Genomic DNA, 287,400 nt, shown 5'->3' with positions numbered 1-287,400 from the left:
CACCTAGGAAAAGGAAGACATTCTCGTTGGGAAGATCTTGATCATGAAACTAAGGTTCAGAAGCCATTGAAACCACTGAGATCTTCTGGAGCCAAGTCCCGTTCCTGTATATTACATGTCTCCTATGTTCATCCTATTGAATTAGAGATGGCTTATCTTGAAGATGGTGATGTAAAGGCAAGAATTTTCCTGAGTTCTCCCAAATTCTGCTCAAAACCATTTTAAAATAATGACTGTAGATGAATTCTGAAGCAGAACCCATAAAAGGATGGAGTGAAAGGATTTTCCAGCCTAAAACAACGTAGATCAACAAGAAAAGTCTGTCTCACTGGAGTGAGTGGAATGCAATTCCTGCCCCAGCAAGCCAAGAGAAGGCCTTGGAAACAACTGAATAGTTTTAGAGCTCTTAGCCCACAGATGGTAAGAAAGTTAAACAAGTATTCAGCAGGAAACTATAGGAGATTTTGCTGTCACTGAGTGCAGAACTGTGTTGCATTGCCCATATGCAATTCCCAGTTGCAACTCCAAAGCAAGAAGGAACATTAATATGTAAAAATATGCAGTTCAGGGAAGCAGGGACCTTGGTCATAGTTCCAGAGTAGAAAAGAATGCTTGTGTTTGCTCACAGAGTAGAGCATAGGCCAGGAGAGTAGTGACCATACTTTTTAGATCATACCACTTTGGAAGAACTGAAAATGTACAGACCCCCCAAACTAGCTCTGAAAATAAGAGCACAAAAAGCCTAAAGCTTGGCATAGTGCTCCCTCCACTCCAGAAGCAGAGCCCAACTTTAGGATAAAGTTAGAAGTCAAGAAATAGACTGGAATAATGATTACATAGTAACAACAATAACAAAGACCTAACCACAAAAACTTACTATGGTGATAGGGAAAGTCAATACACTAATTCAGAAAAAGACAACAAAATCAAATCAGTTACATCTAAAGCCTCAAATAAAAATGTGAGTTGATTTCAGGTAAAAAAAATCATGGAAGAGCTCAGATAAGATTTAAAAAATTAAATAAGAGAGGTAGAGGGAAAAATGGGAAAAGAAATGAGAATGATGCAAGAAAAACACGAAAAAGGAATTGCAGCTTGGCAAAGGTGTACTGAAAAAATTTTATTTTAAAGAATAGGCCAAATGACAAAAGAGGCACAAAAATCTACTGAAGAGAAAAATTCCTTAAAAGGTAGAACTGGCCAAATGAAAAAGAAGATATAAAAGCGCACTGAAGAAAATAATTCCTTAAAAATTAGAACTATGGAAGCTAATGACTCTGTGAGACATCAAAAAACAATAAAACAAAATCAAAAGATTTTTAAAATGGAAGAAAATATGAACTATTTCATTGCAAAAACAACTAACTTGGAAAATAGAAGGAGAGATAATTTAAGAATTATTAGATTATCTGAAAACCATGATTTTAAAAAAATAGCCTATCATATTTCAAGAAATTATCAAAGTAAACTGCTCAGATAAACTAAAATGAGAGGCATTGATCACCTTCTGAAAGAGATCATCAAATGAAAACTCCCAGAAATATTAAAGCCAAGTTCTCCTAGATGAGGAAGAAAATAATATGTTTCATAAAGGAACTATTCAAATATTTTGGAGTCACAGTTAGGATAATAAGCAGCTTGGTAGTGTAATGGATAGAGCTCTTAGCCTAGAGTCAAAGAGACTCATCTTTATGAGTTCAAATTCAGCTTTATACACTTATTAACTCTATGACCCTGGACAAGTCAGTTAACCCAGTTTGCCTTAGTTTCCTCCTTTGTAAAATGATTTGGAAAAGAATGGCAAATCACTCCTATATATTTGCCAATAAAATCCCAAGTAGAGTTATAGAGAGTCAGACATGACTAAACAAAAACAACACATTAAAAGGTTGAAGAGCTTAGAATATACTTTGGATGGCAAAGCATCTAGAATTATAATTGAGAATCATCAATTTAGTAAAATAATGTATTCTTTCAGGAGAAAAAATGAGTATTTAATTAGACAACTTTCAAACATTCCTGATGAAAATACTAGATCTGAGTAGAAAATTTGACTTTAAAATACAAGACTCAAGAGAAGCTTAAAAAGATAAACAGGAAAGAGAAATCATAAGGGATTAAATAAGGTTAAACTGCTTACATTCCTACATGAGAAGATGATATTGTAACTCTTAAAAGCTTTTTTATTATTAGGGCAGTTAAAGGAAGTAAATATAGATAGATGGCATGGATGTGAGTTGATGAGATATCTTAAAAATGAAATTAAGGAGTAAGAAAGAGGCATGTACTTGGAGAAGCAGGAAATGAGAAATAGAATCAAGTAAATGTTCTTAAATAAAAGAAGCATGAAAGAGTTTTTACAGTGGAGGGAAAGATGGGGGGGGGTAACAAGCAGCTTGAATCTCACTCATTGCAATTGGATAAAAGATGGAACACACATTCAGATATAACACTATCTTAGCCTATAAAGTAGGAATGGTTGAGGATAAGAGGATACAACTTATTAAAATGAGGGTAGTGGTCAAAAGAAAACAATTTTCAAGAGGGATAGGATAAAAGGAGAAAAAGAGGGAAGGATAAACAGAAAGAAAAGTAGAGGTGGGGAATACCCAGTAGTTAACTGTGAAAAAAAAATTTACCACCAGTTTCTCTGCTAAAGGCTTCATTTCTCAAATATATAGAGAATGGAATCAAAATTGTAAGAACACAAGTCATTCCCCAATTGATAAATGGTCAAAAGATATAAACACAATTATCAGATGAAGAAATTAAAGTCATTTCTGGTCATATAAAAATGCTTTTAAGTCACTATTGATTAGAGAAATGCAAACTCAAAAAACTGAGAGGTGGTAACCTCACATCTAATCAGATTGACTAATATGATAGAAAAGGAAAATAATAAATGTTGAAGGGAATGTGGGAAAATTAAAACATTGAGACACTATTGGTGGAATTGTGAACTGATATAAATTTATATTTTTTGCCACTACAAAAAGAGCTACTATGAATATATATATATAGGTCCTCATCCTTTTTTTAAAAAAAATTTTTATTTCTTTGGATTACAGACCAATGTAGTGTTGTTAGGTCAAAGGGCATGCACAGTTTAATTGACCTCTGGGCATAGTTCTAAATTGCTTTCTAAAATGGTTGTCTATCAATTGGGGAATGTGACATTGTGTATGTGGTATATGATTGTGATGGAATTAGAAGGATGATGAGCAGGAAATCTTGGAAAGACTTACATGAACTGATGCAAATGGAAGTGTGCAGAGCCAGGAAAATATTGTACACAGAAAGAACAATACTGTATATTCATCAACTGTGAATGACTTACTATTTTTAGCAACAATGATCTAAGACAATTCCAAAGGACACACAATGAAAAATGCCATCCTCCTTCAGAGAGAAAACTGATGGAATGTGAACGAATGAACGAAAGCTTACTTAAAAAAAAAACAAACAAACAAACAAAAAAAACTTTTCTTTTTTCTTTTTTTTTGTCTTTTTCTTTTACAACATGACTAATATGGAAATATATTTTGCATGACTGTACATGTGTAACCCATAATGAATTACTTGTCTTCTCAATGAAGAGGGAGAAGAAAGAGGGAAAGAAAGAATTTGGAACTCAAAATTTTTTAAAAAATGAATGTTTAAAATTGTTTTTATGTGTAATTGGGAAAAACAAAACATTTTTTTAAATACAGTCTCTGTCAATTTGGATATATTGTATACTTCCACAGAAAATCAATAAATATAAGAAAGGAGGCACATAGTTTTTTCAAAAAAAATTTAATATAAGTCAAATATCACATGATTCTTTCACAGAAAAACATAGAAATTATGTATGTTTCTCTGCTTTTTCTTTGTGAGAACCAATGTACAGTTATCCACTACTACAAACATAAACTTCACATCATCATTGTTTTTCTTGATTTTGACAGCCTTGGTTTCTCTCACTGACTGTTAGCAGGAAATCTTTGATTTCCTCAATTTTTTAAGGAATAGAGTTATTAATGGGAGGAGGCAGCAGGTGGCTTGAGCCAGCAAGTTTCCTGCTTACAGTGAGCAAGATACTCACCAAGTATAGTTTTTCAATGTTTCAATTGTTTTAAGAATAATCAACTTTATTTTTAAAGTACCCCATTAAAAAGAAGCATCTTTCCAAAATTATGTGATGATATGATGATAAGGCACAAGACAATTATATATTATTATGAAACATATTGGCTTTTGTGTTTGTGCCAAAATATTTTAAAGAGTTTTTGTACTAATAGAAAAAAACAATCATTTTGTTAGTAATAGTAAAGATGAAGTGAATTCATTGTATAACAAAAATTTCCTTCTGAAACTTGCGTATTTGATGAATAAAACAACAATACTCTAAAATCAGATGTGATACATACTTGCCTATTGACTGTAGCCTTGTCATTTTTTCCTTTCCCTCCCAATATTCCTAAAAGAGGTCCAAACAAGATTAAAATGTTATTGGGTCATCTGCATCCAGACAGAGAACTATGGAGACTGAATGCACTGAAGCATACTGTTTTCATCTTTTTTTTCTTGTCTTTTTTTCCTCATGATTTTTCCTTTTTGTTATGATTTTTCTCTCCCAACATGACCTATATGGAAATATGTACGAATGAGTGTGCATGTATAACCTAAAAAAATAATAATTTAAAAAATTTTTATTTTATTTTTATGTAAAAATATGTAACATTTAAAAAGTTATGTCAATATCTGACCCACAGAAATCCTTATGCACTGATTAACAATGCATTTCTATTTGAGCTTGACCATCATGGTATAAAGAAATTTATATTCTGACTCAGCAAACTAACTTGATTAGTGAAAGTGTTAAAGATATAGACAATAAATTCATGAAATAATTCCAATAAATCCAATTTTAAGATACTTGACAGACAAATGCAGTAAAAAGCCTGCTTGTTAATTACTTGACTGATCTATAGGAGTAATTCTTGCTTTATTTTTAAAGATTTTAATATTTCTAAGCATAGTAGGATTCATCAGGGGAAACCTTGAATTCCAGGAGCCCTTCCTATTGAGCTGTACTAGACATATTCTTAGTGCAGTGGGAATATTGGAGTGCAGCCTAACAAACCTAGGGGTCACCAGAAATGACTAGCAACTGAGAAAAAGGTAGACTTTTATAGGACTACAAGAGTTGTGAAAGTATCTCAGTCCTTGTCTTCTTGACCCCTGTCTCTTTGCATATGCTTTGTCTTTCTTGACTTCCTACAACTTCCCAGTTCTTCCTAGTTCCACAATGGTGGCTGGCTTGCAACACAAGCACATTGAATCAGGATGTATATTTGTTTGGTGGGTCTGAGGTTGTACTTTAAATATCTGGCCACCTTTTAGTGCTTTTCTATTTCCTTCCCTGAGGATAGGTCAACAACTAATCACGATGAGAAATATATGCTCCTAGCTTTGGTAATTGCCTTGTAGGTTGAATTCCAAATTTAGGCAGTTTTGTTGTTGTTTGTCCTTCATTCTCAGAGAGGATCCATGACTTCAGGAGGGTTATGTCTGGACTTGCAAGTGAATTGGATTCAAATGAGGCATCATCTGACCAGAGGGAGGAGAAATCAGAAACAGCACACTTCTTGGCACCACAGCCAGGATCATCTTGTACCTGATGGGCTAAAAAAAGCCATGCTCTGTTGACCAGGCAATCTGGACTTTAGGAGTTTGAGGAAAATGTTAAATATCTGTCCAGTAGTCTTGCAAAACTGTCTCTATTTGAAATGGTTTGTGTTTTTTGTATTTGTTAATGTGTGGCTATGAATCTTTTTGTATTAATTTAAGCATCTTCTCTTTGGAAGAAATGACTACCTGGTCCCTGTCTGATATTTATACTCTGTGTGTGTGTGTGTGTGTGTGTGTGTGTGTGTGTGTGTGTGTGTGTGTGTGTGTGTGTGTTTATGTCTATGAATTACAAGTAACAATGTTGTCAATGGCTCTGTGCAAAAGAGAACCTCTTCCAAGAAAAACAAATGTATCCATCTTATTAATAATGTTTTTATAGCAATGATTTTATATTATAATAAGAACACTTCAGGAATTTTAAAAATCAACAAATAGATAATTTATGTGATGTAAAATGTTACACATTCTTAATTTTATTTAAATAAAATATGTATATAAGTGTGTGTGTGTTTGTGTGTGTGTGTGTGTGTGTGTGTGTGTGTGTGTGAACATACATATATACAGAGAGGAGAGAAAAAGAGAAAGGGGGAAGAGAGCAAAAGGGAAAAGGGGAGAGAGAGGCAGAGGGATACGGAGAGAGAGAGAGAAGGATGAAAGGAGGAAGGGAGGGATAGAGGGAGGGAGGGAGAGACTTGATTCCCTTCTTTTGGGTCAGACCTAATAGGATTGAGCCTGGCTCCTTGGGAGCCTAGAGTCCCTTGTTGGGCCCTCTAATCCATAGACTACATAAATATGAATGGATAAGGAACCCATTTGGCCTAACTCAAGATGATATATTTAGTTTTACTTTACCTAAACAGGAATAGAACTATCTTGAGAGAGTACATTGAAACAAGCATTTAAATCTAAAATTCTTATTCTGCTTTGTTATTTGTGAATAAAGAGTTCTGTCATTTGTCAAAAGTGATGGGAAAAAAAGTGGTGGCACTCTTGCCAACATTTGTAACACTTTGTTTGTGTGAATCAGAGTTTCCTGCTGTAGCTGCTATAAAGGCAAAATGATGATCTCAGCATTTGAGAAAATTTCCAAGTAGAAATGTTGTCAATGACATTTCAGTGAACCTCTGCCCTAAGAGCAAGTCCACCCATATCATTAAATAGCAATGATTTTATGTTATAATAGCAAAACTGCAGAGATTTAAAAAATCAATAAATAGCTAATTTGTTTATGTGTTACAAATTATAACAAATTCTTAATTTTATTTAAATAAAATATGAGCAAAGAAAATTATTTGTATTGTGCATACTTTTTGACCCAGCAGAGTTTCTACTGGGTTTATATCCCAAAGAGATCTTAAAGGAGGGAGAAGGACCCACATGTGCAAAAATATTTGTGGCAGCTCTTTTTGTAGTGGCAAGAAACTGGAAACTGAGTGGATGCCCATCAATTAGAGAATGGTTGAATAAATTATGGTATATGAATGTTATGGAATACTATTATTCTGTAAGAAACGATCAGGAGGATGATTTCAGAAAGGCCTAGAGAGACGTACATGAACTGATGCTAAGTGAAATGAGCAGAACCAGGAGATCATTATACAAGGAAACAAGACTATATGAGGATCAATTCTGATGGACGTGGCCCTCTTAAACAATGAGATGATTCAAACCAGTTCCAATTGTTCAGAGATGAAGAGAGCCATCTATATCCAGAGAGAGGACTGTGGGAACGGAGTATGGACCACAACATAGTATTTTCACTCTTTTCATTGTTGCTTGCTTGTATTTTCTTCTTCTTCTTCTTCTTCTTCTTCTTCTTCTTCTTCTTCTTCTTCTTCTTCTTCTTCTTCTTCTTCTTCTTCTTCTTCTTCTTCTTCTTCTTCTTCTTCTTCTTCTTCTTCTTCTTCTCCTTCTTCTTCTTCTTCTTCTCCTTCTTCTCTAGTTTAATTTGATTTTTCTTATGCAACACAATAATTGTTTAAATATGTATGCATATATTGTTCTTTTCACATGTGTCTACCGTGTTTAACATATATTGGACTACTTGCCATCTAGGGGAAGACATGGGGGAAAGGAGAGAAAATTGGACACAAGGTTTTGCAAGGCCTAATGTTAAAGAATTATCCATGAATATATTTTGAAAATTAAAAAGCTTTAATTTAAAAACAAAAGAAAATTATTTGTAAAGATGATTTCATGGCAACCAGCTTTTGCATATATGACTTTTTTGTTGTTGTTTAAAAAAAGGGAGAGAGAACATTACTACATCAAGTTTTGAAACCACTAATTTATTCTAATTCTCTTCTTTTACAGATGAGAAGAAGCCTGAGACTGAAAGAGCTAAAACGACTTGTACAAGATCACAGAAATAGTAAAGAGCAAAGCTACAATCTGAACTTCTATATACAAATCTAGTGGCTGATCTTTCCAAAAATATTTCATATTTGTGGAGCATTTTAAAGTTATAAAATACCTTTCTAAAACAACCCTATGATAAAAGTACTTATAATGCTTTACTATTCACCACTATTACTACCACTACTACCACCACTATTACCACTACTACTGCCACTACTATTACTATTTTACTGCTAATATTACTATCCTCACTTTGTAGATGGAGGGAAAAGACACTCAGAGGGATGGAATGAATTACCTATGTTCACACACAACTAGTATCAGGATAGTGATTTTAATCCAAGTCTTCTGACTCCAAACCTTTTCTATTACATTAGTAAATCAGTATTTATTAAACATCTACTATGTTCTAAGCACTGTATTCAGTGCTGGGGAAATAAATACAAAGAATGAAGTAATCCTTCTTTAAAAGGAGTTCATATGGTATAACAAGCTAGTGTGAGTTTAATAAGATTCTGGGAAACACTGATCTAACCAAGTGAGTCAATGGACAGTTAATGGACATTGGAGATAGTGCCAGGCCTGGATTCAGGAAGATTCTTCTTGAGTTCAAATTTGGCTTCAAACACTTACTAGTTGTTTGACCCTGGATAAATCACTTAACCCTATTTGCCTCAGTTTCCTCACTTATAAAATGAACTGCAGAAAGAATTGGCAAACTACTCCAGTATTGTTATCAAGAAAATCCCAATGGGATCATGAAGAATTGGACGTGACTGAAGTGACTGAACATCAGCAACAATTGATAGAGAGGGAGCTTCATCACACAAGTCTGAAACAAAAATGCTTCATCTATATTTCAGTAGAGTTTGGGAATGTTTTCACCTCTATAATGTTGGTGGATTTATGTAAATTATTTATTTCTTGCCTTAATGCCTCATCAAAACTCTAGATTCTTAAAAACCATGCTAGCCTAGTTAGTACAAGATCTGGCAAGTTACATCAATGTTTCAAGTCTAGTTCTAGCATAAAAATTTATCTATTTGTTATGCAATCGACATGTATTATGTAATGAAATCTAGAAGCTCAGAAGCTCAAATCTTTGTTTTTCAATCATTTCAATGAATTCACACACTAAAATACTTACCTAGCCTAGTTCTTGGACTACAGATATGGATGTGAATGAAATGACTGAACAATAGCAACAATTGATAGAGAGGGAACTTCATCACAAATCTGAAACAAATATGCTTCACTTATAATTTAGTAGAGTTTGGGTATGTTTTCTCCTCTGTAATGTCAGTGGATTTATATAAATTATTTATTTCTTGCCTTAATGCCTCATCAAAACTCTAGATTCTTAAAGACTATGCTAGCCTACTTAGTACAAGATCTGGCGAGTTTCATCAAGATTTTTATGCATTATAAACAATAATTAGCAGGTTAAAAGCAAGGATCAAGATTAGATAATGATTTCTAATTGGAGGAAAAATGATGGATTTTCCAAGTTGGGAGGGGAAAGAGTGAATTTTGATTAAGTTGAGAGAGGCAAATGGGTTTCTTTACTAGATGCTTATTAACTGTATGAACATTTATGAAACAACATATGACTTGTGCCATTTAGTTTCTCATGGATGATTTGCGGAAGATAATACATGTGGCAGCACAATTTAGTGTCAATGTTCAGGAAATAGATCCAATTGGTTCTCTTGACTTCCACACCAAACTAATTTCATTATGTAATTGATCTTCACTCTATCTCATCACTATTATATAGAAAGGCTTATCACTAGCAGATTGGACACATAGTAATGCATTATTTGTGATGATTGTTCTCTTCACTAATGTAGCTCCTACCCAGTCACATCAGTGCATCTTGTGTGACTTATCCATGTATGAATAAAAGTTCACAAGATGTTGGAGGTCTATTTCACTTTCTCTTTTCATGGGATAGCTTTACATTTTATACCCTTCCCCTTTACAATGGGATCAGCCTGTCTTCTCTTCCTATTGTATATTTACCCAAAGTCATTGTGACAATTGGCCTGCTAAAACTCTTAAGAGCAAATGTGAATTATATCAGCTGGACATCTTGGGAATTATAGTCATTCTTCCCTCTACTTCCACCTCCTACTCACCCCTACTCTCACTCCAGCAGAGAAGATAGAGGAAAACTACCATATTTCCCAGATGCCTAGATGTCAAAGTTCATAACACTTACCCTGGATATTTTTTCTGGCAGGTTGTTATAATTTCTTTTTCTTTCATTGCCTTTTGAAATTTCTCACTGATGATATCTTTCAACCAGCTAATCTCACCACATCTCAACAATGACCTTTATATAATGTTTATTTTTAATTGCTCAGAGACTCTTGTGTTCTACATTTCACAGCCATACAACAACACTGGTAGAATATTGATTTTTAAATAGTGAGGCTTTTGTTCTGGGGTGGGAAACAATTTCCTAAAGTCAATCCAGTCTATTCTCCCCCCCCCCCGTTTAATTCTAGAACTCAACTCATTGTCCATTTCTAATGTCAGTCTTAGAGAGACATGTCAATTGAATGTTTTCATCCAATTGCATATTATTTATTTCTTGCCTAGCCAATCTGGGCTGACATTTTTTATATACTGTCTTCTGAGGATAATTAATTTAAATTTTTTGTAAAGTAAGAATAGTAATATTTTTAATATCTTCTTCAAAGAGCTGATGGGAGATCCAATGAGATTAGAATTGTACAATATTCTATAAACTTTAAAATATGTAAAAACATCCATTATTATTATTATCAATAACTGTTTTATCCTTAGCATGTAAACTTTGTCCAGTTGCTGAGTCGAGACTCAACTGGAATAAACCACATTTATAATGACAATCTTTTTATTTAGAAAAATAAAGGAAATTTTTAAATTGCAGCTAAATAGGAGGTTAGCTTCTAGATTCTACTCAGAGAGAATGAAAGAATTAGAAGAATTGGTTTCATCTTGTATCCAAAAGGCAAATTAGTGATCTCATCTCGTAAGGCTGATGATGGGCATAAACAAACAAACAACCAAGATACTCATGCAGCTTATGCACCCAAGACCTGATGCAGAGGATAAAGGAGAAGTAAAAACATGAGGATGAACTTACTAAAAAAATCTTCAGGGAGGTGGAGCCAAAGGTGGTGGAGAAAAGGTAGTGACTTATCTAAATTCTCCCCCAAACCACTCTGAACACCTTTAAATAATGCCATAAAACAACAAAAGAACAAGCTGAAATAATTTTCCAGCCAAAGACAACTTAGAAGCTTGGTAGGAAAGGTTGGTCATATCTGGGTGAGAGTGGCGCACAAAACAGCACAGACTGCCCCAGCACAGTCCCAGTCCCAGTCCCAGGAAACCAGGAGTGGACCTTGAGGGTCAGTGAATCAGCAGTAGCAATTGTTGCTTCCAGAGCTCTCAGCCCACAGATGGTAAGGAGATTGAAAAACTGATCAGAAAGAGATTACAGGGATCTCTTTGTAGGCAGTGAGGGCAGGACTCTGTTGCTTTGCCCATACTCAGATCCAGGTTGTAGTGCCAGCTCACAGTCCTAAGGGGAGGAAAAACACTAGCACACTAGAATTTACAGCCAGAATGGATAGGGGACCCTCCTCACAGTTTTAGGACAGAAAAACAAACTTGTGTTCACTCACAGACCAACTTGTAGGCCAGGAGATAGTAAACATACTTCTCCTTAAATCATTTACCTTGGAAGAACTGAAAAGTTACAGGATGCAAGAAGGATCTCTGAAAATAGCTGCACAAAAAACCTAAAGCTAGGGCAGCTAGGTGGCTCAGTGGATAGAGCACCAGCCCTGAAGTCAGGAGACCTGAGTTCAAATTTGGTCTTAGACACTTAACACTTCCTAGCTGTGTGTCCCTGGGCAATCAGGACACCTGCCTCAGCAAGGGGAAAAAAAAAAAAAACAACAAAAAACAAACTGAAGCTTGGGATAGTGTGTTCTATACCTTGGAAGCAGAGACCCATTTTAACAAAGAATTACAATTTAAGAAATAGACTAGAAAAAAATGAGCAAACACAGAAAAAAATTTTTTTACCTTAGTAAGTTACTATGGTCAAACAAACATTGAAAGAAAGATAGCCAAGTTAAAGCTCCTTCTTCAAAGCCTCTAAGAAAATTATAAATTGGTCTCAGGCCATGGGAGAGCTCAAAAAGAATCTTGAAAAGCAAGTAAGAGACGTAGAGAAAAAATTGGGAAGAGAAATAAGGAGGAGGATTCTGGGAAGATGGTGGAATAGGTCAGAGAATTCCAACTTCTCCAGATTTCCCCCACAAACAAAACAAAATTGTACCTCAGGGCAAACATATAAGTATGAAAAACAAATAAAACTTGGAGAAGAACCTGAGTGAATACCTCCAAGCTAGCTCCCAGTAGGGACTCCTGGGGCTAGCTAGTTCAGAAGTAGCTTCAGTCCAAATCAGAGGAACTTTCACTTCCAGGACAGTGTGGGGAGTGGGGACTCTGTGATTAGGAAGATTGAGGGAACCTTGACTGATAAGGAATGCTACACTCAATTGTGCTCTAGTGAGAAAAAACCAGCACACCTGATGAGTGCAGAATCAGTGGCTATGGGCACTTAAAGAAGGGTGCAGTTCATGGTTTAGGGTTCGAAGCCAGAGGGGAGAACTGAAGTGAAGGCAGAAGCACCATACTAGGACAAAAGATGATTACATTAACAAGTTCTCATTAAAAAATAAAAAAGATTAGGCAAAGAAAAAGAACCCAATCACAGAAAATTACTATGGGAATAGGGAAGACTGAAGTTCATCTTCAAAGGAAGACATTGAAGTAAAAAAGAAAAAGTCTCTCCTACTCCAAAGAGTAATGTTAAATGGTTACCTGTCAAAAAAGAATTTATAGAAGAACTCAAAAAAGACTTTAAAAATCAAATGAAAGAGATTGAGGAAAATCTAAAAAAAAAAAAAAAATTCAAGAAAAATAAAAATAAATAGATATGAAAAGAAGGCCAAACAATTAGAAAAGGAGATTCAGAGTCTTAAAAAAGAAAATGATTTTTTTGAAAATTATAATTGGGCAAAGGAAACCAGTGAAGTTGTAAGAGGCCAAGAAATAACAAAACAAAATATGAAGAATGAAAAAGTAGAAGAGAATGTGAAACATTTTACAAGAATAACAACAGATCTGGAGATTAGATCAAAAAGAGAAAACATGAGAATAATTTAACTGCTTGAAAGTTGTGACCAAAAAAAGACAATTGTCCTGAAGTGATAGAACAAGAGGGAAAAGTAGAAATAGAAAAAAATAACCCATCAATCATCATTTCAAAGAAATCCTACAAGGATAATATAGGAATATTATTACTAAATTTCAAAACCCCCAGATCATATAGAAAATTTTACAAGAAACAAAATTTAAAAATTCAAATATCCTGGAAATATTATTAGACTTGTATAGAATGAATCAGTAGCTGCAATAAAGACCACAGATCCTGGAATATTATATGGTTACAGTCAAAAGAACTAGCTGTGACTGAAAATATTATATCCAGTAAAATTAAATATAACATTGAATAAAAAAATGAACATTCAGTGAACTCTCAGATTTTCAGGATTTTGTCTCAGACAAACCTGAATTTAGTAGAAAATTTAATATGTAAGAGCAAACATCAAAGACTAATTTCAAGGGCCTCAATAAGGACAAACTTTATTTTTTATACATGGAAATGTAAACCATATGTCTAAGATTGACATTAATAATTGGGTAGTCTAGAAGAAAGATTGGAACAGAACCAAATATGATCTGACTCTAAATAAGCAAAACCATCAAGGAAAAGGTAAAAATGGTAATTATGCTGTATGAATGAGATGCAGAAGAAGAAGCAACAGGGAGGAATTAGATGGGGGAGGAGGGCAGGTAGGTTTGGAAACCTACTCTCATCAGAAATGGATTAAATAGGAAACAATACACACATGCACACACACACACACACACACACACACACACACACACACATACTCACATCTATACCAAGAAGGGTATAGTACCCTCCAAAATCCAGAAAGAAATAATAGGGGAGGGAATAGGATAAGATAGGGTATAAAAGAGTGTTTAATGGGAGTGGGATAAAGAGGAGGAAAAGTGTGGGTAGAGAACACAAGAGAGGGATCCATGGATGGGAGAAGAGAATAAGAAGAGGAAAAGGAAGGGAGGGGAGAGGTACGGGGTGGGGGGGAGAGTGTGACACAGATGCTAAATAATAACAGGCAAATTAAGAATTAGAACTAAAATAGAAAAGTTAGCAGGAGTAGGAAATAAAAGACAAATACAAACACTGTAATGATGATCTGGAATAGAATTTACTAGAATGATGAAAAATGGTATTCATTCCTACAGAAAGAACTGATAGTATTTGAATACATATTGAAACATACTTTTTAAACTTTATTTTTCTTGAGGTTTTTTGGTCTATACTTTCTTTCACAACATGATCAATATAAAAATGTTTTGAATGACTGCATATAAATAACTTATATTGAATAGCTTTGTGTGGGATGGGTACTAGATTCCCTTTCCCAAATTAACTAATCATAGACATCTTCAAGTACAAAGAGAAAGCATGTATTTAATCCCTGCAGGGAAATGCCATCCCAACTCCCCATGTTCTCCTGGAACCTGGCCAGCTTCCAGCTTATCAGGAATTTAAAAGCAAAAGATTCAAGCCTTCTTATTAGATAGACTAAAAGCTCGTAACATCCTTGACCAATGGTTACCAATGTTGGTACCTCCCACAGGCCACAACACTTCCTGCAACTTCACTAACTTCCAGAGATCTTATGACTCCCAGATCCCTCCTGGACCAGTGTCCAAAGCCCAACCTCCCAGCTCTGAGAACAGTGATCATGTGACTCAATACTGAGAAATACTTCATCCAATCAGAGCCATTCAGCTTAATTTCTTAATGAGAGATATGGTAGGTAGGAAGGGAGAGAATTTGGAATTAAGTTTTTAAAGTGAATATTAAAAATTGCTTTTACATATAATTTGGGGGAAAATAAAATGCTAAACAAAAAAAGAAAAGGAAAAAATCTTCTAGTCCAAGACAGTTTATATATTAAGACTCAATGATATTAAAGTAAATATACAAAATGATGAGGATGGCTAAAACTATATTGTGTAAAGATAAAGATTGTTGAAGCTCATCCCATACTTTTAAACAAGTGAAAATATATTTCTAACTAAAACAATCAGAAATGAGGTAGAAAAACTTTGAGACCCTTAAGAATTGATCAAAGGCATTTCAATTAACTGGGACCAGCTATTATATTTTTTGTTTGTTTATTTTTTGTTTAGACAATTGGGGTTAAGTGACATGCCCAGGGCCACCCGACTAGTAAGTGTTAAATGTCTGAGACCAGATTTGAACTTCAGATTCTTTTGACTCCAGGGTTAGTACTCTATATCCACTGTGCCATTTATCTGCCTTTGCTTGTTTGTTTTGTTTTTGTGGGAACATTTATTCTAAATGAAAGAGCTTTGTAACTTTCTGTGGGGTACAAGATATTCAAGCCTGTGGTAGTAAAAAGAAGAGAGGGCCACCCTGTGAAGAAATTACTTGAAGGAATAGGGAAAGTGCCTCAACCCTGGCCTGGGTCTTTCTCTGTGTCCCCTTCCACATTTTTTTTTTTTTTGCCTAGAAAAGGACCTTGTGATCTTTAGAGGGTATTTTGGACTTCTCATTGGCATCCTTGCATTGCACCTGCTAAAAAAGTGTCTGGTAATAATTTCTAAATCAGGACTTAAGAACAGATTGGGGGAGAAAAGGAGAAAAAATATATTGGACATGAAAAAGAAAGGAAGGTTCAAGGTCCTATAGAAGAAAAGCTACACTATACCTAAGAGGAAGATCTTGTCGATTCCAGTAAAGTGATTTCCAGGAACTGTGAGTTACCCTTTTCCCTTAAGAGCTCCTTAATTTTAAGTCCACTTTTTCCTGGGCTTTGCATGTACTAATGGGAAAGTATATGCTGGTGGGGGAATGTCTTATGCCAACTTTTTTCTACTATACCATTTTAGTAAATATCCCTTTCTAAAAGCAAATTAAGGCTAGCTGATTAATTAATATCTCCTGATTATTTTGGAGGGATGAGTATAAGTAAGGGTTTGAGCTGATGGCCATAAAGTTATGTATTAGTCATTCTGTGGAGGCCTGACTTGTCAATGTAAATGAAAAATGAGATATTTGCCAATTACATGTGCTATATTTGGAAAATTTTGTTTGGGATGAAGAAATAAGACAGGCCAAGCACTATAGTTAAAATATTCAGGAGTTGAATCTTTTCAATTTTTACCTTGTCTTTTGTATTAATTTATCTCTTAAATTATCTCTCTGTGTTCTATTTTCCAGATTAGTTGCTTTTCTTAAATTTCACTAGTTCTTATTTTTCAATTTTTTGTTTTTGCTCTAATATTTCTTGTCAACTTAGTGAATTACTGAGTTCTATTTATTCTATTCTATTTTTCAGAGTTTTTAGTGCTTAAGTAAAGTTATTCACTTTTTGCTCCAAGCTGTATATTTTTGTTCTAACTACTTTGCTATTATCCTTCATTGCTTATTTCATCTCTTCTATGTTCCTTCATTACTTCCTTAGAGTCTTTATGACCAATCTATTTTTTCTAATTGTGATTATTTCAGTTATATTCTTGAATTTTTTTCTTGTTATTTTTTATTTGGTAGTTTTTTTCCCTTCTGTATGCCAAGCCTATAGCTTCAGCTTTTGAATAGGGACTTTCTACCAAAGTCAGACTCTACCCTGTTGTACATTTTAGAAGACTTGGATTGGTTCATATTTTGTCTCCTACTTCTAGTTCTGTTTGCTGGAGTATAGAAATCATTGCCCTGTGGTTTCTATGTGATAGGCCACCTGAACTAGTCCCCTACACCTCTCCATGATTACAATCTGGCAATGCAATCCCAACTTGGAGTACTATTCATCTAAGTTCACAGGGACTAGTCTATTAATCCACTACCAATTATATATTCAGTCACTGTAGTATGTGAATCAACTTCAGTTTTGGAGAAGTTTGACTTCTAAATGGAAAAGATTTTCTGACATTTCTACAGTGATATATTCTTGTCACGGATAAGTATGGAATCACTGTATTAGAATCCTAAGAAATGGCACTTGAGAAATTGGCAAGACCATCAAGATCAGACCAACTATACATAGAAAAAGCCAAAAAGAGGGAGCAGCTAGGTGGTGCAGTAGATAGAGCACCAGTTCTGAACTCAGTAGGATCTGAATTCAAATTTGACCTCAGACACTTAACACTTCCTGGCTGCTGTGACCTTGGGCAAGTCACGTAAACCCACTTGCCTCAGCAAAAAAGAAAAAGAAAGAAAGGAAAGAAAAAGCCAAAAAGAGAAGACAAAAATAATTTTTTTAAAGCAATGACATATCTTTTTAAGATATTTGAAAGAAGGGAAAATATGAAATGAATCGAAAAATATTAGTGTATTATTATCTCCCCCCAAATGTGATCAAGATAACATTAGCAATAATCTTCTGATGATTACAAAATCCTAATGAGGATGATCTCCAAGTATATTAAGACTATCAAAGAAGAAAAAAAAATGAGATGGGAATTGACAGGAATTTGCAAACAATTTTCTACAATTGACCACATCTTTGCAGTCACATAATAGAGTGAAACATATTTAAAAAAAAAATGCCCACTGTATTTATTGCTTGTTGTTACAGAAAAATCATTAGTCCTGGGAGGGTAAAATGCAGTCTTAAAAACTCTATTTCAACAAAAAAGTTTTTATGCTTGAATTGAGACAAATCAAGAACCTTAATTGAGGCAATCATAGCAACAACTTGTGTTCAATATCAACTTGTATCAATATCAACTAAGTCAATCGAGATAGGTTTGTGACCTAGAAGTGTGTTACTTTCACAGCTTGTGCAGGATTTAAATGAAAGAGGAGTTCCTACTAGATAATGGAAAAAAAGGAAGTTGGATAGCATTTTCAACATCAAATTGCTCTATGACACAAAAATATATTGATTGGTTAACACCAGTATTCTTCTAGTGTTTTGACATGACTGTACATCATGGAATAACCCAATCTCCAAGGAACAAAAAATTTACAAATGACCAAAAGGAATATGTGGTGGTTTTAGTTACATATTAACAAGAATGACCTACATGAAATAAAGGATGTGAAACATACTATCAAAATATCAAGAGAAGGAAGTGAAGTAGTCCTATAAAAAGAGCAAAGGATCGTCAGCCCAGAGGTGTAACGTGCGGTTGTCTCCAGAAGCTGCCGATAGCTCTCTGGGAGGAGATCTGCTGTGCCAACTCAAATCTCTCCAACAGATTCTTCTTCCTGTAGAGAACCGTTGTCTCCAGACAGTTGCCATTAACTTTGGTCCAAAGAAGTGATTTCCCTTCCTGCAGAGAGCTGCCTCAAGTCTGGTCTAGAGCAGAGACTCCCTTTTTCCTCCAGAACTGCCCTCTTTATCCTCCCAGAGAATGGGCGTGAGATAATGCAAGGGCTTCTGGGAAGAATTACTCCAACCAATGAACTTGCTCCTCCTAAGCATGCAAGCTCTTCCCCAGGAAAGGCCGGAACTAGAGAACTGTCAAGTACCGACTTAGCACTTAGTAAGAACCTAACTTCTCATTATCTCATTAGCACTTAGTAAGAACCTAACACAGTGGCTGCACTATACTCACAAATTATTATAAAACTTAGATAAAGGACCCAATTGCAGTGGGAAGATGTCTTATGGCAAACTTTTGGGATCATTCTTTTCTGATTCCAATTAAATAAAGCTTATAATCAATAAGATCACTTAAATAACTGATGCAGATTTAAGTAGACTAAAGAACATAATTCTAAAAAATTATGGGTCAAAGAACAAATTACAGAAATCACAGAACATTTTTTAAAGAAAATTATAAAATTCAAAATTGGCATATAGCCAAAGCATTGTTTAGGAGAAATTTAGTTCTCTGAACATATTCATCAACAAAACAGAGGTGTAAGTGATCAAAAAATCGAGCAAAAGCTAAATTAAATAAAAAAGCTCCAAATGTAAAAAAAAATCTGGAAATTTTGAAAATAAGAGAAGACAAATAAAATTTAAGAAAAAAAATCATTAAATTAAGAAATAAAATGTTATTGATAAATAAAGTATGAAGATATTTAAAAAATTAAAGTTTTTAACTACACCCATAGAAGGAACACTGAGAATTGAATGTAAAATATTAGCACTACTGTCTATTTACCCAGGTTACTTATACCTTCAGAATCCAATACTTAACGTGCAACAAGAAAATTGGATTTATACACATATTATATCTAGGTTATACTGTAACACATGTAAAATGTATGAGATTGCCTGTCATCTAGGGGAGGGGAAAATCTGGAAAAATGAATACAAAGGATAATGTTATTTTAAAATTACTCATGCATATATACTGTCAAAAATGTATAATTATAAAATTAATATATATATATATATATATATAAATTAAAGTTTTTTATTTAACAAAACATATACATGGATGATTTTTTCAACATTGACCCTTGCAAAGCCTTCTGTTCCAAATTATATATATCCTCCTTCCTCCTACCCCTTTCTCTAGATGGCAGGTAGTCCAACACATGTTAAATGTGTTAAAATATATATGTTAAATCCAATATATGTATACATATTTATACAGTTATCTTGCTACACAAGAAAAATTGGATCAATAAGGAAAAAAAAAACTGGGAAAGAAAACAAAGTGCAAGCAAACAACAACATAAAGAGTGACAATGCTATGTTGTGGTCCACACTCAGCTCCCATGGTCCTGTCTTTCTTTGGATGTAGATGGTTCTCTTCATCCCTGAACAATTGGAACTGGTTTGAATCATCTCAGTGTTGAAGAGAGCCACGTTCATCAGAATTGATCATCATATAGTCTTATTTCCTTGTATAATGATCTCCTGGTTCTGCTCATTTCACTTAGGATCAGGTCATTTAAGTCTCTCCAGGCTTCACTGAAATCATCCTGCTAGTTGTTTCTTACAGAACAATAATATTCCATAACATTCATATATCATAATGTATTCTGTCATTCTCCAATTGATGGGGATCCATTCAGTTTCCAGTTTCTTGCCACTACAAAGAGAACTGCCACAAACATTTTTGCACATGTGAATCTCTTTCCCTCCTTTAGATCTCTTTTGGGATATAAGCCCAGTAGAGTCACTGTTGGATCAAAGGGTATGCACAGTTTGATAACTTTTTGAGCATAGTTCCAAATTGCTCTCCAGAACAGTTGGATATGTTCATAATTTCATCAACAATGCATCAGCGTCCCAGTTTTCCCACATCCCCTCCAATATTTATCATTATCTTTTCCTGTCTTAGCCAATCCTAGAGATGTGTAGTGATACCTCAGAGTTGTCTTAATTTGTATTTCTCTGATCAGTAGTGATTTGGAACTTTTCATATAACTAGAAATAGTTTCAATTTTTTCATCTGAAAATTGTCTGTTCATATCTTTTGACCACTTATCAATTGGAGAATGGCTTGAATTCTTATAAAGTTGAGTCAATTCTTAATGTATTTCAGAAATAAGGCCTTTATCAGAACCAGCATTTTTCTTAAAGAAAAGAAAAACATAACACAAATATGTAAAATTGAAGAAGGGAAATCTCTTAACAGATGGAGAGGAAATAAAGGAAATTATAGTGGAAAGTGAGTTTACAATCTTAGTACCTGGGTCCAGATGAATTATTAGGCACCACTTTATCTAATTATATTATGTGCCCCCCAAATGGATAAATGAAACAGATAAGTATTTTATTTATTATAACTTTTTATTGACAGTGCATGTGCATGGGTAATTTTTTACAACATTATCCCTTGCACTCACTTCTGTTCCGACTTTTACCTTCCCTCCCTCCACCTCCTCCCCTAGATAGTAAGCAGTTTTATACATGTTAAATATGTTATAGTATATCCTAGATACAATATATGTGTGCAGAACTGAACAGTTCTCTTGTTGCAGAGGGAGAATTTGATTCAGAAGGTAAAAATAACCTGAGAAGAAAAACAAAAATGCAAACAGTTTACACTCATTTCCCAGTGTTGCTTTTCTGGGTGTAGCTGATTCTGTCCATCATTGATCAATTGGAACTGAATTAGATCTTCTCTTTGTCAAAGATATCCACTTCTATCAGAATACATCCTCATACAGTATCATTGTTGAAGTGTATAATGATTTCCTGGTTCTGCTCATTTCACTCAGCATCAGTTTGTGTAAGTCTCTCCAAGCCTCTCTGTATTCATCCTGCTGGTCATTTCTTACAGAACAATAATATTCCATAATTTGCCTAACCATTCTCCAATTGATGGGCATCCATTCGTTTTCCAGTTTCTAGCCACTACAAAAAGGGCTGCCACAAACATTTTGGCACACACAGGTCCCTTTCCCTTCTTTAGTATTTCTTTGGGATATAAGCCCAATAGCAGCAATGCTGGATCAAAGGGTATGCACAGTTTGGTAACTTATTGAGCATAATTCCAGATTGCTCTCCAGAATGGTTGGATTCGTTCACAACCAGATGAGTATTTTTAAAAGTATAAAATAAGGATATTAATAAAACAACAAAGAACAAAATTAAATAGTCTTATTTTAAAACAATAATTTGGATAATCCTTAAATAACACCCAAGGTGGGGAAAAACCTACACTCAGATGAATTTATAAATGAATTCTATTATACAATCAATTAAAAATTAATTCCAATATCCTGTCAATTCTGGAAAAATAGCAGAAGGCATCCTACCAAATTCCTTTTGTGGAAAAAAATATGAACCTGATGCCTAAACCATGGAGACTAATTATTATAAAACTAGAGAAAAAGCTCAAGAGCATTAGGCATATGCCTTTTGGCAAATGTTTGGAACCATCCTTTGCTGATTTCAGTTCAATAAAAATTATGATCACTTGTATCATCAGAGAAAGAGAAATATAGACATTATCTCTAATGAATATTGATGCAAACATATTCAATATAATATTAGCAGAGATATAGCAATAAATTTAAAAAACCATCCACTCTGATCAGACTGCATCCAGTGATCCAGTGATGTGGAAATAGTCTTACATTAGGCAAACTATAAATATAATAGGACATATTAATAACAAAACAATAAAAGTCACATGATTGCAATCAAAAAAGCATTTATGAAGCACTTACTAAGTACCAGGCACTGTATTAGATGCAGAAAAAGCTTTCTGTAAATATTCATTTACATTACAAATAATAGAAAGAAAAAAAGTGTTAATAAAACAGTTTTTAAAACTTTGTAGAGAAAAGGGAGGTGAGATTTGCAGAATGGGTAAAAATTAAAGCAATTTGTTAATTTGTTACTCTCTAGACAAACTCATTCACACATCTATATCTACAGTTATGTTTACCCATACATATATAAATATGTATGTGTACATAGATATTTATGTACACAAATGTATTTATATACATTTATCTAGGTAGTAAGAAATTGCTCTATTTTTAATATTATATAGGAAGCATCTATGATTTCATTAGAGTGAAGAATTCCTGGGACAGAAACTCCTTGATTATTAATACAGAACTTGAGACACATTGGGGTTAATAGAATTGTTCAGGGTCACATAGTTGAAATTATTAATGGCAGAATTTGAATCTAAGTATTCCTTACTCTTAGTCTAGAACTATCTCCACCATTTCATTTTACCTTTATAAGAAAACTATAGACATAATAAATCATATAACCATTTATATTATTCTTTTCATAATATCAATAGATGCAGAAAAAGCCTTCATCAAAATATAGCACTCATTTATGTTAAACATGAACATACACATTAAAAATCAGAAAAAGAAAAGGAGCTTTCCTTAATACGATTATAAATATCTACATAACTCAAGAGCTAGCTAGGGCAGTGCTAGATGTTTTCATAATAGGATCAAGTGTTCATTAAAGATGTCCTTTGTCAATATTATCATTTGATGTAGAGCTAGAAAGACTAGCTATAGAAATAAGATGAAAAAGAATTGTAGGAATACATATTAGTCAAAAATATTTCAATTTGGAAACGATATGATCATTTACTTAGCATAACCCAGGAATTCAACCAAAGGAGATGTCATTCAAGACAATAGCCTTTTTAAAATCATTAAACACAAAATGAATTTATAAAAACCATTAATTGATGTGTATCACTAACAAATTCTAGAAGGAAGAATAGGAATGGAAATTCCACTTAAGATAGCAACAAAATATACTTGAGAATTAACCTACCAAGACATATAGAGAGAGGACATATATAAATATAACTACAAAATAATTTTTGCAAAAAGTTATCAAACTGTGCATATCCTTTGATCCAGCAGTGTTTCTATTGGGATTATATCCCAAAGAGATCTTAAAGGAGGGAAAGGGATGCACATGTGCAAAAATGTTTGTGGTAGTCTTTTTTGTAGTGGCAATAAACTGGAAACTGAGTGGATGCCCATCAATTGGATAATGGTTGAATAAATCATGGTATATGAATGCTATGGAATACTATTCTGTAAAAAATAGTACTGTAAGAAAAGGATGATTTCAGAGAGGTTTGGAGAGACCTACATAAACTGATGCTAAGTGTAATGAACAGAACCAAAAGATCATTATAAACAGCAACAATAAGACTATAAGACAATCAATTCTGATAGATATGGCTCTTTTCAACACTGAGATGATTAAAACCAGTTCCACTTGTGCAGTAATGAAAAGTACCATCTACATCCAGAGAGAGAGCCATGGGAACAGAGCGTAGAACACAACATAGCATTCTCACTCTCTCTGTTGTTATTCGCTTACATTTTGTTGTCTTTCTCAGTTTTTCTTTTTCTTCCTTCTTGATCTGGTTTTTTTTTTTGTGCAACAAGATAACTGTATAAATATGTATACATATATTGGATTTAACATGCATTTCAACATATTTAACATGTATTGGACTACCTGCCAGCTAGGAGAGGGGTGAGGAGGAGGGGAAAATTTGGGACAAAAGGTTTTGCAAGGGTCAATGTTGAAAAAAGTACCCATGCATATGTTTTATAAATAAAAAGCTTTAATAAAAAAAGAATAAAAGAGCTAAATAATTGGAATGAGATTCAACATTCACTAATGGTTCTTACAAATATAGTAAGAATAATTATGCCGCCCAAAATTTTATTGTTAGTCCTTTCCAACTCTTCATGATCCTATCTGGGGTTTTGTTGGCAAAGATATTGGAGTTATTTGCCATTTCCTTTTCCATTCATTTTTACAGTAAGAAAACTGAGGCAAACAGAGTTAAATGTCTTGCCCAAGATCATACAGCTAGTAAATACCAGATATTCTTGACTCCAGACCTGAGGGTCTGTTCACTGTACCACCTAACTGCTCATCTTTATTGAAAATACTGCATTAAGAGTAAGACCAGGAGATCATTATATACTTCAACAACAATACTATATGATGATCAATTCTGATGGACATGGCCCTCTTCAACAATGAGATGAACCAAATCAGTTCCAATAGAGCAGTAATGAACTGAACCAGCTACACCCAGCGAAAGAACTCTGGGAGATGACTATGAACCACTACATACAATTCCCAATCGCTCTATTTTTGTCTGCCTGCAGTTTTGATTTCCTTCACAGGCTAATTGTACACTATTTCAAAGTCCGATTCTTTCTGTACAGCAAAATAACTGTTTGGACATGTATAAATATATTGTATTTAATTTATACTTTAACATATGTAACATGTATTGGTCAACCTGCCATCTGGGGGAAGGGGGTGGGGAGAAGAAGGGGAAAAAGTGGAACAAAAGGCTTGGCAATTGTCAATGTTGAAAAACTATCTATGCATATATCTTGTAAATAAAAAGCTATAATAAAATAAAGAAAAAAAAAAACAAAATACTGAATTAAATCAGCACACCATGTATATATAGTCCAAGCCTTTGCTTTGTAAGAGCAAAGACCAAAATCAATATCAAATTAAAAGAATTAAAATCAGAAAATTTTATCTACATTTTAAACAAGCTCCACCTTGATTTACTTAAACAAGCCATTGAATAAAATTTTTTTTAAAAAAAAGATAGAAATAATTCACCACAATAAGAAACCAAAAAAAAAATAGCCTAGAAATCATTTCATTCAGCAAACACAATCACATCAAGAATAAAGAGATGGCAGCCAAGGGCAATGCTGATTTAGAATATAAACCTCTTTGCATAATCTTTCATGCCTAATTAAAGAGAGAGCAGAGGAAGATTATAAGAAACATCTTCTTAAAAAATATCTAAAATCAGTGGAGGAAAGAAAAGTTTGCATAAAGTTTGCCAGGGGGCTCAGCAAATTATCTGGAGGACATTTGGTGATGAAACTGGAAGGAAAATAACAGAGAAAAGAAAAATAGGAGAAAAAAGCCTTTCAAATACTTCTGATGTTATAGCAAAATGCTATTATTATAGATAACATTGTTTTAGATATAGTATTGCAATCTTAGAGAAATAATTTTATTGATTAATGATAGCAGGACCATAACTTTTTAGAATCTAACACCCCAATTTCCAGAGAACTGCTGTGTGAAGGCTTTCCTCTAGCAGCACTTATGTGACATTAGGTAAGTCATTTAACTTTGAATCTCATTTGGTTAGACAACGTAGACTCTGATGTCCCTCCCAGTTCTAGATCTTTGATCTATGACAACAAGAAATGCACTAAGGAAAACAAATATGGGAAGAACAGTTAGAGAAGGAAGAAATCTATGCTAGATGGAACAGTTTTGAAGGTATTAAGGAATTGATTCTAGAGCTATCTGAAAGAAGGGAGGACATAAAATGCTCAAGACGTAGAATGGCAGATATTACTTAGGTTCAAAGACCTTTTATTCAGGTAGAAGGGGTGGGGGTGCAATCATATGCAGAATGCCTCTAATGTTTTCTTTCCATGTGGAGACATTGGTGAGCCTGCTTCTTGTTTCTAGATGAGTTTGGATGATATGAAATAAGAGTTCCTTGGAGAGACTAGAGTATTGTGGAATTCAGTAATTGGTTCCAATTAATTAACCACATGTTGAAGAGGAGGCCCTTTGATTGGCTATGGAATCATTCAGAACAGTTTCTTGACTGTCTCAGCATTCTTGAGGGAGCTTGGTGACTAGTGAAGGAAGGAGAACATGCAATTTTTTCAGTTTGAAAGGTCTAGAAGGTTCATCTACATCCCAGCGTTCCTGAGTCTGGGTGTCTGAGGAGCAAGGAGGGATGTTTGGGAGTAAATTAGTTCATGCTACATAGAAATTGAACTAAGTTTCAAGCCATCTTTCAAGAAAACAAGTTAATACAGGCAAGAGTATGCTCTGATTAGAAATGGAAAAAAAATTGTATGTTTTTCCTACTTATATCTTTGAAATAAATATGCCTTTATAAAACTTGATCTAATGTTAAGTAGTCAAATGAAAATAAGAGTGCTAGTCATTGACTCCTTAATAAATGGAGGTGGTAAAATGTATGGGATTGCCTGTCATCGGGGGGAGGGAATAGAGGGAGGGGGAGTAATTTGGAAAAATGAATACAAGGGATAATATTATTAAAAAAAATATATATATAATAAAAAAAATTAAAAAAATTAATATGACTTTAAGAAAGAAAAAAAAATAAATGGAGGTGCACAACTTTTGGGGGCTAGAAATTTTATCAGTAGAGACAGCCATAAACTCTTTAGGTACCTTGAAAACCTGAGGGGTGATGCAGCAGACTTGATACTGAGAGAAAGAGACCAGAACATGCATACTCCACATGACTTTATTCAAATAATGAGAAATTGTAAAAAAAAAAATGTGGGGTGACATATATTAAAAATTCTCATTATGTTTGTTACCTATATAACTCTTGCCTGATTTCATAATCAGTGTGATACCACATAATTGTTTTGGGGAGGGGATATTAATAAATATTTGTTGAATTTAATTAGATTGAGTTTTTATAATTTAATTTCATTTTCATTGATACCTTTTTTCTTTCATCACATTCATTTCTGAATACATTCCTTTCCTCTTCCTTAAAAATGAAAGAGAAAAAAAAGAGCATCTTATAGTGTCTGATAAAATATGTAATATCCCGCACATCGATAGTCCCAAACCTCTGCAATAAAGGAAAGAGGTACATTTGGTAAGCTATTCTCTGGGGATCAGACTTGATCATTATAATTACACAGAGTTCAGTTTCATTTTTTAAGCTTATTTTTATTCTTTTGTTTCTATTATCATTTTCATTTATGAATATAGTCTCCTTCCTATCCCTGCTGATTGAACCATATTTTGTAAGAAGAATTTTAAAAGAAAAGAAAGAGTTCTGAAAAATTAACCAACGCATCAACCATGACTGACAATATCTCCATCTATCTATCTATCTATCTATCTATCTATCTATCTATCTATCTATCTATCTCATCTTCCACAATGACATGAATGAATGAAAGAAAAAGACATTTATTAAGTTCTTACTGTGAGACAAGTATGTGCTAAGTGGAGAGATACAATTGTGATTAAGACAGTTGCTACCCCCAAGAAGCTTACATTCTAATTGTTTGGTTCTGTCAAACTCTTTGTGACCACATTTTCAATACTGGAGTGGTTTGCTGTTTCCTTCTCCAGTTCATTCTACAGATAAGGAAACTGAGTCAACAAGGTGCAGTGACTTTCAGGGTCACACAGTTACAAAGTATCTGAGGCCAGATTTGATTTCAGAAAGATGTCTTTCTGACTCCAGACCCAGCACTCTGCGCTCTATGGCGCCACCTAGCTGCCCAACATTCTGATAGGGGAAGATTGGTGGCCAAGAAGGGGCATTGTGGACCTCTCTGTAGTTATAGATCATCTTCTTCCCCTGATACTCTCTTTTCTCTTTTTTTGTGACCTCACTGTTCTGGTTCTGTCTGACTGATCCTTGTCGGTTTCCTTTGATGGATATTTATCCAGGTCACACCTGTAACTATGGGGATCTTAAAGGTTTTGTCCTTCATTTATACTATTTCACTTAGTAATCTTAGCAGTTCCCATTATTTATTATCATTTTTATGCAGCTCGCTCTAAATTTAACCTCTCTCCTAAGCACAATATTCCATCTCTAATTACCTATGAGATATTTTGTCCTATAGATACCTTAAACTCAACATGTCCAAAACTGAACCATTTTCTTTTTCCCAAAACCCTACCCTTTTCTTAAACTTTCCTGTTTTTATCAAGAGAACCACAATCTTTCTAGTCCCTCAGCTCTCCACTATTTCTTATTTGTCTACAACTGCGAAGTCCTAGTTCTACCTTTGTACCATCATTCCTCTTAAGCCCCTTTTCTCCTCTGACTCTGCCACAAAGTGCAGTCCCTCGGTACCTCCCATCTGGACTCTTGTAGATATCTGTTGGTTGGTCTCCGGGCCATAAATTTCTCCTCACTACAATCCATTTACTATTCAGCTGCCCAGTTGATTTTCTTAAAGTGCAAGTCTGAATGTATCACTCCCCTCTCTATTCCTGTAAACTTTTTATAATATTCCAATAACTACATTGGCTCTGCATTATCTCAAAACCAAATATAAAATTATCATTTGTCCATCAATTAATAACTCAATCAACAAACATTTATCAAGTGCCTACTGTGTTCCAAGTGCTTTACTAGCTAGATTCTGGGAATACAAAGTATGAAATGGTCTAAATTTTTATGTTTTAGTCTATTAGAGAGGATGAATATATATAAAAATATATAGAGAATAATACGATAGTTCAATCAAAAGTAGTTTTTTTGAGGGTATTATCCATTGGAGAAATTAGCTAGATGGTATGGTATTTAAAGTGCTGAACTTGGAATTAAGAAGAGTTGGGTTCAAATGCAACCATAGATATTTATAAGCTTTGTGACCAGTTTGCCTTGGTCTCATCATCTCCAAAATGAGCTGGAGAAGAAAATGGCAAATCATTCCAATATCTTTGCTTAAAAAACCCAAAAACAAATAGAGTCAGACATGACTGAAACTCAGCCATAACAACAAATCCATTGGAGGGTATTCTGGAGGGCATCATTTAGAAGGTGGTGTTTGAATTGCATTTTGAAAGGAGAGGGATTTCATGAGATATAATTGAAGAGAGAATTAATTCTAGGCCTAGTGTATGACTAATGCAAAGCATATTGTCAAGGGATGGAGTGCTATATGTGAGGGAAAATAAGAAGGTTGGTTTGACTGAATTGTAGAATGTGGGAAAGGGAGCAATATATAAATGGAGTTAGCAAGACAGATTAAAGTCAGGTTATGAAGATCTTTAAAAGTTAGACGAGTTTATATTTAATCCTAGAGGCAACATGGAACCTCTGAAGTTTATTGAGTAGAGGAATAACATGGTTACATCTGTGTTTAAGAAAAATCAACTTAGCTGGTATGTGAAGGATGGATTTCAGCATCTGCATGGTGCAGGGGACAGACTACTGGATATAAAGTCAGGAAGATTCATCCTCATGAGATCAAATCTGGCCTCAGACACTTACTAGGTATGTAAGTCCCTTAACTTACCCCTATTTGCCTCAGTTTCCTCATTTGTAAAATGAGTGGACAAGGAATGGCAAACCACTTCAGTATCTTTGCCAAATGGGATTACAAGGAGTCAGATACAATTGAAGAACAACTGAAAGATGGACTAGAGTGAGAAGAATCAAGAGATCATGTAGAAGGCTGGAAAATGAGAGGTGATGAGGGCCTGATTCTGAACTAAAGTGATAGATAAGTGAGGAGAAAGAAGTTATCAGATGTGACACATATCATGAAAGTAGAAACAAGATTTGCCAACTGATTGGATATAAGAGCCAGTGAGGTGCAGAGGATGATGCCAACATTTTAAGCTGGGATCCTGGAAGAATAATTATATCTTCCACAGAAAGGAAATGCAGAAAGAGGTGTGGATTTGGACCAAATGTAGCCAGTGTCGAGTTTGAGATTCCTCTGGGATACTAAGGTTAAAAAGTTCAAAGCAGTTGATGATACAGAGCTAAAGCTCAAGGGAGAGATTAGGGCTAGAAATAAAGATCTTTGACTCATCAGTACAGAGATCATTTCATTCCCTGTTAGTAAGTGAGATCATCTAGAGAGTGAAAAGAGAGTCAAGAAGAAACTATTGAATATATACATGTTATTCATACCATTTAGATGTCATAAACATGCTGTGAAAGATAGTCTATCAGAAATGGCATGAAAAGATGACACAAAGGAATGGGACACTCAAAAATAAGATGGTAAACTGATCATGCAGCAAGAGTACCAACAGAGTGCCTTGGTACTTACTTTCAGAAATCTATAGGAGGGCATGTACAAGAGTAACTCAGGATGGGAAGGCATGGATGGATACTGATAGGTAGCATTGTTTGCCTCAGTTTTCTCAATTGTCAAATGGAGATAAAGATAGGAACTACTCCCTAGGGTTGTCATGAGGATTAAATGAGATGATATTTGAAATATTAGATGATAAATTATCATAATGCTTGGCTCTTAGCAAGCACTTTATAAATGTTTGTTTCGTTCCTTTTTTCCTCTTTCCCTTTCCTTCCTCTCATTTCTCTTCCCTTCCCTTCTGAAGTTGAAGTACTTAACAATATTTCATATTTAAAATTAAGGACTAAAAATTTAAAGCAGTTGAACAATTCATAATTTCACTGGGCCTGAGTTTCTTCATCTATTAAAAATATGGAGGCATGTCACATATACTCCATGCTCCCCTACTCATTCCTTGCGGGATCATTATGTGGTTTGGTGAATTGATTGTAACAATAACAATATCAGTTTACATTTGTAAAACACTTTAAGCTTTATAAAGTGCTTAACATACATTCTCATTTCATCCAAAAATGCACCTATCAAATAGGAAGTTCAAGTATCATGATCTCTATTTTTGAACTGAGGAACCTGGGGCCCAGAGGGATTAAATTGCCTAGTGTCTGTCACAAGGCAAGAAAGTGGTACAGCCAAAATTAGAACCATGGTGATAAGACTGGATTTCAGAACTCTTGCTCCTAAATAATGTGGCCTATTGAAAATCTATGCAGAGTAACTGTATCACTTTTCTAATCTGAAATTACATGAGTTTGAATGCAAATTAAGTCTACATAAATCTTCCATCCTCTACCAGGAATGTGAATCCTATTATAAGGTTATAAGAGTTGATACATAACTCTCTCTCCCTCTTTCTTTGTCTCTCTCTTTCTCTCTCTCACTGTCTCTATCTCTTTATCTCCCTTCCTCTCTTTTCTGTGTGTGTCTCTGTCTGCCCATCTCTCCCTCCTCCTCCTCCTCTTCCTCCCCTTCTCCTCCTCCTCTTCCTCTTCTTCCTCCTCCTCTTCCTCCTTCTCATCTTTTCCTTCTTCTCCTTCTCTTTCTCTTCCTCCTCCTCATTCTCATCTCCTCATCCTCCTCGTCCTCCTCATCCTCCTCATCCTCCTCCTCCTCCTCCTCCTCCTCCTCCTCCTCCTTCTTCTTCTTCTTCTTCTTCTTCTTCTTCTTCTTCTTCTTCTTCTTCTTCTTCTTCTTCTTCTTCTTCTTCTTCTTCTTCTTCTTCTTCTTCTTCTTCTTCTTCTTCTTCCTTCTTCTTTCTTCTTCTTCTTCCTTCTTCTTTCTTCTCTCTTCCCCTCTCTATATCTCTCTTCTTTCTCCCTCCCCCTCTTCTCTCTCATCTTTCTTTTCTTCTCTCTCTTCTCTCTCACTCTCTTTCTCTGTATGAGTGTGTGTGCACGTGTGTGTATGTGTATGCGTATGTGTGTGTGTGTGTGTGTGTGTGTGTGTGTGTGTGTGTATACACACAGAGAAACACACATATAATAGTAGATGGAAGATAATCTGAGAGGAGAAAGCAACTAAAGCTTAGGACCCAGCAAAAATCTCCTATGAAAGACAGAATTTGAGCTGAAATTTGAAAGAATGTCCTTACATTAAAAAGTAGAGCTTAGGGACAGGGCATTCCAGGCATGAGGGACTCGTAATGTGATAGGCACAGAAGGTGTTATATTGGACAAATTACAAGTAGGCCAGTATGTCAAGGTAGAAGAGTCCATGGAAGGGAGTAACTTAAGAACAGTAGAAAAGGAGAAAGGATCCAGAGTATGGTTATCTCTAAATGGGAAATAGAGGATTTTTATATTTGATCCTTGAGATAGTAGGGCTCTGCTGTAACTCAGAGCAAGAAAGTGTGATGATGAGACCTATGATATTGACATATCACCTTGGTAGTTGAATGAAGGATGAATTGGAGTAGGGAGAACCTTTAGGTAAGGAGATCAACTAGAAGGCTAATATAATCATCCAGGGGAGAGTTAATGAGAGCCTCAACTGTTCATTATTTTCCATTTATCTTATTTATAGCTTCCTTTATATAAATTTGTTTGCATATTGTTTTCTACATTAGATTGTAAGCTTCATGAGGGAAGGGACTGTCTTTTAATTCTTTTTTTTTTTTTTTTGTATCTCTAGCACTTAGTATAGCATTTGGCACATAGTCCATATTTAATAAATATTTATTTATTGACTGAACTAGACTGGTGCCCACACAAATAGAGAAAGTGGGAAGTAGACTAGAGGTATCACAAAGGTGGAGAGATCTAACAGTAGCTTGTATATGTTGGATGAATGAGAGTGAAGATGACACAAAATTCGTTAGTCTGGGTGACTGGAAGTATGGTAATGCACTTGAGGGTAAAAGAGATGTTAGGAAGGAAGGAATTTTTGAGAAGAATGACAATGACTTCTGTTTTGTGCACATAGAATTTGAGCTGCCTATGAGAATCCATGAGATTATAGTAAAGGTGAGAGCCAGATTTATAGATCTGGGAACCCTCTGTATAGAGATAATAGATGACCCCTATGGACATGATGAATCACAAAGTGAGGAAGAGTGAAAATAAAAGAGAGACCAGGACAGTCTTGAGAGATATCCACAATTAATGGATATGCCATGGGTGAAGGAATAGTAAAAGAGACTGGGAAGGAATGGTTGAAGAGGAGGAAAATTAGAAGAGAGTTAGTAACTCAGTGTTGAAGGATATTTTGAGATTTTATGAAAGCTCTGTTCTTGGCTGATGATCAAAAAGAGCCAATGGTTCTGTATCTTTAAAAAGGTAATGATTCCCTCTCTGGCCTTCTTTTCCCTTTAACTATCATGTGGCAAGTAATTCTCCCTTGATGGACTTCCCAGAAGGATAGCTCATCCTATTTCCCACTGTGATTACCATAGACCTATGAAAATAGCAACTGAAGCCCGTATTCTATCTGGATAAAACTAAGTTTTGAGTTTTCTCCTCTTTGTTCTTTCTTGATCTTAGATGAATGAATGTTAATACCAAGATGGTAATGTCCAAGCTAAGTGAACATTAAATTTATCTGATCAAGGTGATTGGTGGTCCTGTTCCTGGGTCCTTTAATAAGGGTAGGAATGCCCAGTCCATCACTCTTGGAGTAATGGCCACCTTCAAGAGTTTAAGTACCAGACATGTCCTTATCTTACCCCCAAACATCAACCATGAAGGACACAGTGCAGAGTTGAAGGGAAATGTAAAATGCCTACTCAGAAGTTCTGTAAAAATGTCTACATGTAAATGAGGTTTAAATATAGACCTTCTAGGAGAATATAACAAAAGTTATTACTGCTAGTTGTTTAAATTTATTTCTGGAGATTCATGCTCATGAGTGTTTTGTGTTTAGAATTACTTTTGTTGGGGGAAATAAACATCTATCCTATATTTGATTCATATTGTATATTAAGTACATTTCTACTCCCTCAATTTGGGGGGGACCTTAGACATGAGCCCCCAAATGTTAACTAAATAATCTCTGGCATATAATGGAGACTTAATGAACTAAAGCAGGGGTCCTCAAACTACGGCCTGCGGGCCAGATATGGCCCACTGAGGACGTTTATGCGACCCTCCGGGTTATGACAAAATCAGACCGGAAGTGATGTTCGACCTAAATTCGCATTAGCAACACACACTTCTGGCACTGGGCTGAGGCAGCGGAGACAGAGTGTGTGGTGATACCGGGGATGATGTGAGTTCCCAGGCCGGGGTTTATGGTGTGGGGAAGGGAGAGAGATGCAGAAGATGGAGAGCTGAAGGCCCGTGGCCTTGTAAAGTAATAGAAGCCACCACAACAGACAGGCGCAGGATATACAGTGCATGCTGTGCATGTCACAGCCACTGCAGGGGGAATATATGAGCTGTGTCTGGTGTGCAGGTATAGTAACAGTTAATACTACAAGTCCTAGCTTGACTTTATCATTGTCATCATGCTGTAATGACAATGCAACGGCTTCCTCTCTAGCGCATGTTGTGGTACTGGCTGCTATTGTCGCCCAGAGTGAGGCTCCTGATACCAGGCCGTGGCCCTGTATCCATAGTGCCCTCATGTCTGGCTGTTGTGGTCATCAGTTTTATCATTGTGTGGATGTTCTGTAGTTTCATAAAGAGATGGACTATTGCTAACATATGTCATCACTTTATAATCACTGGGGGTCTGACCTTAGTGCCCCCCACTTATCCTGAGTCTGAGGGGGTGCAGAGCTGGTGTGTTGCTTCATCACCCTTCAGATTCTTAAGGTCCCCATACATTTGTGCAGCTTCAAGTCACATGCCCCAATGTATGATTTGTCACTGAAGCTCATTAGCACATACAATATATCGCACAGTTATATACATATATGTACAGTCTTGCCTGCGATTATGATAAATTATGAGTGCAGCACATACGATCACGCAGCACTGGATCATGAGAATTGATCTCAGGATTCAGAGGAAGCCAGGGCATTTGGGAGGGCCACCTGAGTGGTGACTTGTGTGCAATGAAGGTCTGAAACAGGAGAGAGAGTGCGGGAAACCGAGGCATCACAGCACAGAGGCAGCTTGGAGGAAGTTGGGCATTGCAGTCTGTATGTCTCTGTGTGGGCAAAGTTATTGCTGGTATATTGTTTTTGTAGCGCTGTATATACATATTGGTATTTCGCTAATAGCAATTTGGAATCCCTTAGAAATAATGATGTTAAGAAAAAGAAAAACTGACTTGGAGTGTAGGATATTCAAAGAACAGTGGACTTATGATTACTTTTTCATGCAGTACAAGGAAAGAGCTGTATGTCTGATATGCCAGAAGAGTGTCTGTGTTCAAAGAATATAATTTGTGTTGACACTATGAAACTCAACATAAAGATAAATATGATTGTTTGGTTGGAGAAGTGAGAAAAGATAATTTTTTTTTTTTTTTTTGAGGCTGGGGTTAAGTGACTTGCCCTGGGTCACACAGCTAGGAAGTGTTAAGTGTCTGAGACCATATTTGAACTCTGGTCCTCCTGAATTCAGGGCTGGTGCTCTATCCACTGTACCACCTAGCTGCCCCCTGAAAAGATAAAATATTAAAACTGAAAAATACATTGACAACTCAGCAAAATATTTTTGTGAAGCAGAAGCAGCTAAATATTTCATCACTGCGAGCAAGTTTTCAAGTTGCCAAGCTAATAACACACACTGGCAGACCATTCGTGGAGGGAGAATTTGTTAAAGAATGCCTTCTTTCTATTGCCAAAGAGATGTGTCCAGAGAAGGCCAATTTATTTAGTACAGTGAGTCTTTCAGGACCTACAATTACACAGAGGATTGAAGAAATGGGAGACAATCTGCATCAGCATTTGCAAAACTCCACAAAAAAAATTTCATATATTTCCTTGGCACTCGACGAAAGCAATAATGTTCATGAATCTGCACAACTTCTAATTCTTATTCGTGAGACAAATGATTATTTTGAAGTCATAGAAGAGCTTGCTGCACTGCAAAGCATCAAAGGAACAACCACAGGAGAGGATATCTGTTGCGAGCTGTCGTCTCTAGAAGCTGCCGGATCGCTCTCTGGGAAGAGATCTGCTGTGTCTACTCAAATCTTTAAGACAGATTCTTCTTCCTGTAGTGAACCGTTGTCTCCAGGCAGTTGCTGTTAACTCTTGTCCTTAGAAGTGACTTCCCTTCCTGCAGAGAGCCCCGTCAGGCCTGATGTAATGCAGAGAGTCTTCTTCTTTCTCTGAGAGTCCTCTCTTTTATTCTCCCAGAGAATGGGCGTGGGATAATGCAAGGGCTTCTGGGAAGAACCACCCCAGCCAATGAGCTTGCCCCCTCTATCAAGTCAACCTGAGTTCTCACCTTGTAATTGTCCAGAAAACCTGAATTCTCACCTTGTCACTGTCCAGACAACCTCAGTTCTCACTTAGTAATCCTAACATCTCCCCCTTTCTTTTGATTTAGAACATAGGACAGTCATGACCTTGAAACATAAATCCATCAATATGGGAAGTATTACAGATAATTACATAAATGACCTTGAAACATAAATCCATCAATATGGGAAGTATTACAGATAATTACATAAATTACATAAGCATATAGTAACATAGTAACATAACACATGCTAGAAGTATATAACATAATCATAAATTGAAAATTTATAAATGTCCATAAGTCCATTGTCCATTAGTCTCATCTTGTGTGAGGAAGTCCAATGATTCCTGCTGGTTTTAAAGTTCTTTAACAGTCTTCTTATTATCCATGCTCTTTCAGTATCAGATGTTTCTTAGATCTTCTCCTTTATTTTGAGGTCTTTCTCTTTTTCTGTCTCTCTCTGATGGACAAGGCGAATATGACTCGTTGGCACCCATCTGATTCCTTCTCCTGCTGAAGAAATACAAGCAAACCCTCTCCCCCAGGCAGTTAACCTATCTGGTCCCTTCCATTCACCACTTTCTGGATCTCTCCACATCACCTGGCGATTATCTAAGGACAGTGGAGATGCTCTCACTGGACACTGCCCTTCTGGTGGGTTATAAAACCTGTCTGCTGGAGCCAGTGCATCTTTGTCAAAAATTAGAAAATTAATGGTATAGAGAACTAAATTTAGAAGTTCCCTAGGGCTACCTGTGGCTCCCCCTTTCTTTTGTTTTTGGAGGAGTGTCTTAATATCTCTGTTTCTTCTCTCTACTATTGCCTGCCCTTGAGGATTAAAGGGTATGCCCGTGGTATGTAAAATCTTATACTGTGCACAAAAGTGTGTAAAATGTTTGGACGTATATGCAGGTCCATTGTCTGTTTTTATTGCTTGTGGCACACCCATAATTGCAAAAGCCTGTATAAGGAATTCAGTGACCACTCGGGCTGTCTCTTTTGCTGTTGGCACTGCAAATGTGAATCCTGAAAAGGTGTCTACCACGACATGAATAAAAGATAGACGACCAAAAGATTTATAATGGGTCACATCCATTTGCCAGATTTCATTGGGTCTCAAACCACGAGGATTCTTCCCTGGAGGGAGTGTAGGAGCATGGAAAGGAAGACAAGCTGTACAGCTTTTTACTATGCTCCTAGCTTCCTCTCTTGTGATTCCAAATTGTAAACGTAAAGCTCGAGCAGCCTGATGATATTTAGAATGAGATTCTTGTGCTTCCTGAAATAAAGGACTACTAGCTAACATGGTTAGAAGGCTATCTGCCTTTGAATTTCCATCAAAAATGGGACCTGGAAGTCCACTATGTGAGTGGACATGCAAGATATAAATCTTGCCTGGATGTTTTCTCACTTGCTCTTGAAGTTCTTTAAAGAGCTGATAAATATTAGAGGCTGCAAATTTTATTTGGGCTGTGGCAATTCTTTGTACTACACCTACTGAATAGGCTGAATCAGTAATTATATTTACGTCTCCTGGATAATAAGTAAGAGCTAGCATGATAGCAAATAATTCATTCTGTTGAGTGGATTGAAAAGGAGTCCTGATTACTCTCTTTATGGTTAAATCATGAGAGTATATGGCACAAATATTTTCTTTGGAGGCATCTGTAAAGATTGTTGGTCCTTTAAGAGGAACCTTAGAAACCTTTTCTTCAAAAATCCATCGCCAATTATGTAGTAGCCGGGTAATCTTTAATGGAGATCCATGTGCAAAATTTGGAGCGGTGGCCAATAAAATTTGCCATTCTGGGATGGTCTCACAGCATACATTAATTTGTGCGTTAGTATAGAATGTGTATATTTTTTCAGGACTTATTCCAGATAATTGTGTTACTCTCTTAATAGCCTTTAATAAAATCCTAGCCACAAGCACTGGGTAAGGTGTAAGGCTTTGTTCTGGTTGTGCTGGGAGGTTCACCCACTCAATCACTCTGTCTCCTTGATGAAGGACTGCTGTGGGTGCCTCTTTTGTAGCAAAAACTGATATTTCCAAGGGTTTTTGAGTGACTCTTTCAACCACATTGGATAAAGCCAGTTCAACTTCTCTCAAAGCCTTTTGTGCTTCTTTTGTAAGCTGGCGTGGTGAATTTAAAGCACTGTCTCCCCTTAAAATATCATATAGAGGTTGTAGTTGATTGGTAGTTAAGCCTAACACTGGACGCATCCATTGGATATCTCCTATTAATTTTTGAAAGTCATTTAAGGTGTTCAACTTCTCTGTTCTTAAAGAAAGCTTTTGTACTGTGAGTGTCTTAGGATATACTTCATATCCTAAATATTGAAAAGGAGCATGTCTTTGAATTTTTTCTGTAGCTATATGCAGTTTGTAGTACTTTAATGTTTCCATGGTCCTTTGTAGACATGCCTCTAACATTTGTTCCTCAGGTGCACATCCCAAAATATCATCCATATAATGTAACAATATTACTTTTGGAAAGGCTTTTCTTACTGGAGCAAGAGCAGCTGCAACATACATTTCGCACATAGTAGGGCTGTAATCCTAACAGATATCTATGAAAAGGTTTTCCAAACTATGAATGATTTGGAGCTGGACTGGGCTAAACTAGCCAGCGTGACAACTGATGGTGCCCCTAGCATGGTAGGGTCTAAGAAAGGAGTGATTGTAACCAAGAGATGGACAAACATAACCATTCTCATCCAACAGCCATACACTGCCTCATCCACCAACAAGCGCTGTGTAGTAAATCACTGAAGTGGGACTCTGTTATGAAAATTGTGGTATCTTGTGTTAACTTCATTAGAGCTAATGCAAAAAAACCACAGACAATTTCAGGAATTTCTATCTGAGCTAAATGTTGAGTATGAATTTGTTCTATATCACACAGAAGTCTGTTGGCTGAGTTAAGGGAGAGTTTTGAAACATTTCTATGACTTACTTCCACAGATTACAACTTTCCTGCTTTCAAAAAACAAAGAAGTACCAGAACTCAATGATGCAGAATGGAAATGGCACCTTGCCTTTCTGACAGATGTAACAGAGCTACTCAACAATTTCAATATGAAACTTCAAGGAAAGGGGAAGCTCATCTGTGATATGCAATCACATGTCAAAGCATTTGAAGTAAAATTAGGCCTCCTCATCAAACAAATGAAGGAGGAAAACTTCTGCCATCTCCCCACAACTCAATCTGTTAGCAGAAAAACCACTGATTGCATTCCCAAACAAAACATGTGTGAATTCATTGGAAAAATTGCAAAAGGAGTTCCAATTTAGATTTAAAGAGCTTCATCTCCATGAACAGGAGCTTTTCCATAAGCCATTTTCTATTGACATTGAAAATGTGGATACAATTTACCAAATGGAACTGGCTGAACTGCAGAATTGTGACTCTGAAAGACGCATTCAAGTCCAGGAGCCTTCATAATTTCTATGCATCTCTCCCCTCTGAGACATATCCTCATCTCAGGAACCATGCACTCAAAATGGCAACCATCTTTGGCAGCACTTATGTCTGTGAACAGACTTTTTCTAGAATGAAACATTTGAAATCTTCAACCAGATCAAGACTAACGGATACACTTGCATCACTTGTTACGACTAGCAGTGACAAATATGGAACCAGACATTGACCATCTCATTAGCCAAAAGCAGGCCCATAGATCCCATTGAAATAAGTAAGTTTGTTAATTTAACTTTACTTCATTTTAAATATTGTATTTGTTCCTCTTTTGTTTCTTCACTTCAAAATAAAATATATGCAACGTGCACAGGAATTTGTTCATAGTTTTTGTTTTTACTATAGTCCGGCCCTCCAGCAGTCTGAGGGACAGTGAACTGGCCCCCTGTTTAAAAAGCCTGAGGACCACCTCCTAAATAATAGGAGAAAAGGGAACTTAACTCTTTTCACTGAAGTCCAGGCTTCCCCAGGACTAAACCTTGTCTGAATCCTGTGCATGACTAGAGTAAGCCTTAGTAGAAAGGGAGTGGGTATAGTGCCTCATTCCCCTCCCTCATTCTCAAGCAGCAGCATTTATTAATGATAGACTTTCATTTATTGGACAAATTTTATTAAATGCTTTCAATGTATATAGACACAGGTCCCAAACCACTAGTATTCTGAATCTCAGCCCAGTTATTTCCATTATACCATCCTGTCTTCCTTGCTCAGATGCTTCCTCTCCATTATCTTTTGACCTTTCTCCATAGCGACCAGAGTCTCATGAGTCATTAGCTTTCAATATGCTGAGTAACTGATCTTTAGTAAGTGACCACTTCCTGCAAATTTAGAGTTGAGCTGAGGTGAACACCATATGTAAGTGGGCAGTGTTCCATAAAATTCCAAAGCAATTTTAGATGGCAGTAATGAAAGTATGGATGGCAGCCAGAGCAAGGGAGATGACAATGTTGTCTCTTCCTGCTCTGATCAGGCCTCATCTGGAGTGTCATGTTTACTTTTAGTGGCCACATTTTAGGGACACATTGACAAACTGGAGCTTATCCAGAGGAGGGTGAGAAGATTAAAAAACATGGGATCAAGAGAAAGAACTAAGGATGTTTAGCCTGGAGAAAAAAAAAAGATGAGGGTTAGGGGGAGATACTTGTCTTCATGAAAGATTATCATGTGAAAGCAGGAAAAGGAAAGGGGAAGAGGAAGGAGAAAGAAGGATCAGTAATTATTTATATAGCTTTTATTGTGTGACAGACACTGGGTAAAACACTTTGACAAATATTTTATTTGATTCTTACAACCACCTGGGAGATAAGTACTATTATTATTTCCATTTTACAGTCAACCAAACTGTGGCAAATAGAGGTTAAGGTGACGGAAGTGTTCTAGTCAACACTCAGGTTAAAAGTCCAAGGTCAAAGTGGAAGTGGCAGATAAGCAACATTTTTAAGCTTCCTAGCATCTGTGTATAATATAGAAAGAGGAGTGGCACTGAATTCAGAGGATTTGGATTCAAATCCTGCCTTTGATACATGACTTCAGGCAAGTCATTTAACTTTCTTAGCTCCCTGAGGACATTAGACTAAATTTCACCTGAGTCAGGTCTGTTCAGCTCTGGAACTATATCCTTATAATTTGTTGTTGTTCAGTCATTTCATTTGTGTCCAACTCTGTGATTCTATTTTGGGAGTTTTCTGGCAAAGATATTGGAGTAGTTTGCCATTTTCTCCTCTAGCTCATTTTACAGATGAAGAAACTGAGGCAAACAGAGTTAAATAGGGTCACACAGTTAGTAAGTAACTGAGGCCAGATTTGAACTTCCTAATTCTAGACCAAATGCTCTATCTACTGTGTCACCTGGATGCTACCTGCTTCTTGTGATACTTGTAAGTATAATTTATCCAGCAAATAGTTAATACTGATGAAGCAGTCTGGGCTTAGGGATGGGATCCCTACAGGATCCCACAGGAGAGATTACCTACATCAGTGAGATCTCAGATCCATGCAAGCATGAGAGGATCAAAGGGCATAAAAATGTCAATATTAAGCATTAAGATTCTGGTATGGTTCGATTCTCATTGCACACACAGAAAGCTGTAACTCTTCCTTTTCAGTGCACTATTTGAAAATATTTAGTGATTTTCCACTGACTTAAAAAAAAAAAAAGCCAAAGATACTTGTCTTTTTTGAAGACTCAATCTGTGTCAAACATAAGATTTAAGATGAGTAAATGAGAGGTTGTGTGTTGTAGTGGATAGACAACTTAGCATCAATTAGACCTGGCTTGAGTTCTGCCTCAGACTAATAATGGCAGTGTGATCCTGGGCTCTGCAATTAACTTCTCAGTGACCAATCAGTGACCAATTCTTCTAATTTCAGAGAAGTGCTGGTAAGTATTGATAGAGAAAATGTCCTTGCTAGAAGGTTTCAATATCTATGAAATAATAGTTCAGTCCTCCCCTCAAGAAGATCTAAAATTCTACAGTTAAAAAATTATGAGGCTTCTAATTTGTGAATCAATTCAAAAATTTCTCAGCAGAGCTTATGTAAGCTTTCTGTGCATAAAGAGAATTTGGTTTAGAATTTTAAATGAACTGAACTAATTTAGGAATGGATTTTCTAAGTAAGATTATCAACCTCTCATTGATCAAAGGTATCAGGATTGAATTGGTACTCTCTAACACTTTTCTGGAAAACACATTACAAATGACCAAATTTAGCATATCCAGCAACAGACAAAAGATTTTTCCTCTTCTCTTCCTGGCCTATTTCTTCCCATCACAAGCAAAACAAACATAAAGGAAATTTCCAGAGCATAATTTCTTTAGTTTTTAAAATAAATGTTTGTGGTAAATATCTGTTTCATTTTAAAGTTGATACTATTAGATTTGAATTCAATGTCATTCAATTGGATTCATTCTCATCCTTCTAGTCGCTCAAGTTCTCAACCTCAGACTTTCTTAACTCCTCACTCTTCTTAATCCCACAAATCATTGGATATGCAGTTGACAATTCTTGTCAAACCTGTTTCCATGTTTCTCCCATCTGTTCTTTTCTTTCTGCCCCTATAGCCACTACATAGTTCAGGAGCTTATCACTTCTTTATTAGATTGTTACAATAAGACACAATTGGTCTCCTGCACATAGTCACTCCTTTCTCCATTCCATCTTCCACATAGATAGCTGCCCAAATGATACTTCTAAACCATTTTATTCCCTTCCTCAGAAAACTCCAGTGGTTCTCACTCACCATAAAGATAAATGTCAATATATTTGGCATTTAAACTCCCTACACAACCTAGCACCAGTCTACCTACTACATATCACTCTTCCTTCTTATCATCTACCAGACTCAAATAGGCATGGATTCCTGTGAGCAGCATGTTGACTTACAAATCCATAAATTACCATTAGCTATGTTGTGCTGTATTTATATTTATTTTATCAAACATTTCCCAGTTACATTTAAAGTTCTGAGTGGTTTTACAGCCCTTAGTTGTGAGTTTGACCCAACTGGCATTCCTCTTCCTCACACATCACCTTTCTTCCCAGGCCTTTGCACAGACTGTTCCCCATGCTTTTCCAACCCTTATAGTTCTTGGCTTCCATCACTAGCTAGCTTAAACACAGCTTCTTACACAAGATTTTCCTGAGACTTCCAGCTGCTACCAACTCCCAGTACCCCAACTCCCCAAATTGTCTTGTATTTACTGTGAATATATTTTGTATAAATGTATACATATCATTTCCTTTGATAAAATGAAAGTTCTTTGAGGCAGACTCTGGATTTTTTTTGTCTTTAAGATGTTAGAATCTAGCATATTACCTGTCATATAAGGATACTTAATAAATGCTTGTTGGTTGACTCAAATAAACATCTAGGTGCCAGGCACTGGGCTTGGTAGCAGTTTATAAAGAAGAAAAATGATGCAGTGCCTGACCTCCAGGAATTTACAAACTAATGGGGAAAATATGATATATAATTCAAATATTTTTATATAAAATAGACTATAATAACAAAAGAGAGATTCAGACAAAATGCTTTGGTAAAATTTGGATAGGTATAATAATTTTAACTGGAAAGATCAGTGAAGTCCTCATAAAAGAGATAGTCTTAGGATTGGACTTTGAAAGGGAAGGTAGATTTTACTAGATGGGGATGAGGAGTGTGTGCATTGTTGTCATGGAAGCCAATAAATCTTGCTTCACTGTAAGGGGTCTCCCATATCTTTCACCCCCAATTAATGTAACTAATAAGATGTTCTGATACCATTTCATCAAGTGAGAATGTCTCTTTGAGTTAAATAATCAAACTGACATATAACTGTATATGAACAATGCCTAGATAATGCTATCAAATCAATCAAATGTATAAACTTCAGTTTTGATTTGTAAATATGTATGCAAACAAATTGAATAGAAGTAGATAATGCCACATAGGAAATGTCTTATGGTTAGATAAATAAAATCAATTGTACCCTGTGGGGTATGGATAAAACAACAAATCAATTCTCAACTTGGAATTCTAATAGTGGATCAGTCTAGTGGCCTAATATTTCCAGTCAGCCTCTGAGGTGGAATTGTTTGAAGGAGAGGGAATAAGCATTTATATAGCACCTACTATATATCAAATGGCTAGATAGATGGTACAATAGATAAGAGTACTGGGTCTGGAGTCAGGAAGACTCATTTTCCTGAGTTCAAATCTGGCCTCAGACATTTACTAGCTATGTCGCTCTGGACAAATCACTTACCTGTGTTTGTCTCAGTTTTGTCATCTATAAAATGATCTGGAGAAGGAAATGGCAAACCACTCAAGTATCTTTGCCAAGAAAACCCCAAATGAGTTCACAAAGAGTCAGATACAACTGAACATGATCATCATAAATAATTATTTTGGCCACAGCTGTTCTGTTTACTAAGAAGTTGAGACCTAGATTAGTGAAAGAGAGAAGTAGCATCCATGACAGAAGGGAAGGGCTCTGAATAGGGGATCTGAACTTATTTAATTTCAGTATAACTGGTTTCCTTTGTAGTCATATGTATTTTATTTTATTTTAAAAACATTATTCTGAAAAGTTATTGTAGGTTTTCCAGATTGCCAAAAGAGGTTCATAAAACCAAAAAGGTTAATAATTCCTGTCCTACAATTTGGAACTCTCCCCAAAGGGCAACCAAACTGTGCATACCCTTTGACCCAACAATAGCACTATGAGGTCTGTATCTCAAAGAGATCATAAAAAAGGGAAAAGGACCTACATGTGCAAGAATATTTATAGCAGTCCTTTTAGGGGTGAGAAAATATTGGAAACTGAGGGGATGCTCATCAGTTAGGGAATGGCTGAACAAGCAGTGGCATGTGAATGTAATGGAATACTTAGGTAGATTTCAGAAAAATCTGGAAAGACTCATACAAACTGTTGCATAGTGAAAGGAGTAGAATCAGGAAAACATTGTACATACTATTAGCAACATTATGTAATAATCAACTGTGACTGACTAAGCTCTTCTTAGCAACACAATGATCCAAGACAAGTACAAAGGACTCATGAAGAAAAATGCTACCCATAAAGAACAAAGAACATAAAGACAAAGAACTGGTGGACTCTGATTACAGATTGAAGAATATTTTTCCCACTTTTTTCCTTTTGATTTTTCTTATTTCACAACTATGATTAATATGAAAATATGTTTTACTTGATAGCACATGGATAAGCTATGTCAAAATGCCTAACATCTTCAGAAGAGGAAAGAGGAGGGAAGGATGAAGAAAAATTTGGAACTCAAAATCTTGTAAAAATGAATGCTAAAAATTTTCCTGACATGTAACTGGAGAAAAATAAAATACTATTTAAAAAAAGAATTCATGTTCTACAGTGAAATCCCAGTTAGATAATATACTGAATATACAATAATAACAGCTTTTCTTTATATAGTGCTTTACCTTTAACAAAACCCCTTTCTCTCAGCATCTCTTTAAAGGAGATGGAGGACAGATGAGGACAGTGAAGGCCAAAGAGGAATGTTGTCTATAAAGCTATTAAGCAGTAGAACCAGAATCTAAAAACAGATATTGCTACCTTGTTTTCTCCAAAACTCTTCTCAATTCCCATCTTTTACATGAAGCTTCTCCCTAATTCCCCTTCCCTAAGCAGCAAAATGGTACAATAGGTAGAATATCGGACTTGGAGACATAAATAACCTTAAAACTGACCTCTTGATTTCATTAGCTCTCTGTTCCTAGACAAGTCATTTAATTTGTCTGCCTCAGCTTTTTCATTTAAAAATGAGAATAATGATATAGTACCTGTTATGAGAATCCAACAAGATAATGTTTGCAAAGCCCTGCTTATACATAAATATGTACAAAGTAAGTGGTGGTTAAGTTATTGTTATTAAGCTTGTTTCATTTATTTATTTATTAAATGCTTGTTTTCTTCCCCCCCCCCCCATACACAACTTACCTTCTATTTATTTTGTATACACTTATTTAGTTGGTTATTTGTTGTCCTTTCTTCTCCAAAAGGACCAAAATGATATCACTATGTTAAGAGTTGAGTTTAAGAGTATTTGATCAGACCAATATGAGCTCTGAGTGCTCTGCCACAGATTGAACACAAATAGTCCATATAAACATTGGGGTGGCTTTCTCAAATTTTGTGTATCTCACATTTGTTCTGAGCTAATTCAATTCTTCTTTGTTCATAGAGCACAGCACCTTCTCTGTTCTGAGGGCACACCATACTGAGAGGTCTTGTACTAGTGTCTCCCATGTTATACAATCAATTCTGAAGTTCATAAGAGATACCTTGAGAGTGTCCTTGTATTACTTTTTCTGACCATATTGTGAGCTCTTGCCCTTTGTAAGTTCAAAAATAATTTCTTTGGCAAGCATACATTTGACATTCAAATGGAGTTGTGCTCTTTGCAGTACAGTTGGAATGCTTGCAGTTTAGTTTGAGAAAGGACCTCAGTGTCTGCTATCTTATACTGCCTGGTGATCTTCAGAATCTTCCTAAAGCAATTCAGTTTCCTGGTATGGTGCTGGTATACTCTCCAGGTTTCACAGGCATACAGCAATGAGTTCAGCACGATGGCTCTGTAGGCCTTCAGTCTGGTAATCAGTCTGATACCTCTCCTTTCCCACACTTTCGTTTTTTTCGTTTCCCACACTTCCCAAACACTGAGCTAGCTCTAGCCATGCATGTGCCAATTTCATTATCAATGTGGACATCCCTGAAAAGCATACTTATTGATTGATAACACTTATTTACATACATTGCTATTTTGCCAATAGAATGTATGTTGCTTGAGGGCAGGTAGATTCCCAAATCTCTAAGTACCTAGCACAATACCTGACATAATAGGCACTTTATAAATACATGTTGATTGATTCATTTCCATAGATGATAAAAATATTGGCAGATGAAATCTCAATATAGTCTTGAGAAAGACTTTGAAAAATCACTGTATGGTTGATTGGATGATAATATGCCAGATTCTCCCCTGAGAAAAGCTGAGAATGACAGGCTTTCATTAACCATGGACAGGGGCAAAGTAAAGACAAATTGAATTGGATTGACAATGGGGTTAAGAATAGAGGAAAACATCTCTCTCTAAGCATAAATGTTGGAGCACAGAGAAATTGCCTTTTAAGGTAATGAAAAAAGCACTAAATTTAGAATTAGACCTTGGTTAGCATTCCAATTCTATTTCCTTAGCGATGTGACTTTGGACAAGTCATTTTATCAATAAACAAATATTTATTAAGCACCTATTACATGTCAACACTGTGCAAACTTGGGAATACAAAAAATTACAAAAGTTATTTTCTGTTCTCAAAGAGTTCTCAGTCTAATGGGAGAGACAAAAATCATACCACCATTGGTGTGCTAGTATAACAACCAAATCTCAAGGAGGAAAATGTACACACCAACATACTTTTAAATTAAATCTGGACTATTAACATTTTTTCCATCATTTTATTTTGTTTGTTTTTAATTTTTTTACTTTTAAAGCTTTTTATTTTTAAAACATGTGCACAGATAATTTTTCAACATTGACCCTTGCTTAGCCTTGTGTTTCAGATTTTCCCCTCCTTCCCTCTATCCCCTCCCCTAGACAGCAAGCAATCCAATACGTGTTATATATGTTAAAATATTCCATCATTTTCTTAAATTGAGATAATCAACAAAACAAATTCAAACCATAATTTGTATGTAGTGTCTGCCAATTTTCAGGGCGTAGATGCTCACATTGAAAATTTAAGTCAGTTCTTGCCTCTTGAACTGTCTCTCTAATTGCCCTCTGAACTTTTATGTAACTCTCATATAGGGTAAATTAGAGATAACTTCTAGAGGAGCACTAGAATTAAGAAGATTTGGTAAAGGCTTCTTGGAGAAAGTGGGATTTTTAATTGGAACTAAAGGAATCCAGGGAAGCCAAGAGGCAGAAATAATGAAAAATAGAATACTAGGAATGGAAAACAACCTGTGAAAAGTCCAGAATTGAAAGATGGAGAGTCTTATTTGAACAATAGAAAGGACTTGAGCCTGTTTCCTCATCTTTAAAATGAGGGTTTTGTGCTAGAGAATCTATAAGGTTTCTTCCAATCAGTTCTATGAATATGGCACCTCAGGAAGCCACAAAGACAAATTAGTTGGTTTGGGCACAGAAAGGACATTCAACCTGAAATCAAGAGAGAAGTGGCTTCAAATCCCACTTTCAGCTGTTTACTAGAAGTGTGGTGTTTGTTCACAACATTAAAAAAAGAGATCACCCAGGAAAGGATAATTCATTTACTTTCTCTAAGGCTCAGCTTCCCTAAGTGTAAAATATATCTAATAAGATCTGCAGCATCTACCTTACAAAGCTGTTGTATAAAGATTTCTTGAAATCAAATAAGTAAAACATTTAGTAAACTTTAAAGCACCATAAAATTGCCAGTTACTAAAATTATTGTTATTGTTGTTGTTATGTTTTCAGTTGAAATTTCTTTTATTATTTCCTTTCTTTCCAAAGCATTCTTTTTGAAGTAGATGGAGAAAGATATTTATATTTCATAATAGAAAGAAACTTAGACACTGAGTTGTCACATACTAATCCCTAACATTGTTATAGAACCTAAAGCAAAAAAATTCTTTCATATGTTTTGTCATTTACCCTTTCTAGATTTAAATTTCCAAATGTGTAAAACCCTCTCTAAAATCTTATATCCTATCATTTTTGATCCTGGGAATGCAATATTATCTCTATTTTATAACTAAAGAAATTGAAATTTAGAGATTAGAGAATTGTACTATATTACATAATAATTTAATGATAAATCCAGGGCTAAGTCCCAGACTTTTAGTTCAATATTCTTTGAAGTATAGAAAACTGTTACAAGAACTAATCATTCTTACTTTTGGCCTTAGACTATGTTAGTTCACTGAGTAAAATTTTTGTTTATGAGTTACTTAAAGAAATTAATTCATCAGTGAAATTTTGCAAATATTCATTAAACATCTACTATGCATAAGGCATTGTGTTAGCCTCTGGGGACACAAAGACATAAAACAAACAAACAAATAAACCAGCCACTTCCTTCAATGAGCTTAAATTCTACCAGTGGAAAAAGTGTTGATGACCTTGGGGCCATCAACTAATTATAATTAATCGTAGCTTTTATATAAATTCAAATGTGGATCTACTTACTTGAATGATGACTTGACAATTGTGACTTTCCCTATTTTCTGTGGTAGGAAAAAAACTAGAAATAAAGTGAATATCTGTCACTTGGAGGATGACTGAATAAACTATAACATGTGAATGCAATGGAATATTTTTGTGCCATAAAGAATTACAAATATGAAGAATTCAGAGAAACATGTAGAAATTAAGCAGAATTAGGAGAGTACTATATACAATAATCATTACAATGTAAAAGAAAACATCACTAAAGGATATCAGAACACAGATAAATTCCCCAAAGGCCAATAGCAACTTTTTCCTCATATTGCCAAGGGACCTTTGTAATTCTTTTAATTTATACTGCTATTATAAATTTTTAGATTTATTAGGAAATCAATACTCCCCTAATCACAAACATCCTCAACATTTTCTCAAGGGAAAAAGCACAGGTCTTCTGAAAAAGTTACTTTTCCCCTCAGATCTGAATGGTTCCCTTGGCTTTTTAAACCTAGTTCTCTCAATGTAGACTCAATGGGAGACTTGAATTTTGGAGTTGGGAAAATTTGGATTTTACTTACTAGTTGTGTGATTCTAAATAAAATCATTGAATAGTCTCTGTAGCGAGCTGTCGTCTCTAGAAGCTGCCGGATCGCTCTCTGGGAAGAGATCTGCTGTGTCTACTCAAATCTTTCAGACAGATTCTTCTTCCTGTAGCGAACCGTTGTCTCCAGGCAGTTGCTGTTAACTCTTGTCCTTAGAAGTGACTTCCCTTCCTGCAGAGAGCCCCGTCAGGGCTGATGTAATGCAGAGTCTCTCTTCTTGAATCCTGGCTCTGAATCTCCTCCAGCTCTTATCCTTCTCCAGGCCGATCTGCTCTCTGGGCCCAGTGCTATCTCTTTTATCCTCCCAGAGAATGGGCGTGGGATAATGCAAGGGCTTCTGGGAAGAACCACCCCAGCCAATGAGCTTGCCCCCTCTATCAAGTCAACCTGAGTTCTCACCTTGTAATTGTCCAGAAAACATGAGTTCTCACTTAGTAATCCTAACATCTCCCCCTTTCTTTTGATTTAGAACATAGGACAGTCATGACCTTGAAACATAAATCCATCAATATGGGAAGTATTACAGATAATTACATAAATTACATAAGCATATAGTAACATAGTAACATAACACATGCTAGAAGTATATAACATAATCATAAATTGAAAATTTATAAATGTCCATAAGTCCATTGTCCATTAGTCTCATCTTGTGTGAGGAAGTCCAATGATTCCTGCTGGTTTTAAAGTTCTTTAACAGTCTTCTTATTATCCATGCTCTTTCAGTGTCAGATGTTTCTTAGATCTTCTCCTTTATTTTGAGGTCTTTCTCTTTTTCTGTCTCTCTCTGATGGATAAGGCGAATATGACTCGTTGGCACCCATCTGATTCCTTCTCCTGCTGAAGAAATACAAGCAAACCCTCTCCCCCAGGCAGTTAACCTATCTGGTCCCTTCCATTCACCACTTTCTGGATCTCTCCACATCACCTGGCGATTATCTAAGGACAGTGGAGATGCTCTCACTGGACACTGCCCTTCTGGTGGGTTATAAAACCTGTCTGCTGGAGCCAGTGCATCTTTGTCAAAAATTAGAAAATTAATGGTATAGAGAACTAAATTTAGAAGTTCCCTAGGGCTACCTGTGGCTCCCCCTTTCTTTTGTTTTTGGAGGAGTGTCTTAATATCTCTGTTTCTTCTCTCTACTATTGCCTGCCCTTGAGGATTAAAGGGTATGCCCGTGGTATGTAAAATCTTATACTGTGCACAAAAGTGTGTAAAATGTTTGGACGTATATGCAGGTCCATTGTCTGTTTTTATTGCTTGTGGCACACCCATAATTGCAAAAGCCTGTATAAGGAATTCAGTGACCACTCGGGCTGTCTCTTTTGCTGTTGGCACTGCAAATGTGAATCCTGAAAAGGTGTCTACCACGACATGAATAAAAGATAGACGACCAAAAGATTTATAATGGGTCACATCCATTTGCCAGATTTCATTGGGTCTCAAACCACGAGGATTCTTCCCTGGAGGGAGTGTAGGAGCATGGAAAGGAAGACAAGCTGTACAGCTTTTTACTATGCTCCTAGCTTCCTCTCTTGTGATTCCAAATTGTAAACGTAAAGCTCGAGCAGCCTGATGATATTTAGAATGAGATTCTTGTGCTTCCTGAAATAAAGGACTACTGGCTAACATGGTTAGAAGGCTATCTGCCTTTGAATTTCCATCAAAAATGGGACCTGGAAGTTCACTATGTGAGTGGACATGCAAGATATAAATCTTGCCTGGATGTTTTCTCACTTGCTCTTGAAGTTCCTTAAAGAGCTGATAAATATTGGAGGCTGCAAATTTTATTTGGGCTGTGGCAATTCTTTGTACTACACCTACTGAATAGGCTGAATCAGTAATTATATTTACGTCTCCTGGGTAATAAGTGAGAGCTAGCATGATAGCAAATAATTCATTCTGTTGAGTGGATTGAAAAGGAGTCCTGATTACTCTCTTTATGGTTAAATCATGACAGTATATGGCACAAATATTTTCTTTGGAGGCATCTGTAAAGATTGTTGGTCCTTTAAGAGGAACCTTAGAAACCTTTTCTTCAAAAATCCATCGCCAATTATGTAGTAGCCGGGTAATCTTTAATGGAGATCCATGTGCAAAATTTGGAGCGGTGGCCAATAAAATTTGCCATTCTGGGATGGTCTCACAGCATACATTAATCTGTGCGTTAGTATAGAATGTGTATATTTTTTCAGGACTTATTCCAGATAATTGTGTTACTCTCTTAATAGCCTTTAATAAAATCCTAGCCACAAGCACTGGGTAAGGTGTAAGGCTTTGTTCTGGTTGTGCTGGGAGGTTCACCCACTCAATCACTCTGTCTCCTTGATGAAGGACTGCTGTGGGTGCCTCTTTTGTAGCAAAAACTGATATTTCCAAGGGTTTTTGAGTGACTCTTTCAACCACATTGGATAAAGCCAGTTCAACTTCTCTCAAAGCCTTTTGTGCTTCTTTTGTAAGCTGGCGTGGTGAATTTAAAGCACTGTCTCCCCTTAAAATGTCATATAGAGGTTGCAGTTGATTGGTAGTTAAGCCTAACACTGGACGCATCCATTGGATATCTCCTATTAATTTTTGAAAGTCATTTAAGGTGTTCAACTTCTCTGTTCTTAAAGAAAGCTTTTGTACTGTGAGTGTCTTAGGATATACTTCATATCCTAAATATTGAAAAGGAGCATGTCTTTGAATTTTTTCTGTAGCTATATGCAGTTTGTAGTACTTTAATGTTTCCATGGTCCTTTGTAGACATGCCTCTAACATTTGTTCCTCAGGTGCACATCCCAAAATATCATCCATATAATGTAACAATATTACTTTTGGAAAGGCTTTTCTTACTGGAGCAAGAGCAGCTGCCACATACATTTGGCACATAGTAGGGCTGTTTTTCATTCCCTGTGGCAAAACTGTCCATTCATATCTTTTATAAGGCTCAGCCAAATTAACACTAGGCACTGAAAAAGCAAATCTTTTCATATCCTCCTTATCTAGAGGAATAGAATAGAAACAATCCTTAATGTCTATAACCCATAGAGGCCATTCTCTTGGCAACTGAGTAGGAGATGGAAGTCCAGGCTGAAGAGTTCCCATAGTTTCCATCTGTTCATTTACTCTTCTTAGATCAGTTATCATCCTCCATTTTCCAGATTTCTTTTTCACCACAAATACTGGGGAATTCCAAGGACTTAGAGAAGGCCGCAAGTGTCCTTGGTCAAGTTGTTCTTGCACTATGTCTAATAAGGCCTGAATTTTATCACTTCTTAAGGGCCACTGTTCTACCCACACTGGTGAATCAGTCTTCCACTGAATAGGAACTGGTGAAAGTGCAGGTAGGCCTTCAACAGCAGCCCTGCCTAAAAAGCCGAAGTGCTTATTTGTAATCCTATCTGCTGTAAAATGTCTCTTCCCCACAGATTGATGGGGATTTTTTCAACCACAAAAGGAGTAAAAGCTCCTGTTTCTCCTTCAAATACCCATCTCAAAGGCCTAGCACTAACTTCTGCTGCTATTGATCCTCCTATCCCAGACATATAGGTGTCTGCTTTAATCTTTGGCCAGTGACCGGGCCAATTGGCACCTCTAATAACTGTACGATCTGCACCCGTGTCTACCAATCCTTCAAATGGTATTCCGTTTATATAAATAGTAAGCATAGGTTGGTCAGCTGTCACAGCTGCTGTCCAATATATTCCTGGATTTTGTTCATTGGAGTCAAAATCTAGGTGACTATCACTAGGTTGCTTATTAGGGGTCCGTAACAATAAGCCTGATGCTACTACTTCTCCTGGTTGATAAATCACACGTTGTCTGCCTGTGTTAGTGACTGGGATATTAGATACACGTTCTCCAGTCTCCCACATCAGTGTATAGATGGACACTGTTTTGTAGGCACTCTCAGAAGGTGAAATGGTCAAGCCTACTGTGCCTGGAGGCAAAGGATCCATAGGCTCAACAGGAACAGATTTCACTTCTCCAGGGAGTATCTCGGTAGTCTCTACTGCACACAACTCTATTTTTCCTAATTTCAATCCCTTTCTTCCATCTGATTGCCTTTTGGCTGATTGATCGTGTCTTAAAATTCTCTGGATGTAACCTCGGCTGCCATCATGCCCCACTTGGGGGGCTGAAGCTGGGCCCCACCTGTCATTTCCCTGTGTCAATCTACATTCGGAGGCCCAGTGGAGGCCCTTGTGACATTTTGGACATGGAGTTTTAGGTCTTCTTTCACCCTGTCTTCTCACTGTATCTCCATACCTACACTGAGCTCTTAGATGTCCAATTTTTCCACATTGAAAACATCGCCGAGTTTCTCTAGAAGTCCCTTGCCAGGAGGGACCCTGTCTTTCCACGTTCATCATTGTCCGGGTGTAAAAAGCATTTGTTCCCACTGTAGCACAGTGTCTTATGATCTCCTCTAAAGGAGCATCTTTGTCTAATCCCCATATAATTCTTTTGCAAATCTCATTGGCATTTTCCTTAGCCAGATGTCTGGTCATTATTTCTGTAGCTGAATTTTCTCCAATAGTTCTTTTGACAGCAGTTTGCAAACGTCCCACAAAATCTGCAAAAGGTTCATTGGGACCTTGCTGTATTTTAGTGAAAGCCTCTCCACGATCTTTCTGTCCAGGAAGGACACCCCAAGCTTTTATTGCAGCCTTAGCAATTTGTTCATATATTGTCATGGTATAATTAATCTGTTCCGAATTCTCTCCATATTGACCTTCACCAGCTAAGTGCTCAAAAGTGAATTGTGTGTTAACTCCTATTTCCAAATTGCATCTGACTTGAATTTTACATAATTCATGAAATTCCGCAAGCCATAATAAATTTTCTCCAGGTTCCAGACATGTCCTTGCTATGGATTTCCAATCATTCGGGGTTAGGACTTCATAAGACAAACCATCTAGTAACATTTTGACATAAGCTGATGTAGCCCCATAAAGGGTACAACCTTTTTTCAAATCCTTAATTTTATTCAAATCTAAAGGTGCATATCTTCTCCTTTTTTTACCTACAGAGTCAGTATTTTCAATCACAGGATATGCATGTATAAAATCACTTATATCCTGTCCTTCTCTCTTAGCTTTAACCAATGCTTTTTCTAATCTTGTCATAGGCTTAGGCTGCTTCACAGGCAATTCTGTTTGTGTTTCTGCCTCTTCCTCTCCTTCTTCTTGCTCCACCCCTGAAGGGTTAATTGAGGGAGGAGATGGGAGGTGCTCCTGTTGCTGTTGCTCAGAATTGTACTTAACTTCATTGTTATCTGATTCATCCTTTTCACCTAGTTTAGTTGACACCTCCCCATTTTGCTCCTTCATCTCTTCCTTTAGAATAACATTTTTTAAAGCCATTTGGATTAAATTGTAGGTATGAATTGTATCTTTGGAAACTGAGTTTGGTCTGGAACCAAAGGGTAAAATGTCACAAAGGCAATTGTAGTGTTCACCTAATTGCTCTCCTACTAATTTCCACTCATCTGGATCCAATTCTTTTTCCAGAGAAAAACAAGGATATATGACCTTCACAGTTCTTAAAAGTTCAGTAATCTCCTCCAAAATTATAATCAATCCTTGGCTTTTCATAACCTTGATGATGCTCTCTAAACATTTTCCTTGAACAGAAGGTGTTTGCCCCATTTCACTATAAGAGATTGCTGGTTTAGCCCTTAAGTTAAGTTCCTTATTTATCTATTAGCATGCTCACTTAATCTTTAACAAAGTTTCCTCGTTACTCACGGTTCTGGGTCAGAGAGACTGAGATCTAGATCGGAAGCTTTTCCACTGGAATCAGGACCGTGTCTGTCCCTGTTCGGGTGCCAAATTGCGAAGGTCTGGTCTAGCTCCTTTTGTCAGGATAAGCAAAAGTCCTTGCCCCACGTTGGGGGCCAATTATAGCGAGCTGTCGTCTCTAGAAGCTGCCGGATCGCTCTCTGGGAAGAGATCTGCTGTGTCTACTCAAATCTTTCAGACAGATTCTTCTTCCTGTAGCGAACCGTTGTCTCCAGGCAGTTGCTGTTAACTCTTGTCCTTAGAAGTGACTTCCCTTCCTGCAGAGAGCCCCGTCAGGGCTGATGTAATGCAGAGTCTCTCTTCTTGAATCCTGGCTCTGAATCTCCTCCAGCTCTTATCCTTCTCCAGGCCGATCTGCTCTCTGGGCCCAGTGCTATCTCTTTTATCCTCCCAGAGAATGGGCGTGGGATAATGCAAGGGCTTCTGGGAAGAACCACCCCAGCCAATGAGCTTGCCCCCTCTATCAAGTCAACCTGAGTTCTCACCTTGTAATTGTCCAGAAAACATGAGTTCTCACTTAGTAATCCTAACAAGTCTCACTGTTCTCATCTGTAAAATAGGATAATAATGCCTGAAGTATTTACTTCATGGTTTTGGTGTGAGGATTTAATGACATAATATATGTAAAAAGCACTTTGCACACTTTAAAGAGCTATACAAATTCAATTATTATCATTATGTAATCATCTTTCTACCTCTAAGGCAGGTTACAATTACTATTATTGCTTTTGTTATTAAAAATTATTTTTTCTCATTTTCTGTTATTAGGACAGGTCTTTCATCCTGTTGTTATTATTTTACACTGAATGTTCTGAATATTGAACAAGGAGATAAAATGATTGTTTTTGTAGCTGAACAACAGTGTTCAGTTGTAAGATCATCTGTGGCAGGCTCAATGAAAGCATACGCAGTAAAATTTTAGTTAACAGATAGGATCATGGAAATGTGTTCTCATATGATTGATTTCTTCTGCTAGGTTTCTTTATTTTGATTTTTTTTTCCTTCCATGAAGCCCAGAAATTATGAGTATTATTATAATAAAAGCCATCTTAAAATATTTTTCCTTAAATTTTATGGATCAGTGTTATATTTAGGTAATTGTGGACAATTCTATTTCATGGTACATAACAGTACAATTTATTGAGCTAGTTCTCTAAGATATTTTGAGGTTAATATTTGTAGTATGAAGATTTATTATTTATAATTTCACAACATACAGCAAACTTGGGTGTATGTCTACTTACCAGTTAGTCAGCCAATCAGTCAATAAGCATTTATTAAGTGCCTACTATGTACCAGTCACTGTGCTAAGTACTAGAGATGTCAAGAAAGGGAAACTATATTTCCTGCCCTTAAGGATTTCACAATCTAATTGGAAAGACATCATGCAAATATTGATGTACAAACAAGCTATATACAGGATAAATAGGAAATAATCAATAAATGGAAAGCATTAGAACAAAGAGAAAAAAAAAGTTTCCTGAAAAAAAAAAAAAGGTGGGATTTTAGTTAGCACTTGAAGGAAGTCAAGAAATCAGAAAAGAAAAAGGAGAGTATTCCAGACACAGGGAACAACCAACCAGAGAAAATACTCAGGGCTAAGAGATGGGGCATCTTATTCAGGGAATAATTAATAGATCAGTGTCTCTAAATCAAAGAGAAGATGGTCAGGGAGAAGAATATTAGTGTAAGGTGTAAGAAGATGGAAAGAGGGAGGAGAATAAGGGTTATGATTGCCAAATAGATTTTATATCTGATCCAAGAGGTAATAGAGAGTAACTGGAGTTTGTTGAGTAGGGTGGTGACAGGGTTGGAGATGTGCTTTAGAAAAATCATTTTAGTAGCTGAGTTGAAAATGACTATTGTTGTCTTGCTAAGTACCCGGAGGTGCTAAACTGTTGTATCCTGCAGTGATATGGTTTACAATTTCTATCGTTTTCTTGCATAATCTGTATTGATCACTAAATCTGGACCTCTTGAAGACATTTCCATAATGTTTTGTGTTTATGATATGGAACTGAATTGCTACCATAAATTCCTCCTCTTTCATAATCAGTTCTCCCTGATTCAGCCATTTGTTTGATGCCTGTGTTGATTTATTGTTGATTGAGTTCATGTAGAGGTTATCTAAGGAGGGCATTTAGATTCCAATTCTAGACCTCAACTATTTCATTTGCTCCATTCAAACACACATAAAAACTTTTGTGTTACAAATTCAATGACATGACCTCAGTAAGGAGATGCCTGCTAGTTCCAAAAGTATTTCCATAGTTATGTTTTTAACTGCTTATCATGTACCTCCAATATTTTTTTGATAGGAAATAGTAACCTTTCTATAGCTGTCTTAGTGTGATGATCCATATATTTCATTAATATTTTAGAGGGCTTTTGTTTATTTTTTAGTCCAGTCAAGATGTCACTGATACCCCTTTTCTCTCCCTCTAGGATGATTCAATTTTACTTCTCCCTCAATCTGCCCTCACCCCAGCAAGTTTTATTTTTGTCTTAGTTTTCTCTCTCACAGGAGAGTCAGTTGTGGCCCATGCTACATTACTATCACTCAAATTCTTTTTCAGGGTCCTGTAGTTAAGCCTGGTTTAATACATCCTATTCATATTATTGTTGCTACTGCAGGTTCCATAGTGTGCTTTCCATTTACATATATCAATCAGTCACAATGACATCATTGCTGTTTAAATATGGAACATTAACTAAACAGGCAAAAGCAAGAATAATCATAACAGTTCCTCAATAGAAGGCAAAAGCAATAACAATCAAAATACAACTCACAATCTTGCGCCAAAACATACGATGTCTATGATAGAGTGGGAGTACACAGACATCTAAGGGAAACACATGAATAGGGAAACCCATACAGAGACTCTGCTTTGGACAGCAGATCTTGATAAGTTTAGACTTTTTAGAGAACATCTGCACCATGTGTCCAACTTGCTGGGTAAAAAGTGCTTCTCTACTCTGTTTGCCTTCTGGTCCTCAGAGCATTCCTGCTTGGAAGGCTGCTTTTCTTTTCTGACAACAGATTTTTAAAACAGAGAGAAGCTTTATTTATTTATTTATTTTCTTAAAGAACACAGTCACCCTTAGCAGGGTGTTAAGAAAGTGTTACAATCTTTCAGTGACAAGCAATTCCCTTAAGCCAGAGAACTGCCAAACTTCTCAGATCTGTCCTGGGGCTCAGAGGATTTTTTTTTCCTTCTCAAGCTATAGATAGCAAAAAGAGCACATAGCTTTTCCCTAGCCAGCTTTTTAAATAACAGAGTATTTTTGTATTTTCCCCCCATCAGTTCTTAGCAAAACTGTGCCTCTTTGCACAGTGAAAGATTCAAATCTTGTCTTTCTCCTGTTGCTTCCTCTCAAACTGAGGGCAATCTCCAGGGCAAGTGACCTTGCACAGCCCTCCCTCACTTAAATCCAATTCACTTGCATGTCATGGTATCACCTGCCTGATGTCCTGGTCCCCTTCAAGAATGAAGGACAAACAACAACCTCTGTGAGTGGAGCTGTTTTACTGGGGACCCTGCTGAACTGGATGGCTGGACAACACAGTTCTTCCTTTCTCTCTCTCCCTTCCCTTCTTCCCTCCCTCTCTCTCTCTCTGTCTCTCTCTTTTCCTTTCTCCTTTCTCCTTCCTTCTGTCTTCTTTCTTTTTTTCTTTTTTCTCTTTCCTCCCTCCCTCCCACTAATCTTTCTCTTCTTTCTTTTTTCTTTTTTTCTTTCCTTCATTCTTTGTCCCCCTCCTTCCCTCCCTTCCTCCCTTCCTCCCTTCCTCCCTCCCTTCCTTCCTTCCTATCTTCCTTCTTTCCTTCCTTCCTATCTTCCTTCTTTCCTTCCTTCCTTCTTCCCTCCCTCCTTTCCTCCCTCCCTCCCTTTCTCCCTCCCTCCCTCCCTTCCTCCTTCCCTTCCTTCCTTCCTCTCCCTCCCTCCCTCCCTTCCTCCTTCCCTTCCTTCCTTCCTCCCTCCCTCCTTCCCTTCCTTCCTTTCTTTCTCCCTTCCTTTCTTCCTCCCTCCCTCCCTCCCTTCCTTCCTTCCTCCCTCCCTCCCTCCCTTCCTTCCTTTCTTCCTTCCTTCCTTTCTTCCTTCCTTCCTCCCTCCCTCCCTCCCTCCCTCCCTCCCTTCCTTCCTTCCTCCCTCCTTCCCTTCCTTCCTTCCTTCCTCCCTCCCTCCCTTCCTTTCTTCCTTCCTTCCTTTCTTCCTTCCTTCCTTCTTCCCTCCCTCCCTGTCTATCTTCCTCATTATACACTTACCTCAAGTGCTCTGTCCAAAAGAATGTAAATTCCATGTTGCTACCCATCCCCCACAACCACAATTGCTGAAACTTCCCAAGATATCTTGGAGTTTTAGTGTTTACATCTCTTTCTTAAGGACCATACCTTAAACCCCAAATAATCAGGTTCTCATTGATTGGTCAATAATAGTTCTCAGCCCAAACCTCTCTTGATCAATATTTGGGCCCTGATTCAGAATGAATGTAAATAGGAATTGTTTCTATTTTGGTCAGAAACCTAAGGGTCTTCCTGTCCCAGATTATTTTTTAAACTAGGTAAAAGAGATCATTCTTTGCCTCAGTTCTTACCATCCTTAATCACTGAATGGGTGTTGTCTCAGTCCAACTGAAACCCAGTTAAAGAGTTTAAAAAGCCAAGCTCTCTTACTGCATCCAGGGCCATCTCCAAATCTATATCTGGCCACTGAACCCAGATAGTGTTAGAGGGGAAAGTAAAGCTGGTGACTTTGCAGAGCTCTCCCTCACTTAAATCCCACTCATTTATATGTCATGGCATCCCTTCTTGATGTTATGATCCAAACAACCTCCCAAACAGAGCAACACAGGCAACTTCCTGAGAGATTTCCCCTCTCTCAAGCTATAGATGGTGGAAGTAAGCAAGGCTACCTTTCTCCAGCCAATCAGCTTTTGTCAAAGTAATGCCTATTTTCCAATCAGAATAGTTCCCAGCAAAGTAGCTGCAGATCCTGTCTCTTTGATCAGCAAATATCAGTCTTGTATTTTCTAAGAAGTTACTCTCATGACCTCCTCTGTCCCCAACTCCTCTTGCACTGTTTCCCTTTCCTGCTTCTGTTTTGGTGATTTCCCACCCTGCTTCTCATCTTAATTCCAGAATTTAGCAGTGTCTGGCACATAATAAATACTTAATAAATGCTTATTGATTAATTGGTTTCTAATATCTTGAATCAGAACTTCCTGATAAGCATTAACTCACGTTTCATATATTAATGTGAAATCTAAAAATGCTTTCTTTTTGTCAGAGATGACCCCAACAGACTTTATAATATCTTTCAAATATTATTTGACTTATAGTTTATTGGCAATATCCTTAAAAACTCTGAAAAGAGAAGTATGATATACCATAATGCAACCGTGTTTAACTTACTTTTCTGCCTTCAATCAAATCCTCTCAGTACATTTACCTGAAGGACAGTTTTCTCTCAGATACAGGAATGATCTGTGTCTTTTCTCTAGCATTCTAGCTGAGAGGTTATTTCTTCTCAAGCTGATTCTTATCAGTGTTCATTATATAACATTCTTTTTCTGCCCATTTCAGAAGCCAAAATGTCCACATACAAAAAGGTACAGGGATGAGGAGAGAAAATAATTATGTATTAGGAAACTTTCCAAATAAACAAAAGCAGTAAAGTATATAAGCAACCCAAACTCAGAAAGGGAAATTGAGTAAGCCATAGAAATTGGTGATGATGGAGGGGGAGGAAAACCTTCAGAACCAGATGAAATTAAAAGTGAATTATATCAAACATTTTTTAAAAATAGCAACAACAAAATCTTTATGCTAAATAAATTGTTCTCAAAACCAGAAAGATAAAGCACCATTCCAAATTATATTAATTAAATAAATATGGGCCCTAAGACTCAAATTAAGGAGGAATAGAGCAGAGAAAGAGAAGTATATAACAACAACATGGAAATGATTGGATTGATTCCCTGCCTTCTTTTAATTGATCCTATTTACATTTAATTGATTTTGTCCCAAAGTTCTTTGTCTCTGGAATTAGTTTAGAAATTCAAATGGTTTGTAATGAATTAACTTTAGAAATCCAATTTTCCTGCTAATCATTGTTCCATTCTTTCCTCAAGGAAATCTGTAACTATGGGGAATATAGATGGACACTGTGGAGTCTGGTCTAGTATGCTTATATTAACAATCCATCCTTCAAAGATGTTTGCTATCTCAGAAGTGTGATCCACTGTTTCAAAACTTGCATTTAGACTCAAACAATGAGTATTTCTTAGTCATAGGAGGGAAGAAAGGGGTTATTGCTAACTTCTCATTCCCAATGTTGTCGCCTATGTCTTATATAACCAATTATATTAATTTTACCATTCATGATGTTGTGCTCTTTTAACTAATCATACTATGTTCCCTACTCTTTGTTTCCTATGTTCCCTACTCCCCAAAAACTATAAAATAAAGCTGTCCTCCTCACTTGGAGTCATAGTTTTTTTTGAGAAAGCTGAAATCCTATTTATTGATAAATTTACACTTTGCTAAAAAATTGATCGTATTCAGAACTTTATGTTTCAGTTTACCTTAATTTTAACTTTATGTCACAAATGAATTTTGATGAAAGTTTTAAACTTGTATACTGGGACAATGACTAGAGCTTTATATCTAAAAATTATTCTTTATGAAAAATTATTTGTAAATGATTTAAAAATAATTAATATAATCAATTGTATTAATAACAAAACAAAACTTACATGAATATGTTAATGAATACAAAATAAAACTTTGGCAAAATACAGTCCTCATTTTTTATTTTATTTGTTACATTTTAAATTATAAAATGTCACCTTTCTCCTTCCCATTAAAGAAGGTGGGGGGTAAAATCATACTATGTATTTATGTAAAACCATACTATGTGTGTATGTAAAACCATACTATGCATACCACTATCAGTTTTTTCTCTGGAGGTGGATAACATTTCCCTTCATATGTCTTTTATATTTGATTTGAGTTTTTATAATTTTTAGAATAACTTAGTAATTCAGTTTTTCTTCAAACAACATTGCTGTTACTATATCTAACTTCTTTTTGTTCTGTTCATTTCACTATTCATTATTTCATGCAAATCCTTCCATGTTTTTATAAAATCATTTCTTACAGCATACTAGTATTTCATCACAATAATGCGTCATAACTTGTTTAGTCATTGCCCAATTGATGGATTGTAAAGGTCCGGAATTGTAAAGGTCTGGTCATCTCTAAGTTGTCCTTGGGGACTGCCATCTCAACTCAATCCCAGACTAGACTACTCTCCAGACTCAATGCTGCCCTCTTTTATCCTCACAGAGACTGTAGTGAGAACTCAACGGGGCTTGTGAGAAAATACTTCAACCAATGAACTTGCTCCTTTTAAAGTTTATGTAACCTCCTTTTCAGAAGTTCAAAAGTATGAACTCCCCCTAAAGGCTGGAACTAAAGATGTGAATTCTGAGCTAGAGAATTGCGGAGACAACCTGAGTTCTCACCTTGTAATCCTAACATCTCCCCCTTTCTTTTGATTTAGAAATAGGGTGGTCATGACCTTGAAACATAAATCCATCAATATGGGAGGTATTACACATAATTACATAAATTACATAAATACATAGTAACATAACACATGCTAGAAGTGATGTAACAAATAACATAAATTGAGAATTTATAAATGTCCATTGTCCATTAGTCTCATCTTGTGTTAGAAAATCCAATAATTCCTGCTGGTTTTAAAGTTCTTTAACAGTCTTCTTATTAGCCATGCTCTTTCAGTGTCAGATGTTTCTTAGATTTTCTCCTCTGTTTTGAGGTCTTTCTCTTTTTCTGTCCCTCTCTGATGGACAAGGCAAATATGGCTTGTTGGCACCCATCTGATTCCTTCCCCAAAGCAGTTAACCTATCTGGTCCCTCCTATTCACTACTTTCTGGGTCTCTCCACATCACCTGGCGATTATCTAAGGACAGTGGAGCTGCTCACACTGGACACTGCCCTTCTGGTGGGTTATAAAACCTGTCTGCCAGAGCCAGTGCATCTTTGTCAAAAATTAGAAAATTAATGATATAGAGAACTAAATTTAGAAGTTCTCTAGGGTTACCTGTGGCTCCCTCTTTCTTTTGTTTTTGGAGGAGTGTCTTAATGTCTCTGTTTCTTCTCTCTACTATTGCCTGACCTTGTGGATTAAAAGGTATGCCAGTGGTGTGTAGAATCTTATACTGCGCACAAAAGTGTGCAAAATGTTTAGAAGTATATGCAGGTCCATTATCTGTTTTTATTTCTTGTGGCACACCCATAATTGCAAATGCTTGGATAAGGAATTCAGTGACCATTTGGACTGTCTCTTTTGCTGTTGGCACTGCAAAAGTGAATCCTGAAAAGGTATCTACCACCATGTGGATAAAAGACAGACGACCAAAAGATTTATAATGGGTCACATCCATTTGCCAGATTTCATTGGGTCTCAAACCATGAGGATTCTTCCCTGGAGGGAGTGTAGGAGCTTGGAAAGGAAGGCAAGCTGTACAGCTTTTTACTATGCTCCTAGCTTCCTCTCTTGTTATTCCAAATTGTGAATGTAAAGCTTGAGCAGCCTGATGATATTTAGAATGAGATTCTTGTGCTTCCTGAAATAAAGGAGTACTGGATAACATAGTTAAAAGGCTATCTGCCTTTGAATTTCCATCAAAAATAGGACCTGGAAGTTCACTATGTGAGTGGACATGCAAGATATAAATCTTGCCTGGATGCTTTCTCACTTGCTCTTGAAGTTCCTTAAAGAGCTGATAAATATTAGAGCCTGCAAATTTTATTTGGGCTGTGGAAATTCTTTGTACTACACCTACTGAACAGGCTGAATCAGTAGTTATATTTAAGTCTCCTGGGTAATAAGTAAGACCTAGTATGATAGCAAATAATTCATTCTGCTGAGTGTACTGAAAAGGAGTCCTGACTACTCTCTTTATGGTTAAATCATGAAAGTACACAGCACAAATATTTTCTTTGGAGGTGTCTGTAAAGATTGTTGGTCCTTTAAGAGGAACCTTAGAAATCTTTTCTTCAAAAATCCATTGCCAATTAAGTAGCAGCCGAGTTATCTTTAATGGAGATCCATATGCAAAATTTGGAGCGGTGGCCAATAAAATTTGCCATTCTGGGATGGTCGCACAGCATACATTAATTTGTGCATTAGTATAGAATGTGTATATTTTTTCAGGACTTATGCCAGATAATTATACTACTCTCTTAATGGCCTTTAATAAAATTCTAGCCACAAGCACTGGGTAAGGAGTAAGGCTTTGTTCTGGTTGTGCTGGGAGGTTCACCCATTCAAAAATACTGTCTCCTTGATGAAGGACTGCTGTGGGTGCCCCTTTTGCAACAAAAACTGATATTTCCAAGGGTTTTTGAGTGACTCTTTCAACCACATTGGATAAAGCCAGTTCAACTTCTCTCAAAGCCTCTTGTGCTTCTTTTGTAAGCTGGCATGGTGAATTTAAAGCACTGTCTCCCCTTAAAATGTCATATAGAGGTTGCAGTTGATTGGTAGTTAAGCCTAACACTGGACACATCCATTGGATATCTCCTATTAATTTTTGGAAATCATTTAAGGTGTACAACTTCTCTGTTCTTAAAGAAAGCTTTTATACTGTGAGTGTCTTAGGATATACTTCATATCCTAAATATTGAAAAGGAGCATGTCTTTGAATTTTTTCTGTAGCTATAAGCAGTTTATAGTACTTTAGTGTTTCCATGGTCTTTTGTAGACATGCTTCTAACATTTGTTCCTCAGGTGCACATCCCAAAATATCATCCACATAATGTAACAATATTACTTTTGGAAATGCTTTTCTTATTGGAGCAAGTGTAGCAGCAACATACATTTCGCACATAGTAGGGCTGTTTTTCATTCCCTGTGGCAAAACTGTTCATATCTTTTATAAGCTCAGCCAAATTAACACTAGGCACTGAAAAAGCAAATCTTTTCATATCTTCCTTATCTAGAGGGATAGAATAGAAACAATCCTTAATTTCTATAACCCAAAGAGGCCATTCTCTTGGCAACTGTGTAGGACATAGAAGTCCAGGCTGAAGAGTTCCCATAGTTTCCATCTGTTTATTTACTCTTTTTAGATCAGTTAACATCCTCCATTTTCCAGATTTATTTTTCACCACAAATACTGGGGAATTCTAAGGACTTAGAGAAGGCCTCAAGTGTCCTTGGTCAAGTTGTTCTTGCACTATGTCTAATAAGGCCTGAATTTTATCGCTTCTTAAGGGCCACTATTCTACCCACACTGGTGAATCATTCTTCCACTGAATAGGAACTGGTGAAAGTGCAGGTAGGCCTTCAACAGCAGCCCTGCTGTAAAATGTCTCTTTCCCACAGATTGATGGGGAATTTTTCAACAACAAAAGGAGTGAAAACTCCTGTTTCTCCTTCAAATATCCATCTCAAAGGCATAGCACTAACTTCTGCTGCTATTGATCCTCCTATCCCAGACATATAGGTGTCTGCCTTAATCTTTGGCCAGTGACTGGGCCAATTGGCACTCTAATAACTGTACAATCTGCACCTGTGTCTACCAATCCTTCAAATGGTATTCCATTTATATAAATAGTAAGCATAGGTCAGTCAGCTGTCACAGCTGCTGTCCAATATATTCCTGGATTTTGTTCATTGGAGTCAGAATCTGGGTGACTGTCACCAGATTGCTTATTAGGGGTATGTAACAATAAGCCTGATGGTACTACTTCTCCTGGTTGATAAATCACATGTTGTCTACCTGTATTAGTGCCTGGGATATTAGCTACACATTCTCCAGTTTCCCACATCAGTGGATGGATGAACACTGTTTTGTAAGCACTCTCAGAAGGTGAGATGGTCAAGCCTATTGTGCCTGGAGGCAAAGGATCCATAGGCTGAACAGGAATAGATTTCACTTGTCCAGGGAATATCTCAGTAGTCTTTACTGCATACAATTCTATTTTTCCTAATTTCAATCCCTTTCTTCCATCTGATTGCCTTTTGGCTAATTGATCATGTCTTAAATTTCTCTGGATGTAACCTCGGCTGCCATCATGCCCCACTTGGGGGGCTGAAGCTGGGCCCTGCCTCTCATTTCCCTCTCTCATTTGAAGGCCCAGTGAAGACCCTTGTGGCATTTTGGACATGGCGTTTCAGGTCTTCTCTCATCCTGTCTTCTCACTCTATCTCCATATCTACACTGAGCTCTTAGATGTCCAATTTTTCCACATTGGAAACATTGACAAATTTCTTTAGAAGTCCTTTGCCAAGAGGGACCCTGTCTTTCTATGTTCATCATAGTCCGGGTGTAAAAAGCATTTGTTCCCACTGTAGCACATCTTCTTATGATCTCTAAAGGAGCATTTTTGTCTAATTGCCATATAATTCTTTTGCAAATCTCATTGGCATTTTCCTTAGCCAGATGTCTGGTCATTATTTCTGTAGTTGCATTTTCTCCAATAGTTCTTTTGACAGCAGTTTGCAGACATCCCACAAAATTCACAAAAGGTTCATTGGGACCTTGCTCTATTTTAGTGAAAGCTCTTCCCGATCTTTCTGTCTGGGGAGGGAACCCCAAGCTTTTATTTCAGCCTTAGCAATTTGCTCATACACTGTCATGGGATAATTAATTTGTTCTGAAGTCTCTACATACTGACCTTCACCAGCTAATTGCTCAAAAGTGAATTTTTCCAAATTGTATCTGACTTGGATCTTACATAATTCATGAAACTCCGCAAGCCACAACAGATTTTGTCCAGGTTCTAAACATGTCCTTGCTATGGATTTCCAGTCATTTGGGGTTAGGACTTCATAAGACAAACCATCTAATAACATTTTAACATAAGCTGATGTAGCCCCATAAAGGGTACAACCTTTTTTCAAATCTTTAATTTTATTCAAATCTAAAGGTGTATATTTTCTCCTTTTTTGACCTACAAAGTCAATCCCTTCAATCACAGGATATGCATGTATAAAATCACTTATATTCTGTCCTTCTCTCTTAGCCTTAATCAATGCTTTTTCTAATCTTGTCAAAGGCTGCTTCATAGGTGATTCTGTTTGTATTTCTGCCTCTTCCCCTCCTTCTTCCTCCATCCCCAAAGGTGGAGTTGATGGGGGCCTGTCAATAATTTGCTCTCTAGGCGGCGTTGAAGCTTCTTTAAGAGAATCAGAGTCATCACACCCTAATTCCTCATTTAAATCCCCTTGCCCTTGGGCAAGATCTTGATCTTTCTTTTTTTCTTCATACTTCCTCCTCGGTTCATTTTTAAAACTTTTCCTTCTCCTACAACTTGCTCGATAGTTTAAGGCTAATTGAACTATGTTGTATATATAAAATACCTCTGCAGAAATTGAACAAGGCCCATTTTTTGTGTGAAATTCTTTCAATTGAAATCCCACTAGTTTCCATTTAGTTTTTCTTCTCTAAAAACCAAGGGGATGTGCGTTTCAATGTGCCCAAGAGTTTAGCAATCTGTACCCATGTTACAAATAAACTCTGCTCCTCATTTATCTTAATTATACTCTCTATAGCACCACTCCTGGGTGGGACTGGAGCTGAGGCTACCACTGGGGCTGGGGCTGGGGCTGAGTTGGTTGAGGTCGAGGGAATGTCTTTAGCTAACATCTGCCCCATTTCAGCTATAAGAGATTGCTGGTTTAGCTCTTAACAAGGTAAGTTTCTTATTTGTCTATTAGAACACTCAACTAATTTCCTGGTTACCAGAGGACTTCAGTGAAGGTAGGGTGTCTGCCTCTGTTCAGGTGCCAAATTGCAAAGGTCTGGGCTAGCTCCTCTGAAGGGCTCAGAATAAGTCCTTATCGGGACAAGCAAAAGTCCTTGCTCCACATTGTGGATGCCAAAATGTAAAGGTCCAGAATTGTAAAGGTCCGGTCGTCTCTAAGTTGTCCTTGGGGACTGACATCTCAACTCAATCCCAGACTAGTTTACTCTCCAGACCCAATGCTGCCCTGTTTTATCCTTGCAAAGATTGTAGTGAGAACTCAATGGGGCTTTTGAGAAAATACTTCAACCAATGAACTTGTTCCTTTTAAAGGTTATGTAAACTCCTCTTCAGAAGTTCAAAGGTGTGAACTCCCCCTAAAGGCTGGAACTAAAGGTGTGAATTCTGAGCTAGAGAATTGCAGAGACAACCTGAGTTCTCACCTTGTAATCCTAACAATGGACATTCTCTTAATTTGTCTCCACAGAGAGTGCTACTATAAATACTTTAGAACAAATAAGTTTTGTGTTTTTTTTTTTCCTTCCTCTCCCTCCCCACCCCATCACCTTGGGAAACAGACCTACTAGTGATATTGCTGCATCAAAAGGCATAACCAGTTTTATAACTGGGCATAATTTCATATTGCTTTCCAAAATGGTTGGATGAATTTACAGTTGCATCAACAGTCTATTAGTGTCCCTTTTTTTCTCATTAACTTTCAACATTTGTCATTTTCTCCTTTGATCGTTTTAGCTAATCCAATGGGTATGGGACTATTTTTTGAATCATGAGACCTTTATCCAAAAAACAATCTACAAAAATTTTCTCCCATTTTTCTGCTTTTCTTGTAATCTTTACTTTGGTTTTATTTGTATAAAACCTTTTAAATTTAACACAATCAAAATTTTACATGCTACATCTCATAATTCTCTTTTTCTTTTTTTATTCATAAATTCTCTTATCCATAAGTGTGATAAGTAACATGTTCTATGCTCTTCCAATTTACTTATGATATTTCCCTTCACATCTAGATCATGTATCCATTTTGATATTATCATGGTAAATGGTGTAAGACATTGTTCTATACCCAATTTCTACCAAACTCCTTTTTTTTTTTTTTTTTTTTTTTTTTGGTGGTTTTCTTTTCTTTTCTTTTTTTTTTTAAATAGTATTTTATTTTTCCACATACATGAAAAGATAGTTTTCAACATTTACTTTTGCAAAATCTTGTGTTCCAAATTTTTCACTTTCTCTAGGTAAGAAGCAATATGATATAGCTTAAACACTAGCAATTCTTCTAAATATATTTCCATATTTATCATACTAAACAAGAAAAATCAGATCAAAAGGGGAAAAAAGAACATGAGAAAGAAAAAGCAAACAAACAACAAAAAGGAGGAAAATACTATGCTTTAGTCACATTCAATCTCTATAATTCTCTCTTACAAGACTGCTTTCCATTTTTCCCAACAATTTTTACCAAATAGTGAATTCTTATACCACAAGCTTAAATCTTTACATTTGTCACATAGAATGCCAATATAATGATTTATATTTTGTATTATACTACTCTGTTCCACTGATCTACTTTTCCACTTATTTTCAGTATTAGATATTTTGATAATTATTAAACTTAAAACAGTTTAAGATCTGGTATTACTAAACTTCTTTCCTTTACATGTTTATCCTCCATTAATTCCTTGATTATTGATCTTTTGTTATTTCAAATGAATTTTATTATTTTTATTTTTTTCTTTCTCAATAATTTTTTTGGGGGTAATTTAATTGGGATGACAATGAATGACTAGACTAGATTAACTAGAATTGTCATTTTTATCATACTGGCTCTTGTTTGTTCTTCATTCTGAAAAGGACAATGACATCAGGGAGGTGATGCCATAATATGCAAGTGAATTGAATTTTAAGGGAAGGAAGAATGTGGAAGTTCACCTGCCTCACTTTTCCCTTCAGAGCCATTTGGGTCCAGTGGCAAGATAAAGATCAAGATGACTGGAGATTGGCTTGGATGAAACAGGAGACTTTGACCTTTATCAACTAAAGTCTTCCAACAGGTCTCAGTTTGACTGAGGCTATACACATTTAGTGATTAAGGCTAGGTAGCAATTGAGGCAGAGTCTCCTCTTTCACCCATAAACAATATTTCTCCAAATATTTAAATCTGACTTTATTTATATAAAAAGTGTTTTATATTTATGTTTGTTTAGTTCCTGAGTTTGTTTTGGTAGGCTTAAATACTTCCAGGCATTTTATACTGCCTACAATTATTTTAAATTGGGTATTTCTTACTATTTCTCTTGTGGGGTTTTATTAGTGATATATAGAAATGTTAATGACTTACATGGATATAGTTTATATCTTGCTATTCTGCTAAAATTATTCATTGTATTAACTATCTTTTTAGTTGAATCTCTAGGATTTTCCAAATATATCATCTTACTGTCTGCAAAAAGATTTGATTTTATTATTTGATTGATCACTTTGATTTCTTTTTCTTTTCTTATTGCTAATGTTAGCATTTTTAGTACAAGATTAAATAATATTGGTAAAGGTGGACATTCTTCTTTCAACCTGATATTATAGGGAAGGCTTTTAGATTATCCCCATTATAAACATGCTTGCTGATGGCTTTAAGTAGAAGCTTCTTATCATTTTAAGACAAAAAATCCATTTACATCTATGTTTTCAAGTGTTTTTAATTGGAATGATTGTAGTTTTTTGTCAAAAGCTTTTTCTGTATCTATTGATATAATTATATGCTTTTTGGGGGGTTACTTTTGGTACTGATATAATCAATTATGCTAATAGTTTTCCTTACGTTAAACAATTCCTACATTTCTTGGAAAAGCCTCCCTTGCTCAGAATGTGTAATTTTGTAACTACTAATTTTGTCACTACTATTTTATTTAGCATTTTTACATACATATTTATCAGTGAAAAAGAACTATAATTTTCTTTCTCTGTTTTTGCCTTTCCAGGTTTAGGTGTCAGCACCATTAATATTGGAATTAGCTGATGTTTAAATGTTTGGTAGAATTCACTTATTAATTCATCTGGTCTTGATGCTCTTTTCTTAGGAAGCTCACTTATGCCCTGTTCAATTTCTGTTTCTAAAATAGGTTTATTTAAATATTCTATTTCCTCTTCTATTAATCTAGGCAGTTCACATTTTTTGGAAGTATTCTTTTTATTTCACAAAAAATTATTTAAATTGTTGGCATATAATTGGGCAAAATAATTGGGCAAAACAAAATAATTGTTTTGATTTCATCTTCATTCACCCTTTTTATTATTGATACAAATAATTTGATTTTTTTCCTCTTTAAAAAATTATAACAAGCAATGGCTTATCTGGTTTATTGGTGTTTTATTTTTAATAAAACCAGTTTTATTTATTATTTCAAGAGTTTTCTTACATTCAATTTTATTAATCTTTGATTTTTAGGATTTCCAATTTGATGTTTAATTGGAGATTTTTAATTAGTTCTTTTTCTAGTTTTAAAAAAAATTGAATACCTAATTAATTGATGTACTCTTTCTCTATTTTATTAATGTAGGCATTTAGAGATATACATTTTCTTCTAATTATTGCTTTTGCTATATAAATTTTGCATAGCAAGTTTTGCTGTGTTGTGTTAGTATTTTAATTCTTTTTAATAAAATTATTTATTTTTATGACTTGTTCTTTAACCCACTCATTCTTTAATTTTTAATGTTTCCATGGTTCCTTACTAAATATAATTTTATTGTATAATGATCTGAAAAGGATGCATTTAATATTTCTGCTTTTCTGCATTTAACTATAAAGTTTTTATGCCCTAATGTATGGTCAGTTTTTAAAGGTACCACAGATTGTTGAGAAGAGGGATATTCCTTTTTATTACCATTTAATTTTTTTCAGATATCTATCATATCTAATTTATCTAAGATTCTAATCATCTCCTTGACTTTCTTATTTACTTTTTGATTAGAGTTACTCAGTTCTGAGAAGGAAATATCAAAGTCTACCACTATTATAGTTTCACTCTCTATTTCCACCTGTAATTTATTTTGCTTTTCCTTTAAAACAAATTTGAATGCTGTAACATTTGGTGTCTATAGGTTTAGTACTAATATTACTTTTGCATAACATTTTTATCATAATTTAGCTTCTCTGTTTAACTCTGTTAATTAAATTTATTTTAGCTTAAACTTTGTGTGAGATCATGATTGCTACCACTACTTTTTTTTGTTTTGTTTTGTTTTGCATCAACTGAAGCATAACATATTCTATTCCAGTACTTTATGTTTACTCTATGAGTATCTCTCATTTCAAAATATGTTTCTTGTAAACAACATATTGTTGGATTCTGGTTTTTAATCCATTCAGTTTGCATTTATCCATGAGTTCATCTCATTCACATTCAAAGTTATAATTACTAATTGTATATTTCCTTTCCTTCTATTTTTCCTCATTGCTTAGCCTTTTCTCCCTTTTTTGTACTATCCCTCTTCAGACATCTAATCCCCAATGCATACCCTTTCTTAGAATCCCTCCATTATCTTTTCCTCTTACTCTACTAATTCTTGATCTGCATATTACTATTTCTCTGTAAGGTAGTAAGACTTTTATATCCTTTTATATGTATATGTATTCCCTCTTTAACCCAGTTATGATGAGACTAAGATTCTAACACTACCAGCCCTCCACCCCCTTTAGCTTGCCATTGTAACAGTCCTTCCATATATGCCTCAGTTTGTATGAGGCATTTGCTCCATTTTACTTTTCCCTACCCAATTTTATTTTTAGGATAATTCTATAATATTCAACTCCAAGCCTTCTATTTATGTGTGTTCTTTCAAACTAGCCTAGTAATGATAATATTCTTCAGAATTACAGATAATATTTACCTACATAAGTAAATAATTTAAATACTATGTGCTTTGGTCTTTTAATGTGAAAGTAGCTAGACTTTTTTGTTATCCTGACTATTACTTCATAGTGATGCTGTTTGAGTGGTCTAGATTCCTAGTGGTCTATAGAGGTTAGTGGTTATAAGAGAACTGTTAGGAATCCCCTTTAAATCGGCCACAGGTTTTAGGAGTGAATTATGAGTTGCAAAATGAAAGTTTATTGTTAGATACCAAGAGACTGACTTCTATAGTGGTAGATCTATGGAAAATGGAGTTTTGAAGTGAGAATGCAGTTCTCAGTGGACAGAAGGTCTGGCAGTAAAGGGAGCTATCAAGGTCAATCTGCAAAGACTTTAGTTGATAGAAGCTATTATATTGAGTGTCTTAGTGGGGGCTGGGACAACAGGAGCAGAGCAGGTCAGACCCAATGGGGGCTGGGATGGATGTCCTATTGGAATTAACAAGACTTCAAAGGGATGTTTTTGACCAGGATTTGTAATTAAATCAAAGGTTCTGGCATTCTGGAAAAATAACTTATCTAGGGAGGATATGCCTCAGCCAGGAGTCTGAGACTCTGAAAGGGATTACAGATCAATAGGAAACACAGTTTCTTAAAGGGACCACAACCCACTTCAATAGTATTTAAATTGTTTCTATCTAGATGTTTGTATTGTCTCCTTGATCTGGGAACTTTGAAACTTAGTTATAATGTTCCTGTGAGTTTTCATTTTGGGATCTCTTTCAGGTGATGGTTGGTGGATTTTTTCAATTTCTATTTTATTTTATAGTTCTAAAATTTTAAGGTAATTTCCTTATTAGTTTCTTGAAGTATGCTATCTAGACTCTTTCTGATCATAATTTTCAGGTATTTCAACAATTATTATATTGTCTCTCTCCTTAATCTGTTTTCAAGTCAATTGTTTTTCTAATGAGATATTTCACATTCTCTTCTTTTTTTTTTTTTTTCATTTTTGATTTTGTTTTATTATTTCTTGGTGTTTTATGAAGTCATTAGCTTCCCCCTTGCCCAATTCTAATTTGTGAGTTTTTTCTTCTAATTGATTGACTTTTTAATACTTTTTTTGCATTACTCTTTTTTTTCTTAATTTTTCCTCGTTATCTTGATTTTTCAAGTCTTTTTTTTTTTTTTTTTTAAGTCTTTCAAGAATTCTTTTAAGGTTTATAGCCCTTTCTCATTTTTCTTTGAAGTGGAAGAAGCTGTTTTGACTTTATTGTCTTCTTTTAAGTTTGAACTTAGATCTTTTCTATCACCATAGTAGTTATCTATGGTCAGGTTCTTTCTCTTTTATTTCCTTTTTTTTTTTTTTTTTTAAGTGACTCATTTCATGGCTGTTAACTTTATGTCAGAGTTTGGCTCTAGTCCTGAAGTGTAGGGGACAAAATCTCAAGATTCTGATTTTCCAGGCTGTTCTTTTCTGAGCTATACCAAGGGTTCTGATCTTAGTTACCCCACTATTTCCCTGAGTCATTACCATGACTCCTAGCAGTGCTGTCTCTGCAAATGCTCTTAACTCATGTGGAACTTCAGGTTCAAGCCTCAGCTCACTCTTCTCTGCCTTGGAACCAAAGTCAGTTGGAAGTTTACTGCAAAGCCAGTTAAGGCCGGACCCAGGCTGGTCATGCACTGTGTCCAATACTAGTGGGAGACTCTACAATATTCCTCTTAACTGTCTAGATTGTAAGTTCCTGAAACTGAGGCTGCCTCCAAAACAGATGCCCTCAGGGCTGGTTATTTGTTGATTCAGCAGCTACGGTCTGGAAGTATCTGCACTTCAATTTGGCCGGAGGACTACCATGGGAAGTCAGATTTTTTCGTTATGTTCTCTCAAGTTGTCTTAGGCTGGATAACTACTCTAACCTAATTTTAATTATTTCTTCTGCTCTAAAATTCACTTTGAGACATTATTTTAAATTATTTGTAGAGGAATTTGGGAGAGTCAGGTAATTTCCTGCCTTATTCCACTCTCTTTCCAAGTCCTTATTTATGTTAGAAACATCAAAAAGCATAGGAATGAAAGGATTTTTCCTTAATCTGATTTTAAAGACATTTATATAAAACCAAGAGTTATCATTATTTATAATGTAGAAATATAGGAAGAGTTTCCAATAATGTAAAGGGTGAATCAAGGATGCTTATTATAGTAGCTAGCTTTAGTAGTAAGACAATAAAAAGAAATTAAGCAAGTATCAATAAGTAGATGGCAAAATTTTCCATTTATTAATAATAGTTTACTTATAAGAATTTAGAGAATCAATGAGAACAAAATTGAGACAACTTCAGCAAAGTGTTTGGATTCAAAATTAGTCCACAAAGATCATAAGCTGTTACACATACACACATATGTGTGTATGTAAATCCAGAAGGAACAAAAATTCCATATAATGCACTAAATATCTAGCAACTAATCTAATAAGTGATGTATAAGGCTTATAAAAATACAACAAAATATTTTTTTATAGAAATAAAAAAGCTCTACCTAAATGGTGAGATATTTAATGTCCACATTTGGGGAATGCCTAATGATGATAATTTCCAATTAATTTACAGATATAATGCTATGCCAATAAAATTGTCAAGGGCATACTTTACAGAATTAGGCAAAAATAATAAAATTATATGGAGAAACAAAATGTTAACATTTCCAGGGGGAAATCATTAAATAAAAATAAAAGTGAAAGTTGTCTAGCATTACCAGTTCTCAAATTACATTATAAAGCAGTAATTATCAAAATTATCAAATGTCTGGAACTGAATAAAAAATATAAAACAGTCAGTAGAATATGTTTTGTGGGATGGAATACAGAAAAACATTTGTATTGAGTATTTGACAGCTAACAGGTAGAAACAATTGACACAGTTTCAGTCTCTGATAAAGAGGTGACCATTCTTTTGAAGATGAACTCCTTTACTTTCACTTTAGAACCTATCCCATTCCTTTTGGTATCTCCTGGCAGCTTGCCCCAATAATCATTTGTTCTCTCTAATTTTCAAGCTCTCCATATTACTAGTTCCATTCTTTCTCCCTATGAACATGTCTGGGTCTTCCCCATAAAAACATAATTACATAAAAACAAAATAAAGCAAAAACTCCAAATTTTTACTTGCTACTATTTCATCAAGCTATCATCCTATATCCTTCCTTTTTTTATTTCTACTCCTTGTCTTCATTTTCTGTTCTCTTACTTTTCAGCCCCTTCTAATCTAGCTTCTGACTTCATCATTCAGATAAAACCACTTCCTCCAAAGCTATCAATCATGGCCTTATCTCAATTCTCATTCTTCAAGACATTTTTGCAGCACTTTTTACTATTGTCTGTCTCCCTCCATGTTTTTATGACATCATTCTCTAGTAGGTCTTTTCCTAACTCTCTGGAAGCTCCCTCTGAGTCAACTTTGCTGAATTATCATCCATGTCCCACCCTGTAATAGCAGCATATATATATACCCTGAGTTCATTCTCATATTTCTTTCATTCTCTCTCCTCTTTTTCAGCATTCTCATCAATTCCCATAGGATTAACTATTATTTTATAGATAACATATATATATATATGTGTGAATGTATATAAATAGTAAGCATATTTATATATATCCACACACATACATGTGCATATATATTTTAATCTCTCTAGTATTTTTAACTAGTTATACTGTGGGCATTTTCAATTCAACATCTCTAAAACAGAATTCATTATCTTTTTTCTCTTCACTTATCCCACTTTCTAGCTCCCCTGTTTCTGCTGAAGATACCACCATCCTTCTAGTCATCTGATTTTGAAGCCACAGAATTACCTCCAATCAATAAGCATTTATTAAGTGCCCTTTTACTCATCCTACTTCCCATCTAATCAGTTACCAATTCTTGGCATTTCTGTCTCCCCAATATTTCTCACATATCCATTCTTTATTTACATGGCCTCTAGTTCAGAGCTTCATCACCAATCATATGGGACTGTTGCAATAGCTTCCTACTTAGTCCCCCTGTCCCTCTCCTCTCCAATCCATTTTTCACATATCTGTCAAAATCATATTCCTAAAGACTTCTCTAGCTTTAAAACCCCTGACTCTTAATTTCTTCTGATATATATATATATATATACATATACATATGTATATGTATATATATATATTTATGTATATACATATATAGTTCTGGCATTTAAAGGTCTCACAACCTGGCTCTACTCTCCTCTTCTAGTCATATTGTTTTGGAATTGCATAAATTTCACGTAATTCATTTCATTGTTTTTACTTTTTAGAATCTCTAGTTTTTTTTGTTTTTTCCAGGTTCAGTTCAAGTGCCACTTTCTAACTGAGATTATGTTGATCTTCTCATTTGCTAGTGAAGCACCTCTTTCCCAAACAAATTACTTTGTATTTACTTTGCATATATATTATTGATGTATGCAAACTTCTGTCTAATATAATAAAAGTGTCACATACCCAGAAGTACCTGAGGCCATATTTGACCTCAGGAAGATGATTCCAGACTCCTCACTCTAACCATTGTACCACCTAGCTGCCCAATTATAATAAAAGCTTCTATTCTTCTACTGCTTTAAGTTTGAAAAGGATAGATATGATCTAGGACTTAGCTAGAAGTACACAGGTTAATATTCAACAATCAATTCTCCAAATTTTTGTGTGAATCAATATATATCTATATCTATATCTATACACATATACATACATATATAATACTTTGTGCATATACATATACACACATATATACACATATGCATCACACACTTTCAAATTTCATCAGTATCATTTAACATTTTCTTCATCATTTTCTTAAGTCTAGGCAGTCAACAAAACAAGCCAAAATCTAATTTTTTAACATTTTCTAATTTTAAAGCTATAAATGCTTACATTAAAAATTTAAAAACTGGCTCTCCTCAGCCAGTTTGAACTGATTGTAGCACAGCCCTGAATCTAGCCTACCACATCTTTCTTTGAGGGAAACAAAAAAGATAGCTATGGCTGGATATTTGCTTCTTTGCTATCCTGTCTCCAAGAGGTGCTAGCATTATATTTCTAGCTATCACATGCCAAATACTGACAGTCTGTGGGTATGATTCTTTCGGGGTTCAGGATAAATGCCACTTTGCATGATTGTGCTAAAGAAGATGGCAGCAATTAACTTTCTCTCTTTAGCTTAGCTCCTCCTAACAGATACTTGGCACATGAAAAACAATTTTAGCTAGCAAGTAAATCCTTTATCCAAATATATAGCAAACAGAAAGAGAAGTAGGTGAAAGAATAATGATGAGTAAATGATCTCTTTAGAAGTGAAATAATCTCTCAGCTCAATCAAAGAGAGAATGATTTCACCAGGGAAGTCTGTTCTTTGCAGGCTTTAGGATTATAAAAACTGGAAGTCAAGGGACACATGCTAACAGCTCCATACAATGAGATCTCTCATACAGCTTTCAAAGGTTTGCCCTACTCTTTGCCTGTCTCCCTGGAACTTTCTCCTCCTCTTTTTTTTTTTTTTTTTTTACCAGTTTTTCCAAATCTATCATATTGTCCTAGCTCAGAGATCTTATAGTCCATTAGGAATCACATTTCCTTCCACAAATAGAAGCACTTGGTACCATAAAGCTGTCCTTCAGGAAATCTGACAAACATAAATGAGGTTAAATATATATATATATATATCTTTTGCATTCATTCATTTGCTTCTCATATTATTCTCCATTGGAATGTAAGTTTTTAAATTTTAATAATTTTGTGGTTATTGAGTCATTTCAGTTTTGTTTGACTCCCCATTTGGAGTTTTCTTGACCAAGTTACTGGAATGGTTTGCCATTTCCTTCTTCAGCTCATTTTACAGATGAGGAAACTAAGGCAAATAGGATGAAGTGACATCCCCAGGGTCACATAGCTAGCAAGTATCTGAATCAAGCTTTGAACTCGGGCCTTTCTGATTTCAGGTTTTACACTCTAACCACCTCACCATCTAGCTCTCTGCTATTTTCAGGAGCAGAGCTTATTTCAGTTTTGCTTATATCCCCAACACCTATTACAAAGTTTGGCAGATATTAGGTACTTAAAAAAAGCTTGTCACCTAAATATAACACCTAATTATGGCAGCCATCCACTTGCTGCAGGTGGCCAGTGTTCTCCCTTTTAATTTCTTTCTCTCTCTAGACTTCAGAGAAAAGCAGAAAAGTATAAGTGAATAGTTTAGGACATTTAACATAAAGGCATTTGCCCAAGATCTTTGTGTTTCACTATGAAGGTGACATTTGAGAAAAAATACCTGCTAAAGACACTGAAAGGCCAAAGAAGGAGTCCCATGAGGCAGCAAGAAGGGAGAGAAGACACCAACTGACCTTGGAACCTCTGACAACCAGTTTTTTGATAAATTGAACTCCAAGTTTGCCCTAGAGATTGACCTGGGAGTGAGAATAGTGGTCAGGTAATCCTGCTTCATGATTCTGAGACAAAGAGGTTTGATATAATGATGTTTGGAGATGTCATTCTCATTCCTTACTCTGTGAGGCCCCAAAGGCTTGACACAGAAAAGAATGGGCGAGTTGAGAGTGATTTTCAAAGGAGTCAGTGCAACAATTGGGAAGAAACATGAAGACATTTTCATTGCTATTAAGTCAAGAAAAGGAACTATAATTTCATACTCTTTAAGAGTAGTGATTTGTTGGTTGCTTAGAATTCCTAAAGTTGTATATCTCATCTTTGATTTATCTGGGAAAATGTACTATAATCCATATATAAGTAAGTAGTCCTGTTGCTTCATGTGAAATTGGGAAAGAGATAATATTGAATGGGATGGGGGCTGAGCCAATTGGATGTTATAAATTATCCTTCTGACTATATTCATACTTTTTGATTAGACTAGATTGAATTTGGGCTGAAACCCTAAAATGAACAGCTAAAAGTAAAAGACCCAGCTATACAATCAGCACATGTGCAATACAGATGAGTTCATCTATACTTGGAAGGTCACATTTGAATCTAAAACACCTATGTCTTGGGATGTCACCTGATGCCTGATGCAGAAATTGTATACTCAATAGCTAATGTAGTCATGAATGCCTAACCTTTCCCATGCCAGGCATTTGATACACTTACTGTACTACTTTACATATGAAATTAAAATTTGTTCTTCAATAATAATAAATGGCAAAACATATAAATAGATTTCAAAAGAAGAGATGTAAGCTATCAATAACCATGTGAAAACTGTTAAAGATCACTAATAACTAGAGAAATTCATTGAAAAAAATATGAAGTATCAATTTACATGCATCAAATTAACAAATACAGTAAAGTGTGAAAAAAATCAACATTATAAAAATTTTATGGGGACAACTATGCTAATTTATTGCTGTAGGAACTGTGAATCGATCTAAACAATTAGAAAACAATAAAAGTTCTTCAATTCCCACCATTGGATATACACTCCCAAGAGATCATTGATACAAGAAAACAGTCATGTATACAAAAATATTCCTAGAAGCATTACCTATAATAGAAAAAATCTAGAAACAAACTATGTGTTCAGCGACTGGAGAGTGGTTGATATGAAAGTGTAATGGGATATTATTGTGCCATAAGGAATGATGGATAAGTAGGATTTAGAGAAACTTGGAAATACATATATGATATGATGGAGAATTCAGAAAGTAAAATAAAAATTATATCCATAATAACTATAACAATAAAAATAACTACCACACAAAATGCCAAAAAATCCCCTAAGGCCAAATACATTTAACATCAGTACTAAATTGTAAAAGTTAAAGCCTTATGCATACTTTTTGTTGGTAAGTGGCAAAAGACAAAAGTGGAAAGTGATTGAATGAATGAATAGGAAATCATTTAGTAAGCCCTTCCTATGCACCAAGTAATGTGCTAAATACAGGAAATAGAAAACATAGTAAATATGAAAAGTGAAACTATCCCTGCTCTCAAGGTGAGCACACTCTAATTGTAGAAAATAACATATGTAAGATAGTTTAACTACAGGACATGGAAAGATCAAGAAGTCCTAACGGTAGAATGGCAAATCAGATAGCAAGATCCTGGGATTCTTAAGAGTTTATCATCAAGTCAACTATCAGTGTATCATTTGACCTGATGCAACACTTTCAAAAGATGTCCATCTCACCAGAAGGATTATAGGTGGTGTCTCTCAGCTTCATAAACTCTGGTTCATGACCCCATAGGGAGCTGCATAACTCAATATGAGGTTCAAAAATTATGATTTATTATCAGAAAATGTTTGATTTGTAAACCTATTTTTAATACCTATATACCTGGGACAAAAAGGGGTTGAGATCACAAAAGTTTAAGGAGTCCTGATCTAAGTGATGTCAGTAGCCATGCTTCTTTCTTCCTGCTTGTCCCATGGGGTCTGGCTGATGTGTGATGAGGAAAAGGCAAAAGGAAGGGCAAGATCTAATATGTAACATATACAATCCAATCATTCTATAAAATGGTTTCACTTAATTGTCTTCAGAATTTGTAGTCTGTAGAAGAATTGTACATTTGTTGAGATATATCCATTAAACCTAAATAAAAATGAACAAATCTTAATATATGAACAATGGAAAAAAGGAATAAAGATAAAATGTGAAAAAAAAGAATCCTGTCAGGAAGTCCATAAATGCTTCTCCTAAAACACTTTGGTCACTAAGGAAGAGCTCTGATGAATAATTGGTTAGATCTATATCTATAAGATGAAATAATTTATCACTATGAAGATGCTGCTGTATTTGCATCTGTTGCATCTCAGCTCTGGCCATATCTCAGATTGTTTTTATTTCATTCACGGGGATCATTTCCAATACACAGAGCCTCTGTGTCCATGTTGAATTTTTCTGTCCAGCAATACACATTAAATTTATAGTTAGTCAGGGCTACTACCTATCTCTATCTGGTGGTAAACAACTTGTTTGTGTAAACAAGACAACTCCCCATCCTCTTCCAACCTGTACTTGCCATCACTGACCGGCAAAGCAGTCCCAAGGCTGTAGTCTACAAGGCCCTACTAGTATACTTTTCATTAACAATCAACAAATGCACATAATTAGTTCTTAGAAAAGGCATTTACTAAGGTGACTTAATAATAACAGTAGCTATCAAACATTCCCTCAATAAACCTGTAACATAATTTTCTATATATCTATTGGAAGAGAGAATAAAAACTTAAATACAGGAATCTTTAGACCTACAAGAAAGAAGCCTCGAAAGCCTTCCTCTTCTTATAAAGCTGTATCTTCTTAATAGAATTTCTGCTGGGTAGATCAATCAGCTGGACTTCCACGATCTGCTTATCTCTATAGAATGACTTTTCATTGCTAGGGATAGTCCTTCTTGGCTCTATTACTGAGAGGTCTCAATATTCAGAAGCTGCTTCCTCCCTTGAGTGTTGCTTCTCTTGGAGTATGTGTCTCTATTCCCTATTATGCTTTAGTGTGTTCTACAGGTAATGTAATTCTTCTTCAAAGCAAACTTGGCCAATGGGCCTTAGGGAGAAGGGGAGAGAGAATTCTCTGCCTCATTCATGAGTGACTCTCTCTCAGGAGACTCCCTCTCTGGTTGCTCTTCCACTTCGGACTCTAGGCTTAGACTCACCTATCCAGAAATTCAGAAGCTTACTTCTCCAAAGTGTCTAATGAAGTTGCTTCCTTCAGAAAAACAATGAAGGCATACTTAAACTCCTAGGGGATAATGTCCTCTTGCATTATAACTTGGAAGATTTCTGTCCATCTTTATATGAACAGTGAACCCCCTAACTTGTAAATCTCTGTTGGAATATAATCTGCACCAGGCATTTTGACACAGAAATGGCATTCAAAATCTCTTCTTCTGTTGGAAGTTCAGCTTGAGAAGGATTGACTTCAACATGAGGTATCCAGTCAATGGATTTAGCATTGTTTGATGATGATCTGTTGAGAACACTTCAGCCCATCTCTCCAGGATTGTTTCTTTATAACTAATCAATGTGGTTCCATCAGCTCTGAGTAGTTGAGATGCACCTTAGGTCTTTAAATCATAAAGAAGTGACAGACGGACACAAAGGTGAAGAGCAACCTTGAAAAAGAGCTTGCCAGCCCTCACCAGTCTTTCCTGAACAATTATATCCCCCACTCCTACCCTCGAAAATTTTCAGTGTTATCTTATTTTAAGACTGAGAACTCCACTTTGTAGTTGGAATAACAAGCATCATTGTCAGAAAATAACTTCTGGTAGGCATCAGTTTTCCAGCACAAAATCTCCCCTGGCTATTTTGACTAGTGTCTGAGGGTAACTACATGAAGCTTATTGGCAATCAGTTCTGGTGTATCTATTAACTAACTAGACAAGTTCTTGAAGGCTCCTTTACATTTCTCATCACATATTTATTATGAGATGGGGCCCAGTTTAGTTTGCTCCTTCAGTCCCTTCTACTTCTAGCCTTATCCATTATTATGATTTTGATGAACCTCACTAATTTTAATAATTCTTCACAGTGACTTAATAGTTTTCTAAATCTTTGATCATAGTCACCTATCCACAGAAATGTTTTCATTTCCTGATGATTCTTGTCCTGTTACCAGATAATTGTGACTTCTATATTCTCAGGACCCATATTTACCTCCTGGTTGACAGAGCCGGGGTGGAAGTGATTCTAATTTAAAACCTCAACAACCTGTCCTTGGCTCTTCCACAAGCTCTCTCTCAAATCAATTAAATCCACATAAATCAACACCTCTCAGTAGTTCATATTCTTTGGAGGGAGCATTGTATAAAATCATCAATAAAATGTTTAAGAAGAATATTTGTAGTATTTACTTTATGGGATTGTCATAGGGATCAAATGAAATAATGCTGTATGCATTACTTTACCCTCTCAAAGCTGTAAGAATATGAGCAATGATGACTATGATGATGACAGTACTTACCACTTTATCCACTAAATCTAAAAATCCATTAAGACTAAAAAAATTAGACTTGTTAAAATTCCTTACAGCATATGCTCAGATTGGTAGGATATCTGCTGTCATATATAAGCTGCCTTCTTATCTTTCCTTACCATGGGCACTTGCTATACAGGGCCCAAATTTATAATTACTGCCTACCCAAATAAAATCCAGGTATTCTAAATCTAGCATTTGCTTTATCTAAAGCATGTGAATTCTCTTATTCAGGATTTAATAATCTTCAAACATCCTAATCTTTCCAATCTTTTCCCATATCATCCCTAGGTATGAGCCATATAGACCTTGATGTTTCATAATGTTGCCACTGATTTCAGTTGGTTCCTAGGATCTCTATTTTCATGAAAGCACTTTTCTAGGATGGCTGTTAAAAATCTCAAGGATTGGGAGCAGCTAGGTGGTGCAGTGTTTAGAGCACTAGTCCTAAAGTCAAAAGGACCTGAGTTCAAATGTGACTTCAGACACTTAACACTTCCTAGCTGTGTGACCCTGGGCAAATCACTTGACCTCAATTGCCTCAGCAAAAAATAAAAAATAAAAAAAAATAAATCTCAAGAATCAAAATAGTCATCCTTGAAAAGATCCTGGTTTTTTTTTTTTTGGGGGGGGGGGACATTAATGCATTGTTGGTGGAGTTGTGAAATGATTCAACTACTCTGGAAAACAATTTGGAATTAATGCCAAAGGGCTAAAAAACTGTGCATACCCTTAGATACAGTAGTGTTATTCCTGAGTCTATAACTCACATAACCCTCATAAAAGAGGAAAAAGGATACACATGCGCAAAATGTTTGTTGCAGCCCTTTTTGCAGTGGCAAGGAACTGGAAACTGATGCCCAGCAGTTGGGGAATGGCTGAATAAGTTATGGTATCTGAATGTAATGAAATATTACTGTTCAGTAAGAAATGATAAATTGATTTCAGAAAAATCTGGAGAGACTTATATGAACTGAGGCTAATGAAGATCCAAGAGAACATTTTACACAGTAACAGCAAGATTATGTGATGATCAACTGCGATGAACTTAGCTTTTTCCAACAATAAAGTGATTCAAGGCAATTCAAATAGACTTGGGATGGAGAATGTTCTCTGGAGAGAGAATCATGGAAACTGAACGTGGATTGAAGCATAGTGTTTTCACTTTTTTGTTGTTGTTATTGTTGTTGGCTTTTTTTTTTTCTTTCTCATCTGATTTTTCTTGCACAAGCTGACAAATATGGAAATATATTTACAAGAATTATACATATTTAAACTGTATTAGATTGCTTACTGACTTGGGTAGAGCAAGTAAGGGAGAAAATTTTGGAACACAAAAGTATTTGGAAAAAATAAGGTGCTATTGAAGGAATAAAAAGATGAAAAAAAAAGATCCTATTTTTAAATACATAAATACATACATACATATATACATACATATATATATGTTTTCCCCAATTAAAGGCAAAGATAATTTTTTACTATTCATTAATTTTTTTAAGTTTCAGGTTTTCTGCTTTGTATCTCATCTCTCTCTACTTAAAATGGTAAGAATTTGATTTGTTATATATGTGCAGTCATGTAAAACACATCCCCATATTGGTCATGTTGTGAAAAAAAGAAACAAACCAAGAGAAAAGAAAATAGAAAAAATAAAGTTATATAAGTAAAATAATAATTTCAATTTGCATTCAGACTCCATCAGCTTTTTCTTTAGATATCATTTTTCATTGTGAGTCCTTTGGAATTATTTTGGGTCATTCATTGTTTTACTGAGAATAGCTAAGTCATTCACAATTGATCATCATTCAATATTTCTGTTATTTTGAGCAGTGTTCCCCTGGTTCTGTTATCTTCATTTTGCACTGGTTCTTATAAGTCTTTCCAGGTTTTTTTGAAATTAACTTGCTCATTATTTATTATAGCACAATAGTGTTCTATCATAATCATATACTATATGATTATGTTCAGCCATTCCTCAATTAAAGGACATCTCCTCTATTTCCAGTTCTTTGTCCCCAGTGGTATAACTATTTTTGTGCACATAGATCCTTTTCCTTTAAAAATTTTTTTCTTTGGGATACAGATCTAGTGGTGGTTTTGCTGGCAAAAAGGGCAATCAAAGGACAGTTTGATTATACTTTGGGCATAGTTCCAAATTGGATCAGTTCACAAATATACCAACAATGCATTAGTGTCCCTATTTTCCCACATGTCCTTCAACATCTGTCATTTCCGTTTTCTATCATATTAATCAATCTGATAGATGTGAGGTGGTACTTGAGTTATTTTAATTTGCATTTCTTTAATCAATAATGATTTAGAGTATTTTTATATTACTATAAATTGTTTTGATTTCTTCTTCTGAAAATTGCCTGTTCATATTCTTTAATCATTTGTCAATTGGGGAATAACTTGTTTCCAACAAATTTGACTCAGTTATCTATATATTTGAGAAATATATAGAGACACCTTACTGTAAAAATTGTTCCCCAGCTTTTTGCTTTCCTTTATGTTTTTGTTTGTGTAAACCCTATTTAATATAATCACAATTATTAATTTAACATCTTATAATACTTTTATCTATTCTTTGGTCATAAATTCTTCCCTTTTCCATAAATCAGTGGCAACATTATGAAAAATCATGGTCTATATGCCTCATACCTAGGAATGGTATGAGGAAAGATTGGGAAAATTAGGATGTTTGAAGATTATTAAATCCTGAATAAGAGAATATACATGGATTAGATAAAGCAAATGCTAGATGAACTATCCCCTGCTCTCCTAATTTGCTTAAGCTATCACCATTTATGTCTAAATCATAAAATCATTGAGCAAGTCAGGATCACCATATTTGACTTTATTATGGTGATCCTGACTTGCTCCATGAATTTCTTGTCCAGACGACTCTTCCATTTTTCCTCCATGGGTATCTCTTATGGATTACAAAGTAATCTAATTATATTTCATATATTTCATTGAAATATATAGTGTAATTTTCAAAATATATATTTTTAAAAATTCAAAGCTCTCCCAGGTTAGAACCTCTTCTCCATCCTGAGGTTTAATCTGTAAAAATTTGGTTTTCATTTGATTCCACTTTCTCCCGTAACCCTCCAAGCTGTAATTTTTTTTTTTTTTTTTTTTTTACTAACAAACTCCTAGGAAGAATAATCTACATTAGCATCTTCCACATACTCACTAACCACTCAATTCTCAATACTTTGTAATCCTCATAATAGTCAAAGCAAAATCAAATTCATCCAAATCTAACTTCAGGGTAGAGCAGAGGATTTTAACATAAAGGTCTGTAAACATTTTTTATTTACATTTTTTAAAAAAATATTATTTTGGAGAGGATTCTAGGAAGATAGCAAAGTAGGTTGGTAAATTTCAAGCTTTCTATATTTTCCCCACAAATAAAGCAAATTTTTGGCCTCAGGGTGAACATAGACTGGTGAAAAAAAATCAAGAAACTTGGGATAGAACAGGGTCTTCCAGGTACAATCTGGGAAGATCTGAAGAAAGATCTCAGGCGGGGGATTAACCCGAGTAAATTGCAAACACCTCCGGGCTGGCTCTGAAAGCACCGAGTGGGGAGCCCTGGAGCTATGCTGAGTTTGGCTGGAGCCTCAGTGGGAACCACAGAAACTTTCACCTCCTCAGTGTGTGGAGTTGGAGTCTGAGTTTGGGAGAACTGAGTGAGCCTCAGCTGACTGGGAATGCCAGGCCCTGCTGTGCTGCAAGGAGGAGACCCTGGGCAGGAAGAAACCAGCACAACCCATGAGTACTGAGGCAGTGGGAGCAGGCATGCTGCTGGCTTGCTTGAGGGAGGGGCTTTTGGTTTGAGATTCTAGGTCAGAGGGAAGAGGTCAAGTGAAGCTAAAGGTAACATCCCTTTTCCCTCTCCCCCTCCCCGCCAAGGATTAGAGGCTTTTACATTAATAGCTGTTATTTAAAAATAAATAAATAAATAAACTGGCAAAGAACAAAGAACCTCACCATAGAAATTTACTGTGGGAACAGGGAAGACTGAGGTTCATCTTCAGAGGAGAATACTGAAGTAAAAAAAGCTTCTACCCTAAAGAATAATGTGAAATGGCTCTCTGCCCAGAGAGAATTTATAGAAGAATTCAAAAAAGAACTTAAAAATCAAATAAGAGACATTGAGGAAAAACTTTTAAAAAATCAAAAAACCCCAAAATTATGGGGGGAAAAGGTAACCAATTACAAAAGGAAATAGTCTCAAAGATGAAAATAACTCTTTGAAAATTAGAATTGGGCAAGGGGAAGCCAGTAAAGCTATGAGACCAAGAAATAACAAAAGAACAGAATGCAAAAAAATGGAAAAAAATAGAATAGAATGTGAAACATAAGAAAATGACAGATCTATATCTATATATACACTTTGTTGATCTGGTAATTTGTTATTATATAGTTTTAATCCTCCCTGGTGTTCTGCTGGGTCCATGACAATGCTCTCTTTTGTTTCATATTCCTTTTCTGTTTTTCTTCTTTCTTATTTTGTTTTTTAAAAATAAAATAAAACACAAATCTGAAATAAAATAAAATATACAGATTGATAGAGGATTAAAATAATTATTTTTTTAAATTTTAACATATTTTTAAATTTTGAGTTCCAAATTTTTTCCCTTCCTCTTACCCTTCCTTCACCCATTGAGAAAAATCATATCAATTAGTCATATAGGTGAAATCATACTAAACATATTTTCAAATTAGGTATATCATAAAAAGATATAAAGAGTGAGAAAAATATACTTCAATTTGCACTCAAGATTCATCAATTTTCTCTCTGAAGGTGGATAGTATTTTTCATCATGAGTCATTTGGAATTGTCTTGGATCATTGTATTGATCAGAGAAGCCAAGTCTTTTACAGTTGATCATCATTATAACATTTTTGTTACTGGGCACAATGATCTCCCAGTTCTTCCCCCTTCACTTTATATCAATCCATATAGTTCTTGCCATGTTTTTTTTCTGACACTTCCAATCATTTCTCAGTACAAATGTACTCCATCACAATCATATGCCACACCTTGTTCAGCCATTTCCCAAATGATGATCATCTTCTCAATTTCCAATTTTTTGCCATCACAAAAAGAGCTGTTATAAATATTTTTGTACATATAGATCCTTCTTTCTCGTTGATCTTTTTCAGGTATAGGCCTAGTAGTAGTTAAAGAGTGCAAATAGTTTGACAGCCTTTTGGATTATAGTTCTACCTTGTTGTTCTTCATAAAGATTGGACCAGTGCCCAAACTTTCTAACAATTAGCATACTTAATTTTACTCATCCTGTGAATAGTTTTATTATTTTGTTTACCTTTTTTTTTTGTGTGTGTGAGGCAATTAGGGTTAAATGACTTGCCTAGGATCACACAGTTAGTTCAATATTAAGTGTTTAAAGCCGAATTTGAATTCAGGTCCTCCTGATTCCAGGGCAGGTGCTCTAATCACTGTGTTACCTAGCTGACCCCAAAATTTTATTTTTTTTTCAATATTTGTTTGCTAGGCAATTAGGATTTAAGAGAATCCTAAGTGTTAAGTGTCTGAGGCTGAATTTGTACTGAGGCCCTCCTGACTTTAGGGCAGATGCTCTGTCCACTTCACCATCTAGCTGCCTCTGAACTTGTTCTAAAAACATATTGATAAATGTAATTCAGTGTGATTGGTTTCCATTGTAATCCTATGTATTTTATTTTATTCATTTAAAATACCATTCTGGGAATAGGTTTTACTAGATTGCAGAAAAGATTTTAAAAGATTGAAGTGGATTTTTTGAGGCACATAGAAACATTTAATAAAGATTAAAAACAGTTTGAGATATCAACAGTGACAAGAAGAAACAACCATTTAAAAGTTGACAATGCAAAGTTTTAAAAACCCAATATTACAGATATTTAAGAATTGTTTCATCATGTGGCAATTTTCTTCCCTCATTAGTTGTATGGACCTCCCCACCCTAAGTGTTTAAAAGGGGTATATTATAACTATATAAATAGGTATAATATATGGAAATTGGAGAAGTGATCCCTAACAATTAGAGGGAATCAGGAAAAATTTAATGGATCATTGATCACTTGAACTGAGACTTTGAAGGAACACAAAGATAGATTCTAAGAAGTAGAAAGGTCAGGAGGGAATACATTTTAGGCAAAAGGGTAACTTGAAAAAATGAACAAAGGTGGGATGAAGTGGTGAGTTCAGGAAACAGTCAAGTCTGGTGGGAATGTAGAGTCCATAATGGAAACCAATAGGAAATAAGGTTGGAAAAGTTAGGGCTTTTAAATATTAGGCTTAAGAGTTTGTATTTTATCCTATGGGCAATAGGGAGCCAGTAAAAGTTTTTGAGCAAGAGAGCAACAATCAGGCTTATTACTAAGGAAGATGATTTTGGAGATGACATACTAGAAACATGGTTAGCAATGAGGGGCTTATTTTGGAAGTCCAGTTAAGACATGGAGAGTGCCTAACTAAATCTGAATAATGTCTAAGTACATAGAAAGAAGAAGATGGTTATTATGGAGATGGTGATTGATTGAACATGTGGGGAAGAGGAGAGGAGAGAAAATAGTCCAGGATGACTCCAAAATTACAAATGTCTCTAGGAGGATAGATGTGCTCTCAATAGAAGTATGGAAGTTGAGCCCACTGGCAGGCTTAGGAGGAAGAGAATGAGTTCTATTTTGGACATTGTTTGACATACGTATGTGCCAAAATGTTTATGGCAGCCCTTTTTGTAGTGGCTAGAAACTGGAAAATGAATGGATGTCCATCAATTGGAGAATGGTTGGGTAAATTATGGTATATGAAGGTTATGGAATATTATTGCTCTGTAAGAAATGACCAGCAGGAGGAATACAGAGAGGCTTGGAGAGACTTACATCAACTGATGCTGAGTGAAATGAGCAGAACCAGGAGATCATTATATACTTCAACAATGATACTGTATGAGTATGTATTCTGATGGAAGTGGATATCTTCAACATAGAGAAGAACTAATCCAATTCCAATTGATCAATGATGGACAGAATCAGCTACATCCAGAAAAGGAACACTGGGAAATGAGTGTAAACTGTGAGCATTTTTTGTTTGTTTTTTTGTTTTTCTTCCCAGATTATTTTTACCTTCCGAATACAATTCTTCCTTTGCAACAACAACAACAAAATTCCGTTCTGCACATATATATTGTACCTAGGATATACTGTAAGATATTTAATATGTATGGGAATGCCTGCCATCTAGGGGAGGGGGTGGAGGGAAGGAGGGGAAAAATTCGGAACAGAAGGGAGTACAAGGGATAATGTTGTCAAAAAAAAATCACCTATTCTTATGTACTATAAAAAATGTTATAATTATAAAAATTAATAAAAAAAAAAGAAAAAGGTAAAAATAAATTGGCCATAAAAAAAAAAAAGTTTGACATACATCTGGGATTTCCAGAAGAAGATATATAGCACATAGTTTGTAGTGCAGTTTTATAGTTCAAGAGACAGAATTGGGCTGAATATATAGATTTGACATTATCATCAGGGAAAAGATACTTGAATTTATGGGAGTTGAGATCACTGGGGGAGAAATAGTAAAGAATCTGACCAGAAGGAGACCCAGGATAGTCATAGGACAGAGAGCTAGGTTAAAGGAGTAGGAAATTGAGGAAAAGCTGACAAGAAGAGGAGCAGGAAAGATCACAGAAGTCAGTGGAGAACAGAAGGTACAAGTGAGGGGGATGGTACAGGATTAAAATTGGTAGAATATAAAGGTACAAAAGGATTTGATTTGATAAATAGAGACTGTGGTTAATCTTGCAGAGAGCAGCTTCAATGGAGTACTGGGTTTGAATTGAGATTATAAGGAATAAAAAATTGAGTGGTTATTGAGTATATGGAAGCTATTAATGTAGATTATTCTTCCTAGGAGTTAATCAGTGAAATACAAACTGGAGTAGGGTGGGGGAAGAGGAGTCAAGTGAAAAATTTTAGAGCATGGGACAAACTGAACATATTTGTAAGTTACAGGGAAGGGGTCAATGGATAGGGAGAGATTAAGAAAAAGAGGGAGTAGGGATGGTCATTTGTTCCTGCAGGAGAAACTTCAGAAAGATTGTCAGAATCTGAACAAGCAAGTACTGAAAGTACTATAATATGTGACTTCATATGGATGGTTCCTTCTTACTCAGAGTTCAGAGACTGTAGGAGTACCTCAGATTTTCCTCAGATTTTCTTTCCATAATTGGAAGGATTGTTCCTAAAGACCTTTTGATCATTACAACAGGGTAATCCATATCTTTAATTCTCTTTCAGTTATAAAATCTACTAAATCAGACTCAGGGACAAATAAATAATGAGACAAGGATTAATTTCTCAGGGTGCTGAGAGTTCCTCTTCCTCTGGTTCAAAGCCCATTTCCTGGCAATTAGCTGGTGGACTTTGGTTTCTAGAAGACCAAAGGCAAATTCTCAAGAACATCAAGTATGCATAAACTTGCTGGAACCCTTTCCCTTCATTCTGCCCTCCCCTCCCACCCTGCCCTCGTTCTTTGTACATATATAGAGGGTTTGTACTCCCTTCGGATGTACTCTTGCTTTTACCCTTTCTAAAACAGGTGTTCCAAAAGAATGATTTTTATAGATAGTAATCCTGTAAAACTCCTTTGGTAAGGTTTATTTGTTGTGTTTTGGTTTCTGTTTCAATCTCCATGGTCCATACCTTAAGGAATTCCTTGGGGACTCCTAACATCATTGTCCACATGTTCTTTCCCTAATCAATGTGATCAGTTCTCAGTAGCTGGAGGGTTGTTCTCACTGAAGTCAGAGTTGTCACAATGAGTTCATCATGTAGAGTTCTCTGGGTTATAATCTATAGCCACTGTACCTTGGATAATAGCTCTTTGCACTCTGACTTTTGTACAAAGCTGGAGACCTTTTCTCCCTGCCTTTTGGGACGTGCTTAGTAGCTTAATGTAAATAGCTTCTGAAGTTTCAGTGCCATCAAATTGTCTTTCCAACATTCACAAACGTTTGTTTACCTTAACTGAGAAGCATTCCATCTTTAAGGTGCATTGAACATCAAAGGTTATTTCCCCTGAGATTCTCTAACAATTGCTTATATTTCTCTGCATCTGGTGCTGACATGCCTGCAGCATCTCTGTGGCATGTTCAAGCTACTATGTGAAGGCTTTTTCTCTAGATAAAGGTACACTTTCCCAATGAGAATAATCATGATCATACATAGCAGCTTGCCTTAGGCTTGACAACCTATCTCATGGTCTAGATCCCTAACTTTCCTTCATATTTTAAAAATTACTACAAAAAGCTATTATTTTTATTAATCAACAAGCATTGATAATAGTTGAAGACTCCCTATAGCCATATTCTTCATAGTTTCCACAGTCCATCCTTTCTCTATGAGGAATTTAATTCTGCTTGGAAAGTATTAGCCAGAAATAGAACTTTTGGCAGCCAATCTTCACATACCCTCTTTTATAGATATCTTCCCTAAAAGAGCATAATTTCTTCAAGGACAGGGATTATTTGATTTTCATTTTTATATTTCCAGCACCTAGTATAATATTTTTATACATAGAAGGTCCTCACCTTTACTGGATCATCAGATCTTCTAACTATGGACCATTATTCTTCCAAGTGTCTCAGGTTTGTAATCTTAACATTAATCTTCAACACCTCACTCTCCCTCACTCTACAGATCTGATCAGTTGATATATCTTTCCATTTCTACCTGACCTCTTCTCTCTACTCATACCACCTTATACTGCAACAGTTTCCTAATTGGTCTCCTCACTTCAAAATTCTAACCCCTCCAGTTCAGCCTATACATTTCTGCTGAAGGAATTTTCCTTAAGTACATAGCTGACTATGTGACTTTCCTAATCACTCAATTTCAATGGCTTCTTATTACCTGTAGTAAGAAATACAAACTCCTTTATTTAGCCTTTAAAACTGGCTACACCATATCTTTCCAGTTTCTTTCTTCTGTCTCTTTGGTCATCTGTGATTTAGCCAAATTAGCCTTCTGCCTGCTATTTTCCCACAAAATTCAATTTCCCCATTCTTTGTCTTTGCCTTCCATGTTTGGAATTCATTCCTTACCTCTCCTTATCTTTGTCTCCTAGACTATCTTTAATAAGATAACTCATGCACCATTTTCTGCATAACGTCTTTTGGGATCTTCCCAATTACTAGTCTTCTTCCTCTCTACCTTGTATTTAACTACTTTGTAGTTAAATAAATATATTCATATTTATCAGTTTTGTGTTTATGCTGTATAGCAATACATATTTTTATATGTACTTATCTCTCAATCTAGAATTCATTGTGAGGAAGGATTGTTCTTTCTTTTTATTTGTGTCCTTAGGGCCTAACAGAGTGTCTTGCACATATTCTGGCACAAAATAAACATTTGTTTTAATGATTAATTTACTTAATTAGTTGATAGCTTATTTTTTATTGAAGTTTTTTATTTTCAAAACATATGCAAGGATAGTTTTTCAACATTGACCCTTGAAAAATCTTGTGTTCCAATTCCCCCCTACCTTCTCCCTACCGTTTTCCCTAGATGGTATATAATCCAATATATGTTAAACATGGTCAAAATGTATGTTAAATCCAATATAGGCGCGCATATTTATACAATTATTTTGCTGCACAAGAAAAATCAGATCAAAAAGTAAAAATAAAATGAGAAGGAAAATAAAATTCAAGCAAATCACAATAAAAAGAGTGAAAATACTATTTATAATCCACCCTCAGTTTCCACAGTCCTTGGTGTAAATGGCTCTCATCATTACAAGATCATTGGAACTGGCCTGAATCATCTCACTGTTGAAAAGAGACCATCCATCAGAACTGACGATCATATAATCTTGTTACTGCCATGTACAATGATCTTCTGGTTCTGCTCATTTCACTTAGATCAGTTCATGTAAGTCTCTCCAGGCATCTCTGAAATCATTCTGATGATCATTTCTTATAAAACAATAATATTCCATAACATTCATATACTATAACTTATTCAGCCTTTCTCTAACTGATGAGCATCCACTCAGTTTCCAGTTTCTTGCCCCTACAAAGACGGCTGCCACAAAAATTTTTGTACATATGGGTCCCTTTCCATCCTTTAAGACTCTTAGGGATACAAGCCCAATAGAAACAGTGGTGGATCAAAGGGTATGCATAGTTTAATAACCCTTTGGGCATAGTTCCAAATTATTCTCCAGAATGGTTGAATCCATTCACAACTCCACCAACAATGTATTAGTGTCCCAGTTTTCCCATATGCCCTCCAACATTTGTCATTGTCTTTTCCTGTCATTTTAGCCAATCTGAGAGGTGTGTAGTAGTACCTCAGAGTTGTCTTAATTTGCACTTCTCTGATCAAGAATGATTTAGAGTACCTTTCCAAATGACTAGAAATGGTTTCAATTTCTTCACCTGAAAATTGTCTGTTCATATCCTTTTACCGTTTATCAATTAAAGAATGGCTTGTTAGTTGATAGTTTAATGAATATTTTTTTAATTCTTTCATGGACCTGGGATGATTCCATTGCTTTCACACAGTTTTACTTATGTAGCAGCTTAATTGTCCTCTCTCTGTCTTTTTTCTGAAATATTTTTCCTGAAGAGGACCATGACATTCAAGTGAATTGGATTTAAGTAAGGAAAGGTTGGGTAAGGTCAAAGTCACTTGCTTCACTTTCTCCTCTAAAGCCATCTGGGTCCAGTGGCAAAATACAGATCAGGAAGAAAAGGCCCTGGATGCAATGAATCTAAAGTAGTGTGTAAGGACCTTTTGTGGTACTTTTGTCCCACTCCACATGCACTTTCCATTCCCCCTTTAGGTAGCTATCATTGGCATAGTGGATAACTCTTAGACCTGGAATCAGAAAGACCTAAATTCAAATCTTGCCTCAGATATTTACTAGTTGTATGACTCTGGGCAAACTACTTAATTTCTGTCTGCCTCAGTTTTCTCATCTGTAAAATGGGGTTAAAATGAGCACCTATCTCAAGGTTTTTTGAGGATAAAATAAAATCATGCTTCTAAAGCTTTGCAAACTTTTAAATGCTATGTAAATGCAAGCTATTAGTATTATTACCCAAATTAACAACTGATCTGTAGCTGTCTCTTTACACCCGGCATCTAGAAATGAGCAGACATATGTACACATAAAGATGTACAATGGTTCCATTTTCCTTAGGCTATCTTTGTTGTTGCATGGAAGTCTGCCAACTAACCCCTCCTCAGACCATCACTAATCCTGGACAAACCCCCTCAAATGTATCTTGTTCAAATATGTTATGTTCAGCTCCTGACATGATTATAGTTTCTCACAAAACACAGAAATCCTAGGAATATTAGTATCTGGTTTGTGATGTATCTGATATTTCACTAAAAAAAAACAAAAACAAAAAACCTGTCAAATTCTTAACCAGAGAAAATCTGGTCACATCAGTATCTGGCTTATTTTGTTCTTAGAAAAAAAAGGCCTCAACTTCCCTGCAAGTCACTCAGACTATTAAGATATTTAGTAAAAGAAAGGTTGTATTTGTATAACAAACATATTAGGGTTCATAATTGTTTCCAAAGACAGTGGTGAAAGCTCCTCCATCTTCCTAATGGCCAGAAGTTGGGATGCTAGAGTCTACCTATCCTCTCGGTTTCCTAGAACCCATACCATTCACATGAATCATAGGGCCAGCCAAATGATAAGGCCAGGTTATTTCTCAGTTCAGATGGTTCTCTGCTTGGATCAGCAAATACCAATAGTGCATGTTTGAGGCAGCTAAGTCCTTAAAAGTCTTTACATTTCTCATCCTACTTATCTCCAAAATATGCTAAAAAGGTCTAGTCCAGTGTTTATTTTAGCACTTCTGTTTATGGTTCTTCCCAGCCATATATATCTATATGTGAAATCATTGAGAATCTTTGCAGTGACGGCAGTGTTCTTCATAAATTTCTCACCATAGCCACTAAACCCCAGAAATGGCTTCACTTCCTGATAATTCTTCCACTATGGCTAAGTAATGAGAACTTTTATCCTCTTAGGATCAGTATTCATTCTGATGCTATGTGGCCTTGATCTCTGACTGCCAGGTTCCCACCATTGTCACATTATCATGTTACTCTCTTTATTAAGGTTTTTCTCTTTCTTCTCCTCCTTCTCCCTTCCTCCTCCTCCTCCTCTCTCTCTTTCTCTCTTTCTCTCTCTCTCTCTCTCTTTCTTTCTCTCTCTCTCTTTCTGTCTCTCTCTCTCTGTCTCTCTCTCTCTGTCTGTCTCTCTGTCTCTCTTCTCTGTCTCTCTCTTCTCTGTCTCTCTGTCTCTGTTTCTCTCTCTCTCTTTCTCTTTCTTTCTTTCTCTCTTTCTGTCTCTCTGTCTCTCTGTCTCTGTCTCTCTTCTCTGTCTCTGTCTGTCTCTGTCTCTCTCTCTCTCTCTCTCTCTCTCTCTCTCTCTCTCTCTCTCTCTCTCTCTCTCTCTCTCTCTCTCTCTCTCTCTCTCTCTCTCTCTCTCTCTCTCTCTCTCTCTCTCTCTCTCTCTTCTCTCCCTCACCCCCTCCTTAGCTTCTTTCTCTTCTTCGGCTCTCTAGATGGGCCTGGGCTGTAGATACATTGTGGCCTGCTTGCATTTCTTCCTGCTCATCTGTAGTCAGTACGCATACTCCCTGTCCCTCTGCATCTTTGTCTGGCTTAGTTCCTTGGTGCACCCTGCTTTCCTACAGGATCTGCATGGACGTGTGGGCCTTTCCAGGTCTAGATGCAGTCTAGCATTTCCCCCCCTTTTTCCTCCTGGACCCTGGACATCTAGAAAGTTCCCTTTTTACTCCTCAGTGTTCCATGAACCAGGGAAGAGGGGCTCACCTGCATGCTTACTACACGGGGGAATGGAGGTAGAAACCAAAACTAGAGACTGAAAATAGTCAGCAGCAACAACAGCCAGTAACCCATTTCTAATGAGTCAGCTTCTGGGACTTCTTCCTTCCCCCCCCCCCCCCCTCCCCTGACTGCACAGCCAGGCAGAGGTTTTGTGCCTCTGCAGGCTCCTGCGAAGTGACAGTCTGGTTGGTTAGGTTCAACCTGCACCCACTATCGCAGCACCCCCCTCCTTCACTTTAGAGCGGAGTGATGTCATTCATTTTCCACTTTGTGGAAAAATCTCAGGTTCTCGAGTCCGCGAGCGCCTTTTTGGCTTGGGGAGGAAGGGGGAGAAGAGAGCACGCGTACACATTTCCAGTCCCACGCCTTTAACTGGTTGGGTACCTAGATAAACACATTTATTGGATTATAATGGCTACATAAAACATAAAATGGGGGGGGGGGTGCTATCGGAGAGGAATACCGGGTCAGTAGGACCGGGAGACAGAAGCGAGGAGACACGGGTGAGGGTGGGGGTGGCGTGTGGTATTTTAAATCCCTCTGCAGAGAAAGGGGACCGACGGCTGTGGCGCTGGCAGGCAGGGAGACGCGCCGGCGGCAGGTTTAATTCCGGGCCTGGCGCGGAATTGGCTGAGAAGGAGCTAGGACAAAAGCAGCACCCCTCCTTCCTCCCCGCTCCGCCTTTCCACAAACTATTCCCTGGCCTGGCCTCGGGGCAGCCGAGGCCGACTGAGCAGAGAGTCTAAATCCGGGGCCGCAGGGGCCGCCCCCTTCGCTGGCCCAGCGCTTCCAGCCCTGCAGCCTGTTGCTAAGGGCCAGACTGGCGCCAGGCAGGAGGCCTTAGCAACTGAGGCTGGCCCGAGTCCGGGGGACGCGGGGCGCGTGCTCCGGGCAAGGGGGTGTAGATGACGTACCCCCAGACTTTCGACACCTGAGTCCTCTCCTCATAGATACACAGAGGGGAATGGATTATATGAAGTGAGTGAGTGTGTGTGTATGTGTGTGTGTGTGTATGTGTGTCTGTGTATGTCTGTGTGTGGAGAGAAACACACAGAGACAGAGACTGAGAGAATGTTGTGTGCACGCGTGAGGGAGGGAAAGGGGGAAGCCAGATTCTTTTCTACACACACACACAAATCCTCTTCTCAGACTTACAGGAGAGTTAGGGGTTGTGTGTGTGGGGAAAAAAGTATGTGTCATTGAATATGTGTCCAGGCGGGACGGGGGCGGGGGGGGGGTTGTCCATATTACCCCTCAGGTGAATACCGGTCTCCTTTTCCTTGGGCGATTATGAAGAAAGGTATGTGTGAGTGTGAGTGTGTGTGTGTGTGTGTGTGTGTGTGTGTGTGTGTGTGTGTGTGTGTAAGAGGCGGCCCTCTTCGTGGACACAAGCCCTTTTCTCATAGACAACCCGGCTGTGTTTGCGATGCAAGGAAACGGGCATACGAAGTCCTGTGAAAGGGTGTGTGTGTGTGTGTGTGTGTGTGTGTGTGTGTGTGTGTGTGTATGTAAAGTGAGGAGGAGGAGCAGCAGAATTCCTCGGTTTATAAACAGACTGGCTGTGGCTAGAGCGGGGGAAGGGGCTTCTGCGGAGAAAAAGGAGTGTGTGTGTGGGGTGTATGTCTAGGTGGACACAGTCTCCCCTCTCGGAGACACTGGCTGTGTCCGTGAATTAGGAAGGGGGTTTATGAGAAGAAAAAGTGTGCGTGTGTGGAGGGCAGCCAAATTAGCCCCCTTGTGGACACATGGTCTTCTCATAGACACACATGCTGCGTTAAGCTGGTGGAGAATGGGGGCGTATAAAGGAAAAAAGGGGCGTGTGCATGTGTACTTTGTGCATTCTTTTTATCCTCTTTCCTTTATTTACATAAAGCTGTGTCCGAGATGACGGTTGTGAGAAGGAAAAAAGGCTATGTATGTGTGTTGTTAAAAGACATTTCCCCCACCCCGGCTCGAAGCATTGCGGATCAATTGGGGGAACAAGCTTTCTCTCCGTAGATACACATCTGTCCGGGGGGGGGAGCGTTCGAAGAGAAAATGGGGTGTTGTAAACCCTTCCTTCCTCCCCATATACACAGGGTAAAGAGGGAGAAGGGTAATAGGTGTAAAGAAGAAAAGAAATTGATGCGCGTTTGCTTAGGTATTGCAGGGAAACGGACTACTCCCCCATCCCCGTGCCAACAGCAGTAGCTTTGGGGGAGGAACCAGTGAGCATCAGGTGCAGTGGGCAGGGCCAGACGAGGAGGCGGAGCCGCGGCGCAGTGGGCGGGGCTTGGCTCGGGCTGTGACAGCCGCGGGTGCCGCCGCCTCCAGTGCAGGGCCAGAGCTAGGGGATTTCCAGAGCTGAGAGAGGAAGTGCGGTGTGTGTGTGTGTGAGTGAGTGAGTGAGTGAGTGAGTGAGTGTGTGTGTGTGTGTGAGTGTATGCATGTATGTATGTGTGTGTGTTTGTGTGAGGGATTACAGCACAGAAGGGACTTTCCAACCCCGGCGGCGGCGGCGGCGGCGGTGGCTACAGCCCCAGCTCTTCCCCCCCTCTCCCCTCCACCTCACACCCCTCCCCCCAGCCCCTTCCCTCAACTCCCTCTCCTTTTCCTCCTCCCCACTGGGACAGCAGCCGCCTCCTCCTCGCCCCCCACCCCTCAACTTGGCGCTGCTGTTCCTCCCCCTCCCTCCGTCCTCCCACCCCTCACACGCAGCTCAGCCCACCCGCCTGCGAGATGGGGCTGAAGGGGGAGGAGGAGGGTGCGGAAGGGGGAGCAGGACCCACTTGGCTTCCTTAAGCGACCAGTGGCTTTGAGGAGCCTAGCCGGCAGATCTATCAGTCTTGGGTAAGGAGGAAAAACTGGGGGAGAGGGAAGGGGAGAGGGACCCCCACGAAAGTGGAGGGGGGTTGGTTTGAGTGCTCTTCCACGTTGCTTTGCTACGCTGAAGGGAGGGGGGTGGGCGTGTAGAGGGAGGGGAAGGCGGGGCAGCCACCTTCCCCTGGTGTGGCCGGGGCACTTGCTTCTGCAGCTTTTTCAGACTCCCTCCCTCCCTCCCTCTCTTTCCCTCTCCCCCCGCCCCCTCCCTCTTTTCCTCCTTCTCTCCCTCCCTCTCCCCCTCCCCCCAAGCTGTGCCCTTGCTGCTCTCTTTAGCTTCTTGCTTCAAGATTGTGGCTGCTCCTGATCCCTCTCAGACCCTCATCTCGCGCCTTGCTACTGCTGCTGCTGTGGCTGCTGATCCTGCTTCTGGAAGCTTGGGCTTTAGACCCTTTCCCCAGCTCTGCCTGCCCTGTTGCTGCCCAGGCAAAACTCGGGCTTCTCCGTGGGGCGACATTACTGCCGCGGGCCCCCACACCGATCGGCATTTCTGTGGTGCCGGCACTGCTGCTGTTGCTGCGGAGAGGATGGATCAGTAAGTATTGCTGTGGCCCAGAACTCCCTAGGCTCTGTGTGTGTGTGTGTGTGTGTGTGTGTGTGTGTGTGTGTGTGTGTGTGTGTGTGTGTGTGTGTTTCTTGCCTTACTTTGATGTTGTATTTTGTGGAAACCGCTGTCCATTTCAGTATTGTAGTTGGGAGTGAGCTGGAATGGGGCTTTTAAAAGAAACACCAGCCGCCTCTTTCTCTGCTATTCTTTTCCTATTGGAGACTAAAAACGCTTTAATCTAACTTTGAAAAACTTTGTAAGGGAAAGATGGTATTCCTTTGGAAATATCTTGGGGTTAGGGCACCATTTATGGCTTTTCTCTTAAATAATTTGCTCTTAGCTACTTACAGGCGTAAAATTACCCTCAAGAATGTAATCAAATGTGATATGGATTTTTCCCTTTATGGAAAATCCGCAAAATGTGTCAGTGTGGACGGTTGCACCTGGTCAATGTAGAAGGATCTTTTTTTGTTGTTGTTCTAAGCTTAACAAAAAAATGTGGATTCCAAGGCCTTATTGTATTTTCTTTTTCTCTCTTTTTAATTCAGTGTTTTGTGTACTGAGAGGGATAAAATTTCGCCCCCCAAAAGAGATGTTCCATTCAAAGCATTTAAATTCATGAATGTACTTACCCTGGTTGACTTCAGGGTGTTTTTTTTTTTAAGCCATTATTTTAAAGTTTATACTGAGTCATTCCTCTGCAGATGAACCTCTGACTGATTCATAATCAGAAAACTGCAGTAGCCTGTAAGATAGAAAAGTACTGTAATACGGTTACAGATAGCTTACAAAAATTTATCTTCAGTTGATAAATTAATGAAATCCCCCAAAGCAATGATGAGCACAGTTATTCCTACTACTTCATTTCCAGCTCCATCTTGAGGTGCCAGGCTGTTGCTTACATATTAATGAAACTCATAGCTCTTTTTGGGATGTCTACTTGATATTTAGACCTTTGTAAGAATCTCCACTGTTTAAAATGATCTCAAATTAATTGTTTTAAAGGAGTATTAAATGATTGAGGACAAAGTCCCAAGGACATCCTTAGGAATCCAAGATATGCTCAAATGATTAATGGCCAGCCAAAGGGGAAATTGTGTTTGAAATGTTTACATTCATCTTAGAATGAATTTACAGCCAGAAATTGAGTGTATTCTATTTTTGTAGGCATTATAAGAAAGCAGGATTTAGCACAGTGTGTGCTTTTCTTAATTTACATTCACAGCATACAATTGAAAAGGAGCCATTATTTTTCAACATATGCTGTGAATACATATTAGGAGTAAAACCTTGGAAGCGGTTGGTTCCTATAATCTTGGCTTTGGCAATGATTTAATCACGTGAAGAAATGATTATATGCATCCATACACTGCTTTAAAATACACTTATTTTATACATGAAATCTTTAAAAAGTATTCTTATTTTAAAAGGCTTCATCAGGTATAAGGAGAAGCTGATAAAGTAGTATAAAGCTATTCTCGATCAAATGAATGAAAAAATAAAGGAAAATATTTGCCTTGTCATATTCTGCTTATAAAAATCTCCTTAAGAATTTAAATGTGAATTAAAACACACACCCAAAGCCTTGCCATTCCTAGACTGAAACAAAATAAGCCACTCTAATGCCAAAATAGGAAAATTTTATGGCCAAATTGGAAACCCCTGAGAGTAGGGGCTTATTATGGAAATACTGACAGACTTTGAATTTTAGCATCACTAGTTAAAATCAAACCTTATCAGGCTTGTGGTTTACAATGTAAGGCATCTCACTGAAGAGTAATCTGTTCCAGCTGTCATATCCTATAATATAGGAAACCAAATAGCAGCCAGAAAGAATTCCAGCATAGTGATGATATTTTTTAAACATACATGGGGCATTTTTTCTGTGATAGAAAAGGCCAATTTATTTTACTTGTATGTCTTCCAATTTCTTAATAAGACTTTTGATCAGGGAGAGGGTTCTAAAGATACTAGATAGAAAAAGACAATATCAGGGACCAATAGTTAGTTAATCCCACCAAAATAACCTTATTATGTTTCATATATTTAAATGATAGATTTTAACTAAAATAATTAAGGAACTGTTATTTATTCTCTCAGCTTTTCTCCTTTCTTTAAACCCTATACCCTTCTCATAGATATAATTATAGCACTATTTCATTACTGATATTAACTTCTGTTTGTTAGACAAATTTCATAAATAAGAATATTCTATTATAATGTTTTTTTTTAATTGTTATTCATCCCTATAAGAAATTTTAAATCACTCTTGTAAAAAAAAAGTAGAGTGATATGCTTTAGGATATTATTGTGATAGATATGCTAATAGATTGAAATGTGAAAAGGCATTAATCATTGCTTTAAAAGAAGGCTTTTTTCTTTTAAATGATATTTTTATATTGGAAAATTCTCTGAGGGATTTAACTGTTACTGTGTTACAAGTCTTAGTTATACCAAAGAAAGGAAATTATGTTAAAGTTGTTCATCTCTATTTTCCCATCTTGATATAACAAGAACAGTATGTGATCCATCCTATCAAACGTTATACAATGGCTGAAATTTTATTTCATTGGTCAGTTTAAGAACTATTAGCTTGGAAGCTGTATTCCCATGCTTGAAGACTAAGTATCCTTTCTAAAAAAGCAAGATTGCTCATGGTCATTTAAAAAAAGTTTTATTTATGTTTTTTGTTTTGGCATTGGTGATTTCCAACCAAATCTCCTTCTCAAACCACTGCCATGGAATGATTTGCTATGAAAAAAGAAAAAAGTTAAAACAATCAATAGTTATCAAATCTTATCAGTGACAGGTGATCAAGTATATCAATGTTCTGTGTCCTTAATGTCCTCCCTCCCCCCAGGGGTTCCACCACACTGGCCCTTATCAAAAGGAGGGAATTGTGTTTCATTATCTGTACTATGGGGCAAATGTTGTTCTTTACAATTATTCAGAATTTGGCTTTGTTTTAGCCTACATTGATGTTATTATAGTCATTGTGTTCATTATTCTTCCGGTTTTGTGCTTTATATCACTGCATCAGTTCTATTTCTACAAATTCCTCACTGTTTCTTATGACACAACAGTATTCTATTACATTGTTACATTCATAGGCCACACTTTGTTCAGCCATTCCTTAATCATTGGAATACCCACTTTCTTAACAGCTCTTTGCTGTCCTAAAAAGTACTACGATAGATATTCTGGTATATATATGAGGCCTGTCTGTGCTTGACTTCCTTGGGGTATCTGTGCAATAGTGGCATCTCTAGAGGTCACAAGGGTATTAACAATTTATTTTTTGTTTTTTGGAGGCAGGCAGGGTTAAGTGACTTGCATATGGCCACATAGCTAGTAAATGATTGAGGCTAGATTTGAACACAGGTCGTCCTGACTCCAGGGTTAGAGTGATATACACACTGGACTATTTAGTTACCTTGCTATTAACAATTTAGTAACTCCTCTGACATAATTCCAAGTCCAAAATAATTGACCTAACTTACAGCTCCACCATTCCTTGTTGGTTTAGTTTGCCTGTTTCCTTATCATGCCCCCGACATAATTCTATATTTCATTATTATCAATATGATATGAAGTGGAACTTAAGAATTATTTTAATTTGCATTTCTCATGCAGTATTGGTGTTTTGGAACATTTTATATGATTATTAATAGTTTACAAATCTTCTTTTAAAAGCTTTTTGTTCATAACTTTGATCAGTTACCTACTGAAGAATGGTTCTTGGGCTTATGTTTTTATGTCATATATATTATAAATATCTGAGATATTTAATTGAAAGACTTCTTCCATTTTAGTTTCTCTTGAGCTGCATTGATTTTGTTCGTGCAAAGAACCTTATGTAATATAAATTATCTGGTTTGTTTTTTGGATAGAATATAATTTAAAAAGATAAGATGGACATTTCTTTTTAACAGTCTTCATGGATAAATTTTTTTGGTGGGAATCCAAGAATACATTATATTTTAAAAATGTCTTGATTATATTGCTAAAGTACTTGGGATCTGAATACAAAAAAAAATACTAGAAAGAAAATGTAAGATTGGGTGAATAAAAAGAGAAAAAATAGAGTCAATGACAAAGATACTGTCTGAAAATGAAGCTACCAAAAAAAAAATTAAGGAAGGTAGAAATTTAGTGGCAGGGAATTTAGAGGGTGGGAGGCAAAAGACTAACAAGAAGATATTTAGTATTGTCCTGGTTTTTTTTTCCTCCTAGATTTTTATTCACCATAAGAACCTCCATCTATGTAAATTCTTTCCACTACTGAAGATAAGCAAGTAACTCATTTAATATTAAGAGTTACCTGGGGCACTGAGCTGTTAAGTGACATGCTTGTAGTCACACAGCTAGTTTGTGTGAGGCAGGATTTGAGTGGACTATGATATTGGCCCTCTATTAGTTGTGCTATGTGGCCTTTTCTTATAGGACAGAAAACATAAGAAAATAATTGGAGGTTTTTTTTTGTCCAAAAGGAGAGATTGAAAGATACAAAGTAGTTGGAAATTATAACAACAAAAAAGTAGAAAAAGAAGAAAAGACATAATAAGAGAGCATATTTGTTCTATTGAAGTATCTTTTAATTTACACAATTTATCAAAAATGGTTTTCTCATTTAAAAAAAAATACTTATCGAAAAACCTATGTAATAGATACCCTTTGTGTTCTTGTGTGTGTGATACATAGAAGAGAGGATCAAAAAAGATAAAGATTTTCTGGAAAATTCCATTTCTCTATGCAGATGACCTGGAATAAGATATAGAGATGGTGAAATATTACTATTACAGATCAAATTTTATTAAAGTCCAAAGAATTGTCCATCTTTTTTTGTGTGTGTCAGTTTTCTGTTAATTGAACTCTGGTTTCTATGCGTCTAGGTATAGTTTTAGGAAGATCTCTCAGAGAGTTTCTTTATATCAGGATCCTACCGAGGGAAATCCTGGCACAGTCAGTATTTGTATCCTTTTGCTTTCCCAGAAAGGGTCTTTAGCTTCCCTGCAAGCACTCAGGTTAATGAGACTTTGAATATAGGACAGGTTTTATTTAATTCAACAAAACACAATAAATTTGTATCTGAGCCTCTTATCCATCAGATAAACTCTGTGCTCTTTTCATAAAGAGCTCAATCAAGCCTCTCTTCTGGTGGATCCCAACTTACGTTGAGCTCTATATAGTCCAAATGCTGCAGAAAAAAATCAGTTCCAGTTGTTCCTCTATGCATGTCATCCCTCTGCTCTGTTGATCTCTCTAGATTATATTGTGTGTGTGTGTGTGTGTGTGTGTGTGTGTGTGTGTGTGTGTGTAAGAGCAAGGTAGATTTTGGATTTGCTCTTCACATTAATCGTTCTTCTGATGTTTCAGCATTATTATATGGTGTTGGCTTTCTAATGAATGTGGTTTCTTGAAGGGGCTACAAATATATAAAAATATCTTTCTAGTTCCTCTGTGCAATTCCATGTTTCATTTTTGTATATTATGTGTGTCTTGTTCAGTTCCTGTGAACAAAATTGAGAATGCATGAAATGAGGATACAAGGCTTTTTGTTCAGTTGAACAAGGTGAATAGATGTCAGATATATTGACATTGGATGTCGTTTGAAATAGAGACATTCATATATCATTTAGTTTACAAAGTACTTATGCCATATCATTAGACTTTATAACAACCCTATGAGATAAATAGTTCAAGTATTATACTCATTTTGTTGAAGAGAAAACTAAAGTTCAGAGGGTTTTAATGACTTGTCCAAAGTAACACAGTATGGGGAAGGGAATAAGCTTTTATTGTTATGTTGTTATTATTACTAAGCTTGTTATATGCCAGGCACTGGGCTTAGCACTTTATAGGAGAATCAGGACTTGATTCCATCAGTCTTCTGATTTTAAACACAGTATTTTTAAAAAATGATATAATATAATATAATATAATATAATATAATGATAGTAGGTATAATATAATATAATGATAGTAGGTATTTACCTACTATGTATATTTGCCATAATAAGTGGAACAATGGTTGAGGGCTTGGAAACCTTTTTCTCATACATGGAATCTTACCATAACACAACACTATGTGGCATTTTACATAATGGTCCATTTTGGACACAAAATGTATTAGTGGGAGTAGGAAAAAGTCATCAAACATTTTTTTAATGTGCTAGGTTCTATGGGAACTATGGGAGAGTTGCTAACTTCCAGGAGTCACAGTAATATATAGACATGAAGAAACAAGAAAATAAAACATTGTACTCTAGAAAACTTGTTACTTTGATCTTGGTCAGAAGGTTAAGAACTTATTTTCTAAAAAATTTCCAACAATTCTATGAAGATGACAGTACTTAAGTGCTTCAAGGGATGGTATGGATTCCTTTTACTAATAAAGATTGCAAACCCTCTATAGCCAATCTTCAAAAGTTGTTAAGCCTGAAAAACTCTTCATTCTCCTGGCCAACCAGGTAATGAGCTCCTCCAAACTTAGCTCTTTTGGTCTGCAGCCAATAGGCCTACTAGGCCCATGTTTAAAGCCTTTCCAGCATGGTAGGACTTGCCAGTGCTTGCACTATGCTGGCATAGTCTTTGAGAAAGAACCCAAAAACACCTCCCGTAACATTGAGGCATCAGAAGCAGATGATGAAATGAGACAGCTCTTAATAAACTGATGGAGTATGTGGCACATGCTATAAATGGTAAAGTAATTCAAAAGGGGAAAAAATGTTTTGGGGGAGTTGGGATTATTCATGGAAGGATTCATGGATAAATTGAAACTTGAGGCACATCTTGATGCAAGTACAGAATTAGAATTATCAGTAGGGCAGAGAATCAGAGAATAGCAGTAGAAGCAATTGGGAAGATGTCAGCTATGATCAATGTGGTCCTTTGGTATGGGAACCTGAAGAATGTATTATGTTATATATTTTGCTGTAATAATAAAATTTTTTTATAAAATAGGATTTGACCTGTGAAGCTATTTAATGTCAAGTTGCTTTTTAGGGTTAATTAATGTGCTAATTTGTACTTATGAAGATGACAATAACAGTGGACGCTTTTCTACTACATTTAAGTGGAATGGTAGGTGTTTTTCATTCATTATCTCATTTGAATTGCAGTCTAGTTGTGTAGGAAAAGCTACCTGGGACTCATACTTATAACTGACTGGCTTCATTAATGCTATCCTCTTAAAACTAATTAGTTATTGCTGACTCTCAAAAATATAAAAATTCAGGACAACTATATTTTATACTGTGTTTTTAATTACTTTGAAAGATCTTGATTTCATCAGTGTGCTACCTGATGCAGATCATGATTTGGCCACATTTCACTAGTTATTGACAATAAATTTCAACTGTTAGCCAGCCTTCTTCAGACTTAGCTAGGCTAGTCATATGATAATAATTCATATATACAACATATAAGTGTCTATGGTATACAAAGAACTGTTTTAGGTTTTAGAAGAGAATAAAAATTTAGATGTGACAATAATAGTTGTCAGGCTTACTTAAAGCCCTTTTAAAGTTAGAAAAGTCATCTTTATTCAACAAGCATTGTATTAAATATTTTCTCTGTAACAAGGCAGTTAGGTCATGCAATGGATAGAGTATTCAGTCTGGTGTCAAGATGACCTGAGTTCAAATTATGCTTTAATTACTACTTAGGTAATCCTGGGCAAGTCACTTAATCCTTTTTGCCTTGGTTTTCTCATCTGTAAAATGAGATGGAAAAGGAAATGGCAAACATTTCCAGTATTTTTATATTAAGAAAACCACAAATATTGGGGTCACAAAGAGTCAGAAACAATTGAACAACAACATGTATAAGGCATTGAACTAGGTATATAATTTTGAGAATCCAGCTTTTATATTAGGAGGACTTAAGTGATGTTTAAGTTAAGGAGGTTACTGGGCAATTATTTTCTCCCTATAGCAGTGGAAGTCATACTAGAACCTTTTCTTGGTTCTTACTTTTATGCAAGGTATTAGATCCTGTATGTTCACCTAGTTTAAATACTGATTCTATTTCAGAAAGTAAATTGATTGTAATTGTAAAATGGGAAAAAAGGTAAATCAATTAAGATGATGAACTTAATATGACCAACTGGGGCATAGCAGTCAAGAGGTGAGGGTGTATCTCATTTTCAAATGCTGTTTTCATTTATTTCTTTTTCTTTTTCTTTTTTTTATGAATCAGTCTGTATTAAGTGACTTCCCCAGGGTCACACAGCTAGTAAGTTTCAAGTGTTTGAGGTCATATTTGAACTCAGGATCCTCATGACTCTAGGGCTGGTGCTCTATGCACTGTACCACCTAGCTGCCCTCGTTTATTCTTTAGAATTACTAGTTTTTCATTCTACTTCCCCTATCCCCCATTTTATTTGGTAGCTATTTTATATACCTTTAACTTTTTCATTTGGAATCTCTTGTTTTTCTTATTTTTCACTTTGCCTAATATAGTGAGCAACAACATATCAATCCTTTTACAAATACAATTGATCCACATACTTTAGGTGTTGCTCACACCTAACTAAATAACTCTCTAACTTCATTTATTAATTTTTTTCTTCCTTTTGATTTACATTTGAACCATTTATCTAGTAATAATAGTATTTAGTCATGATGTAGTACTTTAGATCTTTAAAGTATTTTGCAGACATTAATTTGTTACTGGTGAGTAAATCCCTAAGGCCTATTCATTGTGTAGAGAGAATTTTGTCCCTTCATCTTTGCATTTCATTATAACTACAGGGTACTTAAGGGAGTATGAGTTAATGAGGGGGAAAGTTCCATTTCCAAATTAGCAGAGGAATAATGTTGGTTATTTTGGAAAAAGACTGAATATTAGTCTTTTAAAGGCTTTCAATATAACACTTTCTTTGTTCCTCAATTAAACAGTTACCACATTCTTTTCTGTACCAGTAGAAGGTTTTTTTTCTTTTGGGGAGGACAGAAGATGAAGGTCTTCCCGCCTACTAGTCTATAAGCTCTTTGAGGGCAAAGACTATAATAATAATAATAATAATAATAATAATAATAATAATAATAATAGCTAGTACTTATATAGCTCTTTAAGATTTATAAAGCACTTTGTCATTATTCTCATTTTATCTTCATAGCAATCTTGTGAGGTAAGTACTATTATGATTCTCATTTTATAAGTAAGAAAATTAAAGCAAAGCTTAAGTGACTTGCCTAGGATCACACAGGTATAGTAAGAGTCTAGGGCAGGGGCCAGTCTTCCTGATTTCAGGTCCAGTGCCCCCGACTTATTCCTTTTTGTGTCACCCAACAAAGCCTAGTACAGGGCCTTCCTTGCACCTAGTAATAATAACTCATTTCTTTAGTGCTTTGAAATTTACACTTTCTTTATGGTAACACTTTAATAAAACAAGTATAGTTATTATTCTCAGGACAACTAAGTGACACAATGGATAAAGTGCCAGGTCTGGAATCAGGCTGATCTAAGTTTAAATGAGACCTAAGATACTTAGTAGCTGTAAAGGCACATCATTTCACACTGTTGCCTCAGTTTCTTCATCTGTTATATGAGCTAGAGGAGGAAATGGCAAATCACTCCAGTATCTTTGAAAAAAAAAAAAAAACTACAAGAAAATCCTAAAAAGGGTCACAGACAACAAGAAGTATTATTCCTATTTTCAGGTTAAGGAATAGCTTCAGAGAAGTGAAGTGGGTTGCAGGGTCACAGAGCTCTTAAATGTCAGGACTGAAATTTGGACAAGATTTCTCCTTCTTCTCCTAAATTCTCCTCTTTTCCAAGCTTTCTTATTTCTGTTAAAGATATCCCCTTTCTCCATCTTCCCAGTCATTCAGATAAAATAACCTTGGAGTCATCCTAGACCATTCTCTCTCCTTTGTTTCCTTATATTTAGTGAATTGTCAAGGTTTTTTTTTTTTTAAATATCATTTTAGATTCTTGTCCCCCTTATCTCTGATATTGAAATAGCTTCCTGATTAGTTTTCCTGTTCTTACTCTCTATCCTTTCCAATAGAATTTTAGTGTTATTGTCAAATAATCTTCCTAAGGAACAGGACTAGACATGTGGTTCTTTATTGCCTTTGGGATAACATACCAACTCCTCACTATGGCATTTAAGGTTCTCTATAATTTGGCTCCATCCTACCTTTTCAATGTTATTTCACATTATTTCTCTTTACCCTCTGTTTTCTAGCCAAAATGTATAACTCTTGATATTCTATTTTCCTATAATATGTTCTTTCTTAATTTGTGCCTTTCAGAAGGCTTGTTCTACTTACAAGTTTCAGCTCAGAAGCTACCTTTTCTAAGAAACCTTCCCTTATCTCCATAGTTAATGTTCCCCACCCTTTAATTACCTTGTAGCTATGTATCTGTTTACTTTACTCCTTAATATGCTCTTAGAGGAAGAAATGGGTTCCTTTCCCTTCCCCCTAATTTCCAAAGTCTAGAATGCATAGTGTTGCACAGTGTTTAATAAGTGATTGAGGGTCATATTAATGAACCTTTGCACTTGTGATCTTGGATAAGTCACTTCCCAAGGCTTCAATTTCGATATATGTAAAATACTCTTGTATTGGACTTAGATAGTTCCAAAGATGACTTGTAGCTTTAGCATACTTGGATTCTGTGATTCTAAGGCAAATCTCATATAATGCCAATACTTCAAATGCCTTTCTCTGAGCTCTCTTTTCTTTTCCTTCTAATAACTATTTCCTTCTTTCCTAAAGAAACCAATATCAATGACTTAAAGTTTGAGCAGTCACTATTTCTTACTTACTTTGGATAGAGGGTGAATAAAGTTCTCTGTATTCTTCTGCTCTTTCTTCTTTGGAAATTTTATCTTGCCCTTGACTCCCAAATCTATATGTTTACTTCTAATCTCAGTTCCAGGGCTATATTCTCAAATGCTTATTAAATAGCTCCACCGACATGTCTAATCACCACCTCAAAATCAACATGTCCAAAACTGAATTGTTCATTTTTCCTCCAAAACCTACTTCTTTTCCCAACTTGCCTTACTCTGTTGACCATTATCTGCCTAGTTAGTTACTCATATTCTAAAGTGTGGAGTAAATTGACTTTTTCCTCCTCCTTGTCTTCCACATCTAGTCAATGCTAAATCTTATCAATGCTTTTTTAATAGTATCTTTTACATTTCCCATTTTCTATCTATTCCTACACTACCTTAGTTCAGGACCTCTTACTAGAACTATAATAGTAGTTTTTTAACTGGTCTCCCAGCCTCCAGTATTATTCCTCTTTGATCCGTCCTTCTGGTAGCTGCCAAAATCATCTTCCTAAGGCACAGATATCAACCCTATGGTCAAAAACCTTAAATGGCTTCAGCTTGTCATTTTTGTGATCTGGTCACAACTTTTTTTGCCTCAGTTTCCTTGCTGCAGAGTAATGATCTTTTCCTCCAGGTTGCACTCTGTCGCTAACCTTGCATTGCCATTATATTGTTCTGTTTAATGATGACTTATCTCAGTCTTCCCCATTGGAGGATAAGCACTTTAAGGGCACTAGCTATGTTTTGTTTTGTTTTTTTCTTCTTTGTAACTCTAGAATAGGATCTTGCCTTTATCTTGATGGAGGGGTTCTTAACCTTTTTGTGTCATAAAATCCCTTTGATAGTCTAGTAAAGCCTCTGGACCCCTTTTGAAAAAACTGTTTTATTGCATACATTCATGAATGAAGGAAATTTAAAGTTTCAGTTAGAGGTTAGTGAAAATAAAGATGTCATTTTTTTCCCTCATCTAAAATGGAATGGGAACCCCCTGAAATATGTGAACCTTCTGGAGGTTAAAAACTCTTATATTAGTGTATGTATGATATTATCAACTGTTGGTATTCTTTTTATCTAAGCCTTCTCATTCTTTTATATTCACCCAACATGTAGTAAGCCTTCATCTAGGTCTTTCTACCTTTTGTGGCTGCTAATGAAACATTTAGGCTGCCTATATGTTTTCCCTTCCTCTGACCTTCCCACCAATCCACCCACTTTTCTACATACATGTTTTCATACTGGTATCCCTTACATCAGAATTTGTACATCATTGAAAATATGTCATGTTTTACTTGTGACCACTTTTTGTGTTACTTGCAGCTTTAATTCTGTTTATGCCATATCACAAGAAAACACTTGTTTTTAACAAGATATGTCTTATGTCAGGGACCAATTTAGGATCCTTAAAAGCATCGTGCTCTTTCCCAACTGTGATCCATTCCATATTTGTAGACTTTGTTTTGTATTCAACACATTGTCCATCTACATTACTTAACTCAGATGTATGTATGTACTGATGCTTTGACCCTCTGATTTCATATCACAGTCTGAACATTTTTATCCACTTAGTTTTTCCTATATAAATGGTTGGGTTGATTTTGGATAATTTATAGATGCTGTTGAGAAGGAATTGTAATGCTGTAGAGTCTCATGCAATTATTATTTAAGCTGTAGTAGGAGCATATGAAAGACCTCATCATCTATTCTTTTTTCATTTGGACTCTGTGCTGCACTTCCTCCATGAGAGTAGTAAATATCTTTGGCAACTCACATTTTGTTTTGTGCTTCATTTAAAAATAATCAGAGAATTATTAGTCTCCATTATTTCCATGGTTGCAATCATTAAAGAATCTTGCCTGATTTTAGCCTTTATATGAAAAGTTCTTTGTTGAAGGAGAATCCTTTAAAGCTATGTTTTGCTCTACTTTTTATCCACAAACAATAAGCATAAAAAGTCTTGCATTCTTTTCATCTTTTAGTTTGTGACTAAAGATGTGATTTGATTATAGAAAATAATTTGTGGAAGTCTGACTATGTCTTCATATTTTCACCAAAGACACCTGTTCATATATGTGCACATGGTTTTCATGAAGTTAATGTGAGAATAAAAAAGTAGGCATGTTTTCTATTATGTAGCCTCAATAGCCTTTATGGAGGGAGATAATATTAAATAATATACTAGATAAAAAGGTACCCTTAGAGACAGGAAGACCTGGAAAGTACTGTTTCATGCTCTGGATAGGTTGCCTAACCTCTTAGTGCCCTCATGTATCACTCTAAAACTACATGGTCAATATTGATAGAAAAAGTTTTCTATACCACTAAAATCATAGGTCTGGGAAAACAATACAATCTATAATTTCTTCCATTCTTTTGATACCTTCCTTGAACTGAGATATTTTGTAAAATAATCCATCAACAATTTCATCTCTTGTGTCATCTCTTTCCTTAGTGGGAATGGAGCAGTGAAAAAGCATCAGAAGATGTTAAAAATAACATTTAAAAATTCTCAATAAATACTAACAAAACTTTAGGTTTTATTAATGTTAGACTTTAAACCAATGATGAAAGAATTAATGTATTATTACAAGAATTAAACCACATGAGTATTGCTGTTCTGAAATGAAGTCAGAAGATACAAGGAAGTTAGAACTCATGGATTCAGAAGTTGAGGAGTTGACTTCATTTTGCACTCTTGAAAGTATTCTCTGGGATATTACCATCTTGTAATTCCCATAATGAGGATAAAGAAAAGGATCCCCATGAAGATAAGTGAAGCTTATTTATAAGCTATCATATTTGTAGCTGGTGAAAGGTAGAGAAATTAATTTTACAAAGAACTCAAAATTCTATGTCATAATATGATCAATACAAAAGTGGACATATGGAATGATGGTGAAAAATATATTGGAATATATGGCTGAGTTTTGAGGAAGAAAAAAATTGGAGGCCAAATGTCAAATGCCTAAGGTTAAAGACTACTCAAAAACATCATGCTTATAGATTATGAATATTTTCTTCAGGAAGAGAATACAAATCCAGGAGTATGATATATTAATTATAACATTTCAGTCTAATATTTTGTAGACTTCCATTTTTAATCCATCTTAGATCTTCTGATTCTAGTTTTAGGGTAAATGAGATTGAGAAAATTCTGCTAGATTGTTTATATCTACACTTTCTGTTTTCTGTTCATGTTGACATACGAGGCCAATTCAATGTACTTTTTTTTTTTTTTTTTTTTTTTTTGGTGATGGTTGATATCACCAAACCAACATCATCTGTTCTGAAGATAGTTAATGGCTGCGTCCTTGACCTTGAATATATTAATCACCTGTCTTCATCAGCAGATTCACTGATACTCTGCCTGGATTTATTCATCAATGGTTCACATACTTTCTCTCCTTATGGTTCTCCAATTCCAGCAGTCTATTATGCCATTTAAATTTATCTTATTACCCCAATTAAAAGTAAGAAACATAAGAAAAAAGTCTTCCAGAGGGAATTATAGATTTGTTGCCCTCAACAGAAACTGGAAACTTTTGTAAAATAGTGGTTTTAGAGGGACAGATAATGAATTAAGATTTGAGTATGTCAATGGGATTCTAGATAGAGAAGTCCAGCAATGCCTTGGAGATGTGGGAATAGCTATCAGAAAGGCCATTACGAATAAATACATAAATTTGGAAGTCATCTAAAAGGAGAACATAATTGAACCCAGGGGAATAGATGAACTTTCTTAGGGAGAAACTTCTCAGAATTCTTAGGTAACAATTCTTAGGTAACCTTTGAATGATCATTCTAAAATTTATTTTAGATAGCATTTCCTAAAATAATAATTTCACAATTTGCTTTCCTTGTACGCATTTCTCTATTATGTCTTCCTCCCAAAAAGAAGTTTGATTTTTGGAATACTGATCATAGTAAAGGTCTGTTTACTAAATAGTTATTTATTTCAACTGTCAAACTGAAGTTTGTAGGTCTTTTTCCACACTTATATTGTGGTTGGCTGAGGCAATTTGGCTTCCAGTATATTATATCCAGGAATTTGTCAGTTTCAAAGGAAAAAAAAGGCTCATGACCTGGATCTCTGTGGGTCACTCCAGCCCAAGAGAACTGAATAAATTTTACCCAGCTTTATTGAAGATCTCCCAGTATTATTTGATGGATTTCAGTGACAGAGTTGTGCTTGGAAAACTTTGGCCCCTTTAACATATTCTTGAAGTCTTGACTTATTGTTGATTTGTTTCACTGATCAATATCAGTTTTTCCTCAAGTCATATTACCATTATTACTCTTGATAATCCTTCTCTTTTTATTTTTATGATTTTTGCCTTTGATTCCTTTTTTTGGATTTCCTCATCTACTTCTGAAGATTTTTGTTAAGAAAAATGCTTTGTAAAGGCAAACATAATATATATCTATGGTTCCTTAATTTTTGAGATTATTGGGTTGTTTTTGCCTCAGATAACTGTAGTATTAATGATTTTTAAATCAAATCAACAAATATATAAATATCTATTCAATGTAGGGCATTGTGGTGGATATATAAATATAGAATGTCTGAAGCCATTCTTTTTCTAGACCTTAAACTGATTATAAACCCTTAACAGGTTTGTAATGTTGGGCAAGTTACTTCACTTTCTTCATCTGTAAAATGGATAATTTTTCTAACCTCTTCAACAGTGTTTTGTGATATTAATGCTGTAAGCTTTATAGTCCGTTTTTATTAAGAAAAGAGGACAAACTTGTGAAATTTAAATGTACATGTATACATATATGTGATACATCTATCATTCATGTTTGTATATATGTGTGTATGTATGTATCTATCTATCAACTATGTTTCTTAGAGAACTATCCTGGGCTCAAGTGTTGTCTCTGATTATGTGAACATGGACAAATCATATAACCTCTCAAAGTTGTGTTAGGCAACTTTGTAAGAATCTTAAGTTGTAGAATACTTGTTGATCTGCCTTGGTAAAGGTAGTTTCCTCTTCAGGAGTTCTTAAAGCCAGTGAAATCACAATTCTGTACCAAAAATACAATGTAAGTAAGTAGCCTCAGAGTTGTTCTGATTTTCATTTTTCTTAATACTAATGATTTGGAACAATATTTCATATGGTTGTTAATATTTGCAATTCATTGGGGAATGAATTTTATGTATCTTATGTATTTTAGTTCCTTCTATCTTGGAAATCTATATGTCCATCTAGCCTTCTATCTTTCTGTTCTTCCTATCTTAGATAAATATATGTGTATACTTTTTCAGAGATAATACAATTTTTTCCCACAATGGCTTCTTTTCTTATTGTAGTTGATTGATTTTATTCATCAAATTGATTTTATTCATGAAAAAGCTTTTTAGTCAGAAAGTTAATAAACATTCATTAAGTACCTTATATGTGCCGGGCATTGTGCTTAGCAATGGTTACAAAGAAAGGCAAAAGACAGTTTCTGTTCTTAAACAGCTTAGTCTGATGGGGGAGACAATTTGCAAATAACTATGTGTAAACTAGCTAGGTGCAGAATAAATAGGAAATAATCATTATTATTTATAAAGAAAAATATAAATAACATTAAGTAGAATCAAGGAAAGGAGTCCTCTAGAAGGTGGGAGTTTAGCTGGGACATGAAGGTAGCCAGAGAATCCAGGAGATAGAGTTAAGAAGAAAAAACTAGGCATGGAGGACAGCCAGGGAAAATGTCAGAGTTTGGGAGAGGGAATATTTTTTTCTGGGAAGTATCACTGGGTCAAAGAATATGTGGTAGATATAAGGTGAGTATAAGATGTAAGAAAACTAGAAAAGTAGTGCTACTGGGAATAGATGATGAAAGACATTGAATCCCAAGCAGAAGATTTTATATTTGATCCTGAAGATAATAGGGAACTACTAGAGTAGAGTAGAGAGGTGACATGATGAGTGAGTCCTTTGCTTTAAGAAAATCTCTGAAGTGGCTGAATGGGGATGATTGGGAATGGGGAGAGATTTGTGGCAGGAAGATTCACCAGCAGGTTCTTGCAGTAGTTCAGGTATGAGGGAATGAGCCTCTGTACCAGTGTGGTGGCAATATGAAAGGAAAGAAGAAGGCATATATGTGATACATTGCAAAGGTAAAATCCATAGGCTTTGGAAACAATTTTAAATTTAGGTAATCTGAATTATCCACTTTGTGATTGCTTTTGTCTTTTTTAATAATGTCTTCTAACCTGTAATATTCAGGGTACATACTGGATGATATCTTTTATGGCATTCCTTGCATGCACATTATCATTAGTAATATGCTGCAGCACACAATGTCTCTCTGTTAGCTTTTAGGGAATCTGCAGTTTTGATTTTTCAGGGACTATGTTGTTCTCAGATTTATAGACACCTTTGCCAGAATACTGGTATTAATAAGATTATTTTTATTTTAAGGAGCTTCTTGGGGATTTTGGAAGAGTTGCACAATTCTTAAGGTCACAGATTTCAAGCTAGAAGGAATCTCATGTCATCTAGTCCAGTACTTTCACTTTATAAATGAGGAAACTGATGTCTAGAGATACTAACTTGCTCAATATCACATAGATAAAAAAGTATCTGAGGTATGAGTAATTGCAAGTCATCTAACTTCAGATCCATAAATTGTAGTATCTGGAGGACCTCACTAGTCATAGGAAATTCAGTTCTATTTGCATTCTTTACTAGACATATCCCTTGGCAATGATGAACATCTTTGGTTAGTGCACATCTTTATTTTATGCCTTGTTTGATATTGATAAAGTATCACTGGACAAATTTGTTTCTGTTTTTGAACCTAAAGAAAACTTGTTTGATTTTAACATATGCTTTGGAGACATGGCTACATTTCATTTTACCAAATCAAATGCCATTTATTGTTAACAGGAAATAATCTCAGTTGTGTGCCCTGAATGTTTCAATCAATTGAGCGGAGATGTGGTTTGATGTAGAATACAGTTTGTGAAAGCCTGTCTGTTCCCTTTTCATATTTTCTTCTAGATTACCCTAGATATATGTGTAGATAGTTCTCATAAATGCATATTAGTTGTTATTGATATCCTTATAGTTGTCTTTTTAGATAGTAATGCTATTTGTGTTTTTTCAATTTTCAATTTCAATTTTTAGATTTTAAAAATGTTAATTTTTTTTCCAATTGCATGCAAAAACAAATTTTAGTCTTGTTTAAAATAAAATTTTGAGTTCCAAATTCTCTCCCACCTTCTCTTCCCTGCCCCATCTTTGAGAAGGCAAGCAGTTTGATAAAGGGTTATACATACACAGTCATGGAATACATATGTTTATATTAGTCATTTGAAATCTTTCCAATTTCTTAAGAATCAGCCTTATCAGAATTTTGCCACCTCTAGAATAGTTTTCCTATAGATGATACTTGGCCTAGTCTAGTGGTTTTCCAGTCATCATATTCTTAATGCCATTTCTACTTCCTATTTAGATTATTGGGAAATGGTGTATTATAGTCTGCATGTGTTATTTTCATTGTCATAAGTAAGAAAATAGGTTTTTAAAAAAATCAGAATGCGTAGATCTCTTCCAATTTGATGTTTATTGTCCTCCTAGTTTCTTCTTGAGATGTTGAGAGGATGGTTTGGGTTATTTGGATTTCATGTCAAGCATTTTGCAAACATTTTTTCTCCTTTTACTGTTTTTTGCTCATTTATGAAGCAAAATTGCTCCTAATCATCTACCATCTTCCTCCTTAGATTTTAGTAAATAAGTTAACATTTTAAACTATTTTTGCCTTTTTTTTTTTTTTTTTTTTTTTACCTCTTTCCTCTTGGTAAGGACAGGAAATATTTACTAATTGGGGTGATTTGGGAGCTCATTAGTTTTCCTTGATAGAATAATTGCTTTGCATTGATTAAACTTTTATAAGAAATTATGCTAGTCAGTGTCATTGGTTTTTTTCCTTTAACCAGTCCCCATTTAAAAAAAGTAGATCAGGTTGATACTGTGATTGTATACCCTATCATCTTTTCATAGTCTTTTTTTTTTCCCGAAGTTGATGTCAATTTTGGTCTTTTCTCTAACAAGTTGATGAGTGGATTGAATAGGCCAATGATTCAGTCAATTAGTCAATAAACATTTATTAAGTACTTATTATGTGTCAGGCACTGTACTGAGTGCTGAAGATCCAAAGAAAGGCAAAAACAAAATAAAACAAAAAATTGATCCTATTTTTAAGGAGCTCACAATCTAATGGGGGATACAATATACAAATAATTCTTTACAAATGATGTTGTTATTCATTTGTTTCAGTAATGCCTAACTCTTTGTGACTCCTTTTGGGTTTTTCTTGACAAAGATCCTAGCGTGGTTTGATATTTCTTTTTCTAGCTCATTTGACAGATGAGGAAATTTAGGCAAATGGGGTTAAGTGACTTGCCCAGAGGCATATAGCTAGCAAGTATCTGAGGCTGGATTTGAACTCAGTAGAGTTTTCCTGACTCCAGGCCCAGAACTCTATTCACTGTGCCATCCAGCTGCCCACAAATAATATAAACAAGATAAATTGAAGATATTCAACAAAATGAAGCCATTAGTATTAAGAAGGTAAATCAGGAAAGGCTTCTTGTAAAAGGTAGCATTTTAGCTGGGTCTTGAAGAAAGCCAGGGGACAGAAATGAGGAAAGAGGATTTTTGGCATGGAGGACAGCCAGTAAAAATGCAGAGTGGATGGAATGTCTTCTTTGAGGAAGAGCAAGGAGGAAAATTTCCCTGGATCATGGAATATATGATGGGGACATGGGATAGTGGGACAGAAAGAAGTAAGATGTAAGAAAACTAGGAAAATATGAGATGTAAGAAAACTGGAAAAGTTAGATTATGAAAATCTTTGGATACCCAATAAAGGCTTTTATGTTATTATTAGTGGTGCTAGGGAAGGTCTTGAAGTTTATGTACTTAGGGACAATGTAAGTAACTAGCCGATGTGCCAGTGTTTTTTCCTCTAGCTAATCTTAATATTTTTAATAGGTCATGTTGGAGCTGTTATACTTGCACATCATATCATCTTATAGTCTTTCTTCTGGGTTGTTGCTGATTTTGATATTATCTATGACAAGCTAATGGATTGACTGCATAGATGGCTGATTCAGACCTGAATTCCATAGGAAGTCTATTGTTTCTTGTTGAGATATGGTCAGTTTCTTCCTTCCTTCCTTCCTTCCTTCCTTCCTTCCTTCCTTCCTTCCTTCCTTCCTTCCTTCCTTCCTTCCTTCCTTCCTTCCTTCCTTCCTTCCTTCCTTCCTTCCTTCCTTCCTTCCTTCCTTCCTTCCTTCCTTCCTTCCTTTCTTCCTTCTCTTCCTTTCTCTTCCTTTCTCTCTTTCTTTCTCTCTTTCTCTCTTTCTCTCTTTCTCTCTTTCTCTCTTTCTCTCTTTCTCTCTTTCTCTCTTTCTCTCTTTCTCTCTTTCTCTCTTTCTCTCTTTCTTTCTTTCTTTCTTTCTTTTCTTTCTTTCTTTCTTTCTTTCTTTCTTTCTTTCTTTCTTTCTTTCTTTCTTTCTTTCTTTCTTTCTTTCTTTCTTTCTTCTTCCTTCCTTCCTTCCTTCCTTCCTTCCTTCCTTCCTTCCTTCCTTCCTTCCTTCCTTCCTTCCTTCCTTCCTTCCTTCCTTCCTTCCTTCCTTCCTTCCTTCCTTCCTTCCTTCCTTCCTTCCTTCCTTCCTTCCTTCCTTCCTTCCTTTCTTTCTTTCTTTCTTTCTTTCTTTCTTTCATAATAGTGTTTACCATTTTATTGTTCTTGGAAAAAAAGTATTTAGGAATATAAGTGTAAGGTTCTTTGTATAAAGATTCCTTATTCTGGAAACTTATTTTCTGTATTTTTTTTTTTTTAAGAACATTCTTCCCTGAACACATTTGTTCAATTTGGAATATCTTATCAAGTTATTTGTAGAATTTCTCTACTTCCTACAAATTTTGACACATAAGTTTTGGTTTTGCCTTTCTTTGTATCCTCATAACTCAATACAGTGCCTGACACATAATAAGTACTTAATAAGTTGTATTTTTAAAAAATTACAAATGGCTATCTTAAGTTTAGCAAGGTAAGTGTCCCTTGAAATTATTTTTGTGACTCTTGGGCCACTCCCTTATTTGTCTCTCCAAGAACTTGTAAACTATCTTTCCATTTTGCTCTAGCTTCTTTATATCTCTTGGCACTGGAATATAAAAGAAAGAGTGTTGGACTTGGATACAATTTATTTAGTTTTGCTTTCCACTCCTTTCATTTAGGTGGTCAAGTCATGTAATCTTTCAGAGCTCTTATTTCCTCATTTGTAAAATGGGGTAATAATGAGTATAATGTCTACATTGCAGGAATATCCTTAAGGATAAACTGAGACAATATATGTAGAACACTTTGCAAACCTTACAAGAAGCTATAAAGAAATCAACCATTATTATTCATTTGTACTAAAACAGTCAATATTGATAAAGTTTAATTCCTTAGTAATATATCTGCTAATAGTCATTAGACAGAAGTCTATCATTTAAATACCCACAGTGAATATTTATAATTGGTTTAAAATATCTGACATTTTTCCAACATTCCACCTTTCATTATTGTAGAAGGAAAAGGAGGCCTCACAGGACTGAGAAGTTTTCATTTTTCTTTGTTTTGTGGATTAATAAGGTCAAAAAATTTTTCATCTACTAGCCACCTTTCAGATTCTTCATGCTGAGCGTAGATATTCTTTGAGCCTTTGACTGGGCTGTGATCAAAACCTTTCCAGTGTGATTGAACCTGCCAGAGCTTGTACTGGAGTATAAGCATATTTCCTGTCCTCTATGAGATTAATTGCTAAATGAGTTCAAAGAGAGAAATCACTTTTTGGTTGGAATGTTAGGGAAAGATTTATGGAAGAGGTGGTAATCTACAATAGTTAGAATCAGGAATGTTAGAGCTGGAAAGGGACCTTTGAGATCATATAGTTTAATAATTTTATTTTACAGATGAAGAAACTGAGTCTCAGAGAGGGAAATAACTTGCTCCACACACAAGGCAAGACTATTATATTATATAAAAGGAATGACTTACATTGAAGGAATAATCTTTTAAAACAAAATATATTCATAATGGGAAGTGTGAACTTTTTATCTACAACCTGAGTAATTTCTATAATTGCAAAGCATGCTTCAACCATTTAGAGATGCCACCAATCAATTAACAAACATGTATTAGCACTTAGCATATGCACATATGCCAAGCACAGGGTATCTCACATGATGAAGATATATAGGAAAAGCAAAAAAATCCTCTCAAGAAGCTTTTGGAAGAGAGCATGTATACACATGGTCAAAACAGAGTAGATACAAGTAAACTTTAGTGGGGAAGGCACTTGCAGATGGAGAGACCAGAAGAAGCCTTTTATAGAAGGTGGTATTTGAGCTGAATCTTTAAGGAAGCTAGGGAGAGCATTCCAAGCTTGGGATATAGTCAATGCAAGAACATAGAAATGGAATAGAGATGTGTTTTGAGAAAAAATATGTAGGCCATTATGGCTGTACTATATAGATTGTGTAAAGGAAAACTAGAAAAATAAGAAATCTTAAAGAACTTTAAAATCCAAAGGGTGGAGTTTATATTTTATTATAGAAATAATAGACATGACTAGAGTGGTACTGTGGTATAATGTGGTCAAACCTATGCTTTAGGAGGTAACTTTGGAAGCTGTGGGAAGGATGGATTGGAGGTAGGGAAAAGTTTGGCAGGGAGTACAATTAAGGGCTATTATTGTACTCCAGATAAAGGGTAATGAGGGGGTTGAACTAAAGTGATGGCTATGTGAATGGAAGGAAAGGACTATGAGAAATTCTGAAAATGTAGAAATGAGAATATTGATATGGTCTGGTTTCTCTAGTTATAAGTCACTGGTTGAACAAAAATCTCACATTGAAAACTTATAGTTAATATTTGTGGTGACCAAAAATACTTTTTAAAAAAAGATACTTTCAGTGAGCTTACAGAAATTGAAATTGCATGCTAATTTGTTGTTCAGTTGCTTTATTCATGTTCAACTCTTGTGACCCCATTTGGGGTTTTCTTGGCAAAGGTACTAGAGTGATTTGACATTTCCTTCTGCAGGTCATTTTACAGGTGAAGAAACCGAGACAGACCTTTTTGATTTGATTTGCCCATGGTCACAAAGCTAGTGTCTGAGGCTACATTTGAATTCATAAAGAAGTCTTCCTGACTCCAGTCTCAGCAATCTATCCACTGCGCCATAGTCTAGCTTTCCCCAAATGTGTGGTATTGTAACAAAAATTCTTTTTCTGTAACTTTCTCCCTAGTTTAGAGAAATCATGTAGACAGTTTTTGTTATTGTGCTGATTATTATGGCAATTGTAGAAAAACTATAAAGTTGTTATTTAGGAACCATGGAAGATACTGGAGCTTTGGTGGTGCTGCTATTTTTTTTTTTCTTTTAAATCATGTGCATTCATTTAAATATCCTGAGTATTCTGATATTTAATATTCTGAGTATTTAGTACAAATATTTAGTACATCAGACATTAATTAAGCATCTTTCGTATGCTAGGCACCATGCTAGTGGATAAAAATACAAAGACAAAAATGAAAGTCTTTGACCTCAGGAAGCTTTATACATAAGATATGTCTCTGAGCTATAGTTTCCTTGTTCATAAACTGGGGATGGTAATAATTATTTAGCAGTACTTACCTTATGTAAGTTCAAATGCTAAAATATGTATAAATGTACTTTATAGACTTTCAACAAGTTGCTTAATCTTTGTCTCAGTTTCTTCATCTCTCAAATAAAAATAATACTAATGCCTCCCTCACAGATGATTGTGAGGATAAAATGAGATCACTTTTGTCAAGCACTTTGCAAAACTTAAATATATACAATGTATGTATATATACACACACACATATATATATATATATACATATATATATATATGAACACACATATGTATATATATATATATATACTAGCTAATATTATTTTAAAATGTCAATTGACATTATTTTGGTATATTATAATGTTCTTGTATAAAGGAACCAAGGAAAGACAGAGATAGAACTCATATAGAATAAGGGGGGATTGTAAAAATCATGAATACATAGAAACATATAAAAATTTCAATATGATCATATCATTTAGAGCTGTACAGGACCTTTGAGATCATCTAGTTCAAGCTTTTCATTTTTTTTAAGATGAAGAAACTCAGAAAGTTTCTCATCACTGAGAGTTATAACCAAGAACCCTGAAGGATGCAAGGATTCTCTGGAATTCATTATTTTGTGTGTCCACCTGTTGCTTGTCTGTTTTCCTTCAGTACTTCAAAAGATTTGGGAGTTCATTGAACTGGTCATTCTTTCTACTTCTACATATTACAATCCTTTTATAACATCAATGATTGTTTCATGATTTTCTGTGACCAGACAAATTAATCACTTATTGAGCTAACTTCTGGTGATGAAATTGTTTTGAATATTTACTTGGATAATACTCTGCCTAGAGGAAATGTGGTAAAATAGAACTAGATTTGGAATTAGGAATCATGGATTTGAATACTGACTGCCAGTTTATTCCCTTTGTGACCTTGGCCAAAGTATTCCATCTCTTTGGATTTCAATTCTCTTATTGGATTAGGTTAGATATTCTTAACATTTTTTGTGTCATGGACATTTCTGGCAATCTGATAAAACCTGTGTACTTCTCAGAATAACAAAGTTTTAAAATGTTTATAATAAAATATTATAATAAAAATGTTTATAATAAAATATTATAATAAAAAATGATTACAAAAGAAATCAATTATATTGAAATTAAGTTATAATTTTTTTTCCAATTCAAGTTTCTGGACCCCTTAAAATGGATCACAGGTTAAGAACTCTGAATTAGGTTATTTCTAAGGTAACTTTGAATTTGAAAAATGGACAGTGATGATTTACTATAATTTGCAAAGTACTTTCTTTACTACAGTTCTGAGAGTTAGACGTTTCATTGGTTTATGCCAATGCACAGAGGTGGAGTGAGATGACTTATCAAGTCAGGAATAGTTAGCCGTCCAAATGGTGAGAATGTAGAATGGGTGAATGGGAGTGATGTGAAATAAGGTTGGAAATAATTGATTGAAGCAAGGTTATGGAATGCCATACTCTTAAATGCCAGGCTAATAAGGAGTTTGTATTTTATCCTAGAGACAATCGGGAGACATTGAAGGCTTTTGAGCAGGGGAATGACATGATTGAACTTGTGCCTTAGGAAGATTATTTTGACAACTGTATGGTGGATAGATATGGAGAAAAAAGAGACTGGAATCTGGGAGACCAATTAGGAGACCATTATAATCATCCAGGTGAGTAGTAATAAAGGTCTACACTAGGGTTATGCTAATGTCGGTGGAGAATAGGAATGGATTTGAGGGATTTTGTGGAAACAGAATTGACATTTCTTGGTATAAAATGTGTAGTATTCCCTTCCATACTTTTAATTCCAGAATAGTTACTCCAGGCTTAAAGCATTACATGAGTCCATTATCCATTTAGTCCATTGTATCATTTGGTGCTCGTGAGCACCAAATGATATATTTCCTTTCCTTTTTTTTTTTTTTTTTTTTTTTGATTAATGAGAAAGAATATTTAGTTCAAAGAAAGGCATATAATGAAGTAACATAGTAAGATAATTTGCAATAAAAAGTTCCTTCCATTAAATATAGCATACTTTTTCCACAAAAATATATCAATAGTAAGAATGAACATGAAAGCCACCATACCTGAGGGCCCCAAATGTGGAAAATATAAGAAGAATATTTTGCACCTCTGATTTATGGCAGGATCCATAACATTTTCTGAAAATGTCATCATATTGCTGTCACTAGACTTGTTCTTTGATGAACACAGTGCATCTTCTGGGTACATTTATCCACTAAGCACTTCTGGGCTCTTAGTCAGTGCTTCTGTGTTTATCTTTATAAGGTTAATCTCAATCTGCTAACTATGGCTAAAACCTCATGCTAACAGTCACTATACACAGCTATGCTCTCAAGCTAAGATTAAGTCTTTCCTTTTTGATCCCTGAGCTAGACTGGTAACTAAGCTTTCTGTCAAAGATAATAATGTGGTTTGGGATTAAGATAATCTGTCACACTGCTTAGACTTCCTTTGAGTTAGCTACAAATTACTTTGAGCCATACCAAAAACTAGGCTAAGGACACTAGGCAAATTCCTGTCTTTATTATGTATGTCTGTGTGTAGCAGAGTCTTGAATACTTTGATGCTATATTTATGACTTGTAAATAATTTTGGTAAATTATAATATAATGCTAAAATATGCATAGTCTTTGATATTTCCATTCAGAAGTAACTTCTAGTCTTTCCAGTATAAATTTCCAGTAATCTGTTCTGTTTTCCTTCTTTCTTATCTTTGTTAGGATTGACCATCTCTGAGAGAGGAATATTAAAGATTCCTACAATTATACTGTGACCCTTTTTTTTTTTTGCAGCATGTTTAACTTTTCCTTTAAGAACTTAGATGTCATACCATTTAGTACATAGATATTTAGTAGAGTATTGTTTCCTTGTGATTCCTTAAAATGTAATGTAGTTCCCTGGTTTTTTTTCCACATGATCTTGTCAAATTTAGTTATTGCATTATCTGAAATTATGATTATCTACTTTTTTTTAACTGTCTGAAGCATAGTAATTTTTAAAAAAAAAATCTAATTCAATAAGTATTGCTAAGAATCTGCTGTATACACATAAATGGCTTAGGTACTATAGTAATTATAAAAACAAACCAAAAAAGCAATTCCTTTCCTCAAGGTAAATCAGCTCTCATTTTCATACAAGGAATGTATATAATATAAATAAATAGAAGAAAGCACAAACTTAACAACTATAACTTTAACTGTGAAGGAATCAAATATAACAAGAAGAAAAACAAAGTTAATAAAATAATGGGAATAAGATCCAGTAAAATAATACCCACAAATCCCAACTATTTGTAACACAACTGTTGCCTTTCTTAATCCATTTACACTTAAGGTTATCATTATTGTTTGTTTTCTTCCATTTTTTTTTCTTCCTTATCCTTTATGAAAACACTTGTTCTCCTCTCCCATAGACCTCCCTTCCCTCTTGTTACCTTGCCTTAATCCATGTTCCTTAAATTTATTTATAATACTTTTTTTTTTATCCTTCTTATTCTCTGCCAAGATAAAAGTAGCATTTACAATCTTGCTCTTCTTCTCTGTTCCCCATCCCCTATCATTTCTCTTTTAATTTCAGTAATGGAAGCCTTTTGTAAGAAGTATTCATTTATTTCATCCTTTTCCAAAATCCTTTCCTCTTCTAGACTATTCTGGAATCCATTTTTTCTATTCATTTGTTTTGCATTTGCTGCAAATTCTTTCCTCTTTCAATGTCCCTTACATAAAATGGAGCTTTTGGAAAGGCCTCAATGTCTTGAGACAATTGCCCACTGACTGGCAGGATAATGATACTTTTCTTCCTAAATATAACATCTCCAGGGCTTTTTCTTTATAGCTATATATTCCCACAGCTTTAATAAGAAAGTTAAAAAAATGCCAAAAATCTAGTTCCTCAATGACTTCATTTAGTTACTTCTTGGTGTGATTCTCTTATTTAAAATACTTTGTGTTAAATATCTTTATCACCTCTGGTTTCTTTTGAAAGAATGATTTAGATTTTTTGCAGCAACTTTTTTTTTCTCTTTATTAAAGCTTTTTATTTTTCAAAACATGCATGGACAATTCTTCAACATTAGCCCTTGCAAAACCTTGTGTTCCAATTTCCCCCTTTCCCCACCTTCTCCCTTAGATGGCAAGTAGTCCAATATTATGTTAAACATGGTAGAAATATAAGTTAAATTCAATATATGCATACATATTTATACAATTATCTTGCTAAACAAGAAAAATCAAATCAAACCAGAAAAAAAGAGAAAGTAAAATGTAAGCAAACAACAAGAAAAGTGAAAATGCTATGTTGTGAACCATACTCAGTTCTCACAGTCCTCTCTCTGGGTGTAGATGTCTCTCTTCATTACTAAACTATTGGAACTGATCTGAATCACCTCATTGCTGAAGAAAGCCACGTCCATCGGAATTGATCATCATATCTTCTTGTTGCTATGCACAGCTATCTCCTGGTTCTGCTCTTTTCACTTAGTATCAGTTCATGTAAGTCTCTCTAGGCCTCTCTGAAATCATCCTGCTGGTTGTTTCTTACAGAATAATAATATTCCATAACATTCATATACTATAATTTATTTAGTCATTCTCCAATTGATGGGCATCCACTCAATTTCCAGTTTCTAGCTACTACAAAGAGGACTGCCACAAACATTTTTGCACACGTGGGTCCCTTTCCCTCCTTTAAGATCTCTTTTGGGATATAAGCCCAGTAGTAGCACTGCTGGATCAAAGGATATGCACAGTTTGATTACTCTTTGGACATAATTCCAAATTGCTCTCCAGAATGGTTGGTTCTGTTCACAGTTCCACCAACCATGTATTAGTGTCCCAGTTTTCTCACATTTCCTCCAACATTTGTCATTATCTTTTCCTGTCATCTTAGCCAATCTGAGAGGTTATAGTGGTGTCTCAGAGTTGTCTTAATTTTCATTTCTCTGATCAATAGTAATTTAAAGCATCTTTTTATATGACTAGAAATAGTTTTAGTTTCTTCATCTGAAAATTACCTGTTCATATCCTTTGATTACTTATCAATTGGAGAATGGTTTGAACTCTTATAAATTTGAGTCAATTTTCTCTATATTTTAGAAATGAGGCCTTTATCAGAATTTTTGAAAGTAAAAACCTTTTCCCAACTTATTTGTATCAATTTTTAAAAAATTGATATCCAGGCTCAGCTTTTTCAGGACATGGCATTTTGGGGATAAGGGGCAATCTGGCATAATGGATAGAGTCCTGGTAATGCAAACCAGGAAGAACTGGATTCAAATTCTGCTTCTAACACTTACTAGCTTTATTATTTTGGACAGGTTACCTAATTTTTAAAATCTTTTTCCTCATCTATAAAATGGAGGTAATAATTTTTATGCTATCTTGTGGTTGTGAGGTTGAAAAAAGATTATTTCATAAACCTCAAATTGCAAAATAAATGTCAGTTATTATTCTTTCAAATTAATATATTCCAATTCCCTTGATTTCTCATAAATGAATATTCTAGGACAATTTTTAATGATTTTCCTTGGTAAATGAATGGATTTTTGCAATATTTATTGTTTGTTGTTAACATTCTAAAACATATGTTGACAAGTTGAATTGTTGGTTTCTTTTGGACAACATCTTAACTGATTCTATCACTTTGTACTTTTTGTTTATGATATTTCTAGGCAATTTTCTTATGTTGTTTTCTGAAATACTGCATTCTGGATTTTTGTCAACATGTTTTTTAGTGTTTGTAGGATGAATCACACAATGATTTTAAAATTTTCTTGGTAAATTTTGTCTTCAAGGTCAGTAATCTTTATTTGTATAGAACTCATAAATTCCTCCTATTGTCTTTTGATTTCATTTTTTGAAATTTTCTTCCTCTTCTGAATTTTTTGAGTCTTACATCTCCTATTCTCTTTTTCTTTTAGATCTTTACTATTTTAGAGACATTCTTCATCATGAATTCTAAATACTTTATTCTCTTACTGCTTTTTTTGATTTTTTATGAGAGTTTTATGTAAGTAAACTTAGGGAAGCTCCACTAGAGTAGAGTAACAGAAGGAAAGAGGGAAAGTCAATGGGAAAATACTGGAATCAAATTAGTGCCAGCAAAATAAATCATAGGGGCAAAGTACTTTTTTTTTTTTTTGCAAAGTACATTCCTTAAGAAAGAAGCAAAACAAGGAAAACACTGATACAGAAGAAATAAATGGAAGAAAAACAAGTTAAAATTGTAAATGTAAATGTATTAAACTTTCTAATAAAATAATTCTTTTAAAATTTCCATCATTCCTTAATTTAATTCTTTTGTTTTTCTTTAAAATCATTCTTCACAGCTATTGATCCATTGCTCCTTTTTGAAGTCCTATAAATGTTATTGATTTCCTTCCATCTTATGGATGACTTTTGGGTTGATATCCTTTCTTCCCTTGTATTTATTGGTTATATTTTATTCTTCTCTAGATTGTTTATCCATTCTTCTTTCTATGTACAATCTTGCTGTTGGTTTATGTGGACAGGGTTTGAATTTGTATTCAATCTTTCTCTTAATTTTCTTGCAGGCAGCCCCTCTCTTTCATTTCAAATAAACTTGTCTTAGGTGTTATACTGTTTGATCCCTTCTCCATTCATTGCTTCGTATTTTCTCTCCTCAACTCTAGGAGTTACAAGTAATTATTATTATTATTGTTGTTAATGTTAATGATGATAATAATAACTAAGGTGTTTTAAGACTTTCAAAATTTGTTACATGTGTTGTTACACTTGTGCTTCACAACAGCCCCATGAGGTAAGTTCTACTATTATCCTTGTTTTTCAGATAAGAAAACTAAGACTGGGAGACATCAATGATTTCCTTTCTTTAAGGGAGAGGAATTTTCTTCTAGATCATTTCTAAGTGGAAATTCTGGGAAGGCAAAATAACAACAACCATGTAAAACTCAAACATACCTGACAAAATGTATGCTGTTTTAGGCATAAGAAGGAATAGTGGATTAGCAATTCAGCCTTCTCTCTTTATTTTGTTTTTTAGTAAGATTTACATTGTGAGTAAATGTCTTGTTTTTCTTTTCTTGTCCTTGTAATTTTTGTTTTAATTTTGTTTTATGTTTTTTTTTTTTTTTTTGAGGTTGTGGAGTTAAGAGACATACTTTCATTGCATCAGCTTTCTGGAAGAGGGTTGTTAGTGCAGTTGTTGAATTTAAGATTAACATTGTGAAGGAAGAAAAGTGGTGTCAGATCAGATCTGAGAGGATGGTAAGGGGTAGGAAAGAACTAGATATTAAACTTAGGACAAAGAAAGTTTAAGAGGAATAAGGTAGTGGATGAGATTAGAAAGGCAGATAGTAATTAGAAAGGAGAATTTCAAAGTTCAAAGTCATGGAGGCAGAATACCTTTGGGTGTGACCCTTTGAGTGTCTGAGATGATGTAGCTTTATAAATCATAAAGAGCTCAGGAAACCTGGGAGGCTAGAGATATTTGTGGTTGTTATTGTTCATTCTTCATTCTTGAAGAGGATCAATGATATCATGAGGGAAAGGTCTTGACTTACATGTGAATTGGATTTATATCATCAGCCTCACTCTTTCTTCCTGAGTCATCAGAGTCCAGTGACATACAAAATTCAAGATGACTAGTCATGGCCCAGGATGCTGTGAGTGATTGACTTTTCTAATTAAGTTCTTTCCTGGGTTTTAATTTGTCTGAGACAATTCTCATTTAATAACTAAAGACTAGGCAAGAATTGAGACAACAGATGGCCTAATTCACCATCACAAGTGTATCAGAGAGGGGAAGACCCTTGAATTTCTGGCCAGAATGGAAAATAATTTACACAACTTATAAAACATCAAAACCTAAATGATAAGCAACAAAGGCCTGGGCTAGGGGCTATCTATCATTGACTATTCAGTGAAAGCCAGAATAGTTTGGGTTTAATAGCTCTATTTGAATTGCATTGGGCTTTTCAAAAGCCTGTTTTTTTTTTTGTTTTGTTTTGTTTTTTTTTTCCACAGTTACATTTCAAGAAATCATAAATGAAAATTGCACAGGAAAAAAAGTAAACCTTTTCATTTTTCTTTCTTTTTTTGTTTTTGCTTTTTTTTTTTCATGAGGCAATTGGGGTTAAGTGACTTGTCAGAGGTCACATAGCTAGGAAGTGTTTAAGTGTCTGAGGCCTGATTTGAACTTAGGTTCTCCTTACTTCAGGGCGGGTGCTCTATCCACTGTGCCACCTACAGATTTCTTTTTTTTAAAAAGCAAATAAATAAATAAAAATCAAGGAGGAAGAAGGAGGACAAGTAGAAAAAAAAAAAGGAGCACAAGAAAAGAGGAGAAGAAAAAGGAAGAGGAGGAGGAAACAAAAGAAGAGAATAAGAAAAAAAGAGAAGAAGGAGGAGGAGGAGGAAAGAAAGAAAAACAACTTTACTTATAAATAAGGAAGTCATCATGACTAAGGTCAGACCATTGGGTGGAAGAAGAATTATGAGCCATTTATTGAACTTAGATCTTACCTCTGCCACTTCTGTGATCTTGGACAAATCATTTATCCTCCCTGAGATTCTTTCCCCACATTTGTAAAGTGATGGGTCTCTACTAGAAGACTTTTATGGCTTCTTTGGCTTTACCTTTAACTCTTTTGAATAAGGGTAACCTGCAGTTGGAAAGAAGGACAATAGCAAAGATCTTAGCAGGGTAATATCAAAACATAAGTTATACTTCACATGAGGAAAACTTGCTGTTGATAGGGATACTCTTGAAGTGTCATTGTCAGTCAATAAACATATATCCAGCTCGTTATGTGCCAGTACCTGGATTAAGCATTGATGAAACAAAGAAAGCTAAAAAAACAATTCCTGCTCTCAAGGAAGTTACAGTGCAATAGGGGAAATAACATGTAAACAATCATATGCCAACAAAATATACACAAGATAAATTAGTGATAATCAATAGATGGAAGGCATTAGAATTAAGGGGGAATAGGGAAACACTTCCTATGTAGGAGATGGGATTTTAGTTGGGCCTTCAGGGAAGCTAGTAGGTGCAGATGATCCTGAAGAGGATTCCATGTGGAGCATTAGTAAATGCCAGTTTACTTGACTGGCTTGGACTATACAAAGAGATGAAGTGAAAAACTGAAACTTAAAGAATGTTTTTCATTTAAAGGATGGGTAATCTGAAATGGTGGCTCCTAAGCTACTTAAAGTTTGTATTGGCTCATTTTGTAGATAATGGCGTACTTTTTTGATTGGCATATATTAAGGCATTGGTTAAAACTTTTTCAGTTAGCTTAAAGGTTCTGCCCCTGGATATCTTCTGTTGAAATTGATTAAGGATTCATGACTTTACCTTGGGTTTGGAGATAGGTTGTTTTTTTTTTTTTTTTTTTCCAGATTGATATTGGGCACTCTATATTAGGAATTCTCAATTTTTATTTTTGTATTATAGACCCCTTCTCGGAATAATGTTTTTAAGTGCACAAAATAAAATACATAAGATTATGGAGGAAACCAATTATATTGATCTATAGTTATAATTTAAAAAAAAACATGCATCCTAGGTTAAGAACTCCAACTCTATAATATGAATTATTATGCTATAGATAAAGTTAAAGTGATGAAAATTGGTTCTCCTTGCCTGGAACACACTCCTCTGTACTTGGAATAGAAATATTTCAAATTCTACAATGGCTGCACTAAGTTCAAGATATCATGTGATTCTACATCCATCAGAACCCTAGTTCATGAACTCTGGAGCAAAAGAACATAATAGCTGAAGGCTTAAGCCAAAGCCAGATTCTGGAAAAAGAATATCATCCATTGTTTTACTCTTGGCAAACATTTCTAGAGGCAGCAGTGTGACAAAATCACCTGAAAAAGGCCTTGTAGCAGTCATGAATTGCCCCTTGATATTTGCAACCTGACTACACACATTCCCTCCATATCTACTCCATGTGCGTCCATTCTTACCACTAATGATTTATATATTTTGGGGAGATTGTGCCCCAGGTTTATGGTAAAACTTTTCTATTGGCATTTTTGGAACTGCCTTGAATCACTGCATTATTGAGAAGAGCCAACTCCAGATCTGTTTGTTAGTTGATCATTACATGATCTTGTTACTATCTACAATGTTTTCTTGGTTCTGCTCACTTCACTTAGAATCAATTCATATAAGTCTTTCCAAGCTTTTCTGAAATCAGCCTGCTTACAATTTTTTATAGAATGATAGTATTCCACTATGTTCTTATACCACAATTTATTTTGTCATTCCCCAACTGATGGGCATCTACTCAATTTCCAGTTCTTTGTCATTACAACATTTTTGCATATGTGGGTCTTTTTACCTCTTTGATGATCTCTTTGGGATACAGACCTAGTAGTGAGTCTCTTGGATCAAAGGGCATATACACAGTTTTGTAACCCTTTGGGCATAGTTCCAAATTGCTCTTCAAAATGGATGGATCATTTCATAACTCCACGAAACTGGTTCTTTATTTCTTTACCTGAAAAATTGTCTGTTCATGTCCCTTGACCATTTATGAATTGGGTAATAAATATGACTTAATTCTCTATGTATTTTAGAAATGAGGCCTTTATCAGAAATATAAAAATTGTTTCCTAGTTTTCTTCTTCCTTTCTAATCTTGGCTGCATTGGTTTTGTTTGTGCAAGAACTTTAATTCAATGAAATCAAAATTTTTGCATTTTGCATTTTATAATGTTCTCTGGTTCTTCTTTGGCCATAAATTCCTCCCTTCTCTATATATCTGACAGATTATCCCTTGTTCTACTAATTTACTTATATTATCACCTTTTATGTTTGAAACATGACTCTATTCTGAACTTATCTTGGTATGAGATGTTGGTCTGTGCCTACTTTTTGCCATACTATTTCCAATTTTCCCAGCATTTTTTATCAAATAGTGAGTCTTTGGGTCTATCAAGCACTAGATTACTATAGTTGCTGACAATTGTGTCTTGTGTACCTAACTATTCCACTGTTCCACTACTCTTATTTCTTAGCCAAATGGTTTTCATGACTGCTACTTTATAATATACTTTTAGGTTACCTGGCAGCATTCTTAGTCTTTCATATGCAGGTACAGTCAGCCAAGGGAAATGTGCTTTTGGGCTTAGTTTTACATTAGATATAAAATGCTGTTCTCTTGGATCTGACAATAGCGTATATGTTGTTTGAGGACCAGTTTACACTTTTAGCTTAGAGATGTTCTTTATCAGGTAATGCTATTTTTGGCCCATAGCACAAAGATCTTCATCTACTACAGCAGGGAGAATTGACTTCTTTATGATGTACATAGAATCATCTCTTCTGAAAATTGGGGTAAAATTCAACTGATCTTTGATCCCTAAAAAATAATAAATTACTACAATATCCCTAACAAGAAATTCTCTAGTCTCTACTTGAGCATGTCAAATGGTGGGAAGCCCATTACATCCTAATGCAATCCATTCTACATTTGCACAGCTCCACTTGTTTTTCCTTCAAATAAGCTGAAAATGTCTTTGCAGTTGACACCCTCTGCTCCCAGGGCTCTATCTTTTGAGGGTAAGCAAGTCTAATTTCTCTTCTACATAATGAGTGGTAATATGGGATAGTGGAGAGAGTACTAATTTTGAAGTTAGAGGACCCTGTTTTATATCCTGGCTCTGTTAGTTATTTTACCATGCTTTGGGCAAGTTACTTCATTTCTTTGAGGGGTTTGTTTTGCTGTGTTTTGTCTACAAAATGTGGCAGGTTCAAGGTAGGGAGGATGAAAGAACTGTATTTGATGGTGTTTAAGGCCCTTAAAACTCAAAATCCTATGATCTTGTGAACCTTTTAAATACTCAAGACAGCTATACTGTCTCTACTGTCTTCTCTTCCAGGCAAAATGTCCCCAATTCCTTCAGCATATTGTTCCTTATCATGCTTTCAAATACTCTTAACATTTTGATTGCTTTTTTTAGATTCATTCCAGCTTTTTATCTTATCCCTTCTTAAATGTAGAGTTCCAAATGTGGTCTAAACAAGGAAAGAGAACTGCAAAACAAAATCATGTTCATAGAACTTTGGGGTCTAAACTTACATTAATGTAACCTGAGATCATTTTACCTCTTTTTGACCATCATATCCCATTGTTTAATCACTGATAAACATTTATTAATCACCTAAGCACATTATTATCTCATAATATGTGCAGTGGTACCTAAAATTTATGATATTGGTATGTTTGTAAATTGGACCCATTCGGAGATGTTGATCAATTAGCTATTCCTAATCATACTCATTAAAATATATTTTTATATTTTTCTTTCTTGTGCAGATATGGTTAGTTAAGGGAATTGGACTTTTGGGTTTGACTTTATGTTAGATATAACACTGTTCTCATAGTTCTGGCAATAGAATATATGTTGTTTGTCTGAGGACCAGTATACATTCTTAGTTCAGAGATTTTCATTATCAGATAATAATATTTTTGTCTATAGCACAAAGGTCATCTACATAGAGATGTATATGGCATAAAGAAGGAACTGACATAAGGGCCCTGAGAAGGATATAATTTTTTTCAATTCTAATTTTGCCACATTGATGACTTATTGCCACTTGCTATTTAAACATATGGCCAAATATTCCTGGGGAATGTGATTTCCTCTACATTTCCAGATTTTCAAGATGAGAAAAATTACTCACCTGTCCATTATTTCAAAAAGTATACTAGTGGATGATTCATAGTGACCCACCCACCTTCCCACAGAGTTGGTGTTTTTGCTTAGGGGATTTTTCAGTCAGTTATTTTTTCCTCACCTTTTGTATGTTAAAAGAATAAAGGTAGTAATGTTTGAGGGAACTGTTGACCATGCTTTCAGAGGAGCTGTAGAGCATTTGAGCTGAGTGTATTAGTTCAATTCCATCTGGGTTTCCTCAAATCACAAGAGAGTCATATTGATTTAATCAGCATGCTTTGCCTTCCAATTTCTTTTTTTCTAAGAATAACAGCTAATATTACAATACAATATAATATAACAACATTTATTAAGTGGCACAATGTGTTAAGCACAAGGAAAATACAAAGTTTAGATAATCTTGTATACATGGTCAAACTTGAAATTAAAATAATGTGATCTACTATATAAATAAGTTCTAGAGGAAAAAGTATAGAAGACTATTGGTCTGTTTTTAGTGTTTTATGGAAAGGATTTAATATACACATACACAGGTAACTATAAGCACATGTATGTATACATACATACATATATATACTATATATACATATATATATTATGCACACATATATTTCTTTTAGAAGTTTCTCAAATAAAATAGGGCTAAGAATAATAGCTGGTGTTTATATAGCACTTTAAGGTTTGAAAAGTACTTTAGAAAAATTCATTTTATTCTCACAACAACTCAGATGGGAAGATGCTATTATTATCCCCATTTTAAAGATAGGGAAACTAAAGCAGACAGGTTAGTTGACTTGCTCAGGCAAGATCACATAGTTAAGTGTCAAAGGCAGACTTCCTGACTGAATTCTACTTTCCTGCCTTTAGACTTATGATTTCATTTATATAGGGAACTACGAGGTAAGGAAAGTTCCTCTATTAATAGAGGTTGACACTTTTTCTATCATTTTTAGTCTTAGTTGCACTGAGAATATGAACTGATTGGAATAGTTTTTTATTGGAGGCCATGCCACCTTGATACTCTGTATCAAAGAGATAAAAACTTTGAACTTTGTAAACAGACTAGAAGTTTCCCTGTTGTTATAGCTTCAGTAAGATAAATGTCTTTTTTCCATAAAGTACTAATATTTGTAGTTGAAATGATATTTAATCTGAAAGCCTAAATCCATTCTAATTAGAGGAACAGAGTACTTCAGCATTCTCTAAACTATCAGGCCAAGCTTCATTGCATTCATAGTTATTCAGCTATACCAAACTTTTAACATTAAATGTCTTCATACAATTTAACAGGGTAAGATGTTAATTTGCCTTCTCTAAAGAGTCTCTCCTACTAGAAATGACTAGTAGTTATACATAGTTCTGCCTAAAACCACATTCTCTCATAGGAAATATACAACTTCCCTTTAAAAAGTTCTATTTTCTCCTTTACATGTGAACTAACCTGGTATAACAGAAGGAACAATGAGCTAGGAGACCAGGACCACACAGCCAGTAGGCCACAGGGAAAATTTGCATCCAGGTCTTCCTTACCTTGGCATTATTTCTCAAATAAAGGAAATTAAAGATATTTAGCCTCTCCTAAAGTCCTCCTATTGTGTGGAGGTGATTTTCAGTTTTGGAGGGTGATGATAGGAGAACATGAATTTTAACAGATGTTACCATGTTGAAAGACTTCAAGTATAGGTCTGGTGACAAACTCAGTTTAGCCTCACTAAATTGGGACATGATCATCACCAGAAAGTTGACATCTAGGTTAAAAAAAAAAAAAAGGCGGTTTTCTTATTTCTAAGGAAATTATGGATTTTTTGAAGTACATAAGAAAGAACGGTAAAATTAAAGATTAGAGCTAGAAGCTAGAGATTATCAAGAGTAACACTTTAATTTTTATATGTGAGAAAACTGAGGCTTTGAATAATGTATGACTTGCTCAGTCACATAAGTAAATGTGAGAACTGGGACTCAAACTATGGCTTCTGATTACTAGGTTGGTGTTGTTCTGACCATATCACACTAGGAGCATCACAGTCTTCTGGGTTTCTGTGTTCAAAAAACCCATAAATAGCCTAATATGACATTAAGCTGTCTTCATAATACATTTGGTGACTCATCAGAATTCTATACTACAAAGGAGAATTTTTTTCCTACATGTTTTAGAAAATAGTGAAATAATTATTTTTAGTTAGTAGAAATCAAAACTGAATAAACTACACATTTTTCTCAGACTAGTCATCTTAACTATAGAGTAAGAATAGTAGTGATTACAGCCCTACATAACTTGCCCTTTTCATCTTTTTAATCTTCTTCTTCCCACCCCAGCTTCCTATACCTCTTATCATGTTTTCTGTGATCTAGTTGACATTGATGTTGGCTGTTCCTCAAACAAATCACTTCATATCCAGACTCTGGTAATTTTCATTGTCTGTTCCCCATGCTAGAATGCTCCCTCTACATCTTGGTTTTCTGACTTCTCTGGCTTTCTTCTAGTCCTAGTTAAAAATCCCTTCTTCGAAAGGAAGCTTTTCCTGATCTCTCTTAATTTTAATGCCTTATCTCTGGTGATTATTTCTAATTTATCCTGCATATATCTTATTTGTACATAGTCATTTGCATGTTCTCTTCCCTCTTAGATTGAGTCCTTGAGACTAGAGACTGTGTTTTAACCTTCTTTGTATCTTTAGTAGTCTGTAGAGTGCATATAGTAGGCAAATAATAAATGTTTACTGAAATGTTTTAGAATGCAGAAATAAAAAATTATCAGCAAATGAAGATCAATATATACTGATGGTGTCCTTAGTCATAATTATCTCAACAAACAATCTCCACTGAAGTTATCTCATAGTAGGAGATTCATCTTCCTGATGACACCACTTATGAGGAACTATGATCAGTACCCAGAGACAGACACAACTTTTCCAATTTAATGATTTTAACTGACTAAACTTACTGATATGGAGCAATGTTTTTAGGGGAAAGAATTAATACCCCATGTTCACATAAAAAAAAAAAATAGACCAGAGACTTTATAATTCACATTTGTATAGCTCTTTATGGTTATTTCTTCACAATAGCCTTATGAGACAAATAGTGCAGGTTTATTTGTATCTGCTTTACAGATGAAGGAATTAAAGGCTAGAGTGTTAAATGAGGTAGTTATGCTTGCATGGCAACAATATAACTTGGTCTCAAACCCAGATCTCCTCCAAGTCCAGTGCTGCTCTGCTATACCATGCTACATCCTGCATTAATTCACATGTAAAGCACAGAAGGTAACTTTTTTAAAAAAGGGAAATTGTATGTTTCCTATGAGAGAATATGGTCATAAATGGAACTATGTATATACACTAATCATTTCCACTGGGTAAGCCTCTCCAGGGAAAGTAAATTAATATCTTACCTTGTTAAATTGTGTGAAGACGCTTTAATTTTAAAGGTTTGGTTTAGCTGAATAACTATGAATGCAGTGAAAGATGACCTAATAATTTTAAAGAATGCTGAAATACTCTGTGCCTTTAAATGGGATGGGTTTAGGCTTTCAGATAAAACATCATTTCAACTACAAATAGTACTTTTATGTAGAAAACAACAACAGGGAAACTTTCTAGTCTGTTTTTATAAAGGCCAAATTTCTTATCTCTTTGAGACAGAATATCAAGGTGGCATGACCTTCATTAGAAAAATGTTGTATTTGGCTCATGATTCTGTCAGTATTTGGTCAAATAGTGTGAAGTGCTATATTGTATAAACCAACCAGCAGTTGGTCTCGTAGCCCTTATTAAGACACCTTTAGGAAAGGCTCTTTTTGATCAACATTATTCTTGGGGATTCTGAAGAACTCAAGGAAATTTGGTCTAGAAATGAAGCAATTTCAGATACAGAAAATGTTGCATTAGAGGCTAGAAAATTGCCATGACCAAGCCATCATAGGACCTTGCATTTTCAACATGGAACATAGTCTCTTTGACACAATTATACCTAAAACTACAAAAAGTATACTTAATTTTTCTTGTCATACATATTTGCATTTCTACTGTCACAATCAAATGGAAAGTCATCTCTAGAACTAGACAGCATTGTTGAGAACAGTAGGAATCAATCTCAAAATTCTTGAGCTTCTCATTGCAGCAAAAAAATCCAACTTAAGTACTGGTTCCCTTCAGTGCATGAAAATGAAAGCACGTTTATCCAGAATTTTTTTCCCTAAGCCTCATCTTTGCATTTATTTCCCATTCTCATGTGTCTTTTTGCTTGTCTTTTCTCCCCTCCTATCCCAATTGAGAGCTAGGTCTGTGTCATGTTTGTCTTTCAGGAGTGGAATATAGGTCTTTGAACACAGTAAGTAGGTGCTTGTTGAATTAATACATGAATAAGAATTGTGTGTGAGAGGTTTTGAGGAGGGTAGGAAGGGGCAGGAGCTTGTGGAGGCTACTAACCACCAGGAAATACCCTGGCCTCATATGGATACTCAGAGATCCTTCTTTAGTTTTTCCTCATTATTAATTTCCATCCTAAGGAAATGAGGATGAAAAGCAATATCCAGAAACATGTTTCCTTCTTTCCCCCCCTTCCACTCCCTGTGGAATTACTCATTAAAAAACTTGCATTTACATAGTACAATATAATTTACAAAGTATTTCACTAACATAACTGGACATAGGCATTTCTAAGATAGTTTATTCCTCATTTAAAATTTTTACTTTATATTGATATCTTTTGTCCTTACATCATCTACCTTTCTAAATGTATTCCTCCCCTATATCTCATATAGCAAACCATCCCTAGTAACAAAGAATAAAAAAGAAAAAAATACTGTTTAGCAAAACTCACCAATATTCAACTGAATCTACAGTAGTACATGCAGTGTTATACACTCATAATTCCCCTCCACAATTTTGCAAAGAAGTATCCCCTGGTTTTTTTTCCATGAAGTTATTATTTATCAAGTATCTCCCATTCTATGCTCACTGAGGGAAAGAGCAAAAAATGGCCAATTTTTTTTTTTTTTTAAGTAGTAATGGTGAGACTTCAATGAAAGTAAAGCCAGATCCTGGCATTTCTGGTTGTTAGGTAGCTGGTAGTCAGGGAATAGAAAGAAACTAAGAAAGCTTTTTGATCTTAGAAATACTGGTACTTTTCAAGGCTTACCTTGTATCCAGTTGCCAGCTTCACCCTCTCGTTTTCCCAATGTCTCCAGCCAGCACAAAGGTGGAAATAGGAATGAATCTTGAATCTTCCTCTCACAGCGTGGGCTTGTGGGTTTCTGCCTTGTGAATCTCCTGGAAGTCAATCCTAGTTGTGAATCTCCCAAAGTCCATGAATGGGCTTGTAGACTTGTGAATCTCCCCACGGAATCCTGGCTCTGAATCTCCTCAAGCTTCCAGTGGGCTTGTCCTTTTATATGCTCTTTTAAAGGTGTGAACTCTTAAAGTTGTGAAAGGTGTGAACTCTGAACTAGAGAACTATTAAGTACCATGCTAAATTAAACAACCGACTTAGCACCTTGTAAGAATCCTAACATCCAATAATATCAGAATGTTCCACAATCATTCCATATCTTTTCTAATCATTGCCAGACACACCTAGTATTAGTATTGCAGTTTTTAAAAGTTTATATAGCCAAATTCTTCCTTGCTTAGAAGAGGTGGACTAATGAATGCAAATAGTTTGGTGAAGGAATATCTGAGTTCAATTTCTGAATTTGACATCTACTTGCTCTGTCACTACAGTCATTTTATATTTCTGGGTTTTAATTCACTCATCTGTAAAATGAATATAATGTACTATTCTCTTTATAATGTTGTAAGGAAAAGTTCCATGTAAGCCATAAAATACTCTGTATATATTTTTCTTTAGTACTTCATTCTTTTTTTTTTCTTTTCTGATGTTTCAATTTGATTATATTTAAGGAAAAATAAATTACTGTGAGGATGTTCTTATGTAACTTTCAAGGGGAAAATTAAATACTTTCTTGAGTAATTTTTGTTGTTGTTGAAAGTGCTGTCATCAATTTTTGTCAGAATTACCATTATTATGGGATTTCATGCTCATCTGTACTTGGATTCTTAAAGCTTTAAGCCAGATTCCTGATTTCCATTTGAGGTCAACCCATTCATGCACATATATTAATGATTATGTATTATTTTAGGTGCTCTGGATAACAACAGTATGTGTTACTTATCCAGGGGAGAGAAAAAAATGCATATAACTATAACAAATGGAATATAAGCATATAAGAAATGTATAAATAAGGTGTCATGCCAATTCCCAGGAGAGAAATGTTATTTTTAGCTAAAAAGGTGGGTAATCAGGGAATATTTCCTTGAGTAAGTAGCACTTGAACTGGGTCATAAATGATTGGTAGGATTTTTAAAAAGTGCTATTCAGGTGTGCAAAACCATAATGCCATTTTTTTCTCAGAATTTCTAACATCCTGAATCCATATAGTTCATGTTTCTGGTTAGAAAGTTATTGCCATTTGTGAAATATTCTGATTTCTTTAATTTCTAATTGAATTTTTAGAATTAACTTGGCAAGATTCAATTGATTGTATGGAATAGAAACTACATAGCAAGAGGAAATGGCAACAGTGGGACACTATTCTTTTATTTTTGGTGGTGGGTAATGAAGGGAAGCAAGAAATGAAAGGTATGCTGTGAAGAGGTGGTATTTATTAAGCTTTCTAAGGCTCAGGGCCCACAACATCCATCAAAGAAAAAAATTATCTTCTCTTTCTGATTTTTTGCCTCTCTGGTCCCTTTCATGGATATAGTTGTCAAAAGTAGATTTATCACACATACTAGTATACAGGTTAAGAGGTTCTTATGATTAAGAAACAACAAAGACAACAACTTTCAATATATTTAGTTGACTACTTCGAGACTTTCACGAGTGTCTCGTAACATATAAGTGACCTTAGGTCCTATGTGAATGTGCCAGTAGAATATAAGTTTGGATAGGTACTTCTGGCCTGACTTCTGTTCTAACTCTAAAACTGTGACCTAAGAATAGATATGGTCTTTCTATTAAGAACTTAGTACTAGAAGGTTGACTTTCAGGTTATCTTTTTTTTTTTTTTTAACCACAGCAACTGATTGAATTTCCTAAGTTATGGAGTGATTTGAATGTATATGGTGGGGTAGTACTAATATTTATAAGAATGAAATTTTGTATCCCTGAAGTTTTTTGAATATTTTAAGATTTTTACATTATGTATAATTTGATTATACTTTTCAATTAAGTTTTAATTTAATTTAATTTTCAGGTCTACATTCTCTGCCTTACATCTAATACTAGCTAACATTTATATAGTGCCTACTATGTGCCAGTCTGTATGCTAAGTGATTTTCAATTATTATTTCATTTAATCCTCACAATAACCCTGGGAAGTAGGGGCAATTATCCCTATTTTAACAGATGAGGAAGCCAAGACAAACAGAGGTTAAATGACATATTCAGGCTCACTCAGCTAAATAAATGTCTGGAGGGTCTTTCTGACTTCAGACCTGGAATTCTATCCATTGTTCTACCTATACGCTCCTATCTTTTCATACTTCCCTTATATTTTTCCCCCCTTTCCCTCTTCCCTTTCACTAGAAAAAAGCAACAAGAAAAACAAAACTTATAATTAACATTTTTAGTCAAATAAAACAAATTCTTACATTGACATTCCACCTTCCCCAAAAGAAGAGTCCCTGTCTGATCCCTGAGTCCACCACCTCTCTTATTAGAAATAATAAAGCATGTTTCATCATGGATGAAAGTCTTTTTGAATTATGTTGGTCATTGTGTTGATCAGAATTCCTAAATCTTTCAAAGTCTTTTTTTTTTTAAATCTTTTTTTTTTTTTTTCTTTTTCTTGAGGCAATTGGGATTAAGTGACTTACTCAGGGTCACACAGTTGGGGAGTGTTAAGTGTCTGAGATCACATTTGAAGTCAGGTCCTCCTGACTGCAGGGCTGGTGCTCTAGCTACTATGTCAGCTAGCTGCCCACCTCCTTTTTTCTTTCTTTTTAAATCTTTACAACGTGCTATTATTATGTAAATTGTTCTGGCTCTGTTTACTTTTTTCTGCATCAGTTCTGTTCCAGTGCATTTTAAATGAAGATTCAAATGCCCCTTCTTTACTTTTCCACTAAATGAAAAAAATTTAAACTCATGTGTTTGTTTTGAGATAACCCCAAAATAAGACAAACTGTTTTTTAAATTAAACTGTTTTTATACAAGAAAACATATCTTTTATTACAAATTAATTGTAAAATATTTGTTTTTATAAAATGTAGCATTTTTAAAAGATTTGAGATATAAAAATATTAAGTTTGAAGCAGAATGTTAAGACTAAAGATACCAGTACACATTACTTCTGACATTTAAAAAATTGTGTTTTTCAAAAAAAAAAAAAAATTGTGTTTTTCTCTGGTCTTTGATAGGTTATGGAGTTTCAGAGCTGGAAATGATATCAGTGAAGCATGATGTAGATGATTAATATATGCTTGTTCTATTCCTCTCTGTCCCCCCACCCCCACTTTGTGATTATTTTGTCAAGCTTTTCAAGTCAAAATCTGTCTTTCTGCAGCTTCCACTGCAGTTGTTCCTACTTCTGTAGCTGGAGGCCAAGGGGGGAAAAAAAAATCTTATCCTTTTTCCACATAATAGCTCCCTTATATATTGTACAAGAGTGATCATTTCCTTGCTAAGTCTTCTTTTCTTTAGGCAAAACATCCCTAGTTCCTCCAATCAGTAGTATTTTTTTTTAAATTAAGTTTTTATCAAATCTCTTATTTTTTATATCACCATCATTTTCCCTAGTATCCTTTTCCTTCCTCCTGCTAAAGAACCATCCCAAAGGTAGCTAAATGACATAGTTGATAGAACATGGAGCCTGACTATTTACTAGCTATGTGACGGGCCAAATTACTTAACCTCTCTGTGTTTCAGTTCCTTTAACTCTAAGGTGGATAAGGGCACTTATTCCTCCAGGGTTGTTATGAGAATCAAATGAGATATTATTTGCAAAGCACTTAGTATAGTACCTGATACATATAGGTGCTTAATAAAGGTTCCTTTCATTTCTTCTATAAAACAAAAATTTCTTAAAGACAAAAAAGGAAAAAAAAACAACACAGGATAATATCAACATTGAAAAAAGTCTTTAAATACTTACAATGCTTGCCACACTCATGGATCTACTACTACTACTACTACTACTACTACTACTACTACTACTACTACTACTACTACTACTACTACTACTACTACTACTACTGTTATGAGGGAGCATAGAGTTGTCTTCTTATAACTCTTTTAAATTAAACTTTATTTTTTTTCAATCAGCAGAGACATGCCCTGTCTTCCTCCCATCACATCATACTCCTCACCTGAGAATGAAAGAAAAAAAAAAACATTATTATAATCATATACTGACAGTTCTCACTTTATGGAAATTCTAATTATATAAATTCTACTTTATGTAAAAAATTCTGAAAGAAAGCTTCATTTCAAAACCCACCACCATTAGCTTTACTACTGTGATCTCTTGATCTCTCTCCCTCCAAGAACAACCCTTAAGTAAAGTCAGACCCAGTTATCTTCGCTACCAGCACTGGATTGGGGACTTGGCTTGAAATCTCCAGCACCAAGCAAAACTTTTGCCCTGTTTCACCCACTTGCCCATATATCTGCCCCTCACATGTGTCTGTTTTCTGTCTGTCCATACTTGGTATCATGTGTCTGCTCCCAGTGCCTGAATGTCACCTGTCCTCTCTTGTCTATGTCTGTGTCTATGTCTGGGTCTGTATATATGTGTCTGCCCCCCATGTGTTCTTCCTCTCAGTTCTGGCCAGGCCCCCATATGTCTAACCCCCCATAGGTTCTTCCTTTGAGTTCTGGCCAGGCCCCCATGTATCTGCCCCTCATAAGTTCTTGTTCTCAGTTCTGGCCAGGCCCCATGTGTCTGCCCTGCCTCCATAAGTTCTTGTTCTCAGTTCTGGCCAGGCCCCATGTGTCTGCCCTCTCATAGGTTCTTCCTTTCAGTTCTGGCCAGGCACCATGTGTCTGCCCTGCCTCCATAAGTTCTTCCTTTCAGTTCTTGCCAGGCCCCCATGTATCTGCCCCTCATAAGTTCTTGTTCTCAGTTCTGGCCAGGCCCCATGTGTCTGCCCTGCCTCCATAAGTTCTTCCTTTCAGTTCTTGCCAGGCCCCCATGTATCTGCCCCTCATAAGTTCTTGTTCTCAGTTCTGGCCAGGCCCCCATGTTATCTGCCCCCCTTAAGTTCTTGTTCTCAGTTCTGGCCAGGCCCCATGTGTCTGCCTCTGATAGGTTCTTCCTTTCAATTCTGGCCAGGCCCCCATGTGTCTGCCCCCCCTCCATAAGTTCTTGTTCTCAGTTCTGGCCAAGCCCCCATGTGTCTGCCCCCTATAAGTTCTTGTTCTCAGTTCTGGCCAGGCCCCATGTGTCTGCCCCCCCATAAGTTCTTGTTCTCAGTTCTGGCCAGGCGCCATGTGTCTGCCCTCTCATAAGTTCTTCCTTTCAGTTCTGGCCAGGCCCCATGTGTCTGCCCCCCATAAGTTCTTGTTCTCAGTTCTGGCCAGGCCCCCATGTGTCTGCCCTCTCATAAGTTCTTCCTTTCAGTTTTGGCCAGGCCCCATGTGTCTGCCCCCCATAAGTTCTTGTTCTCAGTTCTGGCCAGGCCCCCATGTGTCTGCCCTCTCATAAGTTCTTCCTTTCAGTTCTGGCCAGGCCCCATGTGTCTGCCCCCCATAAGTTCTTGTTCTCAGTTCTGGCCAGGCCCCCATGTGTCTGCCCTCTCATAAGTTCTTCCTTTCAGTTCTGGCCAGGCCCCCATGTATCTGCCCCCCATAAGTTCTTGTTCTCAGTTCTGGCCAGGCCCCCATGTGTCTGCCCTCTCATAAGTTCTTCCTTTCAGTTCTGGCCAGGCCCCCATGTATCTGCCCCCCATAAGTTCTTGTTCTCAGTTCTGGCCAGGCCCCCATGTGTCTGCCCTCTCATAAGTTCTTCCTTTCAGTTCTGGCCAGGCCCCCATGTATCTGCCCCCCATAAGTTCTTGTTCTCAGTTCTGGCCAGGCCCCCATGTGTCTGCCCTCTCATAAGTTCTTCCTTTCAGTTCTGGCCAGGCCCCCATGTATCTGCCCCCCATAAGTTCTTGTTCTCAGTTCTGGCCAGGCCCCATGTGTCTGCCCCCCCTCCCAATAGGTTCTTCCTTTCAGTTATGTCCAGGCCCCCATGTGTCTGCCCCCCCTTCCAATAGGTTCTTCTTCTCAGTTCTGGCCAGGCCCCCATGTATCTGCCCTTCCATGGTTCTTTCTGTCATTTCTGGCCAGGCCCCCATGTGGCTGGCCCTGACCTTTGCACGTTCTTCTTCCTGCTTTTGCTTCTCTGTTCCTAGCTTCCTTGTGTCTTTGAACTGTGTGCCAGTCCCCTTCTTTACTGGCATGGTCTCCTTCCTTTCCCCACGTCCATGGGCAAATTTTCGTGAAAATCATCACTTTATGTAAAGGTCTGCAGAACAGTCAGTATACATGTATAAAGTGAGAACTGTTTGTAGAATCAGGCAAATAAATGTTTACTTTGGCTATGTCTAAAAGGAAAATATATATATATATATATATATATATATATATATATATATATATATATAAAAACATATGCCTCTCTATATGCTGTATTCTGAGTTTTTCACCTCTCTATCAGGAAGAGGGAAGCATCTTTCAGCATAGTGTGTTTGGTTATTACGCTGATCAGAATTTGAGTCTTTCAGATTTGTTCACCTTAAAAACATTGTTATATACTCTGAATATTCTCTGAAACTATCATTTTCTTTTTTTTAAATTAATTTTATAATTATAACATTTTTAACAGTACATATGCATAGGTAATTTTTTACAACATTATCCCTTGTACTCCCTTCTGTTCCGAATTTTCCCCTCCCCTAGATGGCAGGCATTCCCATACATATTAAATATCTTATAGTATATCCTAGGGACAATATATATGTGCAGAACCGAATTTTGTTGTTGTTGTTGCAAAGGAAGAATTGGATTCGGAAGGTAAAAATAACCTGGGGAGAAAAACAAAAAAAAATGCTAACAGTTTACACTCATTTCCCATTCTCAGAGTGTAGCTGATTCTGTCCATCATGGATCAATTGGAATTGGATTAGCTCTTCTCTATGTTGAAGATATCCACTTCCATCAGAATACATCCTCATACAGTATTGTTGTTGAAGTGTATAATGATCTCCTGGTTCTGCTCGTTTCACTCAGCATCAGTTGATGTAAGTCTCTCCAGGCCTCTCTGTATTCCTCCTGTTGGTCATTTCTTACAGAACAATAATATTCCATAACCTTCATATACCATAATTTACCCAACCATTCTCCAATTGATGGGCATCCATTCATTTTCCAGTTTCTAGCCACTACAAATGAAACTATCATTTTCACAATTTCTTGCAGCTAGTATTCCATATCACCTTTAAATCCATAACTTGTTTAGCCATTCCCAATTGATTGGTACCCTTAGATTCCCATTTTTTGCCATCTTAAAAAGTGTTATAATGTTTTTGTACATCTTTGGAGTTTGTTTTGCTTAGGACCAACTCTCTTGCCCCCTTATTCTGCTTTCCCTCTAATTTCTTCTTTTACTTTCTTCTCTTCCTTTTCCCTTCCATTTCCTTACTGAGTCAAATGTATTTTCATACTTAGTTCTGTGCATTATTCCCTCCTTTGATTATTTCAGATGAAAGTCAGTTCCAACTAATAGTAGTAGCAACAACAATACTAAGTGATATTTAATATTGATTTAAAGTTTGAGAAATTTTACACACATCTAGTTTGTGCTTCACAACAGCTCTATGAAGTAAATACTATAGATATGGTTATATTTGTTTTACAGTTGAGGAAATAGGCTTGCTCATGAGCTAGTGTCAGAGTGGGGATTTGAACTTAGATTTCTCTCATTCCAAGTTCAGTTCCCTATATATCATAACAACCACCTGGGACATAGTTTTAATCTTACTGCTTTCCTTGCCATTTTCTACTGCACATGTCCAATTTTCATTGATTTTTTTGAAGTATTCAGAAACAAACACATTATTCCAGAGAAGCATAATGCAATGACCTATATGATTGATTTGGAATCAGAGTATTTGAATTTGAATCTCAGCTTTGCTAGTTATTACTTGTGATCTTGGGCACTTTCCTTCTTGGACCACTTAACTCTCTATGGCTGTTTGTAAAAATATGCCTACATTTGGCTAAATAACACTAAGATATTATCTCTTGCTTTACAGTAGCTTCGTAATTAGCCTTCCTTCCTCAAGTCTCTAACCATTCCAGTCCATAATATACACTGCTGCCAAAATAAATAAATTTCTGACCATGCCACTCCCCTACTCAACTAATTTCAGTGGCTCTCTATTGCTTCTAGAATAAGGTATAAATTCTACTGTTTAGCTTTTAAACCCATATAGAACTTGACCCCAACCTTTCTAGCCTCATTAGACATCCCTTTCCCTTCTCTACCTCCCAAACCTGTGATCTGGTCATTTTAGCTCCTTTCACTCATAGTATTGCATCTCTGGTCTTTGTCTTGGCCAACATGCTTAGAAAGTATTTTTTCCTTATTTTTTGCCTTATACAGGCTTCTCTTATTTTAAGATGCAGCTTAATAATACTAATAATATTAAATTAAAGAAATAAAGATTGAACTACTCAATTAACATTATCTCTATATATACTCACACTTAAATTTCATCTTGTATACTAATAGTATTAATAGGAATAAATGTCAAGAACTATACTTATATCCAAAAGTACAGGATTAGATAACATAGTCCATGTGAAAATGACCAGGGGGTATAAATAGACTCAAGGAGTCAATGGGATTACAAGGCGATGAATAACATTAATTAATATAAGTGTGGTTATATAGAGAGATAATGTTAATTGAGCAGTTCGATCTTTATTCCTTTAATTTAGTATTACATTTTAATTCTGTTTTAGTTAAGTTTGTAGGAGACAATTGACTTCATTTTTAAAGACTTTTGTTTGGTATCACTGCAAACATTTTCAGTTTTCTGAATTTCAAAGAAATTATGTATCATCTAAAATACTTAAGAACATGGGCTAAAGCATAGAATTCAGTAACTCAAATTGGCATCTATAAATATTTGCTTGCATATTCTAGAAATTTATAAATTAGTTATGATACTGGCAGAACAAAGTATTAAAATCTGTAGTCTTTTTGTGATTTTTGCACCTGCCTTATGTATGAACATTTCAGAAGATAACTCTAAGGTTTTGGTTTGAAATCAAATATATCATAAAATATCTTAATAAGTATGTTATCTACATGAAGTTTAAAATAAGTTTGATTTAAAAAATAAGAATGGATTTTGCACTTGTTAAAATAAAAAGCTTATACTATGTATTTTGTCATCTGTTTATATATATATATATATATATATATATATATGCTATATAAGTTGTTTTATATAATAAACATGTGACCATTGTAAAAATAATTTAAAACATTTAATAAAAGAATAAGTTATTTAAAAGTAATGTACAGAAAAGCATTGTGAAGGATTTGGGGATTTTAATTATTTATAATATCTGGGATTTTTAATAGAGTAAAGCTAATAGGAAAACTATGAATGGGGAAAATGCTTTACTAATTTCCAATGTCATTAATTTCACAATAAAGCATAATGGGATGAATCTTTTAACACTTTAGGTGATATTGACATAATTTGGGAGAAAACCCTTTTTTTTTTCACCATGGTGGTAATCACAACAACCAAAATAAATAATCCATTTCAGTTTTCACTGTCATTTGGGCAGATCTTTGCAAAGTAACTGATTGCCATTTCAAAATGAGGTTTTCAATTACTTGAATTGTCAATGTTCAGCTTTTCTTTATTCATGGGAAGATTAATTTGCCAACCTGAGTACTTTGAAGTACACTAGATAAAAAATTATATCTGCTAAACTGAAGATATGTGTAGTTTCTTTTTTGATTTGGGGTCAGATTAAAAGAAGCACCTTCATATCTGTAATCTATGATAATTTAATGAGAACATGTTGAACTTTTTGGTCACTACAAATTTTTCCATTATATTGAGAACAACTTGCCTTTGTTTGACTCATTATAAATTGTGAATAGACATAATACTCTTTATTCAGAAAATAGAAACATAAGCTGTTTTGCTAGAGTTTTTAGTCAATTATAATGTTAGGAGATTACTGAGTTGGGTATTAAAAAGATTGGTTTTCTTCCCCCTGCCATTTAGATGGATTGAAACTTTTACTTCAGAACTGACAAAAATGACAAAAGAGGAAAATGACAAATATTGGAGGGACTCTGGGAATATAGGCACATCAGTACACTATGGAGCTGTGATTTATTTGGTTCAGCTATTCTAGAAAGCAGTTTGGAAGAGGATCCTCAAAATTACTAAACAATGCCATAACTTTGATCCATCAATTGATCCAGCAACACCACTACTAGGTCTATACCTTAAAGACTCCAAAGAAAAAGGAAAGAGACCTCTATGTACAAAAATATTTTTAACAATTCTTTTTGTAAAAGCTAATTTAGAAATTAAGAGAGTTGTCCTTCTTCTGGGGAATGTCTCAACAAATTATGATATATGAATGTAATGGAATATTATATCCTAAGAAATGAATAATACCAGCACTAATAGCATTTGTATATAAGTAAAATAAAATTAAGTGCTTAACCTAGTACCTAGCACATAATAGGTGCTAAAAAAATGTTTATTCTCTCCCCCTTCCTCCTCTTTTAGAACTTTTAACCTCAAGATTTATCACAATCAATATATTGGACTTAGCACAGTTAGATTATTAAGTACTTACTATATTCCAGTCACTGACACCTTGCCCAGCACGCATTAGGTTTTTAGTAAATGATACAATATAATTCACTTTTACTTTTATTTCACATTAGGAAAAACAAACACAGGCAAAGTAGCTGTGTTACTTTAGTAAGTCACTTCCACTCTCTTTGCCTAAGTTTCTCTACATGAAAAAAAAACAAGAGATTGGATTACACGGATGCAAATTCTCTTGTATCAAATACTATGATTTTCATATGTGTAAACATGTACACACATATATACATGTATATGCACATATTTAATGTACATATTTTCCACTCTACCTTCTCTCTAATGCTTTTCTATAGAAGCATCCCTTATAAAAAGAAAAAAAAAGGAGGAAAAAATTCTGGAAAACTAACCAAAAATGTCCCCAAAGTGTGTTATATGCAGTATGCCATACCCATGGTACTACATCTCTGCAAAGAAACAACATAAGGAGTTTACACTTCTTGGGGCCCAGACTTGGTCATTATTATTTTTCAGCATTCAGTTTTGTTGTTGTCACTGTTCTATTGTATTTTCTATTTAAATTGTTACTATACTGTTGTTAAATGTATTATTTTCCTAATTATGCTTACTTTGCATCAGTTCATTAAGTGTTCTCTGGATTTATCCCATTCATCATTTCTTACAGCATAGTAATATGACATTACATTCATGTACCACAATTTATTTAGCCATTCCACAGTTGCTTAGTATTTTCTTTGTTTTCAGTCCTATGCTAGCACAAAAGTGTTGCCATATAAATATTTTGGTGCATATGAGACCTTTTTATCATTACACCTCTTTAGGATATGTACTTAGCAGTTTATTGCGCTTTTAAAAGTTGTGGTTTCTGTTTTAATGATGTTATTTTATATATTCTAAAATGCCATATGATGTGTTTATATTTTAAATTAAGGTTAATTTTACATTTGAGATTTGCTAATTTCCTTTTGAAGTATATGAGCTACCCAGGAAGTCCCCCAAAATAAAACAAAACAACCGAAAAAACAATAAACCACCAGAGCTGAAAATCAATGGCTTACACTAGAAGCAATAAGTTCATAGGACTTGGGAAGTGAAAGGGACCATCCAGACCATTTCTGTCAGATGACACATGAGGAAATTGAGGTCCAGAGAGGAGAAAGGATTTGCCCAGGGTTATAGAACTTATTATTACCAGAGCCAAGGCTAGATTCTGGCATTCTGAATTCCAGTCTTATGCTTTATATTGCATTGCATTGATTGTATGGTAGTATTATACTTGTATTCTCTTCTATTCGTCCTATCCTATCCTATCCCAAACCATCCCATCCCTTCTCATCTCATCCTGTCCCATCCTGTCCCATCTGTTCCATTCTGTCCTATTCTATCCCATTCTATCCCATTTTATTCCATCCTATCCCATCCTATCCCATCCTATCCTGTCCTGTCCTTCCTAACCTATCTTATCCTATCCTACCCTATCCTATTCCATCTCATTCTATCCCATTCCATCTCATCCCATCCCATTCTATCCCAGTCTATCCTCTCCCATCCCATCCAGACCTAGTCTAATCACATCTAAGTACCAACACCATAAAGAAGACTGTGCTTAATACTGTGATTAAATGTTTACATAATCTAGTTCCTGACTTTCATGGAACTTAACACTCTAGTAGAGGAGTATGGCATGTTCAATTAAATATTATACAAAACATGCTACATTAGAAAAGTACTAACTTAGTGCTCTATGGGTCTGATGGATAAAAATTATTATTATACCATGAAATAATATTTGTAAAACTCTTAGCATAGTATTTGGTACATAGTAGATACTTAATAAATGCTCATTCCCTTCTCTCTTCCCCATATCATGATGCTTTAGCTTGCTTTTTTTTATCAAGCTTTATATTTTTTCATTTTAAAAAAATTTATTGATTCTTTTCTGCTTTTTATAAGTCATTTCTAGATGTAATTATTTTCTATTTCCTACTCCATCTTGTAACTCCCAAAATAGTCAAAACTAATCAACATAATGACTACATCCACCACCATATAAAACCTTTAATATCCCTGACTTTCCATCTCTCCACCAAAAGTAGGGAGGTATATTTCATTATTTTTTCTCTGGGACTAAGATTAGTCATTACAATTAATTAGAATCCCATTGTGTGTTTTAGCAGTCTCCATTTACAATATTGTAGTCATTGAATACTGTTGCATCATTAGAAATGGTGAATATGAGGAATCAATATCGTAGTAATATGGGAGGCTTATGCAAATTGATGTCCAATGAAGTAAATAAAACCAGAAGAAAAAAAAAACATAATTATATTCACATACCACAGTTTGTGCCCGTTTCTATTTGTGTAATCATTTCCCAGCATCTAGTTAGTTTTCAATTTTTACTGTCACAAAAAGTACTACCACGAATATATATATATGTATATATATATATATATATATATATATATATATATATACACACATACACACACACACATATCTCTTTGATCCCTTTGATATATGTGCTCAGTAACAGAATTACTTACACTGATTTTTCTCACATTCCAAATGGTTTTCCAGAATGTTTTGACCAGTTTACAGCTCCACTAGTGTTATTGTGCTTGTCTTTCTATAACACCTTAAACATCGACTTTTTTCATTTTTATCATCTTTGTCAATAAAAGTAAGGTGAAATCTCAGAGATGTTTTAAATATATATGTATATGTATATACATATATTAAACATATATGTACTTGCATAGATTTACATATTTAATCATATCACATTTTAGAGCTAGAAGGGACCTTGGAGATCATCTAGTTGAACAGAGAAGATTATGGAGATTTAGAGGGAAATTATCTCATCATGACCATGCATTTCATGGGTGCCTAGGCTTCCTAGTTCTAATTGGATATGGCTGTCAATATAATAATGAGATCCCCTTTTAAGGGAAGTGGTCTACTAGCAAGAACAACAAAGGATTAGGGGTTTTGCTTCTAGAAAGTATAGAGAAAAGAGAATTTTTTTTGTGACCTAGCTTACACTGCCAAGTTAGTTCATGCATCCTTAAAATGTAAGCTGGTCTCCTTCCTACAAGAGAAAATAAAGGATTTTTCTTCTAATCAGTTCACTAGTGAAAATATAATATTCCTGTAAAAATGTAGGTCTTTATTATTTAAAAAAATGGTGTAATTTGAAAGCCTGACCTATTTTAATAGTTGACAGGTCATTCAGTCAATTGAAGTTCTAATGGAAAGAATGTCATACTAAACAGGAAGTTGGAGGAAAGGAAAAATTGCTTATGTATAGTTAACCAGAAGAGCTATAAAAATAGTAGGAGAAATGCCCAACAATTTATAGTAGAAAAAATCCAGTCATCTGTTAATGACTGATTGCTGAGAATTGTGCTAAGCAATAAGACAAAAAGACAAAAAAAAAAAATTCAAGTCTCTACTCTTAAGGAATTTATATCCAATTGTGGGAGACCATGTGTGCACATATAATTATATGGTAAAAAAAAATATATATAAGATAAATGCTAAATGAAAGTTAGTTAAATACAAGCAAGTTATAGAATCTCAGGGAGGGGGCATTGTCAGGAAAGATGTCATGGAGAAGTTGGTGCTTCAGAGATTGTGTGAGGCAGAATTAAGAAGGGAGACTATCAGTAGAGGAAGAAAACAAATGTCACTGCAGTGTACTATAAACAACCTGGATATAAAAACATGAAACCGATTACAAGCATGGTATGGAAATATAATAGTAATAGCAGGAGACTCCATTTATCTGGACTTCTGAGATTCTCTTCCAAAGGAAAGCAAAGAAAATTTTCTTAGGTTAATAATAATTTCATCTTTCAGAAAGTAGAGGAACTGCTATTCTGGCTATGAGTCTTATCAACAAAGAAGTTGTCATAGAAATAATAGGAATGTTGGAGGAAATTGACCACTTTCTCTTGAAATTTGTTTAAGAAAAGTGGGAAGCATTCTAATAACAGGAGAGCAGATTCTTCACTTTTTCCCCCCTCCTACCCCGATGTACACTTTTCAGTCATCCATATGACTCCCACTACTGTAAGCCTGCTCCAAAACTCTGACCTGAGCTCTCTTATTTCTTCTTTCTAGAGTCTTTCAATTGGTATCTTCATCAGATCCCATGTACTTGATTATCCTTGTGTAGATATCTCCCAAATCTGTATATCCAGCCTCTTGAGATCCCATTTTGCCTTATCATCTGCCTATTGTTCCAATAGTTCCAATCACATTTCTCATATGCATCTCAAACTCAACATTTCTAAGATAAACTCATCTTTTCCCCAAGCCTTTCCTTCCTTTGAAGCTTTAAGTTACTGTCAAGGATACCACTATTCTTCTGGTTAAAAATCTCTGTCATTCTTAATTTCTCATTAGCATATTTAATCAGTTGTCAAAGATTTTTTCTTATCTCCACAATATCTCAGTAAGTTTTAAGAGTCAGGTTCTTGGATTGCTAATGGCAATAGCACCTGGATGGACAAATCTGATATTGCACTTGTATGAAGTAATTGTATAATTAATATAATGACACACTTCATTTTTGTAAGCTTACAGAAGAATATGTATGAACCAATTTGGATTCCTTCCAAATGTCTTACGTACATCATCACATGGACATTGCCCATGCTTTGAGTGTTAGAAAATATAGTACAGGCTTAGTGTACCCTGACTAATGTCTTTGATTGGTTCTAGAAAAGTATTACATTTAGGTGAAATAACATCGCAGGGAATATAGTTGATTCCATAAGAAAAATATGAACTCAGTTGTATAAACCAGCAAGCTGATTAAGACCAATGAACTAGTAAATTGAAATATTATCTACTACCCAGATGTTACAATAGGGTTTTGTAATATTGGGGTTGATCATAACGTATTGTGAAACAACCTGTCAATAATGTCTTTCTCCAAAGCCTCATTCTGGCATGAAGGTGAACCTAGTAATAGACTGTGTCTGTTGTCCAAGGACCAGCGTTATTTAATGTAAAGAGTTACATTGCCAGAAGAGCCATGGATTTTTCAGTCATAGAAATCCACAAGGATTGTCTCCTAATTCATAAAAGGGACTGTAATCCATTCTTGTTGAAACTTTGATTTAACTATTGTGAAATGACATTGTAAAAAGCAGTATTATGTGGGGTATGCCTGTAAATTGTACTACTGCATCTGCAGTTGTTTTCACCAGAATCTAATGTTTGCAAAATAATAAGTTGTATGAATCCATCCTCTAGCCAACCTTTGAAAAGCAATTTCTACAGTTTGGAAATGTCATCTAACTGTAATTTTTAAAAGACTTTTCCTTTTTTCTTCTTTAATCCTTGTATTTTTAAAAAGCAGTTTTCTGTAACTTAGTACTTGGCTCTTGACTGTGCCTGCTTCTTGGGCTTATGTAGCCTTAAGAAAGACTGCAATGCAGTAATTGGCAAAGATCCCCATTAATATGGAAACCATCTATGATAATTTTTTTCCCTCTCTTCACAATTGTTGACTGATGCATGCCATTTGGAATGAGAGATAAGGGTGATAATCTTCAAAACCTAGTTGTTTAATAAAAAGAGCATAAACTGTTTTCTGGTCAGTTAGAGCTAGGATGGGTTTGTCCTGCAGCAGATCTCTAAAAGTTTGTGGTGCATTGGACTCCCTTAGAATTTGAAATTGAAGATGTCTTTTGCAGTATGTGCATAATAACCTTGTTTTCATCTCTGTATTCTGATGATTGAAGATAAGAAGGTAAGGGACTTTTTATTATGCATAATCTTTAATATTTATGAAAGCCCCTAGAAGAGATCTATCAAATGATATGATATGTGGTAGATTTCTAATGAATTTTACATGAAAACTTACTTCTCAGTAACAATTCTGAAATGTCAAGAAATACTTTGTTTAATTTTGGCCAACGTAATTTTTAAACATAGGTAGAAGGTAGAAGAACTTACTTTATTTAGAAATGTGTTGGTCTTTAGAATTGGATATATGGGAATAATATTTTTTCAATTTACATCACTTCAGAAAATATATACATTTATATGAATCTGATAGACAATATTTTATTTCATTGTTCAATAAACCATATAATCACTATCTAAATTAGATTTCTTTTGATTTTATTTTGCCTTCTAGTCTTATGCTTTAAACATTGTAGTGGTATTTTCTCATTTGTGGACAGAATCTGACAATAGTACCATATGGTGTTACTAAGTGTGAGGACAAAAGTCAGAACTTGAGTTTTTTTCTGACGTTTGACAGAAATCTATATTAAACATATTAAAGATGGTAATTTATATGTATTTATGTGAGGAAATATAATGTTAAGGTTCCCATAGTAACTGCATGTATCTGGCAGACTTTGTCCATGTGCTCTAAACCCTCTGGCATTTTAAATGGGATTTTCCAGATGAAAGCCTACATTTGTGATTAGTAACAAATCAAACTAATTCCTTGTTTGAGATACGTCTACATTATTTCTTCATAAGAGATTGCCCATTAAGTTTGTCTATTTACAGTGTTTATTTACCAGAGATTGCCCTTTGGTTTGATTGGTTCTGTCTATATGTAAGTCTTTTATAGAGAGGATGAGCTTAGAGTATCATTTTCATGCATTTGAGTTGGAGGAATCTTTCTTCATTGTGCTTTGTGTTTTGCAAGCCTGACTAATAGTGTAATATTAGAACCATGAATCTTAGAGATAGGAGTTACTATAGATCAAATTCCTCCTTTTGCAGATAAGTAAACTGTGACCCAGAGAATTGAAATGATTTGTGCTAGCAAACAACAGAATAACCTCCCTTGGCATCTAGTTCACTGTTCATTCTATTTGATCATGCCTCTCCCTCCCTAACAAACTGACATTACCTTACCTTCCTAACCTTAGCTCCTATCTCTCTCTAACATATTCTCTATGTCCTGTCTCTACTATACCATTTGTCACCCATTTTATATGTGTGTGTGTGTGTGTGTGTGTGTGTGTGTGTGTGTGTGTGTGTATTCTTTACCTCCCTGCCTTTGTACATTTATTCTTACTGTTCCCAATGCTTTTAACTCTTAGGTTAGTAATGATAATTTCTCTTGTACTTCATTTGCTATATCTACCCCTTTCTTATTATGAATTTTGGGTAATTATTTGGTGTCATATTTTTTTTTTGGCTAGACAATAAGATTAATAAATATGGCTTTTAAAACCTTTCCACCCATAGTGCTGTGGCATCTAGTCTACAGTTCTTGTTTTAGGAATCTGTAGAAACCTCTTATAGGTGAACCTTGAGGTTCTTTGCATAGACTTTGGAAACCACTGTACCACAGTGTTAGCATAATTTGCTATAATTGAATGTTTAATAGCATAACAAATGCTTAATTCCTCTCCCCTTTTCAGTAGAAGGGTGTGATAAAGAATATGTTTGCTATATCCCTGATATATTCATAATAACCACATACATGCCTATTTTAGGTCAGTTGGTCAGTCAACTAGCATTTATTGAGCTCCTACTCAGGCTCAGGCATTGTACTAAGCACTAAAAAAAACAAGGAAATGTTAAAAACAAAAACAAATCCTTGCTCTAGCTTGTAGTTTCAGAGAAAGGACAAAAGACTTCTTGTGGAAGGTGGAACTTTATCAGAGACTTTGTAGAAAGCCAGGTGGTAGTGCTGAGGAGGAAGGACATTCTAGGCATGGGGCACTGCTAGAGAGTACACTTGGAGTGGAGAGAGTGTTTGTGTGAAGAACAGTGAGGGGACCATGTACTTTTCTATATTACAGAATAGTACATGGAGTGCATTAGGCATAAGAAGACTAGCTAGTTGGCTAGGAGCTATGAAACCTTTAAAAGTCAAATAGAAGATTTTATATTTGTTCCTGGAGATAATAGGGAACCAATGGAGTTTACTAAATGGAGGAGGGAATGATATGTTTACACCTGCATTTTAGAAAGATTAATTTGATAGCTGAGTAAAGAATGAATTGGAGTGGAAAAAAGACTTGAGATAGGGAAATTAACCAGCAAACTATTGCAACAATCTAGATATGAAGTAATGAGGGAATGGATTGGGTTGTGGCCAGATTAGAAAGAAAAGAGGGGCATATTCTAGAAATGTTATGAAGGTGGAATCAACAGGATTTGATAACAGATTGAATATGGGAGTTTGAGAAAACGAGGATTTGAGGATGACAGCTTGAAAGGATAATGGTATTTTCTACAGTATTAGAGAAGTTAAGAAGAAAGGAAGATTGGGAACAAAATTTTGTTGAGTTGTTTCAGGCCCATCCAACTCTCCATTACTCCATTTGGGATTTTTTGGATACTGGAACTTTTTGCCATTATCTTCTCCAGCTCATTTTACAGATGAAGAACTTAGGAAAATAGGGTTAAGTGATTTGCCTAGGGCCATACCTGATTTGACCTCAGTCAGGTCTTCCTGAGTACAGAGCTGGTGCTCTTTTCACTGCATCACCTTCCTGCCCATAAACACACACACACACACACACACACACACACACACACACACACACACACATATTTATAGTGCTTATTATACAAATAAGACAAAAAAGACAGTTTAATGACCTAGAAAAAGTAACAACAAAATTCATATGGAAGAACAAAAGGTTAAGAATTTCAAGGGAAGTAATGAAAAAGAAAAAGAAAATGAAGGCAGCCTAGCTATACCTGATCTAAAACTATATTACAAAATAGCAGTCACCAAAACCATTTGGTATTGGCTAAGAAATAGACTAATTGATCAGTGGAATAGCTTAAGTTTACAAGACAAAATAGTCAATAACTTTAATAATCTAGTGTTTGACAAACCCAAAGACCCCAGCTTTTGGGATAAGAATTCATTATTTGACAAAAACTGCTGGGAAAACTGGAAATTAGTATGGCAGAAACTAGGCATGGACCCACATTTAACACCACATAAGATCAAAATGGGTTCATGATTTAGGCATAAAGAACGAGATTATAAATAAATTAGAGGAACATAGGATAGTTTACCTCTCAGATTTGTGGAAAAGGAAGGAATTTATGACTAAAGAAGAACTAGAGATCATTATTGATCACAAAATAGAAAATTTTGATTATATCAAGTTAAAAAGCTTTTGTATAAACAAAACTAATGCAGACAAGATCAGTAGGGAAGCAATAAATTGGGAAAACATCTTTACAGCTAAACGTTCTGATAAAGGCCTCATTTCCGAAATATATAGAGAATTGACTCTAATTTATAAAAAATCAAGCCATTCTCCAATCGGTAAATGAGCAAAGGATACAAACAGACAATTTTCAGATGATGAAATTGAAACTATTTCTACTCATATGAAAGAGTGTTCCAAATCACTATTGATCAGAGAAATGCAAATTAAGACAACTCTGAGATACACACCTGTCAGATGGCTAAGATGACAGGAAAAGATAATGAAGAATGTTGGAGGGAATGCAAGAAAACTGGGACACTGATGCATTGTTGGTGGAGTTGTGAACCAATCCAACCATTCTGGAGAGCAATCTGGAATTATGCCCCAAAATTTATCAGACTGCACATACTCTTTTATCCAGCAGTGCTACTACTGGTCTTATATCCCAAAGAGATCTTAAAGAAGGGGAAAGGGACTTGTATGTGCAAGAATGTTTGTGGCAACCCTCTTTGTGGTGGCTAGAAACTGGAAAATGAATGGATGCCCATCAATTGGAGAATAGTGGGGTAAATTGTGGTATATGAATGTTATGGAATATTATTGTTTTGTAAGAAGTGATCCGCAGGATGAATACAGAGAGGCTTGGAGAAACCTACATGAATTGATGCTAAGTGAAATGAGCTGAACCTGGAGATCATTATATACTTCAACAACAATACTATATGAGGATGTATTCTGATGGAAGTGGATATCTTCGACAATGAGAAGATTTAATTCAGTTCCAATTGGTTAATGATGGACAGAATCAGCTACACCCAGAAAAAGAACACTGGGAAATTAATGTGGACTACTTGCATTTTTGTTTTTCTTCCCAGTTCTTCCCAGTTTTTGTTTTTTACCTTCTGAATTCGATTTTTCTTGTGCAAAAAATAACTGTATAAACACGTATGCATATATTGCATTTAACATATACTTTAACATATTTAACATGTATGGGACTACCTGCCATCTAGGGGAGGGGATGGAGGAAAGGAGGAGAAAAGTTGGAACAGAAGTGAGTGCAAGGAACAATGTCGAAAAATCACCCATGTATATGTTCTGTCAATAAAAAGCTATTAAAAAAAAAAAGACAGTTCATAACCTTAAAGAACTTACAAACTAATGAGAGTAAACAACTCACAAAAGGAATCTGGAATGAAAATCCCTACAGTGGAGGAAAGAACAGGAGGAATGGCAGGAGGGGATGATGAGGGAGCACATTGTTCATGGAGCTGAAGCCAACCAGAACAGCTGCAGGGAATTGGAGTTAATAGGAAGATTGAGATCACTCTGTAAGGAAAGGATTTGTGAGGAGTATAATGCTCTACCCTCCACTTCTCCACTCAGAAGGCAGAGTCCACTCAGTTTGAATTAATTGATTAAGTGTAGAGTAACAAGACTTGAGTCATTCTTATATCTCTTCTTTCAGTTCATTCTTACTCTTGAAAATTTTGTAACACTCATTACTGATTGATTGTGTGTTTGTTCTTTCCCTTTACATAATTGTACTCATAATGTACACAGTTTTCTTGGTTCTTCTTCTCTGCATCATTTCAGATAATTCTTTCTATGCTTCTCTGTGTTTGGCACATTGATCATTTCTTATAGCATATTACTATTCCATTATATTTATTACCACAATTGGTTTAATCATTTGCCAGTCAGTGGGTATCTACTTTATTTCTAATTCTTCACTATCACAAAAAGTATTGTTCTTAATGTTTTGATGTATACAGAGACTTCTTGTTATCAATGGTCTCTGAGTCAAAAGGGTATGGACATTTTGGTCACTTTGTTTACATAATTCAAATTAATTTCCAAAATATATGTATTAGTTCACAGCTTCATCCCTGATGCATTAGTATGTCTCTCTTCTTGTAATCCTTCCAACATTGACTATTGTTGTTTTTTAGGATCTTTGCCATTTTACAGGATGGGAAGTGATACCTTAGAATTTGTTTTTGCTTTTTTTTTTTAATTTACATTTTTCTTAGTGATTTAGAGCATTCTTTCCTGTGTTTATGAATACTTTGCAATTCTTCTTTTGAAAACTATTCATATCCTTTGATCACTTATCTATTGGGAACATTAGTTTCATAATTTTTTTTGTTAATTGTTTATATATTTTGGACACTAAACTTTAGTTAGTCAAAGTAAATAAACATTTATTAAATGCCTGCTGTGTATCAGGTACTGTGCTGAGTTCTAAGGCCCTAAAGGAGGGCTAGGCTTAAGACAATTGTTTCCTTCAAAGAGATCACAATCCACTGGGGAAAGTCAGCACATAAAAAGAAGCTGAGAAAGGTAAGGGAATGCAGTTAAGTAGCCAGTGTGGAAGTATGCAGCCAGGAGAAAATGATCAGAGAATATGTGAGTTAACAGAGTTGATTTCATCTTGTAGCACAAAATGATGAGTTTCAGGAAAACACCTGGGTGGCAAATTGTAAAGTGCTTATTCTTCTTGAACTGTGGAGGATCTAGGGGAGTTCTTTAATATCTGTCTTCTGCCCTTTCCAAAGAGAGGGAGGGAAGGGCCCCACAGGTAAAGGTACTGAAGAGGTATATATTTCACAGTTTATTTCATCTTGCAGAGTGATTGGAGATCATGAAGTCCAGGAGAGCTGGCAGATAGGAAATAATGAGATTTTATTTAAAGTTTTTCTCCCCTTTGACCACACACCTTATTCTTGGTGCATTAATTTTGTTTAAAGTTTTTTCAGTTTCATGTGATCAGTTATCTATTTTATTTGTTGTAATTGCTTTTATCCCTTATTTAAGAATATATCTCCTACTCACAGAATATATCTCCTACTCACAGCTGAGAGAGATATATAATCCAGATTTTTGTTGTTGTTGTTGTTGTATAAATTAAACATTGGTAGCACTGTCATTTTTATTATATTGGCACTATCCAACCATGAGCATTAAATATTTCTTCAGCTATTTAATCTAATCTTTATTTCTTTAAGGAGAACTTTGTAGTTGAGTCTTTGTAAGTCTGTTGTGTGCTTTGATAGAATGACCTCCAGATGCCATTTTGTGGTTATTTGAAAGGGGATTTCCATTTCTCTATTATTATGTCTTGGATTTTGTTATGTAGAAATGCTGTTGCTTTTTGAGGGTTTATTTTGTAACCTGCAACATTTGTGAAGTTATTAAGTTGCTCAATTAGTGTCTTTGCTGATTCACTGAAATTTTCCAATCATGTCATCATATCATTAGCAAATGGGATAGTTTTTTCTAAATCTCCTCTTTACCTATCTTTATTCTTTTACTTTTTCTTGTCTTACTGCTGTTGTTGGCATTTCCAGATCTATTTAAAATAATAGTGAGAAGAGTAGACATATTTCTTTGCTAGAAAAGGTTCTGGCATATTCCCATTACATATGATGCTAGCTTTTGATTTTAAATAAGTGCTTTTTATAAATATGTTAAAAATAGTTCCTCTTTGCCTATCTTTTGCAGGTTTTGTTGTTGTTGTTGTTAGCATAAATAAGTGCTGTACTTTGTCAAAGACTTTTTCTTCATCTTTTAAGATAATCAATAGTTTGGGATGTTTTGGTATGCTGATTGTTTTCCTAATGTTGAATCTTTTTGTATCCTCAGGATATAATCCAATTTAGTTATTATGAATAATTTCATGATAAATTGCATAGTCTGACAAGATTTTGTTTAAGATTCTTGAATCTATATTCATTAATTATACTGGTCTGTAGTTCTTCTGAATTTTATTTTTTCCTGGTTTGAGTATTAGTACTGTATTTGTCTCAAAACAATTCTTATAGGTTGCTTTTTTTTCCCTCAATTTTTGAGAATAATTTATGTATTATGAATACTAAATGCTCTTTAAATTGTTTGATAGAGTTTTCATGTTAATCTATCAGGACCAGCATTTTTTTTTTTTTTTTTTTTTTAGTCTGATAGTTCCTTTATGACTAATTTGATTTTCTTTTCTGAGATTTAGTTTCTAAAATCTCTATTAGGTTTTCTGTCATTTGTGTATTTTAGATTTTTGAAAGTGTTCATCTATTTCTTTTGTGTTCTCAGTTTTGTTAGTATATAACAGTTCTGATTATTTTTAAAATTTCTTCTAGTTTTGTGATTTTGCTTTGCTCATTTGCTACTTTATTGATTTGATTTTCTGTCTTCTTTTTTAAAGGTTTCTCACTTGTATTAAATTTTTAAAAGAACCAGCTTTTGGTTTTATTTATTATTCCTATAGGTGGTGGTTGTTTTTTTTTTTTTTTTTTTTTTTTTCTAATTTATCTCTAATTTTTAGTTCCTTTTCTTTTATGCATATTTTAGGTTTTTGTATTCTAGTTTTTGAAAATGCTTATTTATTTCATGAGTCCTCTTTATTTTATGCTTGTGGGGTTATGATCCTTTCTTCCCCTTTCCCCAACCCACATATGACTGCTTCAGCTTCATTCCAGAAATTTTGGTATGTTGTTTCATCATCACTATTTCTTTTACATATCAACATAGAAACATTTGTTCTTTGGCCTATTTGCGATTTATGATTTCAGCATTGTCTCCATTTGGGTCTTTGTTTTTTGTTTGTGATCCCTAATTTATGACTATTTTTATTTTTTTATGATGCATAAAGAATATACTTAATTTTTTTGTCTTTTTACCTTATTTGCAATATCTCTATACCTTGACACATAGTCAGTTTTTGTAAAAGTTTACTTTAAGTCTTTTAGTCCTAGCTTTTCCATCAATTTGTTCAGTTCTATATTTTTACTTTTGTATATTTTTCTTTGAGACTTATGAAAAATTGAGAGACATTGAATTCTCTTGTTACTGTTGTGTTATTCTTTCTTATATCTTGAATAAAGGCTATCAGATGCTGCAGTGGATAGAATGCTGGGCTTGGAATCAAAAAAGTTATCTTCATGAGTTCAAATCCAGATTCAGGCATTTACTAGCTATATGATCTTAGGCAAGTTACTTCAGAGTGTCTGCCTCAGTTCCTCATATGTAAAATGATCTAGAGAAGGAAATGGCAAACAACTCTAGTATTTTTGCCATGAAAACCCCAAAATGGGGTCATGGAGAGTTGGCATGACTAAAACAACACAACAATAAAAAACTCAAATCTTTCCATTATGAAAGCAGTTTTAAAGTAATTTCCCAATTGTGGGTTCCATCTGTTGTAAGCTTTTTTTTTCTGATTCTTCACATGTATGTCTAAAACAAATTTTCATATGGAGTAATCAATTTAATGTTTGCTATAAAAAGCTAAGCTTTCCAGATTATCTTAACTTCTTCCTATATCACTGAGCATCACTATCTAAACAGTTTTTTAAAAATTCTTAGCTACCTTATCCAAAGCTTTAGCAAATTTTATTTATTTACTTATTTTTTGTGCTAAGGCATTTGGGCTTAAATGACTTGCCCAGAGTCACACAGCTAAGAAGTGTTAAGTGTCTGAGGTCAGATTTAAATTTAGGTCCTACTGACTTCAGGACTTACTCTACTTTATGGTAAATTTATTCTTAAAATCATCTCTCTTATAGACTTTTAAATTAAATTATCAGTTTGATTTCCTTAAATGTGTTGTAAGTAGAATGTTTTACATTTAAAATATTGATTAAAATGTGGGTTTGGGGGGTTTTCTGGTATCTTAAAGGATTTGATGTTGCCTTTCAGTTTCAATTTACTGAATGAATCTAAATGATTCATAACCAATTCAAGTGAAATCAGGCCAAATCAAAGAGCATATTTGAAAGATGTCTTTACAGGAATTTTATAGTGAGTCTACTAAGGCAAGAAATAGTATGGAAGATTTTTACATACAAGGGTATTATGGTCAGAACTGCAGGGTATTATGGCAGCTGCGTGGAAGATTGTAGAAGCGAACAACTAGAAAATGAAAAGTCCAATTAAAATAGTTTAGGAGATATCATAATGAGAATAATAATGGACATTTATAGTGCTTTAATGTTCACAAAATATTTTAAATACATTATCTCTTTTTAGCTTCTCAATATCCTATGAGTTTTTTAGATCTATTGTGAAAGTATTTCTGGACCTACTAATCTCAGTAGTGGGGAAGAGCAAATTTTATATGTAAAATAATCAAATTTATACTAGTGGGATTATTCAGCACTCAAGTTATTAAATTTGAAGAGACTTAAAGGGTACAATGAGGGATATCATGAAAATGATCCACATGACCATAAATGGAAAAACAAATTAAGGAGTTCTCTCTTCCCCCATTGCCTATTTTCGGTGTGGAATATATGTGATGGTGATGGATGATTGATTATAATTTAAAATACATATATAGATAGATATCAGATCATGGAGACTACAAGAAAACCCATTAAAAATAAAAACAAATCTCATCATTAAATTCTGGTTTCAAAATAGTGTAATTTCTGTCTCTTCTGTTTTTAGATTCTTTGGAGAATCACACTTACAAAATTTTATTCAATTTAATTCACCACACATTTATTAAATACAGAGCATGTTCAGGGTCCTAGGAATACATACAAACATATACACACTGTATATGCTTTTATATTCATTTTTCTCTATAAGTCTTGCTATTCATATAACCAAGAACTTGCTTTCCAGGAACTTGCTGTCTAATAATGAAAGAAAAGATAGGTTCTCAAACAATAAAAGAGGACCAAGCAAAGTGCTATGAAGAACTGGAGAAGTGAGAGATCTTTTTCATAAACATGAAAATTACTCTTAATGGACTATAAATTTAAGGAGTTAAGAGATTAGAAATTCAGAAAGTCAAGTGTATTTTTAAAAATCAAATGGAAAAATTGTTTTTTAGGCAGTTTATAAGAACATGTGTTTGTCCTTATTTAATTATTTTCAATGATAAAAATGTCAAATATATGTATTTGCACTTAGGTTTTTAATTTTCCTAAGGCTAGAAGAAATAGGGAGAAACAAAAAAAAGTAATTACCAAATGATTCATTGATTTATGCAACTATAAGCACTTAACCTCTTAGTGCCTTCAGTTTTCTTCTTTTATAAAATGAAAGAGTTGTAGTAGATAACCTATAAAGTCTCTTTTAGCTTTAAAATTCTGGAAACATGTACAATATTGCAGTGGCAATTCAGATTATACATCATAAATTATTTTTAAAATAACCAAAGTATAGTCTAGTAGTGTATTATTGAAAAATAATAAAAGAAAACATCTTTTTGACTTAGAATCATCATAATCATTTAGCCCACTCTTTCATTTCTTTTATTCTTTTTTAAAATAAAATCCTTATTGATATACTTTGTTGCAACACATTAGTCATGTGCTACATTCCTCTAAATCGGGACTTTGAGTTTGACAGAACCATTTACTGTATTGATTTCAAATAACAGCACATGCAACTTTCTACTTTTAGTGGTTACCATTTGTTAACAGAGAAGATGGAAATATGTTTAAACTTTAGACATCCAGGAGCAAAACTCATTATTTAAAATTTGGCCTAAATCATGCTTTCTTTTAGTGTTGTCTTCTTTTACATTAATTGCTGTACAATGGTATCTCAGCACTTATTGAATTTGATATTCAATGCATTTTGACAAGAAAAAATGCACTTGATGCTTGCAATGTGGGGTTGGCTAGGTGTACTTCCCAGTTCTCCTGTCTGCTGCTGTTGCCTTTGGCCCTTGATCAGTTCTCCTCAGTAAAAGCAGCAATGAGCTGGATTATCAGGTTGGAGCCCACAATACTGAGATTGTGTATTTTTGGTGGGCAGGTTGAGAGGCAGTACCTGCAGGATAATGTTGCTGCAGGGCATAGTCTCCTAGCTAAGTATTAAACTGTAGTACTGGAAGGGTCACAGAGTGGCTGGAAGTGCTCAGCAGGAGGAGAAGCAGCAGTGGTGGGAGCCCAAGAAGAAGGAACGGAGGACCCAGGATTCCTGACAGGCCTAAGCCAGCATCAGTGCCCAGAATCCTTGATGGTAGAGGGCACAGGATTATAGTATCTGCCTCCACATTCAGCCCCCTCAATCCCTACGAAAACATGGATGGCATGGGGTGATGGATAGTTTAAAATTCACAATTCCTCTTGGAAAGTGAGTTGGGTTCTTGAAGGGCGTATACCAGCATTGATTTATTTCTCCATATCTAGAAGCCCCACTTGCTCCTTTGAATAATTGACTAGGGAGGGATGATTAGGCTGAGGATTGGAGATGTACTCCTTAATAGGAAAAATCCTACATTTTTGCCAGTTGGCATGCCTTCTGAAACCAATTAACAATGAGTACTGAAGTGTGTGTGTGTGTGTGTGTGTGTGTGTGTGTGTGTGTGTGTGTGTGTGTGTAATATGTAATCTTGGTTCTGCTTTCCTAATCTTCATCAGTTCATAAATCTTGTGTTTCTGTGAATTTAAGTTAATTATTTCTTATGGCACTACCATTCACTAAACACTGGGTACATAATGTAGCTACAGATTTTTACTATTTCAAAATATACTGCTATGAATATTTTGTCATGTATGGAACTTTTCTTTCTATCATTAATCTTTTTCGATTATAAATCCAGTACTGGGTTCATTGGATTGAGTAGCATAAAACAGCTTCTCACAGTAACATTTTTCACATAAATCTAATTTTTTTCCCCAGAAAGGTGGTACCAATTTGTAGCTCTAATAATAATCCCTCTAACATTGTTTCCATCTTTTATAAACCTCTTTGGCATTTGCTTGTATTTAAGATGAAACTTCTGCTTTTTAAATTTATATTTCAATCAATTAATAAGCATTTAGGTTGTTTACTATGTACCTGGCAGTATTCTAAGTTGGATAATACAATCAAAGTTAAAAAAAAAAAAAAACTCCACCATAAGGAGCTCACATACTAATTGGGGAGACAATATATAGACAATTATGTATACACACAATATTTCTATATTTTCATGTAAAAGTACAAATTAGGAGGTTATTCTAGAGAGAAGATAGTAGTATTAGAGAGGATTCTGAAAGGCCTTTTATAGAATTTGCTGGATTTGAGCAGAAAATTGAAAAAAGCCAGGGAAGCCAGGAGGGCTGAGAGCATTTTAGACATAGAGGATGACCAGTGAAAAAACTTGGATTTGGAAAACACAGGATAATGGAGGCACTGCAAAAAGGCCACTGCATAACAAAAAGATTAGTGTCACAGAATTGTAAAATGTGTAAGAAGACTGGATAGGTAGGTAGGGATCAGGTCATGAAGGGTTTTCAAAACAAACAGAGGATTTTATATTGGTCTTGGGATATTTTAACGAGAGGAAGCAAGGATGATATGATCAGACTTGTGCTTTAGTGACTTGGCAGCTGAGTGGAAAGTGAACTGGAGTGAGGAGAGAATTTTGAGACAAGGAAATCAACCTGAAGTGTGTTGTTAGGAAGTGAAATGATGAGAGTCTGAACCAGGGTGGTGATGACAATGTGAATGGAGAAAAGGATCTATCTATCTATCTATCTATCTATCTATCTATCTATCTATCTATCTATCTATCTAAGAGATTATAGAAAGTAGAAATGATGAAATTTAGCAATGAATTGAACCTGTGGCCTGAGTTACAAGCAAGGATTAGAAAATGATACTTAGATCGAAAACCTGGATGATTGGGAGGATGGTGGTGCAATAACAGTCAAGTTAGGAATATGGGAAGTTTTTAGAGTAGGGTTGAGGGAGAGGAATGAAAACCCACAGGATGTCCAGTTTGAGATGTCTAAGTAGTTAATGATATGAAACTGGAGTTCAGAAGAGGAACTAGAGCTCCACAGATAAGATTCTTTCTATCCTGTATATGTATTTGTTTGCAGGTTGTCTCCTCTTTTAGCTTGTAAGCTCCTTGAAGGCAAGCTGCTCTTATTTGTATCTTCAGTACTCAGCACAGTGACTAGCTCATAGTAGGCACTTAATATTGATTGATTGGTGTCAGAATCATCTTTTTAAAGACATTAATTGAATCTATGAAAGTTGGTGAAATCACTAAGGGAGCTAATAATTGAGGGAGAAAAGTTTCCAAGGTAGAATATTGAGGGACACCCCGTGAATAGGTATGACCTGGATGAAAAATCTAGGAAAGAAGACTGAGAGGGAACAGAACAAACAGAGAACTAAGAGAAAACAGTGTCATGAAAACCAGGAGAGAAGAAAGTATCCAAAAGCAGATGATGATTTATAGTTTCAAAACCTGTGGAAAGGGGCTGCTAGGTGGCGCAGTGGATAGAACACCAGCCTTGAATTCAGAAGGACTCGAGTTCAAATTTGGTCTCAGACACTTAATACTTCCTAGCTGTGTGACCCTGGGCAAGTCACTTAACCCCAGCCTCAAAAACAAAACAAAACAAAACAAAAAACAAAAACCTGTGGAGAGGTCAAGAAGTATAAGGATTGAGAAAAGAGTTTGGCAACTTAGAGATCACTGGAGAGAGAGTTCGAAATGAATGATGGAGCTTGGAAGCCTTGTTATGCATAGTTTAGAATCAAGTGAGAGGAAAGGGACTAGAGGCACTCATTTTAATAAAAGTTTTCTCATGGACTTATTGATGATTTGGATTTTTTTGGCTCCAGATCCTATGTTCTTTAGGCTATGCCTATTTATTCAAATTGCAGTGGCTATACAGTCAACATATTCCCATATTCCCAATGTTTTTCAACAATTTTCTAAACTTGAATGATTATTGGCATTTTCATTTAATTACTACAATTAATTTTGTTTTGTGAATCTTAGGACTCCATGGAAGATATAATTTAAAATATAATACTATTTCTTCAGTAAGTTTAATACTGTTGCAAATTGAATTCTATGTAGGGAAATAGTAACCTAGAATCCAAGATGGAATATGTTATTACAAACAAGGGGAAATTTACTTTATAGTAACAGATAAACAAAATTAAAGCCATTTATAGTGCTCCAAATCACTATTGATTACAGAAATGTAAATTAAAACAACCTCTCAGATTAGCTAAGATGACAGGGAAGATAATGATAAATATTAGAGGGGATGTGGGAAAACTTGGATACTAATGCATGGAGTTGTGAAATGATCCAACCATTCTGGAGAGCTGTAGATAGGCCACAGATAGTGGATACTACAGAGAGCAATTTGGAACTATGCCCAAAGGGTTATTTTTTTTTTTCCAGAGGGAAGATAATTTTTTTTTTAATTTTTATTTTATTTTATAATTATAACATTTTTTTTTGACAGTACATATGCATGGGTAATTTCCAAAGGGTTATAAAACTGTGAATAAATACCCTTTGATCTAACAGTGCCATTACTGGGTCTGTATCCCAAGGAATACATAAAGAAGGGAAAAGGATTCACATGTAAAAATTTTTTTGTAGCAGCTCTTTCTATGGTAGCAAAGAATTGGAAAATGAGTAGATATCCATCAATCGGGGAATGGCTGAACAAGTTGTGATATATGAAGGTAATGTAATATTATTGTTCTATAAAAATGATGAACAAGCTGAATTTAGAAAGGCCTGGAAAGATTTACATAAAACTGATATTGAGCAAGACAAGCAGAACCAGGAATTCATTGTACATAGTAACAACAAGAATATGTGATAATCAACTATGAAAGACTTGGTTCTTAATGGTAGAGTGAGCCAAAGCAGTCCCAATAGACGTTAGACAGAAAATGCCATTTGTATCCAGAAAAAGAACTATGGTGATTGAATGTAAATCAATACAAGCTATATGTTCACTTCTTTTTTCTCTTTTTAAAAAATTTCTTCCATGGTTTTTTCCTTTTTGCTCTGATTTTTCTCTCCCAACATGATTCATAAAGCAATGTGTACTAAAGATAAATAAATTTTAAAAAGATGCATAGATTTTTAAAGACAAAAAAATTATGCTTTCCATTCTCATGATAATTTGATAAATCAAGTTCCTTGCTTTAAAGTAAAAATTAAAATTCTTTGGTCAGCAATAATAGAGTGTAATTTTTAAAAAATGTTTTTAAAATGCATTTTTATGGATAACCTTTTGTTTTGCCAGCCACTAAAATTTACTATTTCCTTTCCCCAACTTCTTCCCGGAAGCCTTTCTATATAACAAATAATTTTTAAGAGGAAGAAAGGAGGGAAAATAAATGACCTCCTTGTGACATATATCCATTTGTAGAATCTCTAGGTCATAGGTATAGAGATTTTAATCACTTTATTTATCTAAATTGTTTTCATTGTCTTCCTAGCAAAATGTAGCTTCCCTGCTTATCTCTTTTAATTAAATCTGATTTTGCTTTTATTTTTCCTGAGATCATGACTGCTATTCTTGCTCTTTTTACTTCAACTTCAGTGTAATAGATTCTGCTCCAGCTTTACCTTTATTCTGTGTCTATCTCTTTGTATGAAATGTATTTCTTGTAAATAATATAGACTTCTGATTTTTAATCCACTCTGTTCTCTTCTTTCATTTTATGGATTTACATTTCTGGTTATGATTACTGTTTATTTTCTTCTCTCCTACTGTGTGTGTGTGTGTGTGTGTGTGTGTGTTGCAATTGGGATTAAGTAACTTGCCTAAGGTTGCACAGATAGTAAATGTCAAATATCTGAATTCAAGTTTGAACTCAAGTCTTCTTGACTCCAAATCTGGTGCTCTATCCTTTCCATCACCTAACTTCCCTTTTTTTTCTTTAGCCCTGGTATCTGCTTCTATCCACTGCCACCTTTGATCTACACTCCCTTCCATTAGCAAGTCCTCCTTATTCAAGCTGCCTGCCACCCTACTCTCATCTTTCTTGCAACTGTAAAAGTTCTTTCATGTGAGAGAATTTACCTGGTTCTGCCTCTCTCTTCCTTCTTGTACAAGTATCCCTTTTTCTTGACCCCTGATTTTTTTGGGGGGAGAATTTTATATTTTATTTTATTGGAAATAGCATCATATAGTATTGTTGTTGAAGTATATAACAATCTCCTGGTTCTGCTCATTTCACTCAGCATCAGTTCATATAATTGACTCCTGATTTTAATTTTTTTTAATCATCCCATCATAGTCCACTGACATCCATGACCTCTATCTACATACTTTCTAACTGCCCTAATAAAGAAAAAGTTCTTAGGAGTTACAAATATTATCATCCCATATAGATTGCAAACAGTTTATAATCTTATTGAAGCTCTCATGATTGAATCTCTTATGATTTCTCTTTCCTGTTTACCTTTTTATGCTTCTCTTGAGTCTTATATTTGAAAGTCAGATTTTCTATTCAGTTCTGGAGCTTTTCATCAAGAATACTTGAAAGTACTCAACTTCATTAGATGCCCCTTTTTTTTCCCTGAAGGATTATACTCAATTTTGCTGAGTAGGTGATTCTTGGTTGTAATACTAGTTCCTTTACCCTTTGGCCTTCTGATCCTTTATTATAGCAGCTGCTAAATCTTGTGTTTTGCTGGTCATGACTTCATGATACTTAAATTGTTTCTTTCTGGCTGCTTACAATATTTTTTTTTTGAGCTTTGTGATTTGGCTATAATATTCCTGGGTTCATTTTGGATCTCTTTTAAGAAGTGATTGATGGATTCTTTTAATTTCTATTTTATTCTCTGGTTCTAAGCTATGAGGGCAATTTTCCTTGAATTTCTTAAAAATGAAAATGATATCTAGGGTTTTTTTTTTTATGATGACAGTATTGGTAGTCCAATAAAACTTAAATTATCTCTCCTTGATCTATTATCCAAGTCATTTGCTTTTCATGCTTTTTTTCTATTTTTTCTTTCTTTTGATTTTTTTGGTTGTTATCTGTTTCTTGATGTTTCATGAAGTCACTAGCTTTCACTTGCATAATTCTAATTTTTAAGGAATTATTTTCTTCAATGAGCTTTTGTACCTCCTTTTCCATTTGGCCAATTCTACTTTTAAAGGAGTTCTTCCCTTCAGTGAATTTTTGTTCTTCTTTTCTCATTTGACCAATTTTGCTTTTTAAGGAATTCTTTTCTTGTGTGGATTTTTGTTTCTCTTTTAACATTTCACCCATTCTGTTTTTAAGGTGTTATTTTCTTTAGTATTTTTTGTGTCTCCTTTACCAAGCTGTTAACTTTTTTGTGCAGCGCTTTCATTCCCTTTCCCCCATTTTTTTCTGCCTCTATTATTTAATTTTTAAAATCCTTTCTTATTTCTTTCAGGCCCTGAAACCAATTCACATTTTTCTTTGAAGCTCTGCATGATCTTTCTTGTATACTAATTTCCTATGGTCATGTTCTTTTTTTTTTTTTTTTTTTTTTCTTTTTTGATGTTTGCTCATTTTCCAGTCCTTTTCTTGACTTTTAATTTTATAATTGGCCTCTTCTCTCAGGGTAAAAGGAACTGTTCTAAGTTTCAAGTTTTTAATGCTATTGTATTCAGAGATAATTCTACAAGTTTTAGTTCTTCCAAGATAATATGTTTTAAGGAGAGGTGTGGTTAGTGCTTTCCTAGCCTGTGCCCTGATCTGTGAGATACCTCAATCATTCTTCTCCACCCTAGAACTATGAATAAGATCCCTGGACTCCTGAGACTGCATACTTTAGTGTCCTAGTGTTCTTCTTCCTCCTAAACCTAGGATTGTGACCCAGGACTGTATATGGGCAATGCAACAGAGTCATTTACCCAGAAAGGGTCTCCTTTTGAAGAGGGAGGTAAACTGTTCCTTTTACTGAAGCTGTGTTCCCTTTAAGATTATCACTAAACTGTGTTCCCTTTAAAATTAAATTGTGTCCCCTTTTTTGATCTCAGAAATCAGAATCTTCCAAGCTCCACAGAGTTAGAGAGAAGGCCCACCTTCCCAGGATGAGTGAAGCAACACTATTGAAGGGCAAATCAACTCCCATTGATCTTTTTGAAATTCCAAATTCTCATTCAATTAGAAATCCTGGTCAAAAAGCATCCCTTTGAAGTGTTAATTCCAATAGGAGATCTGGACTGAAAACTGATAAGCATCTAAGCCTGGGAACCTTGGCTCCTGGAATCCTAAGACTCCATAAAAGGGGCAGTGTCTGAGCTTACTCTTTGCAGAGGGCCAAGCAATTTGCTAGACCCTGACTGCTGAGCATTCTCAGCTTAAGATTCCATTTCCCTAATAGGACTCTGCCACTATAGAAGTCAGTATCTTAGCAAACTGGTTTCTATTCAACAATAAACTTTCATTTTGCAATTAATAATTTGGGAATAAGTGAATTTTTTCACTTTAAACCTGCGGTTGATTAAAAGGGGATTTTTAATAACTCTCTTATTGCCACTAACCTCATCACCACCAGGAATTGAGGAGATTCAAACCTCATCACTTTTGTCTCTTTCTGACCTCCTTACCTTCTATGGGCTGAGATCTTCAAAAAGTATTAGTTCAACTGATTCAGTCACTAAGACCTGCAGCTGGCTTGATAGGGACGACACTGCTTTGGGCTACACTCCACTCTCACCATACCAACAATACATTATATCTTTGCACAGCTTCTACAACATTTACTATTCTCATCTTTTGTCATCTTTGCAAATTTGATGGTATGAGATAAAACCTCAGGATAATTTTGATTTATACTTTATTAATAGACATTTAGAACATTTTTTTAATGTGATTGTTACTGGATTACAATTCTTTCTTTGAAAACTGTTTATTTATAGTCTAACCACTTACCTACATCTATGAGGAAATTGCTTTTCGTTATGTGTGTTGGGGGGGAGTGATTTGCTGCTCTTCTAATTTTTCATGGTATGAATTTTCATGTTCAGATCATGTGTCCATCTTAAATTTGTTGTAGATATTGTACAAGATATTGATTTAAACCTAATTTTTACCAGATTGCTTTCCAGTTTTTCCCAAAAGTTCTTATCAAATAGTGCATCTTTTCTAAGTAATTTGTTTGGGAGGGGGTATTGAACTCTAGGTTATTGAGTTTCATTATTTCTGATGCTCCAATGACTATAATTTAAAAAAAAAAAAAAAAACTCAGAATTTTTAAACCTTGCCTAGATATGCACAAATATCTTGTCCTGTTTTGGATATATGCTATTTATTCTTTTGTGGTGTTAAGGGTAAGCTCATTATGCTTGCCAAGTGCTTTACCACTAAGTTTATTATTACTTGGAGTGGGAAGTTGGGAGTACTTATAAAATGAGCTGGCTAATTTCAGTAGCACTATGACCTTGCAAACTCAGGAAATGAAATTTCTTTGTTGATTTGCTTTTAATTGAACTAATATGCTCAGAGAGCTGGGTACCTACTTTTACCAATCAATAAATTGACTTGGTAGCAATTGCTGCAGTTGACTCTTTTTAAAATTATGAGACATAATATTAAAAGGTCATTTATGCCCCAGTTATAGCCCTTGCATTTTGTAATTCAGCCCAATTGTCTCTTAGTACACAAATGGGACTTTTAATTATATATGATAACAAATATTTGAAGAATAATATTTCATATTAAAATTAAATTGATTAATCATTTTGTAAAATGAGAGAGTTGAACTAGATGTTCTCTTTGGCACTTTTATACTTTAAGATTCATTCTCTTTTCCTAATCATTATCAAGGAATAGAATCATAGTAGAGTTATAATTAGAAGGAACTTTAGAGATCACCTAATTCTAATAGGACTTATGTATAACTGACCTGTACTAGAATACACAGGGTAGTCAGTGACAGATCTGAGATTTGAATTAAGTACACCGTTATCTCCAAATCCACTGTTCTTTCCACTGTACCATATTACCTCCCTTTGTGTGTGTAAAAAGTGATTGGATCAAACATCAGAGGACCTGTGTCTGAATAGTGTAACCTTTGAATTGGTTACTTATCTTCTTCAGATATCATTTTTCTTCAATTGTAAAATGAGGGGCTTGTTTTATTTGATCTCAGAAATCCCTTGAATTTCTAGTCTGTTATGATTCTGTGAAGGATCACATGATTCTAGATTTCTATTTGTGAAAGTTCATTTTCTATTGTTTTAAGACTTTTCAGACAAGAGATAGTAATATGGAACTTACTTGCCTTTTAGCTGAGGGACAACCTCACACTGTTTGAAGAAAGATAAAGTTGGAACTGCTTCACTAAAAACCTTTATTGAAGTCTTACTTCAGGCTTGGCCATCTTTCACCTACATATGACTTACAGGTATGTCAATAAGAAACTTTCAATTATGTCATATATTGATATCCTTAATTTGCTTTACTTAGAAATAAAAATGCTCTTTGCCTTAAAATCATAATGAATATTTTAATTTTCATTTTCAGAAACTTCAAAAGATTTTTACATGCCTACTACATATTATTTCTGTTTCTGTTTTAATTTCAATTTTTAAATAGAATTAGAGCTAGAAGTAATCTTATAGGTCATCTAGTTTTATTCCATCATTTTATCCATGAGGAAACTGAGTCTGGTGATGATAAGGGAATTACAAAGATCACCTAAGTCATAAGTGACGAGTCCAGGACTTCTGACTTCAAATCTAGTTGTTTTTCCATTATATTACCTTTAGGAATATTGTTTTGTTTATATAGTATACACCAAAAATGCAATGATATTTCAAGTTTATATTATTAAAGTCAGTAATGATTACTTTTTTTCCTCCTTAACCTTAATAAGATCTGAATTGCCTTTGCATGTGTCTTTCCTATGGGATCAGAACACTTACTGAAATAAGCAGAAAGAATTGCATGAAGATAAAAGACATGCTTTAGGAGCATACTGGGTCCTTTAGTTTACTGAAATGTTTGCTTTTTGACATGGTCTCTCCAGGAATTTGAAAAGTAAAATAATTTATCATTCTTTAGATATTCCAGTTAGCGTTTCAGTACTGAGAATATTTCATTGCAATTTGGAAACACTGTCATAAACCATAAACACTAACATAAAACATATTTAATTTATATTCTTGATAGTTAAGTGGCATTTTGTACTTGAAATGAAGAACTCGAATATCGTGTTTGGATATTTAGATGAATGGGCAATAGGTTTTAAGACCAATATTATGCCTTTGAATTTAAAATCAGGTTATATGCAAAACATATATATTTGTATTTGCTTTTTGGAAATCGCATGTGTGTAGGAAGTAAATTTTTTAAATAGAAGGTGGTATACATTTAATCCTCAGATGTTGCTTTATTGTCTAGCTACAGATTCTTTCTAACATATAGAATCACATCATTTTAGAATTGGAATGATCACTCAGCTGCTACCTCTTCCTTGAAGCATTCCCTGATGCCTCTTTCCTTAAATTTCTCAGGCCATTTTATCTGATCCCTCTTATAACTTAGTTATATTCTAATTTTTATTTTAGTTATTTATGTGTGCATTTTATTTCCACTTTACTTAGTTCCTACAAGCAAAAAAGCTAACAATATACAATTTTTTTAGTTTCATTTTTGAATAATCTACATCAAAGTCTCATATGGAGAACAGACACTTAATATATGTTAACCAAATTAAATTGAACTTTGCCACTTATAGATTTTAAAAAACTGAGGTTCAGAAGACTATATGGGTTTCCTAATTCACACAGTTGAACCAGGACTAGAAACTAGGTCTATTTGTATCTTAGTATTCTTTCTACAATGTACTTCTATGAGTACAAAGATCAACCTTGAAATTTATAGCATGTCTAACTTCATAGAATAATTAAATTCCTTTTAAAAAGATATAAAATAAAATTCTCAAGTTTTCTCATTTTGTTTTCATGAAATACAAATACTTTGAGGCAGCTCAGTGAATACTGGACATGGAGTCAGGAAAATCTGAGTTCAAATTTTACCTCAGACACACTCTAGCTATGTGATTCTGAGTAGCTCACTTAATCTCTGTTTGCTTTAAACTCCTGAAGAAGGAAATGGCAAACCACTTTAGTATCTTTGCCATGAAAACCAAATATGAGATTACTAAGAGTTAGACACAACTAAACAACTGAATGACAACAACAGCAGCAGCAAATATTTTAGTGACTCTGATATTTACTGTGTAACCTTGAGCAAATGAATTAACCCTCTTCAACCTCTATTTTCTCCCCTATAAAATGAAAGCATTGAATTAGATGGCCTCTGCTTCCTTCTTCCAGCTCTAAATCTCTGATTTGGGGATCCTGTGAAATGGTGGGAAGAAGAATCAGAAACTACATCTGTGATAGACAGGGGATTCCCTGAATGAGCATAGACAGGTTGAGTAAAACTCGATTACCTCCTCTGGACAGTGTCAGAGGATGTCAATAAACATCAGTTTATGCCATGATCTCTGACAGCTGTCTTTTGGAAAAATCTAAGTTGAGAGTGTTATTTTTTCAGGTATAGGTTAGGCTGGATGGCCCCTGAAATCTCTATTACATCTACTACCATTGATTTGAACCTGCCCTTCCCTTCTAGAAAAGCCACTGGCTCATAGGTTTAGAGCTGGATGGGACCTTGGAGGCCATTCAGTTCTCTCATTTTACAGCTAAAACAACGAACTCTAGGATGTTGAGTGATTTGTTCCAAGTCTTACAGATAGCAAGTCACAGACCCAGGATTTGACTCTAGGACCCAGGACTTCTGACAGCACATTCAGTACTTTTTCCACTATATCTCTCTAACCTCCAACCTTCCTTCATATATATGTATATGTATATATGTAAGTATGCAATTTTATTATAAACTTTTTATGAGCAAGAATTATATCTTAGCTTTTTTTGTAGCCTTCACATAATTTGATAAACTGATTTGCCCATAGAATAAGCTCAATCAGTATTAGATGAGTGAATAGATGAATGAAGTCTTCTTAATAATCTCTACTTTATTAAACAAAAAGCTTACTGATTACATTCTGAGCCTCATGTCTGCTTTTGTTGTTCTGAAAATGAAAAAAAAAGCACATATATAGGTATATATTATGGTTAAGTTTTTATCTATTTTCTTTTAATTGAATAAGGACATTTGTTTACTATTTTGAAGATAGGGCATTGGGTAGTTTAATGGTTTTTTTCAGAGGGGTGAAGTAGAGAACATACTGAGTTTAGGATCTAAAGACTGGATTTGACATGCAGCTCTGCCATTTACTAGTTACTACATGTGAGTTGTGAAGCTTAGCTTCATGTATTCTTAGAATCTTAGAAGTGGAAAGAGCTTTAGAAATAATCTAGTTCAATACTTTCTAAACAGGAATGCCCCTTTACAATATCCCCCATAAATGATCTTCCACTGTCTATTTGAAACTCTATGTGATTAATATCTTACTATGTCTCAGGCAAGTCATTCTGTTTTTGAAAAACTATAACTTGTGAAATTTTTTTGTACATAAAACTGAAACCTTCATCTCTTTATTTCTATTCATTGACTAGTGATGTCCCATGGGGTCAATTAGATCAACCTAATCGCCCTTCTTCATGAGAGTACTTCACATATATGAGAATAACAATCATTTCCACCCTTAAGTTTTGTAAAAAATACTATTTATCTCCCAGAGTTATAAAAACTAAATAAGAAAAAATAAGAAAGTTCTTTTTAATTTTTAAGTGCTATACACATATAAGTTCTTATTGCAATTTATTGATGTTTGGTTAAAAAAAAACAACCTCCCTTTTTCCATTTGCACAACTTAGAGGTTCCTTCTCAGTAGAATATCAAGAATGATTGAGAAACAACTCTCTCATTTCTTTCTATAAATGTGGTTTTCGAGACTTTTCTTAAGGAGGGGACACAACTGTATAATTATGCTTCCTCCTCCCATTTATTCCTATCCTTTAGCCACTTTATGTCCCCATTGGCCTTTCTGAATCTGCATTTCTACATACAATCACAACAGTTAGGAAGCATGTTCAGTAACACTTTTGTGTTGACAGCACTATTTGTTTTGTTTATCTGATTGTTCCCTTTTTTGGTTTTCCCCGGGATTTCCCGTTCTTGGAACATCCTTTGGTCAGCAGATGCACTTTTATTTTCAGTTTCTAATTTCTAGCCAAATTATATATTGAAGTAAAGTACAAAAATATTTCTTAGTGTTGTCATATCTTGGCAACATGAGTTGCCTATGAAGTATTTAATCAACAGTTTATTATGTTTTTCTTTTTGGGGAGTATATTTATGTTCCCCAACTCTTGTTTTTTCACTAAATATTTTCTAGTGTCATGCATTCTCTGGGTTCATTCACCTAAATTCTCCCTTGCATTGGGAGGGTGGGTTCCCCAAGGAAAGTTGGCTGCATCTTCCCTCAGAAATCTAGGAGTAACTCTAGCTTGCTTTTTTCTCCCTCTAGTAATATTGCTCCTGAGATCCTACTGGTGTGTTTCCTCCATTAATTACCAGTTGATATCAGTTAGGTAGCTATACTTAATTAGCTTTTAGAGGTGGGTATTTACTACAGTGGCAAATAAGAACAAAACACTGGTCCAAGCCAAAGGCAGATCCTCCCCCACAAATACATGGAGGAGCCATGAGAAAGTGATCTGAGGCTTAGTGAGAACATATAGTAGTAAAGTTAGGAATCCTTTTTTTTTTTTTTTTTTTTCCCTATTTAGGGAGTCTTCATGAAGATTTGTATAAGTATGGTATGGCTTTCTCCTGATCTGTCATAGAAGCCTGTAACTGCTTTTCCTCAGCAAGTGTAATTTGTCTTTAGCTCCCAATCATTAGATGTTCTAGGGGCACTGTTAAGATGTTCTTGGGATGTCCACAGTCTCACTACCTTTTGAGATTCACAAATTCATCTCTAGACAAGCAAAAGGAGAAGTCAAAGGCTTTCTTTCCCCCACCCCCAAATAGTTCTTTCATAGGGGAGCTGCTCTCTCCCCTAGATTGATCTGTCACTAAGAATTCTGGGTTCCGAATGAATAAGCTCTTTTATCCCAAACTTGTATGATATGACTAAATCTCCTCAATAAATCCCAATTAATTTCCTATGTAGTGTCATTTCATTTCTTCCATTGGTTTTCATTCTTTCCAAATGAAGTACTTTTTCATATTAAGTTTAATTTTCTTAACTGATTCAATATAGGTCTTCCCACTTTATAAAGATTTCAGGAGTATAGTATTTTTTAGTTACTTTAAGTGGGATGGGAGGGATTGAGTTGAGTTGTTCTCCTCAACACTAATCTTAATCACAGAATGTATACTTTTTTCCTTTTTATTATTATTATTATAACTTTTTATTGACAGAACATATGCATGGGTAATTTTTTTACAACATTATCCTTTGCACTCACATCTGTTCCAACTTTTCCCTTCCTTCCCTCCACCCCTCTCCTAGATGGCAGGCAGTTATTGTATATCCTAGATACAATATATGTGTGCAGAACCAAACAGTTTTCTTGTTGCACAAGAAGAATTGGATTCAGAAGGTAAAAATAATCTGGGAAGAAAAACAAAAATCGCAAACAGTTCACATTCATTTCCCAGTATTCCTTCTCAGTAATTTATACCAGAAGACATCATAAATCAAGGAAATCTAGAATTTTGGTGAAAGAATTTTGTCTATCTTAAATCCATATTCTCAAATAGTCAACTAAGCAAAGACTTAACTCATTATTAAATTTTAAAATATTGTCATATGTTTTGGTTATATTTAGATGAAATCTTTTGGAAGGTTTCAGTGATGTAATCCTAGCTGACTAACTGCCCTGTCTGTCCATCAATTAATATTTTATTGTATGCACACAGAAATACATCTCCTAATAAATCATAGTTTGCTATTTACATGAAGACTATATAATCAAATATTTCCATAGATCAGAATTTAGAACCACATGTGGCTTAGGGAAATTTTCTATACTAACATCACGACTTCTGTTCAATCTTAATTTGTTTTAGAGAACTACCAAAAATTAGAAGGGTAGTCCATATCATCTCTCCATATGTAACAAATATGTATACCCATTGGAGTTTGGTTGCAGAAGAAAACTATCTATTCTCTCTTGAATTGTCTTTATAATCAATCAGGAAACTACTCAACTTTAGTCAATGACCAAAGACCGTTGGAAAAAAAACATTGGAGGTCATCTTACTCTCTCCCTTACTCCCTATTGACTCCATTTAATTAAAGATGCCACTCCCCCAAAGCTGTTTTTCATTGCTTCTTAATTCTTTATTGCTCTCTGTTATTAATTTTTAAATTGAAAGTTATTAAACTATGTGTATGATTTTACAATTGAACTTAAACAAGATTACCTGCTATTGAAGTCTAATGTAAAAAATGAGTAAAAATATTTTTTTTCTAGACTTATTACTGTCAATGAATATTTCTTGAATACCTACAAGGTATTTCACAATGCTCCATTCCTTCAACTATAACTGAAAACTTGGTTCTTCTATTAGGAATTATTTTTTTTTCCTGAAGGAATTTTGAGGTCCTTATCTTCTGTTTGCTAGGAATTTTCTCTAAATTGATTTCTACCTGGGCACATCTTGGAATAATTTCATACACATACTTTTCAATAATTGTTCCTCTTTTTATGATTTTACATCAGTTATTAGATTGATGACCTATGTAGCTTTTTGAATCTTTGAAAGAGATTTAAAATCTCTATTTTCCTTTTGTCTTTGTCTAAATTGGTTGGTTATAATGCTTCTTCCCATGTATTATGTTATTCTATTCAAAAAGTTTTCTTGGACTTTTAAGATTGAGTTTATGCCCTGTGTTAATCTAAAAAAAAATCAGTACACACATAATACTTTGTATCATTGGTTTCTGTGTTTCAAAGTATCTTCTCTGCCCCCTTCCCATATTTAAATAGGGCTATGCTCTATGGACACAGATACAACAAAGAGAGGAAAGGAAGGGAAGAAAAAAGGGGGGGGAGAGAGGGAGGGAAGGAGAGAAAAAGAAAGGGAGGAAGAGAGAGAGAGGGAAAGAAAAAAGGAGAAAGAAAGAGAGAGAGGGAAAGGAGGAGGGGGAGAGAGAGAAAAAGGAAGCAGGGAGAGAGAGGGAGGGGAAAAGAGAGGGGGAGGGAGGAAGAGGGAGAGAGAGCAGGGGAGAGAAAGGGAGAGAAGGAGAGAAAAAGAAAGGGAGGAAGAGAGAGAGAGGGAAAGAGAAAAAAAGGAGGAAGAAAGAGAGAGAGGGAAAGGAGGAGGGGGAGAGAGAGAAAAAGGAAGCAGGGAGAGGAAAAGAGAGGGGGAGGGAGGAAGAGGGAGAGAAAGAGAGCAGGGGAGAGAGGGAGTGGGAGGAAGAGGAAGGGAGAGGGGAAGGGAGTGGGGGGAGGAGAAAGGGAGAGATTCCTACCTACAAGGACCTTATATTTTAATGGGGGAAAATAATACATAAAAGGAAGCTGAAAAACGGAGGATGGAAGGGAAGTTAGCCACTTAGAAGGGATTATTGTCAGAGTCTGGGGGGAGGGCATGGAGAAACAGAAGCATAGTTGTGAAGGGAAAGAAGTTTGGACATCTTGAACTTATCCCCAAAATGAAGACCTTTACTAATAGAAGAAGAAAGGTAGTATAGTGGAAGGATGTTCCAGGGGTAGAAGGTGCCAGACACTGAGGAAAGTTCTAGGCCTAGAAGGCAAAACATAGGTAGGTGGCTAATGAAGGGTCAAGGGTGATGGAATTCATTGTGTTTTTTCCCTGAAATCCATCACTCCTCCAAAACAACTTATCACCCAAGAAGATTCTTTTGTTTTTGTGGCTCTTTCCTATAAGAGGTCAGTTCCTTTCTGAGGAGTGCCAAGGCCAAACTTAAACATTCCCTTACTCCTCTCCAGACTCTGCTCCTGACTCTCTAGACTTCTTTCTCCACATCTCCCTTCTCCCACTCAACTGCCATCTTTCCAACTTTTTAGCTTTCTTTTATGTGTTGTCTTCTCCCATTAAAATGTAAGCTTTTTAAAGATAAGGACTGCCTATTTATTTATTTAGTACTTGTGTTTTTACTCCCAGCATTTTGTACAGTATTTGGAATCTAGTAATAAATGGGCAATACCATCCTTCCAGGCATCAAAGCCCACATTTTTGGATTTATTCTTGACCTTTCTGTCTCCCTCAATCCCCATATCCAAACAGTTGTCAAATCCTGTTGGTTCTACCTCCATAATGTCTCTCTTATATTACCTCTTCTTTCCTCTCCTTACCCTAATTCAGATCTCTTAATTTATCTTCTGATCTATAGTTTTTTCCCTCTTCAGCTCTCAATTGCCACATAGTTACCAAATTGATATTCCTAAAGGATAGATCTGATCATGTCACCTTCTATTCAGAAATAATCTTTGATTACTTCTCTTTAAGGTAATATGTTTAAAGCTCTCCACAGTCTGACTTTTTCCAGTAATGTTTGTTATTATCTCCTTTCATTCATTCTTCATTATATCAAATGGCCAAAAACTGACATTCCATATGAAAAATGGTCCCTCATGTCTGATATACACTGCCTCTACCTTATAGATTCTCTAGATACTTTAAAAGGAAGGTTTCTTTTACCACCTACTATATGAACTTTCTCTCCTAATTCCCCCCCCACTTGCTCAAATATTAGCATTCTTATATATATTTTGTATTTATATTTACTTATGTTCATGTAATATCCCTTCCCTCACAATAGAATATATTTTCCTTAATGACATGGATTCTTTCATTTTTGCCTTTTTATCCGCATTGCTAGCATAGTGTCTTACACATAATAATGTGTCATGCTTAATAATAAGTGCTTTAAATATTTTTTGAATTAATTAAATTTTTTATCCCCTCCAGTATTTAAAACAGTACTCTATATATGACAAATCCTTATCTAATTGAATTTTTCCCTTTTTGTTTATTTTAAATGAATATATTATTTATTTTTAACATTCCTTTAAAAAATTTTTGGGTTCCAAATTCTTTCCCTTTTTCCTAATATTCCCCAACTCATCGAGAAGACAAGAAGTTCTCTCAGTTATACATGTGAAATCATATAAAACATATTTCCTTATTAGCTATGTTAACAAAAAGAAGCAAGAAAAATAAAGTGAAAAAATTGTTTTAATCTACATTCAGACTCTATCAGTTCTCTCTGTAGAGGTAGATAGCATTTTTCATAAGAATTAGAATTTTAATTAGAATTATCTTGGATCATTTTATTGATCAAAATAGTGATCAGAATTGATCAGTCTTCATAGTTGATTATCATACAACATTGCTGTTAGTGTGTATGATATTATTCTTATTCTGTTCACTTCATTTTGCATCAGTTGATATAAGTCTTCTTATATTTTTCTGAAACCATCTCGTTCATCATTTCTTATAACAAAATAATATTCCATCATAATAATATGCTAACACTTGTTCAGTCATTCCACATTCCAATTTTTGCCACTACAAAAAGAATTGCCATAAATATTTTTCTACATATAGATCTTGTTCCTTTTTCTTTGATCTCATTGGGATGTAGACCTTTGCGAGATCTAAAGCTATGCACAGTTTTATAGATCTTTGAGCATAGTTTCAAATTATTCTTCAGAATGGTTGGACCAGTTCACAACTCCACCAGCTGTGCATTAGCATCCCAATTCTTCTACATCCCCTCCAACATTTATCATTCTCCTTTTCTTTCATGTTAACCAATTATAATAAGTGTGAGGTCATACCCCAGAGTTGTTTTAATTTTTATTTCTTTAATCAGTAGTGATTTAGAACTTTTCCCCCCATATGACTTATTCAGGAGCAACTAGATGGAGTAGTGGAGAAAGCACTGACCCTGGAGTCAGGAGGACCTGAATTCAAATTCAACTTCGGACACTTAACACTTCCTAGCTTTGTGACATTGAACAAGTCATTTAATCCCAATTGCCTCACCAAAAAACAAACAAAAAATATATGACTTGCTCAATTGTTTCATTCATATCCAGCTTTTTGTAACCTCATTTGGGGTATCCTTGATAAGAGCAAGACTCTAGAGCAATATCTTTATGAAAAGTGTTTTATAATTATGTTCATATAGAGTTTTTTCTTATTGGTGTACACAAAGTATTTTATATTGTCTACCATTGTTCTTTTCCCATCTATTACTGATGGACTTTGTTGGCAATATATAGAGATACTGATTTCTATACAAAGGTTATTAATTGTTTCAAATAGTTTTTTGGTTATGTTCTCTAAGTATACAATCATATCATCTGCCTATTCTAATTCCTTCAATTTTTTGTCTTTTCTTATTGCTATAGCTAGAATTTCTAACACATTATTGAAAAATAAGGGTGATAATGGGCTGTTAGAATTCTTAACATTGAACCAGCCCTGAATTCTTCATATAAATTCTACCTGGTCATAATGTATGATCTTTGTGATATATTCCTGTAATCTCCTTGCTTGCATTTTATTTAAAAATTTTACATCAGGGGCAGCTAGGTGGCACAGTGGATAGAACACCTGCTCTGAAGTCTGGAGGACCTGAGTTTAAATCTGGTCTCAGACACTTAACACTTCCCAGCTGTGTGACTCTGGGCAAGTCACTTAACCCCAATTGCCTCAGCAAAAAAAAAAAATTGCATCAATATTTATTAGAGAAATTGGTCTGTGGTTTTCTTTCTGTCTTTGCTCTTCCTGATTCAGGTATCAGAACTACATTTATGTCATAAAAGAAATTTGGTAGGACTCTTTCTTTGCCTGTTTTTCCTGAAAGTCTATATACTATTAAAATTAATTGTTGGTTTTTTTTTTTTTTTTTTTTTTTTTTTTTTTTTTTTTTTTTTTAAAGTTTGGTAGAATTGGGAATCCATCTGGTCCTAGAGATTTTTTGATAGGGCACTCACGATGGCTTATTCAATTTCTTTTTTCTAAGATAGGCTTATTTAAGTATTTTGTTTCCTAATTGAGTTTTTAAATGAACTGCTGTAATGCCAAATCAAGAAGCATTTGTTAAGCACCTACTTTGTGCCAGGCTCTATGCTAAGCACTGAAAATACAAAGGCAAAACAATGTTCCTGTTCTCAAAGAGCTCACAATGTAATGTGGGCTATAATATGCAAACAATTATATACAAAGAAGATATAAACAGGATAATTGAAAATAATCAATAGAAGGAAGGCCACTAGCATTAGGAGAGATTGAGAAAGCTTTTAGCTGTGACTTGAAAGAAGCCAGGGAAGCCAGAAGATACAGATGAAGAAAGAAAGAATTGTTGGAATGAAAGACAGCCCATAGCGTGGAGATGGATGGTTTGCCAGTGTCACGTCATGGAACACATGAACAAAAGTAAGTTATAAGGATAATGGAAAGGCAGAAAAGGATAGTGTTGTAGATGACTTAAAAAGACAAACCAAGGATTTTCTTTTTAATCTGGAAATAACAGAGAGTCAATGGAATTTATTGAAAGGGAAAAGAAGAGGAGATTATTGTCTCATCTTTACTTTAGGAAGATTAATTTGATAGCTTTAGTGGAAAACAGACTGGAGAGAGGAATGATTTGAAGAAAGGAGACCAACCAGGTGTGAGGTGATTAGGGATTGTACCACATAGCAATGTCTGAGGAAAGAAGGGGCAGATAGCAGAGGTGTTAAAAAGGTAGAATCAAGAGGATTTGAATATAAGAAGTGAGAAAGAATGAGTGGAGGATGACAGATAGATTGTGAGCCTGAATTACTGAGGGGATTTAGAAAAAGGGGAGAACTGGGGAAGAGAAAAAGACAATGAGTTCAGCTTGGGAATTGTTGAGTTTAGATGTCTACAGAACTTCTAGTTCTAGATATCTAATGGGCAATTGGGCTTGAGAGAATGGAGGACATTCAAAAGATTAGGGCTAACTAGTAGATCTTAGAATCATTGCTTAAAACTAAGAATTGAAACTATGGAAATTGTTAAGGTCCTTAAGAAATGTGCTATAGACAGAAAAGAGCAGAGGACCCAGGACAAAGTCTTGGGAAGAGACCTATGATTGGTGAGCAAAGGAGACAGATAGGAGGAGAATCAGGGCAAAGCAATGTCATGGAAACTAGAAGAAAGTATCAAGGAAAAGAGAATGATGGACAGAATCAGAGATTGGAGAGGTCAAAAGGTCGGGGATTGAAAAAATAGAGGATTTTTTATTTGATTCTGGAGTCAATAGGGAGCCACTAGAGTTGACTGAATAGAGGGGAGATATGTTCAGATCAGATCTACCCTTTAGGAACATTAATTTGACAGCTGAGTCAAGGATGGACTAGAGTGCAGAGGGATCAGAGACAAGGGATCAACCAAAAGGTTATTGCATGGTCCAGTTATGAGGAAGAACTCCTGAGCTAGGGTATATCAGAAAGTATCAGAGGAGAGAATGCTGGAAATGTTCAGAGAAAGAGAAAGTAGAATCCACACAACTTGATGAGGTATTGAATGGGAGTAAAGGAATGAGAATGAGATTCGAAGATGATACCTAAGTTGTAAGTTTAGGGTACTATGAAGATAATGGTACCCTCCATGGTAATAAGTGTTGGGACCCTGGATCTCTTAGAATCAGCTGGAGTCAGGATAAGCAAAAGTCTTTATTCAAGGTCTTTTGCGGTCGTGGTCAGGGAATTAGATCTAGCAATCTCCACAACTCCTTTCTCTCTCTCCACTGCCAGGAGAATGCCTCAATTTCCTTCTCCTACTCCACCCACTCATGTCACTTCCCATTCTTTGTCCACACCCATCGATCCAGCCAGCACCGAATAGTTGGGGAGGGTCATCCTTCAAACATCTTAATAGAGAATTGTCCAATTGGCAATTAGTCTCGTGCTCCATTATCCAAGCGCATTTGCTCAGTTCTAGCCCTTTACAAATCAGGAAATTAGGAAGAAAGATAATTGTCTAAGATAGATGTTTCAACTAGTTCAATGGGTTGTCCACTTACCTGCATACCATACAAATCTAGGTTATTTGGACAAAACATTTTTAAAAATATCAATTCCCATGTTAACCAATTTCTTTTAAGTGGCTGTGGATCTTATTAAAGAATCTCTGTAATGCCTTGTGTCAGCACAATATTAATATCAAATAGAAGCATCTGGAAGACAACACTATATATAACAAATCCCTTTTCCATTTGGATTGTACACTATTACTATGCAAACAGAATCACTGAACAAAATTATCTCTTATTATACCTTTCAAGAAATCTTGTATGATCATCCTACATGATTGGAAACATCTTGTTGGAGGGTCATAGATTTAGAAGAACCCTCTTTTTATTGTATGAGTAGATTTTAAAAATCAGTCAACCTATAATGCCTATTGTGTCAAGACTTATACTTCTTAAAAATATACTCTTAATATAATATATACTCAATAAAGTGAATAGGAAAATGGGACCTATTATAGAAAATCATTTCAAGATGATTTCTTGTCCTCATATTTTTTTTTTTTTTTTTGTTCAGGATACCTTAAAGATATATATAGGACATTATGAGAAAATATTGGACATGACAAGCAATAAAATCATTTAAGACTATACTTTTGTTGTCATTAAGTTGTTTCACTCATATCCAACTCTTTTTGACTCCATTTGAGGTTTTCTTGTCAAAGACACTAGAATGGTTTGTCATTTCCTTCTCTGGTCCATTTTACAGATGAGGAACCTAAAGCAAACAGGGTTAAGTGACTTGCCCAGAGTTATATAGCTAGTAAGTGTCTGATTTGATTTGAACTCGGATATCCCTGACTCCAAATCCTGGTGCTCTATCTATTGCACTACCCAGCTGCCCCTAGCTTTTACCCTAAAAGACACTGATAAGAGAAGACATCTACAACTCCTGAACCATGTGATTACTTTCTCATATTGATATCTTAGTGTATAGCCTTTTAAAACATTTTTTTGGTGCTTGCCATGTCCAATACTTTCCAACTTTCTTTCGGAAAAAATAAATCATGATATATAAATATGAAGTTTAGCATGAGCACTACAGAATAAGATGACTAAATGGCCAATAAAATACTATATTTCTTGTTGCTTTGGTGTGCCAATTTCTTTTCTTACCTTTTCCAGGAAGAACCTGTGAGCTCTTCTATTTAGCTGGAACTTTCTTATGGATTTGAAACTTTGCTTTTCTTCTTAGTCCTTATTTAACATGAGGCAGCTTTTCTGAGCCTCAATTTTTTCACCTGTAAAATGAGATAGTTATATTAAATAGTTTCTAAGGTCTCTTCTAGCTCCAAATATATGGTTCTTCTAGTTTTATTGAAAACAAGGGTATCACTGATATTGGTCATTTTCTGCAATAATATAGTATGTCAGCTCATTGATTATTGAAGAAGAATCTGATATTTAAAGTGCCAAGTAATGTTAACAGAATATTGTGATTCTTAGCACCCTTTGCCTCCTTTCTACCATTTTGCTTGTCAGTAAAGAAACACAAAATCTGCATAGGACTGGAAGATGTTTTATATTTTCCTTTGTTTTATGTATTGCTTTGGCAATTCATCACCATCTGGCCAGCTTTCAGGTGCTAAACTTATTTGTACTTAACTAGACCTGTCTTTAGTAAATTTAGCTTATCACTGGACTGTACTCTAAACACTTCAGCTAGGTAGAACTTCCATTCTGTAGGTAAAGCCTTAGAGAACCAGGCTCATTTCTCTATCATGATGTAGAACTTTTGTAGTGGTATCTCAACTTGCTAATAAACTGTTAAAAGAATAAGTTTGGCAGAGGTCCCAAACATGGCAGCCTTACGCTTGGCATGCCAAGGATCTCTGCCGACTGGAACACTGGTGCTGGTACCCTCTTTTCTTTACCTAACACCTTTTCTAACTAGATTTTAATCTTACTTCCAAGCCCCATAATAAACCTCTTTTATCAATCTAAAAAAAAAAAAGAATAAGTTCAGGGATATATTATATAGATCTATAAAACAGCTAAAGTAATAGATATGCCTTGAAATAAAAGAAGGAAATCTTTTTCTTGGGATATCAATTAATTATCTATTAGGTGTTTCATGTTTTGTACGTGATTTTCTTACTTTCTTTGTCAAATTGAAATGGTTTTGTAATTTATCTCAACATAATTTAGCTAGAAATTAGAAATAGAAAATAAATGTTTGTTGAGATCACCTTAAACTTTTTAAAGTTTTAAGATATTACAATCTTCTTTACTAACATAGTAAATGCAAAGATACAAATTTATCAGTAAGAAGATTTATAAGAGTCTTGATAAAATTCAAACAAAATTTCTTTTCTCCTTTTTACGTATTCACCTATCCTACTTTTGGATTTCTAGGGTTTGCTTTTGTTTGAACAAATTAGAGCTTCTGTTATAGTCAGCCAAAGGATTTGGTTTTATTATTGACCTCTATTTAAGCTTTGGACATTCTTATTACTTACTGAACTATACTTGGAAAATTATTTTTATGACATATTATATATTTTATATGTCTATTTGAGACAGATATCTGTTCATTTGCTTTTCTTATATGAGTGGAATATTGCCTCTTGAAATGATTTTGTGATTGGGTGAGAATTAATTTCTATTTTGGCTTCAAGTGTGCCAGATTCTTTTCATCAACATCACCCATGAGGTATTCTAAAAACATTAAAAGGCAATATACACTTCCCAGGCAATGAAGCTTGGAACTCAGCCACCATCAAGACAACACAGTTTTGTTGGATTGGGTGTATGTGTAAGTTAAATGGTAGCAGAATACCCAACCAGCTACCATACAATATATGAAGTACTATTGCTATTCAAAAGAAATATTCCTAAAATGCTCATAATTATTACATAACCTCTTCCCCTTCCCCTTCTTGCCCATCCCTTAAATATTTCAACTCACCTAAAAGCTGAACTCAAGAATAAGGAGTGCTAAATTGTGAAGGGAGATCTTGTTATGGAGATGTGAGCCTTATGAAAAGACTCTCTTGTGGCTAATCTACAGAGATGATCATGTATCTATCCCATATTTGCCAAATAAGTTGTAGGGAACTTTCTAGCTGTATTCTTCATATGACTATTAATGAACCTGAAGAAAATAGATCATTTGTTTCTGACATGGTAGTAAAATAGATATATTTCTCACTGAATATGGAAACTTTTCACTCTTGACTATATGGGATAAAGAATGATGTATTTTATTTGCTCTTATAGTACCTGGTTTACTTTGGTTGTCTTGCTTGATTATGGTCATGTTGCTTGACTCTGCTGATAAGCACAATTGTCACTCCCTATAGCTTGTATGGATCAAGTTTTTTCTCCCAACCTATTCCTAGGCTCCTCCCTTTGTCTTGACTGTCCCTCAGCTCTTCCAGTCTGAAAGAGTGATTTTCTTTTCAAATAGGGCCAGGAAATAATGGAGAGAAAGTGGCCAACGCCCCACCTCCTATTCCAGTCTTCCTCCGCCAAAATGTTTGTTACCTAAAGAGAAAGATTCCAAATTAAATCTTCTTTTTTCTGCTCTGGGAGGCTATAAAAAGTTAAACAATAATTCTCTTTGTATGTTTCTGAATCCCTTAACAGAAAAATTCTGTGGCAAAATATATCACAGTTATAAAATCTGTTTCTCTTTCCTCCTTAGTACTCCTTTATTGTCTTTCTGTTTGCTGCATTTATGTAATGATACATGTAGACTAGCAATGCAGTGATTAGCAATAAATAGGATAAACCATGTTTATCATTCAAACTGATTTAAAAGGCAAAGTAAGTAGGAATATAAATAAAATTATAAGAAATAGAGATGTTTTGAAAATAGGTACATACATTCCCAGGAAGGAAAAGGAGGTGAAAGAAATAAGAGAAAGATAGGTGTCACTCCTGGATATGTTCTACAAAGCAGCATCTGCCTGAACATGCATCTTGCCTTCATGGTTAGATACTGGTGACCTCTTCCCTACAGCCCCTCTCTCTCTCTCTCTCTTCTACTGCTTGTTCAGCTCCACAAGCTTCAGCTATAGCTCTTGTATCCCCTCATTTTTTGGCACAGCTGGAGGCAACTCCCTGGCTTTCTTCTGCACATTCTTCCTTGGTTCTCATGTTCTCTTGGGAGACTTAGTCATCTTCCTTTTAGGCTGAGGGGTAGGGCAGGGCAGGTCTATGAGTCCCATCAACTCACTTCCACAAATTTCTCAGGGGAGTCAAGGAGGCAGAAGCTGGTACGACTTCTGGCTGAAGTCAAAGAGCTCCATCTCCAGTGTCCTAACTGTCTTGGCAAGAATGAGGGTGCCACATTTACATAATGAATGCTTCTTTCTACAAATGGGCCATGATCTCATCAGTATAAGCACTCTCTGCAGCCCCTCCTTGTATTAATAGATAGCCTTCATGAGAGAAGGGGAAAGGAGGGCATTCCAGGCATGAGGAACAGCCTCTTCAAAGGCACAGAGACTGGAAGCAGAATGTCTTTTATGAAAGCAAATAGCATCAGTAAGCCTGAAAAAAGTAGACTGGAGCCAGATTGGTATTTATGGCTTACCTATTTCCAAAAGTGATTTGAGGGATCATTCATTACTTTTAATTAACTTGACACCAAGCTGGTGGAATCATAGAACTTTTAGATCCTGAAGGGCCTTTACAGTTCATCCAGTCCCTCCTTTCTCATTATAGAGATGAGAAAATCAAAGGCAATAAAAAGGACATAATAACATGTCTAAGGTCAGTTAGCTAGCATGATAGGATCAGTACTGGAACCTGGGTCTCTTCACTTCCAAACCATGTTTCTTTCCACAGCACTGAGACAAATCTGTATTAATGGCTAGTTTTTTATTCATCATCTAGCAAGTCTTTCTCATTAAATGATATTTTCTGAATAAGCATAGATTACTAAGCACGGTACAATGAATATGTTAAAATTTTAACTAAAATTTTAAATAAAGAAGTCAAGTACATTATATTAAGATGAATCTTTGTCTATTTTTGTAGAAATGAGAAATATCAAATTATGTTAGCAAAATAGTTCATATTTCTATAACATTTTGGGGTTTATGATCAACCATCAAGCATTTATTAAACTTTACTATTACTATGTGCTAAGCATTGTATTAAATGTTTTCTTCATAATAATCTGTTTAGCATAAATTGTGTTATACTTATTCTAAAGATGAAGAAACCACATGGAGGTTGTGATTTGCTTTTACTAATACAATTAGCAAGTATCAGAACTAGGCCCTGAACCTGTATCTCCCGACTCCCCAAGTCCAGAACATTTTAAACATTCCTTTCCCTAAGAAATGTCATTCAGTGCCTCTGATCACCTTTGCTAGATTATATTGTTTTAATCTCTTAAGACAATTCCTCATTCTCTTATTCCAGGAAGTCTTCCTTTACACAGCAAGGAAAGTATTGATCGACTTATTTCTACCTTTTTAACATATTGACACCAGAAATATTGTAGCATTAGAAATGATGAACTCTGGAACAAAACTGTATATGCGGAGTAAGGAATTAAGGATAATTAATGATAGTAATAGTTGGTATTTAGATAGTACTTTGAGGTTTGCAAAACATTTCTATATACTATACCATTTGATCCTCATATCAACCCTGTACTTTTAATTATTGTCTCAATTGTTGCTAGGTTTCTTGTCTACAGTTAGACAGCTAGTAAGTGTCTGGGGTAGGATTAAAATTCAGGTGCTCCTGAGTCTAAGTTCAGCCCTATATTTGAAATTAGAGCTAGATATGTGGATTTGGGAGTCATCTGTATCATTAAGCTTATGGAAACTGATGAGGTCATCAAGTGATATAATCTACACAGAGAGAAGATAATAGAGTCTAGGACAGAGCCTGTTGGGACAACTATGGGTAGGGATCTTGAGATAGATGATGAACCAGCAAAGTAGACTGAGGGAAAAAAAAAAAGTCAGGAGAACTGAGAGAGGGCATCATCATGAAAATTCAGTAAATAGAACTATTGTAGAGGGAGAATATGGCCAACAGTAACAAATGCAAGGGAAGTCTAGAAGGATGAAGATTTAAGAAATAGCCTCAGGTTTGGCCATTAAGAATCAATTGCTAAATGGTATCTAAATGGTTATCATTAGTAACTTTGGAGAGAACAATGTTTTGGTTGACTGATGAGGATGGAAATAATCTTGCAAAGGATTCAAAAGAAATTAAGAGTAGAGAAATGGAAAGGATAAGACTAAACAGCTTTTTCAAGTAATTTGGCTGCTAAAGTGGAAGAGATACAGAATAATATCTTGAGGAGGAGGAAGCATATGTAGGAAGCAGAGAAGAAAGTTGAGTAGATTGGAAACTAGAGAGTAGTGATAGTGATACTGATTACATGAGAGAATCTATCAAAAACCATTTATTAAGTGTCTGCCCTGTGCCAAGCACTGTGCTAGAAGGGGATAAAAGGAGTATGTGTATATACATTGGTAATTTAAGGAGAAGGGTCACTTCTTCATTACATATTGGACTAAAATTGAGGAATGATATTAGGAATTTTGAATTATAGAGGAGTTGATGGCAAATGGTTTTAATTTTCTTGCAAAATATGAGGTATGCCTTCAGCTAAGAGGGAATAGGAAGAAAATCAATCAGGGGAAAAGATATTTAGAACAACCTTTATGGAAAGAAGCAGTTACTGAGGAGTACAATGACTGTTTTGTTGTAGTGAGGGCCCATTTGGAATTAGATACCATAATTTCGAGCTGGACCTATTTGATTCAGTTGCATGATTTCTTTCAGCTTTGTTTAGCAGTTGGAGAAGAGTAAAGAAGTTAGATGGTGAAAGTAGTCCATGATTGGGATTTGGCAAGGTGTAAACATTGATAGGATGAGGAATAAGGAATTTGAGAGTAGAAGACACTATAGAATTGAATTAACTATGAGACTGACATTGGGAAGAGAAGAAAGTTTAAATAGATTAAGAGTGATAGTCTGGAATACTATATAAGGATAGAAGGGATGAAGGTCCTGGTGAGGATAAAGAATAAATTAGTAGGGATGATGGATAGGAAGACATGGAACAATAGGAGGTTATGGTATATAATAAAGAGATTTTAGATCTTTTTTGGTTGTTGAAGTAAAGCACTTGTGAGTGATGGTAAGACATACTCTATGATCCTAGTTGAAGTAGAATACAGAAATAGGTCATGGGAATTGAACAAATTGAGGAATCCGGAGGTGAAGGTATTTGAGGGAGCATCAGTATATATATGGAAGTTGTCTAGTATAAGGATAGGAGCCGGAATAGAAAGGAATACTATGAGCTAGGGACTAAACTCCTTAGCAAAGAAGCTTCTATCAACACAAGCCCCACATTTATTCACTCTTCTGTGCACACCTTAGTTTAGGCCCTTATGACTTTGCCTCCAATAGCTTCCTAATTGTTTTCCTGATCACAGAACTCTCCCTCTACATTCACCCTCTACACAGCTGCCAAAGGGATTTTCTGAAAAAGCAGCTATAACTGTGTCATTCCGATGCTCAGTAAACTGCAGTGGCTTATTATTATTTGTAGTCTCAAGTAGAAGTTTCTCTTTATAGTTTTCAAAGTGTTTCAGAGTCTGATTCCAACCCACATTTCTAGATTTATATGTTATTCTCCTTCCCATACATTACAATCCAGCCAAATTGACCTTCTTCCTGCACCTTACAGTTATTTTCTATCCCTGCAACTTTGTAGTGACTGTTTGCCATGCCTGGAATGCATTCCTCACTTGCATCAATTAAAACCCTTGTTTTCTTTCTATTCAAGTGACATCTACCATAGGAATCCTTTCCTGATTCCCCCCACCAAAAAACAAAACAAAACAAAACAAAAAACCCTTTTATGTATTTACATTCATATTGTCTCTAAGGCAAGTTCCTTGAGGGTAGGACCTGATTCAGTTTTGTCTTGCTATCTCCAATATATATATATATATATATATATATATATATATATATATATACACCTATTACATAATAGCTATTAAACAAATACTTATTAATTGATTTTTTTCAGGGATTATTTCTTCATAGGGCTTGTTGGAAATTAGACTAGAAGACCCCTCAAATCTCAACAGAATGTGTGATCCACTTAGCTTGTAGTAGGAATGAACGATTTACACATTTGTTAATGCAAAGCTATTTATATGTATTTCCAACTCTAATTATTTGATTATAATAAATTTTTCTACCTTTATTGGTCATTAGTGCCAATCAACATGTTCATAATTAAATACTTTTTTTGAATTTCTACAGTGTGTGAATTTTACATCTTTAATTTTTAAGCAGGGACATAGGGTCAGTTATTATTTTTTCTTAATAACCTTAGGTCTGTCTTAAATTAATTAAGTACAAATAAGACTTCTAATTAATGAATTTATTAGTTCTCCCCTGCTAGAGACCTTAGCCACTATTTCATCTCTAACAGTGGTGTATAGATGTGTGTGTACGTGTACATTGTTTTACCTCTTCTTACAATATATGGTTTGCATCTAAATTGATGTGTTTGAGGTTCAACATCAAATGATGAGTTGATGTAAGCATCAACTGTTGGGGTTTGGTCATGTGACAAATTCACCATGGCCTTTCTTTTTGGCAAAATTTAGGTTTATTTATGAGAAGAGGTTACAGACAAAATGAAGAAATGCAACAGACACCAAGAATGATAAATATGAAATACATTTGGGAGATCATATACTTAACAAGGAAAGTGGTTGTAACAATTAACAATGGAACAGACCAGGTCCCCAGTAGAACTTACAATTAACCAGGAAAAGGGAATAAACCATGAGGTAGGAGTATGCCATATTCTGGCAAACTAAATCGTAAAAAGAATTTAGCTCCCTAAAAGAGTTAGTTAGCTATAAGAAGGAAAAAGATACCATGAATCATGGTGGAGAGATGGGAAGAAAGATAAGGTGAGACATGGGGGAGGGGGAAAGAGAAAGACACTATAAAATAGAATGTAGTGGTGAGTTAAACCAAAAGGCATTCAGGAAAGATGGCATGGATCATAGGCAGATTTATAGAGGAAATTTAACCTCAGGGGTTTGACATCTGATTGGATACTGTAAGATCTTTACAAAGGGTAGGACAATAAGGTTGAGTTGATCCCTAGCAGTGCCTTCCTTGCTTGTGGAGTAATCTTATTAGTACTTTAGGCTTTCTCTGCCAATCCCATCTAGTGACCGAGGACCTCATCATAGACCATTTTTATTATTCACATTAACCGATTTTTATCCCACAATCCTTGCCATTATCTTGCAATCCTGCCATTATCTGCTTACTTAAATATTTGGTCTGTGATCTCATTAATTTCAGCATTATCTTCAGTGCTACAAATTGCAAGTCATCCCTACTTGCTCATCTTGGGCAGTTTTCATAAATGTTGTGCCAAAAGTGTTATGAAGAATTTCTTAATGTGGTTTATGAGACTGAAAATTGATTTGAACATTAGTTTCAGGGAAATATAAATTTTAAAAGACAAACCTGCTACATTATGTGATTTCTGAATAAGTGGTATTATTCTATTTATACCCTGGTTTCCCTACACTTGCCTGACTAATCAAAAGTTATTTCTTCTCATGGTGTTCTACATTATTTCTCATAATCTCTTATAGACACTAAAATGAATTGGCAGTCCATATATCCAGTATAATATGTTGAATAATCCCACTATTTAGGTAGCTATGTATTGGATGGATTTATATCCTTTTGGATGAGGTTGATGACTTTTCAAAGTATAATTCTCTTGGTAGGGCTATAAAAATAAAGTCAAGATATCTTGGGATTTACTGTCTAGATTCATTTAAAGGACCATGCCTTAAACCCAAATCATTCTGACTCTCATTGATTGGCTAACAATAGATCCCAGGCCAAGCCTCAGTTGGTTATTATTTGGGTCTTGATTGACTCAGAGTGAATGTAAGTAACAATCATTTCTATTTGGCCAGAAACCCTGAGGCTATTCCCTTCCCAGATTGATTTATTGGATTGATTTAGGGCTAGATGAAAGAGACCATTTTTTTGCCTCAATTGCAACACACCCTTAATTATTCAATGGATGTGCCTCTGTCACATTGAAACCTGTTAAAGACCCTAGCTTGAAGAGGATAAGGTCTCTCTCTTCATCCAGAGCCATCTCCAGTAGTCCTGATCTATATCTGGCCACTGGACCCAGAGATGGCTCTGGAGGGGAAAATGAGGCAAGTGACTTTGCACAATCCTCCCTCACTTAAATCCAATTCACTTGCATGTCATGGCATCACTTCCCTGATTTCATGGTCCTTTTCGAGAACAAAGAATAAACAACAAGGATAAGGGGGAAGAAGAAAGAACTTTCTCCTTCATTTCTGCTTCAGTTCCTCATAACATTCCTGTCTATGCTATCATCTCTGAAACTGAACTCATCTCCTCTAAAAACCTGCTTATTCTTTTAACTATACTATTTCTTTAATTTACACCTTATGCCATCTTTTGGCTCCAAGCATTTTCTCAGGCTACCCCTCATGCCTGGAATGCTCTTCCTGCTCATCTCTGCCTCTTTATTTCCCTGACTTAAGTCCTAATTAAAATTCCATTTTCTATAGGAAGCCTTTTCCAACCACTCAATTCCAATGACTTCCCTCTTTTAATTATTTCCTATTTTTCCTGCATTTGTACATTTTTTTTTAAACTTGTAGAATCCCCTCACTAGAGTGAGAAGTTCTCTTCAAGGGAAGAGACTGTCCTTTGCCTTTTTTTTTTTTTTTTTTTTAAATCCTCAGCATTTAACATAGTGCTTGGTATTTAGTAGGTGGTTAATAAATATTTATTGACTGACTGCAAGTCATTCAGGCTTGAAATGAGTCATTTTTTACTTTTCTCTATACCCTACAGTTAATCAATTGACAACCCTTCTTTGAGTCTATTTCTACAATATCTCTTCTTTTTAATCCCATTGCAGTTATAGTTTTACTCTGAACAGCTGTAAATAGCCTTAAACTTCCTTCCTTCAAAGGACTATACTTTTCTGGCCATTCTTTCCAGTACTGGTTGTACATTTTTTCATTCCTCTTAATGAAGGAAAAATTGGCACACTTCTTACTCCCCACCACCTCTCAATGCCTCTTAACTTAAAGAAAAATTGGCACACTTCTTACTTCCCACCACCTCTTCCAGATCCTTTTTCTGCTGCTGTCATTCATCTATCCCTCTTCTGCAGTTCACTATATCCAAATATTTCACCCAATTGAGATCTTGGTAGCTATTACCTATTGATTTTCCACATCATTTTCCCTTCTTTTTCAAGTTTACCTTTTCACCCTTGTGAACATGCATGCTGATTTTTTTCTTCAAGCACCCACACCTACTTATTTCCCCCTAGTGACTTGTGAGAATGATTTCTTTTGCTGAAGTAGGGGAAGAGAAGGTGGGGAAAACTGATCTGAGGCCTTTGATCAGCCCTTACAGTAAACTTGATCCTCTTTCTCCAAAGGTTCTTCTGAGAGCAGATTGAAAGTAGATGTCAACACTAAATGAAAGGTAACCTCTGATCTTTTCCTTCTCTCATGTTCATAAGCCTCCTTGAAAGATGAAGGAATTAGAAGCAAGAAGGAAGGAGAAGAAGAGTGGAAGGAAATAAGCATCTGTCAGGTCCTGTGCTAAGCACTTTTATAAAAATTATCTCATTTGATCCTCACTACAACCCAGGGGAGGAAGGACATGAATTAATTTTTTTTTTCCATTTTACAGTTGAGGAAACTGAGATAGAAGTAAAGTGATTGTGTAAAATCACAAAGCTAGTTGGTTTTGAACTAAGATCTTTCTGACTTAGACCCAGCACTATATTCACTATATTACCTTGCTGTTCTCAAGTTCCTTGCCTCTTTGTCCTGTCACCATACACAGAGTTGCAAAACTGTAACTTTGGATAACTCCCACCACATATTTCACACTCATATGCAGCTGAACTAAGAAAATTATACAACTGTGCAGTTTCTTCTCAATCTCCTTTGCTCATAAACCATCATGATTGCATTTCCCAGGGATTTCTCCTGATCCTTATATTTTACTTCTGAAGTCTCATATGAGTTCAATTATAATCTCTGTGTGGATGGCCCACAAATATACATTTAGTTCTAGTTCTTCTGGGTTCTAATTTTGTCCTACCAAATCTTAAAAGACATTTCAAAGTAGATGTCTTATAGTTAACTCAAACTTGACATAAACCTACCCTTCCTTTTAATTTCCATACTATTTATTTTTTTAATTATAGTTTTTTATTTACAAGATATATGCATGGGTAATTTTACAGCATTGACAATTGCCAAGCCTTTTGTTCCAATTTTCCCCTCCTTCCCCCCACTCCCCTCCTCTAGATGGCAGATTGACCAATACATTCCATACTATTTCTAATAAGGGTACCACCCCCTTTCCTATCACCTCAGGTCTTAATCTTGAAGCTATTTCTGCCTCATTTCCTCTCTCTGTCTCTTTATTTGTCCCTGCCTGTCACTATCTGTCTGTCTGTTTTTAACTCTTTTGGTCTTTCTTTGTCTCTCTCTCTTTGTCTCTGACTCTGTCTCTGTCTCTCTTTTTCCCCCTCCTCTCCTTACATATCTAATCAGTTGCTTATTCTTCCACTATAAATCTTTCACTTCCATCCTCTTCTCTCTGCTTATATAATCATCACCCTTATTCAAGCTTTCATTACCTCTTACCTAGTCTATTAGAATAGACTCCTAATTCATTTCCTTGCCTCAAGTCTCTCCTTTTTCCAATCTGTTTTTCACATTGTTTTAAAATGACACTCCTAAAGCACAAATCTGGCCACCTTATTCTCTTGCTCAATAAACTCCAGCAGCTCTCTGTTACTTTCAGGATCCAGTCCATCAGTTTGGCATTTGAAGACCATTGCAATCCAGATTATTTATTTTGGGTATATATTGTATATACTTGTATATATGTGTGTATTATATCCACTAATAAGGTGCTAATCTACTTGAAATCAAAGATTATTTCATGTCCTTTAACACATGACACAGAAGTGCTTGTTGATTGAATTATTCTTCCTCCTAGCTTCAGTAATAATCTTCATAATGCACAGGTTTGGTCACATGACTGTGTTGCTCAAAAGGCTTCCATGGTTCTTTTACCAAATAAAATCCAAACTCTAATTTGGCTGCAAAGTCCTTCACAATCTGACTCTAATCTCCCTTTATAGTTGAATTTCATACTCTTCTTCATGAGTCTCATACTGGACTTTCCCCTCAATCTCAACTTGCCCTCTTCTGCTTCTGTATTTATAAACCATCTCAGCTATTCCATGGACTTCTTCCAATCCTCTGTATATATCCTCTCTTTTATTACCCTCCACTCTTTTTTCCCCTCCTGTTTTTCTAAAGGATAAAATAAATTTCTATACCCAATTGAGTATATTGGTTATTCCCTCTTTGAACTAATTCTGATGAAATTAAGGCTCACTCACTCCTCCTCTCCTTCCCCCCTTCCCCTCTATTATAAAAGCTTTTTCTTACTTCTTTTGTGGCAGATAATTTATGCCATTTCAACTCTCCCTTTGCCTTTCTCCCAGCCCATTTCTCTCTCAGTCCTTAATTTTATTTTTTAGATATTATCCCTTCATATTCAACTCACACCCATGCCCTTTGTCTACATTTTTGTCCTTCTGAGAGAATTATTGTGACTTACAAGTGTCATCACCTATAGCATCCCTTAATGCTATTCTAATCTTGTAGCTCCCTTTAGAGCTACTACTCTAACTGCCACCTATTGGTGGCATGGCTAGGCACCAATCTGGGCACCAATCCGGATCCCACAGAGACAGACTATGAGGAGGTAGGGGTGAAGTGGGAAAAAAAGCTTTATTCTTAGGTAGCACATATGTATACTCCTTAAGGATCCGGGGTAAGGGAGGTCATCTAGGAACCTGGATGCGCAGGTCATAACGGGATTGGCCCAAGAAGAGGGAGGGAGGCATGCTAGGCTTTAAGAGTACTAAGGAGGGAAATGTGGTACCTAGGGTTAGACACCGCCTCTTGGGGCTATGCCCCACTTCCATGTAGAACTTGCCTGTGCCTGGGTACCTCTCATCCCTCAGGTCCTCCCACATGCCTTAAACCGAATTCCTTGCTCCTAGAAGTTTTTTTTAACCCTTACAATCCCCCTTATAGAAATATAAACAGATTAACATTATTAAGACCCTAATTATTTCCTTTTCCCAATTATGCCCTTATATTTCTCCCAAGTCATGCATTTGAAAATCAGATTTTCTATTCAGCTCTGGTCTTTTTATCATGAATGCTTGAAAATTCTCTATTTTATTGACTGCCTTTTTTTTAACCTGGAGTATAAAAATCAGTTTTGCTAGGTAGATGATTCTTGGTTGTAATCCTAACTCCTTTGCTCTCTAGAATATCATATTCCAAAACCTTTTGATTCTTTAATGTAGAAGCTGCTAAATCTTGTGTTATCCTGACTGTGACTCTACCATACTTGAATTGTTTCTTTATAGTTGCTTGCAATGTTTTCTCCTTGACCTGAGAGTTCTGAAATTTGGCTATAATATTCTTAGAAGTTTTCATCTTGAAATTTTCAGATATCAGGTAATAAGTGGATAAATAGAAATTTATTTTACTGTCTACTTCTCTATTAGGACAATTTTCCTTAATAATTTCTCAAAGAGAAAGAGTTTCTTTTCTTTTTTTGATCATGGCTTTCAGATAGTTCAATAATTTAAATTTTTTCTCTCCTGGATCTATTTTCACTTGCTTTCTCAATGAGATATTTCATATTGTTTTCTAATTTTTCATTCTTTTGGTTTCTCATAAAGTCATTGGATTCTGTTTGCTCTGTTCTAATTTTTGAGGAAATATTTGCTCAGTGAACAATTTTGTACCTTCTTTTCCAATGGACCAATTGTGATTTTTTTTTTTAAGGCATTCTTCTCTTCACTGGCTTTTTGAACTTCCTTTGCATCACTCTCATTTCTCCTCCCAATTTTTCTCTACCTCTCTTACTTGATTTTCAGAATTCCTTTTTAGCTCTTCCATGACCTGAAATAAATTTTTATTTTTTCTTGGGGGCTTTGGATGTAAAAACTTTGACTTTGTTAACTACTTCTGTGTTTATTTTCATCTTTCATGTCACCATAATAACTTTCTATGGTCAGAATCTATTTCTGTTGTTTACTCATTTTCCCAATCTTGGGAAAATGACTTGTAATTCTTTGTTAAAGTAGAGCTCTGTTTCCAGCATGGAGGGTGCAGTGTCCCAAGTTCTTTGGTGTCGTCATCTATAAAATGAATTTATCAAACTCATGAATTTAGATATCATATATCTTAAAGGATTCCTCTTTCTTATGTTTGTGCTAACACTTCTATTAGTCATTGTACAATTTTCTTTTTCTTCTACAGAATTTTTCTCTTCTAAAATGGATTCCAGTAAAAAGATGGACCCCCCTGCTCCATTGCAAACTGTACAACAAAAGACAAATCCTGATCGTGGTGCTGGAGTATCGATTTATGTCCCAGAACAAGGGGGATATAAAGAAAAATTTGTGAAGCCTGTGGAAGACAAATATAAGTGTGAAAAGTGTCACCTCATTTTATGTAATCCCAAGCAGACAGAATGTGGTCACCGATTCTGTGAAACCTGCATGCATGTCTTGTTGAGGTATGTTTCTGGCTAGCCACAAAAATATTCTTGGATTAGATGTTTTTGAGATAAAACTTATCAGTTTAACCTTTGCACACATGATTTTTTCATTTTCAACTTTTATGCACATAGATGCATATCCTAGTCCCCATTTTATTTTTTAAATCAGAATGTTTAGTATGAAGCATCATGCACGCACACACACACACACACACACACACAATGCAATCAAACTCTGTTTGCTCCTGGAACTTTTTTTTTTTTTTTTTTTTTTTTTTTTTTTTAGGAAAAACTGATTAAAATATGGAGGATAGCTATTTGCATGGCTAAAAATGAAAAAAAAAAAGTTGTCATTAGTTTTTAACAGAAAAGGAAAAATCTTCATTGAATCTTTTAATTGGGATCTTTCTTCTCATCTATGATGTATTATTGATGAATGTAATCAGTGATGTGTCATTGATGAGAGTAACCAGCCTATTTATGAGATTAGCTTTTGAAATATGAATTGAATATCCTCATTTTTCTGGTAATGTAATGCCTGTGACAATTGAAATGAGTTCACATACCTATCATTTATTCTTCAGACATCATTTTTATCCTTGTAAAAGGCCTTTAATTCTTTTTATAGCTATTAAAACTATAGCTATATTATATATATATATATATATATATATATATATATATATATACATATATAACAATTATAAACAAAGCTATTTTATATATATTATAACCATTTATGTGTATATGTATACATGTTAAATATAGCTATTTATATCATATAATAAGCTATATGCTTAATCATTTTTGCTGCATTGGTGGTGCAAAAGGGTGACAGGATTGGCAATCATTCTTGCTTGCCCTCTTTTTGTGGTCTGGGCCACTCTTTACTTTTGGATGTGACTTTCTATCCGTCTTCTTAGTCCTTTCCCTTTTGGAGGAAAGATTTTCCTTTAAAAATGAGACTCTTCAGTGTTAACATACTGGTTTAGCTAGTCTTAGTCATATTTTTGACTCATTTGCCTTAGAAATCCAGGTAAATGTATTCTCTCTATCCTGGGAAGTGGTAAAAATGAATCACTAACTCTTTCTTATCTGAGGTTCCTAGTCAAAAATTGCATTCTGGCAAAATATCACAAATTTTAATTCTATTTTTCTCCTTTCCCAGAGATTCCCTTATTGCTGATCTACATTTGAATAATAAAGTACACAAAATCACAGATGTTGAGCAGCTTTTATCAATATAATGGCTGAAGAGAAAAAAAGTAAATATTTAAACACAGAAGGATAAATCATTTAAGAAAAGGTATTAATAAATCTCCCATGGTACAGGTACATAGTACAAGAAAATATCAGATTTAAACCCTCTCAAGGGAGAGGAAAGGAAAGAAAATGAAAAAATAAATTTTAAAGTCATGTATGATCTGCAGTCTGAATGGATTTTTAAAAAATTCTAGATCAACCTGACAACGACCAATTACTTTCACTGTTTGAAAGAGCAAGGACCACTTTGTCTTTCCCTGTGCCCTATATGCAATTGCAGAGCAAGATGAGTTGCTATGAACTTTTCAAAAGTTCTGGGAGAAGAAAAGTAGATTGCTAGAGATCTCTGCCTAAAGCCAGGAAGCATCTCTCTCTAACTTGCATTTGGATGCCTAGAATAGGTGTGGCAAAGATAGTTAAGTCTCAGAACAAGGCCACAAGGAGAAATCTTTGAAGGTTGTGGAAGACAAATATAAATATGAAACGACTATCTATCCATGGTTTCAATAGTGTTATGTGAAGATGGGGAATAGTGTTGGGGAAAAGAGAAAATTATCTTTTAAATATTATTCGAATCTACTTTTATATTTGAATTTTCTGTAAATAAAAGAATCAGCATTCTACATGTAGCCAAAAAAAAAAAAAATCACAGTTATATTTTATAAATCCTTCATTCCTCAAAAATAATCATGCATCATATATATGAAATGACATACTCACACACATACATTCAACTGAAAAATTTTCTGAGTCTTTCCCATGACATCTTATATAAAACTTGCCTTTATTAAAATTCTTGTTAATAGCGATCCATCATTCTTTGAATACCTATGTATATCTGATTGATATGAGTATTCCCTCCCTTGGTAGTGATTGAATGCCTTCTCATTTTATACTATTTATATTTATGCTTTCCCATAAATCCCCCATTTATAAACATACTGGAGACCTTTCCTTAGCTTTTTAAATATTATGTAGGTAACACTGGACTGACTGTAATCTCTCACTCTTGCTACCTTAACAGCCCAACTTTTTTTTTTTTTTTTCTGTTAATGCATTTTTGGTATGATTAAAAGATGGCATAAATATATTACTGGTGATATGTGCTATTTAATGCATTTTATATATCTCCATTGCCTTTTAGATCACCTGGAATTTTGATGCTTCTAAGATTGTGATGTTACATGATATGTAGAAATATAGAATCATTTTAAGAATAATCATTTTTTGTTTTAGGGAACATCTTAGTGTCCTTGAAAGTACCGCATTATTTTCCAAATATTAATAACCCTGTTCTCTTTCTTTTTATCCTATTCAATGCTGGGCTCAGTTCATTATCTATTTTCAATGTCTGCCCAAAATATCTTTTGATAAACCAACCAACCCAGCTATAGATCATAGCCTTAGTAATAGGTACTCTTCATCCACTTGCTTTTTCTTATATGAATTGTTACATTGAATTTTTAAATAGTTGTGGATATCATTTAGGAAGCTCTGTAGTCATATTGTAGAGTTTGATGTGATTATTTACTATGATGCTATTTGCAAATGGAAGCGTTTGGAGAACCTTAACATATATAAAAAATTCATTTTCCACAGAAACTTGATTTATTCTCCAAGACAAAAGTGAATGGCTTTGGTGAGCACATGTCTCTCTCCCTATCTAAGACTTCATTTAATTATCAGAGGATTGTTGAATAAAATTATCTTTCTTGTTGATAATGAGTCTTGTGTGAGCTTAACAGAATCATGGGAGTCCCTGTGTTGTGCCTTTAAGATCACATTTAATTCTATTGAATCAGGTGGTTTTTCATAATAAACAAGCAATAAGAACAGTGAAATCTTGTATTCTTTGAACTTTGTAATCAGTTGTATAGCTGTGTAGACTGCTAGAGAAAACCATTAGTAAAAAGCCTTTCTGTTTCTTACTCATATTTTCATTAAGGATATCCTCAAAATGTATGTAGATCACTGTCACAGATTTTATAAAGATGAGAAAGAAGGCTTATTTATAGTTGAATAGCTATTGGTATCCTTTTAATTCTTAAATATCTTTTTTGTTCATAAAAATTATTTTACCCCATCATTTGATTTTCTCTTTTCTTTCAGATATTCAGATAATCACATGCCAAATTTTTTTTTTCTACATTCACACATTCCAAATTATGTTACCTCCAGCACATATTTCTTTGTTCTATAATTGGTTTGTCTTGTTCAGCCATTCTTCCTGTTTTGCCTTTTCAGTGCCATTTCCATTTCCTTTATTAGCACATAAAAAACTGAGATATTAAAATATAATGGTTTTTATACAATTTTGGATGAAAAAAGTTTATAAAAATGTTGAAAGATCTCTTCCATTTTTTGTCCATTTCTTGTCTCTTCTTCAACTTGAGTCTTATGCCAAGATTTCTGAAAATTTGTTCTTCCTCTTGCTATTTTACATGGTAAGTCAGTTGACAAGTATTTTTTGAGTGCTTACTATGTGCCAGGCAATGTTCTAACCATTAAGAGTTTAAAAAAAGGGGAGGGGGGGGAAATCTGGTCCCTGCTATCAAGGAACTCATGTTCTAATGGGAGAGACAAGATATAAAAATTATGTATACAAGATATTTTAGTGTAAATGGAGAGTAATTTCATAGGGAAGGCACTAATGGGGGTGGGGAAGAAAAGAAAAGGATAGAGGGAAGAGACTAGGAAAATCTCCTGTAGGAGGTGAGATTTTAGCTGAGTTCTGAAGGAAATCAAGAAGTGAATATGAGAAAGGAGAGTATTTTGGGCATTGGAGAATAACTAGTGAAAAAGCAAGATACAGAATTAGGAGATGAAATGTCATGTGTGAGAAACAGTAAGAAGCTGGTGTCACTATATTATAAAGTATGTGGAATAAAGTAAAAGACTGGAAAGATAGGAAGAGAATAGGCTATAAAGGGCTTAGGAATCAAGCAGAAGATTTTATATTAGATTCTAGAAGTAATAGGTAACCTTTGGAGTTTATTTTAGAGGAGGTAACATGGTCAGGTTTGTGCTCTAGGAAAATCACTTTAGCAACTTAATGGAGGATGATACACTGGAGGCAGAGAGATCAATTAGAAGTGTAATATAATAACCTAGGTGTGAAATGATGAAGGCCTGCACTAGGATGGTAGTGGTTTGAATGGAGAGAAAGGGAAGGTATGTGATTTTATGAAGGTAGAAATGAGAAAACTTGATAAGAGATTGGATATGTGAAATGGATGGCAAGATAATACTAGAAAATGACACCTCTAAGGTTTTGAGTCCGAATGACTTGGAGGATAGGATGGTAGTGTTCTCAGCAGTAACAGGAAAATTCAGAAGAGGATTTGGGGAGAAAAATAATGAATTCTGTGTTGGATTAGCTGAGTTTGCAATGCCTATACGACATTTAGGTTGGGATATTTTTAGTTGGTTATGCTGCCCATGATCCTTAACCATCTTCCATAAGGTATTGTAAATTTGTGTTGATTTTGACTGTCATGTCTTTCTGCTTCACAGGGAAATCAAATGTTTGCTAACACATAATTTTGGGGCTCAGCATTCTTATTGTAGTGATTATAGAGACTAAACTAATGAGAAAATGATGTTGTTAGAGGCAACTAGTAGTAGTATAGAGGAGTTGGTTTCAAAGTCAGGAAAATCGTGGTCCAAATCCCCCCTCTGACATATTCTTATTGGTTGTGGAACCCTGAAAAAATGATTTAACCTCTCCTTGTCCCAGGTAACTCTCTAAGACAATAAATTGCCTCTTAGGGACTGATCTACATTGTAGTTGTCTTCACTGAAAATTCCCTATACCAGTGATATTACAGATTCCATTAAAAAATGGTTGTAAATTCCATTTTCTATTATATGTTTCTTTTTCTTTGGTATCAATAGCTCATTTGAATAAGTCAGGTTAGAGCTATGTAATAGTATCTCATATTTTATCTTTATTTTTTCATTTTTATATTGATTTCAATCTTTGTTCTGACAAGTCAGTACACATAGCACATGACTAATTCAGAAATGACTGCACATCAGTTACCTGTAATTTCCTGTCTGTTAAGTTATAGTCAGTTTCATTTTTTGTGATGATTTTTGGTGTTCTCCATGTCTATCATCTTAATTTTCTTCTTGAAGGAAGCAGTCAGTATTTATAAACTTTTATGTAGTCTACAAGCCCATGGCTTCTATTTTGTTTTAATGTTAACCAACAATATTTAACATTTTTACCATCCTTTCTTTTGTTCACCTTCCAATTAAAGCTACTATGTATTAAAATATATGTTTACTTAGTTCAGAAATTTTTGTTAAGTTCTTCCTAGACTTTCTCTGTTTCTTATTTTCTGAAACAGGTGATTGGTATGTTAGCTGCAGTTATTTTCATGTTGATCTTTTTGCTTATGTTCATTCATTATAAGTAATAATACTTCAGATCACTAAGCATCCTTTAAGAGGCAAAATGGTATAGTGGATTGGGCACTGGACTTGAAGTCAGGATTCAAATCCTGCCTCAGTCACTATTTGTGTAATACTTAGAAAGTCACTTAAAGTCTCTCTGCTTAAATTTTTCTTAGCCATAAAAAGAAAAGTTTGTATTCAGTGGCTTCTAGGGCCCCTCACTGAGACCTCTAGATTTGTGATATTATAATACAATGAAACAATAATATGATGTTTCCCATTACTTTTGGGTACATGCTGAAACTACCAACTCTTTTATTTTCCTCTTCAAGCATAGCCTGTGAACTATCTTTCCATTAAATTCTACCTTTCTCATATCATGAATATCAATATTAATATGCTGTTCTTCCAGCAGTATGCTACCATTGGTTGTTCAACAAGGATTTTTAGAATTAAATTAATATTTTAAGATAGTCTAAGAATTATGTGATTCTTAGCACCTTCTCTGGACTTTTTCATAATTATATCATTGTCACTGTGGAAGCAGAAGGTCCTCAATTCTAAGGACCTTTTTAAATAATTGTTTTTTGTTTCATAAGTCACTAGAGCCAAAAATTCAGCATTTAGTAGTCAGTATAAGCATCATAAGTTTTATAGTACTTTACCTTGTGGGTGCTTGGTTCAGTTTATTTGTAGGCTACCTTGTCAGCTTGAGGAAACTTGCTGGGGCTTGTGTTGTTAGTATGGCTCTCAGGAGTAACTTCATTGCCATATTTAGGTATTATAATAGGACTCTTATAGAGGGAGAGAACCTTCAGGAAAATAGGAAGAATATTTTGTCATGAAGATTTTTTTAAAAGATCACTTTGAAATCCTTAGGGTCTAATAGATCAGATCTACTGGATCTATTTACTGTTTAGAAGTATACACTAGACTTCTGGGCTTTGAACCTTACAACTGAAGAATAGTTATAGAGAATGCAGTAAGGTAGTTATCAAGAAATACAATATTTTACTGAATGAACATTCAATAAAATGTATAGATAGATGATAGCAAAACAAAGAACTTATGTATCAGGCATTGTCCTATAGTGAAAGTTAGTACATAAAGAGAAGCTTACAGGGATAGATGGATACTCACACAATAGAAAATAGTATCAAGCCTGGTTCTGGGTAAGAAAGGGTGAAAGCTTACCTATCAAAGTCTGACTTCAAAAAAAATAGTGGTATCCAAGGTTTTTATTGGAGGTGGACTGTGTGTTGATGATGGCTTGAAAAAAAGAGGCATAAAGATGTAGAGATGGCCAGGAAGTGATAGTCCCACTGGTTAAATAAAATAGGAAACAGAAGGAAAAAACAAAAACTAGGCTGTGTTTTCTCTTTATTGTTTCTTCAGGTTAGTCTCTGATGGTTCTCTTTTTCTATCTATTGTTTGGGGGCAGGAGAACATAGAAACAAAGGCTTTTAAATTGAGGAAAGACTTTAGAGATCAATTTGTCTACGTCTTTGTTTTTTAGATAAAGAAATTGCCTCCAAATAAAGAGCATCACTATTTTGATAGTACTGATACTAAATTTTCATATTCATTTGAACAAATATTCATTAAATGCCTGCGGTGTGAAAGGATCTCAAGGCCAGTAAGAACTGATCTCCTCAAGGAATTTATAACTATTAAGAGATAAGTTATATAGATACAATAAAGCAAAATAAAATGTGATAAACTATATGAAAAGTACAAACAAAATGCTTTGAAAATCTGAACAAGTAAGATGTAATTTCTGAACGGGAGAGTTGGGGGAAATGCCTTGGAGAAAGTGGCAATTAAGCATATCCTTCAAGGATGGATGGGAGTTCAACAGGTAGAAATTATATTGAAGGACTTTATTTCAGTGTTATTCAATTGTGGTGGAGATGGAAAAGCATCGATACATTCAGAGTTTTCTAATTTTTCTATAGTACAAAGTGGGAGAGAAAGTTGTACAATTATGGTAGACTTCAGCACAAGTCTGTGCTTTAAAAATTTATTACATGGACAATTGGGAATCATTAAAGATCTTTGAGCAAGGGAGTGATATGATAAGAACTTTGCATCAGGAATATCAGTCTGGAAACAGTAAGATTATTTCTAGAATGTGGGTTGCATTGTTTTTTAAAAATATATAGTAAATAAAATATCCATTTGATACAGTTATTTTTTTAAGTGAAGATAACTTATAAATCATAGCAAAAAATGATGATGGTTTTTGGTAACCTAAATTCATTTTCATAGGTGTGTAGTTCTGATTTCTGTAAATATTTATACTTTTATCAATGTTGAAAGGGACTCACAAAAAATACACGAGAGCTAAAATAAATTATTTTCTTAAAGTTTGCAAAATTTAAAAAAATTGACATTTTTTTCCTACAATAGCTCACATGGTATCTCATTTTATACCAAATTGATCTCATACTGGACTGAAATGAGGCTTATAGTAGCAGCAGGACAAATTGAACAATTAAAATTAAGCATAATGATTTTCATTAAGTGGCATTAATTTGAAGGTTGCTGTGTCCTAAAATATTTGTTGCAATTTAAAAAAATGTTTCAATTTTTTTAAAAATGGTGCTATAATGGCATTATTCTATGTGTTTTTCCTCAGTGCTCCAAGTCCAAAATGTACAGCATGTCAAGAAAACATCATTAAAGATAAGGTATGCCAAAATTTTTCTCAATTACTTTGTGCAAATGTTTTTCACAATTTGGGTTGTGATTTTCAAATAGAATCTATATGAAAAGAAATTTTCAATTTTAAAAGAATTAAAAGAAATTAACCTAATCATTTTTATATTTGTTTACTACATCTTCCATTTTAATTTTATCACAAAATTTTGGATAATCATATTTATTAGTTTAAATCAACACCCTTCCCATTCAAATCCCTCATAAAATTATTAGATATAGATGAAATTTCACTAAATATTAGAGCTTAAAGGACCTTAGAAATAATAGTCAAACTATCTCATTTTTCAGAATGGAAACTTAAGTAATTTATCCATCATCCCATATCTAATATGCAACAGAGTTGGATCTAAAAACTACAGTTTGTTTTTTACTTCATGACTACTATTCTTTCCACTATAATATAATATAAGCTCCTTGAGGGCAGGAGATGTTTGTTTTTTATTTTTTTTATCCTCAAAGCCAACAAGTATATCTGGTACATAATAGATGATTAATAAGTGCTTATAGAATAAATACTCAACAAGTTTTTATTAAATATTTACTACGTTCAAGACCCTAGTCTAGACCCCTAGTCTAGAATTTTTTTTTTGGTCTGGATCAATGAAGAGCGCTCTGTGAGGAATTTCCTCTACACTTCTCTCTGTAATTTATTGTCTTAGAGACTTAGAGACTGAAAAATTATGTGACTTATCTAATTTTTTTAAGTTAGAAGGAAGCTTCAAGATTAGTGAGTTCTTTTGCCCTTTTTATGCAGGAGTCCTCATTTAATACTCTCAAAACAGACATTCAGCCTCTGCTTCAATATTTCTAGTGATACCCTAAATTTGAAATGATTTGTTATATAATTCCAAATACATGCAACATTAATATTTTGAATAAAGACTTATCAAACTTTTAGAATGTTGTGATCATCAAAATAATAATAGCATAATTACACTCAGGGCCAGAGGAGTATAGGAGGGAATGGTGAGAAAGAAAATGTTGTGTATATGAACATACTCACCTGCCAGAAAAGCAAACCAAATGAATATGTGTAATATAAGCATTGTTATTGTTACTGTAATACTATTTCAGCATAATTCATGAACTGATTCTGAGAACAAAAGTGATCCAAATACTACTGTAAACTACTGACTTTTGAAGTTCTATTGTATGGGTTCATGTACCTTTCCTTTGTTGGTCTTTTAAACATAATTGATGAGTTTAGAAAAGAGGAAATAGACTGGGTTTATTGATCTATGGTAAGAGAATCATTTATTGGTCACAAAGATATTCTATTACTTAGAAGTGTTGGCACATGAGATTTGATTTAACTTGAGTTCATAGTGTAAAATATCAACATGTGGAAGTATAAACGCATTGTGACTTACTCCTGATCTCAAACAAATAGACATTATATTTCATTAAAAGGAAAAGAAAAAGGAAGAAGAGGAAGAAATCAGAGGTGGGGGAGAGGGAATGAGAAAGAGAGAGAATAAGTATGTGTGTGTGTGTGTGTGTGTGTGTGTGTGTGTGTGTGTGTGTGAGAGAGAGAGAGAGAGAGAGAGAGAGAGAGAGAGAGAGAGAGAGAGAGAGAGAGAGAAACGGAGAAAGAGGCGGGGGCAGAAGGGGGAGAGAAGGAGAAAGGGAAATAGATATTAAAGCAACCAATCTCAAAGACCAGGCAAGAAGTCCTGAATTGAGTTTGAGGACAAAAATATTTAAAGTTTGGGGGAAAATAAAGCTACTTAGAACAAATTAAGAAGACTGTGTGAGGCAAGAGGGAGGCAGTGGGGACATGAAACATTAGTAATTTGACACCCTTTGTCTCTTGTTGTTGAAATGGCATCTTTTTTTTTGTTACCGATATGCTAGCTATGCTTCCTTCCCAAGTCTGTGCCTATGCCATTGTGGAACCAAAGACCAAGTGGTCTTAATACCACATCTCCCGGTCTCCCATTATCCTTGTCTGTAAAGTGAAGGGGTTGAATTCCATAAATGATATCTAAAGTCCCTTCCAGCTCCAAAGTTCAATTAATCTAACAATAGTCATAATAAGCATAATGATTGCCTCTTCAATAACACTTTAAAGTTTGATTCTTACAAAAACCCTGTTATGATAGATAATAGCACTGGATAATCCCAGTAGTATTTAGCTCCTTTTTACAGTTGATGAAATTGAGATCTATAAAGGAATAGTGTCTTTTCCATAGGTATAGTTAAGTGCCAGAAACTAAATTATAACCCATTTCTTCCTGTCTCTCAAGCCCAACCTTTTATCTACTATTCTTTGCTGACTTTGTAAGATCATTTTTTTCTCCAATAAAGAGCCCAGATATGACTCAAGTGACTTAGAAAATCTGATAAAATAAAACTAAAATTATTTTCTTTGTACTTTTGAAGTATCTGCTGTGATAATTTTAGTACCTTAAATTCATGAGATTTTTTTAAGCCATATTTACAAAAGATCTTTATCTGGTAACCAGATAAAGGTTTTGAATTTTTAAAAAATAGTTGACAGCAATTCATTTCATTTCTTTCCCAATGAAGTTGAAAAAAAATTAGAGTTTCATGTGCATTTTTCAATTATTACAAGATCATTTTTAGTAGACATTTAATTGAAACTCTTAGTAGCAAAAATGTTACATATAATGTCACTAGAAAGCAAAACTATTTCCCAGTGGATAGCAGGATCGTACTCATATATGATAAATAGTAAATATTTTTGAATTGAATTGAACTCATAATATGTTAAATGGGAAGAATGTTAACTGAGGTTAAAAATAAATGAAAGATAGGAATTTTTCTTTTCTAAGATAAAACTTTCTCCTTTTATCAGATGTAATACATATTCTTAAATATTTATGATCATGAGCTGTTTCAAAATGAAATGAATTATTATAAGCTACTTATCAGTAGTGCTACAAGATATCAATAAACACAATAAACAGATTTTCATATTTACAAAGTACTAGCCGCATAATTACTCCCAAATGGGGAAGTAATATAAGTATTATTTCTATTTTATTGATAAGGAATCTGAACAAGAATCAGATTAATGAGAAACACAACTAGTAAGTGTCAAAAGCTGGAATTCCTACTTATGTTCTAATTTTAAGACTATTGTTCATTCCATTAAGTTGTTTTTGTTATCATCATTATCTTTCTTTCAGCTTTCTTGTTACTTTCATTTACCATTATCATATGGAATTTGTTCTACTACTTCCTCATTGTATGGTAGAAAATTCCTTTATAATTTTTATGTTAGGAATTATCGCCAACACCCAACAGACTAATAGATTTATACAATAGACTAATATTTACTGTTATGGCTTTTAGGTATCTGGGAAACATATGTAGCTAAATTCACTTATTTAGTTATCAGCTCAATGTAAGGAAGAATTTGTATATGTTTAGAGCTATCCAACAATAAAACTGATTACTTTTTCAGGTTATGTGAGTCACATAAGCACCAGCTGGATGGATAGTCACTTAGCAAGAATATTTTAAAGGAGATTAATTCATTGAATGAAGTGATGTTGAACTGAATGAATCTTTCCAGTTCTGAGATTCTGTATTATAATATTCTCTTATCTGGTTTTTTGTTTTGTTTTATTTTGTTTTTTACAAGTGAAACCTATCTCTACATACCTAATTAGTTCTTTGATCCAGAAATTGTGTCTATGTGTCTGACTACATATTTGAAAAAAGCTCAGCAATATGTATTATATTTATGTCTTTTAGCTATGTGATGTCATCTGAAAAGTTAATCACGTGGTATTTTAAATAGCTTTCCTTTTCCTATAACCAGTTTTCCTTTAGTCCCATCTAATAAATTTTGTTAAGATTGGATTATTTTAATTGTGTTTCAAAGCAGGAATAGTTCCTTCCCTTTGCACAAAAATATCCAGATGATTAACTCTCTCTGTTGTTGTCCACTTCAAAGTTGGTTTTGTAATTTTATTAAAAGCCTTTTGCTTTATTTGATGTTTGATGTTTTCTTCAAATGTTGTTAATCCTCTGAAATAAGTGCCTTTCAATTTCAGGTATTTAAGGATAATTGCTGTAAGAGAGAAATTCTGGCTCTTCAAATATACTGTAGGAATGAAAGCAAAGGATGCACAGAACAATTAACCCTGGGACATTTACTGGTGAGCATTGAACCACCATTAATAAAGTTTATATTAAGAAGTTGGATTCCTTAACATTGACATAATTTTCAAGTTTGAACAACATAAATGATATGGAACATACATATGACTCAGTCACCCAAGTTCTGGGTTCATGCAGGGACTGACCTAAGAGAGTCCTATTCTCTTTTTGGTACGTTATGCCCTTACCTAGCGTTTACTCTGGAAAATTGCCAGTGGAGCTTATACTCAGGTTTTCACATATGTGGGTAAGTGCACTTTAAGAAAAGAACAAGAATCATGATTGATTGCCCATATAAGCATGTATGGTAACAAACAGATATTGTATACAGAGAAGCTTTTGTTTCATCCCTACAGAATAATGTAAAAGTATATAGGACACATTGGAGTTCATAAATATATACCCAAAAAACCCACATAAAGCATTATTAGTGTACTATTCTTTTCAATGAGAGAACATTCCAACATTCTAGTGAATGCTTAGCATTCTCACATAGTCATGCACAGTTTTTCCCATATTCCCTATCAGATAGACTCCTCCAGAAGACAAACAATCTTGGGAAATGCTAGACTAGCAAACTGCATTCCTTTTGGACTCAGATTATCTGAAACATTCATGTTAATAATGGGAGGGAGCAGTGGTGGCAAGGTCCAGATAGTTTCTCTCTTTCTCCATGAATGGCCTTAGTTCTTTTATGGGTGCTTCAGGTGCTGATGATCCTCTTCTTTTTTCATGTACTATGCTATTCAGGAAGTCCCCCATCCCTTTCACTTACTCCAAAGGGTTGGATCCCCAAATTCTCAAACTTGGAGTTATCCTTAGGGCAACTCCCCAGGTTGGTACTGCCCAAGAAGTTTCCCTTCTTTGTCTAAAAGGATTAGGCCCTCTAGGAAATCAACATTTTACTTCTTTTACATAAAAGGCTGGGTTTCAGAAATATTGCTTCCTCTTAAGCCTACTGGGTGATCACTTATCTACTCAGGGTGGGAGCTTCTTCAGTAACTTTATTTTTGCCCAAAGTGCTTACTTCGCTTTAGCTGGGAAAATCTGCTGTCAGGGCTTTAGTCTTTAATTTGTTCTCAGAAATGGACACAGAAAGGGAGATGGTCAAGAATTTGAGATCCCAGAAAATTTCCTCTTAGTGCATTTGGACAAACATCCAGTTCATCAAGTGCTTCTCCTTAAAGGCACACTGCTTCCCTCAGCCATCCAATCTGGAAGAAAATTTCAATAAGAAATGGTTTTTTAAAAATTAGGACTGAGCAGGTCTATCATCTCGTCTTAATCGAACACTACCAAAAATGCCATCTTTCCTCTCACAAGAGTCTCAGCAGATTAAATGCTGAAAAAACTATCAGTCATGATCCTTATTCTTTTCACAAGCTGCAATGACCAGTAGGTAACTGTCTCTTGAGGAAGCTAGGTATACTCATGTATTCTGCTTTATATAAGACTTTGTCTACACTGACCTTTCAAAACTAAAACCAAAATGTAAAACAGTCAGGGTGGCTTTCATTTGAAATGTTGTTTCCCATGGCACTAGGACCTGAATTGTCAGCAATTTGAGTCATCTATCACCTGAATCTAAGAGGCTTCACTGACACTATTTACTCCCACTACAAGGTTTACAGTAAATGGTTTTCATTTTTATAGTGATTGACAGCTTACAGAATGCTTTCCTTGCTGTTGTCCTACCCTGTTGGATAATAATATGTCTTACCCTAGTTTTACTAGGAAGTGAAGTGAAGTAACTTGTTCCAGGTTTACATAACAGTGAATTTAGAATTTCAGCCCTTCTAACTCCAGGAACAGTATCCTTGCTACCACCCTACACTGTCCCTAATGTAGTTTACTTGATATTTAAATTACATGGTCATGGTTTAGCTTTTCTTCCCTCCCCCCAAATTTGTTTATTTTTAAAAGTATATATTTTTTCTTCTTCCCCAAAAATGAACAAATAAAACCCTTATAACCAATATGTATAGTCTAGCAATACACAATTCACATTGACTATATCTAAAAACATATGTTGTATTCTATATTTTAATCCTTCATCTCTCTGGCAGGAGGTTTATGGTTTGCTTTGTCTTTAGTTCTCTGCACTCATGGTTTGTCACTATATTGAAAAGAATCCTGATTTTTTAAAAGTTGTTTTTCTTTTCCTCTCTGTTCAGTTCATAGAGATCTTTCCAATTTACTCTGAAACTGTTCATTTTGTCATTTCATATGGCATAATATTCCATTACATTCATATATACTAATCTTTTTAGCCATTCCCCAATTGGTGGAAACTTCTTCAGTCCCCAATGTTTGACTATTATAAAAATAAGCATCTATAAATTTTTATGTATAAATCCTTTTCCTTTTTCTTTGATTTCTTTGCAATATGAACCTACTAATGGTATAGGTAGATCAAAGAGTATGCAGCTTAATAACTTCCTGAGCAGAGTTCCAAATTAACTTTTTCTTCAGAGAAATATTGAAAAAGTTTTAAATTTCATCAAAATTTTCAGTTTTGAAATGCTTAGAAAGAAATCTGCATTGATATATTTGTATGACTTCTTTTTGGAGTCTATTTTCTGTGACAGTTACAGAATTTTAGAGCTCACCTAGTTTAATCCTCTTCTTAGATGTGAAAACAGGTCCATTCCTAAAAGACTTCATGGAAATGATCATTTAATTTCTCATTAATTAAATATTTTATCTCTTAAGATGTGTTTCTCAAGCTAATTTGACCATATGGCAATTTGTGGATTGAAATGTACTTTCAGAATCTCTGAATCTTAACTTGAGAGTCATAGATATGTTATACCCTCAGAATAAAGAGAGATTTAGAATATTTAAGGACAAAAGTGTTGAAATTAAAAAAGGATACTTAAAAGTATTGTTATTAATATATAATTTCATATTAAATTTTTAGAGGAAGAAAATATCAATTATAGAAATGTTAATTATGTGGAAAACTAAAATTCCATCAAATACAGGTTGGGAAATGCTTCCTTAAGATTATTTAATTGGAATGTAGTAATTAACTAAGATCTGTAGCTTCCTACCCTAGAAGGTTACCTGAGATGTTGCCTATTTAGCAAACTCTTCAAGCACAATTTAGCATAAGAATAATTCTCAAACAAAATATGGAAGTCATTGCTTCTGTGATGGTAAGTATTGAAATTTCAAATAGAGAACTACATGTTTAAGATTAGAGCCAGTACTCATTTTGTTTGCCATGTTTCATATTGAATGGGCGCTCAGAGAGCAAAGATTGTTTGTTCTTTTGCTTATAGGTACATTTAAAAAGTGATTGCCAATTTGAAGAACTTCCATGTGTCCGTGCTGACTGCAAAGAAAAAATCCTGCGAAAAGATTTACCAGGCCATGTAGAAAAGTCATGTAAATACCGAGAAGCAACGTGTCAGTATTGTAAAAGTCAAGTTCCCATGATAACACTGCAGGTGAATTTTTTTCCTATTTCAATTACTCATACCTTCTGTGCAATTCAGATTTTCAGCATCAAATACATTTTCTCACGACTCTTTCCTAAAAATAATAGTCATAATAATATTTGCATTTCTAGCGTTAATGTTTCAAAAAGACTTATCTCACAATAGTCATGTGAGGGAGATGAGAAGCATGAGGCAAGTTAAGAAAAATCTCACTAAGCAAAGCCAGGAGTCTTGCTAGCTCTTTTCAAGTATGGAAGAACTGGTCATGTGAAAAAGGGATAAGGCATGTTTTGTTTGGTCCCCAAAGACTAAACCAGAAGCAATGGGCAGAATCTGCAAGGAGGACATTTGAGTGTTGTTAGGAAAAAATAAGTAGAAACATGGAGACAAAATAGAGAAATGGAATAGGATGCTTCAGAAAGGAAAGCTAGAGTCCCCTTTATAGGAACTCTAGGAAGAAGTTGGATGGTCACTCAGTGGGCATGTTATAGTGGAGATTCTTTTTCAGGTGTGAATTGTATTAGAAGAGACCACTTTCTTTTAAATTCTGTGATTCTGAAAAGGTAAATTACTAGGGGTTCATGGTGGGAGCTTTCTAAGACAAAATTTTAATCTTTTGTAAAATCTCTTTTCTAAAAATGATAATTTCAGCAATACTTTGAATTTACATAGTGATATATGGTAAAACAAAAAAAACCCCAGCACATTCATGTTGATTGTCTCAGCTGCTTTCAGTAAACTTATATATAGTAGTTCATAGGCTCACATCCAATGATTCAGCCTTTCCACCAGGACATCTAGTTGAAGTGATCTTTACTTTGCCATGTAGACCATAAAGAAATAAATATTCACAGAGACTTTAAATTTGTTGGGAAAAAAAATTATACACACATGATCCTTGGGTCATTTGGATTTCTTCTGGGCTACATTTTTTTTTGGATATGCCATAGAAGTTACCCGTTGGTATTCTATCTCAAACAAGAATTTGTGTGGTATAGTGGGTATAGAAGCTCTTGACCTAAGACCAGGATACTAGGTCTTAAGTTCCAGTTCTGACAAGTTTTCTACTCATAGACTTTTGGTTGATTTTTTTATGCTTTTCTGAGCTTTAATTTTGTCACCTCTAAAATATAAAGTAATATCTGAGGTATTTACCTTGCATGGTTGTTGTGAGGAACACATTTTATAAACCCTAAAGCACTTTGTAAAAAATGACTTATTGTTATATAATGAAGCCCCATTTTAAATCTAGGGTTAAAATATTTGACCCTTCTAAATTCTTAAGGTTTTTCTATATAAATACAAGAATCATGGAATGGACCTTAGATATCATCTAGCCCAACCTACTCATTTTACAAAGCAAACTGAGGCCCAAAGAAATCGAATGACTTGCCCATGGTCATAGTAGGTAGTAATTAACAGACTAAGAATTTCAGTCCTCCACCTCCAACTACCAATTGAATATTCTTTCCAACTGATCAAATTGTATCTGCTTATCTACAGGCGGGGTGAGTCTTATGATCTGGAATGGTATCATCAATATTGCCCCCAGAAATCTTGGGAATTGTCATGAATTTAGGGTGTCCACATCTTTCTTATGCCTTCATATCCTAGCCATAAGAGATGAGAACCTTTTATGCAAGAAATTTATTCATTTTGCAATAACTCTGAAAAGTAGAATTGAAATATTTTATTTTAGGTTTGTAGAAGATCAATAATTCATTTGGGGGAAGCTATTTTCTTAGTGATAACTACATAAGGGAATTCAATCATTAACAAATAGGAAGAGTACCATTGGATTATGTCTATAGTAAATTATCTATTAGCATTTGTTAGAAATATCCTAATGCCATTATTAAGATTTAAATCTACCAGTAATATTAAATTTTATTTTTTTTACTTCTGAATTTAAATTCTAAGTTAATTTCTTAATTTTAACTTCTAAATGAGTTGAATAATACTATGATTACTTCTTCATCATGACCTTGAATTATATATTTTGGGAAAGCTTCGGAGGTTCATTTACATTAATTTAGCACAGACAGTATTTGTTATATAAAATTAAATATAAATAGATAGCCTATTTATAATCTTTATGTTTTTAGGATGACATTTTAAGGAGGTTTGTTCTTAGCTTATTAAGTTTAGAATTCAGGAGATTGTTAATTTTTCTATTTATAATTTTATAAGAACACAAATAATATGGAAGATTTATCATTGAGTTCTCTGAATTTTGACTGTTTTCATTTGAGATTTCTAAATAAATATTAACTTAAAGATAATTCATATCATTAAAGTCTCTTCTGGTGCTTCATCATGGCATGGCAGTAACCCTGGATTTTTGGAGACTAAGATGGAAGAATGTAAACTCTGTCAGGTCTAATCAAGCTAGGGTTTCTTACCTCCTAGACTCCATTTCTTAGAATCTATTGCTTCCTCTAAGACTCAGCTTAAGTACTGCTTACTCTAGGAAACTTTTCCTGGTCTTGCCAGCTTCTAGCTTCTATTGCCTCTAAGGTTCCCTTTCATCTATTCTGTATTTTAACTTTGTATGCTCTAGTTTTTGTATGTTGCTTCCTCTGTTAGAATGTCAGTACTTGGAGAGTAAAAATGTTGTTGGTTTTTTTTTTTTTTTTAATATATCCCCAATACTTAGCACAGTACCTGTAATATAATAAGTATTTAATAAATGCTTATTGATTGATAGGCCCATAATAGACTACATCTTTTATCTGAAGAACACCCAACCTCATTTTAGAAGCTTTTTTACCAGATAATCATTATTAAGGGGATCAGTATCTTTAGCCACAAAAAACCATGAAGACCAACTAAGACCTAGAAAAGTTAATCATCATCTGCATTGATGGAAGGGACCAATGAAACCATGGACTCTTGAAGTATTGGAGTAGTATGGGATTATGTTCAAATATACAATCTATTATTCTATAAATAATATGAGTATGATTGACTTTGTAAAGGCGAGTGATTATTTGAATTCCAAGTAACCTGGATTTTTATGTTTTCATTAGGGTAAAATGGTTTCCCTTCATGCTCTATAAAGGAAGAGCTACTTTCTTGAAAGCTTGCTTATTCAATGTCAGGGGTTATTCTGGGACACTTAGAACTTGCCTACTTCATTTAGTTCAATAGTATGAAACATTTCAGATTATAAGGATACTGTTAGAGATTTTCAAAAAACCTCTGGTAAGCCAAATCTGAATTAATAAATTTTGATTTAATACATTCAACTAGATCTGTGAGCATATCAGTTTGAGAGTTCCCTTTGGTAGTGAACCTATCTATATATTGTTTGAATTTTGCCCATGTTCTCCCAAAATCCTAGATAATGTATTCAATGTGCTGGAGGCCTTACTCATTTTCTCCTAACATTGTAGGGGATCTGATTGTCTGCCTGTCATTCCTTGCTTTTACCACATGGCCAAAGTAATATGATTATATTTCTTTGCAAGTCTTTCACAATTTATATATATATATATTTCTTATCATTTATACTAGCCTTTTCACAAATTTATTTTCTTTAACAATGTTTTGTTTTATTTTCTAAGCTGAGGTCTAATGGTGTTCTTCCCCCCCCCCCCCCCTGCGGAAATAACTCAAACCATTTTCAATAATAAATACTATATAAATATAAGATTTATATTAAATTCCACTTATTACACAAATAGAAGTTTTTTATTGGAATGGTTGTAATAGGAAGTTTATTTTCTTTAAAAAATGGACTAGTTAGTAGGTATAGATTACTTCTAACAAGTTCAGAGTAATTTTTTTCCTTCTTTTCTTTAGAAACATGAAGATACAGATTGTCCATGTGTTGTTGTCTCATGCCCACATAAATGTAGTGTCCAGACACTTTTGAGGAGTGAGGTAAGTTGTTTCTACCAATCATTTAAACTGTAAACAGATGTTTATTTGTGTAATTAGATTTAGAAGTTTAGATTATGAGATCTTTTTAGCTTTTGCAAAACTCATTTATTTTTTATTCTGAAGTATATAAAATTGATTAAATATTACAGTGATAGATAACTTTAGAAATGGTTTTGCAAAAATGTTTGTTTTTTTCCCTTTGAGTAGGGGGAAATGGACATTGTGAAAATTTGTCTCCATATGTAATTCATTGCATATATTAAAAGTAAATTTATAGCAAGTGTATCTTTTCCATTGTTTTATCTGTATCATCTCATCAGAAACAGTAAATAAAATGTGATAACAATGTTAAAAACTAGATTTTTTTTTTTACCCCAAGAGTTTCACTAGTATAAGATATCATCTAGTAGGAGGAATATAGACTTCTGACATTAATTTCATAGAGATTTTTATGAATGAAAGCTGTGAATTCTGATAGTAGCTAGAATGTCATTTCATTAAAAAATAAAATAAATAGCTTCTAACCTAAATTTTTCTCTGAAATACTTAGAAACAGCAACTCAAGTGATTAAAGATCTTAAGGGCACAATATTTTAATAGACAGTCTTCTCTTCCTTGATGCTCTACTAAGCAGTTATGTGATTTGGACAAGTTGCAACATTTCTGGTTATTTTTCTTCCTCTTTAAAATGAGTGATTTGGACTATTTCTAATATTACTACTAGCTCTGACATTCTATATTTGAAGATCCCTTCTAGCTCTAGAATTGTAAAAACCTTTCCAGCTTTTATTGGAAAGTTTATTTCCTTGTGGTTAAAAATTCTAGAGTTTCTTCTCTATAATCCTATAAGTGGTGAGAATAGAGAAATAAGGAAAGAAGGTAAATACAAAGAATGCCAAAATTACCAAAAGAAGACCTAGTTGTGATTATGTTAGATGTGGCTCAGGGAAAAAGTGACACTAAAAATGAAATAATATCAATGGCATTATATATATGCACATGTGTATGTATGTATGTGTATATATTATACATAATCTTGTATAAATTATATCAAGAATATTTAGTCAATATTAAGAGGTAATTTTCAGTTACACTTTATAGAACAAGCTACACAGTTACACTAGCTAGAGCATCATCATAAATTCATAGAATGTTAGAACTTGAAGGCAGGATTAAGGATTTTCACTTTACAGATAAAGAAACTGAGTTTCAAGGAGGTTAGGCAGCAACTGTCAAAGATGAGGTTCAAACCCAGGTTCCTCTTCAAGTCAATTGTTCAATCCAGAGCCAGCCTTCAAAACCCAGGTTTCTTGACCCTAGAGCTGCTGCCCTTTCCTGTCCATCCCTGCTGCCTCCATGCCCCAGTAGTACTCTACTGACACCCCGCTACACCCTGTCATTGTGTTTCAGAGACAATAATTACAGGATTACAAATAATAAAACAATAGCTCAGATGTTTTGTCAATGGCGCATGACATGAACACATATGTTTCATTTTAATAAAATCAGAATGATATTGGATATAATTTCCAGGACCTATTCATTCTTATAGCTCATTAGCTGCTAGTCAGGGAAAAATCTGTCTTTCTGTTGCAAATTCACATTTCTTTAGTACTTTAAGCTTTACAAAGCATTTTCCTCACAACCATCTTGGGGGAGACAGTGATGGAAGTCATAGAAGTCTTAACTATTCCCTTTTTACTGAAGGGTAGAGTGACTTGCCATGGGATTAATAGAAATGGTGTTACACCCAGTTCTGAATAGGAGTCATGGTTCTATGCGTAAGTTGAAGAGGTTCCATGAAAATTACAGTACTTCAAAATATCTCTCCCAGGGCCTGAAATTCCATCACTAGAGATTTATACCTTTGGATCTTAAAGGCTTTTTGGACTTAGCAAACATTTATTTCTGGTAGCTAGATAGTTGAGCAACAAAGAGTCCATGCAAGAATGAGACACAACACATATTGTGAAGCTGATGCATACAAAGCTTGTGGGTATTCAAAAGAATGATCAAAGAGGAGGTGAAAGGTCATCAGAGACTCATTTTCCTAATAACTAACCATACTTTGAATCCCTGATAAAGTCTCTTTTTATTAGGTTAGCAGAGCAACTGGAATGTGGGGCTTTTTTTTATTTATGTGTACATAACACTCTATATTCATTCCACATAGTTTCTAGTCTGAGAAAAATACATCTAAATTGTTAGTTTTTTCAGGACATGGATTAATTAGTCCCCACATTAAAGTGAATGTAAACATAAAACATCATACATCCTTTCCTCAAAGACATTTTTTTTAACTTATTGTTATTGGATTTAGTAAGAAAATTACCCTCTATCTTGTCCTAAACCCATCTTAATTTTTTTTTCTTAAGACTTCAATCTTCTATTTAATTTAGATTACTGGTAATATGGTCTGGATAGCTCTTTTTTATTATTAAATGTCCATTAGTATTAATAAATGGTGGTTACATGGAGGCTATATTTTATTTCTCTAATTTCCTCCCAGCCATCATTGAAGAAACTCCTGCTGAGTCAGTGGAGCTCTGCAAGGTTCTGAGAAGAATAATCAAGTAGACTTAGGGGGAATAAATAGCACTTTCTCTTCAGAGGATAGTCTTACCTAGAAAATAGCATTCACTAGCTTAACATATTTACCCTTATATTAGGGGACTGAAACAGAAGGTGTCAAAGAAAGAAATAGTTATGATTATTTTAGGTATAACTTGGAACAAATTACACTTAAAAATGAAAATACATATAAATATATTTCAATAATATATAAAAGTATGTGATTATGCCAAAAATTATAATAAAAAGAATAGTATTTTAATATTATAAATGATAGGATGATTTTTCAGATATACTTTCTCATAAATTGCAGATTGTCTTACAACAGCATTAAATGTATGTCATGATATAGTTATGCATAATTATACATAGTACAGTATTTTGTGGCTACCATTATTCATCTGTTTTCTCATTCCAAAAATGTTGATAATGTAAAATAAGATTACTAGCCATTTTTCTTATACTGTAGTTCATGAATATTTAATGATATAAATGAGAAAACATTTCTATAAAGTTGGTTCTTAACATATGTGTTATTTTGTGCTGATACAATACCTTTTTTTAAAAAAAAGTTGTTTTAGCAATGGTCATTGTAAAAATGATCTCCGTCCATGACAATTGTTATCCATTCTAAAACTATTAAGAGACAGGGTGGGAAGTAAGAGGCAACAGATATCTTATAAATTCTCTCATAATCCTTGTCCATTCTAAAACTATTAAGGGACAAGGTGGGAGGTGGCACCATTTCTTCCTTTACCATAAATGCTAACATATGGAGAATGGCTCCTCTGTATATTAGGAAACCAGGATGTGGTCCCAGAAAATAAATCTGTACTTATTAATATATATGAAAAACTGAGACTAACTAAGAGTTCCTTAGCTATGCTGAGTAGGAAGGGAAAAAAAAAAAAAGCAACAACAAAAAAAAACCTCCCTTGACTCTTTAATTGTACTTTTGTATACCATTGTCTCTGATTTGATATGTAATTATTTTTGGTGATTAAAATTTATTCCTTGAATTTTCTAATGTGAATTTTTATATTTAAGGAAGTTATCTTGGTCATCATATTAATATTTATGCATAACAAAATATTATGTACCTTTAAAATAATATCATTGTAATCATTTGTGCAGAAGACAAAGTAATTTGATATAATATTTAAAGAATATTTCAACCAAAGTAGGGGATTTTTTTTTTTTTTGGCCAAAAGATGAGTTTTCCTCTTTAAATTTATATGAATTTTTGCTCTAATTTAGTTTTTGAAATATTGGCAATCCTAAGATCCATATTAAAACAAAAAAAGCTGTGGGTTTCTTTTTAAGATTAAATGTCAAACAATCATTATAAGGGTACATTGGAGAAGAAATCAATGTTCTCTCAAAAGAGGAAAAACTCATCTCTGAAGATCCTGTGATTAATGGTACATTGTGTAAGCTTGCCTTGAAAATATTTTTCACTTTGTGTTTTTATGTACTGTATATGAGATGTGTGATCCAATTGCATCCTAAAATACTGTATGAGATTTCTATGTTTCATGCAATTTTCATTTCTAGTCCATAAATGTTCATTTTGGGTTTTTGTTTTTGTTTTTGTTTTTTGTTTTTGTTTTTTTTTTTTTTTTTTAATTCTGGCATTGCAGGTAGCTTATCACATTTTGAGCAACTTGTTCTAGAGAAACTACAGTTTAAAAAATTTTATATTAAATGTATTTCTGTATATAAGTGTATGTGTGTATACATGTGGATATATTGTATATTGCTGCATATGAGTCTAGCAAGCAGATTATATACACACTTGTATATTTAGAAACACCATTCTTAATAATACAACCCAAATGATCTGTGCCCTTAATATGTTTAAGCATTATCATGCAAACGTTTGTACCAAAACTCACATTTTTTTCCCGTTGCAGTTGAATGCACATTTGTCAGAATGTATTAATGCCCCAAGTACCTGTAGTTTTAAGCGTTATGGCTGCACTTTTCAGGTCAGTATATAATGATTATATTTCTCAATTGCTGAAAGTCTGCAATAAGAGAAACTTATATTGACATTTTAACGTGCAAGTTCTGAACTCCTCTAGTCTTTGTAAGGAAGCAGAAAACATATTAGTTGTATGAATGAGTTAAGTTGTATGCAGCAGGTCTTGGTGTCTGCTCTTTTTTCCTGTGATGTCTTGAGGCATCAGTTAGATCACTTTGGGGAGACAGAAGTTGTCTTTCCATTCATAACTTTTACAGTAAAAACATTTTTTGTTGTCTCTTCAAAAATATTTTGGGATTTTCCAGAGAGTCTGTAGCAGGAGTTTTAACTTATTTGAAAACAAAATATTGAACCTATATAAACATTTCTAATTTCTGCAGCATCTATAGTATTTCTATAGAATAATACATGGAAAAATAGCTATACGAAGTCACATACATATATAGATATGTGTAGAAAAAAATGAATGTTCAGATACATGTATATTTACTCAGATTTCATGATAACTAATCTAGATGCAAGTTTAGTTTGGATTTCCATACTTCCCATTTCACTAATGCTTTAAAGTTTATAAAGTACATTCCTAAGTAGTAAGAGATATGATGATCCCATTTTCTAGCTAACATACCTAAGACTCAGAAGATGCGAAATGATCAGCCTGGAGTCATACAATACTGAATCCATTTGGGTCCAGGATTTGAATCTGTCTTCTTTCCCTAATACCACATTTCCTCTGAGATTAGATAATGTGTAGGACAGTTACCAATAAGGACACGCATACACATACAATGTATTAGTATGGTAAGAACATACTATGTTATTGCTGCATATGTAATGTGAGAAACCTGTTTTTTATTTTTGTTTTTGTTTTTTTAATTATGTCTGAGATGGCCAGCAAATTTTGATTGAGTTTTAATTTAACTATATATCTTGATATTCTAAAACTATGAGAAGGGAAAATATATCTCAAATAAAATACTTTCCACTTAATCGTAATGTTCCATAAATTAATGCTACCTTAGGGTGATAGAAATCTTAATATTTTATTAGTCAGAAATTTAAGAATTATCTATAGTTTTCTCTTTATTTCTATAATAATGCTGACCCTTAACCACTGTTATGTCTTATGTACTATCATTCATTTTCTTTGTGTGCATATATATGTTTGTATATATCTAAATGTATATCGACATATATATATATGAATAGTTAACATACAGAGTATATGTTTTGGAGATCATAGACATTTTTCTAGTGGCTTCTTAAATTTTGAATCTTAAAACAATATAGACTTTTATACAAATTTACTTCTTAAGCAAGTGAATTATTATCACCTGTATTTGGAAAAGACTATAAGTTGGTCTACATCTTATGTACTCTGTATATTATATACGTTTGTATGTAATCTTTATAATTACTAAAATCTTTAGGCTCTGTAAGAGCAGCAAATCTTGATTTTTTTGATGAATAAATTATTGTTTTCTCTTAATAGATTAGTTGTAGTATATAATTTAATTAGATCCTAATTGGACTTGAATTTCAACATGCTCTTATGGCAGTATGTAAATATAATTTTGCATAACCTTATATATCATCAGTAGAAAATATTTTTAAATGGTCATTGCTGTGAAATAGATTATAAATTAATTATTTCAAAAGAAGGTTCTCTTTTTTGAGGATGGGGAGAAAATTAGTCCAAATTTATATGTAGGGTTATAAAACATTTTTATTTTTTAACTCCTCTTCTTTGATTATGCTCCCTTGTATTTAAAACATGTCAGTTACTTCAGTTGGCTAAAATTTGACATTAAAATCTCTTCTCCTGATTTGAATGTTTTTTTTTTATTAAACCTTATATGATCAGGTTTCCCTCTATTCAGATTTAGTATTGATTTTGTAGTTCTGTGTTACATTCTTTTTATATGTTTTTAAAATAGTAAACTTGATTTTAATGTTTAAATTCTGTGTTCTCACAGGGAACAAATCAGCAAATTAAAACCCATGAGGCCAGTTCAGCAGTCCAACATGTTAATTTGTTGAAAGAATGGAGTAATTCTCTAGAGAAAAAGGTACAGCCATCCATTTTTTACTGGTATTGTTAAATTTAAACAATTAAGGAAAAATGAAGAGAGAACAAAACCTTTTTGTAGGAATGAAATAGTGTCATAAGATTATCAAAAGAATGGAATTCCAAGACTGATCTTAAGACTCACCCATGATAATCTGTGGTTGGTGTTACAGGCTTTTTTTCTTTGACAAGCAAAATATGTATTACGTTTACTTCTCTAGTTATCATTACTGAATCTTTTAACATTTATGAGGTCAGAGGGGCTCACACATAATTGTTCTCTTTAGTCCCTTGACCAAAAGACAGCTAGGAAAAGTGGTTCAATATTTATAGATTTTCATTCTGGTCAAGATAATGATCCAAGACAGTACCAAAGGACCCATGATGCTATGAACCTGAGAGCAGAATAAAGCAAACTTTTTAGAAAACTTTTTAATTTTTGTTTTATTTTGTTTGTATTTTCTTTTGCAACATAGCTAAGGTAGAAATATGTTTTGCATGACCTCACATATATAATCAAAATCAAATTTTGATTATCTTTTCAAGGAGAGGGGAGAAAGGGAGAGACTTTGGGAACTCATAATTTTTAAAAATTATTTGTTTATAATTTGTTTACAATTGTTTACAATAAAAAATTTGTTTACACACAATTGGAAAATAATGAAATAAAAAATAATTTTAAAATAGAAAGAACATCCCTCAAAAACAGCTTATTTATGGCCTTTCTAGAACTTAGGAGTCTTAAGGAGAATATCAGGAGAATTATATGTCCTGAACAAGTTTATTTTCTACACAAGCACATTTTTTTCTCTTTTCCATGCCTCCCTGTTTTTGTTTTTATTTTCGAAGAAATTTTTAGTTCTCTTCTACTCTGAACTCTCTGGCATTTTAATGCCTCTTATGGGGAAAATACATACTGTGGTGTTTTCTGTGAGGAATCCTAAATTTCTTTCATAAAAATCTGCTAACTTGTGAGGCTTTCTAGAAAAAAGAATCATTCAAGGTGACCCCATTTAGAGTTGTAAAGGTCTTTAGAGATCATTTGGTCTAATATCTCCCTTCATTTTATAAATGAAGCAAGTGAATCCCAGTCAGGTAATTACAGAATCCCCAAGTTGTGGGTTATTTGTCAAAATAGAATCTCTAGCTTCACTTTAAGTTTTTATTTTTTGTTGGCCTTGAGGTTTGAAGGTTCCTGGAAGCAGTTTTGAAGAAAAATCCTTCTGGGAAAGATATTGAAGGAAGATTAAGATTTTATACAAAAACATTTTCATTCCACATAAAACAAGATACCTTCTTATTGCAAATAATATCTTTTAAATTGCTAAATAATCTTCTTGAAGAGCAAAATAAAAACATATTAGTCTTCTCCAAAGTGTTATTTTATATGCATTCTTAATTATAACCAAAAAAATAAGAATATGTGTCTAAATAATAGCAAAATAAAACAAAGGTACCATGTCACTGTCGCTTTTTTTTTGAGTTGGATTGCTCTCAGAATTTTCTAGGAATAAAAACTCAGATAAGCAGTGCTTTCCCTCACAGTAACTCTATGAGATGAATAGCATAGATTCATTTCTATTTTACAAAGAAAGAAACTGAACCTCAGAAAGACTAATTTACCCAGAGAAGTCATAGCAAGTAAATGTCAAAGCCAATATTCCAGCCCCAAATCTCTGACTTTCCTCCCTACTGCATCACAACTTGCTTGGTTACAAGCTGGTCTTTTCTCTGAACATTCTACAAACATGTATTTTTATTTTCACTTTCTTTTTTTATCGTTTGCGTTTATGGTCATTTATGTTTGTAACTAGTCTAGTAATTTTCTATCTAACACTGAATCAAGATCATATAGTTTTCATTTTGTCAACCTTTTATCTCCTGAGAAGATAATTTACTGTAATCTTTGTACTTCAGCATAAGTGATCTAATCTGATAAAGCTGTGATTCTAGTTTCATTCATTTAGTTAATCTAGTTCAGCCATACATAATATTTTGACAAATTGTCTACTGTTCTCCCTACAATACTTGATCCATTTTCAAAGCATTATAATTGTGAAAGTACTGCTTCCAAGGCTTCTTCCAAAGGCTACTTGAATCAACTTGCTGGAGCATTTTTATCTTTGGATGATTATCATTATTGTTCATTTCCTCACTTCCTGCTTTATAGTCTTTTTCCAGTTTAGAATGCATGGTTTGAATCACTGGAAATCCCAGGACATACCAGACTACCAGAATAGCTAAGCCACATATCATATGGCTTATTCTCTTAGAGAAAGGTAGCAAAAATAATTTTTTTGGTGAATTGACTTTTAATTTAATTAAAATATTATGAGGTATGACAAGGCAGAAATCTGAAGATTACAGATGAGAACTAAAATGTAATAGATGATTGATAGGTAATTGTTCCAAGAATGTAGTATAGTTCTGGTTTTTTATATCTTTAGAGAAATCTGAATGCATAATAATGTCAAGCTTGTTCATTCCAGACATATTTCAAAAACTTCTAATTTGAAGTAGCAAGATTGTTATTATAGTGCAGCTATATAGTTATCATTTTCAAAAATAAATGGAAAACAACACATGTAAAAATGAAGATCTTATTGTTCTAGAGTATTGATCAGTTTCTCTTTGTAAAATCCTCAGATCAGAATTTCATGGATGACTTCATCCTTGATTTGGGAAGTCAATCAAAAAACATTTATTAAGCACCTACAATATGCCAGGTACTTAAGGATACATATATAAAACATACAAATAAATAAATAAATGTCTGCGCTCAAAGAACTTAACATTCTTTGGAAGACCATATAGACATCCAAAAGTATATGCAGAATACATACAAGATAAATACAAGGTCATGGAAGGGAGGTCATTGACCATTAGAGAGATTAGGAAAAGCGTCATGTAGAAGGCAGTGTTTGAGCTGCATTTTCTAGGACAGAGCTTCTTAAACTTTTTCTATTCATGACACCTTTTCACCCAAGAAATTTTTATATAACCCCATGTCGAATCTGAGCTGAGGTGTTTCTGAGAGTGTTTGTGTTGTGTGTTTAAAACTAAGGCTAAAGTAAAGTCACAGGATGCAAGCACAAGCAAGCACTGCCAGCAACACCTTGGGTTAATTACCCCTTCAATTAATTTTTTTGCCTAATAAATATTGATTGATTGATTGATTCTCAATGTCAGCAGTATTGCCTCTATCTTCTCTTAGTGAACTACCACATTGATTTCAAATTAATTTTTGGTCATTGTAATCAGAAACCTTTTACTGTTGCCATTTTTTTCAAGACCTCCACATTGTTACATGACCCCATATGGAGGTTCGACCCATAGTTTAAGAAGCTTTATTCTAGAAGCTGAGAGATTCTTTGAATGAGAAGTGAGGTGGGAAGTCCATTATGGATATGGGGAACAATCAGAGATGAGAGATAGATTACCTACTATATGGAAAGAATAGAGAAAAGGACAGTTTGGCTGAATTGTAGAGTTCAGGAAGTAATTTGACTTTATATCTTTTAAAAACAATGAACCTTATATTTTAGAATAAGAGTAAAGAAAAGATTAGCTATTTGTCTTCCACAATAACTTTCATGAAACTCAACTTCTGTACAAATAACTGTATTAGAGTACATGTTACTCCTGCTGCTTTATATACTTTCCTGGAAAGAGGCTTAGTTTTTGGAGGCACTTAATATTTGGAATTTATACTTGTAACAGCCTAGATGAATAAAGCCCTTCTTCAGAAACTGGTTTCAACCTATCTTTCCTATCTTAATTTATATTACTCCCCTTCCTAATCCTTATATTATAGGGTCATAGAATTTAGAATTGGAATGAACTTTAAAGATGCAGTTTATTTGATGTGCAATTTTTTCTCTTTTACAAAACATAAGATCTTGAGTAGGAATTGTAGAAATTGTGAGCCATGATCTCTGGGTACAGATATTTTCAGTTTCCACTTTAGAATTGACTGTACTTCTTATACTACATTAACCATGTGCACATTTAGCATGCATAAAATAAGAGAAAGCCCCAAACTGAATATTTCTACCACTTTGAACTGGATTTTTGTTCTCTTCAAATCTCTTGAATACAATAGCAAAAATTCAATTTGTAAGATGTTATTAGAGGCATAGGGGAATAACAAGCCTGCCAATTCTTTTTGATGGACATAAGAAAAAGCAGTATTATAAGTGTTGGCAGCTCAAAAATAGATGAATTTAAAATTTTTTTTAAGATTAAAAACATGGAACTTTGTCATGCTATTTGGTACATTCTTTTAATGAGAAAATTGAGGTCATTCATCATGAGTTGCTTTTTTTCCTTTTCTCTTCATCTCAGAACCTCTTCTCATCATTCCCTTTTCCTTTCTCCTTTTCTACACCTTCTCCTTTCTGAAGCCAGCCCTTCTACATGTGCTCTTGAGTCTGTGTTCTCCTGTCTTTTTCAACAAACACCTTTCCCTATCTACTGGTTCCTTCCCTACTGGCTTTGAACTTGTCCAAATCTTAAAAACTTTCACTAGACTCTTACCATCCCCTCAAAAGATATTATTCTACACCTTTCTTCCCTTTCTTAGAAAATTTTAAAAAGCTTTATATTCACTGCTTCTACTTCCTCTTCTACCATTTATCCCTCAACTCTTTACAATCTGACTTCTTACCTCATCACTCAATTGAAATGTTCTCCCCCAAGTTACCAATGAAATCTAAATTACCATAGCTGATGATCTTAATCTTCTTTCTTCTTGAGCTCTCCACATTTGACACAGTTGACCACTATCTCCTTCTAAATACTCTTTCTTCCCATGCTTTTAATTCTGGCCATTCCTTCTCAGTTTCCATAATCCATATCATTTGCTCTAACTATAAGTTTCTTCCAGGGCTATTCTTTTACTATACATTTTTTTTTCTGTGTGTGTGTGTGTGTGTGTGTGTGTGTGTGTGTGTGTGTGTGTGTGTGTGAGAGAGAGAGAGAGAGAGAGAGAGAGAGAGAGAGAGAGAGAGAGAGAGAGAGACCTCATGAACATGGGTTTAGCTTCATTATTTTTATTTTGCATATCACTCATAGATCTAAATATATTCAGCTTTTATTCTCTTCCCTGACCCTCAGTCCCAAATTACCAAAGGCTTTTGGACATTTCAAACTGCTTGTCTTGCAGACATCTGCCTCAGCATGACCAAAATATTTCATTATCTTTCTCCTCAAACACCTCTTTAAAAATTTTCCATATTTCTATCAACGTTACCACTAATCAGGTTTGTAATGTTGGTACAGTCGCTAACCACTCTTCTTATCCAAATTTCCAATCAGTTGTCAAAACTTGTTTCTACTGCAAGATCCCATTTGACTCTCCCTTTACTCACAAAGTCACCATCTTAGTTTAGACCCTCATCATCTCTTGTATAGACTGTTAATTTCTCCCTGCTTCAAGCCTCTTCTCAATCCAATTAATCTTCCTCATAGCTGCTAAGTGTGTTTTTCCTTAAATGCAGATTTAACTGTGTCTTAAGCTTCAGAGGTTCTAGATTGCCTCCAGAATCAAATAGAAATCTCCATTTAGCTTTTAAAGCCCTTTATAACTTATCTTTCCAGCCTCATTTTATATTGCTTTCCCTCCAGAATTCTGATCTAGATAAACTGGTTCTCTTGGTATTCCTCACATTTTGTTCCACTCTATCCCCTATTCTTGAAATGCACTGGTCTCCTTACCTCTGCCTCCAAGAATCTCTCTAGTCTTTTAAGATACAGTGCCGATACCCCTTTCTGCAGATCTCTTCAACAGTTAGTGCCCTCCTTCCTTAAGTATTTTAAATTTAACTATATTTTATTTATTTGTAGTCACTCTCACTGTATTCTTTTTCTTGTCTCCCCTGAAGGAAAGTAATAAGCTTCCTCAATAGTTAGTCATTAAAACATTTATTAAACACTTAATACATGTCAGTCATTGTGCTAAGCACTGGAGATATACAAATACAGACAGTCTCTGACCTCAAGAAGCTTATATTAGATTAATGGTGGCTGAAATAGTCAAGGGCACAGAAAATATCTGATGGAGAGTTTCAGAGAAGTCCAAAAGCAGTGTAGCTGATGGGAAAGGAAGTTCTTCCTGAGAGATGAGGTTTTATGCCTCATCTTGTATCCATAGCACCTAGCACATCATATAACTAATGCTTAATAAATGCTGATTGGTTGGTTGGTTTTCATATGCAGATTAGAACCCTCAGGAGAAATGAATTCAGGATTCCCCCTTTAGGAAAGATCATTTAAATTGAGAATGCCAAAGAGCACTGTCTCCATGAATGCAACAAAGATAACATCTTTTAGGAATAAAAATTAATTCACTAGAGAGAGTGGACCTAGAAGTTTGAGAAATTAGAATAATTTTAATAATTAGATATTGACTCTAGGCCCTAAAGGAAATTAGTTTTGGTGACCAAGAGAGGGCATGTATTTAATATTCTTATTAGTGTAATGAGAAATCACATACCATAAAATAAATTCTTTTTGATATAATGAGAAATCATATTTTGCCCATGAGAAATTATATATCTGTGATTCTAGATGAAAGTGTTAGTTTTTTAAATAAACAGAATGCCAAATTTCACTATTTGCTTTGGATTAGTAGATAGTTTTGTGCATGAAAATGACTCCTATACTATTTCATGTAGAAAGAATAATATTGAGGAATGGCACCATCTGAGCTCATGTCATTTTGTACATGAGACCCTTGTGTCATAGTGGACTGAAGGCTGAGTATAGAGTAAAAAGGACTTTACCTGCTGTGTGATCCTGGATGAATTGCTTAAACTTCTCTGTGTTTGAGGCAATTCATTAGAATGTATCTACCAATTCATAGACACTCTGTGATTGATTGTCTGAGAAGATGACACTGATGAAAAACATAGATCCTTCCAGTATTCATGTATAGCTATAGCACCCTTCACTTTAGTATTCAGAATGTCGACTCTCTTTCAGTGTTACAGACTGATTCTCTCTTTTTTCTAGTCTTGGAGAAGGGCTGACTTTATAATAAAAATTTATTTTTGCATCATGATTGAAAGAAGATGCATGGAATAGTGGGCCAAGAAGACCTGGGGCTGACCAAGTCCCATGCCACTGGCTATGTAACTCTGGGATTATTACATAACCTTGCATTGCCCTAGAAAATTCTCTACAGCTCAGAAATTAAAGATCATATAAAGAATAAATAATAAAATAATAAGTCCAAATTCTCATCCCCTTTTGACTATATGATATTATTTGATAGTATATAGTCATGTGTTAATTAATTGTAGATTTTTTTCCAGGTTTCCTTGCTTCAGAATGAAAGTGTAGAAAAAAACAAGAGTATACAAAGTTTACACAATCAGATTTGTAGCTTTGAAATTGAAATTGAAAGACAAAAAGAAATGCTCCGGAATAATGAATCCAAAATACTTCATTTACAGGTAAGCATTATTAAAACTCTACTAGGTTATGTTAAGGTAAAAGTTACATGCTCTCTTTTCTGTTTAAGACTTTTCCAATGTGATAATAAAATTAAAACTAATTTTTATTTCATGTAATCTTATGTAGATTAACCTATCACATTTAATGATATTTATTGTTGTTATTTCCTGCATGGCAATTAAAAATAAATGTTAAACAATTAAAATACATGGTTATAATTAGTGTTATTTTTATACAACTAAAATAAATTCTTCTAGTTTTTTCTCTTTTCATTTTGTTAGTTCTCCAAGTACCTATAAAGAATATCAGTTTAGTTTTCCATGATTCTATGTACATTAATAATTATTACACACATATTCACTGACGCACACCTAGAGACAAAGGGCATGCCTGGAATTTCCCAATATCTGAAGTATCCTGGGCCCCAAAACTATTGCATGAAACTGAAATTTCCTCTGTTCTTCTCCTTGAGTCCTTTAAGGATTTACTCTGCACTGTATCTAGCTGCTCCCAGGTCTCATGTATCTTTTGAGCCAGTGGAAACTGGACTGCAAGGGAAGCTGTAAATGTCCATTATTAATTTCATGAACTAGAGTGGTGATGTGCTTTCCATTTCATCAGTTTTACAGCATGCTTTGAAATAAAGAATCAAAAGGAAATATGGTTTAGTGATTAGCATAGCCATGGGAGCTGGGAGTTTGTTTCAGTGCCTAATTTTACCCATTGGCTTGTTTCTTGGTCAAACCACTGAACTCAGGAACTTTTGTTCTTTTGTGTAATGAAAGTTCCAAGGAATCCTATATAAATTAAAGTCAATTCAATTTAACAAGTAGTTATTAAATATCTATTTTGTGCAAAACATTATATTAGCTGCTAGAGATAAAGAAATGACACCATAAAAACTTATAAGTTATGGGATATGGAAGAGAGGGGTAGAAATAAGATAATTATACCAATTAAATACAACATGCATTGGTTTAGCATCTGTATATAAGGCCCGATGATAGATGCTGTGTGCACAGCACATACACAAAAGCAACAGTCTACCCTTGAAGGGTTTATATTCTTCTGGGAATGGGAAGGATACAACATGTAGATAGACGTAAGATTTGCCGCACTTTGGGAACTTGGGACATCCCATTACTCATTCCTTGATCCCTCTTTTTACTTCCAGCTCTCTGAACTCCTCCTTTCCTCCAAAGTTTAGCTCAAGTGCTGCCTCTTTCAAGAGATCTTTTCTATACTTATAAGTACACAACCTCATGAAAGTATTGATCATTTATTTTGTACAGATTTTTTTATTGGCTTCTCTACATTCATATTGTTTCCTCCAGGACATAAGATATTTAAGGGCAGAAATTCATTCTTGTCTTTGTTTGCTTAGCACAAAACATGCCACCAGAGCATAGAGGCACTTGTTAAATTTTTGTTGAATTTCTGTTCTTCTAGTTATCTATCCGACAAATGACTGGTTCTCCAACTCATGCGTTTTGTTTGCATAAACATAGAATGACAAGATCATGAAAGTCAATTCAGAAGCAATCTTCGAAATCTAATTAAAACTCCTTATTTTACTGACACAGAAACTGAGGTTAGATCCCTTGCTTTAGGCCCACAAGCATATCACTACAAATTCAAACATAATATTACTAGTATGTTTGAAAGACCATAGATATCTAACCTACAGATTGAAGTTATTGGTGGACTTACTCCCTTCCTAATGAATATTGTATGATTACAAGTAATCATACATATGTTTCCTTAAATATGAAATATTTAATTCAGATTCATAATCATTTTTGTAAATGCTTATTCTCTCATTTTAAATATTGTACTAGGAAAGACATTAGTCCTGAAATTAGCCTTTCTGAAATATGTGACTTGTAACTACTTCAGAAAAGTGAAAATCTCATACATTATTAGAAAGCTTGTTACTCATATTCATTTATAGGCATGAAGTGATGTTTTTTACAGCTAAAATCTCCATGACTTTTTTAAGGTTTACAAGGTTTCCTACTCTCATAAGAAATAGATAGTTTAAGGCATTTTGGCCATTTTAGAGATAAGGAAAATGAAACTGAGAAAAATCAAGATCATGTGATCAGAATTTAATCACTTCACCACATCTAAAAATCACCGGGGAAAAGATTCTGAGTTTAGGGGATTCACAAGCACACAAATTTATGTACCACTGAATTAAATTAAAGTTAATTTTAGATCTAGTCAATGGAAGTATATTTATCTCAATTCAGAATTCGTGTTGCATTCATTTTAAGCTGTGCCCTCTTCTACCTTACTCTATTCAAAATGTGTCTTATTTATATATAGCATTCATGTGAAGATACCATTTATTAGAACATTTGGATATGTTAGTCAATTAGTTAAGAGATAATTCATGATATTAGTTACTTGACACTATTAGGAAAATAAATGTTTAAATTAACATGAATTTCTATATAGGTGTTAGAGTGTTTATAAATTCACTTATTCACACCCATGTAACAAAAATTTATCTTGAGTTTAGTTTAGTGGATGTCTTGCCTTCAAGGATGAGATCATGTTTGTAACTTACATGTAGAAAGTACTAATTATCACCTTCCATTTAAATTATTTCATGTTTACAGGTCAAAAGGCCCATTTAAAAATAAACATTTTCCTCCTTTGCCATGGCTGGAAACTACTCTTAAGTCTACTTCTCTTAAGTGGTTTCCAGAGTCAGCTTGGGTCTTTTCATCATCATCATCATCTATGAGTTGCATAAAGTTCAGACTTCTGTGCCATGTGAAACCTTAAAACTCACATGTTCCATTCATGAACCAAGTGTGAAATATAGGTGGTAGTTTAAATTACTAGTAGCTACACAGAACAAAATTGACCTATATGATTATATTCTGTTCCATACATAATTTACACAGATTTTCTCCATGTAATCTGGCTTGGAATTGCCCTCAAATTTCATTCATCCAAATTTATTTAATTGAACATTTGTGATACCTCATATAGAAGATAGTGATAAACCACAATTAAACCTTTCATTCATAAAATATTTGGCAGTTTTCAATCCCCTTTCCATGGATTGTCTTATTTGATTCAGGCCTCTCAATAGTCTGATAAGGGAGACAGGCTATGGTTATATTCCTCATATCATAGATGAGAAAACTGAAACCCAAGGTGGACTGATTTCCCAAATTCATGTGCCCAGTGTACAGAACACGGGCAAAACAAGGACCAAATTTTCTGTCTTTAGTTCAATGTTCTTTCTTATAAATTAGTATAAATGGACTTAATTCAGAACTCAAATGCTTAAATAAATTTTATTGACAACTTATTAAGCACTCTAGTTTCTACTAGCTTACCTGATTTTACTTCAATTAACTAATTAATCAACAAGCATTTATTAAGTATCTACTATTGCCAGACAATATGCTAGGTGTGGAGGATACAGAAACAAATGATAACCTACTGCAGGAATACAATATGCTTATTAGGATTAATTTGTACTCTTGTTTATAGTATTGTAGTACTTCAGAGGAATCAGATTATTTTTAAAAATGATTTTTCTCTACCTCCAATAGAACTCCTTCCCTCCCTACTGAAAAAAAAAATCAAATTCACATACACATACATACGCACACATACAGACATACACAAACTTGAGCACATGCACACAGAGGCATACAATTCTATATTGGAATCTTTACTGTACATTGTACTTGTTTGATAACAAAATAATCTTATTCTCATAAGAAATTATATTCTTTTGAGAAATTATTGTTGTATTTTTAAAATATGCAAGTAATTACTTTTTCTTGGAAAGAAGAAAAAGAGGAAGACATTTGTAGACCAGGTAACTAAGTAAAAAATGTGTTTTTTCATAGTTTCTTTTTAATTATTAACAACATGCTGTAGGTACTGAAACTTAGATGTTTAAAAATAAATTTCTAAAAGGAGAAGTAGAGATAGTGGGGACCAACAGGGTTATCCCCTTCGATGCAGTGAATGCTGGACTGCCCCTTGAAGGTAATTTATGACTCTCACAATGTGACTTAAATCTAAATTACCTTGGGTCATCTGGATTCTTTCAAACATGCAAATTTTTTTTAGAAGCAAAAAACCCCTTTAGGTTCTGAAAATGGTCACAAACTATGCATGACATATTAGGGCAGACAAGAATCTGAAACAAATAGGACAGGCTCTTGTCACCCAAATGACAATCCTATCCAATCTCTTCCACCCCACCAAATGACAAAAATTATTGTATTATTGTTCACATGAAATTTACCACTGATTCTGTAGGTGAAATCTCTATCAAATCAATTAAATTGAGATGCGAGGAATCAATTATTTCACCTCTTTGCTCCTCAGTTTTCCACTCTGAATATGAGGAATTAGACTAGACCAGCTCAGGTAAAGATCAAGAGTGAGTGTGTGAAAGAAATGAATTCTCTTTTGCAAAAAAAAAAAAAAAAAAAGTATAAAACAGCTAAATAAAAATATAAAATATCCCAAATAGGAAAATTTACAGAAACCAATATCAGAAAAAAAGCTATCAATGAATTAGAAGCTGAGTGAATCAGTAAGGAACCTGGAGTTTAAAAGATCTGAGTTTAAGTCATGTCTCTAACATTCTCTAAAAGTGCAAGTCACTTAATCTTTCTTAGTCTCAGTTTCCTTGTGTATTAAATGGTGACAATAGCATTTAGCTCACAGGGTCAGTGTCACATGAGTCTGTATGTACATATATCCATGTTTCATGTATGTGTGTGTGTATATATATAATGTGTGTATATATATATATATATATACACACAGAGAGAGAGATATATATTATATATATGCTTATGAATACACATTATGGCACTTTGCAAACCTTAAAAGGCTATTTAGATAATGCTAGAGATTGTAACTACTTAAGTGCATCCATGATCTCATCTATGTAAACAGTGATACAAATTACAACCCATCCTTCTCCTATGTGACTTTTGTCCATATCTTTCTATAAATCCTTCCTGTGAGGTCCCACTCAATGTACTTCGTCTAGATCTTTTGATACTGGATAGATATCTGGTAGATACTGGGTAGAGAGTGGAGTATGGTAGCAGTTTGTATGTTATCCTCTGATAGTGGGCTGCTTTCTTTTCCTGTCACATGTTTCTCTGACAATATCCTTTGTGCCTCTTCTTGGGCACAGTTCTTCCCCTGGCATAATGTTGTAGCTTTCAGGTGCCTTTCCATTGTCCTTTGGATGATTCTCAATTTAAATTCTTCCAAAATGGGCATTCCCTAACTTCTAATCAAACAAAATTACCAGAAGAATATTGAGGTTAAAGCAGAAGAAGAGATTTGAAGTCATTAAAAGCCCTCAGTTTACCCAACACAATCCAGGTTGCTTTCATCCTCTAGTTTATTTTTAAGCACAGTTTATTGCCTATGGAGATATATGTGTGGATGGACTAGCTTTGAGGATTGTTAACCCAACCACTTATTGTAGGGAGCCCCACTTCCACTTGGACTCAAGAAGTATCCTCTTTGATGATGGCAAACAGCTTTAACAAGCATATGAATCTTGTTTTATGTTTTACTTAATATTAGTAATCAGAGTCATCAAGAAAATTTTCTCTGTTGTTGTATAGTTCTAGGAATGCTGTATGATTTTGAAGCCAGAGAGAATTTGTGTGTGTGTGTGTGTGTGTGTGTATGCATATACATATACAGTAAAATCCTATATTTTTCACATCATTTAGAAAATGATGTGACTATAAAGATGTAGTCTGTTAGAAAATGTTCACAAAAGCCTGCTTGTTCCCTTCTCACTCTCATCAAGAATGACCTTGATGTGTGTATATAGAATTATCTTGGTTATCTACTCCAGTTTGATTGTGAAGAGGTTCATTTCTCTGACCTCATCTTTCAGACTCTGAATCTTAAATACAATTGTGATTTTTCAGTAGAAAAGAAATCTTAGGAAAACAATATATTCAATAACCATCACCACCAAAAATAAAACAAAACCTCTTTTGTAAGGCATTGAAACTAGGGATTGAAGTTCTCTCTTGTGGAGGATTTCAGAAAACTTAGGTTATTTTTACTTGAGTTTCTGATCATCTTGTTCTTATTAATGTAGTTATGTGCTATTTTTTAAAATTCTTCTGTTTCATGCTTAATGCATTTTCAAACATTTCTAATTGATTTTGCTTTTTCATTCCCTTTGTACTGAAAAGCGAGTGATTGATAGTCAGGCTGAGAAGCTAAAAGAACTGGACAAAGAGATACGTCCCTTCCGACAAAACTGGGAAGAGGCTGACAGCATGAAAAGCAGTGTGGAATCCCTCCAGAATCGAGTAACAGAACTGGAAAGTGTGGATAAATCTGCAGGACAAGCGGCACGAAATACAGGTGAGAAAAGAGAGGCAGAAAAAGTAGTGAATGTTTTATCGTCTCCTTGAGGTAGAAGACAGCTGGAATCCCTGCATCCCACTGAACTCTCCTCTTGAAGGGAAAATTGGCACATTGATTCTTCAGTTATCACAAGGAAAGGCCATTTGTGTAAAAGTCATTTACATGTGGCAAATTTCTCAGATAATACCAGTGACTTGTGTACTACATTTAGTTCTCATGTTATAGAAAAAGCCCTGGTGTTAAGAGTGACAGAGAATAAGAACACATGCATGTTACAAGTACAGTGCACATATCTAGGAGCATAATTAGTTCATGGCTTCCAGGTAGTTCATCATTTTTACATGAATTCAACAGTGCCTCCATCTATAGCTAAAATGATGGATTTAGAGCTTAAAATAATCCAGTACAATCTCCTCATTTTACAGACTGGCACCTAAAAAGGTTAAATGATTACCTCTGGTCACCCAGGTCTGAGTTCAAATTCAAAGTTCTTTCCCCTGAATTGTGCTGCTTTTCAGTATTCTACAGGCAATTGAAAATATGAGCTGGGACCTTGGAGGAAAGATCTAGAATGGACATATTTATTTACATAGAATTAATATTTTTGACCTTGGAAGAGAGTTTATTTAGTATTGACCAAATAGGATAGTCCATCCCCGTGTTGATAGGATTTTTTTCTGTATCTGCTGAATGGTTTCATAAGTTACTATGGCCAAAAAAATATATTCCCTGGTAGCTAACTTGGTGAGCTAACCTCCACATTTAATTATGCTAGTGTTTTGCCTGTCCTCAAAGCCTTCCCAGTTTAGAGGTGAGAATAATGCTATTATTGTCATTATCTTGATGTTCTTGTGGTTTTATTATTGATATTAATATTATAGAGCTCAACTAGAGAACTGGAGAGTGAGAATAGGCAATACTTAAAATTATGTCTGAAATGGAGGTCTATGCATGGTCATAAGATCACAAAGCCATTTTAGCTACAGTAAGGAAGATTTTGTAAAGAAATGCAAGAGTAATAAAAAAAAGAAAATTAAGAGTATTGTAAATATAATAGGAATTGAACAGGGAATTTATTAATTGGTATGGAGAAGAATGAACCATGTTGGAATAAAGTGACTGTTCTTGGCAGCTGAGTTGTCAGAGTACTACCATTGAGTTTAGAAAGCAGGTATGATAGGAAAATTCTTATGGAAGCCATATGTATTTCCTCCTATCCAATCTCTTCCACCCCACCAAATTTTACAATATTGGTCTATCTTAGATAAAGACTATTTTGGGTCAAGTGGCAGATTTTAGCTAAAGTATATCAGTGTGAGCTGTATGAATCTTGCCATTGCTGATATTTCAAAGTAGTTGAGTTCTATTTCTTTCCCTTCCTCTCTTTTAGGCTTGCTTGAGACACAATTAAGCAGACATGACCAAATGCTAAGCGTTCATGATATTCGATTGGCTGACATGGACCTCCGATTCCAAGTCCTAGAAACCGCCAGCTACAATGGGGTGTTAATCTGGAAAATTCGAGATTACAAACGAAGGAAGCAAGAAGCTGTCATGGGGAAGACCTTGTCGCTGTATAGCCAGCCCTTCTATACTGGCTACTTTGGCTATAAGATGTGTGCTAGGGTTTACCTTAATGGGGATGGGATGGGAAAAGGAACTCACTTGTCTTTGTTTTTTGTCATAATGCGTGGAGAATATGATGCTTTGCTTCCTTGGCCATTTAAGCAAAAAGTGACTCTCATGCTAATGGATCAGGGATCTTCTCGTCGTCATTTAGGAGATGCTTTCAAACCTGATCCAAACAGCAGTAGTTTCAAGAAGCCCACGGGAGAGATGAACATTGCATCTGGGTGCCCTGTCTTTGTGGCCCAAACTGTTCTAGAAAATGGGACGTATATTAAAGATGATACTATTTTTATTAAAGTCATAGTGGATACATCGGATCTGCCAGACCCCTGACAAATACATGGGGAAATGGATTTAAGCAACAGATAACCCCACTTAGGGGTTTTGAACCAGTCTGTCTTCAATGAGGTCCTAAGCTCAGAAGAGGACCTTGTGGACCAGAAGGAAGAGTCTGAAGGCATAATTGCATAGGGTCCAATGGTGAAGTAGCAACACATTAAGAAATCATACCTTGGTATATTTTCTATAGAACTAGCAACATTTCAACTCTGAAGAATTATTTATCCATCATTGGGATAAATATTACTGTCAGAGGGTTTTAATTTTTATTTTTAAAGATCTAGTTAATTGAGGTAGAAAGACATATATGCTAAGCAAAACAAACAAACAAAACAGATATGATTTTTCTTCCTTAAACTAGAACACCAAAAAATTCACATGGGGATAGCTGGATATGTCAGCATGTTAAGTAAAAGAAGAAATGACGAAATCATAATGCAGTTCTGATATATTCATTCAAAAAAAAAAAAAAAAAGGAAAGTGCAATCTTGTTTCAAATATAATATATTGTCTATTTTTAAGGCCTCACCTGGTCTCTGTTTTAGTAATTTGTTTGTCAGAAGACCCTGAAGTATTCAGTCTCTAAATTTGGAATCATTTTTTGATTTAAAGTTTTACTGATAATGATTAACACAAACATCTTATTTTAAAATGTTGATAGACTGATATTTCTTGGAAGAAAATGTAAAATATCAAACACTGGTTATCACTTGTGATAGGAAAGAAAATATTCAATCTGTTGTTATTTCTCGTTAGAAATGTAAACCTACAATATATGTCGTAGTTAATGACACTACTTCAAAATTATTAAGAAAGAAAAATTGCTCATGGATGCCGTGCATCATTCTCAGATTTATAATTGTTTTCACCCTAAAATAGGGCATTTGTTGAACTCTGAAGTTCTAAACAAAAATCCTGTAGGTTTTTAAAGCTCTGCCCCATGTGTTCAAATGATCTCTCTATTGCTGATGACACAAATATTAAATCTCCAAGATGCTTAGTGTTCTGGGGGGGTGGGAAAGGCGGTTCATGCAGAAGGTGGTCACTTTAGATACGTTTATTCATTCTGTCACAATTGCTGCATTTTGTTAAAGATCTCAGAAAGTGAAGTCTTTCCATTGAGATGGTGGCATAATGTACATGTGCCTTAGATGTGACATGCTGCTTCTATACCATAGATTTGTACTCAGTTAAATTAGAGAAAAATGATAGCTTAACTAGACTTTTCTGTTGTTATCCATGGACTTTATCCATATGAGGGCCCCTTAAATGATTTCCTGAACGTGCTAACAAGAAGCCAAACTAGCCTTTTGGCCTCTGGAGCTTCCCTTGCTTGATTGTTGTGGATTCCAAATCTTCAGGCCCCAGCAGTTTTCTCACACTGCTCCCATGGAGCTTGGTCTTAGGGCTTTGATCCCATCCCCAAGGCTAATGTGGAGTAGAAAATTATATCCTCTTCCATAGCCCTTTGTGGAAGAGGAAAGCTCAGATGACTAAAGGGACTCATCTGGACTTTCTCAAAATGTAAATTGCATCTCCCCTCAGGGATGGCTTGTTGAGGCAGACTCTCAGACATCCCTCTCATCCATCTCTTTTCTAGGGAAATGCTGTCTAGGCTTCTATGGGCACAGGCTGAGCTTTCCTAGAAGGCTTTTTCTCAATCCCCCGTTTACCTTTTTCTCTTAATGGTCTGACTGTGATTAGGAATTTGGTGACCTATCTCCTGTCTTTTACCTTTTACTATGCACCATGTTCTATGGGTGCTTCTTAACATCGATGGGTGCTAAACCTTGATGGGTGCTTCTTAGGCAAAACCAATGTGTATGAACTACCACATCTGTGCCACGTTCAAGAGAAATTTGCACCCCCACCATTGGCCAGTTGGGCGGTGCTCCTCAGACTGCCTGCCTCTTGGGCTCTTTCTACAACCTGTAGCATGGGGACAGTTGGATTCATGCCTCTGTAGTTCACCTTGTTTCTGGTGCTATTGTCTGTCATGGGTGTGCCTTCACATACAGTGCCTGCAGGAAGGACTTTCCAATTACAAACAGTAATTCAACACATACCATAAGTATTCAGTGCATGCCATAAGTGGTCTTCATTGGTTTTCCAAGCACCTGTATCAGTACAACCTATTATTGTTTAAGTAGCACAAACACTCCATTTACTTGATTTCCTTTTCCTTTTATTCATCACCATCCTGTTCCTTTGGGGGGTGGGGAACACAAATTAGTGCCATCACATGAGACTTAATTTGAGTCACATTTCTTTCATTACTCATTGAGGAAGGACTTCCTGCAGAAGATCTGACAGCTGCAGTATTTTACAGGCTGCCCACCTAAAACCACTGTTACCTCGAAGGTATGCCCTGAGTGTGCCCTGGATCTTGTTCAGGTGTGTGTGCTCCTAAGAGGCTTTTGGATACAGGCAGCCTGGCAGTTCACATAGTGGACCTCAGGTCTCTTTACCGAGGCCATGGGCACCAATAGGGACTGCTCCCAAGGACTTTTTTTTTTTTTTTCCAACACAGAAAACCACATATGATTGTCTGAAATTTTAAAAGAAATACAAAAAACATTTGTGGCCTTGTAAAGAAATCCCCTCCCTAGATTGAATCCTGGTTTGAGTTGGGGATTACCTCGAAGCATTACATTGAAGCATCCATTCCCTTTATAGTAGGACTTTTCCAAATAGATTTCCCAGACTAAGACTATTGGTTGAATAAGGTAGAAATTTTTTCCCTTGGCTTTCCAACATAAGAAGCCCATAGTATTTAATTTCAGTAAAACTGTGAAATCTCACCTAAAGCAAGGAGGTGCTGTTATGTCTTATAGTCTTTTAATAATTAGGTTAATATTTATTGGAATTTTTTTTCAATATACCTTTTGGATTTTCTCTCTCTCAAATACAGCAAATTTGTCAGAAAGCTTTTTGAGTCTTTTACATACTCTATATTTTTAGTTTTGCTACCAATAGTTAGCATAACTGAATCTTAAATATTGTTTTTCTGTTTGTACTAGTGTTCCCAAATAGCCAGATGCTGTTCATTCCTATGAGACAATGGTCTGCCCTAATATAGTGGGAGAAACTAAATCCCCCAATATTTTCAAAAGGCCTCAGGCTACTAGGAGTTGACCGTTTGTATGTGTTAGATGCTCTGTGTATGTGTGCACCTTCTTTACTATTACTGAGTAACAAATTTCCAACATAACAAAACTGCTCCAGTAACTAAAAACAAAGTCAAGTTTTTGTGCATGAATTAATCTCCTTAATTTCTCTGAAACATTTCATAGTGAAAATAACTTCTTCCTGCCTCTTTAACAACCACTTTTGCAGTTTCTCCCACTTTTTTCTCCCTTTTCTCTCTGCATAACTATCATGCATTTAACAGTGGTTGAGGCAAGAAGCATCTGCATAGCGGAACCAGGCTGTGGACAATTTCACATGACCTATCCCTAATTTGATAGGAATTGTAGCACTATCCATCACCATTAAATTCTATCATTGCTGGCATGGCTTTTCATACTCATACTGGACTGGGACTTTTGTATGTGTTGTTGGCCCACTCTTCCATACCAGCAGGTCTTCTTACCTAATTTGTAAGTGTAACAGAAAAACAAAAAATGTATCTAATATGTAGTGATACAACTTCAATGCCTAATATTCACCTGTAATTTGTAAAGATTTGCAACCCACTGAAAATCCAAACCAGGTTCTCTTCTAAGCTGGTTTTCTGCTGTTCTAGAAGGCAAGTTTGGAAGGTAGAACTTTTGCCTGGGATGTGACTGAAAAATCAAATAAGACATGGAAGAGCTTTGTATCCTTTAGGGTTTTAATGTGTTGATTATTATGAATGTTGGAGTGCCATTTTATTTAGTCATCAGCTGGGAAAGAGTACTGTCAATGTCCATAGTCTGAAACATCATCAAAAGCTAAAAACCAGCTTCAGGGCTGAATACAATGAGATTCAATTAATCCTTTTTCAGAAGAATAATTCCATATTTTTGCATTTGGCTAATAGAGACTACAATAAATTCATGTGAATTAAATAATTGAGCTAAATGTATCAAATAAGAAAATGGCAGTGCTCTCCCAGAAGTTGCAATTCAATGGCACTTTTATAGTTTAATGCCTTGATAAATGTTAACTATGCAAGTAAAGTAGGCCAGAAAGAGGTCTTCTATTTTAATGGCTAATGTTCATGACCTCAGTCTAGTTGGTAGTCCATCCCCAGGATAGATGCCCTGTGATTGACTGATTGATGGAGTGTACAAATCTGAGACTATGAGAAACACCTCTCCAAGGCCCATATCTCCATATATTAATCAACCAGACGAAAAGTCAGTCAAACAGATAAGCTAGGTAGAAACTATTTTGATTGTCATGTACAGTGGAGTGGAAAGAATGATTGACCAGAAATTAAAAGATCTGGGTCTGACGCTACTGGCTGTGAGACTGGCAAATCTCTTCTTCTCTCTGGACTACAGTTTCCTCATTTACAAAATGAGGAAGTTTGGACTAGATTATCCCTGTGGTCTCTTCTAGCTTTAACATTCTGTGATCTTACTAAGCTGATTTGAATGACTCTGTCATCATCACCACCATCAAACTGACTAGTTTTTTGACTGAAATAGCCAAATCATCTGATGATTGTGCAGACACAAGCCAAATAAATATTTTTGGAGAGATACAAGCATAATGATGTCAAGGAAACCTTTAGATAGTACCTACTTTTGACTTTTCAACCTAGGAAGGGAAAAAGCATTGATCTGCCTCGGTTCTAATCCAAAGTCTTCTCCTCAATAAGAGTCACAGAGTGGTGGCCACTTATTGAGGTTACCACTCATGCAGCTCAAGTGAGAGAAGCTTTAAGAGCTATAAACCACACACTGAGACTTTGGTCCACTTCTTCTGGGAAGAGTATTGAAGACAGACAGCCAACCTAATTCCCTTGAGACACACTCACAACAATGAATGAGTTTTACCACTCTTCTTTAACAGGCTAAGATGTACATATTGGAGGAGCTCTTGCTTCTAGCCCCCATTTTCCTTTAACATATTAAGTAAAACAGAATAGTGAACCATAAGGAATACTGTGCATGATTCCTCCTGGCTTATCCTGAGTAGGATTAACTTGCAGGGTAAGTCAGCTGCACAGGTGGCTCATTAAGTCAGTGAAAGCAAGAATTAAAAGCATTTTCAACACTGACATTGGGGCTTTTAAACTCAACTCTTGCCTGTTTAAAATACGTCTCATTGCTTGGATAACATCTGTACTTCAAAGGACCTATGATTTCATCAGTGTGGGGGCTCCTACTACCGAGGCAGATCAGAACCCTCCCAGCTAGCAATGCTCTTTCATGAGTTACTGTGGCTGGGGATAAAAGAACAACAAATATACAAAAGCAAAAAGAAAAAAAAAAAACCATCCTGGTAGTCAATCTTCTGATGATGAAGCTCTCTGAACTTAACTAGTCTGGTCTTTAAATGACAGACACACAGTCTCTCATTAGATCTGTTCTCTAAGCCTTTCCAGTTTGGTAGTTCCTACCAGATTTTGGCATTTGGCCTAATTTTTGAGAACTCAGAGTTTCCTCCATGTCACAATAAGGCATCAGAATGGGGCTATTATGGAGGTAGGTGAAGCATTAAAATGTTAAAAAGGGCTGAACTATAGCTGTAAAACAATATTTTTTTAACATGTAGTCCAAATCTTTTAGTCCTTAGATAACCAGAAGGAAGAAAATTCAGGGAATTCACTTAAATTGTATAGCAGTTATGAGATGAATGTGGGATCTGTTCTTCAAATCTGTTTCTTGACCCATGATTGTAGTTTTTGTCTTCCATTTCAAAAGCTGTAACATTTTGCATGCGGTTTTCTCCAGAGTAGTGTTAATTTTTTAAGCGTTTAAGCCAAGTGAATTTCAGTTGAGAGTTTGATCTTTGGAAGTATGGAATACATTGGCTATGATGGCAACATTCATCTCTAGTAATTTATTAAGCATTTATATTGTGCTAGATGTTAAAGAGATACAAAGGTGGATGTGACGTAGATGTTCCCAAGGAGTTTACAGTCCTTTGTGAAGAAAGACAAATCCACAAAGAACTGTTATACAAGGAAGAGTCAGATGAATGTAAAGGAAAGTTCTAAGCACAGAGAAATTTGAGGTGGAGAGTTCACTTTAGGAAAGAAGGATGTCTGGGAACGTTTCTTGGAGGATTTGCCTTTTTCTTAGGGCTGTAAACTCATTAGGTTTAGGGTTCTGTCCTGGTCATTGTTGTATGTCTCATGACTCTTTAGTACAGTGCTTTGCACATAGTGAGCACTGAATAAATATTTATTGAATTTTAAAAAGGTCTTTGTCATACATATTACACCACTAGATTTTTAAGGATTTTTTAAATGTCATAAGTGAAGAAAAATAGAAGCATCAGAACAAAAATAAATTGAGGCTCTTATTAAGATCAGCAGAGGCCAACAAGAATTTCTAGGTAACTTTTCTCCTCCATTGAATGTGACATGACTTGAATTTCAGTACAGGATTGAAAAGGCAGATTCTCCAACTATGACCTGCACCCTTGGCAGAGAGTTGCCCAATCTGGTTTGGGAGAACAACAGAATGGGTTCCAACATCTATAATAATTGCTAAGGTACCATGCAGCTCATTTTATCTCCTTCATTGCTGCTATATTTGGAGTATACTGTTTTCACTGTCTTGGTGAAAAAAAAAAAAAGTTAAAGTTCAGAATTTCTTTAATTGTGGCATCAGACTCCAAGAAGTAGCAATGATTGATATCAGATCTTGTTGATTGATTGATCTTATTCCCCTTGGACAAGTAGGATAACCTTTAACAACAAATGAAGTGACTTTTAATTGGAAAACTTAAAAATGGACATTATTTCCAAGGACTTCTGTAAGAAATATCTGTGGAAGAACATCAATGACAAAGAACCATATGTAAATCGATGTAAAAAAAATTGTGTAACATTTTTGGAATTGCATTGACTTCACCAATGGTACACTTGTTGTGTTCAGTTCTATTATCCAAAAACAAAGACCAAAGAAGGCCAATCTCATTTGACTATGTATTTTTAATCTGCCTGTTTTAAAGATGATCATATGTAGTAACCATTAGCTATAAGGATACTTTTCTGCAGTACCAGTGATCTGGTAACCAGTGGTTTTATTGTATTGTGTTTCTCTGCTCCTCTAAGTTTAAAAACAAACAAACAAAAATAGCAAAACAAAACAAAACAAAAAAGAGACAATATAATTTATTGCTCAGCAATAACCATGTTGTTAATAGTTATTAACAACATGTCTTAATTTTCCAATAGCATTATTATGTTTTGTATTTCTGTTTATTGTATATTGTGTGTGGTTTTATTTGGTATTTATTTATGTTTCAAGGTCTTGCAATGTCTTTTGTGTTTTTAATGCTAAGTAAAGTGTGTAAGAGTATAGAATGCAAAACTTCAAAATGCTAAATTGTTATTAGAGAAAAATAAATCTAAATAAGCAATTCTCACTTTTTGTATAAAAACGTCCCAGAAATGTAAATGAGCCAATCTTTTGAAGTTTGTTGTTTGGAGTAGAATGCTCATGGAAGAACAGCTTTTTGACTGTGAGTGGGCTCATAAGGCAACATTACTCAAATCATATCATGTGTTCCTGGATTGTGCTAGAGAGACTAGCTCTCTGCTTTAGAAACCTTAGCTGGTAGTATTGCATTCAGTCAGTTCAGTCAGATATTGAGGTGATTCCCATATGCATAAAGGCTACAGTCTCCAAATGTCTCTTACACTTAGGACTTGATCTTAAAATTTTAACTCTTTTATGAAGTATTTTTCCTCCAAAAAGTTTGAGAAGCTAATAATGTTCATGAGATCCCTTAAAAACATTTCAGAAATATAACTGTACATGCATCAGTCTCCCAAACAAGATTGACCAAGAACCTCCTAATTTAGCTACACCCATTTATTCCACTGACTTCCAGTGGGAGTCATTAGCCCGAAGGAGTAATAGCATTCCTCTTTATTTAATTCTTACAACTTTAGTTTATAGCAATAAAGAATTAAATCTTGAAATGTATACATGAAATTGAGGCCTCCCAAAGAAGAGTATAAATAATTACTGAATTTACCTTTCTGTGTCTTGAATATTTTCAAATTTGTAATAATAGCTGACATTTGTTTAGCTCTTTTAACATTATATTTTCCATAAATTATACCATTTGATCTTCATATCAGTAAGTGAGACAAGAATATACAGGTGGTTTTAAGTCTCCATTTATAGAGAATTGACACATTACTTACCTAAGATCACACAGCCTAGGGAGGGATAGAACAAGGACTTGGGACCTGATCTCATTTAGGACTCTTTCCAAGGCACCATTACTAATAAATCTTGTTATAAGAATTTATGTTCTCCCCTTTCCTCAGACTTAAAAAAGATGTTCAAATATCATTTAGTTATATGTAAAGAATAAGGGTCATAACAAAAAGGAGGTAAGGAAGGAGCCAAGAAAGTTGATATCTTTATGCTAATTGTGTTGTTCAAGACAAGGAGCAGCTAGGTGGCGCAGTGGATAGAGGTCCAGCCCTGAATTCAGGAGGACCTGAGTTCAATCTGGTCTCAGACACTTAACACTTACTTCCTAGCTGTGGGACCCTGGGCAAGTCACTTAACCCCAATTGCCTCAGCAAAAAAAAAGTTTCAATACATAAACAACATTAGCAGAATATTCCAGGGACAAAAAGCAATCTCAATATTTCTTGGGACAGCGTCTAGAAGAAACCCTTGTTCAGTCTTTGTTCCTATGTAGAAATCTCCGCTACAGAACTGGGGGGAGACCATGTATGTGGGGAGGGCTGCCACTTTAATAATTCCAGTGGTGGGTAATTCAGTCCCAAACTCAACCTGTTCCATTATTGTACAGCTCTAGTAGGAAAAATTTATATTGTGTCAAAATTTTCCTGCTTATGATTTCTACTGATTAATACTACTTCACCTCCCCCCCCCCCGCCCCTAGTAGAGCATAATATGTTTAATCTCCCATCCATGACAACCATTGAGAGACAAAGAAAAAGCAAAAACAGTCTGCCAACAAAGCTGTACATATATAGGTGTGTATATAATATTACATATTGCATAACGTTTTATATATATATACATATATATATATATACACACACACACATATATATATATACATACATACACACACATATATGTATATGTACATTTGCACACATACATATACAAGGTAGCCTTAGAAGGGAGGATATAAGCTGAGTTTTGGAAAAAATTCAAGAGTATATAAAGGGGAGATGATGGAGGAAAGCATTCCAAAAATGGGGGCTAGTTGGTGCAAAGGCTTGCAATGAGGGAAAATGAAGGAAATTCCTATCAAGTAGAGGAAATGATTGAAAGGGACCAAGTTGTAGAGAATTCTTAAACTGCCAAGGATTAAGAGGTAGTAGGGAGCCACTAGAGGTTTTTAAGCAAGAGATTTGACCTGAACTTTAAGAAAATCATCTGTGTGAAGGATAAATTAGAGCAGAAAGAGACTCGAGACAATAAGACTAAGTAATCTATTATCACAAGAGTCTAGGTTAGCAGTGATGAGGTTGACTGTGGAAAGGACATATAAAACAGATGTTATGAAGACAGATTTGATAACTGATTCCATGTAGAGCTTGGACCAAAAGGATGATGGTACTCTTGATAGTACTAATGGAGTTTGGAAGATATATGAGTGGTTTTGGACACAATGAATTTGAGGTGCCTGGGGGACATTCAGAAACAGAATATCCAGTAAAAAAATATTGGTGATATGGAAATAGTGCTCAGTACAGAGACTGGTTTCATATAAATAGATCTGGAAATCATCTATAAAGACAATTGGACCCTTAGATGCTGATGAGATCACAAAGTGAGAAAATGGGGACTTCTCAAAGAGGGAGAAGAGGGGCTAGGACAGAAAAGATACACATACTTAGTGGGCATGATATAGATTAAGATTAAGCAAAGGAGACTGAGAGAACAGTCAGAGACAATAATGACATGAAAACAGAGGAAAAGAAAATCCAATAGGAGAAGGTGGTCAATACTGTTAAGTGTTACAGAGAAGTCAAACAGAATGAGGATCAAGAAAAGCACATTAGATTTAAGGGTTAAAATATCACAGTAACTTTGGAAATAACTGTTTCAGCTGAATAACAAAGATGGATTTTTCAAGAAAATTAGTTGGGAAGAGGAGGAGAGATTTAGGAGGCTAAAAAGGCATGAATGGCAGATACAAGTTAGAGGGTTTTCAAAGGTTAAGAAGAGACAGAAATATTTATAGACAGCATGGAAGAATTGAGTAGAGTTGTATAAAAATACAAGTACCAAATGGCAGAAAAGGCTCAAATTAAGCTATAGACCAGAGATATTTTTTAAAATAGCAAACTTAAGAGGGGCAATGTGATAAAAACAGAGGATGTGATCATAGAATCATACTGTTACCTTGCCTACTAAAGAGAGTAGACAGTTATTAGTAACCCCATTTTACAGATACTTTAACAAGTCCATAGTCTAATAGGGACAGGAGGAAGGGTGAAAATTATGATGCAAAGCAGGATCTGATCCATGTATAAAAGATACCCAAATAAAGCATTTTGGTTCAATTCAGCAAATGACATTGGCTGTCTACAACATATAGAGTACTGTGCTCAGCCGTGAGTATTCAAAGGTGTGAAATAAAATGTATGCCCCTTAGGAATACACAATTTATTTTTTTATGTTGGCAAATAATTTAATTTTAAATTTTTTCTATCTTTTTTAAGCTTTTTAGTTTCAAAATATATGCATAGTTAGTTTTCAACATTCACCCTTGCAAAATTGTGGGTTCCAAATTTTTCTCCCTCCCTTCCTCCCACTCCACCTTAGATAGCAATCTAATATAATCAAATAAAATAATAATCTAATATACGTTAAATATGTGTAATTCTTCTATACATATTTCCATAAAAAGCAAGCAAAAACAGCAAAAAAAGGTGAAAATACTATGTTGTGGTCTAAACACAATACCGATTGTCCTCTCTCTGGATGCAGATGGCTCTCTCCATCACAATTCCACTGGAGCTGGCCTGAATCACCTCACTGTTGAAAAGACCATAGTTATCAGAATTAAGTTATCCAGTCTTATTGCCATGTATGATGATCTCCTGGTTCTGCTCATTTCACTCAGCATCAGTTCATGTAAGTCTCTCCAGGTCTCTCTAAAATCATCCTGCTGATTATTTCTTATAGGACAATAATATTCCATAACATTCATATGCCACAATTTATTCAGTCAAGGAATATACAATATAACAGAAAGAATATGATGTATATAGGAAATAATGTGGTCACAGAAAAGAAGTATCTGAACAAAATGTAATGAAAATATGAGGAAAGAGACTGGAGTAGAGAAGAGAGGGAGAATACAGGAATTTTTTTGTGGAGGAGGTATACCTGAGCTAAACATTCAAAGAAGGACACTTCAATATACAAATGATCATATACAAATAAGATAGGCACAGGATAAATAAATCAGGAATAATCAATAGAGGGAAGGCACCAGAATTAAAGAGGATCAGAAAGGCTTCTTGGAAAGTAGAATTTTAGCTAGGACTTGAACAAAGACAAACAAATGGAAAGGAGATGGAGAGGGAGACCGTTCCACTCATGAAGAAAAATGCCCAGTAGTCTGGAAATGGAACACCTTTTCAAAAAGCAGCAAAAAGGCCAGAATCACTGAATCATAGGTTACATGGAGGTGAGGTTAAGGTTTCAGAAAACTAAAAAGGTTAAGAAGGGCCAGGTTATTCAGGACTTTGAGTGCCAAACATAAGATCCTGGAGGCACTTTGGAGCCAATGTAGCTTATTAAAAGGAATGGTGATGACACAGGCCAACCAGAGTTTGGGAGAAATTACTTTGACAACCTAATGGAGAAAAAAAATAGAGTGAAGAGTGACTTATGGCAGAGAAGCCAATCAACAAGTGGGTGCAATAATCCAGGTGAGAGGTGATGAGGGATAGTATTAGGGTGGTAGCAATATCCAAGAAGAGAAGGGATTATATTCAATAGATATCACAAAGGTAAAATTGTCAGATTTAAGCAACAGATTGGCCATGAGGTCAGGGTTCAGAGAGTGAGGAGTCAGGGAGGGATGACACCTAGAATTTAAGCCTAGACGATTGGGAGGATGATCATGCCCTCAATAGTAATAGGGAAGTTTAGAAGAAGGGAGGGCTTGGAGGGAAAGATAATGAGTTCAGTTTTGGGCATGCTGCATCTAAGGTATTTATTTGACATCCAATTTGAGATCTTTAACAGACAGTTAAAAGACTGGAGATCAGAATAAAGAATAAGGCAGTAGATCTTTGACTTACTGACAAGAAAAAGATGATCACTGAAACCATAGGAACTAATCACCTAGCAAGAAGGAAAAACAGGCTGGAGATCTATGGGAGGAGTCACTGCCATTTACACAGGCCCAACCCTAGAAAACAGCTTTTTTTCTACAATAATATTTTATTTTTTTCAAGTACATGTAAATAGATTTCAACATTCATTTTTGTAAAACTTTGTGTTCCAAATTTTCCTCCCTCCCTCCCTCCTTCACCTTCCCTTTCCCCAAGACAGAAAGCAATCTGTTAGAGGTTAAATATGTTCTATCCCATGGAGACATGTCTAGCAGAGTTTTGACTAGCTGCCATCTAGGACACTGAAGGCCCCACAGGCAAATTTAAGTGAAAGTTGTTTCAAAATAGATTCAAACAATGAGAAGTGAATGTGTTGAGCTCAGGCAAAATCACTAGGAGCTGCCTTGATGTATGAGATCAAAATCCTTCATTGATGACTCCCCACAAATTCCATTTTTGAGCATACCTGAGAAAACACTAAATGCAGAAGAATGAGTGAAAAAACTTAGGTTTTTGGCTTCCATAGGAAAAATGGTTTTCTGGTTGCTAAGGAATTTTAAAGTTAATGTTAATTTCATTTTTTCCTGAAATTGGAATCCACTTCACCTACTTGTGAATGAATAATCTTTTCATGTCATGTGAAGCTGGGAAAGATTAGAATCTCAGTGGGATGATGTCCAAACCATGAGAAATTTCTGAATTATTATAATAAAACATGGGCCAATGCACTGAAAAGAAAGCCTAGGAGCTGTAAAACCAAGGCAGGTCCTGCCCACACATGTGCAAAGGGATTCAAACTGAGTATCTAGCTTCTACTCACTGCTGTGTACTTACTCTATCTCATAGCTCTAGGCTTAGAGCAGCGTCTGATCATTTACCCAGATATAATCTCCTAATTAGCTATTTCAGCAAAACTGGAAGGGAAAGCCATGCCTTTTATGGTTCAGTCATATACCTTTCTTCATGACCCTATTTAGGATTTTCTTGCCAAAGATACTGGAGTGGTTTGACATTTCTTTTTCTAGCTGATTTTATAGATGAGGAAACTGAGGCAAACAGAGGGTTAAGTGTTTTATCCAGAATAAATGCCTGAAGCTGGAGTTAAATTCAGGAAGATGAGTTCTCCTGACTCCAAGCAGTACGACCTAAATACTATATTATAGAATACTATACTATAGAACATTATGCTATTACAATACCATAATCTATGGGCTGGATATCTCCTACTACAGGTTGTTCTCAGACTTTTTTTGGCTGCACCCTTGTGCAGGAGAGTATCAGTGAGATTATTACAATTTTGCACCATGAATCACAAACATTTTGATAAGATATTTGGGGTCCAACATTTGGCAGCCTTAATGGAGTACAAAGGGAAATGTAGATTATTTCATGTGGTGAATACGTCTCTCAATTAGCCAATAAAGTTCCAAGGAGACACAATCCCCTCACTTGTACAAAGCACAAACTCTTCCTAGGAATGTGATTCCAAGTGGAAAAACACCAGCTTGTCTCAGTGGAATAATCATCATATTCAAAGTCAAAGAACCTACTAAGTACCCAATTCTTCCCTCTTTCTGGGCCTCTGCTTTCTGTAAAATGTTATGTAACCTAGGGCTCAAATCCATCTTCTTCTCTTTGGTGAAATTTGATTGCCAGTTGCTCTGAGCCTGTGTGAGGTGTCTAGAGCTTGTGGGAGGAAGGGAGAAGAGCTATCTTTTCACAGATGAACCAAAAGGGAGAGTCCCCACTTTACCCAAGGGGAAATTCATGAAAGTGTCTAGTATAGGAAGCTGGAGACAGGGACATGATTGAAGTGCCAGCTCTCCTACATGTTGACTTTTTCCTGGAGCCTTTCTCTCCCTACAGGGACCTTTCCTGGGGAAAGAACCTGGAACAATGCGTGTCTTATCTTGAGCCACAATCTTTCAGAATGTTTGCCTTCTCAAACTGCTTAACTTTCTTAGAAATGGGGGAGGAGTATTTATCTTGGCAGATGACACTTTGAAAAGACTTATGGCCCCCTCTCCCTGCTTAACTACTTGCCCTGATTCATGAGACCACTATTCTGAAGGACCATTGTCTTTCTTGGGGAATGGGGATGGAGGTGAGATGAACAAATTCTAACAGCCTGACCTAAAGGACTGGATTGGGGATTGGGGGACCTAACTTCCAGCCCTTTTCTGATGTTCACTTTGAGCCTTTGCTTCTTTAACTGCAATGTGTGTGACTGATGGGTAGAGAGGGGTGTGAACTAGTTATCTCTAAGGTTTCTTCCAGTTCTAACATTGAGTCATTCTTTGAGACTTGAGATCCAATTCATATCTGGTATCTGATTATTCATGTCAGGATCAATTTCAATAAGAATTGACCATCTTTGATCCTGGTTAAGTAGCATCCTCTTTCTGGAGCCTCAGTTTGCTTCTTTGTAAATAAAAGGAATTGGACTAGCTAAGTCCTAAGCTGCCTTGTAGCTCTCATTTTATATTTTGAGAGTTAGATGGTTGTGTTTGTTTTGGAAGGAGGAAAGGTGAAATGGGCTGAGGTAAAGTTGGTTTCATGCCCCCTTTCATCCTCCTCCTATAAGCATGTTTGTTATAATAATGATCACTTCATTCTTACTCCCAGTAATCAGGCTTCTTGGATGCTCTATGCGAATAGGGCTGTTCTCCAGAATATTTATCTGAAGTAGAAAGCTACCAAATGACACAGCTCCTCTGGGAGTAGGGATCAGCCTCCCCATCAAGAGCTTCATGGTAACCTGACTCCCCTCACAAGATGTGTCCAAGGCTTCCCCCAATCCCGACTAAGAGTGATTTTTAGTCTGCTTGTCCTAAGTGCAACCATTCTTAATTGGGACCCTATCCACACTACTCACAGACAACCACCAGAGCTTTGTCAAATGATCTTTCCATATTATTGCCTCCTTCCGCTCTCTGGTCTGGTCTGGAATACAAAAGTCACTCCTCCTGTTCCTGATTCTGCATACCCATCTATTTAATTCCAGTGGTAAGGCAGGTTCTGGGATCATCTCCAGAAGAAATACTGATATAATGCATCCAATGACTCAGAATCTACACATTTCTGTATGAGGCTCAATTCTAATATGCTGCTTAGAATCAAGTCACTTTGCCTCTGGACCTTGGTTTCCCCATCTATAAAACGGGGATACTAAGATGGAGAATACTCACAAGATTGCCAGGAAAATTGCTTTTAATCTTTAAACAACTCCAGAAATGGGAGATGTTACAGTTGATTAAAACTCAGAGAAGCAATGTTATGTAGTTGATTGGAGGCTTTCTAATCTTGCCTCTGGCACTTAATGTTTATGTGATGAGACAGATCACTTGCTCTCTAAATGTCCCAGGGAATTCTCTAAAACTATAAGATGAACAACAGTTGTCTATTTTTAAGAGTAAGGGGAGTTTCCTCCTTTGGAATTTCCCATACCAATGAAATGCAGATCTGATTTTTAAAAAAATGAAGACCTTGAAAACAGAGGTTGTTACCTCTCTGAATACACAGGAATTTTCTATTTTCTATTCCACTAGAACTGCTGAAATCTCTTCTTCCCCCTTCTGAACTTTACTTTAGGCAGCTAAGCTTGGAAAGGAGACAAGTGTTGGGTCACACTTTCTTTCTGTAGTTCTGTTGATGAAAAGGGGGTTGAACAAATGGAGGATGAACTCTGAAAAAGGGCTCTTCTAGCTCTGATATTGCAGGTACTATATTGAAGCAGATCATTACAAACATCATGGCATATGGGCAAGAACAATGTATTAGGAACCAGAAAATTTGGGTTCAGTCCTGGTTCTGTTACTTATTACCTGTATGACTGTGGTAAGTAATTTTCCCTTTTTTGACCTGAGTGTCCCCATCTATAAAGTGAGCACATTAGTCTGGGTAAGTCAAAGATCCCTTCCAATTCTAGAGCCAGTGCTCCTGAGAAGCAGAATGGTTAAAAGGCTGACCTCAAGGGCATTCAGGTCCTACCTCTGGCATATACTAGCCATGTGACTGTCATTTTCCTTCCAGTATCCTCAAACAACTGTCTAAGAATAGAAGTTACAGAAGGGAAAAAAATTAAAAAAAAAAGTTACTGAGAAGTTGTTGATCTGTGCTCATTGGAGAAGGGAATTTTCATACTGGGAGTTCCCTTTAACTAATAAAATCAGGGTCAGGCAAGAACAAAATTCTTAAGAGTCTTGAGATGTGATAACTATGACCCTATGTTGTGATTGAAAACTCAAACATCTGTAAAGCTTTGACAATTGAGTAGGTTCTGTGGATTATGACAGTTTCTAAGTGTCTGCTGTTTTTAATTCAGTAAGCATTTATTAGGAAACTACTATGTAGAAAGCATCCTTTTTTCCACACAGTTATGTCAATCTCTCCACTAATGAGAATTGATGTTCCTTCTTTTGCTCAAAAATCTCTAGTAGTTCTATATTTCTTACCATAAGGTTCAGATTTCTCAGCCTAGCATTCAGGGTTTTCCATAGTCTGGTACCACCTCATATTTCTAGCCTTATCTCTTTCATATATTCTCTTATTTCAATCAAACTAGACTATTCTCTAACCTGGACTTTACAACCTCCTTGCCTTTATTCACTTGCCATATGCCTGAAATGCCCTCCTTCTTCCAGATCTGCCTCTTGATCCATGTAAAATGTCACCTTCCTTCAGGAAGCCCTCCCTGGTGAACATGAACAATCTCCAGATAATGATCTTTCCTCTGTTGAGTTTCACCTAGAGCTTTGTTTATGTCTTTCTTGCTTATTTTGCACTGATTATCTGACTTTTAATAGCCAACATTTATATAGTGCTTTAAGATTTGCAAAGTGTCTCACCAATAATTTCTCATTTGATCCTCCCAACAAGCTTTCGAGGTAGGTGCTATTATTAGCCCCATTTTACATCTGAAGAAACTGAAGTTCACAGTGGCAAAGGGTCCCATAGCTCCTGTGTGAGGCTAGATCTGAACTCAGGATCCAGTGCTCTAGCCACTGCATCACCTAGCTGCCTTTTATAGTTGCTTGAATGTTTTCCTTTCTCTCCCCCAGCAGATTACAAATTAAAGGCAGGAGTTGTGTTTCATGGCTCTGGAGTCAGGAAATCTCATTCCTTATGCTTACTTACTTGAGTGATCTTGGGCAAATCACTTTTGTTATCATTATGGTAGTTGTTAAGTTGTTTTAGTCATGTCCTATTCTTCATGACCCCATTTGGATTTTCTTAGCAGAGATACTGAAGTGCCATTCCTCTTCCAGATCATGGTACAGATGAGGAAACTGAGACAAACCTAATTAAGAGACTTGCCCAGCATCATACAGCTAGTGTCTGCATTCAGGTTTGAACTCAGGAAGGTGAGTATTTTTAACTTCAGACCCAGTACTTGGCTGCCCCATCAGTGAAACTCCATAATTTAAGGACCCTCCTTAAGGACCCATAAATTAAGGTCCCTCCTACCTCCAAATCTCTAGTTCTACAATTTGCATGCAGGGAACATGTAATAAGTTTCCAGTTTCCATTTGAATTAAAACAAGTCCATTTACTTTCCATCCTCTGAGAACAGAAGAAGAGGAAACGCATTGAAGAGATGGTACAAGGCATTAGTTGAGTTACATTGATTGAGTAGGCAAAGAAATGGAAGTAATCTCCTTTTTTAGGTCTATAAGGAAAGAGCTTCCTTAGTCTGCCTAAAGGCAGGAGGATGGACCCAATGATTTCTTCAGCCTTGCCTCAGTGTCAAGAGGTAGCTTTTGTTCAATCTGGAACTGTATGGCCTCTTAGTACTCCCTTGTTTGAAATTCAGGCTATAAAAGCAACTGGGTAAAATCTGTTTGAGGGACAAAAATAAATCCTCTATTAATTCAGCTTCCTGGCTGTGTCTGTAACAGGCCCCTCGGCACTGAGAGAGAGTTAAAGCCAGGGAGAGAGAGGGGGAGAGAGAGAGAGAGAGAAGAGAGAGAGAGAGAGAGAGAGAGAGAGAGAGAGAGAGAGAGAGAGAGAGAGAGAGAGAGAGAGAGAGAGAGAGAGAGTATGTGTAAGAAAGACAGACAGAGACAGAGAGAAAGACAGAAACAGAGACAGAGAGAGTTGATATCTAGTACTCTGCTAGACAGGGCCTTCCCTCGGGCCCAAGGCCATCAGGAAGAGCCCCCTCAGGAAACTCAAGATGTTCCTAAGGCCAGTGGCTCCAGGATTTTAAAATTTAAGAACTCCCAAAGGATGGAGTAATTAGTATCCCAGCTGCTGCCCTCTGACTGTGATGGGCTCAATTCTGTGAACACTTAGGCAGAGGGGGGGTGTGGGTGGATAGACTTTTTGGAACTATTTGTTCTTTCTTTTCCCTTCCAGGGACAGGATCATAGGAACAGACTACTTTGAGCTACAAGGCATATAGAGCTCATTTAGCACAAACCATTTGTTTTTTAAACAGAGGAAGAAACTAAAGCCCAAGGAGGGACTTTTGCTTCACAGGAGTAAATGAACAGAACTAGTGGGTCACCAGGTAGCTTTATTGTCCTATTGAACTGCCTGTCAATTTCTATCCAAGACCAATTGAGCATGCTTATAAAATGAGGGCCATCATCCTCTTCTGATTCTTCATGCCCAATACAGGTTTATGGGCCAAAGGGAAAAAATAGAGGCTGCTTCATGGTTTATTCAGCATGAGACTTGTGTATTAGGGGCTTTGAGTTTCAGGGACTATTCCACTTCTCCCTCAAATAAATTATTATCTCTCTTAATGTGCAGCTGTTTGAAGCCCCAGTCAAAGAGTTTATTCTGGCAGTGCCAACTTAGGTTGTATAAGGACAAAGCCCTTCACTTTAATTCTGCTCCCCACTCAAGGATTTTCTTCCCTCAGTTTCTGGTTTCACTGTTAACATTCAAATAAGTAAGAATAATTAGCAACAATTTAAATGATTATCCAGATTTTAAGATAGGAATTCTATACTATCACTATCACCAATCTCAATTTATGTAACCACAGAAGACTCAGATATATCAGTGGAATCAATTAATCAACCAAAAGTATAATCCAGGTCTAGGTAATAAGGAATTTTCCCACAAACCTCACCATAATATATAAATAAGTCACTTACCAATCTGAGAGGTTCTTGGCCACTAGATAAAGGCAGATGACTCCTCACAAGAAGCAGTTAGTAATTGAGTTAGATATGCTTCTGAACCCATGTATAAAAATGGCAGGTGGTCAAGGCACAGAAGACTCCAAGAGTTTTAGTCAGGTTCATCAAAGAGAATCATTCTTGAGGAAGGAGATAGTCTAAATTATTTCTGTCTGTCTGTCTGTCTCTGTCTCTCTGATTCTGGAACTTAGTTTCTGCCTCTGTTTCTATGTCTCTGCTTCCTTCCTTCCTTCCTTCCTTCCTTCCTTCCTTCCTTCCTTCCTTCCTTCCTTCCTTCCTTCCTTCCTTCCTTCCTTCCTTCCTTCCTTCCTTCCTTCCTTCCTTCCTTCCTTCCTTCCTTCCTTCCTTCCTTCCTTTCTTTCCTTCTTTCTTTCTTTCTTTTCCTTTACTCAAAAAATTATGAAATACTTAATATGATGTTAAGTTTTGAAGGCAAAAAGAAAGGCAAAAATGGGTCCCTTCACATTCAAATAACATAGATATCACACAAAATGGAAAATAATTCTAAAAGAAAGAGATTAGCAATAAAGGGTACTCTACCATTGGATTTCAAGTTTCAAATTTCTCCCATGTATGTACATGGGAGAGTGTACCACCCGGGCAGGCTTTTTGGGGAGAATGCTTATACTAATTGTTTTTTACCTTACCATATCAGTAAATATTTTTGTTAAAAGCTGATTATATCTACTGGCTGATTGTAAAGGGCTAGAACTGAGCAGATGCACTTAACCTAGCACTTAGGGCTAATTGCCAATTGGACAATTCTCTATTAACATGTTTGGAGATGACCCTACTCAACTCTATGCTGGCTCGATCTGTGGGTGTGGTGAGAGAAGGGAGGAGAGACCAGCAGGTGGAGTAGGAAAAGGAGGATCATTCTTTGGCGGTGGAGAGAAAGGAGGTGTAAAGATTCCTAGATCTAATCCCCTGGGCAACCCCAAAAGACCAAGAATAAAGACTTATGCTTATCCTGACTCTGAATTTTAAGATATCAGGGTAACAACAGCTGATTATAAATAAGAATTATACAGAGATAGATATTTTGATAGTAATAGTACTAGTAATACGAAGTTGCATCTAGAACCTCAATGACTCTTTCTTCATCAGCCCCTTCAGGTTTAGAAACAAAAATCAGCACTTTAGGTAGCTTGGTCTTGGTGGGAAGATAGCAAAGAGGGAGGGGGTAGAGGACAGAGAGACAGAGAGAGGGAGAAGATGAAAAGAGAGTGTACACAGAGACATTCAAATAAGTAAGGGGGAGAAAGAGAGAGACAGATACAGAGTCAGAGAGAGACACATATAGACAGAGAAAGATGGAGAAAGACAGACACACACAGAGAAAAAAGAGAGACAGAGATATTTAACAGGAATTTAGAAAGAGAAATATATTTTTGGATAATTGGTTTGTTCTACTTTGTTAAAATATTAAAAAAAATTAAATGTTTTAGTCTTATGCAAGATTTTACTTCCTGTTAGCATCAGTCACCTCCTCTTTTCCCTCAGTCCCTTTTAGTGACCCTTTTGATAATAGCATCTAGTCATGCAGTAAGAAAAGAAACCTTGGAGTCATCTCCCCTCTAAACCATGTTATCTCTTAAAAATGGAAATTGGTCTTTGCAAATTTAGCAAAAAACATATTTAGCCAATAAAAATTAGTAAATTAAATTATTTGTTGTTTTCCATTCAAAATAAAGAACCTCAACCCTAGTGAATTCAAATAGTCATTGGGAGAGAGCTCCAGCCAGTGCCACATCAGTGCCCAGAATAGCAAGGAGTGATATTTGGGTGTGACTTTTGTGACTTTAGGCTAGCAGAAACTGGAAAGAGTCCACATCCGGTAGTCATGTTGCATCTGAACATGAGTTTGAAGGAAGCAATAGGAACTAAGCAAATCTTTGAGTTTACTCTCCCCAAGACTGAAAAGGAATGATTGAGTAAGTTTTAAAACTAGTAGAAGTTTCCTCAGGAAGTACTCTGAAAAGAGAGTGTATACCCTCAATATATACGGGTACATATGGTGGAGGTTAATATTCATACTTTGTTTCTTCTATATCTCTAAAGTAAATATTCTTTTGAAAAAGCTAATTGATGTTAAGTGGTTAAATAGACTTGGAGTTCTAGCCACACGCTCCTAATAATGGGGAAACACAGTGGGAGCAGTAGAGGAAAGACTCTAACCTCTCAGAGTTAGCCCTAGGAATACTGAGAGATGTAGAAGCCTGACTTTAGAAGAAGAAGCAGGCTGTCATTTGGTCTATTAATGACTTAATCAGCTTGGAGGAAGGGTGTGACTTATTGCTTGGGCTACCTATGAGTAGTGTACTCTTCCCTCCTCCAGCTGTCTACCATTTGTGCTCTCTTTTTAGGCTGCTAATGAATACTTGGCTCAGTGGTATGTTCTGGAATGTACCCCAAATTACCAAAACTACAAAGCTTTCCCTTCTTTCCAATTCCTCAAGCCTCCATGTACCATAGGCTGGATTCATGTCAATCCCCTCTTCTCACAATGCAGAGGATTCAACAATTCACTGTTAATGACCTTGTGATTTACTAACATAGAAAAGTCAAATGACAGTAAAAGGAGATTTCAAACAGCAAACTGCAAGATTACTGCAACTTGGATTTGGTTCCCCTTTCTCTTCACCCTTCCTTCCAGCCATGCTGAAGGAAGAAAGATTGAGTAAGTTTTAAAACTAGTATAAAGTTCTCAGAAAGTTCTCTGAGAAAACATGAGGGAAAGAAACTGTGGACTGTGGTTTCGCCTGATGTTCCCACTAGAACAGTCACTATTTTTATTCCAACCTGGTCCACACTTCATTGCTGAGTTTGACTCTTCCGCCTAGCTCCACTTCCTCTGAGATGCTCTCATTCCATCTCAGCCTCATAGAGCACTTGTGGTTATCATTCTGCTTTGCCCTTCTCATGTCTGCTTGAAACAGCACAGAGCTTCTTGTAAGGAATCCATGATGCCATTCCTTTGCCATCTTCTCTTTTTCCTGTTCAGATCCCAAGACCATGAAATCTCTGGACTGAAGTCCCTCTAAGAACTAAGGGAATGGAAACTCAGAGGCTCTGGGAAATGTATTTTGGTACATATTTCCTAGATTACTCAAACCATTCTATGATCCCTCTATCCCGATCCCTCCTAGGAAATCTTAGACTCCAAGATTGTATTTATAATACATTGCAGACAGTTCACATCTACTCATTTTGCACATTTCTATTGCTCTGTCAGTGATCTTCAATTAAAATTATTCAGAGATTTGGAATTCCATAACTCTTTTGTACAATATCCAGAATAATAGTGGTATTAAAAAGATATGTCTTTGTTCTAGAGAGAAGGTTGAATCATTAAATCACTGTAATTTCCTAAAGGCAGTTCATCCTGCTCTCTTCCAAATGCTCAGTTCTGGGCCAACATCATTATCCACTTACAGTGTCTGTCCCAGATAAATGTAAACACGGACAGTCTCAATTGCATAATTATAGATCTTATTTAGAAGGCTTTGCAGTATGCTAGGGCTTGATGTAATCCACATGATTTATTCTTGTTCAGACACTTCAGTTATATCCCACTCTTCATGACCCTGTTAGGGGTTTTCTTGACAAAGATACTAGAGTGATCTGCTATTTCCTTTTCCAGCTCGTTTTACAGATAAGGAAGCTGGCAAACAAGGTTAAGTGATTTGACCAGGATCATACAGCCAGTAGATGTCTGAAGCCAGATTTCCTGCCTCCAGACCCAACGCTCTGTCTACTGTGCCATCTAGCTGTCCATTCCATATGAGATCATTCACAAGCAGAAACATCTGGCACACCTCATTTTCTACAGACAGGGATCCTTCTTCCACTCGTACTTTAAGCCGATTTTCCTTCTTGATAGTGACAGACATTTTTGGTGAGGATATATCCTTGTGGGATATGCTTCAATTGATGCTAATAATAAATAAGAAGGCTGTTAAATAAAATGATTTCTATTGTAACATCTTTTGAGATAGCTTGTATAATTTTGACATATGACCTTGTTGGAAAAGTGCCTTCAAGAATGCCTTTCAAGAAGCATTTTACTCTATTGAATCAAATGCCTTTAAAAACAATCAACAAATAAGTACTACAAGATCTTGTATTCTCCACGCTTCTCAGTGAATTGTGTTGTTTTAAAAATATGGTCAGCTGTGAAATATATCTTGCAAAAGTCTCTCTGTTTCCTTCTAACAGTCTCATCAAAAATGTCCTCTAGAAAGAAATGAATTCAACAAACCCTTTGAAAAGAATTTCTGGTAAAACTATAAAGCAAATGGCAAAAATTAAATTTCGATCACCATTTTATACCATATAATGCAATAAGGTCAAAGTGTAAATAGAACCTAAATATTTTTTATTATAGCTTTTTATTTACAAAATATATGCATGGGTAATTTTTCAGCATTGACAATTGCAAAACCTTTTGTTCCCATTTTTCACCTCCTTCCCCCACTCCCTCCCCCAGATGGCAGGTAGACCAATACATGTTAAATATGTTAAAGTATATGTTAAATACAATATATGTATACATATCCATACAGTTATTTTGCTGCACAAGAAGAATCGGACTTTGAAATAATGTACAATTAGCCTGTGAAAAAAATAAAAAATGCAGGCAGATAAAAATAGAGGGATTGGAAATGCTATATAGTGGTTCACATTCATTTCCCAGAGTTCTTTCGCTGGGTGTAGTTGGTTCTATTCATTAGTGAACAAATGGAACTGATTTGTAGATCCTAAATATTAAAGGTCATAGTATTTTTAAAAATTAGAAGAGCATCAGCTCATGTATCTTTCACATTTTGGCTAGGGAGAGAGATGAACAACAAGAGATGAAGATGATCACAAGAAATATATTTAAATTATATATTTAAAAGGTTTTTCACAGTGAAAATTAAGGTGACTCAGATGACAAAAGAAGCAATTAGAGAGAAATCTTTGCATCCAATATCTCTGATATAAGTTTCATATTCAATATAAAGAACACTAATACAAAAACAAGTTATTGATCAATTGATAACTATTCCAAGAATATAAGCAAAAGAATTGCAAACCATTAAAACAAAATGAAAGATTGCTCCAAATCAATAAGAGTAATGCAAATCAAGACAACTTTGAGGCTTCACTTCAGCAAATTAGCAAAGATGAAAATAATCATATTAAAGTAAATCATGTTAAAGTGATGGCCACAAAGGCAGGCACTATTGGTGGAGCTGAGAATCGGTTCAAGAAATCTAGAAAGTAACATGTAACTATAAAAAAAAAGTAACTAAAAATGTTCATATCTTTTGACCTGCTGCTAAGTATATACCTCAAGGAGATCAATGACTTTAAAAAAATCTCCATATATACCAAATTATTTGGAGCAATATTTAACAATTTTTTGTTCTGGCAAAAGACCTGAAAATGAAGTATATATCTATGTGTTTTTAAAGTAGTTATACATGTTGTGATACATTAATATAATATATAACTGTGAGAAATTATGTATATATAACAAATACAGAGAAGCACGGGAAGATATTTGAATTGATGCAAAGTAGAATAAATGGAACCAGGACAAGCAATGGACAACGGACAGAATAATAGCTAAGCAATTAAAATTAAGTACCGTGAAATGACAATAACCCTAAAGTTCCTCCACAGAAGAGAAATGAGAATTTACCTTCTTTCCTTTTTTTGCAGAGATATAGTCAAGGAACACTTTATACATTGGCATGCTTGATTCACATGCTGCTTACTTTTGCCAAACTTAAAAAAAGTTGGGTTTTTTGTTGTTGTTGTTGTTGTTGTAACAAATGGCTTTCTGGGAAAGAAGAGAAAGGACATATAGGGAAATGTAGATGATGCACAAACAAGATACATTTTTGTTATTTTATTTTTTTAAACTTATAAACAAAATTTTATTAGATGCCATCATGCCAGCATAATCTCTATGATGGATCAAAAAGCTTTCACAAAATAAGAGACCTATTCAAGCAGACCATAGTCATGTGGGAATAGGTTGTTTTTTATGTTTCTAGCTACTGGAATTTGTACCAAGGATGTCATTAATGAGAGGATAAACATACATCTTAGTAATTTTTTAAAAAACTTTTTTCTGTCCTCTAAAAAGATACTGTCCTCCACACATGTGAAGATTTTGAATAAAAATTTTAGGAAAGCAAGTATGTAGTAGATAATTGATATTCTCTCAGTTTCTTTACTTAGAGAATAAATGTGTATATATATACGTGTATGTATACATACACAAATGTGTATTTGCATAGATATATGTGTATATATAGATATTATTGAGCATAGAATATATACTGTGGAATCTGAGATTTTTTCCCCACATATTTTAGTATCTTCCCCACTGTTACATCCTTTAAAAATCTATCTTCTAATGATATCAAAATTTTGTTACTACCCCTCAAGTGTGTTCACTTGCTTTAATTCAGCTGCTTTTCCTATATTTGTTTTCTTTAGGACCATTTCCCCTTCCTTTGGCAGCAAGTCTAGAATCATAACATTAGAGTACAAATGCTTGATCTTGATAGTGAAAAAAGGTTGTTTGTTTTAATCTTTATAGGTAGGTCTTTTCCATTTTTTTGGTAGTTTGTCATCTTTCCAATTTCAGCCTTTAATTTCTTAGAATGACTTTACTTAGTTGGGCCTTTTGTCAAGTTTTGCTTAAGACATTTTTTCCTCCTATTGTTTCCACCATTCTTCTCTGCAAGATTTTTAAAAATTCTACTATTTATTAGCTGCATCTTCCCCTTGACTGACATGTTTAGCTTGTCTGCTTGGCCAAGAGACTATAACTTCGCTGACAAGGTAATTCCTAGTTCTTTTGATCTCTTTGCTATAGAATTGAAAAGAATCAGGAGGTGTAAAACATCAGAACACCAAATAACATTTCAAAAAAAGGAAATATATCACGTGGACAGGAAACTGATGGGGGAATCATGCACATCAACTATATGTATATATTCAGAATAAAATTCTTAGAACAAGCTCATATTAAATCTAAAACTAAATGAGTAAAATATAACATTCAATTAAAACTCCAGCCTGACTTGTTTACAGAAATTGTTTACACTGAAAAATGTGAAATAAAGAACATTGATGTAGGTAAACAATTTTATGAAGAAATTTAGCTGATATACAAATGTGAAACTTCCATGTAATTGACAAACCGTTGGCCTCTTTCATTCTTTATTTATAAATCACATTGTTTCATATATTTCTCACTATCATCCCCTGTACTCCTCTTTGTATCTAAATCATAAGTATCAAGTATATGGTACTGTAACTTGTAAGGATTTAGTAAATTCTTTGTAGAATTTTTCTATCTCCTGATTCTCTGCAACTCATGTGGGTACATTAGTAACAATTTTCAGTGTTTCAGTGTATGTGTATGTGTGTATGAAATCTGATTTTAGAAGAATCTCAAAGCTCCTTTACTGCACAGGCTCATGAAAATCCAAGAATATGACTAGGTAGGTGAGCAAGACAATGACTTTGCCTTCTAGGTTTGGCTTTGTTGCTATTCCTTTCCCCTCTCCTTAATCCTACTCCTTTACCCATCCATGCTACTCAAAGTTACATGGTAACCATTAGGGTTCTGTTATCCTAATTAGTTATGGGTCTGGTAGACCACTTCCTGGGACATTATTTAAAGGGATCTCTGTTCATGCTTCAATCTTTACTCAACTTGCTATAATTTGGGCTTCCCCACTAAAGTCTCAACAATGGACTTGTGTTCCTCTATAATTACTTCCCCTACATTCTAGTTCTGAAAAGTGCCAATTTACTCCCTTCTGGCCCAATTTGTCTTGTAACTTTCTGGTTCAAAGAAACCCTTTCTGGACAATATTTTTTATTGTGTGTTGTCTCCTTCATTTGAACATAAGCTTCTTAAGGAATGGGATTCAGCCCTAAATGTATTATTTGATACATTATAAGTACTTAATAAGTGTTTTCATTCATTTATTCAAATTTGGTGAATAATCCTTATATGTACAATGACCATTTTGCTTTATCCAAATAAATGTAGGCTTCAGAAATTAAATTTGGGAGGATCATGGGATGCCCACCATGAAATAGTGAGATTACCCATGGAGGCCAAAGCCCAGTTACCAGGAAGTTCAAACAAAAGAAAAGATTAATCCCAAAGGCATCAGTCAGCTGAGAGGACCTTGTTCTATGTCCTAATGTGATTGGCACTTGGAACAAATACTTTCATGGGGATAGAAAGCTCCTCTGGACAAGATGTTGGAAAAGAACATACCAGCCACTCATCAAAAGAGAAAAAAAAAGTTGTGGGGAGTAGGGAGGAGAAGAAAAGGACCCTAAAACAAGGGTTGCTGGTTTTCTGAAAGCAGCCTCTGACATTTTGAACTTAAAAAATAGAAGAATTATTTTTGTTATATGAGATGTATCTCTGGGAATGGAGAGGAAGAGATAAGGGAAGAGAGAGATGCATGAGTAATTTAAGTGTTGTAAAAACAAAAAAAGATAACAATTTTTTTTTTTTTTATGGCAGAACCCTCTCTTCTCATAAGGAAGGAACAGCATTCTAGCCAAAGCCTTCAATTAAAGCCAAAAGCTATGGGCAGAGAAAATTCCAAAGCTATGTCTGGGTTTCCTGCCTAATGGGCATCATGCCTAGGAGCCTCCATTGGAACTGCATCTGGCAGAGACTACATGGCCAGGAGGCAATGAAATAGCATCCCTGGCAGACATTTATGCTGTATGTATCCTGGACCTCTGTAATTATTTGGTTGTACTCTCCCCAATTGGAATGTGAGCTACTTGAGAACAAGAATCATGTTTTTACCTCTTTTTGCATTCTCAGTGGCACCATGCCTATAGATAGTAAACATTCAACAAATGCTTCTTGATTGATTGACACCTTGCCACATTATAATTGTGAATTTTCCTTTCCAGGTATGTCCTGGCCCTATGTTCCCATGAATATTCCCTGACACATTTGTATCGTGGTCACAGATGTGCCATGCACACATATCCTTCCATCAATGTCTCTTGAGTGTGTCCATTCTTTTCTCTGATATGGTGTTATACTTGTGAGTGAGCATTCAAAAAAGTTTATCGGGTAAAGATTTCATTACTACTTTTCTTACTATATCATTTCATTAAATGCCTTTGCTTTGAGCTAATTGTGTTCTTTGGCTCACTATTAAAAAGGAAACTAAGTGGTACACTGGATAGAATTCTGGGCCTGGAGTAAGAAGGACTTGAGTTTAAATCCAGCTTCGGACACTTATTAGCTGTGTGATCCTGAGCAAAATCACTTAACCCTGGTTTGCCTCAGTTTCCACATTTATAAAATGAGCTGGAGAAGGAAATGACAAAACACTCCAGTATCTTTGACCAAAAAACACAAATGGGATTATGAAGAGTTGCACACAACTAAAAAACAACAATTTTTTTCTTTTAATAGCATTTTATTTTTCCAAATACATGCAAAGATAGTTTTCAATTATTTTCTTTGCAAAATCTTATATTCCAAAATTTTCTCCCTTTCCTTCCCTTCCCTCCTCCCCAAGATAACAAACAATCCAATATAGGTTAAATATGTACAATTCTTCTTAACATATTTCCATATTTGTCATGCTACACACATATGGAAAATGAAATCAAAAGAAAAAAAAAAACAAACAAGCAAACAAACAAATAACAACAAAAAGGTGAAAATACTATGCTTTGATTCACATTCAATCTCCATAGTTCTCTCTGGATAGAATTGGCATTTTCTAGAATTTCCTTGAATCATGTCATTTCTGAGAAGAGCCAAGTCCATCACAATTGACCATCATGTACTCTTCTTTTTATCACATACAATGTTCTATTTATGCTGCTCAATTCACTCAGCCTCAGAATAACAACAACAAAATCAAAGATCAGCACATTGGTGGCTTTGAGCTTTGACTTAGGTGGATGAGGATCTGTAGAGTACCTTCAATTAGAGGTACCCTTCCCTGAGATAGTAGAGTTGAGGGTACGCCCACATCCTAGCAAACATTTCACATCTCCCCTCTGCTTGCTTTCTGTCAGTGATATCCTTGCAAGCTACTTTCATGACCTTTGCTCCCCTGTCCTCTGGCTTCTCTAAGGGGAACAGTTTTGTGTCACTGTGCTATTTCTTAGCAGTGAACATTCTTGCCTAATCTCTGTGGCCTTCATGCAAGATGTTCCATAACTAGTTAAAGGTGGGTTTTCCCTGGCGTATTTTGAGATTCAAATGAAATAATAGATGTAAAACACTTGGCAAACCCTAAATATACGCTATGTAAATGGCAGCTTTGGTTAGTATTGGCCCATAGTCAATAGAACTGCAATGCAGTGATGACTTCATTCTCTGAGCCTTCTATTGCACCCCTGCTGAACTCAAGCAACACTGATATGGAGTGTCCAGGCAAATGCTTAACAGGGCTCATTGGAGGGAAAAGGTAGGTATGTATGCTTTCAAGTTTAATTTGCCTTATTACCACTTTCTTAAATCTAGGCAATCAACAAAACAATAAATCAAACCCTGATTTGTAGCAATTGGTACTTCTGAGCTGGAGAAGGAAATGGCAAACTTCTCCAGCATCTTTGCCAAGGAAACCCCAAATGGGGTCATGAAGAGTCAGACATGACTAACCGACTAAACAACAACAATAATTTCTGAAGTGTAAATGCTAACACTGAACATTTAACAGTTAGCTCTCCCTTAGAGTTAGCTCTAGCCCAGTGGATTTTCCATAATTAGATCATTCTTTGCAGCTCTGAATTAGCTTTCAAACCAACTTCCTCTCCATAGCAATGGATCTCATAGTCCTATTGCTTCTGATCTTACTCGAGGTCTTCATCTAATGGGATATCCTGCCTTCAGAAATCACTCCTGTTTGGCCTCATCCCCTTTCTCATGACTTATTGCTCCACTCTCTATTGATGTTTACAGACCATAGCTCAGAGATATTGTGGGTTGGGTTCAGGCCACCACAATAAAGGGAATATCTCAATAAAAAAAAATATCTCACATGAATTTTTTGGTTTCCAAGTGCATATAAAAGTTATGTTTATGCTGTACTGTAGGCTTTTGAGTGTACAATAGTATTGTGTCTAAAAAATTTATATGCCTTAATTTAAAAATTCTTTATTACTAAAAAAAAAAATGCTATCATCTGAGCTTTCATATAATCTTAATCTTTTTTTCTGGGACAGCTAAGTAGCACAGTGAATAGAGTGCTGGGCCTCGAGTCAGGAAGATTCATTTTCCTGAGTTCAAATCTATAAAAACTTATTAGCTATGCTCCTTGGCAATTTACTTAACTCCATTTGCCTCAGTTTTCTCATCTGCAAAATGAACCGTAGAAGGAAATGGCCAATCATTCTCATATCTTTGCCAAGAAAATTTCAAATAGAATTATAAAGTCTTGGATACAACTGAACAATAACAAATAATAAATCTTTCCTCAGGTGGAGGGTCTTGCCTCAATGTTGCTTAATGATCGGGGTGATGGTTGCTTAAGGTTGGGGTGGCTGTCTCAATTTTGTAATAATAAGACAACAATGAAGTTTGCCAATAGATTAAGCTTTTTTTCATTTGAATACTTAGAGGCCATTGTAGAGATCTTAAATGGCCTAATTTCAATATTATTGTGTCTCAGGGAATAGGGGAGGAGAAGGAGAGATGGAACTGCTGATCAGTGGAACAGTCAGAACACACACATTTATTAAGTTTGCTGTCTTATATGGGCACAGTTCTTGTTGCCCCAAAACAATTACAATCATTAATGTAAAAGATGACTAAAGATCACCATAGCAAATATGCTGATAATGAAAAAGTTTGAATCATTGCAAGAATTACCAAAATGTGACACAGAGGCACAGTGTGATCTCATGTTGTTGGAAAAATGGCCAAGTTAGGGTTGCCACAAACCTTCAATTTGTAAAAAAAAAAAAAAAAGCAATATCTCTAAACATGCAATAAAGCAAAGCACAATAAAATGAGGTATGCTTGCATGGTCAAATATCTACAAATGTTAAGAAATCAGATGGCCTTTCCCTTTTCTTGGAATGGATTAATTTAGTTTATTTTACCATGATACACCACTATCACCAAACTCCCTACATATGCAAACATATATATTCACCATGTCATTTCTGGCTCTTTGGGTCTTTAGAATGCCAAGTTCCAAAGACTATTCTGCTTATACCTTTTTCCCCATCATAGTTGTACGACTAATGCAGATTTCCTGTGTTTCTTCCCCAGGGGAGTTCGGGTCCCTTCCTGAGAACATTCTTAATTTACTTCTCCAGGAGTACAGAAGGATCAATGCCATACACAGGAAAATATATCTTCCCCCCCACACACACACAATTAGGACTGGTCCAGCTAGCACGGTTCTTTTAGGGTTATCTCTAATTTGTTCTATATTGTCTTCAAAACTTTCCCTTTGGTTAATGAAATGTTGAATCTACACAGTAATCTCTCATGCTCAATAAAAGGCTCACTGGACAGTTTCCAAGTACATCTAAAACTCTTAACCTATCAGGGATTTTTAAAATAGTCTACCTTTTCAGGTAATTTGTAGAAAACAGACCAAGTGTTTTCTGTCTGCTTCTAGAGTTTAGTGAGTACTTCATGTCTCCCCTAAGTATTTACAACATTTTCCAGAATGCTCTCAATAGTCTTTATTGCACTCCTTTAATTGGTGGGCTTTGATGAAGCTTTAGGCAATATTTCTTGCACTCCAGGGGTCAAAGGATACAACAGCCACAGTGCTGTGTCAGCTTCCATAGCTCATAATGAACACTAGAATACAACTGGTATCAGGACGAAAGCACACAATCAGTCATATAGACTGAGACAAAGCTAAGCATAGGAAGCAAGGTCATTCCTTGTCTCTCCTACTGACTAATCACATTCCTGATTTTTCACATGCCTATACAGTAAGGCAAACCTAAAGGGATTTTGAGTTCACCTTATTTCAAGGTCCTGCTATGAGAAGCCCTAAAGATACATTTAAGGGCAGCATATGATACATGTGAAAATATGTATAGAAGAGTTGCATAATATATGTTTAATATATTTTGGATTACTTGCTGTCTTGGGAAGAGGGTAGAGAGAAGGAAGGGAGAAAAATTTGGAACACAAGGTTTCACAAGTGTGAATGCTGAAAACTATCTTTGCTTGTATTTGCTTTCTATTGAAAATAATTTTTTTTTTCTTTTTCTGAAGCTGGGGTTAAGTGACTTGCCCAGGGTCACACAGCTAGGAAGTATTAAGTGTCTGAGACCAGATTGAACTCAGGTCCTCCTGACTTCAAGGTTGGTGCTCTATCCACTGCACCACCTAGCTGCCCCAAATATATATATTTTTAAAGTGGGGGGCAAGCTAGCTAGATAGCACAATAGATAGAGCTTGAATTCAGAAATATTCATGTTTTTGAGTTCAAATCTGGTCTCAAACACTTACTAGCTCTGTGATGCCGGGCAAGTGACTTTAACCTTGTTTGCTCTCCTGCTTCTCATCTACAAAATGAGTTATAGAAGGAAAAAGCAAACCATTCTAGCATCTTTGCTAAGAAAACCCCGGATGGGCTCACAAAATATATCTCGTTGTAATAATCACCCAGACAAGTTTTAAATTGGCTGCCTTACTAAAGATCCAGAGACTTGTAGTCTTTCATCCTGCAAAGAAATGGACCTATCCTATGTTGCAGATTGGACTTGAATAGCTCTTTTTTAATTAGCCTCTAATCTCTCCCCTTTTGCAGATTAATTTTAATTTTCCCTGTCTGGTATCACCCCACCTAGTCCAAATCACATTATAAGATAGTTCCATCTTCTCCTGTGCTAGCATAAGACTACAAAATTAGAGGGGTTTTCTTGTTTGTTTAGTTGAGCAATTTAATCCTCTCAACAAGGCAGCCAGTTGAAGACTGGTCTAGGTGAATATTTTGAACACATGATAAAGGTGTTTATTTGTCTTTGTTTGCCTCTTCAAGGAGAGTTCTTTTTCCATTTACCAACAACTTGTTTGTCTTTTGGTTTTATTTATCATAAGATTGTCAAGATGAATACGATTCACTTCCTCTGGCAGTATGTTCACTCCTTGGTCCTTAGTCAAGAATCTCACAATATCTTACCAACATTATATTTCTATATAAATCTGAACCTTTGATGGCTCTAGTCTATCATTCAGGAATTTGTACCATTCAAAATTCTCTCCCTCTCTCTCCCCTCCATTTCCTTCTCTTTCTGTTTCGTTTTGTCTCTCTCTCTGTGTAACTTTCTTCCTTCCTCCCCTTTTTTCTCTTCTTTTCTCCCTCCTTCCTTTTCTTGAAGTATGAAGTATGTCTGCAAACAAATCAAATCTCTTACAGGAGATATTCAGCATCACACTCAGCATTCTCCCAGCCAATTGGGAGTCATGTCTCCTTCCTGCTATGCAACATATAGCACAAGGCTATTCAGGGCATTTTCCAAAAGGGTGTTAGCTGTACAAAAACAACAACATTGTAAATAATTTTAAAGAATTAAAGCCTCTGATAAATAAAATAAGGAATCATGATTCCAAAGTCCAAGAAGGACAAATTCTACTTGCCTCTAGGCAGGATTTAACACTAGAATGAGACATATTTGGAACCAATGTGAGCCTTTGTTTTGATCGACTTCATGAAATTTTGTTTCAAAGGTTTTTTGTTTCTTTTTTTTTTTTTTTCACTTGGGAGGAAGTAAAAGGCAGAACTTTTCCCAATGTTAACAAAAGAGAAGAAAACATGGGGAGCTAGAAGAGATTACAGATAAGTAGGATAACTTCTAAGTTTATATTCTGGATTTATTATTTATTTGAAAAGCAAGCTCTACACACTAGAGATTTGCAGTTGCAAATGGAATACTCCTTTTGTTTGATGTTTATTAAACTCAGAATATAAAAATTAAATAAATTTTTAAAAATTTAATGCTACAGGTGATGAGGGGGTCTCACTCACTTGGCATCCCTTTCCATCAAGGACAACTTAAATTGTTAGGAATTTTTTCCTTTTATTCAGACTAAATCTATACCCAAGTAACTTAATAATAACAATTCTAGTTAGCATAGTCTATGGCATGCCAGTAACTTTAGAAATATTATCTCACTTGATCCTCACAATAATCCTGGGAGGCAAGAGCTCTTATGATTCCCATTTTATAGTTGAGAAAATTGAGACACATAAATGTTAAGTGCCTTACTTGCTAAGTCATACATCTAACAAATGTATCAACTCTTCCTCATTCTAGACTCAGCATTCTACTACATTATCTGCCTACTTTTAATTTCCATTCATTGCTCTTAATTTTACCTTCTTGAGGCACATAGAATAAATATAAATCTCCTTCCGCCTAGCATCTCAGAACTGAAAGGAACCTCAGAGGCATCTGGTCCAAACTATACTCAAACAGGAATGATTTTGACACCATGATTTTGACATGACAAGTGGTCATTGAGCTTCTGATAAACAAAATTGCTCCTAGCCTTAAAATCGATAGCTTCAAATATTTAGCACAAAAAGAGCAAATTTTCACATTAGAATATTACAATTATCTCAAAATATATCACAATTTAATTTTAGAATATTACTAGCCCAAAGAGAGTTTAAAGATGGTCTACATTATTTGAATGAGGACGCTGAGACCTGCTAGGTTAAAAAACTCCACAATCAGTCAAAACTACTCCCTTCAATTTTGCATTCTGAAAAGTACTACCAAAGAATCAGAGAAAATAGTGAGAGTATAGGTATTTTAAGCTCTATTCTTATAGTCCTTAGCAGCCCTATTCAGTGGGAATGAGGTGCTCCAAGAATGCCTAAATCACAAAATTGTTTCTTTCAACTGCTATTTTAAAGATTCAACTTTCAACTACCATGGCTTATTTATAAGATCACAGACTAGAAAGGACCTTAGAGAGATCCATCTAGTTCAACTCCCTCATTTAACAAATGAGGGAATTGAACCCCGAGAAGAGATTTGTTCCAGCTCCCACAGTTAGTAAGTAACAGAAGGGGGCTTTGTTACCCTAGGTTGGCTGACTCCAAAGTTAGTATTCTTTCCAACCCTCCCTGGAGAGACACAAAGGGAAGACAAACACAATCTAACAAAGGCACTACTCAGAATGGTCTCTTTTTTAATTATAAAGAAGTTCTGCCTACATAGGTTTGAGCTTACTGAATTTATCAGGCAAGGGAGAAAGAAGTCACTTCCCCACATTTTCAGTTTGTCAAGCATTTCAGTTTTGTGTCTGGGTTCTATAAATGGATTCTCCCACTGCTTTCATTAGCTATTACATATTGAAATGGGATCTTGACTGCTTTTGTATCTCTTTTTCCTTCCAGGTCAAATTAACCTACTCATTCAGAATTACTACTAATAGTAAATTCACACTTAACCACTTTATAGTTTACAAGCACTTTTCCCACAACAATCCTATTAAAAAGATATTATAAGAATTATTCTTACTACTAATAGTAAATCCATACTTAATGACTGTATAGTTTACAAAGCACTTTCCCCACAACAATCCTATTAGATAAATATTACAAGAATTTTCCTCTCTCTCTTTCACCCCTCCATGTGGAATCTGTCTCCAAGGTCCATTGATGTAACTTTTATAAAATGTCATGTTGAAGCCCCCTTCTCTCCTCTAATACTGTAAATTCAAATCTGGTTTTGAAGAAAGGACCCCAAACTCTAAAACTCCTTGAAGGAGAAAATCTTCAACTCTGTCTCAGTGAGGGACCCCGCCTGAGGGAAACAAGACAGTTTCATTCTGTTATCTAGGTGGGATTGATTCAGTCCTGAGCAAAAAAATTCCAACCTTATTGAATTAAAGAAACTCATTCAATTCTATTCACATTCCAGCTCAAGCTGAAACCCAGCTAGTAGATGAGCCAACTTGGGCTGTCCCAGCCCCCACTAAGACCCAATATAATAGCTTTTCAAAGAAAGTTTTTTTGCAGATGGACCTTAGCAACTCCCTTTACTGCCAGGACCTTCTGTCCACTGAGAACTACATTCTCAGTGCAAAACTCCATTTTC

At 35.1% G+C, this 287,400-nt stretch overlaps 1 protein-coding gene across 4 annotated transcripts; it reads left to right on the top strand.

Moving 5' to 3' along the window:
• The first annotated feature begins 100,782 nt into the window (after positions 1-100,782).
• On the top strand, positions 100,783-251,525 carry TRAF3 (TNF receptor associated factor 3). Of its 4 annotated transcripts, none has more exons than XM_074291203.1 (13): positions 100,783-101,256; positions 101,563-101,821; positions 180,019-180,134; positions 208,169-208,427; positions 216,709-216,760; positions 220,817-220,921; positions 224,207-224,374; positions 228,170-228,250; positions 232,735-232,809; positions 234,782-234,874; positions 242,187-242,327; positions 248,550-248,724; positions 250,118-251,525. In XM_074291203.1, the coding sequence occupies exons 4-13, from the start codon at positions 208,186-208,188 to the stop codon at positions 250,687-250,689; spliced, it is 1,704 nt and encodes a 567-aa protein (XP_074147304.1). In that variant the 5' UTR covers positions 100,783-101,256; positions 101,563-101,821; positions 180,019-180,134; positions 208,169-208,185; the 3' UTR covers positions 250,690-251,525. The 4 variants fall into 4 exon arrangements, with proteins under 4 accessions (XP_074147304.1, XP_074147305.1, XP_074147306.1 ...); XM_074291204.1 differs by having other exon boundaries at positions 100,787-101,256; positions 101,713-101,821; XM_074291202.1 differs by lacking the exon at positions 100,783-101,256 and adding an exon at positions 126,807-126,964.
• Positions 251,526-287,400: the final 35,875 nt, after the last annotated feature.

Source organism: Sminthopsis crassicaudata, chromosome 2 (assembly GCF_048593235.1).
Source record: "Sminthopsis crassicaudata isolate SCR6 chromosome 2, ASM4859323v1, whole genome shotgun sequence".
Lineage (NCBI taxonomy): Eukaryota > Metazoa > Chordata > Mammalia > Dasyuromorphia > Dasyuridae > Sminthopsis > Sminthopsis crassicaudata.
The sequence above is the reverse complement of the archived record's forward strand: the minus strand, read 5'-3'. Positions and strand labels throughout refer to the sequence as shown.

Excerpts from the sequence above, each read along its gene's own strand:
- TRAF3 (XM_074291203.1), top strand. The coding sequence starts at position 208,186 with ATGGATTCCAGTAAAAAGATGGACCCCCCTGCTCCATTGCAAACTGTA. Across the intron at positions 220,922-224,206 it reads TAACCCTGGGACATTTACTG|GTACATTTAAAAAGTGATTG; the intron begins GTGAGCATTGAA and ends TTTTGCTTATAG. Across the intron at positions 228,251-232,734 it reads AGACACTTTTGAGGAGTGAG|TTGAATGCACATTTGTCAGA; the intron begins GTAAGTTGTTTC and ends TTCCCGTTGCAG.